The 288,358-nt window shown below is 42.5% G+C and overlaps 1 non-coding gene across 1 annotated transcript; it reads left to right on the plus strand.

Annotated features, from left to right (window-relative positions):
• Positions 1 to 237,568: 237,568 nt before the first annotated feature.
• On the plus strand, positions 237,569 to 237,642 carry Trnaa-ugc. Its single transcript has one exon. It is a non-coding gene; the product is annotated as a tRNA-Ala (tRNA).
• Positions 237,643 to 288,358: the final 50,716 nt, after the last annotated feature.

A 288,358-nucleotide genomic window follows, 5' to 3' on the forward strand; every position in this document is an offset into this window, starting at 1 on the left:
AAGTATTATTATTTCAAAAAATATGTCCCGTATTGTGAGAAGTATTATTAATGCTTGTGAAACCTGCCAAAAGGTTAAAATTAATAACAAATCTAAGCGTTATAAATTATATGCTGTAATTCCTCGAGGTCTGTGGGATCTACTTTCATTAGATTTTTCGGCCCTCTGCCTCGTAGTTCAGGAGGATTTACTTATGTGTTTGTTGTAATGGGATGTTGGTCCAAACATGTGAAGCTATATACTTTGAAACGAGCGAATACAGCAAGCATTATACGCTGCCTCACCCGAAATTACTTTGTTAACTGGGGTATTCCTAAACGACTTATGTCTGACAACGGTAGTGCCTTTATTAGCCAAAAGTTTCAAGATATGATAAAACAATTTGGAATCAAACGTGTCTTAATTTCGAAATATCACCCTCAAAGTAATTTAGTAGAAAGAGTCATGAAAGAATTAGGACGATTATGTAGAACTTATTGTGCAAATAAACATACTCGGTGGGCCAAACTAATGCCTGAATTCGAAAAGATATTAAATGAATTGCCTCACCTAACGACGGGATTATCACCTATAGAAATTTTAGGCAAACGAATTATAGGTGAGCCTTTACTAGCTACTCTACCTTGGCCACCAGTAAATGAGATCCAACAATGCATCCCAGACGAAAAAGATTGCGAACAGATTGTTAAAAATGCTGAACGGAGAATTAAAAGTTATAATCAACATGCTATAGAACCCTCATTTCAGGTAGGAGATCTTGTCTTAGTACGATCTCATCCTAAAAGTTCGAAGATCAATAAGGAATACAGAAAATTCTTCTTTATCTTTGAAGGTCCATATTTTGTGCATAAGATTGTGCATCCCAAAGCGTTACTTCTTATGGAACCTTCATCAGGTGTAATTAAAGGATTATATAGTGTTGATGAAATGAAACCCTTCATTCCTAAATAAGTTAATATTTAGTATATGTTACATACAGAAGGGCGTTCATAGTTTATTCATGTGAAGTTTTTCGTGATAGTTACGTATTATTTTAAAGAAATGACAGGAAGCTTAAACAAGAGTTGTACAATAATCTACCGGTACTTCAAAAAGAGAAAGGTAACTAAAAGGGAATTTATATAGAAGAAATTTTGTTATTGGGTCAGAAGGAATTTTGTATATTTTTAAATTTACTCGGATAGTAGGAACCAAAGGGGATGGTTAATAATTCTAGGGACCATGGGCGTCCACAGTTATATGGCTCACGTGAACATAGCAGAGTGAATTTAATAGAGATTTGTAATAGTGTTAATATAGAACATACCAAACGGGGCTCTCTCGCTTGTTTCTCCTAAATAAATTGCCATTACCCAACAAGGTGTCCGAAGGTAAAGAAAGCCGTGCTGAGATTCTAAAGAAAGTTTTGCTTGGTTTCTTCTTGACCTCAGGCATAAATAAGGCATTAGGGAAAAGAATGGCGTAAAGTAAATAGTACTATTAGTTATTGTGAGAAACTTATTAGTGATATACATTTTTGGAAAGAATAACTCTAGTAAATGAATAAAACTGAAACTAATCTATCACAATTTGTACGCTCTGTCCTAATGTAACAACGTTAAAGAACGTACTAAATTAGTATTTACTAGAAACTGTTAAATGAAAAGGAATAATCTCCATATATTCGGTTATGAATTACCATAATAGCACAATTAAGAGTAAATGACAAATAGTCACAATAATATCGTAGTAAAAGGATTAAATCTATCTAAGATCAAGGACTCTAGAGTACGTAAAATGTGAGGAAAATGTATTAACAGTTAAATATTGTATATTAAAAAAGTTTTATTTTCGGTTAAAACCTGACAAACTGAGCTTGTTGGTGGGGTATGTAGTGGGACGAAATTGAAGCGTCACCCATCCACCAGTGTCAGCCCAGTTTGCAGGTGAATATAGGTTTAATTTAGTTTTTCTTTATGTATTTTTTGTAATATTTGTAATGGTTATGAACTGTCTAAAGTTTGTATTTATTTTTTATGTTTCATGTACGGAGAGGGCGGCGCAACAAACGGAGACAGCATCTTCGTTGCCGGGACCGGAGAGAAAATTGCTGGCCACTATACGTCGCGGGTCGACAGCCTAAGAGCAACAGAGGATCCTGAAACCGAGTTGTTGCGTCGTGCTTCTAAAAATTAAATAACTGAGAATTTGTATTGTTTTGTACAATAATGATATCATTGTAGTGTCGGTAGCTGGACCGACACCGTGATGTGGATTGCTGAAAAGGAATGCTAAACTAACGCTGTGGCCGATAGTGCACGCTCGGCATAACGCAGACGGGCGTGAAGTCTGGAACATGAGAACTTATGAATGAATACGAAGAAAAGTATGTAGATGCTTTTTACTTAACTTTTATTGATTCCTTGGAATACATCTCTCTTGAATACTCGTACGCTATAGGCACTGATACAAATGGCTCCTTGCTAGTTCGTAGCCAGTACTTAGCTGATGGCTATTATGTCTCTCGGCTAATGAGAGAGAAAGGCTTCGTACAACTGGGCGATAGCTAGGTTCGCGTACAACTGGGCGGTAGCTTGGTTCTCGTACAACTGGGGTCGAGTCCACTCTCGTATCACGAGACCTGCCTTGGTGGTGGCGCTAGGTCTGCGATCACAGTGGCGACACGCGGGTCCGACATGTACTACATGGACCGCGGCCGATTTAAACTACCACCTAGCAAGTGTGGTGTCTGGCGGTGACACCACATTCCTCCCCCGCAAATCGGCGAACGGTCGTGTAATAAGGCTTCCGCCCGCCGTGGGGAGGACCACATGTTGACGTATGCGATGAGGTGGGGAGCCTAACAACAGGCGAGGCTGTGCCACCCGCACCCGGCCATCCGGTCCGAGGGGAGCTAGGAAACGCCTGCAAAACTAGTCCAGGGTGCACGTCAACATGCGGTGTATGCGCCCGTAAAGAAACATGAGGGGCCGAAGTGTCGACCTCCATTGCGTCGGGGTAGCCGACGCGCGATGACGTCACGTGGTCCGGAGCGGGCGGGAGTTCCATGGCGGCGGACAGCTGGTCACGGGAAGCGATCGGCGGCGCGTGACCCTGGGAGGCGCCTGGCGGCGGCAACGAAGCGTCGAATGCGGTCGGCGCCGGCGGGAGAACAAGCGGCGGCGGCGGCGGCTGCTGCTGCTGCTGCGGCGGCGGCGGCGGCGGCGCGTCGCCATCGGGCAAAATGGAAGGCATCGTCGGTAACACCTGGGGATGAGGCGAGCCAGTAGATGGGTCCCCAGGGCGCTGACCGGACGGCGCCGTCGCTGAAAGCAGACGGGGAGCGGCAGAACCCGAGCGACGACAGAGGCGCAGCTGATTGAGATGCCGACGCACCTCACCAGAGGCCCCCAAAACCAAATACATCGCGCGGCCGAGGCAGCGAAGAATGCGCCCTTCGAGCCAACGCCGTGAACCTCGATAGGTGCGATAAAATACAACGTCGCCTGGAGCAAAAGCAGGAGTCTGCCGCTGCGCAGGAACCTGATGCGGCGGATGCAGCAAAGACATCAAGGTGCGATGAGGACGACCGTGGAGCAACTCAGCCGGCGAGCGACCATCTCGGGGCTGAGAGCGATACGAAGACAAAAAGAGCAACAATGCGTCCTCCCGAGAATGCGACTCTTTCAATTTCAACATCTGTGACTTGAAAGTCCGGACCAATCGTTCAGCGGCACCGTTGGACTGAGGCGAAAACGGCGCGGATGTCAGATGTTGAATACCATTGGCCTGGCAGAATGACTGAAATTCTGCGGACATGAATTGTGGGCCATTGTCGGAAACAATAGTCTGCGGAAGACCTTCAATGCAAAAGATAGCAGACAACGCTTGGACGGTGGCGGAGGACGTCGTGGAAGACATCCGGACAACAAAAGGAAAATTACTGAAGGCGTCGACCAGAACCAACCATCGAGCATTCCAGAATGGACCAGCAAAATCAATGTGCAAGCGTTGCCAAGGGGACGTGGCTTTTGGCCACGCAAAGACTTTCCGCGGCGGTGCGGATTGTTGTTCGGCACACGCCGGGCACGAAGAACACATATTCGTAATCGCAGCATCGATTCCGAACCAAGTACAGTGCTGACGAGCAAGTTGTTTCGTTCGCACTATACCCCAATGTCCTTGGTGAAGAAGCCGTAAAACAGAGGACTGTAACGAACGTGGGACCACGACTCGTGACTGATCATTATCAGAACGCAACAACAAAACACCACGTCGAACAAAAAGTCTCTCTTTGTGAGCAAAAAATCGGCGAACCAACGGATCCTCGATCCGAGACTTTGACAAAGGCCATTGCGTAGCAACAAAACGTAAAACAGTAGCAAGGACAGGGTCAGCAGCTGTGGCTGTAGCGACATGACGAAAATCAATCGGAAACGATTCGACCACTTCATCGGTTTCCGAATCAATGAACATGCAAGCAAGTTCGGAAGAATCGAATGCTTTATCCTCAGCAACAGGCAAACGGGACAACGCATCGGCGTTTCCGTGCTTAGCAGTGGACCGATACAAGATATCGTAGCGGTACTGCGAGAGGAAAATAGACCAGCGAATGAATTTCTGCGCTGTACGTGGAGGTACAGGCTTGGACGGATGAAAAAGCGATGTCAAAGGTTTGTGGTCTGTGATGATGGTAAAGGGACGACCATACAAGAAATCATGGAACTTAGTAACACCAAACACGAGAGCCAAAGCTTCTTTCTCTATCTGTGAATAATTTCTTTGCGCAGACGAGAGCAATTTGGACGCAAAGGCAATAGGGCGATCATGGGAGCCAACTTTGTGCGCAAGTACAGCACCGATCCCGAAATCCGATGCATCTACCATCAACAAAAGGGGTTTCTGGGGATCGAAAGGCGTAAGGCAAGTATTAGAAAGCAACGCCGATTTCAACTGGCGAAAGGCGCGTTCACATTCCGGCGTCCAGACGAACGGAACACCTTTACGGCGTAAGCGATGAAGCGGAGCTGAAATGGAAGAGGCATTGCGCACATATTTATGATAATAGTTAATTTTACCCAACACACTCTGTAGCTGTTTCAGATTTTTAGGGGACGGCAAGTCTTGTATGGCACGGAGGTGCTCTGGACTCGGATGTATGCCTTGGGCATTAATGACATGTCCCAGGTATGGTAAGGCACGAGCAAAAAACACACATTTGTCCTTCCTCAAGCGAAGACCATGTTGCCGCAAGACCTGAAATAATGTTCGTAAGTTCGCAAGATGATCTTCTTCTGTCTGTCCGGAGATCACTATATCGTCCAGATAGTTTGCTGCAGTAGGGACCGACGCACAAATAGTCTGTAAATATTGCTGAAACAAGGCAGGGGCGGATGCACACCCGAATGGCAGTCTTTTGAAGCGGTACAATCCAAGATGCGTGTTAACCACCAATACGCGCTGGGATTCGTCGTCCACCGGTATTTGCAAGTACGCATCGGCTAGGTCCAACTTTGAAAAATATTTTCCCGGGCACAGTTTAGCAAAAAGATCTTCCGGGCGGGGCAAAGGAAAAGTAGCAGTCACTAGCTGTGGATTCACTGTGGCCTTGAAGTCCACGCAAAGTCTCAATTTTCCGGAAGGTTTTGGCAAAATGACTAAGGGTGAGGCCCAGAGAGAAGCTTGCACACGTTCAATTACACCCTGTGATTCGAGATCGTGTAATGTTCTTGCGACCTCATCACGCAATGCGTGGGGAACATTGTGCGCCCTGAAAAATTTCGGTTGCGCGTTTACCTTCAGTTCTAAATGTGCTTCATAGGTTTTAGCGCAACCTAAGCCCGGTGCAAAAATGTCTGCAAATTCGTCACACAGCCGAGAAACACTGTCTGTAGGCACAGTCTGATTCACTGATAGGACCTGATTTACAATAGACATGTTAAACAACTTAAATAAATCTAGACCAAATAAGTTCACTGCAGAAGAAGAACGAAGAACGTAAAATGACACAAGTTTTGTTTGTCCCTTGAATGTTGCAAGAAGGCTGCACTGTCCTAACACAGGAATTTTCTGTCCGGAATATGTAGTTAGCTTAACATTTGCGGCACGCAACGGAGGTGCGCCCAGTTGTTTGTACGTGTCGTGATTGAGCAATGAAACTGCAGCTCCGGTATCGAGCTGCAATGGTATCACTTGGCCGTCAAAGTCTAAGTCCACAAAAAGTTTATTGTCCTGCTGACGACAAGAGCGACTGTTTTGTGCAATTGGAACAGACACTGGTACAGAATCACTGGCTAATGGACGTGATTTCCGGCGACGTCGACGCACAGTTTTTGTGGGACGATCACAGTCACTGTTAGAGAAAGTGTCACTGGACGAAGTGGAATTAACGACATGAATGTCCATAGGCGAAGGTCCACGAGCCTGAGTGTCCTTGGTTCGATTCCGGCGCGAAACAAAGGGCCTGGAATGATTGTGATTGTCTGATCTGAGCTTTTTCTGGCAAACACTTTGAACATGTCCTTTCTTATTGCAGAAAAAGCAAATAGCTTGGCGTGACGGGCAATGTTCACGCGAATGTCTAGTAGCACACCGCGGGCACGATTTCACTACATGTGTGTGCTGGCGCGGCACACCTGGCTTAGCACGCGGCGGCAGCTGTGCAGACGGCCGCGAGGGCAGTTGACCGGGCCGCGTTGCGCGAGCGCGCCCGGCGGGCCGGTTAATGTTACTCACAGCTGGCGAAGTTTCAAAAGATTCCTGAGCACAGTCCAGTGTGTCCTGTCTATCCATTATGTCTATCACTTGTTGAAGGGAGGGATTAACTAGTTTCAAAATTTGCTCCCGTATGCGAACATCAGAAACGTTCTGTGCAATTGCATCACGCACCATTGTATCTGAATAAGAAAGACCACAGTCACATTCAAAGGCACAGTCCCTAGTAAGTCCTTGCAATGTTGCTACCCACTCCCTATTAGTTTGACCGGCCGTACGTTTTGTACGAAAAAACGTATACCGTTTTGCAACCACATTAACTGTTTCTTTGAAATAGGCATCGAAGGCAGACAAAATTTCCTCGTATGACAGAGTTGCGACGTCTCGTCGGGGAAACAATTTCACTGTCACACGGTATGTGGACACACCGACACAAGAAAGCAAAAACGGCTGCCGCTCATTACCTTGAATTCTGTAGGCAGCAAGGTGAAAGGTGAACTGGCGAGACCACTCTTGCCACGTCTCATCGGCTGCCACGTATGGTCGAAATGGAGGTGCAACAGCGTTTAGTGGCAGCGGTAGCGAAGAAGCGGCGGCGGCCGCATCGGTTTGAATGGTACGTTGACCCTGGACGAGCTGTCCAAGGGCATCCAGTAACGCCTGCGTCTGCTGATTCTGCAAGCGATAAAATTCGGACAGTACATCTGGAGAATGTGGCGAAGCCATGACACAAATAAATGTAAGCAATCAGAAATAAATGTAAGCAATCAGAAAAAGGTCCTTTTCCCTCGTCGCCAATAATTGTAGTGTCGGTAGCTGGACCGACACCGTGATGTGGATTGCTGAAAAGGAATGCTAAACTAACGCTGTGGCCGATAGTGCACGCTCGGCATAACGCAGACGGGCGTGAAGTCTGGAACATGAGAACTTATGAATGAATACGAAGAAAAGTATGTAGATGCTTTTTACTTAACTTTTATTGATTCCTTGGAATACATCTCTCTTGAATACTCGTACGCTATAGGCACTGATACAAATGGCTCCTTGCTAGTTCGTAGCCAGTACTTAGCTGATGGCTATTATGTCTCTCGGCTAATGAGAGAGAAAGGCTTCGTACAACTGGGCGATAGCTAGGTTCGCGTACAACTGGGCGGTAGCTTGGTTCTCGTACAACTGGGGTCGAGTCCACTCTCGTATCACGAGACCTGCCTTGGTGGTGGCGCTAGGTCTGCGATCACAGTGGCGACACGCGGGTCCGACATGTACTACATGGACCGCGGCCGATTTAAACTACCACCTAGCAAGTGTGGTGTCTGGCGGTGACACCACAATCATAGGAAGTTTAATCTTATTGAAAATGTTAGTTTTGTCTCGTCAAGGCTCAGGTTCACGTCTGTATGTAGGAAGATAATAAACTAGTGGATGCTATTAAAGTTGAAATACGTGTTCCGAGGATTTATTTATGAAGAATTATGTGAATGAATTAATAATGTATTTGACAAGTTGATTGAATTTTGACAGCGTTCATCGCGACTTCGAATCTCAAAAAGTTTATTCAATGTGGTTCTAATATCGATTAAATCAGATAACGTGTATCAATATAATTTCTGAGGAGAAACAAACGACATCTAAAAATTGAAAAAGTTTACCCAAACCAATTGGCCCGAGTGACGTAATTCTGCGCAGACGTCCGTCATGTAATTACCACTCACTGGTATACTAAATTCATACTAGCTCTCTGTGAAATCTTCCCGAAAAGAATATCTGAGGGCTACTTGGATGATTACACCACATGCTTCACGTGGTCAACTTGGTTTTCACAAAGAGTGTAACTCAATAATAATTTTGATAGTTAAAATAAATTTGATCGAAAAGCAATTTACAAAAGAAAAACCTCGAACTGGTTATTATCGTCTTGTTATTAACCTGATGGGTAAAACAGTTGTATAAGCACGTGGTACTGGTCTCGAAAGGTACACCCCACGTGGGTTGAACATAAAGAGAAGTTGCTATATTGAAAAATATTGTCAAGACGAGACGTTAAAATCTCACGCACATTCGCATTTAAGATTGATGGTCCTAGTTAGAGTTACTTATCAACACGTGGTTACACTTTACTCACAAAATAGTGACAAAGCAACTACTGGAAGATATTCTGAACTTCACACTCGAAATACACTGCGTTGCAACATGACAAGGGCCGCACAGGACCATACTAAGAATAGAAAACTCTTTGCTTCTAGAAAGCGTAGCTACCTGTTCCGACGTTGGTTCTACTGTTCTCTAGCAGACAGGCTTGTCTGCTACCATCAAGCATGCAATTAGAAACAAATTTGCTCATTCTTTCTTTCACACAGAAGGGAAGGGGGATGACAGTATCTTATCATATACAGTATATAAAAGAAAGCGGATGTAGGTTCCGCATGAGACTGTGTGACATGAATTACATATAAACTGTGTTTTAAAGTGTAGTAGTGTGACAGATCGTTCCTGTTTATGTGTAAAAGTAACACGTTTCACTGCTCAGTCTCCTCCCAGATAGACAGAAACACCACAGTAAATTTAGAAGTGAATGTATGCCGTAAATGACAACAGATTTAAGAAATTAACATGAAAGGAACCCAACAGAGACCTTTCATACCCCAACGTTCCGGGAAAAGACTGTGCAGGGAATTTTATGGCCATGCTAGGACATTCCCAAGCAGGCTTCTCACACCCAACTTAAACCGAAATGTAAAGAAAAGGCAAAAGATCACCAGCTGTTTGCTAAGACACAATAATTTCAACACATCTTTAGAATCTACCAATGTCAAAGAGAAAAACAACACAATCTGTGACACCTATTTAAAAGATCGTGTAGACCTAATTTGGTCAGCAAATAAAAACAATGGTCCCTGTGTCATTAATATGAAAACAATTTCTGGTTGTTACCCTTATGGAGTTCACCAGTATTTGCTCATTGCAAGAGCCAACTGATCACAGGAAAATTTATGACTGTTTATTAACAAGTAAAATTTATGAAAATAGCAAAGGTGCCACAGCAATTAAAAAAAACATGAAAATAACATCAGTATTATCAAGCAGAACATTACAATGCACAATCTGCAAAAACAAAAAAAGATAAGAGAAAAAATATGTTTTACATAGTGGTTATCGCAAAAAAATTCTATATCTTATAAAACTAATAATTTGTAGAATTAAAATAACTTTGTGGCACTAATTTAATCACTCTACTATATTTCAGTTAGTTAGCAAACAATGATCACTGTGTCATTATACTGAAACTACAATTAATTATGTGATTGTTACCCTTAAGGGGTTCCTCACTATAAATATGCCCCATGCAAAGGCTAATCGATCACAGTCCAATGAGAATGAATAGCTATCTGACTGATAAACGAAGCAATGCCACAGGAATGAATTTACGAAACAAAATATCACAAATCTAATACATCACACAAGAACAAACATTGATCAATAAAACAGCTCTGAAAGTACAATAGTCAACGTCTAAAAAAAAAACACCAATAAATAAAACACCTACAAAATACAAGAGTCAAAGTCTAAAAAAAACAATACATAGAACACCTACAAAATACAAGAGTCAGTCTAATAAACACCAATAAATCGAACCCCTGAAATACACATGAGTCAAAGTTTCTCTAACAGAAAGACACGTATATGCATTGGACTAAGAACCGTATAATCACTGTTCACTGACACACTCAGTAGTTCCACTGTTCCGTGGCACAATATAAGGGGTGGGGGGGGGGGGGTTCGTCGCTGCAGCTGTCCACACGCCAGGTTGATAATCCTGGGCAAGGATGACACTTGATGGCTCTTCTTTGTGCCACCCTTAGCGACCATAGAACACCGAACCATGATTTACTGTCGCTTGACACTGGGCATCCGTCAGGAAATGTTGATAGGCGTCGTTGAAGTCTGCCAGTTTCTCTGGACAGTACGTGCCAAAAGGCTCCACGCCCCTTGCGTTGTCAAATTCTTGAGTTATCCTCAATTTGCTCGCCGGTTTGATATTCCTGGGCAGGGATGACACTTAGTGGCTCTTCTTTGTGCCACCCTTAGCAACCAGAGAACACCGAACCATGATTTACTGTCGCTTGACAAATGGACCTCCGCCAGGAAATGTTGATAGGCGTCGTTGACAGTACCTGTCAATAGGCTCCACGCCCCTTTATCCCCTGTCTTCTGTCGTTTCACCGCGGCCGTCTCGTCACGGTCGCGTACGTGTGGTGCGTTGCCAGCAGTTGGATTTCCGCGCGGTAGACCGCTCGGCCATCTCAGGTCATCACCTCCACGAAGGGTCGCACTGGTGCGGCCGGCCATTAGCTCCGGGTGCAAGGGGAAGTGTTTGCCGCGTACCCTTCTTTTGTTGAAGACCGCGCTCCCGAAATGGCCCGGTTGACAGTGTGTCCTGCTGGGTAACCCACCTGTTAACACCTAGTCCTCCTCCTCGCTGCTCGCGCTGTCTCGTAAGAGTTTAGCCGGACCGTTTTCACGTTCTCAACTGCATTCACAGAAATTGTTCATCATAGTTACGTGATTACAAAATGTCATACATAATACCGCTTAGTATTGTCTTTCACACTTTTTAAGAACAAAAGTGAGACTTATTCTTTTTTTTAAAAAATAAAAAAGTTACGTGAATCGACAATATAAAAATAAAAGTTAAATGATTTGACAATATAAAAAAATAAAAGTGAAATGAATTGACAGTATAAAAATAAAAATTAAATGAACTGACAATATAATACCTAAATCCACATCACTAATGAGGTTCACTTGCGTTTTAATAATCAAATGCTACTTATTAATTCACTAAAATGAATAGGATTATGCCTTGTGCAAGTATAGGTCAGTACAGCATAGGGTTCACATGTTATTTACACACACACTTGCACACCTCTTGCCTATTCTACAAACTAACTACTCATAAACATACATTACTCAAAATTTTACTTCAATCCACTACTAGTTAATCCAACAAGCTACTTCAATGCTACTTCAACACAGTGTTTATACCACTACAACATTGTTCTAATTCGTCCTCTTCCTGACGCTCGCGGCATATGTCTTGTCACATGATAAATATGGAGAAACTTTCCTTAAACATACACAGTGAAAAGAACAATGGTTATTTCCACGCCAAAACATTTATACCAGTTGACACACCTGATAAGAGACTCGCAATTATACATTTATCATACTCATATGTTCATACATAAAACAGTAAGACAATTTCATCTAAAATTACGTTATCACAAGAATTAATAACACAGATGACTCTGAGAAGGGTAAAAATATTTTCTTCATACAGATTATACTACATTTTCGTTCCCATTTTGCTCCCATTTCGTTCTTTCTTTAAGTTACCTTTCGCTTCCAAATCAGTTATTTCGCTTGTAGTGGTTATTCTGAATTCATTTCTCATGAATGGCAAAGTTGTGGTCTCCTCTATTCTGTAAAACAGTTTCATCTTAACATCCTATTGAACTTACAACTGACACAAAAGATTCGAATCCTCCTGTAGTTTAAATGACAAATGTTTTGCTTCATCCTTATTACATTAAACCAAGCTTTCCTTCGGCCCCTTAGTCAAAATTATTTAATCTACCTCTACTGTCAAGAGCGAAATTTCCTCAGTACAACTCATATAGGCTGCAGTGCATCCCGCGCCATCGAAAACAGTATGCTGTAATGCTCACAGCATCAGTAAAACAAATAAACGTCACCTTTCTAGGACAAGTATTAACGCAGAGTAATTTTTCAGGCTCTGGCTCAACATCAGTCAAGACTACAAAAAGGATCCATATTTCCGTTCCATTCTCCATTTGCTGGAAAACTGCTCGTCCTTTGACTGCCATAATACTATTTCAGGGCCACGTAAATTACACAAACCACAACTCTTCTTTCACCTTAAAGGGAATCAATCTACTTACGAAATCCACAGACAGCACTTTACGTACTCAGCTATAAAGAACAAAAAAGACATATATCATCAATATTAACATATTAGCGTATATTGGGAAGCCATTGGTTAAGCAATCGTATTATCGCACCCTGTTTTCCAGATTCCAAACTTACTCATTCCTTTCTCAGAGTTCTCCTATCTTAAAATATTCATACAGCACGCATACTGTAGTAAGAGATCCTCATTTATACTGACAGATATAGAATAGTAATAGATAGATAGTAGCACTGAAGGCAGAAAATCGGAAACAAGGCTACTAACAGCTGGAGACCTGGGTTTGCCAGACCCATAATACCCACCGATCGAATATTCCCCTGAGTTTTGCATTAATTCAACACAGATCTTGCTTCTCTCAGGAGCGACTCCCTTCAATTTACACAAAAAAACCTTAAACAGCATTTCAATTGTTACAAAATTGTTGACGCTTTCGTGGCCACTTGTTGACAAACTGCCTGCTGGCTTCTGTCTCGGGTTCTTCGGCCGACGTTCATCTAATGATTTTTCTGACGTTTCGCCAGCACGAGTGGCTGGCATTGTCAAAGCTTCACCCTCCATTGCCGGTGGTGAACTGGAGCTGAGCTCGCGGGCGCAGACTATATGTACCTGGTGCGCCAACGTCCGAGGGCTTCTCCGCAGTCATTTCCGGTGCGATTCTCCTCTTGCTACCTGCGACGGTCGTTCGCTGCAGTACGGGAAGCCAGGATCCGTTTACCTTAAGGCTTTCCTCTTTCTTGTTCAAACTATTCGCGTGTTTTTGTATTTCCACAGCTTCTCTGAACAATCGCGTGTGATAGTGCTTCTCTACAGCCAGAACTTCCGTGTCGGCAAATTTTATTACGTGGTCGGACTCATTCAGTGCGTGCTCTGCCACGGCCGATTTCTCCACCTGTCCCAACCTGCAATGTCGTTTATGCTCTTTGATCCTGGTGTTAAAGGATCGTCCAGTCATTCCGACATAAACTTTTCCGCATGTGCATGGTATACGGTATATTCCCGACATTGCAAGTGGGTCTCTTTTCTCCTTCGCCGATCTAAGACACTCTTTGATCTTCCTTGTCGGTTAGAAAATCGTCTTTACGCCATGTTTGCGCAATATACGGCCGATTCTGTCCGTCACTCTGGGAATGTAGGGCAGAAAGGCCGTACCCGACATTTCTTTTTCTGGTTCCTTACTTCGCCGAGTGTTTGGCTCTGTTACGCTTCTAATATAATTTGTGGAGTACCCATTGCAGAAGAAGTGTCTGTTCTGCAAAAAGGAGGGAATTTCGCTATCATTCCGAGAACTATACCTATGGAGGACATCATTGCCAACACCGAAGCAGCCATTCGGACCCTTCCCTGTGAAAGGGCAGAGGAAATACGCACTGAAACAGCCAGGATACTGCGCCGAGCAAAACCACCAGCTTGCAACCTGAAGAGAGAAGAGATACAAGCCATTAAGAATCTCAACGCCGACAAGAGTATATTGGTACTGCCTGCCGATAAGGGGAATGCGACTGTCGTAATGAAGACCGAAGATTATGAGAAAAAGATCCGAGACCTATTAGATCCGACGACGTACCGAAAACTAAGCGCAGATCCGACGCAGCGTATTACACGGAATACGAATCGATTAATCAAGGCGTCTTCCTTGCCGGCTGACATACAGAGAAACCTGCGCAACACAGAAGCCCTAACACCTCGGCTGTATGGATTACCCAAGATCCATAAGAACAACGTTCCACTGAGACCGATCGTTAGCGCTCCTGGATCACCGTCATATAAACTGGCAAAACACTTGGCCTCTCTGCTCCAGCCACACGTGGGGAAGACCGACACATACATTAAGGACTCAGGACATTTCATTTAGAAGCTTAAGAAACTGAAACTTGCACCAAACGACATCCTGCTCAGCTTTGATGTTGTTTTGTTATTTACGAAAGTGCCACTCAGTGACGCTCTGGAGCACATCAGTTCCATTTTCCCGCAAGACATCAGAAAGCTCTTCCATGCATGTCTCACCACGAGTTATTTCACGTGGAATGGCTATTTCTACGAACAGCTGGAAGGCGTCGCCATGGGTAGTCCTCTCAGTCCAGTGGTGGCCAACTTCTTCATGGAACAATTCGAAGCACGGGCACTGGACTCGGCGACTTGCAAACCTAAGGTGTGGTACAGGTACGTCGATGATACTTTCGTAGTGTGGAGCCATCGTGACGAACAGCTCTGTGACTTCCTAAGACACTTGAACAGTCTCCATGCCAACATAACATTTACCATGGAAGCAGAAAAGGACAAGAAACTGCCATTTCTAGATGTGTTGGTCACAAGGGACGGCGAAAACCTGGGACACAGTGTGTATCGAAAACCGACACACACGGACCGATACCTGCACAAACTGTGAAACCACCACCCGAGCCAGAAAAGAGGCATGATTAGTACGCTCGTAACGAGAGCAGGACGAATATGTGAGCCGCAACACCTCAAACGAGAAATGCAACACCTGGAAACGGTCCTGAGGAGCAATGGGTACTCCACAAATTATATTAGAAGTGTAACAGAGCCAAACACTCGGCGAAGTAAGGAACCAGAAAAAGAAATGTCGGGTACGGCCTTTCTGCCCTACATTCCCAGAGTGACGGACAGAATCGGCCGTATATTGCGCAAACATGGCGTAAAGACGATTTTCTAACCGACAAGGAAGATCAAAGAGTGTCTTAGATCGGCGAAGGAGAAAAGAGACCCACTTGCAATGTCGGGAATATACCTTATACCATGCACATGCGGAAAAGTTTATGTCGGAATGACTGGACGATCCATTAACACCAGGATCAAAGAGCATAAACGACATTGCAGGTTGGGGCAGGTGGAGAAATCGGCCGTGGCAGAGCACGCACTGAATGAGACCGACCACGTAATAAAATTCGCCGACACGGAAGTTCTGGCTGTAGAGAAGCACTATCACACGCGCTTGTTCAGAGAAGCTGTGGAAATACAAAAACACGCGAATAGTTTGAACAAGAAAGAGGAAAGCCTTAAGGTAAACGGATCCTGGCTTCCCGTACTGCAGCGAACGACCGTCGCAGGTAGCAAGAGGAGAATCACACCGGAAATGACTGCGGAGAAGCCCTCGGACGTTGGCGAGCCAGGTACATATAGTCTGCGCCCGCGAGCTCGGCTCCAGTTCACCACCGGCAATGGAGGGTGAAGCTTTGACAATGCCAGCCACTCGTGCTGGCGAAACGTCAGAAAAATCATTAGATGAACGTCGGCCGAAGAACCCGAGACAGAAGCCAGCAGGCAGTTTATTTCAATCGTTGACAAAGAAACCTTTTATCTTTACATTTGAACCAACCTAAATCCTAATTGCCAAGGAAAGAAAAAAAAACCACAAACATCACTTCAATCAATCACATAGAAACATCTTTATCATTATTTTTACTAACATATTATTCACAATGCATAAGTCACAAATGTAAACTAATCAATTCTTTCTCCTCACCGTCCTCTCTACTCCTCACTGTCCTTTCTACTCAATGTATGGTTTTGCGTGTGTAGCCCTTTTGATTTCTTCGATCGAAGAGTTTCAACTTCTATGTCGTTTTCATGGGGAATCTCCCGTATCCGATACGGGCCGTTAAATAGATTAAAAAATTTCTTGCAGACACCTGACCGTTTGTTAGACAGCTTGTGTGATCTGATAAGAACTTTTTGACCTACATGAAACACTGTTTTTCTCACGTTTTTCTTATACGCCTTGACTCTGGCTTCTGCTGCACGCTTGATGTTGCGTAAAGCTAAGTCAACAATTGCGTCTGGCGTGGTCTCGGCTCTAGTGGCCAAGGCACCACCTCTTTAATTTTGCTCGGGGGCTCCTTGTTTTTTAGCACAGTGATTGGTGGAAGCTTTGTTGACGTATTAGGCAATTCATTAATTATGTTCTGAAATCCTTTTAGGTGTATGTCACACGATCGGTGATCACGACTGCAGTATAACCTACATAATTTTCCTACTTCACGCATAATACGCTCACTGGGGTTCGAGCTGGGGTGAAATAGAGATATATATATATAGGTTTAATTCTTCTCCTTCCAAGCATCCGCTGCCAGTATTTCGATCTAAATTGTGGTCCATTATCCGAGATAACCCTTTTCACACGCCCAACTTCATGCAGAAACTGCTTTGCAAATGGAGTTGCCACTGCCCTTCCTGTGGCTCGCCTCAACGGAGTCAGACACACAAACTTGGAGGTTAGCTCCACCGCTACGAAAACATATGCAAAACCTGCTTTAGATCGTATTAGTGGCCCAAATAGATCCACGGCCGCGGGGTCACAAAGTTTGCTTGGTATTATCGGGTGCAATGATGCAGCATACGTCACTGTGGCCGCCTTTGCTCGCTGACAAGGTCCGCACTCTCTAAGTACACAACGAATACGCCGTAGCATGTTATTAAAATAGCATGTCTCCTTCAGTTTTTCACAACATTTCTGTGCTCCGAAGTGACCATAACTCAAATGTATGTACCATATAATTTTGTTTACGAGTTCCTCCGGAATCACCAACACCCATCGTCCGGGGCTCGTTTCTTGAATAGTATTCTATTGCGCACTAAGTAGTACTGGCGTATTCCTACATTCTCCTTGTCCTCCCACTTCTTCTTTATATCTTTCAATACTGCGTCCTTATCCTGTTCGTCCGCTATACTCCCTAAAGAGGTGGTAACAAAGTTCTCGAACGCTACATTCTGTAAATATAGGATGCTAAAATTATTTTCGCCGAGTTCCCCTTCTTCTGTGTGGACCAAACCTATAGGAATGCACGATAAAGCGTCAGCAATTACATTTTTCTGTCCCGGAATGTATTTTACAGTGAAATAATATTCCTGTAGGTATAGTGCCCAGCGTCCTAATCTCCCATGCGTGATTTTTGTGCTCATAAGAAATTGGAGTGCACGATGGTCAGTGTACACCCTGGTGGCCCTCCCAAATAAGAAATACCTAAATTTTGAGAATGCCCAAACTATCGCGAGTGCTTCGAGATCTGTCACGGAATAATTTTTTTCACATCGAGAGAGCACCCCGCTCCCAAACGAGATTGTCTTCCAAGTTGTAATATCATCATTTCCTTCCGTTTGAAACAGTACCGCACCTAATCCTGACAAGGAACTGTCCGTCATTAAACAGAATTCTTGTGTCAGGTCAGGATGCACGAGGATGGGAGCCTCTACCAATGCCTTTTTCAATTTATAAAATTCATCCTGTGCCTGTTGATTCCAGACCCACAAAGCGTTCTTCCCTGTTAGTCCACATAGACGGGGTGTACCAAGTACACTAAAATTTATAAATCGCTTCTAAAAATTACACAGGCCTAAGAATGCTCGCAACTGTTTTTTGTTTGTCGGCATTGCACACTCCGCTGTCGCCGCAATTTTCTCCGGGTCAGGTTGTATTCCATTTGCTGAGACAATATGGCCTAAGAATTTTATGTTCTTTCGTCCGAACTGTGACTTATCTAAGTTGAATGTTACACCTGCCTTCTCAAAAACATCCAGTAGTCTGTTCAGAACGTCATTATGATCCTCCCACGACTTTTCCGCAATTAATATGTCATCCGCGTAAATTGTCACTCGCTGTTTCAAATCATCAGGCAAAATACTATTTAATCCCCTTATAAAAGCAGCTGATGAGACGTTTAGTCCGAACGGGAGACGCCAGAATTGGAAACAATTTCCATAACACAGGAACGCTGTATATAATCTGCAAGATGGGTGTAGCACGATTTGCCAAAAACTCGAACGGAGGTCGACAGATGATAGTACCTTTACCCCGTGGAAACGTTGTAAGAGTTCCTCAAGGCTCTCAGGCCTGTCCGTTTCCGACATAATAATTGTGTTTATCTGTATCGAGTCTAGTACCAAACGAACCGAGATGTCGCGTTTTGGAACGACAAGCAAGGGTGAGTTGTACGAACTTACTGCCCGCTCAATTATTCCTTGTTCTAACATCTTGTTTATTTCCTTCTCCACCTGGGCTTTATACGCCACGGGAATAGGGTATGGTCTAACAGAAAACTTCTGATGGTCACGAACTCTGAATTGGTAAGTAAAACCTTTAATCGACCCCGGAGTTTCAGAAAATACCCGTTCATTATTCCTAAGTAGGCAATACAGTTTCTCCTTTTCCCTGTCCGTGGTTCTGACACCCGCGATGCTCTTTCTCAGTGCATCAGCAAAAACAACATCTTTCCCCTGCTCACGAGACGTAGAGCACGACTCACTTACGTAGTTCACGAGTATCTCCAGTCTGGGTTGCGACTCGGTTTGAGCTTGAAATTTTAGGCAACTAAATTCTGACTCGGCACGTAATATGCATTCATCAAATACTAAATTAATTGGCTGAGCCCCAACTTGAACTGTCATTACTCCTCCACCCATGTCAATTACTGCATGGTGGGCATTCATGAAGTCATTTCCTAAAATCATTGCCACATTCACCATTGGGAGCACAAAGAAGTTGTACTCAACCTCTCTGCCCTGGCAGGTAAAATTAAGCCGAGTCTGCCTTCGGATTTCTACGGTCTTACCGTAGATTGCGCTCTTCACCTTTATTCCTCGGACTTGAAAAACGGGCCAAGTCCCAGTCCCTTCGCATTTTTTAAATGCTGCCTCGCGCACTATGGAGAAAGGGCTTCCAGTGTCAATGACACACTTAAAATATATTTCGTTTACTGCAACTGTCACGACTGGATTTATTCCCGAAATTTTAGCACTCGTAGTTTCTTGCAACAAATCCTCTCTAATATCTTCCCTCTCTATATACCGTATGCATTCATTTGCCATGTCACTCATTTGTTCCGATTTGGAGCCTTCTGCGCTGATCGTTTGTCATTGCCGGTTTTGTTCACTTCCATTTGCTGGATTATGTCTAGGGTTAGCCGGCCGAATTTCAACATCATGAGGTGCTCCGCCTACAGTCCTATTCCCACCGTTTTCACCGTAGTATCCATTCTGGTTACCGTAACTGTTGCGTTCACGATCCTGTCCACGTCCTCAATCATTTCCGTTCTTCCACCTGTGTTCGCGACTGTTACCCCAGTTTCTATACGGCGGTCCCGATTATTGTTCCGTTCGCGTCGCGACGACCAGTCACGCCGTTGATTAGTACTACGGCCACGACTGCGATCGCGCTGTTGTGCCCTGTAATAACTTTTTGCCTGATTAGGCGGGCATTCTGCTGTGTTGTATTCCAACTCTTGGAGAATTGTCTTAAAAGTTTCCACGTCCTCTTTGCATCGTCCCGCAAGAATGACGTGGCGCAAGTGCATCGGCAATTTGGTGATGCATATCCTAATTAGTTCTGCAGGCCGTATTGGTCGTATAGAAATTGGTTTACCTGCAGTATGTGTTCGAATAGGCGTGCTGGGCTGCCGAAACCAGACTTGTTCAAATTTGGCAGCATAGTTATGCCATGCTTGACCCTATCTTGTGCCGCTTCCGACCAATAGGTGGACAGAAAGGCTTGTCGAAACTCCCGAGTGGAGTTGCAGTGACGCGCTGCCGACCTCATGCGAATCGCTGGTTCGCCTTCCAAATAGCCACAAATATATTCTATCTTATGTGAACTTGCCCAGTCGGGGGGGAAGACAGGACTCAAATTGCTCGAGCCATGCTCGTGGATGTATTCCGTTTTGCGAATTTCGAAATATCTCAAACTTTCTCACCGTAAGAAAATGTTTGAAATCAAATCCCCGCATTTCCTCCCGGCGAGGCCCTTGAATGCTTCTATTTTTCTCATGTCTGCCCCTCAAAATACATTCTTCCCTGTCGTCAAAATCTCCCTCGTGGCCGGAGTCCCTCTCTGCACTGTGCGTACGGCTATTTTTAGTGCTGTTGGCGAGTTCGGAATCACACCCAATGCGGCTTTTCAGATGCGCCACGCGTTCTTGTAATTCGCCTGTTACAGCTTTGTGCCACCTGTTCACTTCGAACTGTCGCTTCTGAAATCTAAGAAGCGAACGCACTTCTTCGGCCTCTACGACCGCTACCGGTGTAGAATTGTTATCGCTCTCTGTCACTCTCATCGTGCCTACGATGTCCGCTAATGCCGCAATCTTATCATGTATTTGTCTGATGTCCTCCGCCCCAGTCTGCTTCAATTGTTCTACTTGCTGTTCGAGTGCGTGAATCGCTTGACTGTTATCCGCTACTGTGTTGCTAACGGATGCGGGGCAATGCATTTCCGCCTCCTGGATCCTCTAGAATACCTGCTGGTGTACCCTTTGGCATTCTTCTCTCAGTGCTTGGAAATTCCTAACTAGCTGTTCTTCGCTCCCTTTCGATTCCCCATAGCGACTCCGCTTGCCCTGTTCTAAGGCTTACAGACGGTCATCGATTTGTTCAAATGTACGGCCTAATTCTTTCATAATATCACTTTTTATTTCACTTGCCAGATTGTTTATTCTTTGTGAGATATCATCGGACACTCTCTGCATCGACTTGTCGACTTTATTCGTCTGCTGGATTAGTTTTTCATCTATTTGTTCGCCTAGCTCGCAGATCGATTTTTCAGATTTCTGCGTCATTTGTTCGGCTAGCTCACGGATCGAATTTTTAGATTTCTCTGTCATTTGTTCGCCTAGCTCTCGGATCGATTTTTCAGATGATTGTTTTCGTTCACGGAACGATTTTTCTGATTTCTCTGCATTTTCTTTATTTTGTTGCAATAAGGCTTTCATGAGTTCTGCCAAATCAATTTGGTTAGTAGGAGGCAAACTAATTTCTGGCTCTGCTGTGAGCCCATTCGTCCTGTTTTGCATTTCCTCTGAAGTATTCCCCATTGCATTTTCGGAACAGTCCGACATGTTAATATTCGAAATCAAATTATCCCCTTGGTCCATGTTGCTTAAGTTGTTGGACCGCCTACTTTTAGCTTGGTTACGTGTCTGCATTAGTTCAATTTATACCCGGTACGCAACACACTAATCAGAATAAATGTATCCCCCATAAATTACAACAGTCACACGAAAGGTGCCCAACCTACTACGCACTTTTTCACTCGCAAAACAAATTTATATCTTTGATCGAAGTCAGTGCAATTTACAAGCGAGAAAAAAAACACATACATATAAAACACACAAATATAGAACACAAAACAAGACAAACAGCACAACGCAGCTTAACAACGTCGTGAATCTTTTGAAAGTCTGCTCAGAAACAACGCAGAAGTTGTTTGAGCGCAGCAGGGAAAAAAAATTAAGATTATACAACGCTCACAATCTAACGTTTCAGAGATTCCAGAGTCTAGCGGAATCACAGAACAGGGTCGCCATTTGTAATGTTGTTGCATTAATTTGTTCTGAAAGCGGTGCTGATAGACAATAAAAGCGGGTTAAAAGCTGTGAGCTGTCTGGGGAAGTTAACCTTGCATTACTGAGCAACTGTTTCACCAGGTATCCAGTCTAGCTTACCAAATTCCCAACCAGACTAACATTAATTATAATCTTTTAATCGTCATACGACAACCAGTGATATATATATATATATATATATATATATATATATATATATATATATATATAAAGAGAATTTAAATGAAAAGAAATAAATCAGTTTATATTTGGAAATTAATTTTAACATTGATCATTGAAATTTCAGCATATTAAACTTGATTCATAACTGAACTGGTGCCTTATTTAGGATTGTGAAAATGTGAGTTAGTAATCTTACAGAACACATCAAATATGGAGCCAAGATTGGGAGACTGCATACAACACTGCATTCATAAAATAACACACGAAGAACATTGAAACATATGCAAGAGGAAATTAACCACAACCAACCGATTCAATTTTCACTCAAAGAAAGTTACGTTCGTAGCACAATCCTGTCCGTCATGTAATTACCACACACTGGTATACTAAATTCATACTAACTCTCTGTGAAATCTTCCCGAAAAGAATAGCTGAAGGCTACTTTGATGATTACACCACATGCTTCACGTGGTCAACTTGGTTTACACAAAGAGTGTAAGTCCACAATAATTTTGATAATTAAAATAAATTAGATCGAAGAGCAATTTACAAAAGAAAAACCTCGAACTGGTTATTATCGTCTTACTATTAACCTGATGGGTCAAACAATTGTATAAGCACGTGGGTTGAACATAAAGAGAAGTTGCTATATTAAAAAATATTGTCAAGACGAGACGTTATTATCTCACGCACATTCGCATTTAAGATTGATGATTTAGTTAGAGTTACTGATCAACACGTGGTTCCACTTTTCTCACAAAGTAATGACAAAGCAACTACTGGAAGATATTCTGAACTTCACACTCGAATTACACTGCGTTGCAATTTAACATAACATTAGATATTTTAGAGCTAAACCTGAAATAAAGGTGATTAAATTTTCAGTTAGGCTGAACTTAAGAAATCCATTGTCCTACGGACTTAGCAGACACGCTCTTAGCCGGAGATCTTACCACTTCAGACGGTCGCCGCGGACAGACTGACCTGGTCCCTTCCTGAGGGTGCCTCACAAATACAAACGGAAGTGACCAGAGAGGCAGCTTCATGTACCAACATGACAAGGGACAGACAGGACCACACTAAGGATAGAAACCTCTTTGCTTCTAGAAAGCGTAGCTACTTGTTCCGAAGTTGGTCCTACTGTTCTCTAACAGACAGGCTTGTATGCTACCATCAGGGATGCAACTAGAAATAAATTTGCTCATTCATTCTTTCACACAGAAGGGAAGGGGGATAACAGTATCTTGTCATATACATTATATAAAAGAAAGTGGCTGTAGGTCCCGTATGAGACTGTGTAACATGAATTACGTATAAACTGTGTTTTAAAGTGTAGTAGTGTGACAGATCGTTCTTGTTTATGTGTAAAAGTAACACGTTCCACTGCTCAGTCTCCTCCCAGATAGTCAGAAACTCCACAGTAAATTTAGAAGTGAATGTATGCCGTAAATGACAACAGATTTAAGAAATTAACATGAAAGGAATCCAACAGAGACCTTTCATCCTGAGTAAACCTGTGTAGCACTGCCTGCTATGTTTCAGTCTATGCAGGGTGTAACGGGTATAAGGTAGGTCATATTGTATGTGGTACGTTTAATATGTACACTCATCAGTATCTTGGCTATTTTCCCTCTACGTCGAACACTCTTCCCACAAACGCGTCACGTAAATTACTACCTAATGTCTTCTGCACGGTCGTAGCTGCGCCACTAAGTGCACTATGCCTGTCGGAATACACTAACCGTTTTACGTCCAGGTGTCACACTCCAATACCTGACCAGTTGCCCCTGGTAAATTAGGCATTAATGTGTTACTCTTGCCACGTGTACTTGGAGATACTAATCAACCTAAAACATACTACAACTAAGAGATTTAATTATTAGTTCACCGAATTACGTGCCCGCACGGGGTAGTCGCTCGGTCTAGGGGCGCCTTGTCACGGTTCGTGTGGCTCCACCCCGTCGGAGGTTCGAGTCCTCGCTCGGGCATGTGTGTGTGTGTGTGTGTGTGTGTGTGTTTGTGTGTGTGTGTGTGTCCTTAGTGTAAGTTACTTTAAATTAGATTAAGTAGTGGGTAACCTTAGGGACCGATGAACTCTGGAGTTTGGTCCTATAAGACCTTGACACAAATTTTCTGTTTCCAGATTACTTAAATACCGATGTAATGTTCAATCGCCAACAGAAATATCTGCATTTGTACCCATTACACCTTATAAAAGCACAACTTGTTGCTTTGTCGTGATTTAATCTGTGCGTGTGTTCATCTCACCTCTTCGCTACACTGAAAAAATTTATAAAAGATGTCGTCGTCGTCTGTAGTGTTCAATACTGCTATGAGATTCTTGCATGTTTCAAGATCAAATGGACTGTGCTGCTCGAGACTTTCTCGACCTCACAACCGCTTGCAAGTTTCTCAGTCGTAGCGTCTTGTGTTGAAGTGTAGTGTACAGGATGGCAGCCAGTCAAGGAATATTTTAGGGAATTGATTTAAAAAACTTATTTCAAAGCCCCAGTCAAATCCTTACAAGTTTTCTTCCCAAGTATCTCACGTCGTGCCTACGTGACACAATTCGCTTGCCTTTCAAAACCGAGGAAGCTCTGTTCAGTTAAAGCTGCTGACAAGAGACGCCCTGAGACCTCTGCTCAAACTGCTAGCGAATTCACGCCATTGGTTCTAGCCAATAGCGTGCGCGGGATACCGATCCCGTGTGTGGGCGCTGGAGTGTTATGCAGTGCAAGACGCACTTGTTTCTTTCTCTTGTAATCCAGACCTCGAGCACAGCAGACGTCTTTTTGGAAGGCAGAGCCTCTGGCTCTGCTTTCACGACCGGCCACCAACGTAAGTTAACATGAACCGCTTCCCCTTCCGTCGCTCATTTCATTTAATTGTTCGAACTCCTAGACTGGCCTAAACCTGCCAACTTCCGACCCTTGGCGCGCCTTTTGTACTCCGTATATCGAAATACATCCTCTTTATTGTACTTATTTCCAGGTTTTGTCATTTAACGGCAGCCCTGGATGTCCACTATCAATTCCTGCACACTGCCGCCACGAGGCGTATTTAACAACCTTCTTCCTCCTTCCCTGCCATTTTATACATTAACATTGGTGTCAGAAGTTTCTCTCCCCATCCCCAAACCACGTACTCTTTTACAGTAGACTCGGCAATATCTGAAAGATCCAGTTGCCCGTCATCATCATGTACGAATGTGTAAGACTCTAGTTTCGACTCTTCTTACACTCATTACAAGAAGACGATCCAGGCATTAAGGCTCACAACTTAATGTAAGGAACATTGATGAGGGCAATTCACAGCAGCTCCCTACAGTCGCACCTGATTATGACAAGCTGCTCTCTCATATACACCACTGGCCATTACAATTGCTACACCAAGAAGAAATGCAGATGATAAACGGGTATTCATTGAACAAATATATTCTACTAGAACTGACATGTGATTGCAATTTCACGCAATATGGGTGCATAGATCCTGAGAAATAAGTACCCAGAACAACCATCTCCGGCCGTAATAACGGTCTTGATACGTCTGGGCATTGAGTCAAACAGAGCTTCGATGGCGTGTACAGGTACAACTGACAATGCAGCTTCAACACGATACCGCAGTTCATCAAAAGTAGTGACTGGCGTATTGTGACGAGCCAGTTGCTCGGCCACCATTGACCAGACGTTTTCAGTTGGTGAGAGATCTGGAGAATGTGCTGGCCAGGGCAGCAATCGAACATTTTCTGTATCCAGAAAGGCCCGTACAGGACCTGGAACATGCGGTCGTGCATTATCCCCCTGAAATGTAGGGTTTCGCAGGGATCGAATGAAGGGTAGAGCCACGGGTCGTAACACATCTGAAATGTAACGTCCACTGTTGAAAGCGCCGTCAATGCGAACAAGAGGTGACAGAGACGTATAACCAATGGCTCCCCATACCATCACGCGGGGTGATACGCCAGTATGGCGATGATGAATACAGACTTCCAATTTGCGTTAACCGCGATGTCGCCCAACACGGATGCGACCATCATGATGCTGTAAACAGAACCTGGATTCATCCGAAAAAATGACGTTTTGTCATTCGTGCACCCAGGTTCGTCGTTGAGTACACCTTCGCAGGCGCTCCTTTCTGTGATGCAGCGTCAAGGGTAACCGCAGCCATGGTCTCCGAGCTGATAGTCCATGCTGCAGCAAACGTCGTCGAAGTGTTCGTGCAGATGGTTGTTGTCTTGCAAATGTCCCCATATATTGACTCAGGGATCGAGACGTGGCTGCACGATCCGTTACAGCCATGCGGATAAGACGCCTGTCATCTCGACTGTTAGTGATCGAGGCCGTTGGGATCCTGCACGGCTTTACGTATTACCCTCCTGAACCCACCGATTCCACATTCTGCTAACAGTCGTTGCATCTCGACCAACGCGAGCAGCAATGTCGCCTTATGATAAATCGCAATCGCGATAGGCTACAATCCGACCATTATCAAAGTCGGAAACGTGATGGTACGCATTTCTCCTCCTTACACGAGGCATCACAACAACGTTTCACAAGGCAACACCGGTCAACTGCTGTTTGTGTATGAGAAATTGGCTGGAAACTTTCCTCATGTCAGCACGTTGTAGGTGTCGCCACCGGCGCCAACCTTGTGTGAATGCTCTGAAAAGCTAATCATTTGCATATTACAGCATCTTCTTCCTGTAGGTTAAATTTCGCGTCTGTAGCACTTCATCTTCGTGGTGTAGCAATTTTAAGGGCCAGTAGTGTAGATCTTGTGCCATCTGCGCGACAGTATCCGGCACTACGCCCTTCAAGGGTATTTGTTCAGAAATTCAGCAGAAAGTCTACGTTGGTCTGCTCACGGGCATCGTTTGCCGAAGACAATGCTGACCCTTGAGCCCTCGTCAGTATTCTTTAAATATACTTGCTGCCCTCAACCCCTGAATTGTCTTCCTTTTTTTTTTTATAACGAACGTTGGAGCAATCAGACACTAATCCGTGGGGCGGAACGCAGCCGGGAGGGGTCGACCCGAGACATCGGCAACAAATCAAGTGGCCGCTTGTGATTCATCGGGTCCTCTGAGAGATAAGCCGGCATCTGCCCATCCCCGGGCGCTAATGCCGCAGCGAAGCGGGTTAGGGTGGTAGTGCGCTGCGCAACCCTTCCCTCCCGTTCCCTCCCCAGCGCTCGAGAGCGCCACCACCCTTCTCAGGATTTATTGGCGCGCCTCGACGCGCGCTGCGTGTACGAGTGCTGCTGATGGTGGCAGAGGAGGGCCGTATATTTTTATACACTTTCTGCCTTCGCCGGGATGATTTCGTGAGTATCTGGCGCGGGGTGAGTCAGCAAGCAGACACCACTGCAGCCGTGTCATCAGGGGAGGATCTGCAACAGCCACCCGCCAGCGCAATCGAGGTCGCCAACACACGCCTGTGTAGCGGCGCTGGACTCGGACGTCAGCTAGGCCGAAACCTGGTGCTATAAAATTGTCACTGCCAGTTCAAATGGTTCAAATGACTCTGAGCACTATGGGACTTAACATCTATGGTCATCAGTCCCCTAGAACTTAGAACACCCTAAACCAAACTAACCTAAGGACACCACACAACACCCAGTCATCACGAGGCACTGCCAGTTCAGCAACAAAGATAGGAAACCACTGCGAAAGCAAAGAGAGCTTCACTGCAAGTTTAAACGCTGCCAAAACCTCTCAGACAAACAGAAGCTAAACGATGTCAAAGTTAGCGTAAGGAGGACTATGCGTGAAACGTTCTGTGAATTCGAAAGTAAAATTCTATGTACTGGCTTGACAAAAAATCCTAGGAAGTTCTGGTCTTACGTTAAATCAGTAAGTGGCTCGAAACAGCATATCCAGACACTCTGGGATGACTATGGCATTCAAACAGAGGATGACACGCGTAAAGATGAAAAAAAACACCTTTTTCCAACGCTGATTCACGTAGGAAGAACGCACTGCAGTTCCTTCTCTAAATCCTCGCACGAACGAAAAAATGGCTGACATCGAAATAAGTGTCCAAGGAATAGAAAAGCAACTGAAATCACTCAACAGAGGAAAGTCCACTGGACCTGACGGGATACCAGTTCGATTCTACACAGAGTACGCGAAAGAACTTGCCCCCCTTCTAACAGTGGTGCACCGCAAGTCTCTAGAACGTTCCAAATGATTGGAAAAGAGCACAGGTAGTTCCAGTTTCCAAGAAGGGTCGTCGCGCAGATGCGCAAAGCTATAGACCTATATCTCTGACATCGATCTGTTGTAGAATTTTAGAACATGTTTTTTGCTCGCGTATCATGTCATTTCTGGAAACCCAGAATTTACTCAGTAGGAATCAACATGGATTCCGGAAACAGCGATCGTGTGAGACCCAACTCGCTTTATTTGTTCATGAGACCCAGAAAATTTAGATACAGGCCCCCAGGTAGATGCCATTTTCCTTGTCTTCCGGAAGGCGTTCGATAGCGGTTCCGCACTGTCGCCTGATAAACAAAGTAAGAGCCTACGGAGTATCAGACCAGCTGTGTGGCTGGTTTGAAGAGTTTTTAGCAAACAGAACACAGCATGTTGTTCTCAATTGAGACTCGTCTACAGACGTTAAAGTAACGTCTGGCGTGCCACAGGGGAGTGTTATGGGACCATTGCTTTTCACAGTATATATAAATGACCTAGTACATAGTGTTGGAAGTTCCATGAGACATTTCGCGGATGATGCTGCAGTATACAGAGAAGCTGCAGCATTAGAAAATTGCAGCGAAATGCACGAAGATCTGCAACGGATAGGCACTTGGTGCAGGGAGTGGCAACTAACCCTTAACATAGACAATTGTAATGTATTGCGAATACATAGAAAGAAGGATCCTTTATTGTATGATTATATGATAGCGGAACAAACACTGGTAGCAGTTACTTCTGTAAAATATCTGGGAGTATGCGTACGGAACGATTTGAAGTGGAATGATCATATAAAATTAATTGTTGGTAAGGTGGCTGCCAGGTTGAGATTCATTGGGAGAGTCCTTAGAAAATGTAGTCCTTTATCAAAGGAGGTGGCTTACAAAACACTCGTTCGACCTATACTTGGGTATTGCTCATCGGTGTGGGATCCGTACCAGGTCGGGTTGACGGGGGAGATAGAGAAGATCCAAAGAAGAGTGGCGCGTTTCGTCACAGGGTTATTTGGTAAGCGTGATAGCGTTACGGAGATGTTTAGCAAACTCAAGTGGCAGACTCTGCAAGAGAGGCGTTCTGCATCGCGGTGTAGCTTGCTGTCCAGGTTTCGAGAGGGTGCGTTTCTGGATGAGATATCGAATATATTGCTTCACCCTACTTATACCTCCAGAGGAGATCACGAATGTAAAATTAGAGAGATTCGAGCGCGCATGGAGGCTTTCCGGCAGTCGTTCTTTCCGCGAAGCATACGCGACTGGAACAGGAAAGGGAGGTAATGACAGTGACACGTAAAGTTCCCTCCGCCACAGACCGTTGGGTGGCTTGCGGAGTATAAATATAGATGTAGATGTAGATTTATCCGGCAAGGGAAGGAGAGATGTTGGTGTAAAGTTCCTGAACAGCAATCTTTTCACCAGTGACCTGGATTAAATTCCAAATCTCCTTCCAGCGTCTCATGAACAGTGGGCATGTGACGTTGTTGTAGGAGCACTTCTCTCCCATGGCGACTTTAAGCTCGATGGCCCCTTGGTTCTATTCTAGAGGAGTACGCTGTCTGCCGCCACTAGGTTTCACCATGTGTGTAGAGGAGGAATTCGCTTTCCTAATAGGCGTCTGAATTCACTGCGTGGAATATCCCAGATGACAATTTCACACGATATTTATAACTAATTTAATTAAATTTCTTTTGCAATAGCCGACTAAGGTGGAGGCTACTCAATCAGTGTAATGTTTTTTCCCATCAAGTCAAAGCAAGTAAATTCCTTAGTCCCATATTGCTACAGCAGCAGGTTTCACTGATCCTTAATGGAAAAAAAAGTCTCGTTGTCCTTGCTTTACTTGCTTTCCGACACGAGTCGAGTGACCGGTTCTGGGGGACGGGGGTTTACGGTTTGTCACGGGCTAAGCCTCCTCCCCTTATTTCGCCCACTCAATCGCTAAATCTAATGTGCCATAAACTCTACTGTTACTGTGGCTAAGTACCAATAATAACTGTTAAATCAACAAAAAGTCTTAATATAATACGAGATCCATTCAACAAGTAACGCAGCACGTTTTTTTCTCAAAGCAGATCGGTTATATTAAGGATTCCAATACACCACATTACCCACCACTTTTTTGGCTGCCGAACCCTATTTCCCAACGTAATCTCCGTTCAATGCAATAGTCGTACACCAAGTTAGACGTCAGAGCCACAGCTGATGGCACGTGTTCGCCCTCGGCATGAACAAAGCCAAAGTACCGGTTGAACATTTCTCGTGAAAATTACTTAAAAATCCAAACGATATGAACCAATATGCATTCCCGAATATTTCGCGAATTAAATGAACTGGTTCTCTCATAATCAACAAGGAGCGACATGCACAGATTGGAACAAAATTATACCAAAATGTGTTCCAAGAAACGTAACATCTCACCAAGGCGTCGGCGGGGAGAAAGAAGCAGGAAGCGCCCAGTTCCGCACGGACTCAAAATAGTCAACCACATAGAAAGGTCACAGTGACGACCATTCTTCTTACTCTGGTAGTGATGGTGATTCTTTTTGCAATGTTGTGGAGCGATAAAACCAGCTTAATGCTTCGGGTAAGAAATAAGCACTCTCTGGGGAAAACCATGGCTACGCGGCCCTGAGTACACATGCATGTCTCTACTTCCCTGACTGGCAAGTTTAGCTATACATACTCACAGATCCACATTTTGCAGAAATTATATGAGAAAACGGGGAGTATATGGGGAGGATGACTGTTGACTAATAAAATAAATATACATATTAGCACCCCGGGTATGCTACAGGTTAATTTATTTTTTAATGCGACTGCATAGGCAAATTTGGAATGATTAACTTTCTTCGTAAAATCACAACTACCGAATTCCTTATTTTTATTTGCAGTTTTATTTTGTTTCAGGGTGGATCTCTTTGTTTTTAAATTACAATTTTATTCGTCTAAATATTTTCTTACAAAGATGTGTCTTCACACACAACCAATTTTTATTTAATTTACTATGGCTGTTCATTTTACAGTCCTTTCTTGGTTGTTTGTTAGTCTGTGAATAGAGTAGCTAATCTTTTTACAACTCTTTTCATCAATTACATTAACAAGGAAGTCCTAGCATATAATGGTTCCTAACTCGGGCTCTTGTTTTTTTAGTGCAACGGCTGGAAAAATACCTGCAGATGTGTCTAACGGAAAAAAAGGAATTATGCAGATGACGAAGAAAATGTTTTGTGTAAACCCTAAGTCTGAGGTTGACTATGGTGATTCATATGTTACTAACGAACACGATATTTCAACGGTAGAACACTACACAGGCTCAGAAATATCCGAAAACGAACTGGATCAGAATATTTTGTATGAATGGAATGATTTCTACTAAACTCGATGAGCACATAGAACTGAAAAAGTGAGTATTGTTTTGATGATAATGTGCTTCATATATGATAAACACGGAATGTGACCCTCCAGATTCACACCGTTGTCCAGATTCCTCTGCAAGTTTATCCTGTGGCCGTACTGGTATGAGCAGCCCATAGTGGCTCGCCTTCATTTATTCTATCTTAAATATTTTGTGACTAAGCCGTTTTGGCGTGTTAATTACTTTACATGTGACATGTAAGTGCTGCCTACGTCTTTTACTGTTATTCAGTAATTACACTCTTTGTATAAAAATGTCTTACCCTATAACTCTGTGACTATGTCATAGGCCACTTTGTTTTCAATTCTGATGAAGGCATTCCTAGCAGTGTCGAAACCAGATTAATTAAGTCTAAAAATAATGTCCGAGGGCTCATTTCTTGCAATTGTCGTCAAACAGAGGTATCTACCACAAAACATCACACGTTACTAAGTATCGCATCCTCTAGGTACAGCGCTCTCTCTTAAAAGAGATTGGTAGAATTTGGCTGGTAAGCCTCAGATGTTTAGTTCTAATAAAATGAAATCCAGTATGAAATTATTTAGTTACGTTTCTTGTACTTGCCACACGCTGCATAATCGTCTGATGTCCACCTCAATGGCCAGTCTCAAGTCATCAGGACTCACAGATAACTCAGAAATATATATTTTGTATACAATTTACACCTTCATGCGGACATATGTACTATCTACAGATCCGAAGTTGATATGTCAGTGAAATCGTAACCTCCACGTAAATCACAGTCACATACGTTGAAGGCAATAAACAAAGCTACTGCCATTGTATTTCCAGAGGAAGAAAATTAGCACCTAGCTACGATTCCAAAATAATGGTGAGATATGCTTGGTTACGAGAACCATATTTATTCCCAGCAGATAACAAGCATTCTCTAAGAAGACGAAGTGCTGGTGTTATTGTGTAGAGAGTAATGTTCGAAACAATACTAGCACAAAGAAATATCGGGATGATTATGTGTGCCTCATGGTGATGGAAATCTGATGAATTTCAATACAGAATTAACAGTTAAACAACGTATGACCAAGCTAACAGCAAAGAAAAAAGTCCAAATTATACGTGCAAATATTTATAAGTTCAACAGGAAATCAATGAAGCAGCGTAGTAACCTGTTTCCACTGAAGTTTCCATTCAGATGTTTTGCCTCTGTCACACTTGGCACACCATAAATTACCAGATTTACGATTAAATTGTTTAAATTTACGTAATAATTAAATGTTTCCATCAACTTCGGCGAAATCTCGTTTGTTTAAAGGAAACGGTCACTGATATAGGTTATAATGAAACAACAGACTACAAGTAATATTTTATATGTGCGAAATTACTTTCTGCCTTAATTTCAGGCATATCTGAAAACGAGATAAATAGAAAATGAGTACAGGATGCAGCATCGGTTTGTTATGTGCAGGAACTGAGTACTGGTTAGTGTTCTACTGTAATTCTGTATTAGAAATTTTGAGCTGTAAACGAAATTTCATGCAAGGTGATGGATTGTAGACAAGATGGCAAATCAACTGGAATATGTTACGTTTGACATAACATTATTATTTCATTTGGGACTGATGTTGGCTCTTTAATAGAAAAATAACAGTCCGAACAGATTTTGTATTACCTCATTGTTCTTGTTTTAAATACGTAAACATGTTAAGCTTTGCTTCTTAGCCGGTACTTTTCGGTTTATCGTCCACAGTTGAGGGTATTATTGTGGTTACTGAGTTGAACCTTTGCACCTGGTTATGATCATGGACGGTCTAATGATTCTGATATTTGGTTTACTTCTCATCTCAGTTTTGAAAATCTTGGATACTGAAACTCTGTAACTGTTAGTGATTTACGTCCCATATATAAGTAAAAACTTCCTTTACATTACCACTTGTTTTGGTCACTCATTTCCTCTGTTATTTCTGTAGAGACACAATATGCACAATCTGAAAGCACTCGTTCAATATCACACACTTAAGGTCGGGCCCATGTTGCTGCGGGCTGGACATCTTCGACAGGCACAGTCACGCAGTTGGAGTAACTCTCGCACCAAATTATACTCCTTCTGCCTACAATGGACTCATCAGTATTGTCTGTACTGGTAGCAATTTTTCCTATGTGAAGGAGATTGATTACCCTGGAAAAACAGAAATGCACATGCTGCGGCCGAAAAACTGATATGATCGTTCGGGCCTCAACTGACTCTCGTGTGAGATCCCAAATTGGGCGAGTTTACTGATTTCTGAATAGCGACAACCAAGCCGAAATGTTCACGAAAAGCGAAGTTGACCGTTACATTACTTATTTCCTGTATCTGGGATTCATTCGAGCAGATACTGTAAGGAATGAAATTTCTCTGCCCGACATATGACTCTTTCTTCCGTGCGTACCCACAGCATCAGATATCGACTATGACAGAGGTGTCGGGCAGTCACGAGCTGCAACGTTGTAATATTGAAAACATTTGGAGTTACACTGTAATTAACTGCAATTTCATTCCCCGTGAACACATAAAATGTCACTTTGATTCGATTTTTGGAAGCTTAAAGGCTATAATCAAAGCATGTGCCAGTCTCACTTAATACTTAGACATGAATTCTTGTTTAAGTTATTTGTAAATTCATTTCCTTCTCTACATCTCAAAGCTGATACATGTACTACAGTTATTTCCGCTGATTTAAAATGCTCCTGTCAGATAAAAGCGACGCCCAGAAAATGCAGTCACAGGAGCACAGTGTACACGGGAAACCACAAAAAAAGCAGAAAACAAAGTAATGATGTAAATGTTATATGTATGTTGATGCTGAAATTGATAGAGAGGCTTCAATCTGTGTTGTTTATCCGGCACAATTCTCATTAACTGTGAAAAATATTTCCATGCAAATACCCAGTGCTTGTATATGTTGGTACGGCTGCCTTGATAATTAATACTCTGTTGAACTGTAAATCAGACAGGAAGGAATGCTTACTCTCTTTTTAGGTCTAAACGTGATTTTTTCTGTGCTAAAGTGACTGGATGGTTAGTGAAATAAAATTTAAAGTTATTTAAAAGATGCTCTCAGAACACTTGCTTCCTTCTTAATGAAATTATAGCTAAACATAAGATTCAAAGTGTGCTAATACGATGTGAAATGAAGCCCACGTGATTGGGATGGTGCAAGAAACTGCTTCTAAATAGTGAAGTAGAAACCAACGAGCTACCAATCCCAACACTAAAAGGAAAATGGTTAACAGGCGTCTAAGAAACGAAATTTCATGCATACCCATTCCACACTTTTTTTCTGTGGCTTATTTTGCATGACAGATGGTAGTTCCTAGGCAGGGAAATTCTGTCCGTCAATAACCTACGTAGTAGTTTGGAAACGACTGCTCAGTCATTGATCTGGGCAGTCGAAATCCGTAACACTGTAATACGAAATGTAAAATGGCTCCGATGATGTTGCTATGGCATGGTGTCCGTCTTCCGTATGTTTTCATCTAGTAGATAAGTTTATTTTCTCTTACTTTACCTAGATTATAAATTTAATAGTGATTGTATCTTTTGCGTTTGAATTTTTTTCTGTATTCCATCATCATTATTTTCACTGGTCTGATGCTGCTCATCATGATTTAGTGTGTTGTGTCAGTCCCTCCACTACGGAATAGCACTTACAGCTTCAGTTTTATATATTCCAATCACTGCCACCCTCTACAAGTTCTGCTCACTGAGGCTCCGTGTTATACCATGAGAGTTATTCCGTGACGTCTCAGCACATGCCGTAACTCTGTCCGCTTTTGTAGTTAGCGCTTTCCACATACTTTTATGAAAGCCGATTTTGCAGAGACCCTCCTGATTTGTTATTATTCAGAATTTTCAACAGCTTTTTGTAACACCACATCTCGTATGATTCGATTACCCATTGACTATCATTTGGTTAGCAATCTTTCCCGAATTTTTTCCTGTATTGTATTTTTATATGTATCGCTAATCGTGTCAAATGAGACTGACTGAAGTGATTGGGCATAAATTCACTCTGCCGGTAGGAAAATAAATCTGCTGTTTTGCGTACTGCAGTCCAGAAAAAAAATTAGTGTCATTTCTCATTTTTATTTGGAACATGCAGGTGTGAAGAGGATACTTATGAGAGTATTCCATCGGAACAGCCTCCCACCAGACTCCATTTCATTTTCATTGCTGTCATAATTGTTTATTTAGCCCTAGTCGGTTCTCCATTTCTGTCTCTCGTACTAAATGCAAACATGCATCTGACCATTGCACGCTATGCAAACTACTGTTTTCGGGTGTCTTGTTTTGAAAGTCTATGTCTTACTATAATAAATCAAAATAGGGAATAACAACTATATCATTCTTTTGACGACACACTGGAAATTTGACAACCCCATGTTTATTTATTAAATGCACTCGATGCCGTTTTTGCTCTTCTGTATATTTGTTGTGCTATCTATTTAGACGTAGTCTTCTAAACGGAAATAGTAATCAGCTGCATGTATGGGATGATAGTTTGTCAATTTATATGTGTCAGTTTTGAATATAGGTAGGTGTATCACATTTCGTTTAGGTTTGTGGTAATAAAGTCCAATATTTTCTAGCTCTTCTCTTGTTGTACGAAATATCTAATGATAATCTCTTCTGTAGAAACAGGAGATTAATAAATAGTTTTTGTTCAAGCAAGAGGACGTCTTTCAGAATAGGACTTGCTTCGAACATGAATAGGAGATACTTCGTTTTGATATGTATCAGTGATGATAATATTCAGTAGATATAATGGGATACTTAATTAGAGCTTGTAATGCTATTGTAAATATAATACTGCCATTAATCTGTATATTTAAAAAAAATTTTTGTTCCATAATAAATTTGAAAAATTAAGAAAATACTGTAACGAGAGTAAGCTTTTGTTAAGTGTAGTTTATCTATTTAAAATAACCTCTTTGACGTAGGTGGAATAAATGTATTAAAACATATTTTGTAAATAATTAGGTGATATGTCAAGTACAACGGTAATTACGTCAATTTTGTATGTATATGCTGTTATGCAATTGTAGATGGTTCATACTTCGGTTTTTTGTAAGCAGAAGTATAAATTGAAAAGATGTAGTGATCATACGTAGAACGGAACTCCGTTCTGTGGTGAATGGAAAAGGTGGTGGGGGCGCGCAAGTGCGATTTGGCGGGCAAGTGGCTCATACAGTCGGTAGCTTCACAGCAAGTAGTGAACACGCATTACGTTGGTCAAGCACTAGAGGCCCCGAATTTACCTGCAAGACTGGGTTTTTGGCCTCGGACGTGTTCTACATGATTGGCGCAATATGGCAATAAATTAATAGCTCAGAAATTTGTAATTTTATCGTTGCCACCAAGAGGAAGACAGAGCTATGTACATCAAGAGCCGTACCTGCGAATGTTACCACGCAGCACCGTCTCGTGCCACCTTCGACATCAGTAACAGGCAAAGTGCTTTATTTAGAAGCGTATCACAGTATGAATCATCGTTCTTCAATCAGTGGAATATAAGTGTTAAATGTACCTTTGTGTTTAACTGTAATTTTCCTATTTCATTTACCTCAGTAGGGTCCTTACCTAAACGAATTTATTCCGAGTATCCTGATGTTTATTGCAGCTTGAATAATATTAAATTACTGGTAAGGGTACTGTTTTGCTAGTAATTTCTGAAAATCATTATTAAATACTAAAGTTTGCACGTATCAGTTTAAGGGCCACCGCTTTGCGTGACCATGAGGATAAGTTTTCAATAGTATTTCTGAAAGTAAAGTAACATAATTGTTTAACTGCGACAATCTTAACAGTAATTGTTCGTGTTGCTTCTCCATGTCAAAGAAAGCCACATAAATATTGGTGTTAGTAAAACGTTAACAAAAACAGTCCTAAAGAAATGAAATTTAGTCGTATTAAATAATAGTTTTGGTCATATGAATGATAGCTATAAGTTTATTATTTTTTTTGTATCCTTGTTGAAACATATGTGTGTCTCCTTTAAACAATTACTGATGTATGGTGATAAATTCCATAAGTAACAGAAAGTGGGATTAATAGTACTTATTGCCAAGTGATCGTACTAAGTGAAAGTAGCTATTTATTCAGTGTCGAAAATTGACTGCATCTTTTTGTGTAGACACTGTGCCCAATTTGAGCTGGCGGCCGTTTTATTAAGCGAAACAGTTTATTGTTCTAACAGACTTTGTCTGATAAAATGTTTCCAAAAGTAATTATTCTCACTGGTTTTCCCCCAAACTGTAGGATTCGGAGAAAAATACTTCGATACTATATCATTAGGTTGAACACGGTTAAAATCTCTCCGAGAGTCGATGGTTTGGAGTCTTAGTGCTGCGTGATTTTGTGGTGGTGTTCCTGCCACTACTTACTGCACAGTTCTGACATTCCGAATCGCGGATCTTCCGTCTTTACAGTGGTAGAACTTAAACGTTCTGGTACCGTATTGACGAGAACGCGAAAGTACCGTTGCAAGCTCTGTTATATAATAGCTGCGTTCTTTTATGTTCTGCTATTTAGCATACACCTGAAGATAGTACTGACCGAAACGCATAGTGATATGGGAATAAAATAAAAAAAAATTGCTAACTTGATGCTAAATTTTATGTAGTGCTAGTCGGAGACATTCTAAAAGACTCTACGCTTTAAATTAAAATTAAATTAGTCTTGAAGAAGCAAGTTTGCCAAGGTCACTAGTAATTCTTTTTATTACTATTTCCGGTTTCGACAGATCTATACTGTCATCATCGGATCTTGTAACATTACTAAATGTACATGCTTTTTACAACACTGAAAGTCGCATAGTGATGTTGCATCAAATTGTAATAAAAAGTGGCAGAGAACACCAGCTGATCACAAATAAAATGCCACACGGTGAACACACACATGTTATGGTGATATCCCAAAATACACATAGCCTAGGTAATAGTCATAAAAAGAATTACTGTCGATCCTGGCAAACTCGAGTCTTCAAGAGTAACAGTCTTCATATCGACCCCGGCGACTGACGCAATGTCAAACTTATCTATGAAAATTAAATAATGGAACTTAATTCCAGAACTGTGAGAATCATAACCATTTCGTTGCAGGATACCGTTATCTGACAAGATGTCTATGTCTGTATAAGCAGGTGCATAGGCCTTCCGGCCTTCTGTGAGAACTCACAGTGCATCAGCTTGTGAGTAGGAGGGTAACAGCGACTCAGGACCAAAATCGACCTTGACCTCCTACTTCAACCATTCACCTCTCCCTTACTCTTCCTCCTCTCCCTGCCCTCCCTCTGCCCTCTACTCTTACTGATTCCCACCCTACTCTTTTCTATGCCACACATTTATTCCTCTCCCCATTTCCCTTCCTGTTTTGTTTCATGGAAAAAACCTGGCGGCACGAAAATGACTCCAGGACATTGTTATAAAATTTATAAGAAATATGTACACTCTTAAAAATAAAACACAGTGGATAATGAGTTGTGCAGAAGCTCAGAAACTCTTATCAGGTAAGGGATTAAATATTGACGGTTAACAATAAGTGTATTAAATGATGTTGGTAAATGCACTGCTGATAGAAAATTCAAGCTGTTTTCCACTATAAAGCAATATATATTAACATAACTGGAAAAAGATGGTAAACCCTATGTAATTGACGATAACGTGAGCTATGTAGTGTTTGCTCATTTTCAAGAAGGCAGCCAGGTCAGTAGCTATTCATTTTGGCAATAACCAATAGTTTGTAAAGGTAGAGTAATTTAAATTGTAATGTAAAAATTGTGTGAAGAGAAGCAACAGACATGTTACAACAATTTAATGATGAAACTTGCATAACATGGCGACCTATATTATGAGCTACGGATGTCAAGGCTTTTCTCGTAATCTATGAGATATCCCAATGCCCATTCTAACCGGAAAATCATACAGAATATTCCATTTTCTTCGTGATTGTGTACAGTTGCCTAGATTATACAGGGTGTTTCAAAAATGACCGGTATATTTGAAACGGCAATAAAAACTAAACGAGCAGCGATAGAAATACACCGTTTGTTGCAATATGCTTGGGACAACAGTACATTTTCAGGCAGAGAAACTTTCGAAATTGCAGTAGTTACAATTTTCAACAACAGATGGCGCTGCGGTCTGGGAAACTCTATAGTACGATATTTTCCACATATCCACCATGCGTAGCAATAATATGGCGTAGTCTCTGAATGAAATTACCCGAAACCTTTGACAACGTGTCTGGCGGAATGGCTTCACATGCAGATGAGATGTACTGCTTCAGCTGTTCAATTGTTTCTGGATTCTGGCGGTACACCTGGTCTTTCACGTGTCCCCACAGAAAGACGTCACAGGGGTTCATGTCTGGCGAATAGAGAGGCCAATCCACGCCGCCTCCTGTATGTTTCATCGAAATATTCATTCAGGAAATTAAAGACGTCGGCCGTGCGATGTGGCCGGGCACCATCTTGCATAAACCACGAGGTGTTCGCAGTGTCGTCTAAGGCAGTTTGTACCGCCACAAATTCACGAAGAATGTCCAGATAGCGTGATGCAGTAATCGTTTCGGATCTGAAAAATGGGCCAATGATTCCTTTGGAAGAAATGGCGGCCCAGACCAGTATTTTTTGAGAATGCAGGGACGATGGGACTGCAACACGGGGCTTTTCGGTTCCCCATATGCGCCAGTTCTGTTTATTGACGAAGCCGTCCAGGTAAAAATAAGCTTCGTCAGTAAACCAAATGCTGCCCACATGCATATCGCCATCATCAATCCTGTGCACTATATCGTTAGCGAATGTCTCTCGTGCAGCAATGGTAGTGGCGATGAGGGGTTGCCGCGTTCGAATTTTGTATGGATAGAGGTGTAAACTCTGGCGCATGAGACGATACGTGGACGTTGGCGTCATTTGGACCGCAGCTGCAACACGGCGAACGGAATCCCGAGTCCGCTGTTGGATCACCTGCTGCACTAGCTGCGCGTTGCCCTCTGTGGTTGCCGTACGCAGTCACCCTACCTTTCGAGCACGTTCATCCGTCACGTTCCCAGTCCGTTGAAATTTTTCAAACTGATCCTTTATTGTATCGCTTTTCGGTCCTTTGGTTACATTAAACCTCCGTTGAAAACTTCGTCTTGTTGCAACAACACTGTGTTCTAGGCGGTGGAATTCCAACACCAGAAAAATCCTCTGTTCTAAGGAATAAACCATGTTGTCTACAGCACACTTGCACGTTGTGAACAGCAAACGCTTACAGCAGAAAGACGACGTACAGAATGGCGCACCCACAGACAGCGTTGTCTTCTATATCGTTCACATCACTTGCAGCGCCATCTGTTGTTGAAAATTGTAACTACTGTAATTCCGAAAGTTTGTCCGCCTGAAAATGTACTGTTGTCCCAAGCATATTGCAACAAACGGTGTATTTCTATCGCTGCTCGTTTAGTTTTTATTGCCGTTTCAAATATACTGGTCATTTTTGAAACACCCTGTATCACTCACAAGGTTTTGTGAAATCTCTTACACTGTACGAGAGTGCATTCCGCACTGTGTGAGGATTTGTCTGCATGCAGAAAAACGAAGTACACGCCAGCTCCGACCTGATGGCCGACAGTTCCTGGAAAAGTTTTCAAACACATGTAGACATTAGGCGATTCGGTAGTAATAGTCATCACCACTGGACGAGAATAGTTTTATGTCTTGCCCACACTCTCCGTATTAAGCTCTATGATCGGTTGTTTCACTTTTATTCCAGTAGATACTGAGGTGTGACTGTTGTTGTGGTGGTCTTCAGACGTGAGACTGGTTTGCTGCAGCTCTCCATGCTACTCTATAATGTGCAAGCTTCCTCATTTCCCAGTACCTACTGAAACCTACACCCTACTGAATCTGCTTAGTGTATTCATCTCTTGGTCTCCCTCTAGGATTTTTACCCTCTACGCTGTCCTCCAATGCTAAACTGATGATCACTTGATGCCTCAGAACATGTCCTACCAACCGATCCCTTCTTCTAGTCAAGTTGTGCCGCATTCTCCTCTTCTCCCAAATTCTATTCAATACCTCCTCATTCGGTATGTGATCTACCCATCTAATCTTCAGCGTTCTTCTGTAGCACCACGTTTCGAAAGCTACTATTCTCTTCTTGTCCAAACTATTTATCGTTTATGTTTCACTTCCATACATGGCTACACTCTATACAAATAGTTTCAGGAACGATTTCCTGACACTTAAATCTATACTCGATGTTAACCAATTTCTCTTCTTCAGAAACACTTTTCTTGCCACTGCCAGTCTACATTTTATATACTCTCTACTAAGAACATTATCAGTTATTTTGCTCCCCAAATAGCAAAACACCTTTACTATTTTAAGTATCTTATTTCCTAATCTAATATCCTCAGCATCACGCGATTTATTCCGACTACATTCCATTATTCTCGTTTTGCTTTTGTTGATTTTCTTCTTATATCCTCCTTTCAAGACACTGACCATTCCGTTCAACTGCTCTTCCAAGTCCCTTGCTGTCTCTGACAGAATTACAATGTCATTGGCCAACCTCAAAGTTTTTATTTTTTCTCCGTGGATTTTAATACCTACTCCGATTTTTTCTTTTGTTTCTTTTACTGCTTGCTCAATATACAGATTGAATAACATCTGGGATAGGCTACACCCCTGTCTCACTCCATTCCCAACCACTGCTTCCCTTTCATGTCCCTCGACTCTTATAACTGCCATCTGATATCTGTACAAATTGTAAATAGCCTTTCGCTCCCTGTATTTTACCCCTGCCACCTTCAGAATTTGAAAGAGAGTATTCCAGTCAACATTGTCAAAAGCTTTCTCTAAGTCTACAAATGCTAGATCTATTTTCTAAGATAAATGGTAGGGTCAGTATTGCCTCACGTGTTCCAATATTTCTACGGAAACCAAACTGATCCTCCCCCAGTTCGGTTTATACCAGTTTTTCCAATCGTCTGTAAAGAATACGGGTTGGTATTTTGCTGCCGTGACTTATTAAAGTGATAGTTCGGTAATTTTCACATCTGTCAACACCTGCTTTGTTTGGGATTGGAATTATTGTATTCTTCTTGAAGTCTGAGTGAATTTCGCCTGTCTCATACATCTTGCTCACGAGATGGAAGAGTTTTGTCAGGACTGGCTCTCCCAAGGCTGTCAGTAGTTCTAATGGAATGTTGTCTACTGCCGGGGACTTGTTTTGACTTAGGTCTTTCAGTGCTCTGTCAAACTCTTCACGCAGTATCATATGTCCCATTTCATCTTCATCTACATCTTCTTCCATTTCCATAATATTGTCCTCAAGTACATCGCCCTTGTATAGACCTTCTATATACTCCTTTCATCTTTCTGCTTTCCCTTCTTTACTTATTACCGGATTTCCATCTGAGCACTTGATATTCATGCAAATCGTTCTCTTTTCTCTAAAGATCTCTTTAATTTTCCTGTAGGCAGTACCTATCTTACCCCTAGTGAGATAAGCCTCCACATCCTTACATTTGTCCTCTAGCCATACCTGCTTAGCCATGTTTCACTTCCTGTCGATCTCATTTTTGAGACGTTTGTATTCCTTTTTACCTGCTTCATTTACTGCATTTTTGTATTTTATCTTTTCATCAATTAAATTCAGTATCTATTCTGTTACCCAAGGGTTTCTGTTAGCCCTCGTCTTTTTACCTACTTGATCCTCTGCTGCTTTCACTATTTCATCCCTCAAAACTACCCATTCTTGTTCTACTGTATTTCTTTCCCCCATTCCTGTCAATTGTTCCCTTATGCTCTCTCTGCTACTCTGTACAACCTCTGGTTTATTCAGTTTATCCAGGTCCCACCTCCATAAATTTCCACCTTTTTGCAGTTTCTTCAGTTTTAATCTACAGTCCATAACCAATAGATTGTGGTCAGAGTCCACATCTGCCCCTGGAAATGTCTTACAATTTAAAACCTGGTTCCTAAATCTCTTTCTTACCATTATATAGTCCATCTGATACCTGCTAGTATCTTCAGGCTTCTTCCATGTATACAACTTGCATTCATGATTCTTGAACCAAGTGTTAGCTATGATTAAGTTATGCTTTGTGCAAAATTCTAGCAGGCGGCTCCCTCTTTCATTTCTTACCCCCAATCCATGTTCACCTACTGCGTTTCCTTCTCTTCCTTTTCCTACTATCGAATTCCAGTCACCCATGACTATTAAATTTTAGTCCCCCTTCACTATCTGTATAATTTCTTTTATCTCATCATACATTTCATCAATTTCTTCATCATCTGCAGAGCTAGTTGGCATATAAACTTGTACTACTGTAGTAGGCGTGGGCTTCGTGTCTATCTTGGCCACAATAATGCGTTCACTATGCTGTTTGTAGTAGCTTACCTATTTTCGTATTCATTATTAAACCTACTCCTGCATTACCCCTATTTGGTTTTGTGTTTATAACCCTGTAGTCACTTGACCAGAAGTCTTGTTCCTCCTGCCACCGAACTGCCCGATTAAGGGATCTGACATTCCACGCTCCGGTCCGTAGAAGGCCAGTTTTTTTCTCCTGATAACGACTAGGTGTGACTAGGACAGCTAAATATATGTGTTTGCCATAGAATAATAGTTTAGACGGTCTCTGATTGGCTGTGTTACTTTATTTCGAAGAAGTAACATAACAAAGTGGTGGTGAGATAGAGGGGGGGTGGAGGGAGAGGAACTGATGTGGCTTGGGAAGAGAAAATGGCGATGGAGGGGAAGGAGAGAAGGATGGAAAGAGATAAGGACAGTGGGGAGGGGAAAGGGGACGAGAAGAGAGAAGTGGTTGGTGAGCAGTTCAAGGTAAAATTTGGTCCGAAGTTACAATTACCTTCTTACTTTCGTACAAAAATGTGACAAAGCTTCATAATACAACACTGCCATTGTAAGGTAGTGTTACCAGCATTTTGAAATAAAACTGCCATCTCAGGTTGCTTTTTGAGCGGGCAAAGATGACCTGACGTCTACTGTCACAGGGGAGGGGGTTGGTAGTGCACCTCTGCCTACCAAAGGAAGCTGGTAAAAGCAAAACTCCGCGTCTTTGCCCATACAGACAAATCTTTAGGTGCAACCAATCGCTGTGCCATCCTGTCAATGACGTCATTTGGATATGGTATGTAGGGACATGGAATCAGTACACCACTCTCCCAGCAGTTGTCAGATTTTTGGACTTTGGAGCCATTACATCTCATCCAAATACCTCCTCAGCTGGCGTCACGAGGCTGAATGCACCCAGTTACAATTCTTGCAGTGAGCAAGAAAAACTGGAAACAGAACCAGCATAGGAACCAGCAGCACTCACCACTGAGGTATGGAGGTGGACTAGAGAGAACTGGACCAAGTGGCAAACACAATGACAATGGTTAGTTGTTTTTTTCCTTTTGTGTAAAGCAGCCGTTGCAGGATCAGTCGTCGATCTCACTTCCCCCCCCCCCCCCCTCCCACTACCGCCCCCTACTCGTGAGGAGATATTTTGAGTGAACACAGAAACCGTGGGAGGAGACTGTGGCAAAAAATAAAAATAATGAATTACAAATTATTAGAACAGTGAGGGACCTGAAACAATAAGAAGTTTAAAAAATAAAAGAAAGAGGATTTTTTAAACATAAAACAATAAATTACACACATTAAAAATGTTTTGCATTACCTCGGTTCCGAGAGTTCCGGAACGTGTACAGAAAACTGGAATAGAGATCAACATAACCGTCATTTTCGTTCTTTTTATTGCTCATGAAAACCACACATTGGATGTTGTATCGCCATACAACGAGACCTTCAGAGGTGGTGCTCCAGATTCCTGTACACCGGTACCTCTAACACCCAGTAGCACGTCCTATTGCAATGTATTCGTCTTGGCTTATTATCCACAAGTTCATGAAGGCATTGTTGGTCCAGATTGTCCCACTCCTCAACGGAGATTCGGTGTAGATCCCTCGGAGTGTTTGGTGGGTCACGTCGACCATAAACAGCCCTTTCCAATCGATCCCAGGCATATTAGCTAGGGTTCATGTCTGGAGAGCATGCTGGCCACTATAGTCGAGCGAAGTCGATATCCTGAAGGAAGTCATTCACCAGATGTGCACGATGGGGGCGCGAATATTCGTCCATGAAGACGAATACCTGGCCAATATGCTGGCGATATGGTTGCACTGTCGGTCAGAGGATGGCATTGATGTATCGTACAGCCGTTACGGCGCCTTCCATGACCATCAGTGGCGTACGTCGGCCCCACTTAATGCCATCCCAAAACAACAGGGAATCTCCACCTTGCTGCACTCGCTGGACAGTATGTCGAAGGCGTTCAGTCAAACCGGGTTGCCTCCGAACACGTCTCCGACGATTGTCTAGTTGAAGGCATATGCGACACTCATCGGTGAAGAGAACGTGATGCCAATCCAGAGCGGTCCATTCGGCATGTTGTTGGGCCCATCTGTACTGCGCTTGCAGAGCTGGACCTCGCCATGGACGTCAGGAGTAAAGTTTCGCATCATGCTGCCTATTTTGCAGCGTTTGAGTCGTAAGACGACGCCCTGTGCCTGCACAAAAAGCATTATTTATCATGGTAGCGTTGGTGTCAGTGTTCCTCCGAGCCATAATCTGTAGGTAGTGTTAATCCACTGCAGTACTAGCCCTTGGGCGGCCTGAGCGAGATACGTCATCGACATTTCCTGTCTCCCTGTATCTCCTCCATGTCTGAACAACATCGATTTGGTTCACTCAGAGATGCCTGGATACTTTCCTTGTTGAGAGACCTTCCTGTCACAAAGTAACAATGCGGATGCGATCGAACCTCGTTATTGACCGTCTAAGCATGGTTGAACTATAGACAACAAGAATGGTTGAATTACAGACAAAATGAGCCGTGTACCTCCTTCCTGGTGGAATGACAGGAACTGATCGACTGTCGGACTGCTCCGCCTAATAGGCGCTGCTAATGCATGGTTGTTTACATCTTTGGGAGGGTTTAGTGACATCTCTGAACACTCAAAGTTACTGTTTATGTGATACAGCATCCACAGTCAGCGTCTGTCTTCAGGAGTTCTGGGAACAGGAGTGACGCAAATCATTTTTTTATGTGTGTAGTATTTGAAAAATGGAGCTGTGACTTGCTGTGGGAAATCTAGAGAATGCCAGTTGTCTTATTTTAAAATCGAGAGATTAAGTGCGATCTTGACATCAGCCCTCTAAAGAGCTACTGCACAGTAACTTTCTCTTGATTGTCATCTGAGGGAGGAAGGATTTGCTCTTCGTTCTCCACTGGAATGGCTGAGTATAAGATCCATGGAAGTGAAGCAGTGTACATGTTTGAGTCTTAGTGTTAGCTTTGTAGACAGATTGCTGATTATGTGTCTACCTGTTTTATTGTTTCTAAGCAGTTCGTGGTAATAAATATTTTTAGTCAAAGTTCTGTGAGTGTTTACTGTGTCTCACTGCACAGAAGTATCATAGTAACTTGTAAGTTGTGCCAATCAATAATACATATGATTAGGAAAGCTGAGTAGCTGATTTGAGGTTTGTCTATTAAAAGCTTTACTTCAGGATTTATGTCGGCTGCAATGTAAGCCGGTAGAGTATTATACGGTCAGTAACGGACGACTTGTGTCCTGCAGACTGACGTCACGACCATCTGTTGCAGCTGCGAGTGTGAAAGCAGTAGAGTAGCGCTGGCAGGCCACTTACATTATACGAAACTAAAAATATTAATAACTAATAAAGGAATAACCTTAGGAACGTCATATTTGATGTACATCCTTCTGTTGTGAAAACAAACAATATGTCAAAGTCTGAGATCAAAAATACTTGTATTTTGGAAGTTAGTAAAATTCCATAAAAAAAAACGTAATTTTCCGACAGTCAAGAATTTAAATAAATACAGTGATGTAATAATTCACCTTTAGTGACTATGTACGACGATCTGATAACACTTTCAGTGTTCACATATAAATTTGGAAAGTTTTTAGTTTCAGAAAACCTCTGTAACTTTTCTATAATAATAATTTCAAGAACTCTAAGTAAATGTGTGTATTGTGTGTTAGGGTACGTGTGAATGAGAATACGTGTATGAGAGTATGTGGGACGTTCGGCATTATTAAAAATCATTCATGTATTTCTCTACAGGAACTGGCAAGTGTTCCAACTCTGTAACGTGGGAACGAATCCACTAGTGGTTCCCCTACTAGTGAATGTCGGATGTCCAAGTATGTATGCTTATGTATAAGACAGCCAGAACATTCGCGACTACATAATAAATTTCCAGATATAGAGTAAAGCTTATAGTTTATTTTGTTTTGGTTATTTAATTAGAGAGTTTTGTGTTACTTAATTTGATGACGTCAATGAGCCTAGAGAAGTGGTTGGTGCTTGCTAGATTTTGGCGCGAGCCGCGCCCTAGAAGTGAGTTCTCATTGGTCGTAAGTGCTGACAGCCAATGGGAAGCGAGACGGTTGGCTGCCTAGCGAGGAGATATAGTTTTGAGTGTGGGAGAGTGAGAGGGCAGACGCGAGCTAGCTTTGATTGGATGCGGTTATGCTGGATGTGACTTTTCGCATTATGTGTAAGATGAAGTCTTGGGATGACTTCCGCGTTATGGTTCAGTGTTAATGGTGTCTGGTAGTGACCAGAAACTGTTTATGAAAACTTTAGAGTGTTGTGATAATTCGTTCCGACGAAAATCGCGAGTGGACGTTGAATTATATAGCGTGGCGGTACTGAGTATATTCTTACTGAGTATTTTATGGCGAGCATAAACTTTTACTAAAGACAACTACTGAATATCGTGTGCCGAAGTAATTGGCCGATCTTTGACTGTGTTACAAGTAATTGGTTTCGGAATTTGGGAAGGTAAAAGTTCTCGCTGTTTTACGTATGGTGACAACTGTGAGCAGAAACTTTAGTAATTTTCGTGAATGTGGGCTGATGATCTTGCTTAACGGCAATAAAGATCTATTGAAGGTTTAAATTTGAACTTCATGTTTAAAGTACGAGTGACGTCCCCTATCCGAATCATTTCTTTAAAGTACATAGATAATTTTCAGCAAATTTTACTTATAGCGGCCTCCGGTGTGTAGCTATGAGGTTACAGTTTACTCAACACTGCTTTTCTGTGCTGCAGTCAGGAGTTTTACGTGCGAAGATCTACCGCTGTAAAGAGGTAGGTGAACAAAAATTATAAAAGAAATTGCATTGCAGCAGCAACGTATAATCCGTCGGAATTGGTGCATCGCACGCACGCACGTAAAAATCCGTCGCAGCGTCAAGAGCATTTTAACTTATTTATTCCTTTTCTAGGTATTAAAGCCTAGTGGTGACCCTTCCGGCCGGCCGCGGTGGCAGTGCGGTTCTGGCGCTGCAGTCCGGAACCGCGGGACTGCTACGGTCTCAGGTTCGAATCCTGCCTCGGGCATGGGTGTGTGTGATGTCCTTAGGTTAGTTAGATTTAAGTAGTTCTAAGTTCTAGGGGACTTATGACCTAAGATGTTGAGTCCCATAGTGCTCAGAGCCATTTGAACCATTTTGTGACCCTTCCGCTCAATGCTTAAAGTATTGTTATCATTTTCCAAAGATATCAAACAAACCAACTGCGTTGTAACAGGGGATAAGTTAAACATTAGGATGCACCAGCTGTGCCACCATATGGGAATGAAATACAGGTGATAAGGTGATAAAGAAGCTTACACTGTGGAAGAGGATACCTATCCCTGCCGCAAAGGAAATCCATATAGGGTGACCCCATGTGAACAAATTATCCTGAATAACTAGCAGTTCAGGACTTGCAGTGAGCACTCGACTTCTCCGTGTGAACTCGCCTCAGTACCTCACATCACAGGCCAAAGATATATCATCTTCTCATAATCGCACGGTCCCATTCGTTTAGATAAAAGGCAGCATAAATCAAGTGAAACTGACGATACGTTTTCTAGATTTTCGGATATGCAAACAATTAGCATTTCAGCACAGCTAGTAGGTGTGGTATCGTCCGGAGACTTTGATGCCACATTAAAGTCGTTAACGCGGATCGATACCACAGACATTAGTGAGCGCTCACTGCAATCCGCAACAGTCAGTGTGAGGCACTCCAGAAGGCCACACCTCGGCTCTAAGAATAATAGCGACCTCACACTGAGACCAATATAGTGTCGAGCATGTAAGAGCTCGTCCCAGTTTATGAGCTCAGACCAACAGTCACCATCATCGAGTAGGACCAACGAGTTAGTAAAGATTATGATGAAGTTGTATTTTAGTAAATGTTGAACATTATACCTCAACAGAATAGTTACTTAATTAGTGCATCAATAGATGATTTGCTAGTCAATGACAGTTGTAAATTATAAAGTACTCTTATGGCAAGGAAGTGGGTCAAAGTTAAGCAAATGTTTCGATCATTAATGAATAAAGTGAACTAATATTTGATGTGTTTGTGTGCCACCTTACCAACCAATCAAGAAACCTCAATTATTATTGTACGAAAGTAATTGTGCAAGGCATGATAATAGGTATGAGTAAAGCGCTGTTCACACTGAGACGATATGGTTTGCTACATAGGCCGTTGCAGTAAGGATCGCGTGATTCGAAACCTATCGGTGAGACACTCGTGCTCCCAGTAAGATGATACGATATGCGATACAATGTGTGATGCGGCTCGACATGCTAGAAGTAACAAGATAGCATGATCGAGTTTCTGTTTAGTTTTCAGTTGCAATCATAAGCTCTTCTGAAAAGCACGTTACTGTGGCTTATTATTTAATGTTCAGAAAAGTGAAGAAAGAACTTTCATTTGCGTTTCTTTCCCTACCAGTTCTACCAATGCTAACGGTAATCCTACCGTTTACTACGTCATTTATGTAAGGTACCAAAACTACCGAACGGTAGTTTTGGGAGAGCGCATCTCTATTTATAAGTAACGGTTTCAAATTAATAAGCCAAACATAGTATTTCTAGAACTGTTCAATTTCGCCAAGTATGATTCAGCTAGAGCAGTATTCAGAAGAAACGTTGCTGGATTTGAGGTAAGAGCAGTCACCATCGATGGTGTAGCAGAGGGTGGTGAACCTACGCGTAAGCATAGACAATGTGTTTGGATAAGTGGAAGAAACTTATGATAAGAGAAATGCCGACGTGTCCTTCTCAGCTTCGTCCAGCTTTTTAGTCAGAAGTAACAGAAATTAAGCTTTGAGATCTCTTTTACTCCTGTCACAAAGTTTTTTTGAAATCAGCGATCATAGGAAAAGCGTCCAGTCAGCATCATCAGCTGATGATTCCCAGTATCTTTTCATTTCCACAAGTTTTCCTTTCCAGCTTCAACTTTAATCTGCAGCAACCGCAAAGCAGAAACACGAGGCAGCTCCGCATTCTGTGCAGCATGCCACAGAAAGTGACAGAAGCGTAACAGGTGGCATACAGACAAACTCACTGCAGACAACCTTCAGTATACTTCACGTATTTTCTCGAGAATGGAAAGACGTATCTTTCTCCTTCCAATGTTAAAAATGAGTTCGATATGGTAGCTCAATTTTGTATGTAGCAGTCTATGATATAAAAGCCTACAGATGTAAAATGGCCAGCGACTGCATTCTTCACTTCAGTCCGTTAAAAATGTGCCTGATAGTTTATTTGTTTGCCAAGTACCACGGTAACTACGTGCAATAACGAAAAGAAAACCAGTTCACTATCAAACTTTCTCAGATTCCATTTCCAAGGAAAGCAGATGCTGACAGGAGTGAATATTACCGAACTATCACTTTAATAAACCATGGTTGCAAAATACTAACACAAATTCTTTACAGAAGAATGGAAAAATTGGTAGATGCCGTCCTCGGAAAAGAACAGTTTGGATTTGGCAGAAATGTGGGAATACGCAAGGCAATACTGACGTTACGGCTTCTCTTATAAAATAGGCTGAAGAACGGAAAACCTACGTCTGTAGCATTTTTAGACTGAGAGAGAACTTTTGACAGTGTTGAGTGGAATAATCTCTTTGAAATTCTGAGAGTGGCAGGGATAAAAGACAGGCAGCGAATGACTATTTACAAAGTGTATAGAAACCAAGGTGGCAGTTATAAGTACTGAGGGGCATGAAAGCGAAGCAATGGATGAGAAGGAGGTGAGACAAAGTTGTAGTCTATCCCTGATGTTATTCAATCTGTGCACTGAGCAATTAGTAAAGGAAACAAAAGAAAAATTTGGAATAAGTATTGAAGTCCAAGAAGAAGAAATAGAAACATAAAGGTTTGCCGATGACATTTTGATTCTGTCAGAGAGAGCAAAGGATTGGAACAGCAACTGAACGGAATGGATAATGGCTTGAAAGGAGGATATAAGATGAACATCAACAAAGCAAAACAAGAACAATGGAATGTAGTAGAATTGAATTAGACGATGCTGAGGGAATTTTATTAGGAAGAGAGACACTGAAAGTAGTAGATGATTTTTGCTATTTGGGCAGGAAAATGACTGATGATGGTCGAATTAGAGAGGGTATAAAATGTAGACTTGCAATGGCAATAAAAACGTTCCTACAGAAGAGAAATTTGTTAACATCAAATATAGATTTAAGTGTAAGGATGTCTTTTCTGGAAATATTTGTATGTAGCGTAGTCATGCATGGAAGTGAAGCGTCGACGGTAAACAGTTTAGACGAAAAGAGAATAGAAGCTTCTGAAATGTGGTGCTACAGGAGAATGCTGAAGATTAAACGGGTAGATCACGTAACTAATGAGAACGAACTGAACAGAATTGGGGATACAAGTAATTTTTAACTGAAAGAATGGATCGATTGATCGGACACATTCTGAGACATCAGGGGATCACCAGTTTATTACTGGAGAGAAGAGAGGGGCGCAAAAATCGTAGAGGGAGACCAAGAGATGAATACAGTAAGCAGATTCAAAAGGACGTAATTTGCAGTAGTTATACGGCTATCAAGAGGCTCACACAAGATAGAATAGCACGGAGAGCTGCATCTAACCAGTCTTCGGACTAAAGAGTACAGCTACAGCGACGATGTCAGACTGTAAGATGCAGAATAAGATTTATTTACTTTCCTCAAAATCTAATGGTAAAGACTGCAAGAGAGTGGTTGTTAACTTTTCATCCGAATAGTAAAAGTTTTATCGTGGCTCTAGAGATGTATGTAGCTTTGCTTCAGCTACATAAATTAATCATTTTTGAGGCACATCGGATGACTTGAAATTTCCCCAAGCCGTGTATCCTATGACAAGGTTTGCCTGAGCGACTAGCATCATTGTTGCGCCGTGCAATACGACAGAGATATGTGTAAGTGTCGTATAGCAGTCGTCCCAGTGCAAACCAGTTAAGTGACTTCAGCTACGTTCCTATGTTCTATGCTGATGCGTGATGCTTCTGCGTCATATTCCGAGTCGCATCGCATATCTTATCGAGTCACATATTAAATCCCCTCACAACGAACACCTTAGACCACGAGCCCTCGGAACCGCAAAAAACCATGCTTAATATAACACTCGATCCTAACAAAAAAGCTGTCCTCTGTGTCATACACATGGAAAATGCTGCATTGTGCCACAAGTGAAATTTTAATAGAGAGAAACGACGTAAGAAGATATCAATATCAGCGGGGAAATTATACGTAATTCAGTGATGTCACCGTGTCATCACATTTACAATCAACAGATTAGATTAGATCATGAATACGATATTTCGTAATGATGTGGAACGAGTAGAATTTTCCAATACATGACATAATTAGGTTAATTTAACAACATACTTAAGTTAATATAACAACTTTATTTTTTTGTGTTTTTTTATTTTTATTTTTTTATTTTTTAAAATTTTTTTTCTTAATTTATATCTAAAAATTCCTCTATGGAGTAGAAGGAGTTGTCATTCAGAAATTCTTTTAATTTCTTCTTAAATACTTGTTGGTTATCTGTCAGACTTTTGATACTATTTGGTAAGTGACCAAAGACATTAGTCCCAGTATAATTCACCCCTTTCTGTGCCAAAGTTAGATTTAATCTTGAATAGTGAAGATCGTCCTTTCTCCTAGTATTGTAGTTATGCACACTGCTATTACTTTTGAATTGGGTTTGGTTGTTAATACCAAATTTCATAAGAGTGTATATATACTGAGAAGCTACTGTGAATATCCCTAGATCCTTAAATAAATGTCTGCAGGATGATCTTGGGTGGACTCCAGCTATTATTCTGATTGCACGCTTCTGTGCAATAAATACTTTATTCCTCAGTGATGAATTACCCCAAAATATGATGCCATATGAAAGCAATGAGTGAAAATAGGCGTAGTAAGCTAATTTACTAAGATGTTTATCACCAAAATTTGCAATGACCCTTATTGCATTAGTAGCTGAACTCAAACGTTTCAGCAGATCATCAATGCGTTTCTTCCAATTTAATCTCTCATCAATGGACATACCTAAAAATTTCGAATATTCTACCTTAGCTATATGCTTCTGATTAAGGTCTATATTTATTAATGGCATCATACCATTCACTGTACAGAACTGTATGTACTGTGTCTTATCAAAATTCAGTGAGAGTCCGTTTACAAGGAACCACTTAGTAATTTTCTGAAAGACAGTATTGACAATTTCATCAGTTAATTCTTGTTTCTCAGGTGTGATTACTATACTTGTATCATCAGCAAAGAGAACTAACTTTGCCTCTTCATGAATATAGAATGGCAAGTCATTAATATACAATAAGAACAACAAAGGATCCAAGACTGACTCTTGTGGAACCCCATTCTTGATAGTTCCCCAGTTTGAGGAATGTGCTGATCTTCGCATGTTACGAGAACTACTTATTTCAACTTTCTGCACTCTTCCAGTTAGGTACGAATTAAACCATTTGTGCACTGTCCCACTCATGCCACAATACTTGAGCTTGTCTAGCAGAATGTCATGATTTACACAATCAAAAGCCTTTGAGAGATCACAAAAAATCCCAATGGGAGGTGTTCGGTTATTCAGATCATTCAAAATTTGACTGGTGAAAGCATATATGGCATTTTCTGTTGAAAAACCTTTCTGGAAACCAAACTGACATTTTGTTAGTACTTCATTTTTACAGATGTGTGAAGCTACTCTTGAATACATTACTTTCTCAAAAATTTTGGATAAAGCTGTTAGAAGGGAGATTGGACGGTAATTGTTGACATCAGATCTATCCCCTTTTTATGCCAAGGTATAACAATAGCATATTTCAGTCTATCAGGAAAAATGCCCTGTTCCAGAGAGCTATTACACAGGTGGCTGAGAATCTTACTTATCTGTTGAGAACAAGCTTTTAGTATTTTGCTGGAAAAGCCATCAATTCCATGTGAGTTTTTGCTTTTAAGCAAGTTTATTATTTTCCTAATTTCAGAGGGAGAAGTGGGTGAGATTTCAATTGTATCAAATTGCATAGGTATGACCTCTTCCATTAACAGCCTAGCATCTTCTAATGAACACCTGGATCCTACTATATCCACAACATTTAGAAAATGATTATTAAAAATATTTTCAACTTCTGACTTTTTGTTCGTAAAGTTTCCATTCAATTGGATGGTAATACTGTCTTCCTCTGCTCTTGGTTGACCTGTTTCTCTTTTAATAATATTCCATATTGTTTTAATTTTATTATCAGAGTTGCTGATTTCAGACATGATACACATACTCCTGGATTTTTTAATAACTTTTCTTAATATAAGACAGTAGTTTTTATAATTTTTTATAGTTTCTGGGTCACTACTCTTTCTTGCTGTCAGATACATTTCCCTTTTCCGGTTACAAGATATTTTTATACCCTTAGTAAGCCATGGTTTGTTACAAGGTTTCTTATGAGTGTATTTAACTATTTTCTTGGGGAAGCAGTTTTCAAATGCATTTACAAAAATGTCATGAAATAAATTATATTTTAAATTGGCATCAGGTTCACGGTACACCTCATCCCAGTCTAACTGCTGTAGGCTTTCCCTGAAATTTGCAATTGTTAAATCGTTGACTGAACGTACTACTTTGGAGGACTGTTTAGTATTGCTGAATGGAGCTATGTCATATATTGTAACTAGCTGTGCACCATGATCAGAAAGACCACTCTCAACAGGCTGAGCATTTATATAAAGAAGTTATCTATCAGTGAGCTGCTATCCTTTACCACCCGAGTAGGAAAATCAATAACGGGTGTCAAATTGAAAGAACTGAGTAATACTTCAAGGTCATTTTTCCTATTACCCTCTTTCAGAGAATCTATATTGAAGTCCCCACAAATAATAATTTGCTTCCCCCTGTCTGACAGATAGCACAACAAGGAGTCCAAATTTTTCAGAAATAGATGCAAATTTCCTGATGGGGACCTATATACAGTTACAATTATAAATGAGCCTTTATTTAATTTAAGCTCACAGGCACATGCTTCTATATGTTTCTCTACACAAAAATTTTTTGTTTCTATACTTTTTGCACAATGATAACTTTTGACATATATGGCAACTCCTCCTTTCTCCATATTTTCTCTCATTACATGTGCAGAGAGCTTATAACCACTTACATTTACCTTATCCATATCAGTAAAAATGTGATGCTCAGACAGGCATAGTATATCTATTTCATTCTCAGCTTCTAAATCTTCTAAACAAACCAGAAGCTCATCTACTTTATTCTTTAAACTCCCAATATTTTGATGAAATATACTTACATTATTTTTAATTATACTTTTATGAGAACCTTTCCTTATTCTAACATTTGCAGTACTCTCCTGTCTGAGTTTCTCATTGTGCTTAGGCCTAGTTCCTATACCAGTGGTCACATGGTGTTCAGAGAGGCAGATTATGTCAACTAGGTTGGGTGACTTTAATTCATCAATGGAATTACCTAGGACTGAGATACAACTTGGTGGAGATAAAATTTCTGGTGATTGGTGAAAATTTATAATTGATAGCTGTGATTGGTGATCCAATGTGCTAGAATTGTGCTGTTTAATTTCTTTCCTAAACTGAAGATTTGTTTCAATCCTGACCTCTCGTAGAACTTGACATCTTTCTGTCTTACCTATCCTAAAAAAGGTGCTGCTCCAACACCTGTAACCACTGGTATTTTACCATTCATGGCAGTGCCTCCCCCCCTTAAATTTCCTGCTATTACCCCAGCCAGTTTCCCCTTCCCTTTCCTGTTGAGATGTAGGCAGTGCCTGGTATAGTCCCACCTACTGAGATAATCAACAGGAACCACACCAATATGAGCCCCCGCACCCGACCCAAGCAGCCGTTCCAACTCCAAATTAACTCTCCAGTGCTGGAAACCCTCTGCTTATAATAACTATGATAGCGTAAAACACACATCCTACGCACCTGATAATGCTTATATTAGTCCTCATAGTGCAGATGCAGGATTTCTATGAAGTGGTACAAACAAGGCGGAAGAAAACAATTTTGTACACTCCATTAAACCTAAGTACTTGCATTCGAAATCACTTTCGTATTCAAACAGTCCATTATCAAAAGCTATACTAATTACATTTTCAAATGATGATATAGATATGCCAATGTCATAACCTGGCTATCGGCAAGCACACTGAAACATAGGCGTATACTTAGGTGCAGAAAATCAACTGTAAATCACGAAGCTAAATTTGTTCACGAAATAAGGATCATGTACCTTCACTTGTGGTTTGGCACATTGTAGTCTTACAAACTCAGCAATCCTTCTGATATAAAGCTTATATTGCCGAAATAAGTAAACAACAAGGGGTTGGCAACATTTTGTTGCTTTCGATGGCAACGTCTTAAGGATGACTTCTTTGTTTGGTAACTTGCATCTAGAAGGATACGATCTATATGACATGACCGGGAATCATGAAGCAATACGCTCTTTTACTTATTAGATGTTCACCAAGGACTAAAGTTAGAAGACGTTTCACGTGTTCTTTAGTCAATTTTCCACTTTTTCTTGCCTCCGCATGAATGTTTCGCGGGTAGGTTGTATAAATTTCTTTGAAATATTTAGGCCGAAAGTGCCTTACGCCTCCTGAAAATAGATGTACAACTTATTTCACAGTCTATCTGTCATTAATAAAGCCACATTACTTCTGTAGCTGTGGGTAGAGCTATGTGCAGATTGCAACACACTAGCTGTAGCTGTCTCTCCTCTGTGGGACAGTGTTTAAGATGAAGACCTTTTGCACTTGAATTGGCTCTGGTCAATGTTTCACATGTTTCCTTTCTCCACACCGTGCTCTGTCATAAACATGTTCATTTCCTCCACTGTCGTGCCTTCTGACGTAAACTACTACCATCTTATGCGTCCTGAAGTGTGACATGCGTAGCAATGTGCTTGGATGAAATGCCGTATTCAGCCTTAACATTGTCTACAAAGAATCCGAAGCTTTGAAATTGTCGCTTCTGGTGCCCACGTTTGCAGATGCCAATACTGAAATGTAGATCGATATGACCTTGCTCTACCAAATTGCGATATTACATGCTTTTTTATACTTTGTGATTCTGTTGTGATTCTGACAGTCTGTTTCCTTCGATACAAGGTCCCGCTCGCCTTGTGATAGACATGTAGTTTAGTATTAATCTGCAACTTGATTTACTTTTAATACACTTATAGCGCCTTATTAATATGCTGTAGAAACTGAAGCCACTATTATTACAGTCTTCATAAATGTTCTCTTGTATGCTGTCATTAATATCTTCTAATACACTGAGCCTCGACTGTTTGGGAGGAGATATCTCTTATTCACTCTGACTGGACTGTTCCTGTAGCTCTGGAGATGAACGTCAATACTTCTTGAACAGCCACCTTCAGGTTCAGGTTTAGGTTCTTCCTGACCTTCAAAATCACTTAATCTATCCAGCGTAACGTCATGTATTTCTTTGTCATCCCTATTGTATTTCTGAATTATTATGTCATGCAATACGTCCGTGAATTCTCAATCCACGACCCCGATTCCATTTCCATATCCAGCACGTCGCATCTTTGTTTCTAATATTTGGATCACAATCGTAGGATTAATTCTCTTCATGATATCACTGTATACATTTTACACAGTAATCCGCATGTCAACATTGCAAGGGACACATTCGTACTGCGGCTATACCATTCACGCATCTCGATCACTTGTTAGTGCAGCTGCAACATACCACCGTCTGGGGGCGCTAGCAGAAAAACGCAAAATTTTGCTCGCGAATGACACAGAGTAATGTTGTTTTTATGATCGAGTGTTAGTCTAAGCATGATTTCATGCGGCTCTGAGCGTTCGAGGTCAAAGGTGTTCCCTTGTCAGTGAACTGCGCCTAACGCCACCTATGTTTCGCGATATTGCTTGATATCCTCCACTGTCATGTGACTACGGAATCGAATGGTTCACAAGGGCTCTACTCAGCATAATACAGGACCTCAGCTGTCTCATGCAACCAACGCCATAAGGGACAGACAGATTGATACCTCATTCGTACAGAATCGTGTCCGGAAATGTCATCAAACGACGCTACAGAGCAGTAGCGTCTGCCAGCAGCAAACGTGACATCGTACGCTGACAGGCGGTAGGCGCAACTTCCCACAATGTAGGTCACAATTCAGTGATCGTGACTGGTTGCAACAGTCACATGTGGGGATGTTGCTGCTGCAGAGACAGATCTTGTCTCTTATAAATGTGATGCTCTGTTGCCTTGTTGGGGGACGGTTTCAGAAGGTGGTTTCCAGCTGCAGTTTATTTTCCTCTTGGAACCCTCTAAAATCTGCAATGCTTTTTGGTGTGCAGTATAAAAATAAACTCCCGATGGATACCCGAGTTGCGACGGAGCTGTCTCTGAGTTTCACTGTCACTGAAGCGAGCTGCAAATTGATATTCACCTACCTCAGATTGGCGTCTGTTTTGTGTCCCTTCACTCTGCAACATAGATACTTACAAGGTGATGAAAAAGCAGCGTTGATGAAAACAGAACCTAATAATTACAATTACTGAGGCCGCGTAAATCTCGTTATGATAGTTCCTGTAAATATTTATAATAAATTTTAGGGTGGGAAACGGAGTTCTGATCTTCATTGAAAGTTCGGAAATCTGCTAAAAGTAGGTTTTATTTTCTTTGCTTAAACATGTCATCAGCCCATATCCAGTATGCAAAACTGCTGTTACAAGTTCCCAGTTTATGTCACACATAAAGCATCCAGAATTTTCTTAAGTCCATTCCGAGAATAATCACTCCAATATACAGTCAATTTCTACACGTAACTTTGATTTCTTATATCAGTCATTCAGTGGGTTTCTATCACAAAGATTGCTCGCCAAATATATTCTGTAGTAGAACACATAACATCGCCACACGGAATTTTTTAAGTCCAACAAGTCACACGCGTAAATCTCCCGAATAAAATATCCCACGACTCTCAAACGTTTACAAAATATTCGTAGCAACAAAAGCTACCATTTTAAATCCATCTGAACGCGAAAGACCAAACATTTCTTCATCTTACACATTTTACGGACGAACACATTTAACATGACCTTCGCATCTCCAAATCTAGCCCACAACTCTCTCAATGCTATTGGTCACAGCGCATATACTACTTGCTAGAGCGCGGGAAAGACTTCACTCTAATTGGTTGATCAAATGATCTTTCAAGATCATATTCGCGCCTAAACTGTTCTGAGCCAATCAATACATCAGATTCCAATGAATCTTCGACGAGCAAATTTTTACTATAACGTTTATTAATTGAATCTAAACGAAAATTGATCTTGAGATAACTTTAGGAAAACATTACTCTATAAATAACTATTCCCGCTGCCTTCTTACAAAAACAAGTACGCTTGGACATAAGTCATCAGCTCAAAAGGTTCAAATGGCTCTGAGCAATATGGGACTTAACATCTGAGGTCATCAGTCCCTTAGAACTTAGAACTACTCGAACCTAACTAACCTAAGGACGTCACATTCATCCATGCCCGAGGCAGGATTCGAAACTGCGACCGTAGCAATCACATAAAATTAATCTTGAAATTTAATGTATGTCCCACATACACACTGTCACTCACTCTCATTTACTCCCACAACGACATAAGACACAAATAATAATTTTATCTGAATTTTATATTACGAAAATGAAAATTAACGTTTTAATATGAAAATCTCAATTAATTAATTCTGCTCACTGAGAGTTCCAAAAGATAAGCTGAATTTAATTCCCTAAGTGTCGGTTTTTAGTATTTTGGTTAATTTTCTCTAATTTTGAAAATACTCCAGCCAGAAAGCTGAAATTTTGCAACCAGCTTCTTTTTAATAACAAAAGGATTCATATTAAGTTTTATCAAAATTGAATAATATAGTACCGATACAAGCTGCTGTCAGCGCCATCGGTTGCAAAGCTACGAGCCCGTACTGCATTAAAACACTATTGCGGATTGACTCGCGACGTTACAGAATGTGAAACAATCATCAACAAAAGCAACAGAGGATCGCATTCATGGGAGACAATGCCTGTCCATGCAACAGCTAGCTCCATCTTCCTCACTGGCGATCTTAGCAATGAGTGAATAGCAAAGAACATTGCGAGACGCTCCACGTACAGTCCGTCAGCGTATATCACGTATAGCGCTTCAGTGATGACTTAGCGGCAGGCGCCGGCGCCGATAAATTCGACGCTCTATAGCTTCGTTGAATGACGTTTCCGGACACGGGCTTTTGTACTCGATTTTTTCCTCAAGACAACCACAACAGCCCCTCGGAGTTCATCAAAGAAATTGCTGGGACACCCTGTACGCAGGAGTGGAACCATTTTGTCGACTGAGATGGGTCTCGGTTTCGCGTGCAGTGCTGTAACAGCAGCATCTGTGGAGGCTCTGAGAAGAACTTACGTTGCCAGATTGCATTCGTCATACGGGCACACCATCAAGTGCTGTGATACGTGGTGCCATTTCACACACAACGCGATCACCTCAGGTTAGTGTAGCCAGTAATCTGGACAGTTGGCTTAATATTCGAACCGTAAATTAATTGTGGTGGAACATTAGTAATGACTAAGTGCACTCTGCATAAACTAAATGTGGCTCTCAACAACTTAAGGGATGCAGCAATGTCATATCTTCGACAACTGCCGATTTTTCACAAGGTGAACACACCGTCATTTTCAAGCCACTAAGAGAACACAGTGTAAGAATGTCTAAACCCTCGGTAGACGGAGCTACGCTGCCAAAGAACCATAAGACATCCAGGAACACACACACACACACACACAGTAAACAACTAGTGACTCCAAATAACCAAGGATTACGATCAACATAATGCCGGACCTCATACCGACAGCGAATAGTGAAAGCTATTGGCTGAGCAAGAAGGATTAACATTTTTTTATATCTGGCAGTTACCAGAAAAAAATGGTTCAAATGGCTCTGAGCACTATGGGACTCAACTGCTGTGGTCATCAGTCCCCTAGAACTTAGAACTAATTAAATCTAACTAACCTAAGGACACCACACACATCCATGCCCGAGGCAGGATTCGAACCTGCGACCGTAGCAGCAGCGCGGCTCCGGACTGGAGGCAGTTACCAGAAACCCGAGCATAATTTAAGCCAAAACCTCCGTCTCTATTTATAGCGTAATTTGAAAATGTAATCTCAGCTGTTTCCTTGTTAACTCTTCCGTAATAGGTGAAAGTGCACACCAGTATCAGTGTTGTTATACTCCATAGTATAACCGAAACCGAAGCAGTATTCTGCACTTCTCGATTGTTGTAATAGTGTGCGATACTTCTATACATTGGTTCTCAACAGTCCTGATCGTCTGCCTAATGTACGATATGCCGCAACTGCATGGGATACAGTAGACACTCACGCCGCACAAGCCAACATCATTTTTTACGGATCCCAAAAGGGGCCTAATCTAAGATATTTTTCGACCATGGCAATATTTTTCATATGTCTCTTCGTGACTGATGAACATTTCCCTTATTACTTAATATTTGTACAGAAGGATCTTTGAATGATAAGTTGTGATTAGTGGCTCTGTTTTTAGTGGATAATACAAAGTTATCTAAAATATAGGTAATCAGAAGAAGTGAAAGATGCCGTTTGTTTATGGAGTATCCAAAACGTCTAAATATTAATAGTAGATTGTTTGGTTTGATGACTTTTTGCACTATAAAAGGGGCGTTTCCTAGCTGCGAGCATACTATTGAACAAAACAGGCTTAACATTCTCAACTTTCCCTTCAGTGCCAAGCCATCTAAAGTCTCAGAAATTTTAACCACAGATCGTCTTAGTAACTGTATTGTGACTTGCTTCTGTAAAAAATCCAGCCTGACTCCCGCCCGTCTAAAAAAAAAAACGTAGAGGGAATTTATTCAACTGCCGGTTTCAATCATTATGATCATCTCCAGAATGATTTGTCTTCACTAAGTTAACAAATTAAAGAAATATAAGGCTATACATTTTATTTACTTGCTCTGTTACCTTCACGCCCTTGTGAGGCAAACTGTGGAGCTACTTGACTGAGAAGTAGGGCCTCCGGTCTCGTAAACTAATGTACGGCAGGGAGAGCGGTACACTGACAGTACCGTTGGGCTTTCATGACCTGTTCGGGCGAGGTTTAGTTTAGTTTGTGACCTTCATGAAGACAGGTCAATCTGCAGATGATCACAATGACTGACACACTGAATACAGAAATATTTGTTATCAGAGATTGTTGTGGTATTTACAAAAACTACGTTAATTCATCAAGTTACCTGCGTTTACGTTTACACCCAAATTCATTCAATCCATCAGTCATCCATGCTTAGGACAGATGGTTACAGTTACATGGCATGCTAACTATCGGATCTGATGAAAATAAAAACATACACTTGGTTCGCATCGTGATCTACCTCCCTCGAGTGGAAAACAAAATCAGAAAACACTATCAGACGAAAGGCACTCTGCAGAACATTATAAACCCGCAAAATTATATCAAAGGTTGATAGACTGCTGCCTTTTAAAGGGAAACTGGAAAGTGGTTTGACAACGGCCTCAATACTACCCACGTCGCTCCGGAAAATCAAGGTAGGTTATGCAGTAGGTTGGACAGATAATTTTGCTTACAAGGTGGATGCGCTCATCATTACACCACCCTGGCACAATGGCTTTTGCACAACTCACAACTGCACCGACTATCCTACTCACGCCTCAGCCCACATGGTATATTTCTTAAGCTCTAATAGCATTGCAGAGGCTCTCCAACTGTACTGAAATAGCACCTCAGCATCGATCAGAACGAGGGGCGTAGCGAGGCTGGGTACTATAACTCCCAAATCCACAAAAACAAAAACAAAAAATATATCTTTTAAAAAAGGAGTTAAGATTCGCTTGACCCCTTACTAAGAGACAATCTCCACTCCTACCAAATTAACCATGTAAGTGTACACCAGTTATGGCTCGAATACAAGGAAATAGTATCGTCAGTGACCGAGCGAGGTGGCGCAGTGGTTAGCACACTGGACTCGCATTCGGGAGGACGACGGTTCAATCCCGTCTCCAGCCATCCTGACTTAGGTTTTCCGTGATTTCCCTAAATCGTTTTAGGCAAATGCCGGGATGGTTCCTTTGAAAGGGCACGGCCGATTTCCCTCCCAATCCTTCCCTAACCCGAGCTCGCGCTCCGTCTCTAATGACCTCGTTGTTGACGGGACGTTAAACACTAACCACCACCAGTATCGTCAGTAACAAAGATTTATACCAAATAAGTTAAAAAAACAACGGACCTGACACCCCATGATGAAAAAAAGCAGGTATTAACGCTGGTGTAGAAACAAAGAAAACCTCATACCACATTTAAACGAACGCAGAACCCCCAAGATTGGCGATCTTTTAAGGAAACTTGAATTTTGGCTCGGATAATCAAAATGAGATGCTGATAACAGTTTCCACAACGAAACTTTTTCTCGAAACCGGAAAGACAATCAAAAGAGACTCCGGTCATATGTAAAGTATACTAGCGGCATGGGACAACCAATGGTTCTCTGCACGATAGCAATCGAAATGCTATCCATGACCATGCTGCTGAAGCAGAGTTACTAAACACAGCCTTACAAATTCTTTTACCAAAGAAGTCGAGGTAAATATTTCAGAATTCGGCTCAAGAACAGCTGCCAACATGAGTGACTTAGAAGATAGTAGTGAACCAACTTAAATCACTCTATAAAAGCAAGTCTTCCTATCCAGACTGTGTACCAATTATATTCCTTTCATAGTATGCTGATGCAATAGCTCCATACTTAACAATCATATACAACCGTTCGCTTGACGAAAGATTCTTATCTAACGACTGGAAAGTTTCACAGGTCATACCAATATTCAAGAACGGCAATAGAAGACCCATGTCATTAACGTCGATATGTAGAAGGTTTTTGGAACATAAACTGTTTTCCAACATTTTGAATTATCTCGAAGAGAGCAGTCTATTAACACATAATCACTACGAATTTAAAAAACACTGTTCTTCTGAAACACAAATAGCTCTTTACTCAACCTAAGTGCTGGAGTGCTGTCGAGAAAGGATTCCCTAATTCTAGAATTGCAGAAGGCTTTTGACGCCGTACCTCACAAACGGCTTGTAATCAAACTGGGTCCTCTATCGTCTCAGTTATGCGACTGGATTCGTGATTTCCTGCCGTCCAGTAAAACAGAAGTGATTTCGGGCGATCCCCAAGGTAGCTTTATAGGCCCTCTGTTGTTCCTTATCTAAATAAACGATTTAGGAGACAATCTAAGCAGTCGTCTTAGGTTGTTTGCAGATGATTCTGTCATTTATCGTCTAGTAAAGTCATCAGAAGATTAAAACTAATTGCAAAACGATTTACATAAGATATCTGTATGGAGCGAAAATCGGCAATTGACCCTAAATAATTAGAAGTGTGAGGTCATCTACAAGAGTGCTAAATAAATCTTTAAACTTCGGTTACACGATAAGTCAGTAAAACCCGAAAGCCCTAAATACGACTAAATATCTAGGAATTTAGAATTACGAAGAACTTAAATTGAAAACAACACACAGAAAATGTTGTGAGGACGGCGAATCAAAGACTAAGTTTTATTGGCAGAACACTTACACCCAAACCTCCAGATCTCGGTTACTCAGATACTACCAAATGTTGTATGTCGATAGAGTATCAACGGAAACACAGATTTAGTGCGCGCTATTTTATGTCGCTCAGAAGAACATGCTTAAACTGGAATTAAAAGTAACACCAGATCTAAGGAGCACCGTAAAGTCGTACCTCTGATAGATTGTTATGTAGGTCTCGTGTGGGTGACGTGGTAAAGAATAAAATCGTTTCAAACAGTTCCGCATTCCAACCCCAGTGAAGACTTTTTTTTAACTGTTTACGTGTGAAACTGTTAAATACGAGTAAATTTTCCTGAGATGTAAAACGACTTTCGTATTTTGTAGCAATGTGTTTTGGCAGTGTGCTTTCGCTTCGTTGGCTGAAAGTAGCAACCCTCAAAGTACAGTCGTGCTCAAAAGTATCCGAACGATCTGAATTGCATTTCGCCTGATTCTCATGCAACCCACATAACGCAGATGTCTAGCAGGTCCTCTAATCGCTCCTTGGTACAGTCGTTTGACTATTGAAAATGGTTCCAGCAAGTCACCACTAGAAAACACTGCTCTGCATCGCAATAACTCAAGATGTAAAGTAATACTACGATACTACAAATATCAGGGAACACCTTATCACAGATAAGACTGTACTTAAGGCTTTTAAGCTCACACTTATTACAATAAATGACATACCTGAAATTTTACCACTCTCATTATAACGTCAGATAGGTAATGACCGTAGTAAGTTCGTCGTATTCATGATTTCCTCTTCAAAGTAACGTACCGTACTTATTATTTAACACAAAATGACATTAAAATTTTAAGTTATTCACGAGCAGCTAGTTGAGAATATGTATGAACATCAAATGACACGACAAACCGTCTCGTTCTACATATGGATTCAAACTCAGGTCATGCAGACTAAGCAAAGATTTCGTGACTGACGGAAACTAACAGTCATTCCTGATTAGGCATACAGAGAGTGATATACCTCGATTTTAGACAGTATCAGTTAGCAAATACCAACTTTAAATTACATAACGCAAACATTTATAACGGACCCGAATTCCTACCCAGCATCTATTATCCCTGTTAACGAACTACGAGAGATGTTAAATATTGCTTCTTAACAAGTAACTTACTTGAAATGCCGTGAGGTAAAGCTTTGTGTTGGACAGGGATTCGAACCCAGAACCTAATAAGATAGATATCGAAGATCAATCAACTGTGACATATCGGATATTCTCGGCAGTAGCTAGATGTTTTAACTGAAATGACGAGGCAAAACATTAATTTTTTCCTTCCCAGGACTCCAACCCAGCACCTATCGCTGTTATATTCTAGAGAAAACGAACGTTAAATATAAGTTTCTTGCACCAGCAGCGACATGTAAGCGTGTTTGAACTAGAAATAATATGACTAAGAGATCAGTGCTGACTTGGAATAGAGCTCCACGCATATCGTTGTTGACCACACGCAAAGAGACGTCAGCTACCAAATTTTTCTCCACCAGCAGCTCGGAATAACATCTTGAACTTACACTGATCTCGCAAGTAGTTCTGTGTCTCACTGGGAGTCATAAACGTCAATATCGTTAGTGTTGACAACGAATGAAAATACATTAAAAATCTAAATTATTATCCACCAACAGATAAGTACTCTCATACTAGAGCTTGATAATACATAATGAAATCTTTAGTGCCGGGCCAGGATTCGAACCCATTCACGCGCAATATGTGGAGATGTTGAGGAATCTGGAGTTATGAACAAACAACAAACTGTAGCCGAGCTATATTGTCACGAAGGGATCAAATTCCGCGTTAAGGGCGGTCTGAGTTGGATTCACAGTTCAGAACCAATTTTATCGACGTACAGAAGCTCAGATAAAAGATGGAATAAGTGTCTTGTGAGCCTACATAGCGTTTGTTTCGTCACTAGAAATAAATAACTAGTATAATAAAGGTTACTGGTGATAGAGTTTCTACATGTCGCCACTCCAGACTTTATTGTGGCTCAACCTAACGCCTACTTGGTAGAAAAGGAATATCATTTTTAATGTGAATTTCAGACCACAGTGCCATTATATCTTCTCCACTTGGTGTAGCCAGAATAGAATGGAATCTGTCTCTCCCTATCTAAAATCATTGACCGAAGTTGGTATCGAACCCAGACCATAGATATACGAACCTATCATCAGCCCAACAGACCACCGACTCCCCGTCTCAGAGGGCTCATTTTTCTATCATAACGCCGTTGTACCACACTGGCTGAGAATGCTGACACACAGGTTCCCTGTGTCAATTTGCAGCATGTTCAGTAATTCATTTACTTCGTTGACCGAATCACCATGAACTAGCTGCCTCGGCTACCCAGTGCATGCATTCATCTTTATTTTGTAATCACCAAAATAAAATCACGTAACTGCCACCAACACAGAACTGCCAACAGTGTAGGATGCAGAAATTAAAATAAGAAGTGTTCCTTTCCACTTGAGCTACTCTATTGCGCTATCGGTTTGTTGAAAACGTCGTGCTGTGCAAAAGAAAAGGTATAACTGTTTGTCTCTCATAAGTATTGACCTGGCGGTATGCATTATCCCACAGCGCTGTGGAATGCAGAAGTTCTGGAGGAATTGTTCTTGACTTCTGGAGCTATTATAGGTACGTGTCAGCTAGTGACATAATGGTAAGCATCGCGCCCGGTAGGTAAGATGTCGCGAGTTCCACTATATTCACTGCTATATCTTTTAAAACGTAATTCTGGTGTTTGCTAAAATTATCAATCTAATGGAACTTGTAACATAGTTTCCTTCATTTCTCAACCCAAAAGAGTCGCATGTGGAATAAGGGCTAACTTCTGCGACAGTTTGTTCATTTCAGGTTTAATAGACAGCCAGACAATAGAATCATCTCGAAACTTTTGTATTATGTATGGGTAGAGCGCTTCGTGCCAAAATACATCGGAAAAGTATTTTCTACATTAGCTGCCGCCTGGTAGTGGCATTTTATTCTTCTTCAAACCTTGTTTGACAGCTTTAACTCTGAACAAGTTTTCTACATGCATGTAATCAATATACTGCATGTGCAATTTCAGACTGTTATAGATGACATAAGAGAATTCGCATATATCGTTGATGATTAATTTCTCTCTCATGTTTACTATTGTTTTAACAAGGAAACCTTAAGAAAATTGTGAACTGTATTATAAAAAATGAAATAAAACTACCCACAATAACCTTACGATGAAAGCCTGTTTTAATAAAACTGAGTATCTGAACACAAGCGTGCCTCTATCGTCACGAATTGGTAAAATACTACTCACTTAGATTTTGATTGGGTCTGTGTTTATTTGGTATGCTGTGTCATACTCAAGATGTATACAAATGTGGCATTTCATAAATAAAATTATGTATTCCTAGATACCCAAAATTTGCTTGTCAGCAGCGGAAAGAGGCGTTACCTGTTGTGCAGCATTGTAAGTTTTTCACCATTGCACTATTATCCGAAAGTATTTGCTTGCGATTTCCTTATCGATGTTTGATCTGACTGCTTTTAGCTCTTTCACAGAAGGGATAAAAACGCTACACTCAGTGAGACTGGAACTGCGAACCATATCAGACGCCTTTTTACAGGTCAGCACGTTACCACAGCGCTGGCGAAAACGCATATGTCTTAGCTTCCTCTTACGAGACCAATACTGGCTAGAACTCGTAAACCGCTATTAGAAGGTCGAGATTAGTTGTGATTTCCACGTGCAACGACTTTCCTGGGCCGAAAACCATCAATTTACAATCTTTTGTTACACCTTAAGCGATAATAACTCAGATTATTCAATGGAAATGACAGGTAAAATCAAGTGAACTTCGAGGCTTAATTCCGTGCACACCAGGAAGTAGCTCGTCGATCACAGAGTTACCAAACATACATTGCCTTGTTGCCAAATCTCAGTTACAATACCAGCAGCAAGAAGACGAACCGATGTGATCTTACAGCGGGCTGGGAAGTGACCATAGCTGGTGTCTCCAAGTCACTGCTGCTACGGCCTGGAATACGTAATGCGTCTGATTCGCATTTCTGTAACTAGGTTTAGGGACTGGAGCGTAGTTACTAATCATACTCAGAACTGACTGTAAACTAAGCATCATAAATCAGTAACTCTCATAATTATTTTTATATTTCTTTCGTAAGTGTACTCAAAACTAAGAAATTCATTCACAAACGTTTTCGTGCCTCGCCGATAGTCGAGCACAACAAACAAATAAAAATAAAAAGAATGTGTGTGTGTGTTGCCAAAAGGCAAAGAGATCTTACTGCCTTCTGATATACGTCGCCGTCAGTTCTTCCATATGATTTGGTCGACATGACCTGTTTCAAGTTGTGTATGACAGACAATGTTTTAGAAAATCAATTGTTTTCCTTTGCAGTAAACAGAAAGATTTTCATTCTAAGCTATTCAAGTACAAAATTTTCGCTATATTAGTTCAAATTTAATATTCGCTTCTATAATGTAGGAAAGTATTTCACAGTTGCAAAACTCGCATCCGACTCATTGATCTTACACTTAGTCGCTGACCATAAATTCTAGCACAGAGTGACACCAGGTTAAGTAACGTAATGTAGCGAAGACTGTTTGCCAGTGATCTTTCTCTCCGGGAAATACGCAATTCACTCATTGGGCTCCATAAGTACACTGTAACAGTAATTTCTGTACGTATGCAATGCATATGGATTAGAATTTAGTGGTGCTCTCTCTTCCACTTCTGTATACAATTTGCCTGACCTAAACGGGCCCTTTGTCATTAAAGGCCCTGGGCAGTGCAAAATCATACTTACAACAGTAATGTGCTTATGCTGACAACCTGACTGTTCGTTTTACCTGATTTTGTAACAATTTAAATATAACAACATGACCTTTCAGTGGGAGACATTTCGTCCCTCTTTTCCTTCTTGGAAGTTTGTCAGTAAACTTTTTGCTTTACAGCCAGCGAAATGCTGCAGAGTACGGCCGGTAAACGATTCACAAACCACGATTTAGTGCCGTTCAGACGATTTATTTAAACATTGTCGTAGCAGAAGGAATTTAGTTTCGTCTTAAACCATCTCAAGCAGCAACGTTCACACACATCTCAAATAGGAAAAAGCTCATTATCCAGGTACGAAGGTTGTAAAGCAAACTTCCCACTGTTTGATTCAGGTTGATCTTTTCGTCTGATAGCACTGAGTAAGTATTTTGCCTATGAGGTATCACAAGTAGTGTTCCTGTAGCTGTCTGAATCATTGGTTGAAAACGAGTTTAACACCAATGGGTACAGTACTGCTAAATATTCAAATGATTATCAACCTAATTCTGAGTTCATCCGAAAACTGAGGCGAATTTATAATATTGAAGCTAGACTGTGTATCCTTGTCTTCCTTGAGTGGGAATTGGAAGGCATTTACACACACATATACAATACTGTGAATATATTGAACACTATAGTTAACGTTGCTCTCATAAACTACTTTTGTTTTTTAAATCTTCTGGGTCTTCACCGTGCAATATGTGTTGTATATACAGTCTTAGAGCAATGAATTGACCACCGAGTCTTTCACGTAAGGTGGGCAATACAGTTGTGCTCTTCTCAGAATCCTATGTCCGGCAATATGCTCGATCTGGCAACATTGTAGATTGCGGCACATCCCAGAGGAAGTTTTGACTTCAGTCTTAGTACTTTATTCTTGACTACGACCGTAGTCTTGAGGTAAAACGCGAGACTAGCTAATACGACGTCTGGTAACTAAAAGCACACGTCGACAAAGTTTTTATCGCCCCTTTCCTCTTGGTGCTGAAGCTATGAGTGCAATTCAAGAGAATCTACAATAGATTTCGCTTTCTGTCACACTGGTAATAATAGTTTGGTCCAACAATGTTTTAGCGAAAGATTTCTTATCCGACCATCTGCCACTGAACACCACATGCGTCTGAGTTCTCTGGGACCCGTCTACTGCCTACCGGCGGGGGCTGAGGCACTGCATTCTCTCGCCGTTTGCCGACAACGTCTGCTCCACTCCGCACTCTCGACCATGTAAAATGCTTTAATGTTGTTGAGTGGTGACCCATAAAATCTGTCTACGATTTGTGTTTCACCCTTGATAGCAAAGGAGACACAAAACCGTTTTTATTTGATGATTATTTTATTATACTAGAATGCAATACATCAATGTGGCACAGAATTAATTTCATTGTTTCTGATCCAGTGCACTACAGTTATAGCGTCACATTCTGTTCTTTTTCCTTTCACGGGAGGTTCCTCAAATAATTTATTATTGTCATGGATTCATATGTGTTAGTCAAGGCACAGAGAGTAAATGCAATGTAATCTGTTTGGTTTCTTTCTTTGATTCTCTATGGTAAATGGATGTAAAAGATTGTGTCAATACCTATCAGAACCTACTCTATAGCCACTCAGGCAAACTGCTTGTTTTGAGGTCTATACCTTAATTAATGGACAAGTGAACGCTGTTTACAAGTGATATTTAAAATATTCAAATGGATTTAAGGCGACAAAATTGCCTATATTTGAAGCTACGCAGAGAAAAAGTAAGTTGCTAGAGCCGCTGTTAGCAAATGTCTGCAGGGAGTTCCTAATTCCTACTGTGGAAATTTAGCATAGAGGCCCTATAGCAATCAAGAGGTTCATTTCCTTCGTACTTATCACCCTGGCATGTGAGTCTTAAGTGAAGAACGATATTGAAATTCGTATCGATGCTGGTCGATTCGAATTTCTTCAGAGACGCTGGTATTGCGAAGCAGCTTGGCGGTCACAAAGCCAAGATCTATGACGATTAACACAACTTACTGAGTCGAACTACCAAGAGGATTTGATGTGTAAAGGTTTTCTTCCGATTTCGATACAGAATGTTTTCTCGAAATTCGCAGCTCCATAAAATGTATCAGAAAAAAAAGCTCTCACACGCTGACCCCTACCACGGTTAGAACTGACGACTGATTGAGCCGTTCTGACCCTGAGACACGGGTGGTACCACCGGGCTAGGGACACACTGCTGCCTGCACGCCGCTCTCATCATGGTATTGGTCGCTCAGCCTCATAACGCATCGTGAAAGATAATAAAAGTTGTCACTTATGTGAAGAATAGCATTTCTTTAACCAAAAAACTGTATTGTTTGTCTCAGTGTCTTAGATTACATGAGGATTATATAGCATGATTCATTCAAATGGAAAGGTAATATCAAGTGAATTTAGCGAGTCAATTCAGTACCATACGCGGAAGTGATTGCCCTGTCACAGTGTTGCCTAATGTTTGTGGAGATGTTGCCAATTCTCAGATGTGCTAGGAACAGCTCTGTAGCGGTATGCGTGGAGAATCCCGTGCTCGTGTCATAGGAGGATACGGAGAGGAGGCGCGGGGTTTGGTTAATATGCAGCGTTTTCTCCTACCAGTTGTGTCAAACATTCAGGTGTATAATCTTCCATCACGATTACAGTTTCCTACAAAATAGATACGAATAAAACACTTATCTTGTTACTTTGTGACAAAAGATTATTTCAGTACAATAAAAAGTCTTTGGAAACCACTTATTCCCACCTGTCACAAAAGTAAGATAACAAACACTTTGCACCTCAAAATCGATTGCACATATGAGCAGTCTTGTGACGTTTAAATAAGTCGTCTTAACGGCACTAAATCGTGGTTTGTGAATCATTTACCGGCCGTACTCTACCGCATTTCACTGGTTGGAAGGTAAAAAGCTTAGTGACAAATTTCCAAGAAGGAAAAGGGGGACGAAATGTCTCCCACTGGAATGTCATGTTGTTTTATTTAAATTTTTACAAAATCAGGTAAAACGAAGTCAGGTTGTCAGTATAAGCACATTACTGTTGTCAGTATGATGTTGCACTGCCCAGGGCCTGTAATGATAAAAGGCCCGTTTAGGTCAGGCATATTGTATACAGAAGTGGAAGAGAGAGCACCACTAAATTCTAATCCGTAGGCATTGCATACACACAGAAATTACTGTTACAGTGTACTTATGGAGCCTAATGAGTGAATTGCGTATTTTCTGGCGAGAAAGAGCACTGGCAAACAGTCTTCGCTACATTAGGTTACTTAATCTAGTGTCACTCTGAGCTAGAATTTATGGTCAGCGTTTAAGTGAAAGCTCAATGAGTCGGCTGCGAGTTTTGCAACTGTGAAATACTTTCCTACATTATAGATGCAAATATTGAATTTGAACTAATATTGCGAAAATTTTGTACTTGGATAGCTTACAATGAAAATCTTCCTGTTTATTGCAAAGGAAAACAATTGATTTTAAAAAACATTGTCTGTCATACACAACTTGAAACAGGTCATGTCGACCAAATCATATGGAAGAACTGACAGCGACGTATATCGGAAGGCAGTAAGATCTCCTGTTTTTTGGTTTGGCAGTACTCGATAGCCATTTCTAGGCGCAAGTAAATGAAGAATGGCAGCGCGTTTTTGTTATCAAGTAACGTCTTCATCAATTACTTTGGTTTTAATGTAATCAACGAGTTATTACTTATGTTTGATATTAACATGAAAAGGATTCCGTAGACAGGGAAAGAACCTGTTCTTGGGAAAATATTTCTATAATGACCAAAAGGCATCGAACGATCTTTAAGTACAGTGTTCCAGCAGCGGTATGAAGAAAATGATAGTAATAATGACGCTAATAATCGAATTATCTGGTAACTTCACACTTCCCAGTGGATTTTCTCGAACTAAGAAATTTGCTGAATTTGTGAAAATTTCAAAATGGCTTCACATCGAGCCTATGATGCCTAGAAGAGTCTTTACATCCTGCTGACATGAGAATAGCATAATCTCCGCTTCAGAAGGTTGCTTCTACTTAACCATTTAATAGTCTCGCGTTTTTGCACCGTGACTAATTTTGTAAGCTAAGCACATCACCTGTAACAGCACACTCCTGGGGCTGGTAAATGTGGCCACAATGGTCTGGCGAAACGAACTATCACAGGTGCAATGCGTGGGTTCAGGCATTCACTTTTAAGAGGCACAAACGGATTTACTTTACCCCCGGTAACATCAAGAGAAAGACGTTATAATCCAGAATCCGCATTAAACATCACATTCCTTCATCACCAACTGGGCAGAGCCGGTTTACGTTGGGAAATGACATAGCGGAAGTCATGGTAAACAGAAATACAGTCGCCAGTAAACTTACTTACATTAGAAAAGTTTATTTTATTTGATGAACCTATAGCCATTTAAAGGAACAGGGCTCTTACTTTACTTGTACTTGATTGAACAAGAGGCGTTGAAAAATTTGGTGCTGGACTGTGATTCGAATTCGTATCTCCTCTTTTGAGAATCTGAATCTCTCGGAACAGTATAGTTCAATCATTTTGTTCCTTTTCTCAAGACTGCAGTCTTCTCTAGGTCTCCTCCAAAGGTAAGTATATGGGTCAGAATGCTGCTCCAGTACAAAATTATTCATAATTTCATTTCAGGCCCTATCACGTGCACACCGGCCTGTTAGTGGAAATTAACGCGCATTTTTAATGTCTGTTCATGTGTTGCCAACAATCACAATAGGTGTCGTTATTTCTGGTCAAACACGCACACATCTTACTGTTGGTGAGTAAGCAACTGATACTTAAGCTATATTCGGGGATGCGCGGTAGGTGAGCAGTTCGATTGTCGCTTGGGCACAAAAGTTCGTATCCTTATTTCAGAGTCAAGCACTTAGCAGCTGGTAAGAAAAACCGATACGTAACATTTGATTTTACTTAGTTAACAATCCGATTAGGTGATGGGTTGGTATCTCCGTCACAGAACTTCACACCATGCACTTCATCTTTAAATGAGTGCACACTTTGTTACTTCAGAATAGAGGTATGTAACGCCGAAAATGCATATCCTCCTATTTCCATCTATTCTACTATAATTTTTTTTCCTTATTTTGTTACCTGAAGATATGACATTTCCGTGTCTTTATATATTGTAATTATTTTACTATTCGTATATACATATATATGCATTTATGTCGATGTATAATTGGTTTGTTTTGTAAATATTATTTGTATTTTTATGCTGGGTCTTGCCTAGGGAAAACTATGCTATCGAACGAATACATCGATAGGTCGTGTGGAGGATCTTTGGTAGTGTGAACTCGGCCGTGTGAAGCGCGGGCAGAGGAGAGTCTGGCTCGGGCAGGGCGGTGGAGCAAGTGTGTTGAGTGAGGCTCCCGCAAGTTGCCGCGCTTTCGGGGTTTGGCAGCATGTAATTGCGCTCGACATGCTATGATAGTTTCTGACACGATGTCGCGGACGGGAAGCATTAGCTGGCGCACATCAAGAGCCCGTTTCGCCTGGTGACCGTGTCGAGATGGAGGCGCGCCAACATCCAGCTTCTGCAACAGCGACCGCCGACAATGAGTGACTGTCGCCACCTCCTCGATCGACGGCTTCAAACCTTCAATCAATCAGCAAGAAAGACTGGAAGCACGTAAAGTTTTAGAACTGTATGGCAGACCTCAGCTTTTCTAACTTTTAAAATTTGCCTCAAAACTACAGCAACTTAGCATGAAACTTTGTTGCTCATTGTCCCAATTGCATTACCAAGAAGGGTCCCTTCCTTTTCCGAAATGATCCCGAGTGCCGTTGAAATTCAAACGCCAACATTAAAGTGATATCATTCCATTTCACTGCTTTGATTTCAAAGTTAAGTTAAGGTATTCATAGCTGGCTACAATATTTAGATCACACAAGCACAAATTAAGAGTGCGAGTTTTGTTACCATATTTTAGCTTACCTGTGACTGCAGCTCAGCTTGGTACGTACTAAATTTTACTATTGTTAATTGTTCAGAATCATTTAATTCAAGTTCAAAGTTAAATCTCTCATTTCTATACTGCGTAGATTCAAGTAGCTTTTGAAATGATTGTTGAGGTAGCCCAAGACTAACCGTATTTCACTGAATTTCGATGTGCTTCAGAAACAAAGCTCACTATTAATTTCAGTCACTAAATTATCTTTCAATTTTCCGGTTTTATTCATTCTTTTGCTAAATTAAGTCAGAGTGTAGTGAAATTTATTACTTCTGACAAACATTCAGTTTTCACAGTACACGTGTCAACCTTCAGTTGCCACGCTTCTAGTGCTAATTATATGTCCAATAACCATTCTTTTTGTTAACGTAACGGCCGCACGTTTACTTCCTTTATTAACTTTACCCCCTTTCAAAATTAATTTCCACCAGTTTCATTTGCATTTTTCCTTTCATTCAGATGTAACCCTTTCCTCCCTCTTTACCGGCAAATTAACTTCGGTGACGATTGCTTTTCACAAATTTCCATTAGATGCACGCGGTTTAATTTTTCACTGTCATTAAGGTCGATAAGTGAGGAGGAGGTTACAGGTATATCAGACATCTTTCGTGGTTGGTTAACAGGGACGAAAGGGTATTGATAGAAGTCCCGGTTTATTACAAAAACTGTCGTCTTTTATTTTCAAGATTAGATTTGGTTGCTGGTATTGGCAAAAACTTCGGTAATTCATGACGCTTCATGGCTAGTCATCAATATAATATGATTAGATTAGATTACATTAGATTAATTCTGGTTTCATAGATAATGAATACGATATTTCGTAATGATGTAGAACGTGTCATTTTAGTGAAAGATTTATTTACATACCAAGTTTCAATTTCTTTACCATTTTTTACTCTCTCTCTCATTCTTTTTGATTTATCTCTCTCTCTCTCTCTCTCTCTCTCTCTCTCTCTCTCTCTCTCTCTCTCTGTCACACACACACACACACACACATTCTTTTTTTCTTTTTATTTGTTTGTTGTGCTCGACTATTGGCGAGGCACGAAAACGTTTGTGAATGAATTTCTTGGTTTTGAGTACACTTACGAAAGAAATATAAAAACAACTATGAGAGTTACTGATTCACGATGCTTAGTTTGCACTCAGTTCTGAGTGTTATTAGTAACTACGCTCCAGTCCCTAAACCTAGCTACAGAAATGTGAATCAGACGCATTACGTATTCCAGGCCGTAGCAGCCGCGACTTGGAGACACCAGCTATGGTCACTACCCAGCCCGCTGTAAGATCACATCGGTTCGTCTTCTTGCTGCTGGTATTGTAACTGAGATTTGGCAACAAGGCAATGTATGTTTGGCAACTCTGTGATCGACGAGCTACTTCCTGGTGTGCACGGAATTAAGCCTCGAAGTTCACTTGATTTTACCTGTAATTTCCATTGAATAATCTGAGTTATTATCGCTTAAGGTGTAACAAAAGATTGTAAATTTATGGTTTTCAGCCCAGGAAAGTCGTTGCATGTGGAAATCGCAATTCAAATAGCGGTTTACGAGTTCTAGCCAGTATTGATCTCGTAAGAGGAAGCTAAGACACATGCATCTTCGCCAGCTGTGTGGTAACGTGCTGACCTGTGGAAAGGCGTTTGATATGGTTCGCAGTTCCAGTCTCACTGAGTGTAGCGTTTTTATCCCTTCTGTGAAAGAGCTAAAAGCAGTCAGATCAAACATCGATAAGGAAATCGCAAGAAAATACTTTCCGGTCAAAGTGCAATGGTGAAAAACTTACAATGCTGCACAACAGGTAACGCCTCAATCCGCAACTGACAAGCAAATTTTGGGTTTCTAGGAATACATAACTTTATTTATGAAATGCCACATTTGCATACCTCTTGAGTATGACACAGCAAACCAATTAAACACAGACCTTATCAAAATCTAAGTGAGTAGTATTTTACCAGTTCGTGACGATAGAGGCACGCTTGTGTACAGATACTCAGTTTTATTAAAACAGGCTTTCGTCGTAAGGTTATTGTGGGTAGTTTTATTTCATTTTTTATAATACGGTTCACAATTTTCTTAAGGTTTCCTTGTTAAAACAGTAGTAAACATGAGAGAGAAATTAATCATCAACGATATATGCGAATTCTCTTATGTCATCTATAACAGTCTGAAAATGCACATGCAATTTATTGATTACATGCATGTAGAAAACTTGTTTAGAGTTAAAGCTGTCAAACAAGGTTTGAAGAAGAATAAAATGCCGCTACCAGACGGCAGCTAATGTAGAAAATACTTTTCCGATGTATTTTGGCACGAAGCGCTCTACCCATACATAATACAAAAGTTTCGAAATGATTCTACTGACTGGCTGTCTATTAAACCTGAAATGAACAAACTGTCGCAGAAGTTAGCCCTTTTTCCACATGCGACTATTTTGGGTTGAGAAATGAAGGAAACTATGTTACAAGTTCCATTAGATTGATAATTTTAGCAAACAGCAGAACTGCGTTTTAAAAGATATAGCAGTGAATATAGTGAAACTCGCGACATCTTACCTACCGGGCGCCATGCTTACCATTACGCCATTAGCTGACACGTACCTATAATAGCTCCAGAAGTCAAGAACAATTCCTCCAGAACTTCTGCATTCCACAGCGCTGTGGGATAATGCATATCGCCAGGTCAATACTTAAGAGAGACAAACAGTTATACCTTTTCCTCTGCACTGCACGACGTTTTCAACAAACCGATAGCGCAGTAGAGTAGGTCAAGTGGAAAGGAACACTTCTTATTTTAATTTCTGCATCCTACACTGTTGGCAGTTCTGTGTAGCGGAGCAGTGTCCTACTTGTGTCCAAAAGTTTCTTAAACTACTTCTCAAATATAAAAGTCCCCTTCTAGAACAAGCTACCCTAATCCAGCAGCACTTAAGATGTAAACACACTTATTTTTGTTACTGTCGTTATTTTTATTTCAAAATATGAGATGCAAACTTATTTATGTCAAACATTGAAACAAATACAAAGTTACTCTTCTCATTTCCGTCAGTATATTTTAATTTATCCACTATCCATTACTTGTGTTCTTCCCGATATCTCTCTTTCTCCCTCTCTTCCATCTCTCCTGGGTCTTCAGAGCACAAGGGAAGCAAGTCACAAGAAGAAAGTTTTAAGGAAAACAGACACAGTAATTAATTACAGAAAAATGTTTACACCACCTTCATGTACCTGAATCTACATCTACATCCATACTCCGCAAGCCACCTGACGGTGTGTGGCGGAGGGTACCCTGAGTACCTCTACCGGTTCTCCCTTCTATTCCAGTCTCGTATTGTTCGTGGAAAGAAGGATTGTCGGTATGCTTCTGTGTGGGCTCTAATCTCTCTGATTTTATCCTCATGGTCTCTTCGCGAGATATACGTAGGAGGGAGCAATATACTGCTTGACTCTTCGGTGAAGGTATGTTCTCGAAACTTTAACAAAAGCCCGTAGCGAGCTACTGAGCGTCTCTCCTGCAGAGTCTTCCACTGGAGTTTATCTATCATCTCCGTAACGCTTTCGCGATTACTAAATGATCCTGTAACGAAGCGCGCTGCTCTCCGTTGGATCTTCTCTATCTCTTCTATCAACCCTATCTAGTACGTGGTATAGAAGATATTTTGTATAATGTGTTCTCATACTGAAGGATGGCAAATTTTGTCCTGTTACATACTACTAGCAAATTTTGTGCTGTTACATACTACCTTGAATAGAAAAGTAAAACTTTGCACTTAATTATTTCGTACACTGAATGTATCGTTTTTGGGTCTCCCTTTTTGTTTTAGTCGTCGGGTATTATTAAGGAAAAAGTTAAAAGAATACATTTTTTGAACATATAATTTTTTCCTTGTGTCTGCTCATACATAACACAAATATTTCCAAACATGAAGTTTTTATTTAACTCAGATTTTTTTTAAAAAAGTATTCTCTTTAAAAGCTGAGGAAATTTCTGTGCCACACGGTACGTTGTTAAAACATGGTGATGCGAAAGTGGAAGTATAGCAGTAAATCATCCACGTCGTTTTTCTTCGCTTTAATTACTGGTCGACGTTTGGTATAACGAAGGACTTGGTGGATGTTAAAGAAAGTCTTCTTTCTTAAGTCAGCTTCCCCAAGTTGCAATTCAGCGTTCTGAGTCCGCTTCGACATCAAAATAAAAGGAGATTCTATTTCATACGTAACCATCTCACAATCAGCCGGTTGACGTCATAACTACCAGTCTCTTTCTATTTTTTTATTTTTTATTTTCTGCTGTTCTCTACTGAATTCCCCAAATTGTTGGAGGATAAGAAGTCTGGAAACATCATTTCAATGACCTCAAATTTGGGGGACGTTTTCGTTGCTTGTCTAACGATTTTCACTCAATTATTTAGTGCATAAATATGCGAAATTTTCCTCTTTTTTATCCACTAAACCAAAATCACTATCATTACTTAAATAAGAATGTACTGATGCTAAGAAATTGTGATTAGTCATTGAGAATTCACTCCTCGGATCTTGATCAACTTCAATAAAGACAATGACATTTTAAAGTTCCTGTTTTGGCTGGTACGAGAGGCTGAATGCCAGATTCTTTTATTATCTCTTACGCATCTAACTGCAAACTGTAAGAAATATTTGAAGCTAATACCTTCAAGATTTTCGGGACCAACTCTCATAATCGTACGTAACCAAACAAATACCAGAAGGTGCACTCTTTGCTGATTGGAATCACTAAGTTTCCAGAAGGAATGAAACAGGTTTTCTCTAATTCTTCTTTAAGTTGACTTTGGTATTGGCTGTGCCGTTAGCAGGAAAGCTTTTAGCTGAAACTCTTAAGCCCTTGCAATATACTCCTGCCCACAGTTCCGCCGCTGTTGCCTAACACTCTTCTTCCACTTCTCATCAGGATGCCAAGAAAGTCTTGTTTCGCTACTCCCTGCTCCATCTTCATTTGCAGACTTTATTCTCAGTTGCTACGAAAGGACCACCTCCCTCAGCAGCTGCGTCCTCTCCTGAATCAAAAGAAATACGTGCGATTATAACATACAATGACTGTGAAAGTAGAATCAAATATTGTTATCATACATTTAAAGTCAACAGCGCAGCCTACTTATTACCTCGGCAAATTCTCACTAACGAAATTTACAAAGTAATTATTAGCTTACCTGAGCTGGAACGCTGATATTCCGACGTGTCATCTTCCATACCTTCAGATGAATCACTCATCAACACCCCACTTTAATTAGAGCTTATACACCGACGAAAATAACCAAGCAAACTGTGACAGCTGACATGTTCCCATTGAGCTCTGAACAAAAAACTGATCCCATCCCTGTTCAAGAGTGTTGTCAGTCCTTGAGCAGTTGTTTACAATATTTGGACATGAATCTTTTACACTCTGATAGCAGCTTCATATGTAATACTTTTAAGTGGAGATAGTCCAGACTTACAAAAAATGGGGTTGATTTTAATACATTAATGCGACGACCTATGATCTTATTTTATCCCTTTGTAAATTACGTCTGTTTTTAACATCTTTTAAACAAATTTCTCTAGGTTATTGTTATTATTGTAGGAAAGGAAGACCAAGATTTGACGTCGTATGGGCCCAGCAGATGGTTTTATTTTTTGTGGTGCCATTAGCTACGGAACACGAACGTGTCTGGCTCGCAAAGGTGGAATTCTGACAGCAGCCGTCACCTCTGTAACATGTAAAGGTCGATGGCGCTGCCTCACTTTATTGTGTCTACGGACCTTTCAACAAGATAACGCAATATCGCACGTTATCCGCGCCGTCATGACCTACTACGATACAGAGGGCGTTCGACTGTTGCGCTGGTCAACTGACTTCCCGATCTCAGAGTGTATCGAGGCCATACGATAAGCGAACTGCGAAGTTCGTTAGGGTGTCGGTACTGATGATTGAATGAAGCCGCTCCTCCGAGATTATTTCGTTTCGTGCTCGGTTGCGCGACCAAACTATAGCTGATTCTAATTCTGTGGTGTTGTGCGAAAATGTGTTGGTGCATTTCAGAAATGATGTAGCCACTACAGGAACGTTTTACTGGCGTTCCTAATCATCGTGCGATCTTTTCCTGCCACTTCGCGCCGTCGTATCGAACCATACGTGTTGTCAAGGTGTAGGAGAACGGGTTCTGCTTTCCTGTCTGTCCTCTTTAGAAGATTTCTGCAAACCAATTACGTATTTACCTACCGTAGTAGTGCCTTTGTCAGCATATTTAATCTTTACATATTTTTTTAAGTATGATGTTTAAAGTAAATTCAGTTATTTTAAACACCTCATTTTAATCTGTTTAAGCCAACCGCTAATCGCCGATTTGCCGCCAAACGTTTTAACCCGTTTTAAATGAGGTTTTGGCATCACATCATTTATAAAGTATATCGCAACGCTCACACCGTAAATTAACGTATTGGTAAGAGACTATCGAGAACGTATGGAACCAAACTAAAAACATATATTCAGAACAAGTTGTCCAAACTATACATGGGAAATTAAAGATTGGTTTACCGTGATAAGCTCTGTCCCTGTACAATGAACTCACGAGGAAATTTCGTAAAATTTAGTCATTCTATAAAGGCGACAAAAATAAAAATGGAACATTTCTGGAACAATGTTATTAATGAGCGTTTCGAGGAATGGTCACTGGTTTCAAATCTATAAGAAAAGTAATAGAGTGCATGTAAATCGAGGAGAAGAACGAATGGTGATTGATTACAGCGTCGCCGACCAAACACAGCGATCAGCAAAAAGCATCAAATAACTGGGACCTATTACTTGGAGCTACTTAGAGTAGAGTGAATCCACTGATCAAGTTGCAAAAAAATATTTAGTCAACCACAACTGAGGTCGCTTAGGAAATGCTTGTCCTGCCAATTCTTGAGTATTATTCGATGCCGAGCACGTTAACAGGCTGGATAAGCAGCAGAGGAGAGTAAAAGTTAGACGAAATTGATAATGAGATTTCAGGTCCATCTGTCAAGTAAACAATTATTCTTTTTAATGACTGACCTTGTTTATGCACATTTGAACCATCATCTTTATTCAGGTCGGTAAAATGAAACATTATTGTTGGAACGAAAATTAGGCCTAAACGGCTTATGTATACGGTGACTATTACCTTATTCTCTAGAATGTTGACTTGGTTCATTATAGCAATTATTACTTGAAACACGTTTGCATTTTAAAGAGCTGAATAAAATTTCCCTCTGATGATGCATTAAATATGAGGAAACATTTCTGTACATTAATAAGAATGGCGGTACTCATGTGGCTGCTGTTAGAACTTCTAAACCCAACGATGAAGATCTGCAGAATGTATCACGGTCTTGTTTAACAGGCGCTAATAGTGTCACGGAAAAGTTTAATAAGCTGTTAAGAGTGACTATATTCGTCACGGAGAGCTCTGTTCACAAAAGTGTGGGAGATTACCAGAGGACTCAGGAAATACTAGATATTCTGTCTCGAACATTCCTCAAAGTAAACATTGATACAATACTATAGTATCCAAACCTTATGCACATACGTTCTGAGAGACCTTCCCTTGCAGAAAATCCTGAGTGTACACAGAAGGCTGGTATCACCGTTTCGCGACTCTCTTTGAACCAACACTTCGTACTGCGATTTCCGAATGACACACCCACAAGAAGAGATGATTTTAGTTTCTGTCGAGCGGTACAGTCAGGGATTAAGTATAGACATATCGAACCCATTTTGCTCGAGAACGTTGATTTTCCTGGAGGTGGAACAATTAGTACATAGTGCTTAAATCAACAGGGTTTCCGTTATCGTGTGATACCTTACTTTGTTCGTGAGATCCAGAAGGTAATAAATAGAGGAACTCAGCTTGACAGCGTCTTTGTCGACCTTCAGAAAGCCGTCAATACAGTTCCACTGTGTAGCCTGGTAAATTAAACACGCGCATACGGAGTATCTAACAGACACACGCTTGAACTGAGACTTCCCCGCCAATAGTACTCACAAGGTGGCCGCACCTTCTCGTGATCACCGAATTCGTCCAAATTTATGGTGTACGCCGTGTTTGGCCAGTAGTGAAAGTGACGGAAGCGGGAGCTCCAGATGGCCAAATGTTTAGAAAAAATTCCATTTCCGGTGCGGGTCGGGCGAGGCAAGAGTCATTAGAGTTAGTGCAGTTATCCAGCCAGAGGATGGGGAAGTGGGAAGAGTGCAGAGTGGCCACTTGAGGGTTGCGAAGCCGATACCTTATGCTGAAACTTTTTTTTATTTTCAATTTTCGTGCTAATTACAGTGCGAATAAACCGAAAATTAGCAAAGTAATCCATTCGTTGTTGTTGTTGTGGTCTTCAGTCCAGAGACTGGTTTCATGCAGCTCTCCATGCTACTCTATTCTGTGCAAGTTTCTTCATCTTCCATTACCTACTGCAACCTGCATCCTTCTGAATCTGCTTAGAGTATTCATCACATTGGTCTCCCTCTACTCCGAATTTTTCTTTTGTTCCCTTTACTGCTTGTTCAATATACAGATTGAATAACATCAGGGACAGGCTACAATCCTCCCTTCCCAAACACTGCTTCCCTTTCATGCCCCTCGACTCTTATAACTGCCATCTGGCTTCTGTACAAATTGTAAATAGCCTTTCGCTCCTTGTATTTTACCCCTGCCACATTCGGAATTTGAAAGAGAGTATTCGAGTCAACATTGTCAAAAGCTTTCTCTAAGTCTACAAATGTTAGAAACGAAGGTTTGCCTTTCCTTAATTTATTTTCTAAGATAAGTCGTAGGGTCAGTATTGCCTCACGTGTTCCAACATTTCTACGAAATCCAAGCTGATCTTCCCCGAGGTCGGCTTCTACCAGTTTTTCCATTCGTCTCTAAAGAATTCTTGTTAGTATTTTGCAGCCGTGGCTCATTAAACTGATAGTTCGTAATTTTCGCATCAGTCAACACCTGCTTTCTTTGGGATTGGAATTATAACAATCTTCTTGAAGTCTGAAGGTATTTGGCCTGTCTCATACATGTTGCTCACCAGATGGTAGAGTTTTGTCAGGGCTGGCTCTCCCAAGGCTGTCAGTAGTTCTAATGGAATGTTGTCTACTCCCGGTGCCTTGTTTCGACTTAAGTCTTTCAGTGCTCTGTCAAACTCTTCACGCAGTATCATATCTCCCATTTCATCTCCATCTACACCCTTTTCCATTTCCATAATACTGCCCTCAAGAACATGGTCCTTGTATAGATCCTCTATATACTCCTTCCACCATTCTGCTTTCCCTTCTTTGCTTAGAAATGGGTTATCATCTGAGCTTCTGATATTCATGCAAGTGATTCTCTTTTCTGCAAAGGTCTCCTTAATTTTCTTGTAGGCAGTATCTATGTTACCCCTAGTGATATGTCTCTACATCCATACATTTGTCCTCCAGCCATCCCTCCTTAGCCATTTTGCATTTCCTGTCGATCTCATTTTTGAGTCGTTTGTACTCCTTTTTGCATTTTCTCCTTTCAACAATTAAATTCAATATCTCTTCTGTTACCCAATGGTTTCTATTAACCATCGTCTTTTTACCTACTTGATCCTCTGCTGCCTTCACTATTTCATCTCTCAAAGCTACCCATCCTTCCTCTACTGTATTTCTTTCCCCCATTCTTGTCAATCGTTCACTAATGCACTCCCTGAAACTCTCTACAACCTCTGGTTCCGTCAGTTTATCCCGGACCCATCTTATTAAATTCCCACCTTTTGGCAGTTTCTTTAATTTTAATCTACAGTTCATAACCAATATACTGTGGTCAGTGTCCACATCTGCCCCTGGACATGACTTACAATTTAAAACCTGGTTCCAAAATCTCGGTCTTATCATTATATAACGTATTTGATACCTTCCATTCGTATATAGGGAAATATGCTATAGCCTTTTCTAGAAAATTGCTCCCATCGGTCTACGTATGTTTACAAGAGAGTACTGTCTGTTTCTGGTCCAAGAATTCAGAAAAAGGCGAATGAGTACGCGGAAAAATATAGTAAAGTCGTCATCACTTCGTCAAAAACTGGGAAACTTGCAACACCAATACACAAAAAATTTTTGGCTACTCTGATGAAGCCCTCAACGTACAGAAGAATAAATTTCTTGTTAATTTACTCGTGTGAAAGACAGATAAATCCACACTTATATAAGAATTTTCAAGATGAAGAAGTATTGTCATAGGGCACTATCAAACAAACTTCCCCCAAATGCACTCCGCTACTGATGGCTTCAAATGATGGATCTTACCCACTCATCTCATATAGGATGCCAAAGGGATGCAGCGTTCTCGGAATGCTGCACAACAATTCAAGCAAATAAAATTAGCATTTTATTTCTATGAAACAGATTAACAATACTTAACTTGTATTTACAAAGGTGTCGCAAACGATGGGTGACATGCAATATAAGTCCGAATTCTTCCAACACAGCCGGCCGTGGTGGCCGAGCGGTTCTAGGCGCTACAGTTTGGAACCGCGGGACCGCTCCAGTCGCAGGTTCGAATCCTGCCTCGGGCATGGATGTGTGTGATGTCCTTAGGTTAGTTAGGTTTAAGTAGTTCTAAGTTCTAGGGGACTGATGACCTCAGAAGTTAAGTCCCATAGTGCTCAGAGCCATTTGAACCCTTCCTACACACAATGTTCCTGCTGCAAGCTGACACATGTCACTCATAACTGATCTGCTAGTGCGGGTCTATAACGGGGTGTATACTGTCAAATGGTTCAAATGGCTCTGAGCACTATGAGACTTAACATCTGCGGTCATCAGTCCCCTAGAACTTAGAACTACTTAAACCTAACTAACCTAAGGACATAACACACATCCATTCCCGAGACAGACCTGCGACAGTAGCGTTCTCTCAGCTCCAGACTGAAGCACCTAGAACCGCTCGGCCACACCGGCCGGCCTCTATACTGTCCACTAATGTCAGTATACTGAACCCATCTGAGTGGCCAAGGGTATTTTTTCTTCTTTATTGTGATTTTCAAACCTTTACATAAAGGCTCTTCGGCCATAAAAAATCATATATTAAACAGAAAGACCAAAAAACAAACATACATGGTGGATAAAAACAGGAGACATACATATTAAAGTAAAGGAAGGCGTTCACGGACGCACTAGTTGTATAAAAAACAGCGCTATACACAAACGGAGACACAGAGTTGCACACGTGAACGTAAGAGCGCTGAAGGAGAGACACTGATGAACTGATGGGAAGAGAAACACTAGCACAATGGCGACGAACTTTGGCGCACTAAAACATACTGTATCCTCGAAAAACTCAGGGGCCTGCCTTAGGGGACAAGAGGAGGGTAGGAGGGAGGGGGGAGGATGCCAGTGGGAGAGAAGAAGGGAGGGGGAGGGGAGAGGGTATGGGGGGTGGAAGTCCAGGAAGGGGGGAGGAGATGGAGAGAGGAGGCGGGAGGAAGTGAGGAGGAAGAGAAGGGAAAAGAGGGAGCCCTGGGGAAAAAACACAGGACGAGGGGTAGATAGAGGGGACAAGGGCATCATCAAGAAGGGGGAGTTGGCGGAAATCACCTTGGGCAGAGGTATGGAATGTGGTAAGATGTCTAATATTCTGCGTGGTGTCTGTTTGTTCTAAGTCGTGTCTCCCTACCACTTTCGCGCAACGATGCTCTGAGCGTGGTTTTTAGGGAATTGACTAGTTAGAACCTAGGACCTGTTGCTGGTAAGGAGACGCCAGACCACACATGACATGTAGGGTTCAGAAGAGTTCAGTGAGACTAGCGATGATATAACCAAATACTTAATGATTTCAGCGTCAGCTCCACTGCACTCCCTGTAAAAGAATCTTAATACTAACTAAATTTAGTGGCAGGGTTTCAAGGCTTTCCTAATTTTAGTTAGCTGGTAAAATAACGTCGAAAAAGCGGTTAAGTTTACCATTGGAAATATTATTCTACTCAGAAAACATTGTTTATAAATTGCACTATTGATAAAAGGAAATGTTTTAATACAGGATGATAAAAACCAACTGCGTTCAACAAAAATGTGAACGAATATTCCCTGAATGGGTTTCCAAGTTCTACAATGGATCGAAGGATGACCTATGCCGTATCACATCTATAATCTAGGTTTAAATTAAGTTTCACAAAAGAGAAAACTGTCAAAATGGTCTACAGTGACCCTCAATTATCTTTAATTACTTATCTAACTTGTCGTAAATTACAGTGGCTGATGTGGCTTCTCAATAATTATATAACAGCAAACTCATCGAGTTTCAGATTTTTACTTCAAGTAGCAAATGTGAACATCATGAGATGTAATTGACGATCAACGCTATTATTACGTAAAAAGGGGGTGTAACAGATGAGACTTCTGCAGTTTTGAGTGAAGCTTTATGCGCTGTTATGTGGCATCGCATGTGTTCATTATCTTGTCGTTGGTTAGGCAGCGTCAGGGGGCAGCGGGCAGCGCAGCTCCATACAGCTCGCCATCTCGGAAGCAACTCCTCCTAACTTGTCCTTACTACAATTTACCGAAGTTGGTTTAAAAAAAAAAACTATCTGGCTGTGTTTTCATCTGACCAATGAGGGTCTCAATGTTAACCTTAAGCTCCCCCTACAAAAATTCTGTGTATACAATGAGAAACGTTATACTTTTCATGGTGGGGCAATGCTTTCAACGTTTGCAACGTAACAGAGACGCGAAAAAGTCTCACGCTAAAACTTGCAGCTGGTGTGGCCCTTTTAGTGTTATTGTAAAATATGTACTATTCTTCTGGAGGGCTCTATCTTTTAACATGGGCTGGGGGGTGGTACTGGCGGTTGGCTGGCGACGTGGGTGTCCGTCTCTTATCGTAGGGCCTTCTAGCTCAACACAGTTCTGCTCTCAGCTTCTGTTCTAGTTTCTCCCCTCGGAACTGCGTCTGTTTCTTGGTGGGAAGGTATGACATGCATTTAGGCATTCTTGGGTTAGTCTGTGGTATTCCATTTGCTCACTCGTTAATTGTATTACTTTGGTTGATTTAATGTCACGATTTATTCGGAGCTATGTGACATAGTGCTGGATTTGCTTATCATGTCATGAAGGTGTTGGATTTGCCTGACACCTTACAGATGGAGAGTGTGTGGGTTGCAGCTGTAAAGCCACGGCAGTGGATGGGCATGGGAAAGGATGGGAGAGACAAGCGGGTGAGGGGGATCAAGTTTACAGGAGGTGTAAAGGATCCGCATCCATTCAAGAAAGAGGAGGTGTGGGAAAAGAATTAAGTCATACAGGATCCATGTGGGGGTGGGAGGCAGATGTGATAGGTGAGGCGGAGCGCATGGCGTTCCAGGATTTGGAGGGACTTTTAGAAGGTAGGAGGGTGGAGATCCAGTTGGGATTGGCATAACAGAGGATGGGGCGGATGAGGGATTTATAGTTGTGGAGGATTGTGGAGGGGTCCGGACCTCATGTCTGGCCAGAAAGGAGCTTGAGGAGGTGGAGTCAGTAATGTGCCTTGGCTTGCATCGTCCAGAGATAGGGGGTCCAGGAAGGTGACAGTAAAGGGTGATGCCAAGGTACTTGAGGGTGGGGGTAAGGTTGATAGGATGACCATAGACAGTGAGATAAAAATCTAGGAGATGGAAGGAAGGGGTGTTTTTGCATCAATGATCGCCTGGGTTTCGGAAGGATTGACCTTGAGCAGCCACGGGTTACACCAAGTGGTGAACTGGTCAGGATGGGATTGGAGAAGGTGCTGGAAGCGTCACAGGGTGGGGGCGATGGCAAGGAAGGCAGTGTCATCGGCGTATTGGAGAAGGTGTGAGGAGGGGGGAGGGTGAAGGCAGTGGCATATTCGCCATGTAAAGAAGGTAGAGAAGAGGGGAGAGGACGGAACCTTCGGGCGCACTGGCGGAGGGATGGAAGGTGTAGGAATCTGTGTCATGGTTCGTGACATAGGAAGGACGGTGAGAAAGGAAGGAGGCGATCAGGCAGACATAGTTAATAGGAAGGGCGAAGGTTTGGAGTTTGAAGTGGAGACCAGAATGCCATACACGGTCGTGGGCATGCTCAAGGTCGAGAGAGAGGAAGATGGCGGAGCGACAGGAATTTAATTGTTTGGCGAGAAGGTGAGTGAGGTGAAGGAGAATGTCATCGGCAGAGAAGGACGGCCAAAAGCCACATTGGGTAGAGGGAAGGAGGCAGTGCTGGTGGAGGTGCTGGTGGATGCGTCGGGTGAGGATGGATTCCAGGACCATGCTGATGACTGAGGTAAGGCTGATGGGACGTTAGGGGCCGAGGGTAGCAGGAGTGGCGCCTATATTCACTTCTTGCAAGTGCCACTCCTGTTGTGGCGCGGTCCTAATCAGCGCACCATTGGCCGACGTCGTTTCACCACCCTCTCTGGTCTTGCGTTCTTCGTCTTCATTCTGAGGCTTATGGTTATGCCAGAACATCAAAACTGCTTGTATCTCATCGAGAGAGAAAACTAAATCTCATACTTAGAAAGTTGCATTAAAGTATTAGATTGCTGTTTAATTCCTAGTGTTTTTCCATGAGTTTAATAGACACATCAGATACACATAACTGAGACTTTAGTCATCAATTATATATCCTCTGTCACCATTTACTACAGTCTGCCAGCGCTGGGGTAACGTTTACATTCCTTGAATCTAGAAATCACGTGGTTTCAAGGAGAAGAACGCATCAAGACATGTCCAGAGAGCATTTTCATCCGGAAAGAAAATTCATTGAAGAATGTTCGATAGAGAGCGGAGAAGGTCAAAACCTGAGGGCGCAACATCAGGTGAATAACGTGGGTGTGGAATGACTTCCAAACCCAACTCATCTATAGTGTTTTTCGTCAGTTTAACAGAATGTGGGCTGCCGTTATCTTCTAGTAGCATCACTTCACACCGTCTTCCTGGTCGTTCTTGGACTGCGTCTGCAAGACGTATCATTTGTTGGCAATAAATGCCAGCAGCGATGGTTACACCTCGGGGAAGCAATTCCCAGTACACCACACCATCACTGTTCCACAAAATGCATAAAATTGTAAGGGTCTACGTGTTGCAAGCAGCTGTGCGGTACATTAACAAGCGCTCGCCAGCTGACCTGTCTGGAATGCTTACGATTCGCTTAGTCAGCAGACGCGCTTCTGGCCGTACTGCGATGGGGGATATGCGACTGGCCGCCGTCCGCAGCGGGCAGTATTAACGAGCGCGGCCTCGGGTGCGAATATGTCTCTTTCCTTAGCTGACCATGGAGCCTTTTGATACGACCGTAATTGACCGGTGTTAGGATGTCAGACACAGTGGTGATGGGTGCGCGTAGCGTGCATGTTTTATAATCCGCCTTTGTTAATAAAATTGTTTAAACTTACTTCTCCTGTTCACGTATTGCCGTACCTCAAGGACCTACCGCTTACAAATCCTGACAAAATGTTCGTGTAATCATCATCCGGAGCAACAACACAGACTAACCCCCTTATAAAATTATATTTGCGTATGCATTCAGAACTTTCTGCGGGGAGCTGCTGCTTTGTTTCGTCCCAACCATTACTTTCTCTTCCTTATTTTTGCATAAAGACACCATTTCTCGTCACCAGTCAAGATATAGGATAGGAATAGTCGACGTTGTTCACTATCCAATTGATGACGAGCAAGCAGAGATACACATAGGCCACCCTCTGGTTTTTTTTAATTTTATTTTGGCTTAGAGCATGCGGTACCCATAAATCCAGTTTCTGTCCTTCCCCATTGCATGCAAATGTCGCACGATGATGAAATGGTCACAGTTCATCGCATTTGCCAGTTCTCGAGCACACTGACATGGATCATTGTGGATTAATGTGTTTAAACGATCTTCAGCAAAATCCGAAGATCAGAACGATATTCCTTAAAACTAGAAACAATTTTCTTGCCGTACTCTGCCCACTGGCACTATCCTCATACACGGCAGGTACGTCTCTGGCTGCTTCCACTGCAGTCACCCTTCTATTGAAGTCAAACAGAAGAATATCTCAGAAATGTTACGGTTTCTCCTCTTAGCACCCAATTTTCTAGCGTCCTCAGCTGCACTCATTATCTGCAAACGACAAAGTAACAGCATGTAATCTCAAATACCAACAGTAATCTGCAAATAAGATATGACAATTGATAAATAAAGCCATAGCAGCCAGAATACCAATATACAAAACAAAAGCGCTACGAACTTGTGTACCAACCTAATACATTCTGTGCCGGCCGCTGTTGCCGAGCGGTTCTAGGCGCTTCAGTCCGGAACCGCACGACTGGTATGGTCGCAGGTTCGAATCCCGCCTCGGGCAGGATGTCGTTAGGTTCGTTAGGTTCAAGTAATTCTATGTTCTAGGGGACTGATGACCTCAGATGTTAAGTCCCATAGTGCTCAGAGCCATTTGAAGCATTTGAATACATTCTGTTGTACATCACTGGTTATCCTCGCCAGTATTCGACGTGGTTTGCTGCAAAACTGTGCGATGAGAACGAATCATTTATGAATGTCAATGAAGTTTGTTTTCCGATAGAAACGTTAAATCAAATACACAACTGTAAGACGCCGAGAAAATTACTGCTTCCCTGTTTCTACGATGGATATCACTACAGCAACTGTGAGTAATCAACTGTAAAATAATGGAAGTATCTAATTTTATACGAAGATCTCATGTAAGCCTTATAAGCCCTTACTGGAAATTGTTTTCTAATCCTAAATTTTCCTTTGTCTTTTCTTTTCAGGCCTTTTATGAAAATATTAATAAATACGATATGTTGAACGTTATTTCGTTTATTTGCTGCGTAAGTAACGTAAAAACTTAAAATACAAAAAAGGCTTCCTCACAGGGGCTCGTCCCCACGACCCTCGTGTTACCTTTCTGTACTCTTGTCTCCCCATGAATCATAGACCTAGCTGATGGTGGCCAGGCTTTCGTGTTTCAGCGTTACAGATAGACGTGTAATAGGTGCAACCACAGTGGAGGGACATCCGTTGAGAGGCAAGACAAACGTGTGGTTCCTGAAGAGTAGTTCCAGGGTCCAGTCTGGATGATTGATGTGGCCTTTTAACACCTACCAAAGTGGCATCGCAGTACGGCGAATGGCTGAAAGCAAAGGAAAACTGCAGGCCTAACTTTTCCCGAAGACATGGTGCTGTACTGTATGGTTAAATGATGATGGCGCCATCTTTAGCAAAATATTCCAGATGTAAAACAGGTCGTCCATTCGCTTATACGGGCGGGGACTACTCAGGAGGACGTCGTTATCAGGAGAAACAGAACTGGCGTCCTATGGATTTTAGAGGGGACTGTTAGAGCTCCTGGTCGGGCTCATCGATTAGAAAATTTAAAAGGCTGAATAGATAGGTTGAAGTCAGTGGTAGTGAGAATTAGTGAAACTCGGTGGCAGAAGGAACAGGACTTCTGGTCAGGCGAATGCAGGGTTATAAATACAAAATGAAATAGGGATAGTTCGGAAGTAGGCTGTTGTGGCTGAGCACCTGAAGGATAATTTGGAAAATATTTCGAGTAGATTTCCCCACCATGTTATAGTTCTGGGTGGAGATTTTAATTTGCCGCATATAGTCTGGGAGACTCAAACGTTCATAACGGGTGGCAGGGACAAAGAACCCAGTGAAATTTTTTTAAGTGCTTTATCTGAAAACTACCTTGAGCAGTTAAACAGAGAACCCACTCGTGGCGATAACATATTGGACCATCTGGTGACAAACAGACCCGAGTTATTTGAACAGTTAACACAGAACAGTTAACGCAGAACAGGGAATCAGCGATCATAAAGCGGTTACGGCATCGATGATTTCAGCCGTAAATAGAAATATTAAAAAAAATTGGAAGATTTTTCTGTTTAGCAAAAGTGACAAAAAGCAGATTACAGAGTACCTGACGGCTCAACACAAAAGTTTTGTCTCAAGCACAGATAGTGTTGAGGATCAGTGGACAAAGTTCAAAACCATCGTACAATATGCGTTAGATGAGTATGTGCTAAGCAAGATCGTAAGAGATGGAAAAGAGCCACCGTGGTACAACAACCGAGTTAGAAAACTGCTGCGGAAGCAAAGGGAACTTCACAACAAACATAAACATAGCCAAAGCCTTGCAGACAAACAAAAATTACGCGAAGCGAAATGTAGTGTGAGGAGGGCTATGCGAGAGGCGTTCAATGAATTCGAAAGTAAGGATCTATGTACTGACTTGGCAGAAAATCCTAAGAAATTCTGGTCTTATGTCAAAGCGGTAGGTGGATCAAAACAAAATGTCCAGACACTCTGTGACCAAAATGGTACTGAAACAGAGGATGACGAACTAAGGGCCGAGATGCTAAATGTCTTTTTCCAAAGCTGTTTCACAGAGGAAGACTGCAATGTAGTTCCTTCTCTAGACTGTCGCTCAGATGACAAAATGGTAGATATCGAAATAGACGACAGAGGGATAGAGAAACAATTAAAATCGCTCAAAAGAGGAAAGGCCGCTGGACCTGATGGGATACCAGTTCGATTTTACGCAGAGTACGCGAAGGAACTTCCCCCTTCTTGCAGCGGTGTACCGTAGGTCTCTAGAAGAGCGTAGCGTTCCAAAGGATTGGAAAAGGGCACAGGTCATCCCCGTTTTCAATAAGGGACGTCGAACAGATGTGCAGAACTATAGACCTATATCTCTAACGTCGATCAGTTGTAGAATTTTGGAACACGTATTATGTTCGAGAATAATGAGTTTCCTGAAGACTAGAAATCTACTCTGTAGGAATCAGCATGGGTTTCGAAAAAGACGGTCGTGTGAAACCCAGCTCGCCCTATTCGTCCACGAGACTCAGAGGGCCATAGACACGTGTTCACAGGTAGATGCCGTGTTTCTTGACTTCCGCAAGGCGTTCGATACAGTTCCCCACAGTCGTTTAATGAACAAAGTAAGAGCATATGGACTATCAGACCAATTGTGTGATTGGATTGAGGAGTTCCTAGATAACAGACCGCAGCATGTCATTCTCAATGGAGAGAAGTCTTCCGAGGTAAGAGCGATTTCAGGTGTGCCACAGGGGAGTGTCATGGGACCGTTGTTGTTCACAATATACATAAATGACCCGGTGGATGACATCGGAAGTTCACTGAGGCTTTTTGCAGATGATGCTGTGGTGTATCGAGAGGTTGTAACAATGGAAAATTGTACTGAAATGCAGGAGGATCTGCAGCGAATTGACGCATGGTGCAGGGAATGGCAATTGAATCTCAATGTAGACAAGTGTAATGTGCTGCGAATACATAGAAAGATAGATCCCTTATCATTTAGCTACAAAACAGCAGGTCAGCAACTGGAAGCAGTTAATTCCATAAATTATCTGGGAGTACGCATTAGGAGTGATTTAAAATGGAATGATCATATAAAGTTGATCGTCGGTAAAGCAGATGCCAGACTGAGATTCATTGGAAGAATCCTAAGGAAATGCAATCCGAAAACAAAGGAAGTAGGTTACAGTACACTTGTTCGCCCACTGCTTGAATATTGCTCACCAGAGTGGGATCCGTACCACATAGGGTTGATAGAAGAGATAGAGAAGATCCAACGGAGAGCAGAGCGCTTCGTTACAGGATCATTTAGTAATCGCGAAAGCGTTACGGAGATGATAGATAAACTCCAGTGGAAGACTCTGCAGGAGAGACGCTCAGTAGCTCGGTATGGGCTTTTGTTAAAGTTTCGAGAACATACCTTCACCGAAGAGTCCAGCAGTTTATTGCTCCCTCCTACGTATATCTCGCGAGGAGACCATGAGGATAAAATCAGAGAGATTAGAGCCCACACAGAAGCATACAGACAATCCTTCTTTCCACGAACAATACGAGACTGGAATAGAAGGGAGAACCGATAGAGGTACTCAGGGTACCCTCCGCCACACACCGTCAGGTGGCTTGTGGAGTATGGATGTAGATGTAGATGAAGAATAACGAATAAGAAAACGTGATTGCGGGTAAGCTACTATGAACAGCGTAGTGAACGCATTATCGTAACGACGTTAGTCACGATGCCCATACTTACTACAATAGCACACGTTCATGTACCTACTAGCTCCACAGATGATAAAGAGAGTGATGAACTGTACGGGAATGATGAGATAAAAGAAATTATTCATATAAATGAGGGAAACGAACATTTAATTGTGATGGGGTTTGGTATTCAACAGTAGGAGAATGAAGACAAGGGAAAACAGTAAGTGAATCTTGGTTTAAGAATCATGAAAAAGGCTTGACACATGTAAAATACCTGGAGACACCGGAAGGTTTCAGATTGATTATATGATGGTAACACAGAGTTCGGGAAAAGATTTTAAATTTATGACATTTCCAGTGGGCAGATGTGAGCTCTGCCCAAAAATTTTTTGGCTATGAACTGAATAAATTGCAAAAAGGTAGGAAATTAAGGAGATGGAAACTGAATAAGATGAAAGACGCAGAGGTTGTTGAGAATTTCAGAGAGAACCTTAGGTAACGATTAATTATAACAGGGGAAAGGAATACAGCAGAAGACGAGTGGGTTGTTCCAAGAGATGAAACAGTGAAGGCAGCAGAGAATAAAATAGGTAAAAAGACAAGACCTAGTAGTAATCCTTGGATAGCATAAGAGATCATGAAATTAACTGATGAAAGGAGAAAATACAAAAATGCAGGAAATGACACAGGGTATGAGGAACATAAACGTCTGAACAAGAAGAGTGATAAGACGTGTAAAACGGCAAAGTTGGAACGGCTAGAGGACGAATGTAACGATTTAGGAGCATATATCACTATGGTAAGGATAGCTACCACCAACAGAAAAATTAAAGAGGCCTTTGGATAAAAGACATGCAGCTATGTGAATGTCGAAAGATATTAGTAATGTACCAAGACAGAAACATGGCGGCGATTCCGTGATGATTTGGTCAGACATATGGTGGTGATCCATGGGCCCCATGCTTACTCTGTAGCATCGCTTAACTGCCGTGGATTGTGTGACCATTTTGGCTGATAAGGTTCAGCCGACAGTACAGTATTTGTTCCCCAATGATGTTTCCGTGTTACAAGAGGACCGGGCCCCTTTTGACACAGCTCTCACTGTCCAGGGCTGGTTTAGTGAGCACGAGGGTGAACTGTCACATCTCCGCTGGTCACCACAATAACCAGATCTCAGCATTAATGAGCTTTTGTTGTCTACTTTGGAGAGAAGCTTTCGTGATAGCTATCCACCTCCTTCGTGGGTATCTGAAGTTGCCGAATGGTGCTGAAAGAATGGTATGAGATTCCCTTTAAAATCATACAGGACCTGCATTTATCCATTCCGAGACGACTGGAAGCTGTTTGGAATGCCAACAGTTTTCCACACCGTATTAGGCATGGTAATTCGTTGAGTTCTTGGTGTTCCTATGTTTTGTCCATCCCTTGAGGAGTAGATTACAGCGTAGAATAATATGATTATGAAGTAGTGAATCACATCAACGTTCTCCGTGTTACTACAGCGTATGTGCTGATGACCCCATTTGCTCTGGGAATGAATTTCACACGAGGTGCCTAGTTAGTTTCACAGCCCTGAGTTATCTGCGTAAAGTTCTGTTAATGTCGACCAACCTGCAGTCTTCTAAAGATGTCCCCTGCGCGGACAGCAGCACGTAGGTGGTAAATACGTCGTCTTGAGGAGGTAATTAACTGTTAGCGATGAACTGAAGTTACGTAAATAACTAATTCATTCTCTATTTAGAGATGCCACTCGTAGAAAACAAGAAACGGCAAGTTACACACCCTAGTCTCTGTATTTTAACAAGTCACAAGTTGGTAATATATTTACAAACTTTATGTTGCGACACAAGTAACTGATTACATATTACGCTTTCTTGAAATGCTCTAGCCCATTGTTCCTGCACAAAACTAAGATTCGATCGATGGTATCAGACAACACGTTTGTCCACCACGCCTGCACCTTCCTATGTCATTAACACTTTACTGAATTTGCATAAAATTTGAAGCATAATTGTTCGCTTCAGACACACGTCTGTCTCTCAACACTATCCCTTCCGATGTAGGTAACACTTTACTGAGTTTGTATAAATATTTTAGTATCACTAATCTCGTCACACAGCACGTCTGTCTACCATAACTGCCCCTTCAGATCTTATTAGCACTTTACATAAAAACGGTAACAGAACTGTTTCGCCAGACAACACATTAGTAACCCGAGATTACCCATTCCAATCTTATTAGGCAGCCCCTCTACTTCGACTGATAGCCCGGTCTCAGCGGAGCGCCAAATACACCCGAAGAGCCTCATCTGCCCTGGAGTTTAGCTTTTGATTTTACTTTCGAAATGAGTAGATGATATTTATACACTCCTATTGCAGAATGTTAAGCAATTTTAACATACCCTTATTAAATTATTAACGAAAGAAAGTTAGCGTTTTGGTACGCAGGCCAGTGTGGCCGAGCGGTTCTAGGCGCTTCAGTCTGGAACCGTGCGACCGCTACTGTCGCAGGTTGGGATCCTGCCTCGGGCATGGATGTGTGTGACGTCCTTAAGTTAGTTAGGTTTAAGTAGTTCTAAGTTCTAGGGGACTGATGACCTCAGCAGTTAAATCCCATAGTGCTCAGAGCCATTTTTTGGCACGCTGCCCACGAATGTATCTGCGATTCACATTGGTAGACTACAATCCTGGTGGTCTTTCCCACGAGACAGGTATCAGCTCCTACTGGTACCTGATTACGTCATACGCATATTGCTCTGAGGAAAGAATCGCGGAGCTGGAGACGATGGCTGCTATAGCCAGAAATATCACAAGGTGAACGTAGAAAGATGTTTTATAGTCTTGCCTGCTTCCCTTGTTTTACGTTAAAGTTCAACGATCTCTTGCATGCACTCCTTGTACCACCTTTTCCGTCCAGCAGTGTCCTGCCGTAATTGGCCGTTTCTGTGATCTCGTGCTGGCAGCAGACGGTCGTGTAGAGAGGGCCACGTGGAGTGACGGGAGGGCGAGCCGGCTCGCCTGCGGCGTGTATCTCACGGGCCCGCTGGCTTCTCTCGGCGTGGAGGTTCGCTTTAAAACGAGATGAAATGCGCCTGCATTAAATTAATTAAACCAGCGCGGCCGGGCAGAGTGCTGGGTGGCAGGGGGGGGGGGGGGGGGGAGTTGCCTCGCGAGCTGCCTCTGCGTTCCCCCCGGCCTCGGTCGCCAGGCACCGCCTGCTGTCACAGCACGCCTCTTCGACAATTGACTAATTCACGTTCTGGAATACACGGTCTCCATCGCGCGTTTCTCTACTGTATACTTAAGTGCCACAAGGGGATTCTTGGGGTCAAATAAATCAACGTACGTGCAATGTAGGGTAGGTGGGAAATCCTTTACGGAAGTAGGCTTCGAGAAAGGCGCTGAGTTGAAATATGTTAATCACCGATAATATGGAAACTATTCTACTGTCCTAAATTAAAGCAACAAACCGCTATTTCCCCGACCTGTGCCTAATGCTTGATAAACTACTGCCCATTAAAATTGCTACACCACGAAGATGACGTGCTACAGAAGCGAAATTTAACCGACAGGAAGAAGATGCTGTGATATGCAAATGATTAGCTTTTCAGAGCATTCACACAAGGTTGGCGCCGGTGGCGACACCTACAACGTGCTGACATGAGGAAAGTTTCCCCGATTTCTCATACACAAGCATCAGTTGACCGGCGCTGCCTGGTGAAAAGTTGTCATGCCTCGTGTAATGAGTAGAAATGCTTACCATCACGTTTCCGACTTTGAGAAAGGTCGGATTGTAGCCTATCGCGATTGCGGTTTATCGTATCGCGACATTGCTGCTCGCGTTGGTCGAGATCCAATGACTGTTAGCAGAATATGGAATCGGTGGCTTCAGGAGGGTAATACGAAACGCCGCGCTGGATCTCAACGGCCTCGTGTCACTAGCAGTCGAGATGACAGGCATCTTATCTGCATGTCTGTAACGGAACGTGCAGCCACGTCTCGATACCTGAGTCAACAGACGGGGACGTTTGCAAGACAACAACCATCTGCACGAACAGTTCGACGACGTTTGTAGCAACATGGACTATCAGCTCGGAGACCACGGCTGCGGTTACCCTTGACGCTGCATCACAGACAGAAGCGCCTGTGACGGTGTACTCAACGACAAACCTGGGTGCACGAATGGCAAAACGTCATTTTTAGGATGAATTCGGGTTCTGTTTACAGCATCATGATGGTCACATCCGTGTTTGACGACATCACGGTGAACGCACATTGGAAGCGTGTATTCGTCATCGCCATACTGGCGTATCACCAGGCGTGATGGTATGGGGTGCCATTGGTTACACGTCTCGGTCACCTCTTGTTCGCACTGACTGCACTTTGAACAGTGGACGTTACATTTCATATGTGTTACGACCCGTGGATCTACCCTTCATTCGATCCCTGCAAAACCCTACATTTCAGCAGGATAATACACGACCGCATGTTGCAATTTCTGTACGGGCATTTCTGGATACAGAAAATGTTCCACTGCTGCCCTGGTCAGCACATTCTCCTGATCTCTCACCATTTGAAAACGTCTGGTCCATGGTGGCCGAGCAACTGGCTCGTCACAATACGCCAGTCACTACTATTGATGAACTGTGGTATCGTGTTGAAGCTGCATGGGCAGCTGTACCTTTACACGCCATCCAAGCTCTGTTTGACTCAATGCCCAAGCGTATCAAGGCCGTTATTACGGCCAGAGGTGGTTGTTCTGGGTACTAATTTCTCAGGATCTATGCACCCAAATTGCGTGAAAATGTAATCACATGTCAGTTCTAGTATAATATATTTGTCCAACGAATACCCGTTTATCATCTGCATTTCTTCTTGGTGTAGGAATTTTAATGGCCAGTAGTGTAATATCAACCAGTTGTTCGTACGATCGTGTTCTGAACGTAAGACGGCATTCCGGTCAACGAACAACCATGCTAACGATGACATCAGTGCACCTATGAAACGAGGTAATGTTGTCCGAGTATCCCCACGTCCACAGTCGCTGTGTTGACTGTCACGGACGGTGCAGTACTGCTCCTAGAAAATGCCTCCTAGACTCACTGTTGTGGAGGCCCATAGAAAAAAAGGAAGCAGGACAGTTGCAAACTGACTTCGCACAATGGCGTAACTTCAGGTGTGCCCCAGGGCAGTGTAATAGGTCCGCTGCTTTTTACGATTTACATAAACGATCTAATTGATGGTACTGACAGCGGCATTAGACTGTTTGCCGATGATGCTGTAGTCTACAGGAAAGTAGTATCACACGAAATTTGTGAACAAATCAATGAGGATTTGCAGAAAATAAATGCGTGGTGTTATGACTGGCAGTTATCTCTCAATATTAGTAAGTGTAACCTACTGCGTGTAACAAGGCGAAAATTCCCATTGATGTACGAGTACAAAATAAATGCTCAGTCTTTGGAAGCGGCAACATCCGTCAAGTATCTGGATGTGACTATTCGAAATGGTCTCAAATGGAATGATCAGATTACACAAGTAACGGGCAAGGGGAACTCTAGATTGCGGTTTATTGGTAGAATCCTGAAGCGATGCACTCCTTCAACAAAAGAAATTCCTTACACTACTTTAGTTCGTCCAGTCTTAGAGTATTGTTCGTCTGTATTGGACTTTTACCAGTTCGGTAAAGGTCCAAAGAAGAGCGGTAAGATTCGTTACTGGTACATTTAGCCATTGCGAGAGCGTTACAGATGTCATAGAAAGTTTGAAGTGGGGCACACTTGCTGATAGACGATGTGCTAAACGAAAGGGGCTGCTCACTATATTCCGAAATCCGATCTTCGCCGAGGATGTAGAGCATATATTATTACCACCAACTTTCAAATCGCGCAATGATCACCATTCAAAGATAAGAGAAATTAGAGCTCGTACTGAGGCGTTCAGACAGTCGTTTTTCCCTCGCGCAATCCGCGAGTGGAAGAGAGGAGAGGAAATATGACTTACGAGTTGTGCCCTCCGCCACACACCGCTTGGTCGCTAGCGGAGTATATATGTAGATGTATGCAGATGTAGATGGCTTAATGTGCTTGTCGGATGTGGCGACAATTTATAAAGGCCAAAACCGTATCCCGAAGGTCAGGGCAGGGCCGATCACATGTGACTAGGACCGTTATTTGGCTGTGAGGGCACGATGGTACTACCTTAATGTTGCACGGCAATTGGCATGTGAGCTCTCGGCATCCACTGGACGCGTTGTATGGAGGCAAATGGCGTGCAGAAGGCGTCGGCAGAGTGACCTTTAAATAGGAGACCTACTGTTCGTCTACCTCTGGCGCGTCTTCACGGAAGGGAACGTCTAGAGTGGAGTCATCAACATTCCACCTGGACGGTTCAACAGTGGGGCAGTCCCGATTTAGTCTGGGGAGTGATTCTGGAAGGAACGCAAAAGACGATTTCGGGAACAAAACACTGTCAAAATAAATCGGTATCGAAGAGGATCCCTAAAGGTGTGGGCAGGGATTATGTTTACCACTCCAACCCCTCTTTGCGAAATTGATGGGTGAATCTACAAGGTTTAACTGCTTCAGGTATCGTGACGAGATCTTGGGACCTCATCTGCGGCTGTTTCGAGCACCTGTGGGCCCAATATTCGTATTGATGGACGATAATGCTCGATCTCATAGAGCACAGGTGGTTGATGTTTTCTTGGAAACTGAAGATACTCCACGCATGTAATGGCCTGTTCGATTTAACTTGCATAGACCATGTCTAGGATGCACTGGGGAGGCGACTTGCATCACGCCAGCACCCACCAACAACTTTCCAAGATTGCGAGCAGCTCTGCAGGAAGAATGGACGTTATTGCGTCAACATGAGACTGATGCCATCGTTGACAGCATGCCCAGTTGTCAGGCCTGTAATGCTGTCAGAGGTGGTCACAACCCATACTGAGCACATTAACCAGTTGTCGGAATGTGTGTGCAAATCCGTTAAGGAAGAACATTTTTGTCCACCGTTATGCATATTGCGGTTGTTTACGATCCGTATTCTTTACGTTGTTTCTACCTTACTATAACCTGTTTATTCCGGCTCGTGGCAAAATAGGTGGCAAAATAGACACAACTTTCCAAAATTTCCGTTTTTTTATTTTATTTTGGACACCTGTATACTTGCGGTAAAGCAGCGACGTTGGTAAGATAGTTGATGAACAATATTCTTTGCGCATACAAGTTGCATTCAATACGTACTGCCTCACGTTTCTTCCTCGGTCAGTTTCGGTCGAAAAAATGCGGAGTTTTTTATGGGACGTCGTCGAATGTTCCGGCTTCAGCCACTATAGTTTGATAAAGATCCGATAGTTGGTGCTGCTGTAAGTAGCCTTCAACATGACTTCTGTAATTGAGGTGCGTTCCAAGCAGACAGCCGAGGGTTTTTTATTTTTATTTTTATTTTTTAATAAGAGCATCACAGATATTCATAGGCTCTTGCAGAATGTCTACGAAAGACTTGGCAGTAAACGAAAGTACGATGAGTCGTTGGGCGAGGCTTCTGGAATCATCGCAACAAGGTCGCGCAATCCTGTCCGATCCTCCGCCTGCCAACCGACAGCATTCAGCCGTGACTCCTGCTGCATTAGAAACGTGCGGACACTCTCATTCGAGGTGACCGACGGATCACAACCAACAGCTCGCAGCGCAGCTGCACGTCTCTGTTGGTAATGCTGACGCACTCTTCTACCGGTTGGTGTAATCAAATGTGTGCCCAGTGGGTTCTTTGCTGCCTCACAGAAGGCCGTAAAGAGCAACGAAGAACCATCTGTGCAGAATTACTTGCGCCTTACGAGGCTGTGTTCTGCCCAACATCGTCACAGAAGATGAAACAATAGTTCTTTACTTCCAATCGGAAACAAAACGCGAATGTATGAAGTGGCGCCACACCAACTCTCGTCTGAAGAGAGAGTTCAAACTCGCACATTCAATCGGTGCTGTAAGTAGCCTTCAACAAGTCATTGTGATGGCCGTCTTAGACTCTGAGTGGTTATTTTGTTTGACGTCCTCCCTCATGGTGCAACGATCAACTCTGAAGTGCATTTTTCTATCCTCAGAAAATTGAAGAATCGACTTTTCAGCATGTTCGTCGCCACAAAAATGCGAACGAACGTATCCTTCTCGATAACAACGCAGTGCTTTACACAAGTCCGCGCAGCCCAAAGGTGATAACAAAACTTCAAAAGTGGTTCAAATCGCTCTGAGCACTATCTGACTTAACTTCTGAGGTCATCAGTCCCCTAGAACCTAGAACTACTTAAACCTATCTAACCTAAGTACACCACACACATCCATGCCCCAGGCACGATTCGAATCTGCGACCGTAGCAGTCTCGCGGTTCCACACTGTAGCGCCTAGAACCGCTCGGCCTCCCAGGCCGGCAACAAAACTTCACAGGACTGCTCATCCTCATGTACCCTGCAAACCATATCTTGTACCTTCCAACTTCCATCTGTCTGGCCCACTAAAGGATGCACTCTGCGAAAAGCAGTACGTGGATGGTCAGTGATGCAGCAAAATGTTGTCTCCGACGTTGACCAGTATAGTGGTACCATGCGGGCATACAGGCCCTCCCCGAAAGGTGAAGTAAGGCCATAGTATCCAGAAAAAAGTGTTTGCATTACTTACTGAATAGTTTAGTTTGTATGGCCCTGTATCGTGTTACATGCCTGTCTTCAGCGGTCGTAAGGTTAGTGTTGTGGCCTCATTGAATTTCCGTAGGTTTTTTGGAAACTTCAAGTTTTTAGCATTTCCTCGTCATGTTACAGAAGAGGACGTGCTAAAAATCGGAACTTAACGTAAAATTTCCCAAAAAAACGAGGGCATAACAGTAAATTTACGACCGCTGAAAACTGGCATGTAACACAATACCTGGCACGCCGAAATAAAATAAAGATTAAAACAAGCAGCCTTATCTACAGATATGCATAAAATGTTATTCAGTCACTTCATTCACTCTCGAGGACACCACGAATACAAAATGTTTATAAGACACGAGAGCGCAGAAAACGGCGTTAACAGCCACAATCTACGAAAGCAAGCCAACAACTAGAGACAGTTTTTCTAAAAGCGCTATTTACTGAGATACTTGAGCGGCTATCGGCAAGGCTGGCGACACAATGTATCCTGGCGGCAGTCTGGCGTTCGGTTGAAAATAACCTGACCTGTTTATGCCGATGCCAGAGTGTTTTCGTCTGTCTCCAGCGGGCCGCGTAACTAGCAAACTTGAACTGTGGCAACCGGCGGTACGCGCCTGTTAGGTTGGTGGCATGTTGCATGCGGCAACCGAAGAAGATACAACAGAATATTTACGTTCCTGTCCTTGAGAGGCGCAGTTCTGATTTCCAGAGAAACAAGAAGCCACTGAATACATCACCTTGTAATGGTTCTTTATTTACGTGACCATTACGGCACTCCAAGCCCAGTTCTCGATACCAGTAATATCGTACTACTCTCCTGCGAAGTAACAGACATATTTTTGTGACAATATTCACGTTTAGTTTTATTAATGTATAGGTACTCTGATGTATCGATATATTACAGTGATATGGTTCTTGTGTGTATTCATCTCTGTGAGACTGTCATAATCTTTGACTTACTTGTAACCGTTTTGGCGCGAATGCGCACAGAGCAGTCTTTGTTTCACGTTGCAGAAGTTAACTTGTTATTTCGCTTTGTAAAGGAACAATCAAGTCTCGTGTTTGGTTAAAGTGGAAATAAAATATATGAAGACTGATACAAAACTGTTTTCTTGATTATGTGACAATTAAGAAGAAGTATATGTGAAGTTACAAGAAGTTTAATGAAAATGTGGAACGTGAACACCAAGCCAAAAATTATTTCTACCATACCATTGTTCTGACCTGGGATTGTTTGATCATTAAGAAATTCCTGAAAAACGCATTTGTTAGGTCTTCAAATATTGCTAAAATACTGATCTGGACCTTCTAGCAGTCAAAGTGGAATCACCCTAGAGTCAACAAGATGATCCATAACAGCTTCGACGAAATCTACGTGGGAATCCATTCAAGATAAGTGACAAAATTAATGATTTATTTATTTATTTATTTATTTTTTTTTTTTACAGTGACTTCATTGTTTCCATTCTGACTATACCATCCACAGTCAGTAACTTTGTTGTTGCCCGATAAAGCGAACATATGCTGCGTGAGCAACATTATTAATCTGATTTCTAACCTACTTTGCAAGTGGTGATATTGAAAGAACCTGCAGCTAAACTAAGGTATTCAGCACTTTCCTTAAGCTGATGGCGATGGTGCCAACTATTACACCTTCCATATTCTTGAATCAGGACATACCAGGTGTGCCGTACCAAACTACAGACTCATCTGCCTCGAAATAAAGTTTGTGATGATAAACATAGCCTGCCCGACAATTCCTCTAACAAGTGCATCTCTAAGCGATTCCATTCCTTGTGGCTTTCTGCCCGATTCTACACAAAGGGCGCATTAGCTAGCAAATGCGTACAGTCGTCAATCAGTGTTGTAGACTAACAGTAACACGGTATGTAATGACGCTAGAAATAGTCCCAGTTTTACTAAACGATTTAAATATCTTATGCAGTAAACCATAATTTACACTGGAATCAAGAAAGAGCCTGCACTTGTGCTGATCCTCAGTTTTCTCTGCTTAATAAAGGTATAGATCGAAAAAAATTACAAATTTAGCAACTATTGACGTTTGGAAAGCCATGATAAGTTTGAACAGAGAGAGAAGAGAGAGAGAGAGAGAGAGAGAGAGAGAGAGAGAGAGAGAGAAAGAAAGAAAGAGAGAGAGAGAGAGAGAGAGAGAGAGAGAGAGTGAGAGGAAGGAAGACAGATACGAAGAATGAAAGCGAAAGAAAAACATGACGAGTTGCTACTTAGGCTTGTGACAGCAGCATCTCGACTTGCAGTTGCAGTCTGCGGGCCGATGCTTCGTCTTCCGATCACATAAATTAGACGGTAAACGTCAAGAACTACACTAAAGGCTGTCAGTACCAGACCTTTGCCAACAAGGAGCCTACTACGTGGACCACTGAAGTGAACACTGAGCACTCGAAGCGGATGTTACGAGTTGGTTGCCCCAGAAATTTGACAAAAGGGAAGCTGACTGATCTTACAGAGTCCTTTTTAAAGATATGTATCCAACAAGAAAACAAGATACCTCAGCGGCTGACACTATTTTATAGTGCTAGGAGACGTTCCTATAAAGACTACTTCACTTTTGCTAGTGATCTCTGAGGGAACTCTACAAGTCTGTTAGGTTACCACTACGTGGTAGCTACTGAACGCAGTTTACCTCTCTGCACAGACATGCTTTGCGCATGACGTCATCCTCCGTACAAAGCCAACTATATAACGGTCACCGCCACCTTGGTAAAAAATATTAAATGTATATGGAAAGCAGTTAGGCCTACACAGATTCAAAATAATCAGCAACTAAATTCGAACACAACAAATAACATGATCTAATTTGTCTGCCTCGTATAGAAAATACATACATAGCGAAGATGGAAATTTTATCACGTATTAATTATTAACTTATTCACTAAACTATAGATGACAATCCAATTTACTTGGACGTCCTAGAATGTTACCCTTATAATTACACTAAAATATTCACCCCCCTGCGCAGCTGATTATATGCTCTCAGGTTTAAACACGCAACTAATATTGTGGTTTGTAGCTCTTTAAAACAGTGGTTGATGTTCCGTGCTGGTGGATTTTCATAAGGCAAAGTTTGTCTTCATCACACTTATAGCTTTCAACCTTAGAATTCTACGCGCTTTTCCTTAATAATGATTTGATTTGATGGTTGACACAGAACTCTTATTCTGCAGAACCAAAGTTCAAATCTCTTCCCTACCATCCACAACGAATGTCTTTCCCTAACTCACTGTAGTCTAATCTAGAATGTTTCCTCCCAAACGGCCACAGCCAATTTTAACGCAGTTCATATGATATTCTGGCTGTCAGCTTAAGAGTGGTAATTTTCCTTTCTTCCAACTCTCCGAAAAAGACACAAATATAAGTGAAACAAGTTTCTTAACCTTTCCCCCTAATAGTTTCGAGTGGCCGCACAGTTCAAATACATGTCGACGGAAGTTCTGATGAAAATGCATCTGACTTCGGCAAGGAAAGCAACATAAAAAACAAGTTTTGGTTGAAAGGACCAGAGTTAAAGATCTAATCAGAGGGATCGACAAAAAATATTTTTTGTGGTTTTAATTAAAGATGTGGAACTTCATTAATTCTTGATCGTAAAAAAACAAGCTGTTGTTACTTTTTATTAGTGCTTATTTCAGAGACGCACAGTATACAATACCAGCGTGAGGCAGCTTTGGATGGTTTTATACGAGTCTATTACAAAGTGATTGAATGTTATTTTTTAAAATTTAAATGTGATTTACATAAGGTAGGTTCAGCTTAACAACAGAAACATAGATGACTACAAAAGAATATACCAAGCACAGACATGAGCTCCTAAATATGCTTATCTACTGCAATCCTGTTCTGGGGAATCCCGAGGCAACGTCCAGCAGTACTCTGCAAGCATAGAACAGTTCCAACCACCCTGATAGCTTCGTTCCGTTTCTGACAAGCCTTGGTGGAACCGTTCACCACGTTCATCACTCACTGTACCGCTGTTCTCAGAACAAAAAAATCTAAATATGCATGCAGAAGTGTGTCTTGAGTTTCTCGGTGTAGTAGTTAGAGTGAACATAATGTCTCTTCATTTTTCTTTGTGGCTTGTGGGACGGCAAACTCCTGTTACTGCAGTAACTACCCTTTGTACGCAGCAGCACCAGTGGCACATTCCCTTCCTTGCACTTTCGTAGGATCCTACATCATAAAACTTGATTTAAGAGCCAGTAAACTTTCCAAAACTGAGTCAGTTTTTCTGAAGTCAGGGGGTACCATAAGATACACTGACGCATGCTCAAACTGAAACACGAAGAATGTTATCCGAGCCATAGGTTAGATATGATGAGGAACAAAGATGAATATGATTACTGAACTAACAATGGATAAGAGGTGATCGGTTACTGCCAAGTTACAATTTATAATATATTTGTTATTGTTCAGTCGTCAGGTAGAAGTATCTGCAATGCAAGAAGTATATGAGTTGGCGAAGCTGATTCAAACTGGAGCTAATTACACGCTGAATAGTAAAATGAAACTTTGTAAAGGGTGAAAACACATTGGTTTCGATGCATATTTAGTGATCACTCTAAGTTTATTTTAAAAATCGTAGAGATTTTAGTAGACCATCATCAGCAGCACTTTAACATACGTTGATGCATAAAAACCTCCTCTAGAAATTCACTTGCACTGCGTTCTTCGCCGGCCTGTGTGGCCGAGCGGTTCTAGGCCCCTCAGTCCGGAACCGTGCTGCTGCTACGGTCACAGGTTCGAATCCTGCCTCGAGCATGGATGTGTGTTATGTCCTTAGGTTAGTTAGGTTTAAGTAGTTCTAAGACTAGGGGATGACCTCAGATGTTACGTCCCATAGTGCTTTGAGCCATTTGAACCATTTTTTGCGTTCTTCCCCGGTACGAATCCATTTTCTTGTGTCATTTAACTACCTCCCGTTAGTGTGTCTTCTTAAACCTTTGTTATTTCTTGTAATCCAGGAAAGAACTTCCTTTGGCCATTACCACCCATGACCACCCATCTTATTGGCTATTGTCCAGCCCACCTCCACTTTTTGTTCATCACTATTGTAGTTACGTCTCTCACTCTGATCTGTTGCCTAATCTATTTACTTGCATTTCTGTTCCTCCAGCAATTTGCAGCATTTTTCTTTCCATTGGCTAAGGAGCCACTCTCAAATTCCGAATGTTACCTTTGTTAAAAGACCACGACCAACTGTCATGTGTAAAAATTGGTCATTGAAACTGTTCGTAAACTTTCAGTTTCATATGCATTGAGAACTTCATTTGGAAACTTACGTAGCTTACCAGGAGCTTACTAGGCCAATTTTAGATGTCTATTTATTTCTTTTGCTATTCGTCCAGAGACAATAGTTATCACTCATCCTCGGTAACAAATTCTAATAGAAAGCATTTTTCTGGTTTGGAAAATTGACATGATGAGAAAAAAAGTTTCTGAGAATGAAGGAATATTTTCAGACAGTGAAATTCGAATGGAAGTACAATTTCTTCGACATCAAGAGAGCAACACTTTATAAATGGATTTTCGTGAAAGACAACCGGCGCTATTTTAGTAAAACGCCTGAGGTTATTAGCTGTTATTATTAGAAACACTTAGAAAACAGATTCCATTTACCCCAACTTACAGGTGTGAAAATAGACTTAAGACTTAGGTAGCAATACAAAGGAAAATGAAGACCTTCAATGAACTTCAAGCACGGTTACGATGTGTAGAGAAGTCGCAAAACCAAATATAAAAAAGATTGTTAGAAATAAAAAAAAAGTAGACACGCCATTGACTCAATATTTCTTGGTTTAGTGAATAAACATAGAAAATGGGTTTCAGCTGTTTGAATATTAACTATGTATTAACGGAATTTTCCTTAAGTGTTTGGCAGAAAATGATAAAGGAAGAAATCTAACATTGCAGTCCCCAACACCCCGTCAGCTATTCGCTCACTTCCACATGGGAATCATCAACCAGTACCAAATTCCCCAAGGGTATTGCAGTCTGGCGACAAATAATAATATTAAAAACGTAAACATTGATGGCTCTGAGCACTGTGCGACTGAACTTCTGAGGTCATCAGTCGCCTAGAACTTAGAACTAAATAAACCTAACTAACCTAAGGAAATCACACACATCCATGCCCGAGGCAGGATTCGAACCTGCGGTCACGCGGTTCCAGACTGAAGCGCCTTTAACCGCACGGCCACACCGGCCGGCACGTAAACACTGATGTTTCGCTGCTAACAAACTGCAGTTAAAGGCCATATGCAGGAGATCACCGAAACAGAAGCTAACGGCTACGCAACATATTTGGTTCAACAGGGAGTGTTTGCATCGGAACGTTATTCCAAAATACGTCAACATTAAATTACGGAGAACATTAAGAAGTGATTTCCTTTTTGATATTAAGTAAATGTCGTAAATGACATGGCAGTTTAAAAATAGGATTGTTAGTTTTAAATGTAATGTGTATTTAGATCTCAGACTTTATTTTGGGTACTGGATGACATCTGATCTCGTGGCAGGGTTAATGGTCTCGAAAGGGTTGGTAACCACTGAGTCAGAGGGTCGGCAGTGCGGTGCTCTCAACAAGTGAAAACAATTGTTTGCGATACATGGCATTAGTTTGTTACAGAAAACACTTCAAAACGATCATATTACTTACATCACAAAGAGTTTATACTTTCAGTCAAAGGCCAGCAACGCAAACATGATAAAATCATTTACTGTCTATGGCTAATACGATGGGCGATAAAAAAGTTTTCGTCTGAGGGCGTTTCTGCGGCGTACATGCTATATAGCGCAAGTTAAGTGGGAGGTAACGTTATTGTGGCCACCAGTGCAATAATTTGCCCTCATTATAGGGTGGTGCGAGTGGACTTTTCCCCATCAAGGTGTCTCAGTTATTGTCAGTTTCCCTTGCCTTCCACACTTTCCGTTAGTGCTAGGATGAGGGTATAGAAGTAACGACATGTAAGCAAGGGATTTGTGTGGCCTTCGTGTCTTTCCGACGTGTGTGTGGTAAATGCGGAAACGTGAATTATGATAATGATATTACCATATAGGTCCAGCCAACGTCGACATGCTGTTATTCTTTTCTTGACGTCAAATGACAAACACCGGCAAACATCGATCGGAGAATGAGGAATGTGTATGGGGCAGAAGGGCTGTCGAGAACCACCCTTTTGGGATTGTGCGCCAAGTACTGTATAGGTCGCGATTCGGCACAAGACGCCAGTCGATCTGGAGGCCAGAAGAAGTTACGCCAACTTAAGCGAGAGGCACTCGACAACCTACCCTATAGTACTGATCACCCCCCACCCCATGCGATTTTCGCGCCTTGGGTCTCTTATAAAAGGTCTTGAAGGGTCGACGAGGATGTGCAGCAGGCAATTATGGACTTCTTTGCACAGCAAGACGAGGTGGTTTACTAAACTGGTATCTCCAACGTAGTGCATTGGTGGGATTATTTCCTCAGTGCTCAATTAGAATTTGCCTATTTAGCATACCGATTCTAGATTGTGCGACCTTCGGACGGAAAAGTTTTAATCGCCCCTTGCAGTAAGATTTTTTCTGACACATTATGTTGTTCTGACCTTAAAATACCCTAACAGCATCATGAAACCAGCATACAAATCGACACAAGCAGAAAGATAAAGAGTTGTCGCCACTTTTACCAGCACTCAGTACTCCTGCAATAGAGACCACGCTTCAACAAATAATCAGCAGAACTATTCCGTTACTCTCTCAGACTCTGTCGAAATGGTTCGTTTTCCAGTACAAAAAGACAGGTGAAGGATCACTGCTTCATTCATTCTTGATTTTCGTTTCAGAGGAAACCTGATTGTTCACTGAGGACTTTCCCTCCATCTTCCATCATATATTTATAAGGTAGTTATTATTTACTTCACTGAAATTAAAGGCATTTGATATAACTTTCTGTTCATATATTTGGGAATTGGGCTTTGATTCCTACCTGTCATTTCCATTGTAATTAATTAATTTAAACTACAGCGACTTCCATTTCTCCCATTACGGCCTTAGTCTTTAGCAGAACAAACAAGGTGTTTCCCCTGTAAGAACCACCCCGTGTATCGGGATATTCAGTGGGCGTGGAAGCCGAACAGTTTAGGTGGTGATGCCACCAGTACAGAAGGCTGAGACCAGAAGCTTGTGTGAGTGGTTGTCATAGAAGCTTGTGTGAGTGGTTGTCATACGCTCAAAGGCACCAGTGAAACAGTGTTGTCGGGAAACATATTTATTGTTTGTGGTCTTCTGCAGTGCAGAGGAAGGTCCACCGAACTGCCTGCAACCATGGTATAAATTAGAATCCAGCAGTGATGTCATATAGGTAGCTGGAATAGAATTTTGCAGGCACAAGCTTACGCTAACTCACCAGCAGCTAGACTCTTGTAGACAGACGTGCAGTGAGATGTGTACCAGCAGCATATCATGAATTGTGGTTTCGTGAAGGCAGAATCCCAGGTCCAAAATTAACAACACAGCACACACTCAAGAAGATGGTACTGCGTGCAGCGAGAGAGGTGATACTGCATACAGCCAAGGAGGTAGTACTATGTATAGCCAGAGAGGCAGTACTCAGATGCCTCACCCAACAGCTTTAAGGTAGTACAGCTCTTCACCAGGGCAAGGCCCATACTCTTCTGCATCTTCTATCAACCCTGATAGTGACCAAACGGCAGTGGAACCTTTCTGAGCCTAAGCTGCAGTACAATCAACTGGCCATGGTCTCAGAGGCGAAGGCTTCTCTTGGCATCACGCAGCATACCACGATTCGCCAACCACACTGTGCTGTAAATAGCGAGACTGTGACTCCATCGTAATCAGAGATGCAGAGAGGATGACCAGAAACTGAATCTGAAGCTTTTACAACTAGGGAGTATAACCTGGTTGTAACGTTACTGTGGCCCGAATGCACTCAATTTGTCCTCATTATCCGGAGGTGCAGTGGTCTTGTCCCCACAAGGTATATAACCTGGACGTAACGTTATTGCGGCTGGCAGTGCAGTCAATTTTCCCTCATTATCCAGCGGTGCAGTGGATTTGTCCCCAGCATGATGTCTCAGTTACTGTCAGCTCTCCTTGCCTTCCACACTTGCCATTGGGAACAGGATGCCGTGGGATGGTTGCTCAAATCTTACATGTTATAACTATGGGTTGCAAAGGCTTACGTTCTGATGTATTGGGTCCTGTCATACTGCACGTTTTGCACTCCTTTATTACGGCTCAGCCCAGTGTGGAAATGTATTATGAGCTGTATTCTGCCTTTTGCAACACTGGCACTATTTACATGCCACAGATATTGACTGCGGCATACAGTATGAGCCTGATGTGAATCTCTACCATCTTTGCAAATTAATAATTTTAAAAATTTATATGCACATGTGGGAATTTGTTCTCGAGTGCAAAATTTCTCCTGTCTTCAAAATACGCGTCCCTAATTTTGCTCTGGCATCACCCAACAATAACTTCATTTTATATAAAATACGTTGACCTTGGTTTAGTGTTACTTTTCTTATTCTCACTTTAATCTAGGTTTTACTCTCTAATACGGTTGAGATCTTCCTCATTCTACATGCTATAACTGAATTAAATGTATCAGTAGAACTGCTTTCAGTATCTTCTTCTTAGTTATGGCCTCAGGCCGTTCTACATAGATCTGGTCCTTAGGTAGGTCTGGAGCATAGCCAGCTTTATGCCTCAAGCACAGGCAGAGTATACAAGTAGCTATAGGAAACACGGCCGTACTAGTGGTACAAACACAGTGATGATATTCTGATGTTGTTTTTCTCCGAAATGTAGGATATGGGTCGGCCCCGGTGGCCGAGCGGTTCTAGGAGCTTCAGTCCGGAACCACACGACTGCTACGGTCGCAGATTCGAATCCTGCCTCGGGCATGAGATGTGTGTGATGTCCTTAGGTTAGTTAGGTTTAAGTAGTTCTAAGTTCTAGGGGACTGATGACCTCAGATGTAAAGTCCCATAGCCCTCAGAGCCCTTTGAACCATTTGTAGGATATGTTTGAATATCTGTTCCGTAGTAGTCGCCACAGTATAAATCACCACAGTAATAATCACCACAGTTTCTCCAGATAAAAGTGTCTTTAGAAAAGGTTAGATTTTGGATAGGTATGTTATTCAAAGGCTTTTCTGGACAATACAACATTGTTTTCGATAACTTGATCATGGTCGTAACGGTAACGGTTGCAGGTAAACGATAGTTAGCCCTTGCTACATAGCAAGTCAGCCCATTGAACAAGATACCACTGGTCTGATGTTACATCCTTTCCATGCCAATAGGTTTCTGATCGTTGTAACAATTGATGATCCTGTTCTGTGGCATAGAAACTGGGTAAGTCTCTTGGGTACCTAGTTTCTGAAAATGTGGATGAGGTAGTAGCAGTTCCCTGCGCATTGTATTGTGTCAAGTTCATCTCTTAATAACTGGACTTTGAACAGTGATGCTTCTGTTGGAACTATTCTGGTTGGAAAATGGTGGTGTTCCTGTTCTACATTCTCGTAACTCCTCTTATGTCATAAGACCATGTGCATCTCGTCATTCCAAAAACACTAACACTTCCTTAGTCTGCAACGTCAAGACGATGATCATTCTTTACGGTGTCTGTGCCATAACGTCACCTGAGGGAAAGAAACTTCCATCAGCTCCTTCCCTTCTTCAAACAGGAGTGCCCACAAAATAACGCAAATGAGCAACTCATTTGCACAAATGTTACGTTAACGCCTAACATATAGTACAAGTGCAACAGTACGAAACAATAATGTAAAAATAATGCTATATGGAAATCCACTGCAATAATACAGAATTATGAACTGCTAGTTTTATGACCTAAGTGTTGATGATGACGTCTGGTTCATGGGGCACTCAACAGCACGGTCCTCAGCGCCTGTACAAAGTCCCAATTTATACAAAGTCCAGTTTGTTTACACAGTCCAATCTATCCACTGTCATGAATGATGATGATGATGAAATGACGAGGACAACACAAACACCCAGACCCCCAGCAGAGAAAATCCCCAACATGGCTGGGAATCGAACATGGGATCCCATGATCCAGAGGCAGCAAAGCTAACCACTAGACCACGAGCTGCGGACTTATGACCTAAGTGTGTATGGTGCCTTGTCAGCAGCATGAGTATTGGTTAGTGCACTTCTCTTAACTTTACTTGGTTCTCTGCTCTGTTGTGGCACCGATACTGGAATTTGTGTAGCATGTAGACTACACCACTAAATGGTTTTACTCTACTGATATATTTAAATGAAAGTTTTAGTTGGTAGCTGAATTTTAACACTGACCTGTTGACCTGGGAGGTAATGACTTGATATATATTCTTGTATTTCATCATTTTTTTGTTTTCCCTTTTGTTGTGTAGGGTTTGATAAATAGCATGCATGAGCAACTCTGAAATGTGGAAGTTGACTTATATGCTATCTGATGCTTTCTTGTGTACCCAGAGCATTCATATCTTTTTTTCTGGCTCTGCCAGACTTCACAGACCCTTTTCACAAATTTCTATGCTGACTCAAAATCAAATGAAGATTGCATTTTCCTTCTGTAGACAACCATGAACAGTAAAAGACCAGTACTACTATAGATTTTGGAAATATACTGACAGACTGCGAATTGGGGATATGTGTCCCAATCAGTTTGCTGGTTATTAATGTAATGACTCATCATCTTTGGGATTATTCTTTTGCTAGTGGTGGCAGGGACTTATTCAAAACTTGCGAATATGAAGTACATCGCACAAGTATTTCATCAAATCAAGTAAGAAGTTTGTGCCCTGATGAGTCAGTAAAGCTTCTGGTATGACAAATTTAAGAACCCAATCCTTCGGTAATACTGAAGCAACTGCAGCAGCCTGTAGACCAGGAATTGCTGTCAAAGAAAAAAAACCTTGAAAAATCGTTAATATACAATTTTTATAAGCTGTGGTTCTGATAAATAGATACAAGATATCAATTCCCATTATATGAAAGGGTCTTATGCCTTCAGCAACCTTTAAAGAGAAATATTTGTATGGCTGAGATTGGCTGATTGCACACATGATATGTAGTTCAGAATACACTGATTCCCATCACATTCTCTCATCCACCACCTAAATTTTTCACCTAATAGTCCACCTGTCTCTCTTTGACCAACATGACCATGAAACATGTGGTCACGTACCTGTTGCAATACTTCGTTCCTCAGCAATAACAGAACCAATACATGTAGTCCACATTTTGTTGATTTGCATAGCAAGCCTTTATGCATTATGAACTGTGGCTGTGGCCTAAATTTCTGAGAGTCTAAATACTCTGTCTGTGCGTTATGCCAGTCAGTCACATTTTTCCCTGTCCTGCCATATTGCAGCTCAATGTATCTGCGTTTTGTGAATGAATTCATAATCAGACTCACTCAGCTGAAGAGGCCACCTTGTTAATGTGCTAGAGGGAGCCTTCAAACTCAATAGACATTTCAATGAACCATGATTTGTTATAACTTTGAATTTCTGTCCATACGGTAACATCGGAAGTTTTATCACATAGATCATAGCTAACATTTCCTCCTCTGTTGTAGAGTAATTGCATTCCACTATGTTTTGCTGTTGAAGTAAGTACACTACAGCACGCTCTTTAACGTTGATATTCTGACTGAGATTTCAATCAAGAGCATCACAGGAAATGTTGAGTTCTTCGTCAAAATCAGGAAAACCCAGTACAGGGTATTTGGTTAATGTGTTTCTCAATACCTGAAGTGCATCTCACATTCCAGTGATCACTCAGATTTAACACTTTTTTTTTTTTGAGCAAATGATTTAATGGTTGATCAGTCCGTGCAAAGTTGTAAAGAAAGCTTCCGGTATTTAGTTTGTTATTGCCTTGATCATGAGTATGTGCACAGGGTTATTAGTTTTGGCAGGAATAAGCATCTGCAAGGTTACAAATAATTACAAAAACATTTTTATACTGCAGTGGAAAAAATCGTAAAATAACGGTTTTACATAAACTCATTTTGATGTATCCACATAGTTCATGTTAGGAAATCATGCTACGCAATACACCACACGTTGGTTTTCATACAATCGAAGCAGATTTTGAATTTGAAATAAAACAAAATTACAGCCACATAAGAAGTTATGGTAAACATACAAATTAGAAAATATGCCTAAGATAAGATTACCTTATAAAAAGAGAATGGGCCAATCCGTTTAATGTAGTACTAAAACAATTTACAGACAGTTGCAGCTCTGTGAGTGTGTGAGCTTGGAGAAGAATTGTCGTCAGCTTACTGCAGCTGATTCTGTTTGAATAATACTGGTTAAATACTAATAATATTAGCAACACTGCCACAAACACTAATATTAATAACAATGATGATGATAATAATAATTACAATAATGACAGTACAAAACGCAAATGTGATTAAGAGTAAGAGTGCAAATCCGAAATAGAACGTATCAAATTCTACAAAAGAGAACTTTAGCTGAACCCTTCCAGACAGGGACTACGAAAAATCGTATCTGTAGAGTGGAGAGGATTACTGCACTGTAGTAAAATAAATGGTATCAAAAGAAATCTAGTTTGGTTTTAGGTGTGAGGTATTATCTGTCTTCTGAGGCTACAGTACAAACACCATATAAAAAAATAAAAGTACTTTAAAATTAACGTAACTATCGCGCAAACGATCTCATACATTAACAGATGTAATGATTTTTCACGTCACAGCGATGCATTGAGTGATGATCCATGGAATACGTCATGAAATAATTGAATAAATATGATTGTTGACGTAAATTAGTCGGAATGAAAGGCATGAGATACCTTAGGAAGAGCGTGGGGAATTCCGCTCTCATAAGGATAATAGTGCCACATAGTTGACTGTAGTTTATATACTGAGACAGCAGAATACTCAGTGGCGCTGGTGAATATGTTACACCTCAAATACTTCACTGGCCACAGCACAATGGCATCTGAGGGGCGCATCCCACCAGCCCGAGGTTTATGGTGAGATGTGGGTGGGGGTCAATTGTCTGCATCGCAACAGGCGCGATTCTCTCCTAAAATCAATCTCCAAGCTTGTCGATTTTATGGCGAGCACGCTGTTTTATGCTCTGTTGTTGAGTGAAGAGAGAGAGGAAGTTGAGGGGGGGGGGGGTGGAGGGAGAGGCGGGGTGATGAAAGGTTTGAGCGCGCGAGGCCCGGGTGGGGGCCAGGGCAATGGCTAACGAGTCGTAACAGCCAGCGGCGCGCTCACACTGCAGCCGGAAATTTTACAGCGTGATTCATCATACACGTCACTTGGCGGGGCCGGCCTGGCGGCTGGAAAAACGAACGGGCCGGCGCTTGCCGGCCTCGGATTGATGGCGCCGCTGGCGGGGCGCTTTGTGGGCGCCTGCGCTCCGTTAGGCGGGCGCTGGGAGGCGCCTCCCAGTGCAGCGGCCCCCAGCCGAAGCAAGCGGCACCCCCAGATCAGGCGTTTGCTGGGCCCTGCGGGATGTAATAAGCGTGTGCTACAAAGTCGCGAGGGTGGCTAGCGACCGATCTAGTAAATACGCGTAGATCTTTAGCTAAGCTTGCTAGAGCACAAAAAAGTCATACAGCAGGTGAAGAATGACTTTACTGATCACGGAGTCGGCATGACAAGCTTAGATATTACTTCCATCTTCAGAAACCCAAGTGCAAAGGTAGCACACCGACCCTGTTATACTGGGTGGTCCATTGATAGTGACCGGGCCAAATACCTCACGAAATAAGCATCAAACGAAAAAACTACAAAGAACGAAACTCGTCTAGCTTGAAGGAGGAAACCAGATGGCGCTATGGTTGGCCCGCTAGATGGCGCTGCCATAGGTAAAACGAGCATCAATTGTTTTTTTTTTTTTGTAATAGGAACCCCCGATTTTCATTACATATTCATGTAGTACGTACAGAAATATGAATGTTTTAGTTGGACCTCTTTTTTCGCTTTCTGATAGATGGCGATGTAATAGTCTGTACAGGATGGCGGGTATGGGCAGGCGGTGGGCGTTATGGAATAATAGAGTAATTTTTAGAGAAAGGCCATTTATTGGCTAAAGCGTGTTGAAAAGGGGCTACATATGCCTAGGGAGGTGAGGGTGAGCCAGAGCTTACAATTTGGCGAACATTGTTCGCGAAGCTACCGAAAGTTGTTGTCTGCCAAAACTAAGTCCACAGTGCCGCAGCACCGGGAGAAGCGGGAGATGTTCAATGCTACAGGACGCGCATCCGACTCGCGGGTGAGCAAGAATACAAGAGAGCGGGCCCGGCGACGGGCGGCCGGGTATGTTCGACGCACCACGCGGCTTCCTCCACCGTGATTGGTCATGACCGAGCAAACCGTGCGGGCGGCATGGAACTTTCCAGAGCGTTGCCTGCTAAGCGACGCCTGGGACGGCGTTACCTCGTCAGCACACGAGAGAGGCGCGTGAACAAGGTGCCCTTTCTCGGTGCTGACTTCCTGTTACTAGATCGTGGGACGAAAGAATTTACAGGCGGCTAACGCTGCCGGCCGTGGCTTGGCCGCAATGGAAAAATGAAGTTACTGGTTGGAGGCTCATATAATAAAGTAAAATCTCCTATTGTCTGGCTCATCCTTTACATTCCTCCCCCTTCCGTGGGAGCGGAGAACGTACGTGAATTCGCTCAATGTAATTATTATTTGAATGTAAACAAATTTAGCTTGCAAAACAAAGTAAACATTACTTGATTAAGAATGGCCCTCACGGAAGACGGCAGGGGTCTTAACCTACGGGAGGATGTAGAGACTCTGAAGACCTCCTAGGGGTCGCAAAGGAACTTACATCAACAATATTGTGTGCATGCAAGAATCATCATAAGACATCAAATCATCATAGAATATCAAAACATCATAAAATATCAAAACAAAATTAGAACAAAACATAGCAGTGTGAATTAGACAAACATGTCAAGTGTTCTTGTTGCTAAGTTGAAGTAAAAATGTCTTTTTTTTTTGCTTTTGTTAGAATAAGTTGAAAATTTAAACACATCACCACTGATGAGTCACGGCGAGGGCGACAGACGCGAGGCGGCGTGGGGTGTTGTCCTCAGCGGGCAGCGCGCAGGCTGTCGGCGGGAAGGGGGCGTGGCCGTGGACTGGAACTCAGCGCAGGGGGGAGTATGAGGGGAGATTCACACGTTTCAAAACACAGTTGAAAAGGGAGCTATTACTAAGGAAACACTTCACTACACTACACTAGTTTCTCCAATATTAGAATTGCACTCTTAAAACTAAGGGAGGGCACATGCCTGATAGGTTCTTGTTTTCTCTTTATTGTTGAGTTTAGTTTGTGGCTGTTTACCATTCATTTAAGTGCCAACAGGCGAACGTAAGAAATTTGTCCTTTTTCATGTCTTAGCAAATCATCAATTGACGTTAGGATGTGATTATTTGATTTTTTAGGTAAAACTTGAACGTTAGCTGACAAGGGAATCATGAATGAGCTTTCAGGTATAAAAGCATAATTAAAGGGGTGCGAATACTAAGTAAGGCGTGGTGGCATGAAAGGTTATAAGTGGTGTTCCAACGGGAACCGTTTGCTAAAGACCTGCGTGGAGGCTACGTCAGAAAGGCGCGCGGCAGATAACTTCCAAGGCCAGCGCGGCGTCGGGGCTGCACGCGGCAGCTGAGAAGCGAAGCCGAGGCGGCTACGTGCAGGAAGCAAGCGTCAGGTGTAAGAGCGAGAGAGAACGATGAAGCTTACCGACGCTGTTCACTGCGCTGTCTGTATTTTACGCTCTCTCCACATGTTCTTGGGCTCCTGCGCCAGATGAGCGTATTTATGTGCTTCAAAGTGACGAATATTAATGTCACAAGAAGGGGTATAGCATTACTGAATAAAGGGGAATAGATAAGCGTAATCGACAGGGTTTATTCATCGATGACCAACAAAATAGAAGTGGGATTACTCGTGACATCATGTTAGGTGCGTTGTTAGAGCGGCTACTTTTTAAAATTACTTTATGCCATAGTAAATTGGTTTATAAGTGACAGATAACTCACAACCCCGTAACATAGGTCCTATGAAATCCATTTTAGCCCAAACATAATTATTACATAAACATGGAAATATGAAAATGAGGTACACAAATATCATATTAAATTTACTGCATATTCCATATCACTAAACAAAGAAAGTTAAGTGCGTCTTTGGGCTGACCCTCTACGTGTAATAACATTTACATTGTGAGAGGAAGTTTCTCATGCATCAATATATTTGCAAAACACCATAAAGTGAGAGTGACAATGAAAAGTGATACCAGTTTGTTGCAGGTGGGACATAGATTGTGTCGTAGGATGTCAACGCTGTTGCTAACGAAAGGAGAGAAACAAAACTCGACAAGAATCTAGAGATTTCCATAGTGGGAACAGAAAGTGTAAGGATTTGAATTAGAATCAACTAAGTTGAGCGTAATTTCTGGAGGACTTTCCCTTTATGAAGGTACAGTGCAAGGCGCATCGTTTACACGACGTTATCGCCTACTTAACTGTGTATACGACAATTCTGCGATTCCAAAATAGCTGCTTCATACTTCTTTCTCAAACTCGACTTCTCTGACATAAAAAAAAACATTACTGTGCGACAAAATTCGCCATCTTTATCCTCTCAACATCTTGCGACTAACCTCACTTTGTGACCAAATTCGCCGTCTTTTTCCTCTCAACATTTTGCGACTAAACTCGCCGTCTCTATAACTCCGTGGTGCTGGGCTCATTGGGCCCAGCTGGTTGCTTAAAACTCCGTCTATCCTTGCTTGTATCGCAGTATCCTGGGACACGTCATACAGTTAAATGCTACTACTTCAATAGTCGGTATTCCTTCGGAAAATACAACGGGAAAACAAAGAAGGCTCAAGGTTTTGAACAGAGATTTCCGCTTACTGGCGTTTAGCTGCGGGCTAGACGCGGTTCGCGTCTGACGTTGCCTGATCAGCTGTCGTCAGAGAGCACGGAACACTGTTCTCGTGAACTCTTCTCCGAGATGGAAGATCAAAGTCTGGGCTGAATAGTTTTGTGTCTGTTGAAAGTTGACAGATCAAAGTGGGTAGAACGGACTATGCCGCGAAACGGAAAAGTGAAAGAACGACACAGACAGCTAAGGGACCGCGCGGGTGCCAGCCGCGTCACGTAAGGTACGTGCCCTTGCGGGTGTGGTTCTCTTGTTCATCCAACAGACTAGGTATATGGCCAAACCTTGCTCGTTCTGTGGGTGTGATTCACTCTGTTTACGTTATCTATCACGGGGGTAGGCATGTGGTATGTCCCTCCAGATAAACATTCAAATACAAATCAAAATAAAGCATGGTTACATCCTAAACTACTCTTCCAAAACAATTTATCACCTAAGACCTCATTATTATTAAACAAATAATTGGCAGTACTCGGGGACTTACTCTAGCGTGCTTGAAATCCTACAAAATTATTATCTTCATCAGTATAGTAACACAGCGACACATGGAAACACTAGGTTGATACAAATACTAAATTACTGGTGCTGGCAAACTCTAGCTAAAACTGTCTAATCATTTGATAATAGCATAAATAAGACCTGGACAAAATGAACAATAGTAAAAATAATACATCGAATTAGTAATTAGACATAACTAATTGGATGTAAGTAATTGGACATAAGTAATTGGACATAATCAATTAGACACAAGCAATTTGACATAAGTAATTGGCAACTCGTCATAGTGATATAAGCGGTGGCAAAACCGTAACAAAAGCAAAAGTTTAAAATATTATTTCCTTCAAACAAAACTTCCTTATCCTCCAGTTACATTTCGTAGCAAAATGAATGTAAGCATCCCTTGGTATTCCTTTATGCTCTCGTTTGTGTCTCCATACCAACTAATAGTCTTTGGTACTTTTACCTAGAAGAAAACTGTCTTTACGTAATGGCAATGTTGTGTGTAATGCTGTGGAATAGTGTAATGTCACGTTGATACTTCCTTTAACAAAATTCTGATGAAAAATGATTTTGTCTCCTTCAATGGACAGACCAATAATTATTAAACGTGTGATAAACCGATTCCTGTGTTGATTTGTTTTTGCAAATATTTGTGATTATCAGTCACCCAGTCAATCGTTCCGGTGTGTATTTGTTGTTCTTTTTTGTTCATTATCTCACTTACCTGCTTCCATATAATCAATATTGGCGGCTCGACGAAGCTAGTTGCATCTCGGAAGACGTCGATATGACTTACCTGTCGGTGCTTTGATTTTTATAAAATTAGAGTTCATTTGTCATATAAAGAGTGTGTAGGGAGCAAAGTAAGTTCCTGACTATTGAAAATGTGCATAACGTTATTCATAGGGTTCGTTATATAATGGTTAAGAATTTCCTTGTTGAGATTCAGTGCAGCTTGAGGTGCTAAGGTGCGACACGCGTCGCGCTCGTGAGATTTTAAGTTGCTGACCGCACAGCTGACAGTACGGCTGCGTCCGGTTTCACTGGCTCGGCTGCATAACTGGCGTTCACGCTGGGTCCGTCCTCTTACTACGCATGGAGTTTATCTCTCGGTACAGTCACAAAATTTCCTTCCAGAGTTATCTTATGTTGTTCACGACAGTTATGCATGGAGGATGTTCTTTTCTAAGGGACTCTAATAACTTCAATCGTTAGAGGTCACAAAACTATCGGGTTACAACTATTTTTGTTCCATACTGAAAATTCAAATAGATAAGACTAATAAAATCTGTAGGGCAATATTAAGCTGGTGATTTTATTTTTATAACCATCCCTTTAGGTTTGCTGTTTAAACTGCAACGTACGAATATACGAATGTGTAGCGTGGCTGAGGCACGTGGCCTGCTGGGCGACGGTTGGGCGGTGAGGAGGGGCGAGGGAAGAGGTGCAGATGCTGCACGCACCAAGGACATTGGCGTTGGGTGGGGAAAGGGGGAACTGCAATGGCCGCTCTCTCGGCAGGCCGGTGGATGGGGAGGGGAGGGGGCCGCGTCGCCAGCTGACAGGGAGGGGCGGGACTCGGCGCATGTGAACAGCTGTAGACCACAGTGGAGGTACTTACGCACTCCTTCCGTGGCATTTAATATACAGAAATACGTGGTACCAAAAAAACTTACCTCGTTGTCTGTTCAACATCGCATCATGAAAACAATAAAATAGCACTTCAGGAAGACTCCTTTTACTTTAGAGTAGCCTATTTGTTGTTTAACTTGGACGTATTTATTCTTGTTATTATCGTTGTGTGATCATTTTGCAAAACATACATGTAATAGGGCGTCTTTCAAAGTACAGGTAGACGGCTGCATGTAGTCACTGATCTACTGGCAGTTACGAAGGCGTATTAGTATCATGTTTTTATGGTAAAGCTTTAATACCTGTGTTCGTGCACTATTCACTAAATTAACAAGTGAAATGTGAATCCCCTTGAAATATACAAGATTAACTGATTCTTTCTCTACGTGTTCTTTTGACAAGGACAACTTTCACCTTAATTCCATGATTAAAGAATGTTTGTGGTTTTAATTCTCGACTGCTACGATAACATGACTGGAGACGTTAAATGACAAGACAAAATGATCACATAACTTCAGTCACTTCCATTAACATGTGACGTCATAAATTCTATTACCAGTTACCAACAGTTGCCAATTCTTATGTCTACTTATAACTAACATGCACAATTTAATTAAATGTATAGTAACTACGGTGTTTTCCGTCAATTAATTCTCTTGCTGCATGCAGGACTTTGCCAACTGTTTACATACCATTCCAGACCTACTTTCAGGAACGCAAATCATAGGGGTTTGACCTTAGAGCATATCTACGTTGCTGTCTAGGCGGTTGTATTACCTTCTTTCTTGCTTTTTTGGGTGGAACTACTGGCGTAATAGGCCCGGTTTCACTGTTAGGTGGGGGTGGCTCGGGTCCTTTATACTGTTTCAATCTGTCAAAATGAACGATCACTGTGCGTTCCGCTAACTGAATTTCCGCATTTACTGGTGAAGTAAGCCGGATGATACGGTACGGTCCTTCATAAGTAGGTGTAAACTTTTTGGTTCTTCCCTTTTTTACTACTGGATTGCTCAACATAACTAGGTCTCCTACCTTGTACTCAGGCATTTTTGCTTTTTGATTACTTCTCTTTAGCTGTTGGGCGGTGGCTCGGGCATTGTTCCCTCTTACTTTTTTCCAAATGGATTTTAGACGTCGAGCTAGACCTTTCACATCTTTGGATTTAATTCCAGGGGGCAGTTTGTCAATTTCAAAAGGCGAATTCATAGGGCGGCCATATACTGCTTCATAAGGTGAGTACCCTGTAGCTTCATGGACACGGCTGTTATATGCTGACGTGACGTATTGAACATACTTGTCCCAGTCAGAGTGATGTTTATTAACATAGTAAGACAGCATGCGCATAACGGTGCGGTGGACTCGTTCCAGGCGACCGTTTGCTTTTGGGTGGAACGGTGTCGTTCGCCACTTTTTAATTCGCAATAACCGACAAACTTCGGTAAATACCGCAGACATGAAATTCGTACCCTGGTCTGTGAGTACAGCTTCAGGGCTTCCGTATGGTAACACCAAATGGGTGACAAAAGCACGCGCTACTGTTTCAGCGGACATATCTGGTATAGGAATGAGAATCAAGAACCTAGAGAAATGATCTATAAGGGACAGAATATACTGATTATTTTGGGGGCTCACAGGGAAAGGACCGACAATATCTGCTGCTACTACTGCCCAGGGGTAAGTGGCTTCTGGTACCTGCTGTAAAGGCACTTTCGTTCGAGGTGGTAAGGACCTCTTAACACAAGGTAGACAATTTTGTATATACTTTTGCACGTCTTTACGTCTTCCTGCCCAGAAATAACGGGCGGCTATTCGGCAGTTTGTGGCTCGAAGGCCGTTATGACATGCCTGCAGGCTATCGTGACACTGTGCGATAATCTTGGAACGTAATTCTTTCGGGATTACTGCCTGTTTGCCCAAGTGGGTCTTTCGATATAAAATTCCATCTTCAACGGAAAATTCAGGCAAAGCCACATACTTCTGACATTCGACGTCTCTTTGCTGTGCCTCCCTTAATTCTTCAATAGAAACGTCATTAGCTACGATCACTCTGACCTTTCGGCTTAATGCGTCGGCGTTCTGATGTAACTTGCCCGGTTTGTGTTTCACCTCATACTCAAATTCGCTCAATTTCAAAGCCCAACGAGTTAGCCTACTACTAGGGTCTTTTAAGCTCAACATCCACTGTAACGCGGCGTGATCAGTGATGACAGTGAATTTTCTCCCATACAAATAACATCGGAAATAAGTTACACCAAACATGAGTGCTAGTAGTTCCTTCTCAGTTGTGCTGTAATTTGACTCTGCTTTATTAAGCTGTCGAGACGCATAACCAATTGGTCGTTCTTCGCCATCTATCTCTTGTGACAGGATGGCTCCTACAGCATAATCTGAGGCGTCCACTGACAGTATGAATGGTTTTTCAAAATCCGGGTACGCTAGTACAGGGGCTCTAGTTAAAACATGTTGAATTTGTTGCATAGCTTTATCACATTCTTTGGTCCAAATAAAACTAACTCCTTTTTTCAATAAATTAGTCAGGGGCTTAGCAAGGGTGGCATAATTATTCACGAAACGTCTGTAGTAGTTTGCAAGGCCTAAAAATGACTGTAGTTCTTTGATATTTGTCGGTGTTGGGAATTCCTTTACTGCGGTGGTCAAACGGGGGTCCGGTTTGACACCTTCTCCACTTATTATATGACCTAAATATTGTACTTGTGACTGGGCGAAAGCACACTTTTCTAATTTTACACTCAAATGAGCTCCTTTTAACCTTTGCAAAACATCCCTCAGTCTTTCTGCATGTTCTTTTATCGTTTTAGAAAAAATAATAATGTCATCTAAATACACCAAGCAGGTTGTAGGTTTCAACCCACGCAGCAGCAAGTCTGCAAATCTTTGAAAAGTGGCAGGGGCGTTTCTCAATCCAAATGGCATCCTTACAAATTCATACAATCCTGTAGGTACAACAAAAGCAGTTTTATGGCGGTCCTGGGGTGCAACAGGGATCTGATGGTACCCAGAACGCAAATCAAGGGTGGTAAAATACTTACAGTTGCCCAATCGGTCCAATGTTTCATCAATGCGCGGTAACGGATATGTGTCTGGTGTCGTTACCCGATTTACTGCCCGCATATCGACACATAGGCGATAGGCTTTCTCCCCATTTACTGATTTCTTTGGCACAACGACCACGGGAGACGCCCACGCACTCGAGGAGGGTTGTATGATTCCTGCAGCTAATTGCTGCTGAATCGTATCTTCAACTACAGACTGCAAATGATATGGTATGCGGTAAGGTTTTTGTGCAATTGGCCGAGCTTCTCCGGTCGGAATTTCGTGCTGAACCAAATCCGTAGCCGGTAGAAACTGCCTCTCTTCAAACAACCACAAAAATTCCTCTAATACCGGCTGCAACATCCTTTTCTCCTCACTGTTTAAATGACCTAACTTCTCTGCTAACTGACTCCTTATCGTCGACGCGACATATCGCACTTCTCTAACTGAATATTTCTTTCCTTTCCTTCCTTTCTTATCTTTATTTCGCTGCTTCTCAGCTCCTCTTATTTCCTCAAAAATTTCCTGACCACTGGCAACAATAGTACCCTTCGGTATCACAACATCTTCTACACCAAAATTATCTATACTTACTGGTATCGCAAAACCCTTCTGTCTCCTTTCCGGTCGGCAGATACTTCTCTTTATATGTACTGACTGACGATCTAAAACATCATTCTGGGTGAGCGGGTCAACCAGAATGTCTGTATTAGGCTGTTCTTGATTTTTGACATCTATCCAGAGAATCTTTCCACTTCCGCCTTTTATCCTCACAGGGTCAGTGGTTTTTATCGCCCACATCTGCGGTTTTATAGGAGACTGTGAACGGCGCCTTTCGCAGCTCCCTCGCGTCTGACGGGGGTGCGCACTGCCAAATCGGTGAATTGCTTCGCCGAACTGCACAGTTCGCGTTCGATAATCCACTATCCCCTGATAACGGTGCAGGAAGTCATTCCCTAGTATGATGTCAAATTCACCCTTCTTTAGCCTTACTACCTCCATCATCTGACTGTATTTACCCTCGTCGATTTGCAGATTCACTACATACGAACCTGCAGGGACAATTACTTCCTCTCCAAGGCCACTGATATTGTACCGGGGTGGCTGTAATACCCTTCGATCATTTTTCTCCACAAACAATACACTAACTTGAGCACCAGTATCAACTAAAATTCTAACTGATTTGTTCCCGAGTACGCCAAATAGACTAACGTGTTCCACCTCTTTACATTTTTCGGTCCTAACCGGGTGTATTATTTTTGTCGGGGGCGCGGGTGGGTGGCGGAACCTGCCCCCCCCCAAGCGTTTCCCTGATTCGACCCTGCGTTGCGGCGGTGGCCGCGCATCTGATTAGAAAATGGTGACTTTGTGGGGCAAACATTATTAGCATGACCTACTGTCTGGCAAATAGTGCAATACGGCGCGCGACAGCGCATTGCCGTATGGTTGGGCTTCCCACAACGCTGACAAAATACTTCTTTTGCTGGGACCGGTACCGGGTCCGATGGGCGCGGGGCGGCAGCGCAAAAACGCAACACCTCTTCGCGTAGCATTGCCAAACGAACAGCTTCAAACAGAGAAGTAGGGGAGGCTGCTTTGACTTCTCCTCCGATGCGGGGGTCAATACCGCGAACAAATGCATCAATTGCACGCGCTTCGGCTTCTGAGCGCAAAATTCTGTTTTCACTGGCATTTTCACCTAGCTTGTAGGTACGACAAGACACTGCTCGTATGCGATCTGCAAAGGCATCAAAATCCTCATTAGGCTTCTGCCTAAGGGTTGATAATTGATCTCTGTAATATGCGGTACCTCTGGTATCGGAATAACGCGTAGTCAATCCGCGGGCCAATACTTCAAATTCGTGCGTGTCACGCAATTCGTCCACTGTTTCTATGAACATTCGGGCTTCCCCTGTCAACTTGAGTCTGGCTACATTGACCAATAGATCATCCGGCCAGGCACACGTGCGACCCACATCACGAATATTTTGTAAGAACATAGCTACATTTTCGTGGGACTTCCCAGAAAAGGTGGGAATGAAATCAGCCGCAGGAAAATTGCTTACAGTCGCCATGTTAGCAGAAATTGTGGCGTTTGTATTAGAGACAGAATTAGTGTTAGTTGCCTCTGTTTGAGCATTAGTTACAGGGGTGGAGCTAGCCACAGGTACGGAAGTTCGCGCACTAGCTTCCAGCGTCTGTTTCAAGACGCGGTTTTGCTCAAGTAGCTCCTGATTTTGTGCGAATAACTGGCGCATTTGCGAATTTATGGCCTCGAGCGGGTCTTGCGAGGCGGGTGCCTCTACGGGGGTATCCCGTTCCGTCGCTCGTGTTCCCATCGGCATGTTTACAATTTTAAGGGACGCTAGTGACCAGAAAAAAGTAATGATCGTTACAAAAAAAGGACGGCCACAAAGATTCTCAATCCAGCGGCGGAAGATCGTCAAAGATATAGTTGTAAGCATCGCGGCGACTTACATGGTGATGGCGGCGGTGCGACGCATTGGTGGCGGCGACGGCGCGGTGCAGTGACTGCGGCGGCGGTGGTCGGTGGTCGGCGGGCGGTAGCGGGCGGCGGACGGCGCTGGCTCGGCCGGTCGGCGATGGCGGCAGCCCCTGGCGCGTCGGTGACGGCGGCGGATGACGGCGGCCCTGCCGGTCGCGCAGCGCAGCGCAGGCCCCTCGGACTCAGGCAGCGGGCAGCGCGGCGGCGTCCAGCTCACGTGGCTGACTAGCGTGGGCTGCCTCGCTGCAGCGCGCGCCCTGTGCGTGTTTAGTGGAGCAGCCACGGCCCACGTGGAGCAAACGTGGCGGCCGGTTGGCGCATTCCATGCGCCAAGTGTACGGCGTCTTGCCGGGAGAAATTTAGTGTAGCGACAAAGTCACTACGGGAACGGATCCCACTTCTGACACCAATTGTACAGGATGACGGGTATGGGCAGGCGGTGGGCGTTATGGAATAATAGAGTAATTTTTAGAGAAAGGCCATTTATTGGCTAAAGCGTGTTGAAAAGGGGCTACATATGCCTAGGGAGGTGAGGGTGAGCCAGAGCTTACAATTTGGCGAACATTGTTCGCGAAGCTACCGAAAGTTGTTGTCTGCCAAAACTAAGTCCACAGTGCCGCAGCACCGGGAGAAGCGGGAGATGTTCAATGCTACAGGACGCGCATCCGACTCGCGGGTGAGCAAGAATACAAGAGAGCGGGCCCGGCGACGGGCGGCCGGGTATGTTCGACGCACCACGCGGCTTCCTCCACCGTGATTGGTCATGACCGAGCAAACCGTGCGGGCGGCATGGAACTTTCCAGAGCGTTGCCTGCTAAGCGACGCCTGGGACGGCGTTACCTCGTCAGCACACGAGAGAGGCGCGTGAACAAGGTGCCCTTTCTCGGTGCTGACTTCCTGTTACTAGATCGTGGGACGAAAGAATTTACAGGCGGCTAACGCTGCCGGCCGTGGCTTGGCCGCAATGGAAAAATGAAGTTACTGGTTGGAGGCTCATATAATAAAGTAAAATCTCCTATTGTCTGGCTCATCCTTTACAAGTCACAAACGTATAAGTACGTGGTATCACGTAACACTCCGCCAGTGCGGACGGTATTTGCTTCGTGATACACTACCCGTGTTAAAATGGTCTGTTTACCAATTGCGGAAAATGGTCGATATCGTGTTGATGTATGGCTATTTTGATCAAAATGACCAACGGGCGTCTGCTATGTATGCTGCTCGGTATCCTGAAACGACATCATCCAAGTGTCTGGACCGTTCGCCGGATAGTTACGTTATTTAAGGAAACAGGAAGTGTTCAGCCACATGTGAAACGTCAACCACGACCTGCAACAAATTATGATGCCCAAGTAGGTGTTTTAGCTGCTGTCGCGGCTTATCCGCACATCAGTAGCAGACAAACTGCGCGAGAATCGGGAATCTCAAAAACGTCGGTGTTAAGAATGCTACATCAACATCGATTGCACCCGTACCATATTTCTAAGCACCAGGAATTGCATGGCGACGGCTTTGAACGTCGTGTACAGTTCTGCCACTGGGCAAAAGGGAAATTACGGGACGATGACAGATTTTTTGCACGCGTTCTCTTTAGCGACGAAGCGTCATTCAGTAACAGCGGTAACGTAAACCGACGTAATTTGCACTATTGGGCAACGGAAAATCGACGATGGCTGCGACAAGTGGAACATTAGCGCCCTTGGCGGGTTAATGCATGGTGCGGCATTATGGGAGGAAGGATAATTGGCCCCCATTTTATCGATGGCAATCTAGATGTTACTACAAGATGTTTCACTGCATGACAGAATCACGATGTACTTCCAACATGATGGATGTCCGGCACGTAGCTCGCGTGCGGTTGAAGCGGTATTGAAAAGCATATTTCATGACAGGTGGATTGGTCGTCGAACCAACGTACCATGGCCCGCACGTTCACCGGATCTGACGTCCCCGAATTTCTTTCTGTGGGGAAAGTGGAAGGATATTTGCTATCGTGATCCACCGACAACGCCTGACAACATGCGTTAGCGCATTGTCAATGCATGTGTGAAAATTACGGAGGGCGTTCGCTGTTGAGAGGAATGTCGTTACACGTATTGCCAAATGCATTGAGGTTGACGGACATCATTTTGTGCATTTATTGCATTAATGTGGTATTTACAGGTAATCACGCTGTAACAGCATGCTTTCTCAGAAATGATAAGTTCACAAAGTTAAATTTATCTCATTGGAACAACCGAAATAAAATGTACAAACGTACCTACGTTCTGTATTTTAATTCAAAAAACCTACCTGTTACCAACTGTTCGTCTAAAATTGTGAGCCATATGTTTGTGACTATTACAACGCCATCTATCAAAAACCGAAAAAAGTGGTCCAACTAAAACATTCATATATCTTTACGTACTACTCGAATACGTAATAAAATGGGGGTTCCTATTTTTAAAAAAACGCAGTTGATATCCGCTTGACCTATGGCAGCGCCATTTAGCGGACCAACCATAGCGCCATCTGGTTTCCCCCTCCAAGCTAAACAAGTTTCATTCTTTGTAGTTTTTTCGTTTGACGCTTGTTTCGTGAGATATTTGGCCCGGTCACGATCAATGGACCACGTAACATGACGTCACAGACTGCCATCTCATTTTACGTACGCAATTGTAACGCTCTGGTGCTTCTCCTACCTTTGCACTTGGATTTCTGTAGATGGAAATAATTTCTAAGCTCGTCATGCATACTTTGTGATCAATAAAGTCATTCCTCACCCGCTGTCTGAGCTCATATGCAATCAAGCCTGCTTAACTGCAGGCCTCCGCATATTTCCTGCAGGATCTCTTCTGGCCAGCCAAAATTTATCAAATATGTTTCAAAGATCTGACGTTGTAAGGATGAAGTCTTTCACGTGGGACTTGTTGTAGTAAACCTTTAAGTGCGTAAACGTTTTTCCAGCAAACAATGAAACACGTCAGTATGTAGTCACTGGGAATAGTAATGAATAAACCAGCTCATTTTACATGCAGGGTGTTACAAAAAGGTACGGCCAAACTCTCAGGAAACATTCCTCACACACAAATAAAGAAAAGATGTTATGTGGACATGTGTCCGGAAACGCTTAATTTACATGTTCGAGCTCATTTTAGTTTCATTCCAACGTGATCAAATTGTAAATTTTCACAATCGACATGTGTGGGTTGACGAGAATTCGCACGCAATTGTGCAATCACGACATCAACACAGATTTCTGTGAACGTTTGGGCAGACATTGTTGGTGATGTCTTGATTGGGCCCCATGTTCTTCCACCTACGCTAAATGGAGCACGTTATCATGATTTCATACGGGATACTCAACCTGTGCTGCTAGAACATGTGCCTTTATAAGTACGACACAACATGTGGTTCATGCATGATGGAGCTCCTGCACATTTCAGTCGAAGTGTTCGTACGCTTCTCAACAACAGATTCGGTGACCGATGGATTGGTAGAGGCGGACCAATTCCATGGCCTCCACGCTCTCCTAACCTAAACCCTCTTGACTTTCATTTACGGGGGCATTTGAAAGCTCTTGTCTACGCAACCCCGGTACCAAATGTAGAGACTCCTCGTGCTAGTATTGTGGACGTCTGTGATACAATATGCCATTCTCCAGGGCTGCATCAGCGCATCAGGGATTCCATGCGACGGAGGGTGGATGCATGTATTCTCGCTAACGGAGGACATTTTAAACATTTCCTGTAACAAAGTGTTTGAAGTCACGCTGTTGCTGTGTGTTTCCATTCCATGATTAATGTGATTTGAAGAGAAGTAATAAAATGAGCTCTAACATGGAAAGTAAGCGTCTACATGTGTGTGTGAGGAATGTTTCCTGAAAGTTTGGCCGTACCTTTTTGTAACACCCTGCATATTTCCAAGTCTACCGCGAGTTGTGAGTTGGTAAATATTCATATCATAAAATCAAGCAGAAAACAACTGTACCCGGTATTTCCAGTTGTTTACCAAGAGTATTTAAATATATGCAATGTGATTATAATTGAAGTTCTAATTTCAAAACGCTGTAAAAAATGAACCGCTACTCAAAATGACGTCGTATTTGAACGGAATATTATTGAATAAGGTGGAAACAGTTACGGAAACAAAAAAAATTACCTAAATTTTCCCACTTTTAGAGACCCGAGTTCAAATAACTTACGGGAATGCAGCCAGTTGACGTCGTCGACAATCACTGATGTTTCGACAAGAGCAAATACCGCCATTTTCAGCTTAGTTTCGCGTTGAAAACAGCAGGGTGTGCTCCTGTAGAAATATCGGCGGTTATAGATGACATCATCCGGCTGCATACCCATAACCTATTTGAATATTTTCACTCTTGACTGCTCTGTAAGCGTCATAACGTAAGGGAATTCTGTTGCAAATGGCAGATGACTCGCAATAAGACGACTACGGCGTGAGTTTCACATTAAGCGAACCGTATGTGCGCCGGCCGGGGTGGCCAAGCGGTTCTAGGCGCCACAGTCTGGAACCGAGCGACGGCTTCGGTCGCAAGTTCGAATCCCGCCTCGGGCATGGATGTGTGTGATGTCCTTAGGTTGGTTAGGTTTAAGTAGTTCTAAGTTCTAGGGGACTGATGACCTCAGAAGTTAAGTCCCATAGTGCTCAGACCCATTTGAACCGTATGTGCAATGTGCATAATCTCACAAGTTTGGCACACTACAGTTATGGCAGGAAGGTACGCCCATCCACCATGGCTAGGTCGTACCACATTGGATGAGAAAAATCGGTTTATAATTGTCCTGAGGTCAAGAATTCTGAATTCAAGAATGAAATCGGTTTTTAATCGTCCTGTAATGCAAGAATGAAATCGGATTTTAAATACCCTGTAACCAAAAACCGCATAAAGAGGGAGAATGAAGTAGGTTGCCACTGACCTGTGGTCAAAAACTGAGTAAAAAACAACATTCACATCGGTTTTTAGCTTTCATCAGAATAATACAAGAAATGTTCAATATGCTGTCCACCGTTTCCTGCAGCAAGTTTAAATCAAGAAACAGCATATTCTACAACCGATCTGAGTTTCTCAGGGGTCACCTACAGCATGCTCTGCACAATGCGTACCTTCAGTGCAGCTGCATGTGTAACTGGGGCACTGAACACAGCATCTTTGACATAATCCCACGGCGAGAAGTTTCACGAATTAAGATCAGGTAATCTGGATGCCTAGGCTGTACGGAAATGACAGCTGATAATTCTAGCAGCTCCAAAATGCCGCTGCAGCAGTTGTTTCACTGGCTGTGTGATGTGCGAAGTTCCGGCAAATTGCATAAAAATGATCTTTCTCACACATCCACGCTGTTGAAAGTTTGGAACGGCGTTATTACGCGAAAGCCTATCGTAGCGTTTACCAGTAACGATACTTAACTCGCCAGACCCATCTCCTGAAAACCATTAGGTCTTACGGTAAACGATGCCGTCAACCTGCATTACAATCTTACCTTCGCAGAATGAAGCGGTATCGGTTCATGTGCAACGGGATCGCCCATGTTCTGCAATTCTGCATACTGATATGTGTTTGGAAACAAATGGACTTCTTTCTCTACAGAATGCTCCATTCATTGCCAACTTCAATGCAAGCGAGAAATTTCAGAGGAAACGTTTTCCCTACTGGCAACCCCTAACATGGGTAATTTTGTATGGACAGCAATACAGATTGTTTTCTAGACTTTTATGTACCATGCTCACAGGCGTGCCCGAGGTAAGGCTGTCCCCTCCTGCACTGCTTGTCTGTACATCACCGCTCGACCCATCCTGCAATGCTGTGGCCAAATCTTCTACTGACGTCGGATTAGTTGCTTTCCTTCCTTTCTCGCATTGCACTTCAAAAAGAACCTGTATATTCAAATTTCGTAATTATTTTCTTCATACCTTGGCAGACATCTTACTAACGCATTTTTTTCATGTGCCTGAGTGCCTAGAACTTCTGCAGAGGTACACTACTGGCCATTAAAATTGCTACACCAAGAAGAAATGCAGAAGATAAACGGGCATTCATTGGACAAATATATTATACTAGAACTCCATGTGATTACATTTTCACTGAGAAATCAGTACCCAGAACAACCACCTCTGGCTGTAATAACGGCCTTGATACGCTTGGACATTGAGTTAAACGGAGCTTGGATGGCGTGTGCAGGTACAGCTGCCCATGCAGCTTCGACACGATACCACAGTTCTTCAACAGTGACTCGCGTATTGTGACGAGACAGTTGCTCGGCCACCATTGACCAGACGTTTTCAATTGGTGAGAGTTCTGGAGAATGTGCTGGCCAGGGCAGCAGTCGAACATTTTCTGTATCCAGAAAGGCCCGTACAGGACCGGCAACATGCGGTAGTGCATTATTCTGCTGAAATGTGGGGTTTCGCCGGAATTCAAAGAAGGGTAGAGCCACGGGTCGTAACACATCTGCAAGGTAACGTCCACTGTTCAAAGTCCCGTCAATGGGAACAAGAGGTTGTAACGCCGGAAATGCATATCCTACTATTTCCATCTATTGTACTATAATTTTTTTCCTTGTTTTGTTACCTCAATATATGACATTTCTGTGTCTTTACATATTGTAATTGTTTTAGTATTTGTATATATATATTTATGCATTTATGTCGATGTATAATTGGTTTGTTTCGTAAATATTATTTGTATATTTACGCTGGGTCTTGCCTAGGGAAAACTGCTATCGAAAGATTACATCGATAGGTCGTGTGAAGAATCAAAGTGTGTAGGATCTTTGGTAGTGTTAACTCTGCCGCGTGGAGTGCGGGCAGAGCAGTGAGAGTCTGGCTGGAGTAGTGCAGTGGAGCAGGTGTGTTGTGTGACGCTCCCGCGAGTTGCCGCGCTTTCGGGGTTTGGCAGCATGAAATTGCGCTCGACTTGCGATGATAGTTTCTGACATGGTGTCGTGGACGGGAAGCATTAGCTGGCACACATCAAGAGACCGTTTCGTCTGGTGACCGTGTCGAGAAGAAGGCACGCCAACATCCAGCTTCTGCAACAGCGATGGCCGACAATGAGTGACTGTCGCCACCTCCTCGATCGACGACTTCAAACCTTCAATCAACCAACAAGGAAGACTAAAAGCACGTAAAGTTTCAGAACTGTATGGCAGACCTCAGCTTTTCAAACTGTTCCATTTGCCTCGCAAAATTACAGCAACTTAGCATGAACTTTTGTTGCTCATTGTCCCAATTGCATTACCAAGCAGGGTCCCTTCCTTTTCCGGAATGAACCCGAGTGTCGTTGAAATTCAAACGCCAGCATCATTCAATTTCACTGCCTGAATTTCAAAGTTCAGTTAAAGTATTCATAGCTGGCTACAATATTTAGATTACGCAAGCACAAATTAAGAGTGCGAGTTTTGTTACCATATTTTAGCTTACCTGTGACTGCAGCTCAGCTTGGTAGGTACTAAACTTTACTATTGTTAATTGTTCAGAATCATTTAATTCAAGTTCAAAGTTAAATCTCTTGTTTCTACATTGCGTAGAGTCAAGTTGCTTTTGAAATGATTGTTGAGGTAGTCCAAGACTAACCGTATTTTACTGAATTTCGATGTGCTTAAGAAAGAAAGCTTCTTATTAATTTCAGTCACTAAATTAACTTTCAATTTTCCGGTTTTATTAATTCTTTTGCTAACTTAAGTCAGGGTGCAGCGAAATTTATTACTTCTGACAAACTGTAAGTTTTCACACTACACGTGTCAACCTTCAGTTGCTACGCTTCTAGTGCTAATTATATGTGTAATTACCTTTCTTTTTCAGTTACTATAGTAATTGTCCTTAGGACTGGCGACCGTAATTTCCCCCAAATCCCAAATATCTAATTACCGCTAGTTAATTGTTAATGAAACGGGCGCACATTTACTTTCTTTATTAACTTTACCCCTTTTCAAAATTAATTTCCACCAATTTCATTTGCTTTTTTCCTTTCATGTAGATGCAACCCTTTCCTCCCTCTTTACCGACAGATTAACTTCGGTGACGATTGCTTTTCCCAAATTTCCATTAGGTACACGCGGTTTAATTTTTCACTGTCATTAAGGTCGATAAGTGAGGGGGAGGTTACACGTGGCGACCTGGTGACAGGACAGTCTTCAAATTTGAGGTTGTTCTGGACACGAATTTTGCATTGTGCAAATCTCGTAACAAAGTACTGGTTACGAAATGGTCGATACGTCGACGAGAATATTAGTGTGAGGAATCCTAATTAGATTTGAGATTTGGCACTTATATTGAAAAATATTAAAATGAGTGAAGGCAACAATTGCCAAAATTTGGTAGACTTGGATACGGAACAATCGGTCGAACAGTGGGAAACGCGCACCACGGTACCCATTGTTCTGGGGCAGGCGGCTAGCATGAAAGACGCGACCGCCGAAACGCAACAAAGAGCAGAAATGGAATTCCAAACTTTAGAAATTGTTTCGGAATCGGAAGTGAAAATCAAATCTGAATCCCTTGATGACGAATACGGGGGGACAATTAAAGAGGAAGCCGCTGCGGAAGTAAAACCGGTAGTTTCCGGGAATTTAACTGATTTATTGAATGTTTTGGATAATGAAATCAAGAGTCAAGGCAGAAATTAAAGCTCTGTCTGCCAAAAAGACGATCAGGCTGCCAAGCAAGAAGCTCAGGCTGCCAAGCAAGAAGCTCAGGCTGCCAAGCAAGAAGCTCAGGCTGCCAAGCAAGTAGCTCAGTCTGAAAAAATTGAACGAATGCTAGACAATCAGAACAAAGCTATTAATGTTGTTAACAACAATGTTGAAGTTGTTAACACAAAAGTTGATAAAATCAAAGAGGGTATTGTCTTGATTAATACCGAAATCGGTAATCTTAAACAGGAAATGATAGGCGTTCAGGCGGAAATTGCGAGCATAAATACTCGTTTTGATTCCGAAATTAGCAGAATCGAGAAAAGTGTAGGAGACGCAGTTGCTCCGATCATCGAGAATAAGGTGACGCAACAAATTCAATTAGTGAGAAAAGAGGGTCAACAGAAGGTGGAAACTTTAAAGGCTTTAGTATCCGAAGTAGATACCAAAGTGACGAAGCAGGCTAATACCCGCGAAGAGAAAAAGAGGGAAGTGGAAACGCTTGCGACAACCACTTGCCAAGTGATTACGAGGGTGTCGGAATTAGAAAGGAAACTTGACAAGAAACAGAGCTATGTGCCAATCTGTGCACATAGTTCGGAGTTGTTGACGAAAGAGGAGCGGTTCGACCCCGACGGATTTCATTAAAAATTGTGGAAGAGTTTTACCCAGATCATGGACTAATGAGAGAAAAGTTAATGCGGTTATTGATGTGTTGGCTGGTGATGCCAAGCGTTGGGGCTTAAACCTCAACATTACGAACCTGACTTTTGACGAGTTCAAAAATTTGTTTCTGGCTGAATACTGGTCAGAGCAAAAACAGCAAAATGTCTGGCGCGAATTTGTCGTATCGAGGCCTTTCGATGCGAAGTCAGGGTGCAGCGAAATTTATTACTTCTGACAAACTTTCAGTTTTCACACTACACGTGTCAACCATCAGTTGCCACGCTTCTAGTGCTAATTATATGTGTAATTACCTTTCTTTCTCAGTTACTATAGTAATTGTCCTTAGGACTGGCGACCGTAATTTTCCCCAAATCTCAAATATCTAATTATCGCTAGTTAATTGTTAACGTAACGGCCGCACATTTACTTTCTTTATTAACTTTACCCCTTTTCAAAATTAATTTCCACCAATTTCATTTGCTTTTTTCCTTTCATTTAGATGTAGCCCTTTCCTCCATCTTTACCGACAGATTAACTTCGGTGACGATTGCTTTTCCCAAATTTCCATTAGGTACATGCGGTTTAATTTTTCACTGTCATTAAGGTCGATAAGTGAGGGCTGGATCCGCAAGTTGGAATATTTGCGTGATCGCCGCACGGAAACCGAAATAGTTTGGGAACTCTACAAGAAGCTTCCAGATGATACAAAACGCTACGTAGGAAGCAATTACAGGACAATCAATGAGTTCCTGGAAAGAGTTGAGGACGAGGACAATTGGCGCAATAATCGCGACAGTGGTAGAGGCCGTGGTAACAACAACGGGTACCACAGCAACCACAACAACGATAACTATGGGAATAATGCATACCGCAATCTTGGCAGCAATAACAATAATGGTTCCGGCCGTAATGACAATCGGTACAATGCAAATAATAACCGGAATGACGGAAACCAGTATCATACTAGCGTGATACGGGCTGCGCAGAATAGTAATAACGCCAGAGGGTGTGACCGGCCGCCTCAGCAGTATCCGGAGAGCGTATCTGCTGGGACGAGGCAGGGAAACCATTAGCCGCGCCGGTGAGGGGCCCACCGGGCGTGGAGAAATTTTGGCGGCCCAATAACAGGAGAAAACCCAGGTGTCGTCGTTATGAAAATTCCGTATGGAATAATCAACGGCGGGAGAGTGTGCCAGTGTTAGGAGAAAGGAGTGCACCCACAAGTAGTAGATCAGCTGTATACACGGCAGTAGAAAAAACATTCACTGTCAGTGAGAACAATTTAAGTAGTCTTCTGGAAATCGATTATAAAGTCGCAACTGTAATACCCACTGCGGAACTGGAGATTGAGTTTAAGAATAATTCGCAAGTGTTGAGAGAAGATCAGATGTCGGATAAAACGTCCGTCATTGAGCGAGGGGATGCAGACAGGGATGAGGTCTGGTTAAGGCAGTTCGGTCGCTTATACGACGAACTAAGAGATTATAGGGGCCTGTACGGGAGAAGTGTTTACAGGGAGCGCGGGCAGGATTTGCCGCGTCTCGTCCCACAGGAAGATAGTAGTTGTGAAGTGATAGAAAGTTCTGGCCCTAACCGGCAGACTTTACTAGAAATAGTTGATGTTAATGGGGAGCACGAGCAAGATGCGTCGTGTTTCGCCCCGCAGGAGTTGAATGTTGAAGTAGTAACGGAAAGTTCTGGCCCTAACCGGCAGACTTTACCGAAAGTTGTAGTGGTAGAAGTAACCGACCCATCCGACGCAAACATCCAGTTTAAACATTGCGACAGTATTAAGGAGAAAGATTACGAAAATTTTAGTGGTAGCCAGACACGATTGGTAGAAAAGCATGTGGATTACAGCGTGTATGAGGTTAGAGCTGACATTATATGGTCAGACGATAGCAGTGTGGGTTGCGCAGATCTAGCGGAAGTAATTGCAGAGACTACTGGGCACATCCCTCCAGGTAGATTGGCAGATGAGATCAATCTGGCCAAAGGGGAATCAACAAAGATGTCAATTAGTGAATTGATAGCAAAGCAACACTCACTAGTTGACGAGTTACAGGAAAAGGTTTCGGTATTGGAGGCGAAGCTACAGACTAAGCCTCAGGACAGACGTGTTGAAATTAAAACTGTATGTGAACAGAGGCTGAAAAAGCCGCCAGATAAACCGGATTTAGGATCAAAGCTGGATGGTTTTTTCTGGAATGACCTGGATATAGACGAGGATTTACTGTGGGAAAATAAAGAAACAGTCGAGGACAAGTGTAGACAGATAGTAGTGTCTGTTAATATGCACGACCTACAACTAAACGTGTTGATTGACACCGGTGCAGAACTGAGTGCTGTATCTGGGAAAATATTTGAGTTACTGAAAGACAGACCAGGCATCGTAGTTATGCCAGTAACAGGAGTGAAAATTATTGGTGCTACTGGGAAGGCCAGTAAACCGGTCACAAAAGAGATTTTTGTCAACTTCGAGATATGTGGGGCACGATTTGAACAAAAGTTTGTCGTCGTGTCAGACTTAACTGCGGAAGTAATTATCGGGGTAGATTGGCTATTAAAGTACCATGCAGTGATTAATTGCGAAAGCAAAACTTTGACATGTACGTCACAACTTAAAACAATAGTAGTTAGCTTTGACGAGGCAGGAGACGGTGTGCATAGGCAACACCAGCCTATACACATTGTTAACTGGCCGGATGGTATTGATGTAGGTATGAATTTGAACTACTGTAATGTGAGGAATCTCGGCATTGACAATAATGTAGAAAGTGAATTGGAAAGTATTGTAGACAGTGTGTCAAACGTAACACACGAACAAAGATGAGGCCGACTTTCCCGTACCTATTGCCATCACAACCATAGGGCATGGGGCAAATATGAAGCAGAATTTAAGAGAATTATGAACACCTTGAGACATGAATCGATGGGATTTTCTCCAGAGGAAATCCTGTTGGATAACAGAAGTAAAAGTTTAGTGGAAGAGATAATCAAATTCCCTCCACGGATTGACATTAGTATTGGTGTGAAAAAAGATCGTTTGCGAGAAGTAATGAAGCTAAAAGCTGATGCTTGCATACGTCGTCATGACGCTAAAGCGCGTTTTGCAAAGTTTGCAATCGGAGACTTAGTACTTGTAAAAGCTCATGAGAAATCGAGCGAGATAGACAATGAAATCTCTAAATTTAAGTTTGTTTATAATGGACCATATACAGTCATTGGTATACCTCACACAAATGCTTATTGCTTAGAGTATCCAAGCTCTGGAAAACTATTAGGTATACGGAAAATTGTAGACTTGAAATTGTACCAACCTAGGATCGATTAATACCACACAATGGGTAATTTGAACAGTATGTAAATATAGAGTGTAAGATTTAAGGTTTGCTAGGTTGCAATGCTTTTGCCTGACCTAGAGGTCATTAAAGAAGTTTTAATTAATAAGTAATTAATGTTGATTAAATGATTTAAGAGGAATTGATTAATAATAAATTGAAAAATCCAAGCTGCTATTTTAAGTTTTCAGCTGAGTCACAGTAGATTAAGGAATGTAAATATGATTTTGTAACTAGCTGTAAGATTTAATGAATGTGTAATTTACTAGTCATTGCCGATGTACTTAGACGCTGTTTTGAGTTTCAGGCTAGCACATGCTTGTGATGATGGACAGTGTCGAGTTATCCACTGTGATAGTGTTAATGGACTCCTTGAGATTACTCGTTAGTGAGTTTTTCCGAAAGAATTCAGTGAAGCGGACGTTCTGGAAATGCCGTTACAAGGGCGAGTGAGATCAAGCGTGCCGCACAGGCGGGCGCAACAATACTGGCGAGGCGGAGCCGCTGTCGGCTCTTGTGCTGCTGTCGGCTCTTGTGCCGCTGTCGGCTCTTGTGCCGCTGTCGGCATTCTTTGTACTGGCGAGTACGGAAGGTGGAGTTGTTTTTCTTCCCGGACAGCTGATGTGAAAGAATTCTGTTGACAATATTTATGTTTTTGTGGATCTGCTGTATATTATTTTCTTGTTTAGCGTTAAGTGGACTCTCATGGCGAGAATATTAATTATGAAAAGGTTACTTAAAAATGTGTATAATATGTAATTAATAATTAATTTGCGTATTTTGATCTATCTGTTTTTATGACCATGTACTCTGATTAATTTTGTAAATTGTATTCCATTTCTTGATACTGCTAGGAATTTTGATTTTTAGAATAGCTAAACCATTTTCTATGTTTTCTATGAATTTTAATATGTTGTCAACCTGTTTCATTTTGTGCAAGATGACAGAGTGGAATAAGGTTAGGACTGTCTCCACTCAATTATTATGGTCTAAAAATTGATTTATGGTTAATTAGACGAATGCTAAATTTTGTTGATGTTTTGAGCATATGCATTTCCACTGTTTCTTTTTTGGGACATTTTCTGAGTCTGTTTACGTTACACGAACATCCTCAGACAATGTGGGGCACGTGTAACGCCGGAAATGCATATCCTCCTATTTCCATCTATTGTACTATAATTTTTTCCTTGTTTTGTTACCTCAATATATGACATTTCTGTGTCTTTACATATTGTAATTGTTTTAGTATTTGTATATATATATTTATGCATTTATGTCGATGTATAATTGGTTTGCTTAGTAAATATTATTTGTATTTTTACGCTGGGTCTTGCCTAGGGAAAACTGCTATCGAAAGATTACATCGGTAGGTCGTGTGAAGAATCAAAGTGTGTAGGATCTTTGGTAGTGTTAACTCTGCCGTGTGGAGCGCGGGCAGAGCAGTGAGAGTCTGGCTGGAGTAGTGCAGTGGAGCAGGTGTGTTGTGTGACGCTCCCGCGAGTTGCCGCGCTTTCGGGGTTTGGCAGCATGAAATTGTGCTCGACTTGCGATGATAGTTTCTGACATGGTGTCGCGGACGGGAAGCATTAGCTGGCGCACATCAAGAGCCCGTTTCGTGTGATGACCGTGTCGAGAAGAAGGCACGCCAACATCCAGCTTCTGCAACAGCGACGGCCGGCAATGAGTGACTGTCGCCACCTCCTCGATCGACGACTTCAAACCTTCAATCAACCAACAAGGAAGACTAAAAGCACGTAAAGTTTCAGAACTGTATGGCAGACCTCAGCTTTTCAAACTGTTCCATTTGCCTCGCAAAATTACAGCAACTTAGCATGAACTTTTGTTGCTCATTGTCCCAATTGCATTACCAAGCAGGGTCCTTTCATTTTCCGGAATGAACCCGAGTGTCATTGAAATTCAAACGTCAGCATCATTCAATTTCACAGCCTTAATTTCAAAGTTCGGTTAAAGTATTCATAGCTGGCTACAATATTTAGATGACACAAGCACAAATTAAGAGTGCGAGTTTTGTTACCATATTTTAGCTTACCTGTGACTGCAGCTCAGCTTGGTAGGTACTAAATTTTACTATTGTTAATTGTTCAGAATCATTTAATTCAAGTTTAAAGTTAAATCTCTTGTTTCTACATTGCGTAGAGTCAAGTTGCTTTTGAAATGATTGTTGAGGTAGTCCAAGACTAACCGTATTTTACTGAATTTCGATGTGCTTAAGAAAGAAAGCTTCTTATTAATTTCAGTCACTAAATTAACTTTCAATTTTCCGGTTTTATTAATTCTTTTGCTAACTTAAGTCAGGGTGCAGCGAAATATATTACTTCTGACAAACTTTCAGTTTTCACACTACACGTGTCAACCTTCAGTTGCCACGCTTCTAGTGCTAATTATATGTGTAATTACCTTTCTTTTTCAGTTACTATAGTAATTGTCCTTAGGACTGGCGACCGTAATTTCCCCCAAATCCCAAATATCTAATTACCGCTAGTTAATTGTTAATGTAACGGGCGCACATTTACTTTCTTTATTAACTTTACCCCTTTTCAAAATTAATTTCCACCAATTTCATTTGCTTTTTTCGTTTCATTTAGATGCAACCCTTTCCTCCCTCTTTACCGACAGATTAACTTCAGTGACAATTTCTTTTCCCAAATTTCCATTAGGTACACGCGGTTTAATTTTTCACTGTCATTAAGGTCGATAAGTGGCGGGAAGGTTACAAGGTGACCGAGAAGTGTAACCAACGGCAACCCATACCATCACGGCGTGTGGTACGCCAGTATGGCGATGACGAATACACGCTTCCAATGTGTGTTCACCGCGATGTCGCCGAACACGGATGTGACCATCATGATGCTGTAAACAGAACGTGGATTCATCCGAAAAAATGACGTTTTGCCATTCGTGCACCCAGATTCGTCATTGGGTACACCACCGCACGCGCTCTGTCTGTGATGCAGCGTCAAGGGTAACCGCAGCCATGGTCTTCGAGCTGATAGTTCATGCTGCTGCAAACGTTGTCGATCTGTTCGTGCAGATGGTTGTTGTCTGGTAAAGGTCCCCATCTGTTGACTCAGGGATCGAGACGTGGCTGCACGATCCATTACAGCCATGCGAATAAGATGCCTGTCATCTCGACTGCTAGTGATACGAGGCCGGTGGGATCCTGCACGGCGTTCCATATTACCCTCCTGAAGCCACCGATTCCATATTCTGCTAACAGTCATTGGATCTCGACCAACGCGAGCAGCAATGTCGCGATACGATAAACCGCAATCGCGATAGGCTACAATCCGACCTTTATCAAAGTCGGAAACGTGATGGTACGCATTTCTCCTCCTCACACGAGGCATCACAACAACGTTTCACCAGGCAATGCCGGTCAACTGCTGTTTGTGTATGAGAAATCGGATGGATACTTTCCTCATGTCAGCATGTTGTAGGTGTCGCCACCGGCGCCAACCTTGTGTGAATGCTCCGAAAAGCTAATCATTTACATTGAAACGTCCCCTCAGAAAAATTTATACAAGACTGTGCTTAATCTGACACACAATATTTTGTTAGCGCAACGCAATCTGACTTTCAATAATCCCTACAAAAGAATGGGCCCTGACTAACAGTAAACTATACCTTTCACAAATCACTTACCTCACAAAAATCTTCGCTACTCAAGCTACTGCAATACAGCGAGCGCCACTACTGCCAGCTAAATAAAAGATTCAAACTATGGAAGGCACTAACTACTGATAGGGATAGTTAGCAAATGAAAGATATTAATAGAGAACAAACAATGTATTTACCTTGATATCATCATATATAAACATAGCAGTTCATGACAAATTTCAAAACTCCGCCATCTCTCTCCCCACATCCACCACTGCTGGCGGCTCACCTCCAACTGCGCAACGCTACGCGCTGTTCACATCCAGCTGCCGCTGCCCAACACTACAATGGCAAGTATTACAACAATGCAAAGCAGCCACAAACTGCACACAGCACAGCCAGTGATTTTCATACAGAGGTGGCGTTACCAATAAAAAAAACCTAAACAGCCTACTTACATAGCCACCATGCTCCCCACAAAAAATTTTACAAATTTGGTTTGGGCAGTGGCCAATACAGATTTGAAAAAAATTTTCATAATTACAATAACAAAGAAATCAAATGCACACACTTATTGATACAATGTTGGTCAAAAGCTAAAAATTTCTCACAGTCCATGAAGACAGTCCAGATTGTTCGTCACAGTAAAAATGCAGAGTTTTTCTCAAAGTCTGAGCAGTAAAAGAAAATGCACACAGAAGTAGTGGATTTCCATGCAGTCTTGAAGAAGTAGTGTTGTTCTTCCAACGGAAAGAGAGTGCTGACTCTCGATGTGCAGACAGGTAATGGGCCACAACAGAGGAAACCCACAGCAAAGTCATTCGAAGTTTTGAAGAATATTGGTAGGTAGGTCATCACAGAGCAGACCCACTGGAGTCCTGGTAGAGATTGTGGTATTGGTGGGCCACCAGAGGTGCAGACCCACTGCAGTCCTTGTAGAAATAATGGTATTGATGGATCATCAAAGATGTAGACCCACTGTAGTCCTTGTAGAGATAGCCAGCAGCCATCTGTTGTGACTGTGCAGGTGCACAATCACCATTGAAGTGTCTTGCGGATAATATAGCAAGTCCATAAACCACCACTTGTGCACTCACAAAGTTTTTGGAATTCTCCTTAGAACCAGCAATGCTGTTATCCAGTCCCTTGCTGAATTATTAACACACGTGTAAACACTAACAGTCCCTACTTCTCACATATTGTCCATATACTATGACCAACAGAAATGTGTGCAGTGAAATGGAACTTACAAGTTACTTAATTTGATGAACTGGTGTCAATTACAATTTTATAACATAAGAATACAATTACAAAGGTACAAAATACATCATTAAAAACATAACAATACAGATAACATTTGTAGTAAAACAGGCTTTACAAAAGAATAGAAATAGACATATACATCAATGTTACAGGAATTATGAGATAAGTAAATACATAAAATATCAGAATAACTTTTGGAACATCAACTTTACACATGAGCATTAAAACAAAACAGAATAAATAATGTCTAAACATATTTACAAGGTAAATAACATATTATTAATGCAAATTATATTTGAGGATAACAGTATTCCTCATCATAGTGAATGTAGCTTAGTATTAGAAAAATTCTACAATATAAGTCTTATCAGATAAACATATAAATACAGGAAAAACATAAATACCCAAGGGTACACAAACATATAGCGGAATAATACAAAAGGAAAGGACAGGATTTGTTTTACTGCAGTATTTTGTATGGAGATCTCCCTTTGTTCATCATTATTCCCAAAAGTACTATCTATACCTGCTTTCTGTACTTTTTTCGTTTAACTTCTCAATGCATTTCTTCCAATTCATCGCAACTCATTCTCTTATATAGTCTACCCCCTCTTAAGCTAACTTAAATCTACCGAGCTCAGATGCTAAACTAAGGGACGAGGCAATGCAGCAGCACAAAACAAGTAACACAAACAGCAAGGACAAAAAAATCAAATTTGCGAAGCAAGCTACAGTAAATCTAAATTACCAAGCAATTCAACATTACAACTAATATGAGGCAATGCATAGCAAACAAAAAAGTAAATCTGGCTTATCAGAGTAACACAAATTAAAGTTCAGTAGCACTATGCCTGGCAAATAGCAGCTTATATCTAAACATGACATAGCTCAAGCAAAAAAAATATTACAGTAAAAACAACAATGCAGATAAGGGAAATGTATATTCACATCTTAATGTCTATGTAATTAAAGTGGTGCACCACAACAACTTATTGTAAAAGAAATATTACCATGTACTTGAAAAGAATATTATGTATGCAGTTACTGTTACTAGTCCCTTCTTATTGTTCTTTCCTTTCCAAGTGCTCCTTTTTTGAAGAATGTGGATCACAAAATTATTATTTAATAGATCTGTTGACAGAAAGTGTTCACATTAGCAAATGCATTTAATTTTATTTTATGAAACCAATGCTGCAACACAGCTGGAAACCAGATATTAAACAAAATGAGCAATCTCTTAACTACAAAGACAATAGATGTAAAATGTTTCTAATCACTTCATTAGGCATTTCAGTAAATATCATAAATTACGAGCTCCACAGTATGCTTTCAACAAGGAAATGTCAATAGCGAGGACAATGGCCTCCCCTTTCTTTTTTTCTACCTGTGCCGCTGAAAGGCTAATGGCTTTTTTTCGGGTGGCTGTCGCCCAGGTGGGTGTCCGCGACGCATTACGTGCAGGTGGTCACTTAACTTTCTTACGGAAATATTTACGACAGCAGTTTCCGCTATAGTGACAGTCTCACATAAAAATATTTCACAGGTCAGGAATTAGCGTTGCAAATCTGTAGAAAGAAAATCCTATAAATATAAGTGTCCAAATAAAATATTCGTCAGCATTGTGATACAGTCACGCATTTACGCACATTTCATAACTCTTAAAGTATGATTCTTGGTTTCCAACATACTTCTTATTCCTCATATACGGTAGCATCATCTTATTGATCATAAACATATCTCAACAGCATAGTACACATCGTCGTCGTAATAATAACATCATAACACCTCAGTCAAATCTCAAAAACGTCGTAGCTTTTTGTAATAATTTCAAAACCTAAAAAAAATTCTCTCCTCATTTCAATAGTGTCATCTACCTCAAACGTACTTTAAAATCATGCTCCCTTACCAAATATATCATTCAAAGCTCTCATAGTATCACAATGGTTCCGAAAAAATATGAACAGTTTGCAAAGTACAGACAAAATACAGTTTCATAAGTGTGAAGTTACCCAACTGTGTATTGCGTAAACATGTGACACTGATGTAGTAAAAAAATGTTTATCTCTCAGTTAAATGATCAGATAGCTGTGTAATTTGTGTGTTAGAGAAATATGGTACCAATGTGTAAAGTTGTATAAGCAAATACCATATTAGCTAGGGTTCCTTGTGGTTGCCACACACATGGTACACAAAGTAAGCGTGTACCCCCCTGAGGATTAATGTAGTTATACCCTCAGGTGTTACAGATTACAGCAATGGAATGAAATGTATCATGGAAAAACTTCGTATCATTGTACTTCAAATATCTTTAAAAATAAATGTTTTAAGTACAAAATTAATCACTCAAATGCGTGTCCTGTAGCGCTAAATGTGCGTCTTGCTGTAAGATAATTCTGTGGAAGTGTCGTAATTATCGTCCTCCGAAAGCTAAGTTCTGCAGAAGTCAATGTACTTACGCCATCATAAACGAAAGTGAAATGCTTTGTGTATAGATATCGTAATTATTATGTACATTACTGTGATCAAGAAAATACTATACTGTAAAGTATTGTTGTGCTACGAAAAAGGCTCTCACATTGTAGTTTACTACTAAAACATGTTTTGCTTTCCAGAAGAATTCAGAAAAACTGTGCGGATATAAAACAGATACACCACAAAAGCAACATTGTAAATTGTCACTCATTAGTAGCGTCGTGATATAATCGTGTATCTGTCAAAGAAACCAAATGCTAAGTCATCATTAATTCCACAGAAAGTACTTTAAATCCAGAATGTATTTTCAAGTAAACCAAAATGTTGCATTAAAATCTCATTAGCAGTACTGGTAAATGTTCTAAGTATGTGAGCCTTATAGTCGTTACGTAATCGTGCAACTAACAAGTAAAAATGTACACACACAATAACACTGTGACGTCTGTTCACTATAACAATGCATTCGTCATTTCTGTTTCAATAAGTTCTCTTGGTTCTTGATTGGATATTTAACTTCAAACATTGTTGCATGTTAACAGATTCTAAGTCTGACAAGCATACTAGTAATGTAAAGTGAAAAGTTTTATGGCAATGACAAAGTTAAAAAGCAGATTATCTTTCAATAAACGGTTTTACAAATGAAATGTGGTGTAAGCCTTTACTCTTCCTAGTACGCAGAGTTTCAACTTCAACGCAATTATCATCTGGTATACGTCGGATTCTGTAAGGTCCATTGTAAACAAGAAAGAATTTGTGACTCAAGTGTTTCTTCTTATGTGACAATGAATGAGCTTTAATGAGAACTTTCTGACCAATATATAATTTCTTTGCATTTGCTTTACCGTGTAGTTCTCTCCTTTTGTCTGCTGCAGATTTTATATTTTTAAGAGCCAAATCAGTTATGTCTTTGTGTCGAAGTTTACGTGTATTCGGGAAAGGTATAAGCTCTCTGATTCTGTTCGGTGGTTCTTCATTCTTCAGTACAAGAGTAGGTGGTAAAGCAGTGGAATCATGAGGCATTTCATTCAGCACATTTTGAAATAATTGTAGATATCTGTCCCAATGCTGATGCTTTCTGTGACAATAAAGTCTGCAAAGCTTATTGATTTCTTTCATAATCCGTTCAGACGGGTAGCAATGTGGTGAGTACAATGAAATAAAAACAGGTTTGATTTTATGATTCCGAAGCGTGCGTGACCAAACAGCAGATCTAAATTGTGGTCCATCATCTGAAATGACTTTAGCAACGTGGCCAACTTCACGTAAGAAATTTTTAACAAAGGCGTTGGAGACAGATCGTCCAGTGGCTTTACGTAACGGAGTGAAAGAAACAAATTTTGAAGTAAGTTCAACAGCGACTAGAACGTACGAAAATCCATTGGATGTTCTGACAAGCGGTCCCAAGAGATCAACAGCAGCAAATTCTTTTAATTTAGAAGGAATAATAGGAAACAACGGAGCACGATGTGAGACAGTAGATGGTTTCGCCTTTTGACAAAGTTTACAAATAGACAAGACTCTTCGAATTCTTTTTTCCATATTGTTAAAATAACAAGTCGTTCGAAGAATATGATAACATTTTCGTGGACCAAAATGTGCGTAGCTGAAATGAATGTACCAAATGAGCTTATTAACAAAATCGTCAGGAATGCAAAGTACCCATAGCTTGTCATCAACAGTGCAGCGTTTGAACAGTATGTTGTTTCTAACCAGATAATAATGCCGAATCTGTGTGTGTGTCTTTTCATGCCATTTGCTCTTGATGTCTTTCCAAATCGGATCTTTATCTTGTTCATGAGCAATGTCCTTTAAAGATGTGGTGATGAAGTTTTCAAAGGCGACTTTCTGAATGTAAAGAATACTGAAATTTTTCTCGAGGTTGCCTTCTGTGGTACTTTTCTCAAGCCCAGCCGGTGCGCGTGACAGTGCGTCCGCAACAATGTTCTCCTTGCCGGGAATGTAGACTATTGTGAAGCGGAATTCTTGCAGAAACAATGCCCAACGTTTTAACCTGTCATGATTTAATTTTGAAGACATAAGAAATTGTAATGCACGATGATCACTGTATACTTTTACGTGCTCACCAGAAAGAAAGAAACGGAATTTGTTAAATGCCCAAACGATAGCTAACGCGTCTAATTCAGTAACGGAATATTTTTTTTTCAGATTTTGTTAGCACTCGGCTAGCAAAACCAATGGTTTTCTGAATGGTAGTGTCATTTTCTATGGCTTCTTGAAATAAATGGGCACCAAGACCGACTTTAGAAGAATCCGTGCTAAGGCAGAAATCTTGTGACAGATCTGGATGAGCTAAGATTGGCGCGTGAAGTAACGCTTCTTTCAAAGAATTGAATTCCAATTGTGCTTGTTCGTCCCAGTTCCAAATAGTATTTTTTCCAGTGAGAGAACAAAGTTTTGGTGTAACAAGAATTTGCATATTCAGAAAACGACGGTAAAAATTTACGAGACCTAGAAAACTGCGGACTTGTCTTTTTGTGGATGGAACTGGAATGGCTCTGATTGCTTCTAACTTTTCAGGATCCGGCTGAATGCCTTCAGAAGAAATAATATGTCCCAAAAACTTCACCTTTGTCCTACCGAATTCAGACTTTTCCTAGTTAACTGTAATTCCAGATTCTGCAAAAATACGTAACAAACTGTTGAGGATGCGATTATGTAGTTCCCATGAAGCTTCTGCTATTAGAATATCGTCCACATATAAGGTGATGTGACGTTTTAAGAACTCAGGTAATATGGAATTTAGCCCGCGAATGAATGCTGCTGAAGAAATGTTCAAACCAAAGGGAAGTTTCCGAAACTGATAACAAACGCCGAAACAAAGGAAAGCTGTGTATTTTCTACATTCTGGATGAAGTTCGATCTGATAAAAGCTGGATCTGAGATCAATGGAAGACAACACTTTTACACCATTAAAATTTTGAAGAAGTTCTTCCAACGTTTGCGGCCTGTCTGTTTCAGGAATAATGATCGTATTGATTTGTCTCGAATCTAAGACAAGCCTGATCGATCCATTTTTCTTCTCAACAACATGTAATGGATTGTTGTATGAGCTTACTGCAGGCTCAATAATGCCCTCGTTAAGCATAGATTGTATTTCTGTTCTAACACGGTCCCTATAATGTGCCGGAATTACATATGGTCTAACACAAAATTTAGTATGCTCACGATCACGAAATTGGTATTGAAATCCCTTGATTGTTCCTGTTTTATGAGTAAAAACTGTGGAATGTTCTTGTAAAATCTCAAAAAGGTCCTGCCTATCAGTGTCATTACAGTTCTCAATTGTTTGAATTTTATTCTGAATTAACTCATTAATTTCAAATATGCCGTCGATATCATCCCTGTCAGTTCTTGCAGAGTGATTGTTAGTGTCTAGTTCCGTAGAAAATTCCGAACTGTTGTCCAACAGAAGGTAAAGCCGATTGATTTCTTCGTCATGGTTTGAGAGCCAATCTTCAAATTTCAAAGCTATTGACTTACCTTCCTTCTCTAAACTTATTTCAGCATCGTGAAAGTTTAAGATTGCTTTGAATTCATTCAAGAAGTCTACTCCCAATATAATTTCCGTCGACAATAATGGAGCAATAAGAAAGTTCGTAGAGAAGCTGTGGCTTTGACAAAAGAATTCTAAGTTGGTTTGTTGGCGTACATCTACACTTTTTCCAAAGATTGCACCTTGTAATTTAATCTTACATAACGGAAGTGTGGGGCAATCGTTCGATTTGTTGCATTTGCTAAAGGCTGTTTCACTAATTACTGAGATGGGACTGCCAGAGTCAAGTACTGCCGTAAATTTTACGTCATTTACAGTAATGTGAATCACAGGATAAGCAATGTTGTTAAGTTTTACGTCGTGTTCCTGGAGTAAGATGTCCCTAATGTCTTCCATTTTTACGTAATTACTAGCTACGGCAGCTGCGTCATCAGTTTCATAAGTACGTTTTGTTGCTGCCAGCGGTGTGAGTCATTGCCTATTGTCTCTTTGTTGGCGCGCGTCGTTATTGGGATTTGGAGACCTAACTTCTACAAATTCACCGTGACGAGAGTGCCCTGCCCTGTTTGAAGCTCGCCAGTTCTGATGGAATTCAGGTCTGTCGTTTTGTCGGTAGTTTACACAGTTTCTTTCTTGTCGGTCACGTGGTGGAGAATTTCTCCCTGAGTCGTAACTGCGCGCTGGACTGTTGCGTCTAAAGTTATTCTGCCTCCCTTGATAATAATTGTTTTGGTTCCCATATTGTCTGTTTCTCTGATTGTCTCTGTGATAGTCGTTACTACGGAAATGCGATCTTTCTCTGTGACTATTATTACTCTGCCAGCGGTTGTCATATGGGTGGTGTCTGTTTTGGTCACGATTTGCGTTGTAAGAATAGCCTTTTCGTGTCCAGTTATTGTTTCTGTCATCACGGAATTGTGACGTATGTGACCAGTAGTATTTGTTTTCCTGTGATCGCATCCGGCGACTGTCTGTGTTAATTTCTAATTCTTGTAGGAGTCCCTGAAAAGCTTCAATGTCGTCTTTGCAATGTCCTGCTAAAATAATATGTCGTAAATGTTCAGGCAGTTTGATTAAGCAAATGCGGATGAGTTCTGAGGGGCTGTATGGGTTTGAAAGATACTGATTCTTATGCAACATGTCTTCAAAATATTTCATAAGACTGGAAAATTCAGATTGTTCGAAACGTTTCATCATTATGATGCTATGTTTTACTCGGTCTTGTGTGGCTTGAGACCAATATGCTGAGAGGAAGGCATGGTAAAACTCTCCTTCACTGTGGCAATCGTGAATTACCGATCGCATTCTTACAGCTGGTTCATTCTCCAAGTAGCCACACATAAATTCTAATCTGTGTTCTAACGACCAGTTGGGAGGAAAACAATGCGAGAATTGATGGAGCCATGCCTGTGGATGAATGTCGTTGCCAGAATTCTTAAATGTTTTGAATTTACGTCTAGTAATGAACAGCTTATAGTCAAAATCATCATGTCGGCGAGTCGCATATCGGTCATTGTTAGGTCGTGTCGGCCGTTCCATCTCAAAATTCGGTGCACATTGCCAATTTCTTTCATAGCTTCCGAAATGCCCTGTGTTATTATTTTGTGGCTGTTCCGTATTTCTGTGTCCCTCTTCCCGTATTGGGGCGCGAGTATCCTCTGAAATACGTAATTCTTGTATTACCTGTGTCAGCTGATCTTGTACTTCCCGGATTTCTCTTTTGTACTGTGTATTGATTTGATTTTGATTCTGTTTGAATTTTCTAATTTGTTCATACTCTACTGTGTTCATACTCTTGTGTCATTCAGATCATCATCTACCTTTGTAGATAAGTTAGTGATCTTATCCGAAAGTTCGGCTACTTTCTCCAATAGTGAACACATTTCCTCAGTGTGTTTTTCTGAACCAAGTTTCAGAGTGTCCATCTGTGTTGAAATCGTATCTACTGTGTCCTTTAAGTTTTCTTGAGTTTTTGCAAGTTGCATAACCGAATCGGTAGATGCAACTGAGTCAATTTTTGCTTGCAAGGTGTTGTGATTTTCATGAACAATAGTTTGCAGTTCTTTTATGGCTGCTTCATGATTCTGTAATGCATTTTCATGACGCAAAAAAATAGGTTGGAAATGCTCACAAATTTGTGTTTTTACGTCATTACAGACTTTTTGACATTTCGATTCGATGTTATGTAACTCAGTAGTTAAATCTTCACGTGTTTGTTCAAGCGTGGTGTGAAGATTTTGTTCCATTGCGTCTAACTGTTGCTGTGTTTGTCTCTGGTGTTGTTCCATTGTGACTAACTTTTGAAGCTTTTGCTGTGTTTGTCTCTGATTTTGTTCCATTGTGTCTAACTTCTGAAGCTTTTGCTGTGTTTGTCCCATTTGTTGTATTAATTGTAATAACAATGCATTGGTGTCTGAAACATGTTCCTCAGTGCTTTTCGGCAGTGAATTTGCACCGGCAACATTCACATTTTGACAAGCGGAAAATGTGTCTTGACTCATTTGAGAAAACGGTGAGAACCCAAAACCTGAGTCTACAGTATTTGCAATATTGTGTTCTGTCATTCCCGATTCCCGAGGCGAGCTGTTGCCGACCGATCGATCGATAATGCTTCCCTGTTCACTACCCGTTTCACTGTCTACACCATTATTTGACGCCCGCTCCATTTCCCTATGCACAGTTACCAAATTACTACTTTGAACATTAGTAAATTCATTACTCGGCGGCGCTGATAAGCTACGCTCGTCGTCACTATTATTTCTCAGTTTACTTTGGAGCCTAGTGTTACGTTTTTCACACGCCATTATTTCCACAATATTTCACACAATAACACAGAAAAGCACAATTTGAAGAGCAAAAATAAGAGAACACATTAACATAGCACTGAAAAAATATCTAGTTAATTGCAGTTGCGAAATACTTGGTGCAAATCTACATGCATGCCACAACTGTTTTACTGTACAACAATGAAAGACTGCAACTACAAAGGAGATTTTCTCTACAATTACGCGCTAGCAATCAACAAAATCTACACTAATTACACAAACTACAACAAAAAATCAGAAGATTCCAGTGAGGTATCCTCGGCTAAGGATCGACATATGAAACGTCCCCTTAGAAAAATTTATACAAGACTGTGCTTAACCTGACACACAATATTTTGTTTGCGCAACGCAATCTGACTTTCAATAATCCCTACAAAAGAATGGGCCCTGACTAACAGTAAACTATACCTTTCACAAATCACTTACCTCACAAAAATCTTCGCTACTCAAGCTACTGCAATACAGCGAGCGCCACTACTGCCAGCTAAATAAAAGATTCAAACTATGGAAGGCACTAACTACTGATAGGGATAGTTAGCAAATGAAAGATATTAATAGAGAACAAACAATGTATTTACCTTGATATCATCATATATAAATATAGCAGTTCATGACAAATTTCAAAACTCCGCCATCTCTCTCCCCACATCCACCACTGCTGGCGGCTCACCTCCAACTGCGCAACGCTACGCGCTGTTCACATCCAGCTGCCGCTGCCCAACACTACAATGGCGAGTATTACAACAATGCAAAGCAGCCACAGACTGCACACAGCACAGCCAGTGATTTTCATACAGAGGTGGCGTTACCAATAAAAAAACCTAAACAGCCTACTTACAACATATCACAGCATCTTCTTCCTGTCGGTTACATTTCGCGTCTCTAGCACGTGATCTACGTGGTGTAGCAACTTTAATGACCAGTAGTATACTAGTGCACAGTCACTATTCTTGTGAAAGAGATTAACCAACAGCGCACGATTCTGCATCGAGACACTCATTTCGAGCATCTCAGATGCAAACTGAGGAACAGGCGAATACCCTGCGTCTTTTACACACATCAAAAAACCAACAGCTCACGATTCTGCACAGAGACAGTCATTTCGAGCATTTCGGATGCAAACTGAGGAACAGGCGAATACCCTGCGTCTTTTATACACATCAAAAATGTTTTGTATCACCTCGGTTCCGAGAGTTGCATTGATGCATGCCTGTATTCGTCGTGGAGTACTATCCACAAGTTCATCAAGGTACCGTTGGTCCTGGCACTGTTGCTTTCAGGGTTCCTGCGAGCCACAATCTGCAGATAGCTGTTATCCACTGCAGTAGTAGCCGTTGGGCGGCCTGAGCGAGGCATGTCGTCGACAGTTCCTGTCTCTCTGTATCTCCTCCATGTCCGAACAACACCGCTTTGGTTCACTCCGAGACGCCTGGACACTTCCCTTGTTGCGAGCCCTTCCTGGTACAAGGTAACAATGCGGACGCTATTGAACCACGGTATTGACCTTCTAGGCATGGTTGAAGTACAGAAAACACGAGCCGTGTACCTCCTTCCTGGTGGAATGACTGGAACTGATCGGCTCTCGGACCCCCCTCCGTCTAAGGGGCCCTGCTCATGCATGGTTGTTTACATTTTTGGGACACTTTCGTGACATCTCTGAACAGTCAAGAGGACTGTGTCTATGGTACAATATCCACAGTCAACGTCTGTCTTCAGGATTTCTGGGAACTGGGGCGATGCGAAACATTTTTTGATGTGTGTATTTTGCATATCCTGCGCTTACAGCGGCAGCTATTGGCAAAATTTTCGTATCTCTTAGCAAATCTTTTCCCCTTCTTCGATAACAATCCGTTCAAATTTGACGTAATTCTGAGCAGTGGGCCTTTTACTACAGCGTTTCAAACTGGAACGTTATTATAATCTCTGTACATTAATTGACATTTTGAAGTTTCTCACCTCGGCTGTTTTTGGCAAGTAGTCACGTTATTGCATGTTGAACGAAAGGTCAATTCGCTCAACCAAGAGAGTCGGTGCATGCGTGAATTTTTCTGTAGTTATTCCTTTCCTCTATGATTAACATTCTACACATACTGCGCGACTTCTGAAAATTTAATTTCCCTCCACCCTTCCCAGTGTAGTATTGACTTAGACGTATTCACCTCCATTTTGAAGGCACTGTTACTTTAATTCTGTTGTGATTTTTTTTCAGTAATCAACGAAAACGATTTCGTGTACTTGTGTACTTGTGTTTTCCCTGATGTCCAGCACAAACTGTAATGAACAGTGTTTTTAGTGACCATTGTTTTATTTAGTAATTTGATGAAACTCCCTACTTATGAGTAACCGCACCCATGCTTCATATATTCTAGGGCCACACCTATTTAATTACAAAAATTTATTAAGTTATCTATTGTTCAACACCTGTAATTAATTCAAGTGATTCTCTCTGGAGGCAGCTGAATATTCATCGTTAAGATCACCCGGTACAGATCTCTTTGACAAAAACTGGGTATGTCTATGGCTAATCGGTAGCCTCATACTCTGTACTGGGCCCTGCATTGGAGAAAATGCCAGGGTGTAACACTTTCCTGGAATGTGAAATATAATGATCCCACAGATGCAGTTATGGGTAAAGCAGGGGGAAGACTCGGTTTATTGGTAGAATACTGGGAAAGGGAAGTCGGTCTGCAGAGATCCCGTACAGATCGCTCGTGCAACCGGTTCTAGTATATTGCTCAAGTGTGTGGTACCCGTACCAAAAAAGACTAACAGTGCATACTGAACGTATAAGAGAAGGGAAGTACAAATGCTCACAGATTTGTTTGATACGTGGCAGAGTGTCACAGAGGTACTGAAGGAACAGAACTGGAAGACTCTTAAATATAGACGTAAACCCTCCCTAGAAAGACTGTTAACAAAATTTCAAGAATTGGCTTTAATTGATGACTCTAGGAATACATTACAACCCCTTACGTATGGTGAGGATAAAATTAGAATAACTACTGCACGCACAGAGGCACTGAAGGAAACATTCTTCCCGCGTTATATACGGAATGGAAGGTGAAGAGACCCTAATAACTGGTACAATGGGGTGTATCCTCTGCAGTATTACCAAAATTTTTAATACCTCAAGGTGGTTTGCCAAGTGTAGATGTAGATGCAGATGTAGATGTAGAAATGACAGTTCTGGCAACAACACTACAATGGAAGTGAGAATAACAAAATGGTTCAGATGGCTCTAAGCACTATGGGACTTAACATCTGAGGTCATCAGTCCCCTAGACCCAGGATTACTTAAACTTAACTAACCCAAGGACATCACACACATCCATGCCCGAGGCAGGATTCGAACCTGCGACGTAGGAGCCGCGTGGTTCCAGACTGAAGGACCTAGAACCGCTCGATCACAGCGGCCGGCGAAGAATAACAAACAACAATATCTACTTCTGGTACTTATTCAATATAGTAGGAAGAATATGCAATCGGATTTGGAGGTGATTTGGGGTATACAGCGTATGCACTAGAACACGCAAAATTGCAAACTCTGGTAGCAAAATTTTCCCTAATCGATTAGGACTTCGAGTAGAACATTCAAACCTTTTGTCAGAGTTTATCAAATGAAATGGGTGGTATGCGATGGTGTGCCAAGTTTCTAGGTAACTCACGACCAGTCGTCTTCAGTTGCTTAGAAAGCTGGGTAAATGCTGGCCAGGGCTATAATCAAACATTTTTTTTTTTCGAGGTATGTCAAAACAGAACGGGCAACATGTGGTGTTGCGATCTCTTGAAAGATAACGCTACTGTGACGTCTGAGATGGGGTAGAGCCACTAACCTTAACAACTCAGGAATGTAACACCCGTTGTCTAAATTACCTGCTAGGCAAAGCGCAGATGATCGAGTTGCATATGCAGTGGGGCCCCGACCCATTACGCCATAGGTTGGGCCCTCAAGAAACCGATAAATAATATCTGGCAAAGTTCGCTATCTTCAGAGACTTAACTCTGAGTAAGTTAGTTGTGATGCTATACGTAGAATCAGGTTTGGTCTGGAATGAAGACATAGTGACGATAGTGTGACCGACGTTGTCGTCGGAGGCAACAGTGTCGGTGTCTCTCCCCTGCCACGTAAAGGATGTCGCAACATTGTGTAAGTAGGCTGTTTAGGTTTTTATGTTGGTAAGGCCACGTAGGGCTCTATATGAAAATCACTGACTGTGCTGTGTGCAGTCTGTGGAAGGGTGCCATTGTTGGAATAGTCGCTGTTGTAGTGTTGGGCAGCTGGATGTGAACAGCGCGTAGCGTTGCGCAGTTGGAGGTGAGCCGCCAGCGGAGTTTTGAGAGCGGATGATCTGGACGTGTGTCTATCAGAGATAGTCAATTTGTAAGAGAGGATGTCATGAACTGATATATATATTATAACTTTTGAACACTATTAAGGTAAATACATTGTTTGTTCTTTATCGAAATCTTTCATTTGCTAACTATGCCTGTCAGTAGTTAGTGCCTTCAATAGTTAGAATCTTTTATTTAGCTGGCAGTATTGGCGCTCGCAGTATTGCAGTAGTTCGAGTAATGGAGATTTTTGTGAAGAAAGTGATTCATGAAAGGTATAGCTTATTGTTAGTCAGGTCCATTCTTTTGTGGAGATTATTGAAAGTCATATTGCGTTGCGCTAAAAATATTGTGTGTCGGTTTAGTGTTGGTCAGAATAAGTAAAGAGAGAATTGTCTGAGCACGTTCAGTTCTGCTCAGCTGTTTGAAAATCAAATAACGTAAGAGGTTTATCAGCACAGCAGTTCATAAATTTTTCTAACGGGACCTTTCAATTGGTATCCTTGGTGATAGTACGTTATATTCTAGATGTCAGTGGGCTGCCCGTGTGGTTATGGACTCAAGGTACTTGCCATTGCTGTACGGCCCTACCTGGTCGAGAGTACATCATGTCAAACCCGCGTCCGGCCATTCTGGTTTAGGTTTCCCATGATTTACCTAAATCGCTTCAGGCAAATTCCGGGATGGTTTCTTCCAGAGGACACTCTTTTCTAATCCGATGGGACCGCTGAACACGTTGTCTGGTCCCCTTCCCCACACCAACTAACCAGTAAAACAAGTTAATTCTTTCTTGCTCTAGTCGAGTGGGTCCGCTGGAATCCTGCATAACCAGTTGGCTCCACTGATTCCATCCATTGAGAGATTAGTATGAGACTCGTAGGGTCCTGTCAAATGCGAGCAGCAGTATCACATAGCGATAAATCAATATCAATAGCCAAGAGCCTGCCGCTATCGAATTCCGACATATACCGGTAGAGCCTTCTACTTCTTATGTGAGGGATAATACGACCTTTCATGCATTTACAACATTCAAATTCGATTACTGAAAAAAAGTCATTTGCATAAGTTCGTGTTATATACAGAATTTACATGGCGGTACATCTATTCATCAAGTACCCACCTGGATAGCCGTACGCATTAGCATGTCGCTTCCGGGATTCGGAGAAGCACGTTGGCCCTGGAACGAAACAGCCTGGCAGATTAATAACGAGGGGCGGAGTACCTATCAGCCTGGATATGGTTTTCAGGCGGTTTCCCACACCCGACTAGGAGAATACGGGACGGTGCCTATGTCCCGTCTTAGTTACATGATACTCGAAACCTTGGACAACGTTCTCACACTTTCGCGTTGATAACAGTAGACGGAGTGCACAAATTACGTCCCAAGGGAGAAAGGATGGTGACAGGTATGGCATCCGGTTACACTCGAAAACATTAACGTGCCGACCCCATGAAGGTACAGCAAAAGATAAGGAAAAAGAAGAAGAGGACGTTACTCCTATCCACATTGTGCAATTTACCTTTCAGACTTTTCCGCTGCCTGCCTTGACCTGACATTTAAGAGGTAGTCAACCGTAAACGATACAAATGGAAAATGTATACCGGCCGTAAGCCCACTACGCTAAGCTGCCAGTACGAAGACTTCGCTTTGCGGGTTTGCCTAACCGTGGTCCGCAGGCGTCTCTTCTCCGGACACTCCTAGTATGCCACAATATCACAGTATTATTGCACTTTGGAGTGAAGGCGCTTCGGTCGGCTTATCGAGAGTTTTTATCGTAGTATTTCAGAGAACACCCTGAACCACTTGATAACATACGCACAACTGTCTTGAAATGTGACGTGCTCTCCTTAGTCACAACTATAGTTGTGAACTGTAACATCACTGTATGTTTCCGATAACGGCCACGGGAGGGCGAGTGTAATAATAACGTGGATGGATACTACTAATATCACACAAGTATCAACTTTGTGGACACAACGTTCTATACAAACAGCTCGCTGATACACTGTCTGTTACAGGCTCCACCGGGGGGCATCAACCACGCAGCCGAGTAGTTTACCCACAAGGAAGCTGGCGGCGCTGATGTCGAAGACACAACTACCGTCCACAAGCCACGCGGTCACGGATGTACTGCCGCCCACTGGATACTTAAGACCAAGCACAGCCTCCAGTATGGCAGTCAGCTGCTCACTCACAAGTAACACTCCCGAAGTGCCGCTTGCCGATTCCGTAAAAATCTGATCATATTGTTGCATTTGCTTCAACACCTGATAAATTAATATCAGCCCTCACTATTAAATGGTTTTCTGATGTTTACTTATCCACTGTTGGTGAACGATCTGTTCTGTGTTTGGATTCCTGGACAGGACAAACGGAACAAGGGGTTTAACAACATAGACAAAGGTAATAAGCATGTAAAAATTGTGACGATTCCTGCTGGGACAACTGGCATAATCCAGTGACTTGATGTTTACACGTTCAGAGCGTGGAAGAATTTTCTAAAACTGTCTCTGGAGAAAACCTACTGTACAGCTATGATGTAAATTTTAACCTGAGGGTCCGCAGCTCGTGGTCGTGCGGTAGCGTTCTCGCTTCCCACGCCCGGGTTCCCGTGTTCGATTCCCGGCGGGGTTAGGGATTTTCTCTGCCTCGGGATGACTGGGTGTTGTGTGCTGTCCTTAGGTTAGTTAGGTTTAAGTAGTTCTAAGTTCTAGGGGACTGATGCCCATAGATGTTAAGTCCCATAGTGCTCAGAGCCATTTGAACCATTTGAACCTGAGGAATAATATCCAGAAAATAAAATCTGTGATTCGTAATCAGTATTTATCCTCTCGATATGAGCGGACTGTGCACTGAGATCATCGCAAGTAACGTGAGGAAATCGCCGTTCTATTTCATTTGTCCAGATTATGCACGACCGAAAGCCTTAGACGTGGAAAGCTTCCTCCATGCGGAGGCTAAGAACCCGGCATCGGAATTTCTAAGTAAGACCCTCTCTATTCTCAGTAACATTGTTTACGTTAAAATGATCAGTCACGCTTCGTGCGAGCAGGTTTAATCTCGAACAAACAGGGACTACGTTTTCGTCACGCTGACGGTAGTTTCGGCTTGGTCAAAGACGAATGTGCGGCTCAAATGGCTCTAAGCACTATGAGACTTAACGTCAGAGGTCATCAGTCGCCTAAAACTACTTAAACGTAACTAACCTAAGGATATCACACACATCCATGCCCAAGGCAGGATTCGAACCTGCGACCGTAGCGGTCGCGCCGGTCCAGACTGAAGCGCCTAGAACCGTTCGGCCACACCGGCCGACCGAACGTGCGGGATTACGGATTACAGCTATACGCGTGTTCGAACCGCCCGTGAAATTATCTGCAGAGGACGTCACAGCGGCTTTTCATGATCATTAGGCAGAACGCTGGGCCCACTTCCGCACGTTCTAACGGGATGCTTCAGACTGTAGTTGATCTGCGCTGCCATGTTCCGTCCTATCAGACCATCAGCATATGTCGGGTCGTAATAATGTACGACAGACAGTCACGTTCTTGTTTTGGATGTGGGAAAGAGCGCCACATCAGACCCGAGTGTACGAGTATGCAGTGACGGATAACGCAACTGGAGGAGCTGTAATTCCCTCGTCGTCTACGATACTTCCGGTCACATACGCGACGACTCTTACGTCGCCACCGACCTCCCTGAGGCTGTTGAAATCACGTGAACAGCTGACGGGTGGTGTTCTGATCCTTCCTGAAGTGGTTGGGGACAGGATGACTGCAGGTGTGTGACTTCAGCTCTGTCCTCAGTCGCGGTGGTTGTTCCAGACACGCCCGTGACCGACGCTGACGAACGTGACTCCTTTGTGGCGTCTCTAGTTTTCCCAGGAACGGCCTTTCTGCCTGACCGGCGCAACTCGTTCGTATCTTTGGACATGGAAGAACGATTGTGTAAACAACGCTCCCCTGAATGACGAGAAGGAGACTCTGTAAGAGGCTGAAACAGGACTCTTCTCCCTGTCTAGATGATAGGCTACTTGTTGAGCAAATCAACGTTTCAGCATGTGAGACCGTTTACGACGGAGTCGTCAGTGCGTCTGTGGGACGGTGGCCATCAGTGACTCTTGCTTCGAAGGAACGCAATGTTCCTGCCCCTGAAGACCCTACAGAAGAAGAAATGATACCCGCCGCTCTGGCGATGTCAGCAGGCATTGATTATATGGATACCACGGCGACGGAGTCACCGCTGGCGGGGATTTTGAAGAAACAGCAGTTATCGTACAGGAGTCTCCACCGTTAGGAGAGGCGACCTGCTGATGCCAACTTTTGCGCCTGCCACTGGGTGCCTCCGTATCTTCACAGCAGTGACCTGCAGCCCCTCAGCCCAGTAGGGAGCAGCTCCACACATACCGTACCGCGACACTCAGTGTCAACGGCATCCGCGCAACCATCAAGATCCTGACTGACGACATCATACATCTCTCGTCTGCCAGGGGTATGGCATTTAAAATTCACCCCAATCGTGTCCTCTGGTAAGGGCCATGCGCGTCATAGGGCATGATTTTATGTGGAGGAGATTGCCCTCTATTCTTAGGTCGATGTGAACATCTTCTCTTTGTAGGGGACTTGAACTGCGTATTCTGCCAGAAAGATCAATATCAGAATTTCGCAACGTGCCATTGTTGGCGATCTAGACCAGCGAGATACCTTGAGGAGTACTAAATTTCAGCTAGTAATAGCGAATACTCAAAAAAATGTTCAAATGTGTGTGAGATCTTATGGGACTTAACTGCTAAGGTCATCAGTCCCTAAGCTTACACACTACTTAACCTAAATTATCCTAAGGACAAACACACACACCCATGCCGGAGGGAGGACTCGAACCTCCGCCGGGACCAGCCGCACAGTCCATGACTGCAGGGCCTTTGACCGCTCGGCTAATCCCACATGGCAATAGCTAATATCTGTTCAAGAATCACAAAAGGAGGAGGTACACTTGGAGAAGGCCGGGTGATACGGGAAGATTTCAGTTAGATTCCGAAATCAGACACTGGACTGTAAGGCGTACCCAGGAGCATATGTAGACTCAGATGACAATGTAGTAGTAATGAAGAGTAGGCCGAAGTTTCAGAGATTAGCCAGAGAGAATCAATACGCAAAGAAGTGGGATACGGAAGTACTAAGAAATGATAAGATACGCTTGAAGTTCTCTAAGGCTACAGATATAGAAATAAGGAATGGTTCAGTAGGCAGTCCGGTTGGAGAGTAATGGACATCTCTAAAAAGCGCAATCAAAGAAGTTGGAAAGAAAAACGTGTGTGCAAAGAACATGACAGCGAAGCAAACAAGGGTAACAGAAGGAGTACTTCGGTTAACCCATGAAAGAAGGAAATACAAAAATGTTCCAAGAAACTCAGGAATACAAAAATACAGACGCTGAGGAATGAAATAAATACAAAGTGCAGGGAAGCTGAGACCAAATGGTTGCATGAAAAGAAACCGAAAAAGAATGATTGTCGGAAGGACTGACGCCTCGTACAGGAAAGTCAAAACAACCTTCGGTGAAACTAAAAGCAAGGGTGGAACATTAAGAGTGGCACGAGAATTCCACTGTTCAATTCAGAGGAGAGAGTGGATAGTTGGATAGAGTACACTGAAAGCCTCTGGAAGGGGGAAGATGTGTCTGGTGTGATAGAAAAAGAAACAGGAGTCAACTTATAAGATAACTTTGGAGGACTTAAGATCAAATAAGGTAGAAGAATAGATAAAATTCCAACAGAATTTCTAAATTTGTTTGAGGAGTGGCAACAAAACGACTATTCATGTTAGTGTGTAGAATGGATTAGTCTGGCGACATATCATCCACACAAATCTGAAGATCTCAAGAGGTGACAAGTACAAGACTTACCGCACAATCAGCTTCAGATCTCATGCTTCCAAGTTGCTGACAAGAACAATATACAGAAGAATGGAAAAGAAAATTAAGGTTATGTTAGATGACGATCGGTTTGGCTTTGGGAAAGGTAAAGGCACCAGAGAAGCAATTCTGACATTTTGGTTGATTGTGGAAGCAAGAGTAAAGAAAAATCAAGAAACGTTCATAGGATTTGCTGACCTGGAAAAAGCTTTCGACAGTGTAAAATGGTGCAAGGTGTTTGAAATTCTGAGAAAAATAGGGGTAAACTGTACATCGAAGATGCAATGATGGAAATAAAAGAAAGGTTCAGGAGCGGAATTAAAATTCAAGGTGACAGGACATCAATGATAAGATTCGCTGATGACATTGCTATCCTGAGTGAAAGTGAAGAAGAATTAGACGATTACTGAATGGAATGAACAGTGTAATGAGTACAGAATATGGATTAAAAATAAATCGAAGAAAGTCGAAAGTAAGTAGAAGTAGCAGAAATGAGGATAGGGACAAAATTAACATAAGGTTTGAGGGTCCTAAATAGATCAAGTTAGGGAATTCTGCTAGCTGGGCAGCAAAATGAACAATGACAGATGGAGGAAGGAGGACATCAAAAACAGACTAGCACTGGAAAAAAAGTCATTCCTGGCCAAGAAAGCCTTAATTTGAGCAATAAATTTCTGAGAATGTAGGTTTGGAGCACAGTATTGTAAGGTAGCAAAACATGGACTGTGGCTAAACCGGGACAGAAGAGAATCGAACCATTTGAAATGTGGTGCTGCATATGAATGTTGAAAATTAGGTGGACTGATAAGGAAAGGAATGAGTAGGTTCTGTTTAGAATTGGAAAGCAAAGGAGTATGTGTAAAATACTGCCATGGAGAAGGGATGGGATGATAGGACATCCGTTAAGACGTCATGGAATGACTTCCATGGTACTAGAGGGAGCTGTACAGGACAAAAACTGTAGAGGAAGACAGATATTGGAACACATCCAGCAGATAATTAAGGACGTAGGTTGCAAGTGCTGCTGTGAGATGAAGAGGTTGGCACAGGAGAGCAATTGATGGAGGGCTGTATTAAACCAGTTAGACTACCGATGTCGTGCACACGAACGAGATTTACGTTTCATGCGAGCCGTTCAGTATGTCGGTTTGACGGCATTTACGTCTCCCATAGGTTGGTTGCAGTGGTGCTCGATGTATATTTCTAGTCTTTGGTGTTCGCTGCTGTAACCGCTGTGCTCAGATGTGCACACTGCTCTTTCCCCGCCAGGAGGTTTGGAGGAGTTGGACACCATGTAACTCAACACTCAGCATTTACAGCGTGCTGATTGTTGCCAACGTATCGGTTAGAGGCAGACAAGGTGTGAATTGCGTCTCCGATCCTACGCATCCATGACGGACTGGTGGCTGGAATGTGCCAAACTTTTCCTCCATCGCACATCGATCACTTATAGCAGGGAGGTGGCCACTTGGCAGAGGCACACACAGAATTCTACTTCAACTCCCTCAGCCACCTTGATGAGCAGCCACCTTCCCCGGAAGTGTGATTAAGGCGAAGCTACTAGCGATTACTCGCCGAAATTACGGGGAGCTGTAGTGCGTGCCCGGGGACGTGATGTGGTGTGGCGGGAGACTCCTTCCATGCTGAGTCGTGCTCGCCCCGGCTTATGCGTTGGTTTAAACCTTGACTGTTACTCTGCGTTTGACTTCCCGCGGTTATTGCGGTTATGCCGTGGTTCTTCCTCTCTCTACGTGTGGCAGCACGTATTGATATTCGGACCTTGTACTATCTTTGGTCTGGTGTTGATAGTTTGCAGCTAGCCGGTGCGGCAGTTGGTTGGTTGGTGTGGATCAGCCAGGAAATATCCGCACGGCGCAGTGGGCCGGGCCCGCTGGCGGTCTCGACGCAGTGTCGGAGGGTGTGGGAGCTGTTCCTATTGCTATGAGGTTCGTGGCTCACCGACCCAGGACATCAAAGTTGAGTGGTGATTTAATTACCGAAGCCAGTCTGTTCACATTGTGCCGTTGGTTTTCGTGGTTGGCTGTTGGGGGTATTCACGTGAGCAACAGCGAGTGTTCGAGTTGACGAATGTTTGGCCACCATCCGGTGGAGTTTAACTGTATTTTGGTTATTTGAAGTCCAAAGTGCACCAGTGGAATTTTCTGCCTTGTGGCCGTTAGCGTTCCGGTTACCTGCCCTGGCCACTGACGAAAAATTCAGGGAGTGTCCTTTCCTCACCGTGTTGTCGCTGTCCAACACGTGTGTGTAGTTTTGACGGCTTAAGGATACTTGGTTGTGGGCGGCTAAGCCTTTTACGTTTTGGCTTTGAAGTTCCTTGTGTACTGGTCGGGTGGAAAGCAAATCGTCTTGTCGGTGGGTCCGTTGACTGTCTCTTGGTTGGGCTGCCGGCGGATCGGATATAGTTGGGCCGAGTACCTGTCTCCCCTAAGCGAACGTTAATATTTCAAGTGCAGACAGACACCCGGAAACTTCTGAGCGCCGCTGGCTGTACTGCCTTTTGTTATTGGTGTTCGAGTGTATATTTTAATGGCTCATAGCCCATGGTTTGGATTTGTATGATTTTGGTTGGGTTTTAAATAATGGACCTTCAGCCGTCTTAAAATTGAAAGTTCCTTACTCTTCAAGTCTTGCCTTGTTTGGGCCTTCAGCCTCATTTAGAATATTTTGTTCTGAATAAAGCTTTGGGCCTTCTGCCTTTTGAAAATTTATTGTAGTTGTGGTTTTCAATCATGGGCCTTCAGCCGTCTTAAAATTTAAGTTCCTTATCTGTTAAATCTTACATTGTTTGGGCCTTCAGCCTCATTTAAAATATTTTTTCTCGATAAAGCTTTGGGCTTTCTGCCTTGTAAAAATTTTTTGTAGTTGAATTCTGAATCATGGGCCTTCATCCGTTTTAAAAGTAAATTTTTTTATTGTTAAGTCTTAGATTGTTTGGGTCTTCAGACTCATTTGAAATACTATTGAAGGGTAAAACCATGCGCTCTCTGCCTTTTGAAAATTTATTGTAGTTGTGTTTAAAATCATGGGCCTTCAACCGTTTTAAAAATTAAAGAGGTTGTACCCTTAACCCTTAAGATCGTGTGACATATTCAGTCAATAGTTAAGCTCGGAAATTTGCGGTGTAATGTTTGGGCAACTAAATAAAGTTATATGCGTTCGAGTGAAGCTGACAGCCGCTCGTTTTTGGCCCCTTTCCACAGTTCCAACCATCTCTTCTGTCCTGCAGATTTAACCAGGCGTCTCACATGCTTCATATTTCTCGCGATCACAGACCCAGAGACAAAACTTAGTCACCGAATTCGTACATCTTCGTGAGCAGCGGGTTACTTGCCAAGTGGACATAGTCGATAACTTTGTCGAACATTATCGCCGAATCTACCGTGCTAATGATGGGCTCATTATGAACTTCGATCCTATCGCCGTGAACTTTCGCGCGCACTCATGGTTGAGGAGGGGGTTACATGTACGGAACTTTTCATTTCCGAGGAGATCACTACTGCTACCTTCAGGCGTGCGCTGTGCAAGTCGCCAGACATCTATCTACTCCCTACTGGATTTTATCGTACGTTTTGTGGTCTCATGTCTACACGACGGATGGAGATTTATAATGAACTTATCACGTCTGCAGCTGCGATTTCTGAAGCTTTTGTCTACGCCATTATTGTTCCCATTGATTAACCGACAACTGGAATTACTACAGCTCACCACCGGCATATCACCTTATTAAACACAGGTTGCAGAGCACTGCAGACCCCTCTTACCAAATGTACTTTCCACCGACCAAACTATGCCAGGTGGCACATTAGCGTCCAGACAACCACTGGAGACTGTCGTGACGTGTTCGCGCTGGCAGAGGCATGCAGAATTCGCACGACGATGGTAGCCGTAGATTCTGATAGTGTGTTTCACAGGATGCGCCATGTATTTCTGTATTCTTAGAATGGATGGGCTTCCCTCCCCGATTCATCAGCGTCCTCCGGAGGCTCCTTAGCAGCGCACGTTCATTGATCCAGGTCAATGGGCGTGCGGTAGGCCCGATACCGATCCAACCGCCGGTCCGCCAAGGCTGCGCCCTATCCATGTCTCTTGATGCAGTGCCGCTGGAGCCTCGGGAGGAAGTAGCACAAAGCTCAAAATGGCTCTGAGCACTACGGGACTTATTTGAGGTCATCAGCCACCTAGAACTTAGAACTACTTAAACCTAACTAAGGACATCACACATATCCGTGCCCGAGGCGGGATTCGAACCTGCGACCGTAGCGGTCGCGCGGTTCCAGGTTGAAGTACCTAGAACCGCTCGGCCACACTGGCCGGCTAGCACAAAGCGTCGACACCATTACGGCTCATCGAAGGGCGGCTGGAAAAATGATGAATATGCATACATCTGTGACGCTGTCTGTTGGTCGCGGGCTAGGCCCAGAAGATCTGGCCTACTTGCGGAAGATCTGGCGTTCCTCTTCTTTATCCAGCGTCTCCCTTAGCTTGGAATCACCTTTACGTCGTCAACGCACCGTACAGCGGCGCTCAACTTTCGTCATGTTTCGAGAATTATACGTATGATGATCAGTCGCAAATCCCTATGCCGCTGCGATCCTTATGTGACAAAGAGAATGGTTCATATTGTGCAGGTTCTGCGATGCCGATTACGACAGGACGTTGTATCAAACGGCATTCGGGTATCTTCTGACGGCTGGGTTCGTCTTCAGAGTACCCTGTGACACACTTCGCGTGCAGGAGACCTTGATATTACGGACGTACGCTATCGTGAGGCGGCGCTTTACACGACCACGATGCATAAACAATGGCGCAGTGTAGAGGTCTCCATTACGCGTCATTTACCTGCCGTCCTTGTGCGAGCGTCTCTCTCCCAGCCGGTCCCGGTCGGTAGCATCATGTACGCGTTTGCACGCATCACGGTGTCGTAAAACTCAGTTATCCCCAAGAACGTGCAGGCCGCCGACGAATGATTTCATCACTACCCGGCTTTAAAACTGCTACACCAAGAAGAAATACAGATGATAAACGGGTATTCATTGGACAAATATATTATAGTACACCTGACATGTGATTACATTTTCACGCAATTTGCGTGCATAGATCCAGAGAAATCAGTACCCAGAACAACCACCTCTGGCCATAATAACGGCCTTGATACGCCTGGGCATTGAGTCAAACAGAGCTTGGATGGCGTGTACAGCTACAGCTACCCATGCAGCTTCGCAGCTTCAACACGATACAACAGTTCATCAAGAGTAGTGACTGGCGAATTGTGACGAGCCCCTTGCTCGGCCACCATTGACCAGACGTTTTCAGTTGGAGAGAGATATGGAGAATGTGCTGGCCAGGGCAGAAGTCGAACATTTTCTGTATCCAGAAAGGCCCGTACAGGACGTGCAACATGCGGTCGTGCATTATCCTGCTGAAATGTAGGGTTTCGCAGGGATCGAATGAAGGGTAGAGCCACTGATCGTAACACATCTGAAATGTAACGTCCACTGTTCAAATCGCCGTGAGTGCGAACAAGAGGTGACCGAGACGTATAACCAATGGCACCCCATACCATCACGCCGGGTGATACGGCAGTATGGCGATGACGAATACACGCTTCCAATGTGCGTTCACCGCGATGTCGCCAAACACAGATGCGACCATAATGATGCTGTGAACAGAACGTGGATTCATCCTAAAAAATGACGTTTTGCCATTCGTGTACCCAGGTTCGTCGTTGAGAACACCAACGCAGGCGCTCATGTCTGTGATGCAGCGTCAAGGGTAACCGCAGCCATGGTCTCCGAGCTGATAGCCCGTGCTGCAGCAAACGTCGTCGAACTGGTCGTACAGATGATTTTTGTCTTGCAAACGTCCCCATCTGTTGACTCAGGGATGGAGACGTGGTTGCACGATCCGTTACAGTCATGCGGGTAAGATGCCTGTCATCTCGTCTGGTAGTGATACGAGGCCGTTGGGATCCAGCACGGTGTTCCGTATTACCCTCCCTAACCCTCCGATTCCATATTCTGCTAACAGTCATTGGATCTCGAACAACGCGAGCAGCAATGTCGCGATACGATAAACCGCAATCGCGATAGGCTACAATCCGACCTTTATCAAAGTCGGAAACGTGATGGTACGCATTTCTCCTCCTTACACGAGGCATCACAACATCGTTTCACCAGGCAACGCCGGTCAACTGCTGTTTGTGTATGAGAAATCGGTTCGAAACTTTCCTCATGTCAGTACGTTGTAGGTGTCGCCACCGGCGCCAACCTTGTGTGAAAGCTCTGAAAAGCTAATCATTTGCATATCACAGCATCTTCTTCCTGTCGGTCAAATTTCGCGTCTGTAGCACGTCATCTTGGTGGTGTACCAATTTCAATGGCGAGTAGTGTATGTCCTTTTTCTGCGTAGCGACGCCTGTAAGATCGTAGAACGCAAGTTACCATTGCTGTGGTGGACTCTGATTTGGCGGAACATTCATCAGAGTTACTTTTTGACGAATATAAGATGGATCTGTGGGAAGTGTCCAACTGATCAGTAGCTCCATGCCACGGGACTGGCGGACTCTCACCCCCTGAGCCGTCAGTCAGTGTCGACGATGCTCATCACTGATTCAACTGTATAGCCGTGGCGCATGTCCGGTTGCCGGGCGGAGTGGCCAAGCGGTTCTAGGAGCTATAGTCTGGAACCGCGCGACCGTTACGGTTGCAGGTTCGAATCCTGCTTCGGGCATGGATGTGTGTGATGTCGTTAGGTTCGTTAGGTTTAAGTAGTTCTGAGTTCTAGGGGACTGATGACCTCAGAAGTTAAGTCCCATAGTGCTCAGAGCCATTTGAACCATGTCCGGTTGTTGAGGCTACAAATTGTCGCGTTTTCTACGAGTGCCGCCGCATGTTACTGACCCAGAGTCCTTTCTTTATCCAGCAGTGGTCTGGATAAAGGGCTGGACCTTCGCATGAAGATGCTCATCACTTGCGCCTTGATTCTTGGCAGTATTTATTGACTGCATATGCGGAGGTTGTGCGCTGTTCTCGTTATCGCGGGTATTTTGCCTATTATCTTAACAGCGTTTCTACCACACCCGCCTTAAGTTAACGAGTTACTGGTGTGACAAGCGTCCGACCTGTTCTGAACGAAACATGACGCGCCTACACCTCGGACTCGGCGTGCCTACCATCGTTTTCCACCTTGCGGTGTATTCAGTGTTCCGTATTGGTGGACTAGTTAGGACAATCTTTACTTTGTTTTTCCAATGTATTTCGACCTGTGCCCACGTTTTCTCCTTCACCCTGTAGCTGACTATGGCCCTCATAAAAAAGGGGGGTTGGGGGATAAGTGAACCTACTGACTTGGGTTCGATTCCCACTGCTGTCACAATTTTTTTTTTTCATTTTATTTTATTCCTCGCAAAAAAGTGGTCAGCGCATCTGACTGTCGTGCACTGGGCCCGAGTTCGACTCCCGGCCCAGTCGGAAATTTTCTCCTCTCGGGGACTTGTTGTTGCGTGGTCCTCATCATCATTTCCTCATTATCGACACACAAGTCACCCACTGTGGCGTCAACTGAAAAGAATTGCAACTCGGCGGCCGTACATCTCCCAATTGGGCTCCTCGTCACCGTTGCCATGCTATCTTTTCATTTCCTTTCCGAACTGCTCCACATTAAACTTGTACGTGAAGCTGTGCCGTGACTAACGTGTTACTTTAACCTGAGAATCATCATTTGCTACGGCATATGTCCCAAGAACGCAGGATAAAATAGAAAAAAATAAGTAAACTCCGTTATTTCACAAGTAATTGCTGTAACTGTTACTACGTTTATCCCACTGTGAGACAAGACGATCAGTGAATTCATGGAAACATGTTTGCAGTCGCCTACGAAACAATGACTGTAATCAGTCGTGCACGTCTTTGCCCGGAGGAAATCGAAGGCCACAAATGTCTTTCTTCAGTTCTCTAGAAATATGGAGAGATATGAGGACTGTACGGAAGGTGTGGGTCCGCTTACATGTAGCCAAGGTTGTTTCTATTACGCTGCAGAAGGTTCAGTCAGAAGTCCTGTCTCATCCTTCATACAGTCCCGATTTCTCTCCATGTGATTCCAATATTTTTGAAGCCCTGAGGATAGACTTCCGTGGTCATCGATTTGTTGTGGACGAAGAGTTGCGCGCCTGGGTACAATCATGGTTCCGTAGGTACCTGCAAACAATTTTCCGTGAAGACACTGACCGTCTTGTCTCACACTTTGATAAATGTATTAACAGCTATTTTGAAATAATAAACGGTTTACGTAGTTACTTTACCATCTGTCTCGTTTTCATTTGGCTGTCCCCTACAACATTTCCATCACTCTAAACTTTCGTACGACATTCCACTCTACCAGCATCTTCGGTATTGTGAGGCGACCATTTCAGTGGTGTCAGACTATACAGGGTGGTCCATTGATAGTGGTTCAAATGTCTCTGAGCACTATGCGACTTAACTTCTGAGGTCATCAGTCGCCTAGAACTTAGAACTAATTAAGCCTAACTAACCTAAGGACATTACACACATCCATGCCCGAGGCAGGATTCGAACCTGCGACCTTAACGGTCGCTCGGCTCCAGACTGTAGCGCCTAGAACCGCACGGCCACTCCGGCCGGCCCATTGATAGTGACCGGGCCAAATATCTCACGAAATAAGCATCAAACGAAAAAACTACAAAGAACGAAACTCGTCTAGCTTGAAAGGGGAAACCACATGGCGCTATGGTTGGCCCGCTAGATGGCGCTGCCATGGGTCAAACCGATATGAACTGAGTTTTTTTAAGTAGGAACCCCCATTATTATTACATATTCGTGTAATACGCAAAGAAATATGAATGTTTTAGTTGGACCACTTTTTTCGCTTTGTGATAGACGGCTCTGTAAATAGTCACAAACGTATAACTACGTGGTATCATATAACACTCCTCCAGTGCGGACGGTATTTGCTTCATGGTACATTAACCGTGTTAAAATGGACCGTTTCCCAATTGCGGTAAAGGTCGATATTGTGTTGATGTATGGCTATTGTGGTCAAAATGCCCAACGGGAGTGTGCTATGTAAGCTGCTCGGTATTCTGGACGACATCATCCAAGTGTCCCGACCGTTCGCCCGATAGTTACGTTATTTAAGGAAACAGGAAGTGTGCAGCCACATGTGAAACGTAAACCACGACCTGCAACAAATCATGAAGCCCAAATAGGTGTTTTAGCTGCTGTCGCGGCTAATCCGCACATCAGTAGCAGGCAAATTCCTCGAGAATCGGGAATCTCAAAAACGTCGGTGTTGAGAATGCTACATCAACATCGATTGCACCCGTACCATATTTCTATGCACCAGAAATTGCATGGCGACGACTTTGAACGTCGTGTACAGTTCTGCCACTGGGCACAAGAGAAATTACGGGATGATGACAGATTTATATCACGCGTTCTATTTAGCGACAAAGCGTCATTCACCAACAGCGGTAACGTAAACCGGCATAATATGCACTATTGCGCAACGGAAAATCCACGGTGACTACGATAAGTGGCACATCAGCGACTTTGGCGGGTTAATGTATGGTGCGGCATTATGGAAGGAAGGATATTTGTCCCCCATTTTATCGATGGCAATCTAAATGGTGCAATGTATGCTGGTTTCCTACGTAATGTTCTACCGATGTTACTACAAGATGTTTCACTGCATGACAGAATGGGGATGTACTTCCAACATGATGGATGGCCGGCACATGGCTCGCGTGTGGTTTGAGCGGTATTGAATAGCATATTTCATGACAGGTGGATTGGTCGTCGTAGCACCATACCATGACCCGCACGTTGACCGGATCTGACGTCCCTGGATTTTTTCTATGGGGAACGTTGAAGGATATTTGCTATCGTGATCCACCGACAACGCCTGACATCATGCGTCAGCGCATTGTCAATGCATGTGCAAACATTACGGAAGGCGAACTACTCGCTGTTGAGAGGAATGTCGTTACACGTATTTCCAAATGCACGGACATCATTTTGAGCATTTATTGCATTAATGTGGTATTTACAGGTAATCACGTTGTAACGGCATGCGTTCTCAGAAATGGTAAGTTCACAAAGGTACATGTATCACACTGGAACAGCCGAAATAAAATGTTCAAACGTACCTACGTTCTGTATTTTAATTTAAAAAACCAACCTGTTTCCAACTGTTCGTCTAAAATTGCGAGCCATATGTTTGTGACAATTACAGCGCCATCTATCACAAAGCGAAAAAAGTGGTCCCACTAAAACATTCATATTTCTTTACGTACTACATGAACATGTAATAAAAATGTGGGTTCCTATTTAAAAAACGTAGTTAATATCCGTCTGACCTATGGCAGCGCCATCTAGCGGGCCAACCATAGCGCCATCTGGTTTCCCCCTTCAAGGTAGACAAGTTTTGTTCTTTGTAGTTTTTTCGTGAGATATTTGGCCCGGTCACGATCAATGGACCACCTTGTAGACATGCACGTGCCCAAATGAGAAATTTAATTACGCAAATAGTTAATTAACTTTCCGTTTGTCAGAATTTCGGTAGCTGAGCAATTTTCAGTAGTTTGCGTTTCGCCCGTTCGGCTTGTATTTTCCCAACTTCAAGTCATGTCGCCAGATTAACTATCCTAGTCCCACTAGCGTCGGGTATAATGAGTTGCGTGTAGGGAAGACACGCGGCGGGATGGCGACCCAGACTGGCGGCCGGCAAGCCGCGCCGGCGGTACGATACCTCCGGCAAGAGCGAGTCCTCGCCAGCCGCGAATGACTCAGATTTCCCACGGGACGCCGGCTCGCGGTTTCCAGAGCACTGCCCGGCTGTGCTGTTGCTGCCTTCTTGCGGGAAACAGCGCCGCACTTCGTTTGCTCCGCTCTCGAGACAGCAGCGCTAACCGCAGGAGAGCTGCGGGTTCCGCTGTTGACCTACGACTTCCATCCTCCTCTAACTTGTCTAGGAGTGTGTGTCTGGTCTGAAGAAAATAATACGAAAGTCCTGAGAAAAATACAAAAGTAAAACAGACATCACAAAGTCGTTGTGATACCCACTTCGTGCTTCGGCGGTTACACCGTCGTCATCAGATAGAAACCATCTCTTACGTAACATATTCCCTCGTCATCAGATGGAAGGCATCTCTCACGTAGCTATTTTTTTTCCCCTTATACAATTAGCCTGTAGAAGACTTCATCTTACGGTCGCTGCTTCAGACGCTTACCATATCTTATTCAGCTCTTCGTATCAAAAGACCACTTTTGGAATTTTGTTACACTACTGCCCATTAAAATTGCTGCACCACGAAGATGACGTGCTACAGATGCGAAATTTAACGGACAGGAAGAAGAGGCTGTGATATGTAAATGATTAGCTTTTCAGAGCATTCACACAAGGTTGGCGCCAGTGGTGACACCTACAACGTACTGACACGAGGAAAGTTTCCAACCGATTTTCATCCACAAACTGCAGTTGACCGGCGTTGCCTGGTGAAACGTTGTTGTGATGCCTCGAGTAAAGAGGAGAAAACCGTACCATCACGTTTCCGACTTCGATAAAGGTCGGATTGTAGCCTGTGGCGATGGTGGTTTATCGTATCGCGACATTGCTGCTCGCGTTGTTCGAGATCCAATGACTGTTAGCAGAATATGGAATCGGAGGGTTAGGGAGGGTAATACAGAACGCCGTGCTGGATCCCAACGGCCTCGTGTCACTAGCTGTCGGGATGACAGGCATCTTATCTGCATGGCTGTAACGGATCGAGCAGCCACGTCTCTATCCCTGAGTCAACAGATGGGGACGTTTGCAAGACAAAAACCATCTCCGCGAACAGTTTGACGACGTTTGCAGCAGCATGGACTATCAGCTCAGAGACCATGGCTGCGGTTACCCTTGACGCTGCATCACAGACAGGAGCGCCTGCGATGGTGTTCTCAACGACGAACCTGGGTGTACGAATGGCAAAACGTCATTTATTCGGATGAATCCAGGTTCTGTTTACAGCATCATGATGGTCACATTTGTGTTTGGCGACATCACGGTGAGCGGACTTTGGAAGCGTGTATTCGTCAACGCCATACTGCCTTCTCACCCGGCGTGAATGTATGTGGTGCCAATGGTTACACGTCTCGGTCACCTCTTGTTCACATTGACGGCACTTTGAACAGTGGACGTTACATTTCAGATGTGTTACGACCCGTGGCTCTACCCTACATTCGATGCCTGCGAAACCCTACATTTCAGCAGGTTAATGCGCGACCTCATGTTGCAGGTCCTGTACGGGCCATTCTGGATATATAAAATGTTCGACTTCTGCCCTGGCCAGCACATTCTCCGGATCTCTCACCAACTGAAAACGTCTGGTCAATGGTGGCCGAGCAACTGTCTCTTCACAATACGCCAGTCACTACTCTTGATGAACTGTGGTATCGTGTTGAAGCTGCATGGGCAACTGTACCTGTACACGCCGTCCAAGCTCTGTTTGAGTCAATGCTCAGGCGTATCATGGCCGTTATTACGGCCAGAGGTGGTTGTTCTGGCTACTGCTTTCTCTGGGTCTATGCACCCAAAATGCGTGAAAATGTAGTCACATGTCAGTTCTAGTATAATATACCTGTCCAATGAATACTCGTTTATCATCTTCATTTCTTCTTGGTGTAGCAATTTTAATGGCCAGTAGTATATTTTATACTTTTTGGTTGAAGAACACCTCAGCTGTTGTCCTAAATTATAATATTGGAAATGCTCCACCCAACCACACGTTTTCTTGACATGATTTTATTTTTCCATTGCTACATTCGGGCTGAGCCTGATGTTAGATGATACCGTTGACATCTTTTACATTTGCATCCTCCTGAAAATCCCTCCTTTACATATTATAGGACATAGGTTTGATTTTCTATTAAAATCCATATTGATCAATGAACTGAACTAAAAACTGTTCCTATTAGTTCGTGGATGCATTCTGTCGTCCCTTGTGATAAGATCCACCAACGAAATTGCTGTCCTGAGCGAAAGTGAAGAGTAATTACAGGATCTGCTGAATGGAATGAACAGTCTAGTGATTACAGAGTATGGACTGAGAGTAAATCGAAGAAAGACGAAAATAACGCGAAGTAGCAGATATGAGAACAGCGAGAAACTTGGATTGATGGTCACGAAGTAGATTAAGTTAAGGAATTCTGCTACCTTGGCGCCAAAATAACCCATGGAGGACAGAGCAAGGAGGACGTCAGAAGCTGATTAGCCCTGACAAAAAGGAATTCCTGGCCAAGAAAAGTTTGCTTGTACCAAACATACACGTTAATTTGAGGAAGAAATCTCTGAGGATGTACGTCTGGAGTACAGCGTTGTATGGTAGTGGAACATGGACTGCGGGAAAACCTGAACAGAAGAGAATCCAAGCATTTCAAATGTAGTGCTATATATGAATGTTAAAAAAATTAGGAGCCGTCTGGAACCGTGCAGCCGCTACGATCGCAGGTTCGAATCCTGCCTCGGGCATAGATGTGTGTGACCTCAGCAGTTAAGTCCCATAGTGCTCAGAGTCATCTGAACCATTTCTTTTAAATTTAGGAGTACAGGTAAGAAAAGGTGTAAGGAGGTTCTGCACAGAATCGTGTAGGAAAGGAATAAATGGAAGACACTGACAAGAAGAAGGGACAGGATAAGAGAACATCTGGTCAGCGATTAACTTCCATTGTACTACACGTAGCTGTAGAGGGTAAAAACTGTAGAGAAAGACAGAGTTTGGAATACGTCCAGCAAATAATGGAGGATGTAGGTTTCAAGTGCTACTCTGGGATGAAGGGTTTGGCGCCAGAGAGGAATTCGTGGCTGGTCGCATAAAGCCAGTCAGAAGACTGACGACACAAGAAAAAGGTAATAAGTGTAAGAAGAACTAAAGACTTCGTGACTGATGCAGTATTACATATTTTTAGTAATTTTAATTAACAGGCGTAGTTCTTTAAAGGACGTAATCGTTATTGGCTAACGTACTGGCTTCAGTCAGTAACGTCCCAAGTTTTCTTATGGTTCTCTGTAATGCTTTGATTTTTGGACCCAGCAGATACATATATTTCACTTGCTGCTTATGCACCTCTTACAAAATAAAATTTAAGCGTTTTTAGAAGAAAAATTTATTTTCAATCCAACGAAGAAACAAATTAGCATTAGAAATGATTCTAGCGCAACTGATCATTTGCGAGTCCTGAACCAGATTACAGACCATTTATTTATTTATTTACATTTTATGGCCTTCATTGGACCACTCTAGCCAACTTTAACAAACAATTTTTCAGTTTCCTGTCAGTCCAGTACTTCTTCGTTCTCTCGAATCTCATCCTTCTTTCTTCATCGGAAATCATCCTTCCTGTTGTCTGTTTGTTGATTCTTGTTTGCAGTCTGATTTGTTTGACTGTGAATTTCCTGATTTTGTCAGTTTCGTTTCTTAGGTCTTCAAATGTAATTTGTAGCTTATCCATGTCTTCCTTGATTTCTGTATTCCACTTAATGTTGCACTTACTATTCCAAAATTTTTCTATTATTCTCCTGATGATCCTGTTCTCTGATGTTCTGATTAGATGTCCGAAAACTGAAATGCGTTTCTTCCTGATTGTACTCATTACCGATTCTATTTCCTTGCAGACTGTTTCATTTGTAGCTACTCTCCAGTGTCCATCTTTCTAGTACGATTTTTTGATGCACGTTCTGATGATTCTTCTCTCTACTTTGAGTAGTTAGTCTAGGTGTGCAGTGTTAGTTGTTTTGAAGATGGTTTCACTTGTGTATGTTATTTCTCGCTGAGTGACTGTTTTGCAGTGTTTTAATTATGTTGCTATTGACAGGCTCTTTTTGTTGTAGGTGTTCTTGGTGATATATTGTGGTCTAGTCAATTTGTTTATTCTGTTATGCCATGTTGGCTTTTCATTGCGATTATATGTTATGATTTCTCCCAGATATTTAAATTTATTTACAGTTTTCATTTCTTAGTTTCCTATGGCAATTTTGTTTATGAGTGGTGGGTCAGTTAATATGATGACTGTTTTTTCAAAAGGTATTCCAAGACCAATTTTCTGTGCTACTTTCTGCAGTGAGATAACGTGTTGTTTGGTTTCCTGAATACTGTTGGACAAGAGAGCAACGTCATCAGCAAATCCTAGACAATTTAAACTTATGTTGTCTTTGGGTCTTCCAATCTGGGTGTTCTTTGGGTTAATCTTGTACCATTCCTTCATTATGTATTCTAAAGCACAGTTGAACAGGAGGGGCGCCAAACAGTCTCCTTGACTTAAACCTGTTTTTATGATGAATGGCTCAGAGAATTCCCCCCGAACTTGACTTTTGATACAGTGTTGGTTAAGGTGAGTTCTAGCAGTGTGATTATTTTTGTGTGGAGCCCGAAATTTCCTAAGATTTTTAACATTGAAGGTCTATGGATACAGTCATATGCTCTGTTAAAGTCCACGAAGTTTATTACAAGATCAAGTATAGACCATAATAAAGAATATGACAATGGTATGGGGTTCTCAGATTTTGAAAGACTTTTGACTGGGATTCTAATAAAACTTTTTTAATAGCTCTTGATAAATTAGGCATTGATTTAAGCTACGTATCAATGACGATAGAAAATGATCGAGCTGGGCAGAATATATTTATTACAACTTGTTGGCTATTCTCACACTATACGAAAATGTTACCATTATGAACACCGACAACACAGTGCCTGCTCGTAGCTCTCAGAGCCCCTTCCTGCAGCGCTTGCCTGACGTCACATCCACCAGTTACAGTGGGTGCGTTCATTAGAAGAAAATAATATAAAATATATCTTTGAGCAGACATGTAACTTCTCATTATATTTAAGTGGAGGCCGTGAATAGTCCTATCACAAGAACCATTCTCGTTTTTCTGACGTCATTGCTCTGTTACTGTCTACTGCGAACTAATGTACTTTATAACCAGTATGCCAGAAAGAAAAAGAATAAGTTACGAGTTGCTGACATTAGGGTAATTTAAAACAGTGATTGGATGCATAGCAAACAAATGGACATCAGAGTGAAAAAGGCAAAAACAGGATTTTCTAAAGGAAGCTTCCGATGTGTCTGAAAATGACTGCGTACTAACAGTGTGTACCGTCAATTTTGTTTTACGGCAGTGAGGCAGGATCTTTTCAAAAACCATTCCAAATCTGAGGGTTGTTCAGCGAGCAATGGACAGATGCACGTTTGTATCACTAAGAGAGATATGAAAATAAACAAATTGAAAATAAACAAATGGATCACAGACTATAGTCAAAATGGAATGGCGGTGGGAGGAATGTGTGAAAGTAGGGTCGATATTTCTTCCGATCCTTCGCCATCAATTTGCTACACAGGATGTATGAGAATACCAAAATAAATGCTAAACAGGTGGCAATTTTTGTTACTTGCCGTAAGTATACCATTACCACGAAAATGTGGGCTATATGAACTAAGCCGGCCGCGGAGGCCGAGCGGTTCTAGGCGCTTCAGTCCGGAACCGCGCGACTGCTACGTTCGCCGGTTCGAATCCTGCCTCGGGCATAGATGTGTGTGATGTCCTTAGGTTAGTTAGGTTTAAGTAGTTCTAAGTTCTAGGGGACTGGTGACCTCAGATGTTAAGTCCCATAGCGCTCAGAGCCATTTTTTTATATGAACTAAGGCTCTAGAGGACTTGCGCCCAACGAAAGCCAGAACTGCGTGAACAAAATATGTATTGATGTTCACACTGAAAGGAAATGCTGCTAACATGTCTGTGAAGCCATTTTAGGATAGCCTAGTCTCAGTAGGCACAATAAACCCACTAATACTGCTGAATACGCCCGAATTAGCTTTCATGAATAAGAACAGGAAATTACTCGTCTTCTTTGGCCTACGATGGATTTTAATTCCATCGAGCGACTGTGGACTGCATTGGTTTTCAGGCGCATGGTTAATTCAAACAAACTAGATGCGATCTCATTCCAAGCTAATCTCGAGTGAAGTGAACAAATGGAATGAGTAAGATGACAATGGTTATTGAATGGGTAGTTCATTTGCAGCGACTTAGTGGCGTTTGTACACAGATGAGAGCATGCAGATAGTGTTGGTTCCACGATATAAGTAAATCAGCATTCTGGAATCATGTTCATTAGTCATCTGTTGTACACGGCTGTAGAACGTACACACGTGAGAGGACTTTAAAAACCCGTTTAGTAACAAATTCTCTTATTTTAGGGTGCTCTCAATTCATATTAGACTACAGGCTTCATGGCTTCATTTACAGGGGAAACAGAGCACTCAATAAGTGAGACTAACCGGAGTGTCGTTTATTTTGTAAGAAAAGTAACAAAAATTAGTACTTAAAGGTTATTAATATGTAAATATCGTTTCATTTCAGTATAAACAGTGTATGATGCAAATTCGTTGTTTACATTGCTGCGGTTGTTTTCGAGGCAGTACGATGACCCTGTATTTGCGTGCCGTGTGCACTGCCCAGTCAGCATTACTGGTCAACTGCGAAGAAATATAAATTCGTATTTCCAATCGATTGAAACTCATTAACATGAAACATTCATTTCATTTGTTGACTTTGCAAGACTGCAGCGCTCCATATTTACGACAGGAAATACAGGCAGTAGAGCTCCAATATTTCTGGTTTCAAAACACCTGTTTTAAAAAATTTGATACACTATGTAGTTGTAGTTGAAATATATGTTTAGAAAGCCTTGAGATTTAATTACAGGTAATTAGTATCATGTCATGAAGTCTTTGTTTGAAAAATGACCTTTAATGACAGTGACGATGCCGAAGTTGCTGAACCAAACGGACTACGAAATTATTTCCGAGTAAAAAACATAGTGTGCATCTGAAACTTTCATATTTCAGTGTGCACCGAGCTCTTGAAAAATTACAGGATGTATATTTATGAAGAAATAAGAATGTGACAGCATTGTCAAAGAATAGCGGCTGCTTTGGCAGTTCCCTTCTCCTCACGTGATACACAGGAAAATCGCTCTTTGCGCTCGTTGTTTCTGTAAATGAAGTTTATTCATCTCTGGTCTGGGGGGCCATTTGGTGTTTCATTCCAGATTTCACAAGCTATGCGCCTACAGATTATGGCTGTCACGTTTTCTACATCGAAGGGAGACGAATGAAATTATATGTAACTTTAACCTCTGTTTGGTTTAGATTTTTCTCCGGAGAACAGATACGAAAGAACATAGAATAGTTCTGTTACTGTAACTATAGCCTAATCACCGTTTATCCATCATTTTTATAAAAATATTTGCGACAATCGGATCCACCTTATCCAAAATCAACTTTACTTCCTTCTCTCCAAAATATCTCTTGCTCATCATTTGTATTGTAATTCTGGAATATCAATACTTGTGTGATTGCTGTAGCTCCATCTAATACTACACTGAAACTTCCTGTACTTCTGCCAGGCAGAGCACCTGCCCGCGAAAGGCAAAGGTCCCGAGTTCGAGTCTCGGTCCGGCACACAGTTTTAATCTGCCAGGAAGTTTCATATCAGCGCACACTCCGCTGCAGAGTGAAAATCTCACTCTGTAATACTACACTGCCGGAAAAAATATAACACCCTCATGGACAAGTTTATTTTATGACGAGATGACAGGTAGTTTATTATCGTATTAGTGTATGGTAACAAATTCAGACCAGATGAAACACACATGTCACAGGAAGGTGTCCCCAAACAGTGGCATCAATACACAATGTACTCCCTTCAGTCGGGAATCCAGACGTGTAATCTGCCATGCAAACTATCACAAAGGGCCGAATGACATCCTCCGATAGATCGTCCGAAACATCTAGCGTCTTTTAGTACAGTTCCGCAATGGTTCTTGCAGGCTCTGGGATACGAAGTCAGGGCAGTCGTTGTACACCGCGATGAGCAGGTTGCGTCACAGAAGCCGGAGGTGGACGTGCAGTGTCCTCATGAAAAAGCACATCACCTTCTTGTGAAAGAAATGACAACAGTACAGAGATAACATCCTGTGCAATGGGGATAACACTGGTGATTACTGTACTCTCCAGAAACACCAAATGAGTTGTAACTGATACCTAGGATGGGACATGCATGTCGTGAGCGTATAATGGAATGGGCAGTTCATCAAGTCTACGCCATAAATGTGTTGGTCAATCACTCGCATACAAACAGAACTTACTCCCATCACTGCAGACAATGGAGCGCAGTTCCACGCTCCAGTCAACTCTTTCACGACACCAGAGCGGTCATGCTCGTCGTTGTTGTGCTGTCAGTCGCAGCCTGGCGAGAGGCATGGGTCATCTTAATTCTGATGCAAGTAGACGCTTCCCAACGGTTCTAGATTACACAGCATGTGCCACCTGTGCCAGGACTTCGTTCCTGGATTTCGTTCGGTCGGCTACAGATGCTCGCACAATGCGTCGATCTCGACTTCTAGGACCCGATCTACAAGTGTGAGAATTTTCTGCAGACCATGTTGAAAGCAGCGACACGCCATCAATACTTTGTGGCCAACTTGTGCAGCATTCCATCGATTCGTCCATCCACCTGCCCACAGACCCACAATGCGACCCAGTTCAAATGGCTCAAACTGTTCAGCAGGAGTACATATTCGTCTGTGGTGTACAGTCGTACCCTATAATGAATATTGCAAACACTGCTCACCTACGAACTCAGCACAGCGATTGCCTACAGAGTCAAAAGAGAGGATGCTCAGAAGCGCCTCTTGAGCACCATCTGTTCACTGATGACCGTAACAAGTGAATCATTAACACTACAACCCCTCAGTATGCATATATGATATCCTGGTGCTACTGAAAGTGGTCCCTGAGTGTGTCGCATTTCTTTCCGGCAGTGTACTGACATCAATTTCACGTTAAATACTGTACCCACTGATGACGGCGCAGTAGTGGCGAAAGAAGTCTGGATGGGAAGAAAAAGAACTGTGTTTTTGCACAATGTTTCAACTTCCAAAACGACACAGCAGTGAAGCATGGGACTCGTATTCTAGCGAACAGTCGTTCAAAAGCCCTTCCGGCACACTGATTTAGGTTCCCTGTGATTTTCCAAAAATCACTGAAGTCAAACGCCGGCCGTTGTGGCTGAGCAGTTCTAGGCGTTTCAGTCAGGAACCGCGCGACCACTACGGTCGCAGATTCGAATCCTGCCTCGGACATGGATGTGTGTGATGTCCTTAGGTTAGTTAGGTTTAAGGAGTTCTAAGTTGTAGGGGACTGATGACCTCAGATGTTAAGTCCCATAGTGCTCAGAGCCATTTGAACCATTTTAAGCCAAACACCGCGGTTGTTTCTCTTGGAGGAAACGGCCGACTTCCCTCTGCAAAATGGTTCAAATGGCTCTGAGCACTATGGGACTTAACATCTATGGTCATCAGTCCCCTAGAACTTAGAACTACTTAAACCTAACTAACCTAAGGACAGCACACAACACCCAGCCATCACGAGGCAGAGAAAATCCCTGACCCCGCCGGGAATCGAACCCGGGAACCCGGGCGTGGGAAGCGAGAACGCTACCGCACGACCACGAGATGCGGGCTTCCCTCTGCAACCTGAGCGTGTTCTCGTATTCTTATAACCTATTTGTCGAAGGAACGTTAATACCTAATCTGTCTTACTTTCTTCCCATCAGCAGATATAAGAAATAATTTTCCCGTAGGCTTGTTACAGTTCCAACAATACCAATATGAACCATAGTCTGTTCAGTGTACCGCAACACGTTGCGACTGAATGTATGTCACTTTCGTTTCTTCTGGAAAGCGTGGAAACTAAGCTCGCCGAACAAATGATTTTATATTAAAAATGAAGAAATTCCTCCAGCTGGATTTGAAGTCTCGATTTCATTTTGGCAGCTAGTTTCAACGTTGTAACAACGTCATCTTCAGGCCCATACACTTGTTGACGTAAACTGCGTGCGGCTGATACCAGAAGTCAGTGACTGACTTCTAGTATCAGCCGCACGCAGCTGACGTCAACAAGTGTATGGGCCTGAAGATGACGCTGTTACAACATTGAAACCAGTTTCCAAAATAAAATCGACACCTCAAATACAGCTGGAGGAATTTCTTCATTTTTAATATAAATTTATACCAGCTGACGCTCCACTAACCTCCATTTCAACTATGGATGTACGAAGAAAAGATGATTAGTAATCCTAGTGTGCACGTACAGGTGAATCGTTAAACCTTTACAGATGGCGCAGAGATCGAGTCACAGGCTCAACCGCGCGCTCACTGACCCTACGTGAGCGCAGCGCATTAGCGATCAGTTACGTTTCAACCGAACATTATGCGTAAACACGGGTGAGGACGTGGCAGATTGATATAGAAGAGCACTCATGTTTGACCGCACCCTTGGTCATACGGTGTGTGGAGTTGATGTGTTTGTTTGTGTTCTGCGGCGGGCTATTCACTTGTCAACAAGCTGTGGTATAACACACATGTCCAGAAAACACGACGTCAGAAATGTTGTCTGGAGAAGTCCTGACTGAGAGGGACCGGAGACGTGTTTCACGGCTTCTGAAACAAAATCGCCTCCTAACCCGACAGGAATTACTGAAGACAGTAAATGAAGGTGCATCCCAAAAAGCTAGCGAGAGAACGTTGCTACTGGAACTGCATGTAATGAACATTTGGAGTCGGTGACTTCGCAAGAAGCCATTGCTCGCACAGGCCCATAAAAAAGACGATGGCGAAGTTCATCGGGCAGTAAGAATATTGTGAAGGCATTGCTAATTACGCATATAAAAATTTTTTTCGTGATTTTCTTTGGATGTCTATTCTTTTTCTTTTGCTCATATGGTCATTTCTAATTGTGATTATGTAACATTCTACTGTGGTTTTTAAATGTAAAGATGTAATTGTGATTATTTCGTTTTCCAATGGATAAATATGTTTCTTGCTTTGTACCTGTGGTAAAGTTACTAAAGTTCTCTTTTGGAATATTATTAATTGTGAAAAATGCAGTCACTAAGATTTATAAAGGTTTATGTAATTTACGATAACGATATAACATCTATAGACAGGGGACAGCGATAGTGATATCGAGAGTTGAAAGGTGGTTGCGTAGTAGAGGGGATGGTGGATGGCGCGTCTGTGAAGCGTGCGCGGGAAAAATAGTACTGTGTCCCATGAAAAGCATACGTAATTGTATGGACAGTGATACCGAACTATCGGATTGTTAATTCTCTTTACCACTGATGTATGTAATGCCATCGCCAGCGAACTTTAAGAGCAAATAAACAGGACTGTGAAAGTGCAGCTAACATTACTTTGTTGTGGCCGGCACGAACTGTGCCTTTTTCGAATGAACTTTGCTGGTATTGGTTTTGGGTGGTGGAACTGTTGTATATCACAATCTATCAAGCCATGAAAGTGAAGACTAATTAACTGTGCAATATAAATGGCTTTCAGTGACGTCGTCAAAGTTTGAAATGCGAGAACAGAGTGGACATTGTTTACTGTGTGCTTCACATACATGAACAATTCTATGAACTGTGTATTTGTGGCTAAGACTATATGAATGTGACGAACCGTGTAATTATGAACGATAGCGTCACGGACAGTGCATAAAGTGTAAAAACGAGCGATGTTTACGTCATGTACTTTGAAAGAGAGGACATGTCAACAACATTCGTATACTGGCGTCTTGCGGTTTGTTAATCACCACGGGGTTAATGATACAGCTGTGCCGGAACTTTATTTGCGTTTCGCCGGAGAAGATTAACCAGCGGAACTGTCTGTATCCTACTCTCATCGTCGTAACCCGCCGACATCGTGCTGCCTAACGCAACGCTTCGTATGCAACAAAAAGTTAAGGGATTTCGCTGAACGCTATCCCTTGACCTAGAAACTTTCTTTCTCTATTAAAAGTATAAGAATTACAGACTCTGTTTAATTGAATTCTTTGTTTAGTTATTTGCTTTCTGCTAACGAAAATAAAATTACAGTCAGTGAATTAAAAGTTGCCTGGTAGTCATTGTTGAAACACCAGTAAATATAAACTTCTTCCTCTCATTAGGACTAATTCTCCTTGCATCTCAAAATTATTGTAGTTATTTTATGTAGTTTTATGTATTGTTATGAGACTAGATATATGACTGTAACTAATAAGAGTATTTTGTCGCGAAATATGGCTTCGCGCGAAAATTACGGCGACTGCCATAATTGCTTGCGTTCTGACCAATAATGTAAAAGCTGCTATTCCTGTATTGGCCCTTTTCCTGACGTGAGCGGGAATTATAAATGTCAGCTGTCAAATCAAGTAGTGACTCTTTACCCAGTAATAAAAGTTTTTTTGATATTGTATTGCTACGAGTCGCAGTATTAAGAGACACTGGTTATACTCAAAAGTGGGTAGATGTATGGTGAAACCCCCCAGTGTTCATGCGATTGTTAACAGTATTGTGTGTGATTCACGAAATTTTGTCACTTTTTCTAATTCCTTTGAAGTTTCAGAGAATATATACACAATTTTGTCGGTTCAGGTTAATTTCAGAGCATTTTCTCGTTAATATTAGAGTTTTCAGTTCATAAACAAAGTGAGATCGTGACCAATTGAGAAGTATGACAAAGAGTGTGGTTTTCCAACTAGAATTTTGGTTGACTTCACAGTTCAGATTTTGATAATTATTTTTCCTGTGGATTGAGGTCATCACATATGGCGCCGTGTTGTGACAGGTCAGTGTTTTAGTAATACTGTCTGTTCGAACCTTTCAATCTTAGGATCGATGTTTGAATTTGGAAGAGTGAAAATTGAATTGTTTTGTTTTGTGTGGGTTACCTCTTGTAGACAAAATAACAATCAAAGAAGATGAGCGTGTAGCTAGTTTCAAGGTGTGGGAAAGTGAGCAAGAAAAAAATGTTATGGAAAATGTAGATAACGGATTAGACATTAAAGTGGAACCAGGTGTCAGAAGAGAAGCAGATGACAAGGGAGGAGTGGAAAGTATGTTAGCATTGCTCTTGACGTAACTGGAAGGAATGAAAACAGAAGTGAGTGGAAAGCTAGAAGCTATCAGCAAATCACAGGAAAAAATGGGTGAAGAAATGACAAAACTAGACGAAAAGTTTGAAAAACGTCTGAGGGGATTTAAACAGGAAATGGAAGATGGGTTGGAAACGAAAATCTTGGGCTTTAAGTCAGAGGTTGATAAAGATTTTGAGAAGTTTATAGATGACGTAAAGAGACTTTTAAAGAGACAGAGTTTGAGTTAAATAAGAAGCAAGAGAAGTTTGAAAACATCATAAAGGAAAGTGTAGAATGCTTGGATAAAAACATTAAAACCCAAGCTACTGAATGTATGAAGGGGAAGGATGAAATTAAAGATTATTGCAAAGGAATGTTCCGTGAATATAGACAAGAGACTAAGTCATAAGTGGAAGATATTAGAGAGACCACTGCTAAGATCGAGAATAGGGTAGGGAGTTTAGAAAAGACAGTACAGGGTAAGCAGTTTACTGCATCACCAGTAATAGTGCAGATAAGGGATGGTAGTAGTTTCAATAATATAGTTTTTGATCCTAGTGGAGATGTACATCCCGTGTCATTTGTGAATAGTTTGAGAAGTCAGTTTACTACAGATTGGACAGAAAAGGACAAACTAAGGAGGGCAAGTGCTTGTTTAAAAGGGGAAGGTTTAGATTGGGGAGCTGATGCACCAGAAATATATGAAACATTTGAGGATTTTGTGTCAGCGTTTTTGAAAGAATACTGGTCGAAAGAAAAACAAAGTGATGTCATAGAAGTTTTTAAGAAGGCCCCATGGTATGATAGGAGTAGTAGGGAGAATATGAGAGAATATTGTGAGAAATGGATAAGTAAACTAAAACATTTGGACAGCCCATGGAGTGACAAGGATACTATAGAAGTATTGATAGGGAAGTTGCCTCCTATTAGAAGATGTGAGTTGATAGGAAATTTTAGTATTATCAAAGACTTTCTGAAAAGAGTGAGGGTTGTGGATAAGTGGCAAGTGGGCTGTTCATTTAATGAAAATAGACATGTGGATGGTCATTATGATAATCAGGATAGAGTAGGGAGAATGAACCAAGTAAATGTTAGAGGTAGGGGAAGAGGTGGAGGAGCTTTTAGAGGAAATAGCCAAGGTTATCAGACAGTAGGGGAATCACGAGAGGGAAACGGGACCCCGCTACAGTGAAGGCCCGTGCTGGGGCGGGTCAAAGGTTAGGGTCTATTGAATTTTCAAATCACCATTGTAATGTAAGGGATACAGTGATGGGTAATAGTATTAGTAATGATTATGGTGATAGGGTGTGTAGTCATCATGGTCTGGTGGTGGAAGAAAGTGGACCTGAGGTTAATGGTGAAGGTGGTAAGGAATTAGGGGACTCATGTATGGGGAGATTTTCCCAGATTTATGAGGGAGTTAAAGAATATGAAAGGCAGCCAAAGGGAGTGATAAATGAAAAGAAATTATTTCAAAATGCAAGTGGTAATAATGAAAGGGAGAGTATGAGTAATGGTTGCAGTACGGGAGGAGAGAAAGGAAGTAGTGAAAGGGGTGATTTCCATGCATGTGATGATTTAAGGAAAAATTCTGGGCCAAGAGAAAGGTCAATTTCTGAGGTCAATGGAGAGGTGATGAATACACATGCCTTGAACCATAAAGAGAAAGTAAGTAATGAAGAAGATGTCAATGTTTTTATTATTCACAGAGATGTAGGAATAGCATCTGATGATGAGGAGGAAGTAGGTGTTTGCGCTCTTCAGAAATGTTTAGAAGGAAAGGAAAGTTCAAAGTTGAATTGCGACGACTGGGCTCATAATGCAATTGAGCAGGATTTGTTATGTGAAGAAAGTAGTGATGATGGTGATAGGATTAAGCAACCTTTTGTGAGAATTGGAATGTATGGTAGGGAAGAAAAAGCTCTTTTGGATACAGGTAGTGAAATTAGTTCTATTGCAGAAAGTTTATTTAATTACACAAAGAAGCATAATAAAGTGATGAATGTACCAGTAGTAGGTTTGAAGATAGTGGGTGCTACAGGGAAATTAAGCAAGGTAATTAAACACCAAATAATTTTGGAATTTGAGATTGGGGGCATAGGTTTAGAGCATAATTTTTTTGTAGTACCTGGGTTAACAGTGAATATTATATTGGGCATGGATTGGTTGACAGAGTGCAAGGCAGAGATAAATTGTGGAGAGAGTTTTGTTAATTTTGAGGGTGATAGGTCAAGGATCAGTGTGAAGTTTGATGGATTGGTGATAGATAAGGACCGATTGTTAGGGTATTTAAAAGTGAAAATGATGCCTGTAGTAACTAATTTGGGTGATGATAAACTGAACTTGGAGTATAGGAGTGAGGAGGATACAAGTGGACTTATGGACGAATTGAAGAACCAAATGTCTAAAGTTGAAGGGTTAAATGAATGCCAGAAAGAAGAACTGAGAGAAGTTTTGTGGATGAATAGGGAAGTTTTTTCTGACAGGCCAGGAAGAGTAAAGAATTATGAATGTAAGCTGCATATCAAACCACATGAACCTTTTTCGAAAAAACCTTATTCCATACCATTTGCAAAGAGGGAGGCAGTAAATAAAGAAATTGAGAGGATGTTGAATTGTGGTGCTATAGGGCGAGGGAAGAGTGAATATAATTCACCTCTGGTCATTGTGGGCAAGAAAGCTGGTAGTGTGAGACTAGTTATTGATGCCAGGATGCTAAACGAAGTGGTAAGGAGAGAAACTGATAGGCCAGAGAGTAGGGAGGGGATGTTACAGAGGTATCACAAAGTAAACTATCTTAGTAGTCTCGATCTGACCTGCGGATACTGGCAAACGCCACTTGCTAAGGAATATAGGAAGTATACAGCATTTTTGGTAAACGGGAAGTGTTATCAATACACTGTTATCCCATTTGGGCTGAATATTAGTGTGTCTTTTTTTATACGAGCCCTTGATCAAGTATTAGGACCAGAGCTGAGTTCAAAACTGACAATATATATGGATGACCTATTAGTTGCCACTGAGTTATGGGAAGAACATTGTTGTTTATTAAATGAGTTGTTTCAAGCCTTAAGGAAAGGGGGCATGACCCTGAGACTCAAAAAGTGTGAATTTGTTCGCAAAGAGATAAAGTTTTTGGGTAGGATTTTGTCAACTACTGGTATTAAGATGGACCGAGACAAAATGAAAGCAATCAAAGAGTGTCCATCCCGAAGAGTTGAAATCATTTTTGGGTATGTGTAATTTTTACCGGAATTTTGTGCAGGGCAAGCTTTTAATGTCCCATCATCATCATCATCATCATCATCATCATCATTTAAGACTGATTATGCCTTTCAGCGTTCAGTCTGGAGCATAGCCCCCCTTATAAAATTCCTCCATGATCCCCTATTCAGTGCTAACATTGGTGCCTCTTCTGATGTTACGCCTATTACTTCAAAATCATTCTTAACCGAATCCAGGTACCTTCTCCTTGGTCTGCCCCGACTCCTCCTACCCTCTACTGCTGAACCCATGAGTCTCTTGGGTAACCTTGCTTCTCCCATGCGTGTAACATGACCCCACCATCTAAGCCTGTTCGCCCTGACTGCTACATCTATGGAGTTCATTCCCAGTTTTTCTTTGATTTCCTCATTGTGGACACCCTCCTGCCATTGTTCCCATCTACTAGTACCTGCAATCGTCCTAGCTACTTTCATATCCGTAACCTCAACCTTATTGATAAGGCAACCTGAATCCTTTCGCTCCCATACAACAAAGTTGGTCGAAAGATTGAACGGTGCACAGATAACTTAGTCTTGGTACTGACTTCCTTCTTGCAGGAGAGAGTAGATCGTAGCTGAGCACTCACTGCATTAGCTTTGCTACACCTTGCTTCCAGTTCTTTCACTATGTTGTCGTCCTGTGAGAATATGCATCCTAAGTACTTGAAACCGTCCACTTGTTCTAACTTTGTTCCTCCTATTTGGCACTCAATCCGTTTATATCTCTTTCCCACTGACATTACTTTCGTTTTGGAGATGCTAATCCTCATACCATAGTCGTTACATTTCTGATCTAGTTCTGAAATATTACTTTGCAAACTTTCAATCGAATCTGCCATCACAATTAAGTCATCAGCATATGCAAGACTGCTTATTTTGTGTTCACATATCTTAATCTCACCCAGCCAGTCTATTGTTTTCAACATATGATCTATAAATAATATGAACAACAGTGGAGACAGGTTGCAGCCTTGTCTTACCCCTGAAACTACTATGAACTATGAACTCAATTTACTGTCAACTCTGCTGCCTGAATATCCATGTAAAGACCTTTAACTGCTTGCAAAAGTTTGCCTCCTATTCCATAATCTTGTAGAACAGGTAATAACTTCCTCCTAGGAACCCGGTCATATGCCTTTTCTAGATCTATAAAGCATAGATACAATTCCCTGGCCACTCGTAACACTTCTCCATTATTTGCCGTAAGCTAAGGATCTGGTCCTGACAACCTCTAAGAGGACTAAACCCACACTGATTTTCATCCAATTGGTCCTTAACTAATACTCGCACTTTCCTTTCAACAATACCTGAGAAGATTTTATCCACAATGCTGATTAAAGAGATACCTCTATAGTTGTTACAATCTTTTCTGTTTCCATGTTTAAAGATTGGTGTGATTACTGCTTTTGTCCTGTCTGATGGAACCTGTCCCGACTCCCAGGCCATTTCAATTATCCTGTGTAGCCATTTAAGACCTGATATTCCACTGTATTTGATGAGTTCCGACTTAATTTCATCTACCCCAGCTGCTTTATTGCACTGCAATCTATTGACCATTTTCTCCACTTCCTCAAATGTGATCTTATTTCCATCATCATTCCTATCCCATTGTATATCGAAATCTGAAACATTACTGATCGTATTTTCACCTACATTGAGCAACCCTTCAAAATATTCCCTCCATCTGTCCAAGGAATCCACAGGATTCACCAGCAGTTTTCCTGACCTGTCCAAAATACTTGTCATTTCCTTCTTACCTCCCTTTCGAAGACTGCTAATTACACTCCAGAATGGTTTTCCAGCAGCTTGACCCAAAGTCTCCAACCTGTTTCCAAAGTCTTCCCAAGATTTCTTCTTAGATGCTGCAATTATCTGTTTTTCTTTGTTTCTTTCTTCAACATAACTTTCTCTGTCTACCTGAGTTCTAGTATGTAGCCATTTTTTATACGCCTTCTTTTTCCTTTTACAGGCTGCCTTGACTGTGTCATTCCACCAAGCTGTTTGCTTCATCCTACCTTTACACGCTACTGTTCCAAGACATTCTGTAGCCACTTCTAGTACTGTGTCCCTGTACCTTGTCCATTCCTTTTCCAATGACTGTAATTGACTACATTCAACTAACTGGTACCTTTCTGAGATCACTGTTATGTACTTGTGCCTGATTTCCTTATCATGAAGTTTCTCCACTCTTATCCTCCTACATATGGACCTGACCTCCTGCACTTTCGGCCTCACAATACCAATTTCACTGCAGATTAAATAATGATCAGTGTCATCAAAGAATCCCCTGAATACACGTGTGTCCCTCACAGCCTTCCTGAATTCCTGTCTGAACAAATTATTGAGTCATAAAGTGAACTATGTTTGGACAGAAGAGTGTCAGAAAGCCTTTAATGAACTTAAGGAAGCTTTGACAGTGGAAAAGATTTTACACCATCCAGATCTTAGTAAACCATTATGTTTGGGGACTGATTCGAGAGGGTACGGTATTGGAGTGGAATTGTTTCAAAATTTTGGGGATGAGGAAAATGAAGATCATAGGACCAAATCCTTTGCAAGTAGGTCATTGACCAGGTATGAGAGAAATTACACTGTGACTGAGTGTGAAGCATAGGCAATAGTTTGGGGATTTCAAAAGTTCAGAGATTACCTATGGGGGAATAAAACTATCATATATACTGATCACAGAGCCCTTATATTTTTCAAAAAGTTTTGGCTGGTACATAGACGGTTAACAAGATGGACTTTGTTCTTACAACAGTTTCCTTTTGAGATAAAGTATATTAAAGGCACACAGAACAAAGTAGCAGATGCTTTATCCAGGTTACCATTGAGTGAAGGTAATGATACAGGGTATGATGTTGATGAAGAGCAAGTAAAGTTGTTTTATATAAAAGGTGTTCAAGGAGAGAAGAAAATTGAAGGTATTTGCAAAAACATGAGAAGGTATCAGAATCAGGATGAAGTGTGGAAAATGGTGAAGCGTGAACTGGAAAGGAAAGATAGTAACAATAAGTTGCCAAAGTATTACAAAATTCATGATGGAGTGTTGTTTAGACGAACTGATGAAAATTCAGAAGATTGGAAAGTATGTTGGCCCTGTGGATATATAGATGAGATAATAGACTATATTCATTTGAGTTTTGGACATGTTGGTGCTAAGAAGTGTATACAGAAATTGAGGGAATGTGTATCTTTTGACAACATGGTAAAGAGAGTGAATAACCGTATTAAAACATGTGACAAATGTCAAAGAGCCAAAGTTACTAACCAAACATGTAGGCTCCCTATGCAAAATATTAAACCGAATGATGTAATGGAACTGTTATCGGTGGATCTTTATGGTAAGTTACCAAAAACCAAGGGAGGTTTTGCATACATTTTTGTAGTTTTGGAGGTGTTTTCTAAATTTATAAAACTTTATCCGCTACTTAGAGCTACTGGAAAAGCCGTTTTGAGTAAATTGGAAGATAATTATTTTGTGAAGTTTGGGAAACCTAAGGCCATATTATCTGACAATGGGTCACAGTTTGCATGTAAGAAGTGGAAAGAAGGCCTTACCAATCAAGGAGTTACAGTAATTTACACATCAACGTATCATCCGCAAGGGAATCCAGTAGAACGTTATATGAGGGAGATTGGCAGATTCTGCCATACTTATTGTAGCAATAACCACAGTTCATGGGGAGACATAATATGAGACATTGAGGATTTAATGAATACTGTTGTTCATGAGGTAACAGGGTTTACTCCTCAGGAGATTATGAAAAGTGAGAGACAAAAAAGTCTGTTGGAGGAAAATTTATCTTTCCCTGCCAAGGAGGAATTGAGTAGGGGTGAAAAGAAGAAAAGGGTAAGAGAACTGGTAGAGAAGAAACTGTTGGAAAGAAAAAAAAGACATGATGATAAGGTGAAGGGTATTGATATAAGGATAGGAGATTTGGTTTTGGTCAAGACATATGAGAAGTCAAAAGAGGTAAACAGTGAGATTTCTAAATTTTTTGATGTATACAAAGGACCATTTGAGGTGGCTGGTATACCCCACCCGAATGCATTCTATCTGATTTATTCCAAGTCCAAGAAGAAATTTGCCCTTAAGAATGTGGTTGATTTAAAACCATATAAGGCAAGAACAACACACTAATACATTTGCCCACTTGCAGTTTTCAGAGGAAATAAATTTCAGTGTAAACAGTATAAAGATTTGATTATGAACTGTAAATAAGAAGTGGTTTAAGAATACTTTCTTGTATACCATTATATAAATTTCTTTTTGAAACCAGATAGTTTATTTTTACATGTTTGATGATGTGAAGAGTCAAGTAGTTATCAGATTCAAGCAATGGAATGTGAGTTGTTATAGTAGACTGTGGCTTTGCTTACAAATTCTTCCAAAGACACTCCAGTGTGTGTGATAATATGTACTATATACAACTGTCAAGAATCTAGCAAGATTTGTCCGCATCAGCATTGTATAGGTTTACTGTAATTATTTGTTCATCCTAGAATTCTGTTTGTGCTGTAACTAACACCTGTCTTAGTTTTAGTCCGTATTATATGAAATATTCATTTGTTAATTTGATTTGCTTGCTTTATGTCAGCATTCTCAAAGAATTGTGTAAAATGCTGTTTCATTGTTGTTAAGTTTATTTGTACTGTTGTATGATGTATGCAATTATTCATGTCAAATAGTCTGAATAGAAGTTTGAATACCTTAGGGCAATATATATACCTAGCTTTATGATGTTGGTTGTCTCACATGAGTCAATGACATTTTATCTTGACAGGTTCCTGGGAACATCTCATGATAAAATGGGGGGCATATGTGAAGGCATTGCTAATTACGCATATAACATATTTTTCGTGATTTTCTTTAGATTGCTATACTTTTTCTTTTGTTCAGATGGGCATTTCTAATTGTGATTACGTAACATTCTACTGTGGTTTTTAAATGTAATGATGTAATTGTGATTATTTCGTTTGCCAATGGATAAATATGTTTCTTGCTTTGTACCTGTGGTAAAGTTACTAAAGTTCTCTTTTGGAATATTCTTAATTCTGAAAAATGCAGTCAATAACATTTATAAAGGTTTATGTAATTTACGATAACGATATAACATCTATAGACAGGGGACAGCGATAGTGATATCGAGAGTTGAAAGGTGGTTGCGTAGTAGAGGGGATGGTGGATGGCGTGTCTGTGAAGCGTGCGCGGGAAAAATAGTACTGTGTCCCATGAAAAGCATACGCAATTGTATGGACAGTGATACCGAACTATCAGATTGTTAATTCTCTTTACCACTGATGTATGTAATGCCATCGCCAGCGAACTTTAAGAGCAAATAAACAGGGCTGTGAAAGTGCTGCTAACATTACTTTGTTGTGGCCGGCACGAACTGTGCCTTTTTCGAATGAACTATGCTGGTATTGGTTTTGGGTGGTGGAACTGTTGTATATCACAATCTATCAAGCCATGAAAGTGAAGACTAATTAACTGTGCAATATAAATGGCTTTCAGTGACGTTGTCAAAGTTTGAAATGCGAGAACAGAGTGGACATTGTTTACTGTGTGCTTCACATACATGAACAATTCTATGAACTGTGTATTTGTGGCTAAGACTATATGAATGTGACGAACCGTGTAATTATGAACGATAGCGTCACGGACAGTGCATAAAGTGTAAACACGAGCGATGTCTACGTCATGTACTTTGAAAGAGAGGACATGTCAACAACGTTCGTATACTGGCGTCTTGCGGTTTGTTAATCACCACGGGGTTAATGATACAGCTGTGCCGGAACTGACCTAGAAACTTTCTTTCTCTATTAAAAGTATAAGAATTACAGACTCTGTTTAATTGAATTCTTTGTTTAGTTGTTTGCTTTCTGCTAACGAAAATAAAATTACAGTCAGTGAATTAAAAGTTGCCTGGTAGTCATTGTTGAAACACCAGTAAATATAAACTTCTTCCTCTCATTAGGACTAATTCTCCTTGCATCTCAAAATTATTGTAGTTATTTTATGTAGTTTTATGTATTGTTATGAGACTAGATATATGACTGTAACTAATAAGAGTATTTTGTCGCGAAATATAGCTTCGCGCGAAAATTACGGCGACTGCCATAATTGCTTGTGTTCTGACCAATAACGTAAAAGCTGCTATTCCTGTATTGGCCCTTTTCCTGACGTGAGCGGGAATTATAAATGTCAGCTGTCAAATCACGTAGTGACTCTTTACCCAGTAATAAAAGTTTTTTTGATATTGTATTGCTACGAGTCGTAGTATTAAGAGACACTGGTTATACTCAAAAGTGGGTAGATGTATGGTGAAACCCCAGTGTTCATGCGATTGTTAACAGTATTGTGTGTGATTCACGAAATTTTGTCACTTTTTCTAATTCCTTTGAAGTTTCAGAGAATATATACACAATTTTGTCGGTTCAGGTTAATTTCAGAGCATTTTCTCGTGAATATTAGAGTTTTCAGTTCATAAACAAAGTGGGATCGTGACCAATTGAGAAGTATAACAAAGAGTGTGGTTTTCCAACTAGAATTTTGGATGACTTCACAGTTCAGATTTTGATAATTATTTTTCCTGTGGATTGAGGTCATCACAATATGTGACTGGTTTTCTGATCACTGCCTCACCGTATTACGTCACGACTGCCTGCAAAATCGCCTGACGTGAACCCCACAGGAAATCTGTGGGACTTACTGGAACGGCGACTAAAACACCGGCATCAGCATCCTCATAATTTGGTGTAACTGCGCGAACGTATCTACAGCGAGTGGCTTAACCTGGATGCTAGGTACGTGGGCGACCTTCTAGACTCACTTTCTAAACATATCCACGCGGTTATCAAGTCTAGCGTCGGAATTACACGGTATTAAACGATGTTTGTAATGGATGCTCTAGGGGTGACTAGTTATTGCTGTAGTAAGCTTATCATCGGAGTGCGGAACCTCGTGGCAAAGCGCGGTGTGTCTCATGTACAGGGTACACGATATCTGTTTACGACGCAACGAAGTGGTGTAGAGGATTTCTAGATGAACCGTTTCATGTAGAACACCTGTCGTCCAGCAAGTACCTCAAAATGGGCTTCAAAAGGCATCTAAACTACTGTGCATGCACACCGCGCGAGATATTCAGTAAGTTTTCGCTCTCTTACGTCATCGGCGTTATCGGCTGTTTCATTAACGTTATCAGTTTAAACTTTCTCTTGAGAGAAATGAAAGCAAACCACGTTATCAGTTTAAACTTTCTCTTGAGAGAAATGAAAGCAAACCCTTATGCGAAAACCGATTACGTTCAAAGTTCGATCTAACCTCAACCCTTGTATACACAGCAGTGTCATAGTAGAAGATTGGAAAAAAAAGAAAATCTTCTGTTTTCTTTAAGGTATCACTGGCTAAATTTTTTAGGTCCAACTTATGTTTCGAAGCTGGGTTACTAAAGAGTAAATGGGATAACAGTTACAACAAAATGTTCTCTACCAAAGTTCTTCACGTAGACCGATTTATCAGTGCCAGAACGGTACAGTTTCTAATAATGGCTATCTGTTATCGTTTACGCTTTACCTTTCTCCTGGGCGGATGTGAAATATAGCCCAAGTAATTACACAGCAAGTGAGTGTCTAAAGGGTTTCCTGATGTGACGAAGATTTGTATTCGAGTTTTGCTGTATCACGATAGCCTACCCTTAAAAATTTACGAACTGATGTTCCCAGGAAAGACAACACTCCGCTACACAAGGAATCGAAAATGAAAGAAGCAATTAATTAGGAATTCATCTCTCTTGCTGTGAAGATGAAAACGGTTCCGACGGAGAAATCGTTACTGGGAAATCACTTCCGCATTCGTGATTTATTCATCCGTATTACATTTTGAAAAGCTGTTCAAAGCAACTGTTAACCAAGTGTAACATCATTCATTGACACGAAGATTTTGTTAATCTATAGAAATAGTAAACAACAATATATCTATAAATAAAAAGGAGTATATAGCACCAGATGTCAAGAGTGTGACACGCATTGCACGCGGAAAAAAAAAGAAAAACTGCCACGGAGCTGGTAGTATTCAATTGTCAATATCGTATGCTGAGGAACTTTTAATTTAACCTGTAATCTCTTAAATATAACACATCGGCGTTCCCTACCTTCATTACCTTGATTCTCATTCTAGTACTTAGACGTATTTTGAATTACCAGCTAACGTCTTTAGTGGTAGTACCTTATTTGTTTCATACTACACCAGCGGAAATGAATATCATCTTGCAACAGGAGCACTAGAAAATGGACTTGTAACTCGAAACCTAGATGGTGCAAAATAAAAGGTTGTGAAGGAGGCCACATGAGTTTGTTTTCTTGGGAATAGGATGGGAAGTCCTTATTCTTATCATTCGATCTCATCGACAAAACAACAGGAAATGCGTAAGCTGTCTGGCTGCTTATTTGTTAGACAACCATTTTGTTTCCAACAATTTCATCCATACCTATCAGGCTGTGCAAGCGGTTGTAGTGAAACATTAGAGAGGAGACAGGTAGTATCACATCCACGCTGGGGTCTTTAGAAACAGAGAAGCAACAGATGAAAAGGGATGAGTGACAAATAGTCGCAGCCAAGTTACGGAATGATTACCACATTAGGAAGGTATTAATCCATGCAGTCCACCGAGTACATGCACCCCTGTCCTACCTAATGCTATTAAACTCTTAATTCATTCTCTGCGTACTAAATGACGCGGACGTTGAATGTTCGCCGCTCAAAGGAACGGCCACAAGTGAGCTGAGTGATCCTGCTAAGTCCTGTGTAAAAACAGGATACTGTCGTCTTAGGTTCGTTTTCCTATTGTCACCACAAGAAAACGAGATAGTACCCGAAGACTGGGTAAATAAAAGTTTCTAGAAGATATGAAGGTGGTATCTGTTCATTCGGACATGTCCGAAGCAAGATACCATCGATGACCATGCAGCTCTCTTAGAATGAAATGATAATGAAATCAAGACCCTAAGCTGTCAACAGGCGTTGATATAAATTAACGGAGACAGTTGAAAATGTATGTCCCGACCGGGACTCGAATCTGGGATCTCCTACTTACATGGCAGACGCTCTATCCATCTGAGTCAACGATGGCACAAAGGATAGTGCGACTACAGGGATTTATCCCTTGCACGCTCCCCGTGAGACCCACATTCCCAACTTAATGTTCTAACACTATATTCGTAATGCCCCTGCCCATTGCAGTCAGCCGGCCGGAGTGGTCGAGCGGTTCTAGGGGCTACAGTCTGGCACCGCGCGACCGCTACGGTCGCAGGCTCGAATCCTGCCTCGGGCATGGATGTGTGTTATGTCCTTAGGTTAGTTAGATTTAAGTAGTTCTAAGTTCTAGGGGACTGATGACCTCAGCAGTTAAGTCCCATAGTGCTCAGAGCCATTTGAACCATTTTTTTGAACCATTGCACTCATTACTCGTGGCAGACAATCTTACGGAGTCCCGTAAGAGTTCGGGCAATGCGTTGCATCCAGCACAGAAGAAGAAGGTCAATGGCCAGTTAGCCTTAACTTCTGTGCTGGATGCAACGCATTGCCCGAACTCTTACGGGACTCGGTAAGATTGTCTGCCACGAGTAATGAGTGTAATCGGCAGGGGCACTACGAATATCGTATTTGGACATTAAGTTGGGAATGTGGCTCTCGCGGGGAGCATAAAAGGGATAAATCCCTGCAGATGCACTATCCTTTGTGATCTCGGTGGTTCAGCTGGATAGAGCGTCTGCCGTGTGAGTATCAGATTCCGGGTTCGAGTCCTGTTCGGGACACACACTTTCACTGTGACCGTTAATGTATATCAACGCCTGTCGACAGCTTAGGGTCTTGATTTAATTATTATTTCATTGTATCTATAAGAAGTTATGCAGCCTAATAAAGGGGTAAAAGAAAGTATCGAACAAGATTACTAAAGACAAACTTTTCATTTCGATTAATAAAATGTGTTTGTAATAAAAATATCATTCTTTGAGATGCAATAACTCATCTTTACTATACAGTAATTTGGCCAGAATGCACACATGCACCAGAGACACTAATTATAGGATAAATAAAAGAAAATGATGAAATGAAGGAAAAGAAGAAAAAAGCTGTGAGGAAAGTATTAGGACATAAAATAGCAATATAAATATCTAATTTAAGAAGTAACACTGAAGTACAAAACCTTAATTTAAGAAGTAACACAGAAGTACACAACCGTATAGAACAATTAAAACCGAAGTTAGGAAAAGAAATCTTGTACTCTGCTTGTGCAGTCGAAGAGTGAACCCTACCAGACTAACAAGAAAAACTATAGAGCATCTGGAAAAATTAAAAGGTTAAGCAAACAGGCATACGAAACTATATGGAAAGACCCAAAAGAAACTGGTACAAATAAGCAAGAAATTAGAAAACATAGAAACAAAACTAAGAAGTAGAAAGATTTCCAAGACGAAATAGTTCCAAAAAGATAGAAGATAAAGTAGACAGCACAAGAGGGGACATAAAAACACGAACAGATGACGGAGCGCTGAGCAAAGCGTACAGCTATTTCAGTTCCTCAAACGTGATCCTTAGCTGACCTGTAACGAAAGAAGGAGAAATAAAAACTGACCTCCAAATACTTCCTTTTGACCTTCGATGGTGTTCTTGGCATATTCCTGTATACAAAAGAAGCTGTACGGGATGGTCAGAAACAGTGTGAAAAGCTTATAAGGTTGTTGCAGTGCAGATTGTGCTGAGAAATAAATGCTTGAAAAAATTCGATACGTTGCACCGTTTCAAAGACAATTAGCATCAGGCGGTTGCGCGTGCAAATTCGAGCGGCCTGCCAGATACAATGACTGTCAGTTGTTCTCACAGCATAGATGATAGCGCACGAGATTGCTAAGCCTTTGGCTATGTTTCGACCCTCACCACCGTCCCACGTCCAGTTCCTGTTCGCTCTCTTGTTCGGTTACAGGAAAGCAAACGACGAACACTTTTAGCTACACCGTCTCTGGCGGGCCGCTTCAATCACCGTTACAACCTTTTCAGACTATCTCTGACCACCATGTGTAATGGTTACCTCCATCTTGGTGAAAATTAATAATAATAAATGAACAGGAGTTAATACAAAATTAAAATTATCAAAAAATAATTTCATAACTAACGAATAATGTGTTATAAATTCCGTCACCCTCTCGTCTTAACAATTCACAGAAAATCAATATTAAATAAGTTTCATTTAGTAATTAATAACTACTTTACTAAAATAATATGGCACTACAAATAAATGTCCCTGTATTTTGGCCGTATAGTAATACTAAAATCTCGAGTCCATTTATATTGCACTGTGAAGCCCATAGAATTTTTCGTTATCGTTCAAACGGGTAACTTTGTAACACTTTTAGCACGTTTTATAACATAATATTATAGAAATATGTACTGCGACACTTAGCTTCCATTTATGTGGAATTTTACAACCTTCTTTTAATTTTGGTGGTATTAAAATTTTTTGTGCATTGAAGTATTCAGAATATGGAATATTAGTTGTCACAGAGTTATCCCCGAAGTCAGGACAACATTGTGAAATGACTTCTAAGTAAGGGGATTTAGAATTAAATTCATCTGTCTGACTGACAGGGTGACCGCCTCATGCATTATGACACGCAATTATAACTTTATAGAAGTCCGTAGGGGTTTTACGAATTTACAGAAAAAAGTTTCTCACAAAGCCTGCCAATTTCTTCGGCTTTTTGTTTACTTTTCTTAAAAAGAATTGTAGGCCCCTCTACAGTGAAACCAAATAAGAACGGAGAAAAGCGAAACCCCATTAAGAAACGTAATTAAACGACTCTTTAAAACATTTACGCATGTGTTCAGTGGAACAATTTGAGAGAAAGGCAGATTATAACGCTTACACTTAAGACAATATCGTCTAAGCTAGGTACTTAGCTCAAACACTTGCTAGTTCAGTGGTAATTGTAAAACCAAAGTCATCAAACATTTAATACAATATTTTTAGCAACTGTATGTTTTACTTGGTAATAAATTTATAATGCGAAATAATTGTGTTTCTCATGAAACCATTCACAGACGTCAGTACCCAGAACAACCACGTATGTGTGCTGTCACGAAGATACTTCTACAATTTACGGAAATAACTTGTTTCCTTTCCAGTAGCTGAAGAACATTTATGTAAAATTTAGTTGCTTTACAGACTGGTCTGCACATACAACCGAGAGCAGGAAGATTCCAAGAAATCTACAAACACGTCTTTCCAGCTGTAAACAAAATGGCCTTGTGACCAGGTAAAGTGTAATGAATCTATTTGTAGCTTCTATCATTAATGGCAGCATTAGGTCGAGATGGGACTCCAATTCGGTTTTACAGATAGTACTCTATTGCATTGGCTCCTTACTTAGCTTGCATTTATCGCGAATCTCTTGCCCAACGTGAAGTCCCGAGCCACTGGAAAAAAGCGCAGGTGACGGCTGTATATAAGAAGGGTAGAAGGACGGATCCTCAAAATTACAGACCAATATCCTTAACATCGGTTTGTTGCAGGATTCTCGAACATATTCTCAGTTCGAATATAATGAATTCCCTTGAGACAGAGAAGCTGCTGTCCATGCATCAGCACGGCTTTAGAAGGCATCGCTCCTGCAAAATGCAACTCGCCCTTTTTTCACATGATATCTTGCGAACCATGGATGAAGGGTATCAGACGGATGCCATATTCCTTGACTTCCGGAAAGCGTTTGACTCGGTGCTCCACTGCAGACTCCTAACTATGGTACGAGCATATGGGATTGGTTCCCAAGTATGTGAGTGGCTCGAACCCAGTACGTTGTCCTCGATGGTGAGTGTTCATCGGAGGTGAGGGTATCATCTGGAGTGCCCCAGGGAAGTGTGGTAGGCCCGCTGTTGTTTTCTATCTACATAAATGATCTTTTGGATAGGGTGGATAGCAATGTGCGGCTGTTTGCTGATGATGCTGTGGTGTACGGGAAGGTGTCGTCGTTGAGTGACTGTAGGAGGATACAAGATGACTTGGACAGGATTTGTGATTGGTGTAAATAATGGCAGCTAACTCTAAATATAGATAAATGTAAATTAATGCAGATGAATAGGAAAAAGAACCCTGTAATGTTTGAATACTCCAATTGTGGTGTAGCGCTTGACACAGTCTTGTCGATTAAATATTTGGGCGTAACATTGCAGAGCGATATGAAGTGGGACAAGCATGTAATGGCAGTTGTGGGGAAGGCGGATAGTCGTCTTCGGTTCATTTGTAGAATTCTGGGAAGATGTGGTTCATCTGTAAAGGAGACCGCTTATAAAACACTAATACGACCTATTCTTGATTATTGCTCGAGCGTTTGGGATCCCTATCAGGTCGGATTGAGGGAGGACATAGAAACAATTCAGAGGCGGGCTGCTAGATTTGTTACTGGTAGGTCTGACCATCACGCGAGTGTTACGGAAATGCTTCACGAACACGGGTGGAAGTCTCTGGAGGAAAGGAGGCGTTCTTTTCATGAATCACTACAGAGGAAATTTAGAGAACCAGCATTTGAGGCTGACTGCAGTACAATTTTACTGCCGCCAACTTATATTTCGCAGAAAGACCACAAAGATAAGATAAGAGAGATTAGGGCTCGTACAGAGGCATATAGCCAGTCATTTTTCCCTCGTTCTGTTTGGGAGTGGAGCAGGGAGAGAAGATGCTAGTTGAGGTACGAGGTACCCTCCGCCATGCACCGTATGGTGGATTGAGGAGTATGTATGTAGATGTAGATTTAGGTAAAGACACACGTAGCAGTACAGCTATATGTTGGACGTTGACCTGAGCTACAGCATTCACGAACAAAAAGGTACAGAGCGCTGTTGTCGCAAAGTAACGCCTAAACCACAACGTTGCCTACTTTTACGGAGCTTCTCCAATTCCTTTAAGGTGAATACCAGGTCGATTTCGCTTAGAAACATCACTGCCGATTTGCTGCCCCATCTCTGTCTAATCGAAGCTCGTATTTCGTCCTTAATGAACTGGTCACTGACGGGACGTCAAGCCCTACTGTAGCTTCCTGTGGGCCCTCGCGGTCAATGCGCCGTTGTTTCGCGGCGCGGCTGATTGGGCGAGGGGCAGTGTTAAGGCGAGCGCGCTGTGCATACGGGCCGGAGAGGGAGGCGTGGCGCGCGGCGGTGTAGCGTCCGTATTGATTGCCCCGGTCTGTCAGCCGGCGTGTAGGGTGGTTAATTGAGGCGCGGGTTACTGGCGGCTGGCGAGCTGCGGCGCGGCCGACTGGCGCCAGTTTTCACAGCCGAGAGTTGAGCGCTACCTCGCCCCGCCGAAGGACAGTCTGTTACTCCGCAGGTGGGCCACTCGTGATGTCGTGCTCCCTTAGTGGTCCGGAAAGGTTTTGCAATTTTTTCTGCGTCACATGTTCACCATTTCCCCATAGCCCAATGTCGAAGCTTACCAAATACAGTTATTTCTTCTCTTTCAACCTTAACACGCAGATAAAACTAATGTAATGTTTCATATTATCATTATTTTTTTTTCTTTTCTCCATCGTTCTTTTCTTTATATATATGTATATACACTACTGGCCACTAAAATTGCTACACCACGAAGATGACGAGCTACAGACGCGAAATTTAACAGACAGGAAGAAGATGCTGTGATATGCAAATGATTTGCTTTTCAGAGCATTCACACAAGGTTGGCGCCGGTAGCGACACCTACAACGTGATCACATAAGGAAAGTTTCCAACCTATTTCTCATACACAAAAGGCAGTTGACCGGCCGGCGTTGCCTGGTGAAACGTTGTTGTGATGCCTCGTGTGACGTGGAGAAATTCGTACCATAACATTTCCGACTTTGATAAAGGTCGGATTGTAGCCTATCGTGATTGCGGCTTATCGTACTGCGACATTACCGCTCGCGTTGGTCGAGATCCAATGACTGTTAGCAGAATATGGAATCTGTGGGTTCAGGAGAGTAATACGGAACGCTGTGCTGGATCCCAACAGCCTCGTATCACTAGCAGTCGAGATGACAGGCATTGTATCCGCATGGCTGTAACGGATCGTGCAGCCACGTCTCGATCCCTGAGTCAACAGATGGGGACGTTTGCAAGACAACAACCATCAGCACGAACAACTCGATGACGTTTGCAGCAGCATGGACTGTCAGCTCCGAGACCGTGGCTGCGGTTACCCTTGACGCTGTATCACAGTCAGGAGCGCCTGCGTTGGTGTACTCAACGACGAACCTGGGTGCACGAATGGCAAAACATCATTTTTTCGGATGAATCCACGTTCTGTTTACAGCATCATGATGGTCACATCCGTGTTTGGCGACATCGCGGTGAACGCACATTGGAAGCGTGTATTCGTCATCGCCATACTGGCGTATCACCAGGCGTGATGGTATGGGGTGCCATTGGTTACACGTCTCGGTCACCTCTTGTTCGCATTGACGGCACTTTGAACAGCGGACGTTACATTTTAGATGTGCTACGACCCGTGGCTCTACCCTTCATTCGATCCCGGCGAAACCCTACATTTCAGAAGGATAACGCACGACCGCATGTTGTAGGTCCTGTACGGGCCTTTCTGGATACAGAAAATGTTCGACCGCTGCCCTGGCCAGCACATTCTCCGGATCTCTCACCAACTGAAAACGTCTGGTCAATGGTGACCGACCAACTGGCTCGTCACAATACGCCAGTCACTACTCTTGATGAACTGTGGTATCGTGTCGAACCTGCATGGGCAGCTGTACACGACATCCAGGCTCTGTTTGACTCAATGCCCAGGCGTATCAAGGCCGTTATTACGGCCAGAGGTGGTTGTTCTGGGTACTGATTTCTAAGGTTCTATGCACCCAAATTGAGTGAAAATGTAATGACATGTCAGTTCTAGTGTAATATATTTGTCCAATGAATACCTGTTTGTCTTTTACATTTCTTCTTGGTGTAGCAATTTTAATGGCCAGTAGTGTATAAATAATAAGTTATTTTGTACCAGCGAAACTATTGGGTCACAAACAAAACAAGTAGAGAGATGCTCTGCAATTTTTTTACGTCTGTTTTTCTCTATAAGCGGTAGCAGGTGGACGTATGACGAGTTCCACCGAGTTAATATTGTTAAAAAGGTGTATTCCAATTGTCCTTTAAAAATGTTACAGAAAATTATCGAGATAGCCAAGTTTATTCGTACATTCACGACGACCATACTCGCCTGTTAATCATTCCGCGACGTGCCGAGAATTCTGCATCAAGAGGATCGAAGCTGACAAGAACAATATGCGTGAACAGAAAGGTCCGATCCGTAAACGGCTTGTCATTCCAAGCACTATGCACAATGGCCGTAACAATAAAGATAAAAGGGTATATTTAAATGGTGAATAGCTGTATTGAATATTGAGGGTCTGCGGATATCAATGCCAATCACTCAGGATATGTGTACCATCCAACATTTTTTTCAATTATTCTTTCAAAATTTCCTTTTTTAATTATTTAAGCGGCAATTATGAATCAGCAACTATTCACTTAGCTCATAATAAGATCTTTTTTAAACCTCTTCCTCAAATCACTCTCCATTGCTAATATTGTCAGCAAGCTTCGCAATTTTCTGAATGTCCTTGCCATATGGTATTCCCTCATTTCTCCAGTGCAACTTCAGCAGGCATTAAGTATGCTTCCGAAATAATTGAACGAGCTTGCTTGCTCAGGCTTCATTCTGCGTTATAATGTCACTGGACAAAATATTAGCAAAAAGTATTAATTCCGTTCATTTGATGTTAAGTGGGAGGCCATTCACACGTAGAAGGTGTGGTGTCACCGCCAGACACCACACTTGCTAGGTGGTAGCCTTTAAATCGGCCGCGGTCCGGTAGTATACGTCGGACCCGCGTGTCGCCACTGTCAGTGATTGCAGACCGAGCGCCGCCACACGGCAGGTCTAGAGAGACTTCCTAGCACTCGCCCCAGTTGTACAGCCGACTTTGCTAGCGATGGTTCACTGACAAATTGCGCTCTCATTTGCCGAGACGATAGTTAGCATAGCCTTCAGCTACGTCATTTGCTACGACCTAGCAAGGCGCCATTATCATTTGCTATTTATCTTGTGATGCATGTATCGTCAGACAGATGTTCACCAATTATGGATTAAAGTTAAGTATTCCAGCAGCTACGCACTTTATTTGCTACACTCAAATTCTTTAACTGTTCCAGACCTCACGCCAGCCTGCATGAGCTTAAACGCATGCCTTTCGGCTTCACCTCCTAGTGGCTTGGCTTTCTTGCCAAGTCACAACAATTGACGACGAGGATTTTGCGTTTGTATTGATAGACTGATTTACTTGTGTAATCTCTTCGCCACCTTCTCCAGATGTACTGTCCGAATTTTATTGCTCGCAGAATCAGCAGACGCAGGCCTTACTGGATGCCCTTGGACAGCTCGTCCAGGGTCAACGTGCAATGCAAAACGATGCGGCGGCCGTCGCTCCACTGCTCACGCAGCCACAACACGCAGTTGCACCACCTTTTTGGCCTTTTGATGCGGCACTGGAAAGCTGGACGGAGTGGTCACGCCAATTTGGATTCCATCTCGCCGCCCACAGAATTCAAGGTAACGAGCGGCAGCCTTTATTATTATCTTACGTCGGAGTGTCCATGTGCCGTGTGATAGTCAAATTGTTTCCCCGACGCGACGTAGCAACTCTGTCCTACGAAGAAATTTTGCCTGCATTAGATACATATTTCAAGGACTCAGTCAATGTAGTTGCAAAAAGGTATACCTTCTTTCGTACAAAATGTATGGCCGGTCAGACTAATAGGGAGTGGGTTGCAACTTTGCAAGGCGTTACTAGGGATTGTGCTTTTGAGTGTGAATGTGGACTCCCTTATTCAGATACTATGGTACGTGATGCTATTGCACAGAACGTTTCTGATGTTCGTATATGAGAACAGATTTTGAAACTAGTCAATCCCTCCCTTCAACAAGTGATAGACATATTGGCTCGGCAGGACACACTTGACTTTGCTTAGGAATCATTTGAAACTTCCCCAGCCGTGTGTCACATTAACCATCCCTCCGGGTGAGCTGCACGGAACAGTAAACAGTCCTCGCGCCCGGCCACGCCAAAGCCGCCAAGCTCTCCACCACGTGTGTCGCGCAAGCAAGCAAATGCAGTGCTAAAATCATGCCCGCGGTGTGCTACTAGACATTCGCGTGAGAATTGCCCATCACGCCAAGCTATTTGCTTTTTCTGTAATAAAAAAGGACATGTTCAAAGTGTTTGCCAGAAAAAGCTCAGAACGGACACTCACAACCATTCCAGGCCCTATCCTTCGCGCCGGAATCGGAATCGAACCCAGAATACTCAGGCTCGTGAACCTTCGCCCATGGAAATTCATGTAGTTCATTCCACTCCGCCCAGTGCCACTCTCTCTAACAGTGAATGTGTTCGTCCCACAAATAGTGAGCGTCGACATCGCCAGAAATCCCGTCAAGTCGCAAGTGATTCTGTATCAGTGTCAGTTCACGTTGTATGAGACAGTCACTCTTGTCGTCAGCAGGACAATAAACTTTTTGTAGACTTGGACATTAATGGCAACGTGCTACCATTCCAGCTCGATACCGGAGCTGCAGTTTCATTGATCAATCAAGACACGTACAAACAGCTGGGCACCCCTCCGTTGCGTGCCGCAAATGTTCAGTTAAGTAGTTATTCAGGACAAGCGATCCCTGTGTTAGCACAGTGCAGCCTTCTTGCAACATACAAGGGACAAGCAAAACTTGTGTCATTGTACGTCCTTCGTTCTTCTTCTGCAGTGAACTTGTTTGGTTTAGATTTATTTCAGTTGTTTAACTTGTCTATAGTCAATCAGGTCCTATCAGTGTACCAGACTGTGCCTTCAGACAGTGTTTCTCGTCTATGTGAAGAGTTTGCAGGCATTTTTGCACCGGGTCTTGGTTGCGCTACGAACTATAAAGCACATTTGGAACTGAAAGTAAACGCGCAACCGAAATTTTTCAGAGCGCGCACTGTTTCCCACGCATTGCGTGATGAGGTCGTAAGAACATTAAACGATTTGGAATCACAAGGTGTAATTGAACGTGTGCAGGCTTCTCTCTGGGCATCACCCTTAGTAATTTTGCAAAAACCTTCCGGAAAATTGAGACTTTGTGTGGACTTCAAGGCAACACTGAATCCCCAACTAGTGACAGCAACTTTTCCTTTACCCCGCACAGAAGATCTTTTTGACAAACTGTGCCCGGGTAAATACTTTTCGAAGTTGGACCTAGCAGATGCGTACTTGCAAATACCGGTGGACGAAGAATCTCAGAGCGGTTTGGTGGTTAACACGCATCTTGGTTTGTACCGATTCAAACGACTGCATTGTTTCAGCAATATCTGCCAACAGTTTGTGCGTCGGTCCCTACTGCAGCAAACTATCTGGACGATATTGTGATCTCCGGAAAGACGGAAGAAGAACATTTAGCCAATCTCAGAACATTATTTCAGGTCTTGCGACAAAATGGTCTTCGCTTGCGGAAGGACAAATGTGTGTTTTTTGCTCGTGACTTACCCTATATGGGACATGTACTCAATGCCCAGGGCATACATCCCAGTCCAGAGCACCTCCGTGCCATACAAGACTTGCCTGCGCCGCAGAATTTGAAGCAACTACAGAGTGTGCTGGGAAAAATCAATTATTATCATCGCTATGTGCGCCACGCCTCTTCCATTTCAGCTCCGCTTCATCGCTTACGCCGTAAAGGTGTTCCGTTCGTCTGGACGACGGAATGCGAACGCGCCTTTCGCCAGTTCAAATCGGCGTTGCTTTCCCATACTTGCCTTACGCCATTCGATCCCCGGAAACCCCTTTTGTTGATGGTCGATACATCGGATTTCGGGATCGGTGCTGTGCTTGCGGATGAAGATGGTTCGCACGATCGCCCTATTGCTATCGTCTGCGCAAAGAAATTATTCACAGATCGAGAAAGAAGCTTTGGCTCTCGTATTTGGTGTTACAAAGTTTCATGATTTCTTGTATGGTCGTCACTTTACCATCATCACAGATCACAAACCTTTGACATCGCTTTTTCATCCGACCAAGCCTGTACCTCCACGTACAGCGCAGAAATTCATTCGCTGGTCTATTTTCCTCTCGCAGTACCACTACGATATCTTGTATCGGTCCACTGCTAAGCACGGAAACGCCGATGCGGTGTCCCGTTTGCCTGTTGCTGAGGATAGAGCATTCGATTCTTCCGAACTTGCTTGCATGTTCATTGATTCGGAAACCGATGACGTGGTGGAATCGTTTCCGATTGATTATCGTCGTGTAGCTACAGCCACAGCTGCTGACCCTGTCCTTGCTACCGTCCTGCGTTTTGTTGCTACGCAATGGCCCTTGTCAAAGTCACGGATCGAGGATCCGTTGGTTCGCCGATTTTTTGCTCACAGGGAGAGACTTTTTGTACGACGTGGTGTTTTGCTGTTGCGTTCTGATAATGATCAGTCCAGGGTCGTGGTCCCACGTTCGTTACAGTCCTCTGTCTTACCGCTTCTCCACCAAGGACATTGGGGTATAGTAAGAACGAAACAACTTGATCGTCAGCACTGTACTTGGTTCGGAATCGATGCTGCGATTACGCATATGTGCTCTTCTTGCCTGGCGTGTGCCGAACAACAATCCGCACCACCGCGGAAATTCTTTGCATGGCCAAAAGCCACTTTCCCTTGGCAACGCTTACACATAGATTTTGCTGGTCCATTCTGGAATGTTCGATGGTTGGTTGTGGTAGATTCATTCAGTAATTTTCCTTTTGTTGTCAGGATGTCTTCCACGACGTCTTCTGCCACCATCCAAGCGTTATCCGCTATCTTTTGCATTGAAGGTCTTTCACAGACTATTGTTTCCGACAATGGCCCACAATTCATGTCCGCAGAATTTCAGTCATTCTGCAAGGCCAATGATATTCAACATCTGACGTCCGCGTCGTTTTCACCACAGTCAAACGGTGCTGCTGAACGATTGGTCCGGACTTTCAAGTCACAGATGTTGAAGTTGAAAGAGTCTCATTCTCGGGAGGACGCGTTATTGCTCTTTTTGTCCTCGTATCGCTCTCAGCCCCGAGATGGTCGCTCGCCGGCTGCGTTGTTGCACGGTCGTCCTCATCGCACCTTGATGTCTTTGCTACATCCGCCGCATCAGGTTCCTGTGCAGCGGCAGACACCTGCTTTTGCTCCAGGCGACGTTGTCTACTATAGCAACTATCGAGGTTCACGGCGTTGGCTCGCATTCTTCGCTGCCTCGGCCGCGCTATGTATCTGGTTTTGGGGGCCTCTGGTGAGGTGCGTCGGCATCTCAATCAGATGCGCCTCTGTAGTCGCACGGGTTTTGCCGCTCCCCGTCTGCTTTCAGTGACGGTGCCGTCCGGTCAGCGCCTTGGGGACCCATCTACTGGCTCGCCTCATCCCCAGGTGTTACCGACGCTGCCTTCCATTTTGCCCCATGGCGACGCGCCGCCTCCTGTTCTCCCGCCGGCGACGCCCGCAGTGGACGCGTCACTGCAACCGCCGGGCGCCTCCCTGGGTCACGCGCCGTCGATCGCTTCCCGTGACCAGCTGTCCTCCGACATGGAACTCTTGCCCGCTCCGGACCACATGGCGTCGACGCCCGTCGGGTGCCCCGACCCGATGGAGGTCGACCCTTCGGCCCCTCCTGTCTCTTTACGGGCGCATACACCGCATGTTGGCGTGCACCCTGGACTAGGTTTTCAGGCGTTTCCTAGCTCCCCTCGGACCGAATGTCAGGGTGCGGGTGGCACAGCCTCGCCTGTTGTTAGGCTCCCCACCTCGTCGCTTACGTCAAGATGGGGTCCTCCCCACGGCGGGCGGAACACAACCGTTCGCCGATTTGCGGGGGAGGAATGTGGTGTCACCGCCAGACACCACACTTGCTAGGTGGTAGCCTTTAAATCGGCCGCGGTCCGGTAGTATACGTCGGACCCGCGTGTCGCCACTGTCAGTGATTGCAGACCGAGCGCCGCCACACGGCAGGACTAGAGAGACTTCCTAGACTCGCTCCAGCTGTACAGCCGACTTTGCTAGCGATGGTTCACTGACAAATTGCGCTCTCATTTGCCGAGACGATAGTTAGCATTGCCTTCAGCTACGTCATTTGCTACGACCTAGCAAGGCGCCATTATCATTTGCTATTTATCTTGTGATGCATATACCGTCAGACCGATGTTCACCAATTATGGATTAAAGTTAAGTATTCCAGCAGCTACGTACTTTATTTGCTAGACTCAAATCCTTTAACTGTTCCAGACCTCACGCCAGCCTGCGTGAGCTTAAACGCGTGCCTTTCGGCTTCCTCTCATAGTGACTTGGCTGTCTTGCCAAGTCACAACATAAGGAATAGTAGTGAACCAAAAATTGAGCCGTGTGGGACCGCCTTTGCGATTCCTCCCCAATCACAAAAATTTTCTACCCTCCCGAAGTTGTATGAATAATTCATCACAACCTTTTCCATTCTGTCTGTTATGGTGACTGAAACCAGCTCTGCATGAAGCCAAAAGTTTCATAAAAATTGAAATGTTGTAAGATCTACCCAATCAAACGCTTTGGAAAGATCACCAGCTAGCTATATATTATTATTTAAGGCTTGTACTATTTGAAGAGTGAATAGATAAATAGTATTCACAGTTGAGAATTCCTTCTCGAATCCAAACTGTGATATGCTTAGTAAATTGTTTCCACTTAAGTGTGAGACTACTTTTAAGTACATTACCTTTTCAAACAAAAGAAAAGTAAACTGGACGATAATTGATTAAGTTTGTCTTGTCACACTTTTCATGAAGAGATTTACCAGTTTCATATCTGAACCTGTCTGAAAGAATTCCCTGCGCCATTGATGTTTTGTATCTTTACAGGATACTGTTTGAAGTTCCTCCAACACCACATGATATTCTTTTATTTTCTTTATTTTTACAATTATGTTAATTTTAGTGAAGGATGATGGTGCTGTTTCTAATCACTTAAAATTGTATAGAAACATATTTTAACCATTTCTCTTGTTTCTTCAACTGAACCATTTAATCTATCTCTGCTACTGCTTTTAGAAAGTTATCGTTAAAGGAACTTGCTACTTGTGAAATATCGGTCACAACATTGTTATGTTGTTTAATTTTTATGGTAATTGTTCACTGTCTGGCTTTCCTGTCTGCCGTTTGACAATATGCCACTTATCTTTAATATTGTTATTTGACATATTTATTTCTGTCAGGACGTGCACACTTGTGGACATTTCAATGACTTTTAATAAAATACTTCCCTCTTCAGACATGATGACAGTCCTGCTCACAGGGCTGCGCAGATATGTTCCTGGCACCACGTCGTACCTCAAATCGCCTTCTAAAATTCCCCGTCTTAATCCCATACGGAATGTCTAGAGCAGTTTGGAACAGCAGATGGAATGTAATAGTCAATGCCCCGCAGTTTGGTGACTGCGGAATCTAATCATCAGTGATGACTTCAGTTGCTCAAGGCATACATGAAAAAAATTTATGGCCTCTTCTTCGCCGAACTGTGGCCAAGCTGCCCTCACAACTTCAGTTACGGCGGTACCTAATTTACTACCTTCAAAACTTCATAGTTTTCCTGCTTATCTTAATTGAAATTAAGAGGGTAAAATATACTGGAGGACGTAAAGCTATGACAACAGGGTGGAAGTCGTGGTTGGATAATTTATTTGGTAATATACTTGCCCAAGAACTGCAAAATATGTCAGTTGCCATTCTTGGCCAGGCTCAGCGTCTTAATCTGCTAGGAATGTCACGTTTGTAGAATCTGCCGCCGATCCTAAAATCAGTCTTGCTTAATATTTAGGCATTGCAGCCGACTGCCATCTTCAGATACGAAGCTGAACTGAAGGAAAACTGTCCCATTTGAGCCACTGAATGGAAACTGCGCGCGGGCCAGGCCTCCGGTGATGAGCGCTAGGTGGAGTGATATATCGCAATAGGGACAACCGCCATTAACTAGGACTATCAGCTCTCCCATATTCTGCGGGAACTCCCGTTTTCTTCTGAATTTCCAAGCCAAAAGCCTTCACCTTTTTTTTCTTAAAAAATACTCCAGAATATTGTATTTCCAGTATTTGAGAAAATGACATCGATCAACAGTTAAACCAGCAGCATATATTTCAAATCTGGTTTCGGGATGATTGTTACATCAGTTAATCGATATGACGAACTAACATCGATTCAATGACTACATCGGTTTGCAGTGAATGCAAAATACCGTTTAATACGGCGTCGCGTCACAGCTCACATTGCCATTTTCTTGCTGTTTCCTGTTATTGTTTCATGTTGAAGTACTGTAGTATTAGTTTTCGTCCCGCCTAATCAGACTAAAGCTGAATTACAAATAAGTGTTAATTTTAGTGCGAAGAATTTGTTAAATGTGTAAAAATGATCGTGAACTTCAGGATGCTGCCAAAAATGCAAGAAAATGTAGTTTTAAATAAAAAAATCTGTAGACCTTCAGTTTGTAATTGTTATGAATAATTTTTTGTTGATTTATTCAATAAACCTGTTTTAAGATTTAAAGGAATTACATTAGCTCCATTCATTTTCTCGGGTGAAAGTCTCCCTTATTTTGCTAAAATAATGCCGGCTACCCTACCACTAACATCTACCGCCTATCGCGTGACAAGGTTTATGATACGTTGCATCTGAAAACGGGATTCCTAGTATTGCTTCATGGAAACCCTGTGCCTCGGCTAATCAGATTACCTGATAATATAATTAATCTAATTAGCTGAAGTCATGTGGCGACTATGCCCACACCCCTTTTCCACGCACATACGACCTGTCAGACCAACATAAGCTTTGCTGCAGAAACACGAAATTTTGTACACGGCGTGGTTCCTTATTCGCAAAAGTCAAAGATAGAGCGAGGTGACGCAATTCCTTATTCGCAAAAGTCAAAGATAGAGCGAGGTGACGCAGTGTTTAGCACACTGGACTCCCACTCGGGGAGACGACGGTTCAAACCCGCGTCTGGCCATCCAGATTCAGGTTTTTCATGATTTCCATGAGTCACTGTAAGCAAATGCCGGGATGGCTCCTTTGAAGGGGAACGGCCAACTTCCTTCCCCATCCTTCCCTAATCCGATTCGACCGATGACCTCGCTGTTTACCCCCCCCCCCCCCCCCCCCTCGATCAACCAACCAACCAACCACCCAAAAGCGAAAGGAGAGCACCAGTCTAGCCTGGCGGAGGGAACAACTTGTTTACGTTAAACCTTTCTTTTTTAACGTCTCCGAAGTCTGACGTTTTGTTCTAGCATAAAAAAGGAAAGCATCTGTTTCACTTCCATCTTACTGCGCATCTAGGGATGGTCCAGTTTCCAAGGCAGGGCAAATCCGATCAACAAAGTAACAATTCTACTTGAGCACACATAATAGGTTGTGGCTGGTGGAATGGGGTTTACGAAACTGAATCAAGAATGTTTGGATGATTAATTTGGCGGTTCGTTTTTCTCATTCCCCAAATAACTGGCGATATTGAATCTCCCTTGTGATTCTTCCGCTGTATCGACCGTCGCTGGTATGAGGCTCCATCAAGTCTAGCTGGTTTTCAGTTATTAATTGATAGCGTCAACAGGGTAATTCAGAGACCAAGAAAACAGACAGATTTGGTACGATGTTGCATACACTACATCTACATCCATACTCGGCAAGCCACCTGACGGTGTGTAGCGGAAGGTACCTTGAGTACCTCTATCGGTTCTCCCTTCCATTCCAGTCTCGTATTGTTCGTGGAAAGAAGGATTGTCGGTATGCTTCTGTGTGGGCTCTGATCTCTCTGATTTTATCCTCATGGTCTCTTCGCGAGATATACGTAGGAGGGAACAATATACTGCATGATTCCTCAGTGAAGGTACGTTCTCGAAACTTCAACAAAAGCCCGTACCGAGCAATTGAGCGTCTGTCCTGCAGAGTCTTCCACTGGAGTTTATCTATAATCTCCGTAACGCTTTCGTGATTACTAAATGATCCTGTAACGAAGCACGCTGCTCTCCGTTGGATCTTCTCTATCTCTTCTATCAACCCAATCTGGTACGGATCCCACGCTGGTGAGCAGTATTCAAGCAGCGGGCAAACGAGTGTACTGGCCATTAAAATTGCTACACCACGAAGATGATGGGCTATAGATGCGAAATTTAACCGACAGGAAGAAGATGCTGTAATATGCAAATGATTAGCTTTTCAGAGCATTCACACAAGGTTGGCACCTGTGGCGACACCTACAACGTGCTGACATGAGGAAAGTTTCCAACCGATTTCTCATACACAAATAGCAGTTCACCGGCGTTGCCTGGAGAAACGTCGTTCTGATTCCTCGTGTAAGGAGGAGAAATGCGTACCATCACATTTCTGATTTTGATAAAGGACGGAATGTAGCCTATCGCGATTGCGGTTTATCGTATCGCGACATTGCTACTCGCGTTGGTCCAGATCCAAAGACTGTTAGCACAATATGGAATCGGTGGGTTCAGGAGGGTAATACGGAACGCCGTGCTGGATCCCAACGGCCTCGTATCACTAGCAGTCGAGATGACAGGCATCTTATCCGCATGGCTGTAACGGATCGTGCAGCCACGTCTCGATCCCTGAGTCAACAGATGGGGACATTTGCAAGACAACAACCATCTGCACGAACATTTCGACGACGTTTGCAGCAGCATGGACTATCAGCTCGGAGACCATGGCTGCGGTTACCATTGACGCTGCATCACAGACTGGAGAGCCTGCGATGGTGTTCTCAAGGACGAATCTGGGTGTACGAATGGCAAAACGTCATTTTTTCGGATGAATCCAGGTTCTGTTTGAAGCATCATGATGGTCCCATCCGTGTTTGGCGACATCGCCCTGAACGCACATTGGAAACGTGTATTTGCCATCGCCATACTGGCGTATCACCCGGCGTGTTGGTATGGAGTGCCATTGCTTACACGTCTCGGTCACCTCTTGTTCGCATTGACGGCACTTTGAACAGTGGATGTTACACTTCAGATGTGTTACGACCCGTGGCTCTACCGTTCATTCGATCCTTGCAAAACCCTACATTTCAGCAAGATAATGCACGACCGCATGTTGCAGTTCCTGTACGGGCCTTTCTGGATACAGAAAATGTTAGACTGCTGCCCTGGCCAGCACATTCTCCAGATCTCTCTCCAATTGAAAACGTCTGGTCAATGGTGGCCAAGCAACTGGCTCGTCACAATACGCCAGTCAGTACTCTTGATGAACTGTGGTATAGCGTTGAAGCTGCATGGGAAGCTGTACCTGACCACGCCATCCAAGCTCTGTTTGACTCAATGACTGCCAGAGGTGGTTGTTCTGGGTACTGATTTCTCAGGATCTATGCACGCCACCCAAGCTCTGTTTGACTCAAAGTCCAGGCATATCAAGGCCGTTATTACGGCCAGAGGTGATTGTTCAGGGTACTGATTTCTCAGGATCTTTGCACCCAAATTGCATGAAAATGTAATCACATGTCAGTTCTAGTATAACATATTTGTCCAATCAATACCTGCTTATCATCTGCATTTCTTCTTGGTGTAGCAATTTTAATGGCCAGTAGTGTATATTGACTCAAGGAAATATCTGAAATGAGAAGTTGTTTCCCTTGAATAACGGCTACTACTCACCAGTAAGCCGCACGGCGTGTGTGTTGTTTTTAGCATAAGTTAGTTCAAGTTAGTTAAAGTAGTGGGACCGATGAACTCAGCAGTTTAGTCTTTTAGGAATTCACACACACACATTCACCAACAAATTTAAGAAACTGGTAGACTCGTCTTGCTGCAGGTCTAAGACACAATAAGAAGCAACTTACGAACGTAATATTGAATAGTCCAACCCCTGCATTCAGAGAGCGCGCGCGTAGAGATAGTTGAAACACTAAACATCATATGAGCTGACGTGGCCAACCCAGGCAGTGACGGCTGAGATTACTATTACAGAAGCTTGTTACAATTTTACCCGCCAGGGTAGCCGAGAGCGCTAATGCGCTGCTTCCTTGACTCGGGTAGGCGCGCCGGGCCTGGATCGAATCCGCCTGGCGCATTAACGACGAGGGCCCGTATGCCGGCCGGCCTGGATGCGGTTTTTAGGCGGTTTTCCACATCCCGCTAGGTGAACACCGTGCTGGTTCCCATGTTCCGTCTCAGTTACACGACTCACAGACATTTGAAAACGTACGCACTATTTCATGACTTACACTGGAAGCAGACAGCTGGGGTACACTAATTCCGTCCCGGGGGGTTCGGGGTGGCGTCAGGAAGGGCATCCGGCTATGTACTGCAATTGACACTGCCAAATCCGTACTAACAAAGCTGACTCCACGTTGGAGCGAGACACAGGCCGCGACAAAGGAAGAAAGAAAGCTTGTTACAATATCCCCAACAAATGTTTGGCGTATGTGTTATCATGTCGCGTCAGAATTACTACCGATCAGCTCGCAGAAACAGATTACTAACAACGCTGTGTGGTGTTGCGCTATCATTGGCCGCTACCTATGTAACCAATATGTACTTTTGTGCATAACGGCTGCGGTTCACTCGCGGACGATAGTCACCAACTTGCGTTTGCTAAGCATTGGCTTCGACTTGGGTGTAGAGACCGTCTCTCGTCAATGTTGTGTCCCAGGATGCAATGACACTGTCTGCCTCCACCTACAGGAAGAGGAGCTGTGTGACCAACCTAACAGGTGCGCCTCTCACACATTCGTTCCTGCTCGCGACGGCACTGTCCGCGGCGTCACTGTTGGGAGGCCTGAAAGAGAGGGTCTTCAGCAAACATGGCGGGTGGGGCGGGTTTCCCTTCGCCGCCGGCAAAGAAGAACTGAAATTCGAACTAATGGCTACTTTAGTCACCAACAGAGATCGGATTACATGCATCATATAAACCTTAAAATATGCATGCAAATATGCATGGAAGATGTTTAAAATGCATGAAAAGTATCGAAGTATTCGAGATCAAATAATAAAAAAAAACGTGGTAGTTACTGCGTACAGTTCATCTCAAACGTGAACCTGTGCATATAAATTACGAGGAAGAGCGCCGACCACTTCAAAACTCGGTACATTTAGAACACTGATATCATTTTCTGAATACTTTCTGGCAGGGGTTGGGAAGGGGGCCTTTCTGGGATTATTTTCTAAAAATTTGCAGGATGAGGACGCTTAGCGTGCTTCAAGAACCGTTTCTTCTTTGCTGTTGTTGTCGGTAATCAGGGGATGCGATGCGAGTGAGTCACAGCGAAACAATCGATATGTACAGGGCCAATTTCGATATATTTCGCACACAGAGGGGCACTAACTTTTAATTAATACCATTGGACCAAAGCATCATTTACATTTACATTTTTCTATTACTGTTGTAAGATGTCGTGGTCTCCTGACCTTTATTGCTTACATTTTCCGCCCTCACAATCATATTCCACACATCAAGATGCTTCATTCGAATCCAAACTCGACAAGATAAAGTCAATATTGTATAAATTCATGTAAACAATATGCAAATAACTAGTAAATCGCAAGTGTGCAACGTGGTTGAAATACTCGAGGCTGGAGTACACACGCACATTCAAGACACGACGGTCACAAAAGCTTTTAGTTCGGGACAGGCAAACTGCATTCCAGGAGGACGGTCCCTTCAGAGGATGAGTCAACCTATCTACATCGGCCGGTGACCGCCCGTAGAGCAGACAGCGTTTGCCCGAGTGAAAGGGAGAACGACCCCGTGTTTGGCTTAAAAGCAAATTCCGCTACATTGTGTGGGAGTGCCCAGCCTACACATTCTTTACAAACATAGCAAGCAGTTTCAGAGGTTTTCGCAGGGAGACAGCAAACGCCAAACGTCAATGCTACAGATTTGCAGATTGGTCACCTTAAACGAAATGTCATTCTCCCATTTTAGAAGAGCAATGCTGATTGCCAGACGATATTCCTGACACCCTGAGCTGAAGGAGTAATGGAAGAGACCTAAAGATGTACCCCTTCACGTCTGGCGTGGAGAAGGGCCGTTCCATTATCGCTCTTGGAGCGAGAACACGTAACGAGAGCGTGTGCGCTCGTAAGTGTATTCAAAGAGCGAGGAACAAGTCTCTCCTCAGTACTTCACTGGGAGAGCACCTCTGTCGAGAGCGAATCGGAGTGCGACTCTATATTGAGTCCTTGCGATTAAATGTTGTTCACTGGGTTGGATGCCACACTTATTGTCCGGTGTGAACGGACAGAGTTGCAGTTAAACGCCTACAAGCAAATTTTTGAGTGGCATCATGGTGGAGTGGTTATCTGGCCAGTGTACCACGCCAATAGTTAGACTAGGGATGAATAGGAGCCCTTGACTTCATGAAGGCATAGGGAGAGTTTGATTGGCGAAGGTCAATCCAGATAGAACGAGAGTTATCTTATTTGTCAGCAGCGAGCGGCACAGACAGCAGTCATCGCAGCTTAACGTATTGTGAGCTACAGCTCTTGCGAGCCCCATATTTCCTCCACAACAGTACACTTCACTGCATTTCACACGTAACAGCCTCGACCGTAATTAGCAACATTCTAATGGATAATTATTCAAGTTGAGTAGGCGTGGCTCTCAGCCATTCTGCCAAGTCAATAAGAATCTTAAACTTTGTATAGAAATTTCATTAGCGAATCGTATCATTAAGAGGTAACTTTAAATTCCGAAAAGAACCCAGAAATAACTTGATCAGTTCATAACTAAAAGTGCCATAGTGATTTCTATGAATTTTTGCAAAATAAATAATAATTTTCGTTAGTTTCATCTTTTTCTTACACTAACTAGCAAAACTCAAGTACCCAAGTATCCCACTAGTTACGTAAGAAATTTCGTGAATTTTTCTGTCATTTCCTTAAAGCAGACGACTCCAGAAGATATTTATTGCTGAAAGTTTTTCAGGCATTTCTCTTTAGAACGTTAGGAGCGTCTGTCTGACTTCCGTAGCAGTGTAGGGGTGGAAATTGCATCATGCAGGAGCCACAGGGTAAAGGGTACATCTCAAATTAATCCGTTGCGCAGAATAACAGAATAGCACCCACCCGTTGCTCACACTGTAAACATAAACAAGCAAGTACTGTTCCAAATGTAATATCGTAATATCAAAACAGTTTCGATAGTAACATTGTATCTTCAATCACTCAAAATATTTTTATTAGCCAAAGAGGACCGTTCTGCATCAACTGAGATAACTGGGCAGTATCTGAATTTGGGTGCTACGTTGGCACTTATTATTTCTGGTAAAAGTTCACCCATCCCATTAATAAATTTATCAATGTAGCACAAGGGTTCGAAGCCTGGGTTATTGTTTAAAATATTTTCAAATTTTTGTTTAAATTTTCTTGGGAATACCTCCGGCAATGAGGATTTCACTAGAATAATTTTATTCGTTAACTGAATGGATTCATTCAACGCCAAACTCTCAGTTTCAAGCTTTTTAATACTTGTATGAATATGTGAAAAATGAGTGCAAATCACAACAACGTCTTTTTTAATAGTGGAATCATTAAAAGTTTCCTTGCACTGGCAAACTGCCAAGGCCTCTGCACTATTCCCGTCGTTTACTACCCCTCTAATGGCCTCGAAATGATCATTGTAAAACAATACAGCTTCGACCCACGTATCCCAACGAGTTACCACTGGTTTGCGAGATAAAGGCACATTTGGTAGTTTTTCTTTGTAGGTACTGATGCAAGCAGGAGCCTTTAGAAACACTTTCTTTGTGGATCAAACGAGTTTATTTACATTCAGAAACATGGAACGTACTTCTCCAGCAAGGCGATGTACTCCATGAGCAAAGCACTTCACATGAATCAAATTGCGATAAAATACTGCTTTGATCATGTAGGCAGCAGCATCTGAAATAAACTCAAACACCCTTTCATCTGCAGGAGATTCTGGAAATATTTTTCTTTCTCATCCACAAATCTGTCGATCATAGAATGACTTACTTTAAGTTCTTTGCAGGCCGCTAAATAGAAGGAAGAAGGCTCTTCTATTAAAGCACCAACAGGTAAATTTGCAATGTAAAGGCCACAAGTGTCTGTAGTTTGGTCAACAGAAATTCTGATAATGCTCTCCTTGAGTTCACTGCGTATTTCTTCCTGAACATTTACGTTAATTCTCGGTATGTAATTTTTACGCAGTGTTGATTCATCTGGTATATTTTGATTTAAGCAATACTTGCACTGAAAGCCTTTGAGGATAGGGTTTGTAAGTTTGTGAAGAGGAATATTGCTTGCAATGAATGCTTCACATAGATCCCGGTTAAATTGACTTTTTTGGTTACCTCTGGACAAATCTCTGCTACTGCAATTTGCTGTTGACAGAAGTTTTTATCTTGGTCTTTTCTTCTACATTCCTGCGATATGAAGACTTTTCTTGACATGATGGTCTGTTTAAAACTTTTTTTTTTTGCACGAAACGTTTTTCTCGCAAACTCGACAGCATAAAACAGTTCCGTCATATGTAAATATTCCAGGATGGTCAGCTATCCACGAAACGACGTTTCTTTTTTCGGGCGGCATGGCGCACAACACGTTACACTCTACAGTTCGTAAACACGTGAAACTGTGTACAAGTAAACAGAAAGTTAAACTGAAATGAATGTGCAACTAAAAGCTTGCATAGTTTAATCTAATTGTTGCCTACGCTTTCGGCATGCCAGGGGATTAACTGGGGCCGCGGGCGCAGAAGCATTGACTCTGTTTGCCTGTTCCTGTCCCCCTTCTGAAATGGTTTACGCCAGGCAGCGGTCTCTCGTGATTGCACGCAGTTCTAGGTCACGGTTAGTCTGTGAGACGTCAAACTGGATCGAGCTAGAGACCGCTCTTCTAAATTTTTAAAATATTGAAAACACAGAGCCAAGATATGCATCGTCAGTAGTCTTTAGTTAGAATATGCAATAACCGGTGAAATGGAGCCTAATATGCAAATGCATATGCAACATGCAAATCCACATAATCCACTCTCTGCTCATCTTGTAATACACCATACTGTAAGCCGGCCGAAGTGGCCGTGCAGTTAAAGGCGCTGCAGTCTGGAACCGCAAGACCGCTACGGTCGCAGGTTCGAATCCTGCCTCGGGCATGGATGTTTGTGATGTCCTTAGGTTAGTTAGGTTTAACTAGTTATAAGTTCTCAGAGCCATTTTTTTGAACCATACTGTAACAATCCTATATTAATTATATCAGGAATCAGAAAATTATAATCTTTTCACGAGCCTCGAGTCATGTTGCTACGCAAGCCTTTGGCGGTCCCTAATTGCCGTAGAAAATTAATTTGATATGTTGCAACCGGCCATTAATGCACTCGACTTACAAACTATTGGGCTGATCAGTCTATGACTCCTATTTATCGAATCGTAATCTAAAAATGTAATGTAACGTAATCTAAAAATCTGTTATGAAAAGTAGGAGACGAGGTACTGGCAGAAGTAAAGCTGTGAGGACGGGGGGGTGAGTCGTGCTTGGGTAGCTCAGTTGATGACGGCATGGTAGATCAGCGTGTTCGGTCAGAGGGCTAGCTGCCCTCTGTAATAAAAAAAAAAAAATGAGTTAATGGATCAACAACAAACTGAAACGGGTGTCTTTCGACGTCCGCCCAGAGCAGATACAACGAACGGAAACGAACAAAATGAGATTAAAAAAAAAAAAAGTTGGTAGAGAACTTGCACGCGAAAGGCAAAGGTCCCGAGTTCGAGTCTCGGTCCGGCACACAGTTTTAATCTGCCAGGAAGTTTCAGGTACTAGTTACATTTTATTAGGACATTTTTCCTTTCTCAGAGAGCTAGACTGGCTGGTCCTTTGCCTTCAAGTGCTCTGTGGCTGGATAACGCAATATATCAGTGCTACAACGTGTTCCATTTTTCCTGGAAAAACTTCGGAGATGGAGTAAGCTCTTCATGCTAGCGCGCTAGTAATCCCACTGTTGTGACGCAGCTAATGGCTGCTCTCTGTCTGCAGGTGGCGGTCGGTGGGCTTGGGATTATGGTAGACGCTGTATTATTCCATCAATACTTTTAAAGCAACACAGCCAAAGAGGAAGCTCTCCATCCTTTGCTAAGAAGACACATCACTGGCGGATTTTGGTGCATACGCCGTGGTGGTCTATGTAGCGGCTATGGCTCTAATTTCCCAGCAGTTCAGCTGCGCGTCTGGAGATTGCGGCCAATTAGAACCAGACATTGTGCAAATCCGACAGACATACTACGAACGTGAATTCCATTTTCCACTGCCTCCCTAGATCATCCCTCTTGACTACTTTGCCGCCCTCTCTGTATTTGCGAAATGTGAACCCAGATAACAAGAGCGGAAACAACAGGAGAAGATTCCAAGTTCTTGGTTCTAAAACGAAAGGAAACTTTGAAGGGCATGTGAATTTCTTAGTGCACCCTACATTTCAGCAGGTATTGTTTCGGAATTACTTATATTGAACGCACGAAGTCTAACAAAAGCTTATATTACAGGTGGCATGACCACACAAATAAAGGAAAATGTAACTTCTAATTCGCGAATTAAATGCTTCTTCGGATGTCAAAACAAAAAAAAAAAAAAAAAAAAAAAAAATTAGACAGCAGCTACAATTAGACATAGACCATCTATATTTGTTCCCATACATTGCAAACCATTGTGAACTGCATGACAGAAAATACTTCACATTTCACCGCATACTATAGTCCGTTTCCACTGAAAAGATAAAAAATAAAATAAATAAAAAAGATTCCACTATTAACGCACAGGAGATAGTGTGTGAAGGAAACAGTACAATTAAAGCCTCGACGAGGGAGAGGAAAATATTTTTTGGAAAATTGTGGTAAGTTCCTATGAGACCAAAGTGCTAAGGTCATCGGCCCCTAGGCTTACACACTTAATCTAAGTTAAAATAACTCACGCTAACACACACACCTATGCCCGAGGGAGGTCTCCAACCTCCGACGGAGGGAGCCACGCGAACCATGGCAAGGCACCTGAGACCGCGCGTCTACCCCGCGCGGCTGAGGGAGAGGAACTAACAACAACTAACGTGACAGGAGACGTAGGAGTCGATTTGTAAGACTTAGGGGTTCCAGGTATTACACTAAGATTTTCACAGAGGTTTCATCTACACGTACATCTACATGGCTTCTCTGCAGAGGGTTCAGCGAACCATGTTCAGACTCTCGAACAGCGGGCGGAAAATGCGAACACCTATATCTTTCCGTGTGAGCAGTGATTTCTTTTGTTTTATTATGACGATCGTTTCTCCCCACGAAGGGCGCCGTCAACACAACATTTTGAGGAGAAAGTTGATAATATTCCAAAATCCTGCTGCATATCGGCGTTAATGATATGGGTCTGTAATTTAATAGATTACTCCGAGTGCCTTTCTTGAATATTGGTGTGACCTGTGCAACTTACCAGTCATTGGTTACGTATTTTTCTTCGAGTGAACTGTTCTATATGATTTCTAAGTATGGAACTTTTGCTTCAGCATACTCTGAAAGGAACATCATTGGTATACATTCTGGACCGGAAGACACTATTATTGAGTGAGTTAAGTTGCTTCACTGCTCCGAGGAAATCTACTTCTAAGTTACTCATGTTGGCAGCTGTTCTTGATTCGAATTCTGGAACATTTTTTTCGTCTTCTGTGGAGAGGTAATTTACGAAGACTGCGTTTAGTAACTCTACTTTAGCAGCACTGTCATCGATAGTATTTTAATTGCTATCGCACAGAGAAGGCGTTGATTTTATCTTGCCGTTAGCGTACTTTACATACAACCATAACGTCTTTGGATTTTCTGCCAGGTTTCGAGACAAAGTTTCATCGTGGAACTATCAGAAGAATCTCGCTTAGTTTCGAGCTTCTGTAAAAGATCGCCTATCTTGGACATTTTTCGTTCGTTGAAATTTGGCATGTTTTTTTCGTTGTTTCTGCAACAATGCTCTGACCCGTTTTGTGTACCAAGGAGGATCAGTTACGTCTTTTGTTAATTTATTTGGTACACATCTCTCAGTTGCTTTCGATTCTATTTTTCAAATTCAAGACACATCTCGCCTACATTTACACTGTTAATTTGGAAGGAGGTGACATTGTCTCAAAGGAAGGTATAAAGCGAATTTTCTTCTACTTTTTGGAATAGATATATTTTTCGTTTATTTTTGGTGGATTTAGGAATTACGGTATTCAGTCTCGCTAAGGCAGCCCTGTGTTCACTAATCCCTGAGTCAGTTTTTATACTCGTTATTAGCTTGGGGTTACTTGTTGGCAAAAGGTCAAGTGTGTCTTCACAATCGCTTACCGTTGGAGTGGGCTCATGAGCTAATTGCTCGAAGTAAGGCTTCTTATTAAACAAGGTGTTAGGCATATACATAGTTCCTTCGCTATTTCTGAAATCGATGGAGCAGTTGGCAGCCAAACGACTATTATAGGTGACTGGTGACATACTATGAGGCTTTCAAAAAATATCATCTAGTCTATCACGAAGACAGTACTTGCAGGTAAATGAGGGAATTCTCAAACAATCAGATTAACAGCTGTCGCCTCCTAGCTAGTGAAGAGAATAATATACAGCAGAAAGGAAAAGAAATATGAGCATTTGTTAGATGACAATCAGTTTGGTTTAAGTAATGATAAAGGCACAAGAGAAGCAGTTCTGACACTGCGCTTGAAAATGGAACCAAAACTAAAGAAAAGTCAAAATACATTCATATGTTTTTTCCAGCTAGAAAAAAGTGTTACACAACGTAAAACGGGGAAACCTGTTTGAAATTCCCAGAAAACTACGAGCCAGCTGTAGAGAAAGACGGGTAATACGCGATATGTAAAGAATGAAGAGGAAATGATAAGATATATTAAGATAGTAGCTGCTCTCGAAAGAACAGATACGACTGATGTCCGTGCAGCTTCTCTAGAACAAATGATAATTAACTGAAACCCTCAGCTGCCAACAGGTGTTGTTGATATACTTCGATGGGGATCGCTGAAAATGTGTGCCGCTACCGGGACTCGAACCCGGGATCTGCTGCTTACATGGCAGACGCTTTATCCAACTTTTTTTTTCGTATTCCAAGCGGATTTTTTTATCTTTTTTTTTTGGGAGCAGGAAGGCAGGGTAAACAAACAATCTTTATTCCTACAATTGTACTATCTTAGGGATAAGAAAAGGATCGAGACAGCAAAAACAAAGCAAATACAATTTGGAAACCAGAAAATCAACGTAAAGGCCGCCCTTTTTTTTGTGAGTAACATGAATAAAGTAAATGACAATCCTAGTCACGGGCGGGAGTGAAAATGAAGTTATCATCTGCAACACAATCCCTGCAGCACACTGTGTCGCATCATAAATCTGACAGACAGCCATATAATCTTGACCATTTCTGCCTTTGTGGGCGGAATACATTGATGTATTTCTCCTGCGTCGACCATGTAGGGGCCAGTTTTCTTCTCAGTGTGCTGTATGCCAATATAACTGAACCGCGCAGTATTGTCTCTAGTCGTTCTGCTGCAGGAGTCTTCTCAGTTCTGGGACACCCCAGCTGTTGGGCGGATTGTGAAAAACACTTCCTAAAAAATTGGAAAAGTAAGTCCTGTATTTCGTATGACTCCGTATGAGCTCGTGTTGTGCTTGTAAATACATCCAATAATCCATCACGGACTTAATATCGTACGAATGCAAATATTTCGTCGCACGTCCAGCGATCCAATTGACCGCATACGTCTTTTGTTTGGGAAAAAAGGTCTTGTCCGGTAGAAAAAGTACATCCGATGTGATTTCTGTGTAGTTAGTGCGCCGAAGGAAGGCCAATATTCGACGGGTCAGCATCCAGACGTCCCTCTCTGCGCCACACACTAAACCATGTTCTTCCGTTGCTAACAGGCCACAGTTTGTGCAAAGAGGAGAATCGACCATATGAAGTGTATGTAATCGACTCCTGGTCACAAGTTTACGGTTTATAAGAATGTACCACATCGATCTCGCTGCTGTTGACAGTAATGGAGTATGCACTGCACACCAAATGTGGTTCCACGTTCTCGACGTGTATGTGAATTCCATTACGTTGCGGGCATGGTGATCCATCAAGCACCTATAGATCACCCGAGTCGTGGGTATTCTCGTCGAAGGTACTTTCAGACGAACATAACTGTAATCAACAAGAAATGAGGCAATGTGTGCAAGAGAAGGCGAAATATTGCCCACCGCAATAAGGGGTTCGTACGAAGGCGGAAGAAGTACTTCTATCAGAGCTGACGTTATGGTGTGCTTTCGTTGCTGCCAATTTCGTATCATCGCTCGCATGTAAAGCGCCAGAGCTTTGTTTCGCACGTTTGTGAGGTTGAGGCCACCGTTCCGGAATTGTAGCGTTAACGTGTCATATGTGATCTTAAACAACATCCCAGTACTAACATAGTAACCAAAGGCAGCCATGAGGCGGTCGCAATACCCTTCGGTATTGGTAGGATCTGCGCTAAATGGGGCAGTCGTGACGCTATGTGAACGTTAGTGTATGCCACACGCTGGATCATGTCAAAGGCTCTCAGTGAGTTGTTCCGTATCGCCAGACGAACATTTTGCAGAAGCCGCCGAGAACTCGCCGCCGCTGACCGCCGTAGTGAACGGGTAAATGTGATCCCCAGACATCTCAGCGATTCCACAGTCTGAAACGGTCCCGGTATGTCTTCCAGACCCCGTCCAATGTGCATAATTTTGGATTTCGTCATGTTAATGACACTGCCTGCTGCCGTCCCGTAAGAGTCTAGATATTCAACAGCCTGATGCACTTCATGACCTGATCTGACAAGAAGGATCAGGTCGTCAGCATATGCGCGACAAACGAAAGAGTTCTCATTAAGCGCTATCCCAGTAAGTGAGCGCCTCATAACACACATCAGCGGCTCAAGCGCTATCGCAAACAGCATCATGGAGAGTGGGCACCCTTGTCGGACGGAGCTGTTAATAGGGACCGAGCCCGCTTCCCGACCGTTTACAATCACCTTCGATGTAGCCCCTCGTATTAGCCTCATAATGATGGAGATGAAAACAGGTGGAATCTCCATTCGGCTCATGACTGACGCCAAGAGGTCATGGTTTATCCTGTCGGACGCACGATCGAAGTCCACAGATATCATCGCTGCTCGCATTTTACAAGTTTCCGCAAGGGCGATAACGTCACGGTATTCACTTAACGCCGAGGAGATGTTGCTTCGCACCCCTAGGCAAGCCTGATCAGGGGATATTGTCCTGGATATCGCCAGCTTGAGACGAGACGCTAGAAGCCGTGCAAAAATTTTATAATTGGTGTTTAGCATAGTGAGAGGCCGATATTAACACTGCGACTCCCCGCCATCTTCGGGATGGGAAGAAGAAAGCCCGTCACAAAATCCGCATGTTCGGACTCATCGCCTCATTGTACATCGACACCAACTGTGGCATCATCATGTCCACGAATTCTCGATAAAACCCTAGCGTAATCCCATCTGGCCCCGGTGATTTATGGGCCGCTCCTTTTGTGAGTGCCACCTTTATATCGTCTTCTGTGAGTGGCTCCATAAGCGCTGCCTTATCCGTCTCTGTCAGTATCGTTTGCAGATGTTGCAGTATCTCTTCCCCTACCTGACGGTCCGTCGGTGTACCGGCATAGAGATGGCGGAAATGCTCTAAAAATTCATTTGCAATGTCCTGTTGTGTTGTCAGTTGACGGCCATCCAAACCGTGGAGCACTGTTACCAATGCCCGGCGGTAACGCCTATGTTCCCGCGACACATAGTGCATCGAGGTACGTTCCCCAGTGATGGTGTCAAGATATCTTGCCCGTATTGGGATGCCACCCAGTCGTCGTCGCGTGATCGATAGGATTTGTGCCTTGACACGATGAACTTCCGCATGATGTTCTGCAGACGGCACCTGGAACGACAGCTCACGAAGCATGGTGTAATAATAATCAAGAGTGTCTCTCTGCCATCTCGCCTTATCCCGACCATACTGTATTAGAGCTCTTCTTATTGCCGGCTTAGTGCACTCGAGCCACCATTGAAGCACGGAAGTATACGTTGGTAGACGGCGTTGACATGTGGCCCATACCTCCTCGACTCTCTGACGACATTCGGGGTCCGCCAAAAGGGACGAATTGAGCTTCCATGTCCCGCGGCTTCTCCACACACTTTGCCTAGGGAGTGACATGGTACAAATGTAAGCCAGATGATCAGTAAATGCTGCAGGCCATCGTTCCGCGTCGACCACCTTATCCTGTAGGCCAACCGAAACATATATTCGATCGAATCTGCTCGCCGAGTGACTGGTAAAAAAAGTATATCCCTCACGGTTCCTATGAATCATGTCCCAGGTGTCGCTTAACTCCAGATCCCGGCATAGCACATGCAATTCACGACAGGTATTGTAATGTGGTGTCTGGTCTTTTTGGGCTAAAACACAATTGAAGTCACCACCTGTAATGAAATGATCGAATCTGCCGGTAAATAAGGGCACAATCTCTTCCGAATAATATCTCGCACGCGCCCGTCTGTTGTCTGTGCCGGAAGGGGCATAAACATTGAGAATGCGAATTCCATTAACAGTTATCGCCAGTCCTCATGCCGAAGGTAGATAAGCCAGGTCTCGGACCGGAATCCCGTCCCGGACCAATATCGCCGTTCCACTGTCGTTGTTCGAGTGCGGCGAGGTGTAGGAGATGTATCCATGTACTTCCTGGAACTCAGGAATGTAAATTTCCTGCACCATCAGTATATCCACATCCGACGCGTATATCATGTCCCTAAACAACTGCTGTTTCACGGGCGATCTAATGGTATTTACATTCACTGTCCCTATTGTGTATGCCTGGGGTCGAGTAGCTGTCATCTCCATACGATGTTAAAATGACAAAGTTTCACCGTGTCGATAGTCCCTTTGCACATCCGCCGAGGGTCGCCCGAGGAACGTGTCCCTGCGGCATTAGATTTCTTGAGATGCGGACGGATGCAAGGCCCCACCAATAGAATGGTCCGCATCGGTGATGTCGTCGTCCTGCTCATACCAGCTGATACTATTGGTGTGCTCCAAATTTTCCTGTGCGGCATTGATGTGTGACATCTGTTGTTCTTTCGAGCTGTAGACTCCACCGCCGAAGGGGTAGCAGGCCCCTGAGCGGATGCGTCGTCTGAACGATATGACATCATTTCACTGTCCGAATTCATATGATCTGCGACATCCGAAGCTTGTGGTTCCATGTCAGACAGGTCCATAGTGTTAGAATCGTCTGGGCTCCCTAGAAGAGAAGGGAGCGTCTCCGCAGAGTTTAGTCGGCGCTTCTTGCGGCGCTTTGGCGAGCATTGTTTGCGGGCCCTAACCTCGGCCTCTGGTGTTGGCGCATCTTGCATCTCCTGCGTTCCCGCCGCCGCCACAATGCCCTGGGGCCGTTCCACTTCAGCTTCCATGCCTATTGTGATGCTCTCATCCTCTTTCTGCGCCACCTGTAGTGTCTGAGATTGGAGGTTGGTCGGAGCCATTCCTTCTTCAGTGGCGTCCGAAGGCGCCTCAATCAACTGCGGCGTCGGTTCGATGGTGCGCTCCGACCTCGGCGTCACCTCCCCGCGAAGTGCCGTCACGTAAGTCATCGGCAGTGACGTTGGTGTAGTCGGATTCTGGAAGTCTCCGCTGGGGAGTTGCACGAGTCTCCTCTGCATACACGCTGACCGAAGATGTCCTTCACCACCACACCCGGAGCATGTCCGGGGCTGTCCACCATAGATGACAATAGCTCTACAGCCGCCGATGTTTATGTACGATGGCACATGTTTCGTAAGGGCAATTCGCACCTGTCGGACACCATTGAGCACTGGACCCGAACGAGCGACTAAAACTTCGCCAATATGACCATCGGAGTGTCGGAACTGGAATCCTCGTTTGGCGGCTTCAATGATCCTATCACATGCTGCGTCGTCAATCATCTTTACGTAAAGAGTGCTGCTCACGATTGATAAATGAATTCCAATAATCTCCGTGTAATTAAGATGCTCTTCGTCCCTCAAGAAACGTTCGATTTCGAAAGCCTTCGGTCTTGCATACTCGTTACAGAACGTGAACTGTATCGTGGTTTTTCGGAAATTGTGTGCCATTGCGTTCGCTTCAAACAGTAACATACGCGAGTGACGACGGTGTAAACGCCACTTCTTCCGCGACCGTTCGTAGCCGAGACGTAAACAAGTCCGAGTTGCTCCGCGGCGAAAGGCGGACTGCCCAACTGAGCCACCGAGGACACAGATGAATATTGCGACCACAGGGACTTATCCCTTGTACGCTCCCCGTGAGACCCACATTCCCAACTGTCCACAATCTACATACGTAATGTACCTAATAGATATTTGCCCATCCACTCATTACTCGCGCGCACTAAGGTGACGATTCCCGTAAGAGTTAGGGCAATCTGTGCGCATCCGCAGAGACGAAGGTCAAAGGCTGGGTAGGCTTTAACTATATATATGAAGATAATAACTGTTCTCGAAAGAACAGATACCATGCCATTCATCTGTGTCTCGGTGGCTCAGATGGATAGAGCGTCTGCCATGCAAGCAGGAGATCCCGGGTTCGAGTCCCGGTCGGGGCACACATTGTCCGCTGTCCCTATCGAGGTATATCAACAACACCTGTCGGCAGCTGACGATTTCAGTTAATTACCATTTGAAATGATAAGAATTGAAGAAAAAGAACAAAGTACTTGAATTAAAACGAGCGTGAGACAGAGAGCCAGTCCTTTCCCCCTGCTGTTCAATCTACGCATAGAAGAAGGTTTAAAAATGGCATTAAAAATCAGGTTGATAAGATACCGATGATAAGATTAGCTGATGACATTGCCATCTTCAGTGAAGGCGAGGACCTATTGACTGGAATAAACGCTCTAATGAGCACAGAATATGGACTGGACGTAAGCGAAGGAAAGACGAAAATAATGAGGAGAAACACGAAAGAGATTAACAATAAACTGAATAAAATGTCTTCGGGCTTCCAGCCACGTGACGTAGTTAAAATGCCGCGCACTTTTCTATCAAATAGTACTTGGTCATTGTCAAGTAAGATGTCCGCTGGTGGACTACTGGTACGCCCTTATATACTCTAGCTCCCGCTGTGACGTCACTGGTGCCCACGGTACAGCCATATATTGGCATACTTTCGATGCGCCCGCTTCAACCTCGTGATCAGTGGATCCCGAGCCAGGCTGAGCCTTAAGCCGCCGTGTCTATTACGGGTGTTGCCAGTCACTGCGCATCGCTGTGTCTTCGATGCACTCGACGCCTTGCATTTTTGAAGAGAGACAAAATCAAGACGCGTGGGACCACAGTCCAGGTCTCCAGCCTGCCATCCCCCCGATTTCTATGTCATCAGGTACACTGAAGACGTGCAGCTCAATGTGCTGCCGTGAGCAGTGAGCAAGGTAGCCACCTAATAATATCGATCTTCCATCGCAACGTTTGCTCGCAAACTGGTTGAGATGGACCCGCATTCACTGACAGTATCAATTCCCGTCGTGATTGAAGCATACTAACATTGACAAAGCGTGACACTCGTCTCTGGTACATGTCTAATATGAACATTTCAATGACCACTGCTCTTCTCCGTGTTACATAACTGGGAGTGATACACTATTTATCACAGACACGTTGGCACTTCACGTTGATGCACTATCGTATTGGGGAATTCATTCACGGTGGTGTGATCATGGGAACGTCAATACATGGTAGTTTGTTTCAGCTATTAGGTAACGCCTCCACATCGATCTATCGTGCTGATCCCATACAGCCGTCCGGCTAATTGACACCACCTCACTGTCAAGACTTACATCACTGGTGGAAGGTCACGTGACCACTTGCTTGCAGTACTGCACTATTTACTGCATTGTGAGGAGACTAGTGTGCTCGGGAAGCAACCTTCGAGTTTCCTTTGCTACCGTGAGGTGTTATGCAAGTGAACTATTTCCTGAAGGAATTCTATTATAAATTCACCCAATGTAATTCTCATGTGCTTATCGAAATCTGACTATAGGCTCTGTTGAAGAATGATATTGGGTGAGGTCGGTTGCCTCAAAGAAATTAGTAATGCATTTAAATTATTAACATGAAGTTTACCCAACGAAAATTGGTGACTTGGTTCTAGGAAAGGGTTGGTGTTTAGATATATGTGTAGTCTAAAATGCGGGAATGAATAATCAGATTTATTCAATTTGACAATTACTTAAAGTAAAAAATTGAATTAATGAAGCGATGCCTCTTGAGTGTGGGCAGATTAATATCTTAATAAAGAGAAAGGAGTACAACGTTAATCTGTAACTATTGTAAGTAGGCTGTTTAGGTTTTATATTGGTAACGCCATGTAGCGCTCTGTATGAAAATCACTGGCTGTGCCATGTGCAGTCTGTGGCTGGGTGGCATTGTTGTAATATTCGCTATTGTAGTGTTGGGCAGCTGGATGTTAACAGCACGTAGCGTTGCGCAGTTGGAGGTGGGGAGTGAGATGGCGGAGTTTTGGACAGAGACAGTAAATTTGTAAGACTGGATGCCATGAACTGATATATATATATATATATATATATATATATATATATATATATATATATATATATTATGACTTCTGAACACTATTGAGGTAAATACATTGTTTGTTCTCCATCAAAATCTTTCATTTGCTAACTATACCTATCAGTAGTTAGTGCCTTCAGTAGTTTGAATCTTTTATTTAGCTGGCAGTAGTGGCACTCGCTGTATTGCAGTACTTCGAGTAACGAAGATTTTTGTGAGGTAAGTGATTTGTGAAAGGTATAGGTTAATGTTAGTCAGGGCCAATCTTTTGTAGGGATTTTTGAAAGTCAGACTGCGTTGCGCCAAAATGTATTGTGTGTCGGTTTAAGCACAGTCATGTATAATTGTTCAGAGGGGACGTTTCATATGTTGACCCTTAGCTGAGGATACCTCACTGGAATCTTGTGATTTTTTCTTGTAGTTTTTGTAATTAGTGTAGCTTTTGTTTATTGCTAGCGCGTAATTGTAGAGAGAATCTCCTTTGTAGTTGCAGTCTTTCATTGTTGTACAGTAAAACAGTTGTGGCATGCATGTAGATTTGCACCAAGTATTTCGCAGCTGCGCTTGCAATTAACTAGATATTATTTTCATTGCTATGTTAATGTGTTTTCTTATTTTTGCTCTTCAAATTGTGCTTTTCTGTGTTATCGTGTGAAATATTGTGACAATTATGGCGTGTGAAAAACGTAATATTAGGCTCCCAAGTAAACTGAGAAATGACAGTGAAGACGAAAGCAGTGTGTTAGCGCCACCGTGTAGTGAATTAACTAATGTTCAACATAGTAATTTGGTAACTGTGCATAGGGAAATGGAGTGGGTGGCAAACAATGGTGTAGACAGTGAAACAATTAGTGAACAGGGAAGCATTATCGATCGATCGGTCGGCAACAGCCCGCCTCAGGAATCGGGAATGACAGGACACAATCTTTCAAATACTGCAGATTCAGGATTTGGGTCCTCACCGTTTTCTCAAATGAGTCAAGACACATTTTCTGCTTGTCAAAATGTGAATGTTGCCGGTGCAATTTCACTGCCGAAAAGCACTGAGGAACATGTTTCAGACACCAGTGCATTGTTATTACAGTTAATGCAACAAATGGGACAAAGGCTACAAAAGTTAGACACAACGCTTGAACAAAATCAGAAACAAATGGGACAAAATCTTCAAAAGTCAGACACAATGGAACAACACCAGAGACAAACACAGGAACAGTTAGACGCAATGGAAGAAAATCTTCAAAAGTTAGACACCACACTTGAACAAACACGTGAAGATTTAACTACTGAGTTACATAAAATCGAATCGAAATGTCAAAAAGTCTGTAATGACGTAAAAACACAAATTTGTAAGCATTTCCAACCTATTTTTTCGCGTCATGAAAATGCATTACAGAATCACGAAGCAGCCATAAAGGAACTGCAAACTATAGTTCATGAAAATCACGACACCTTGCAAGCTAAAATTGACTCAGTTGCATCTACCGATTCCGTTACGCGACTTGCAAAAACTCAGGAAAACTTAAAGGACACAGTAGATACTCTGAAAATTGGTTCAGAAAGACACATGGAGGAAATTAGTTCATTATCAGAGAAAGTAGTCGAACTTTCGGATCAGCTAAATAATTTATCTACGAAGGTAGATGATAATCTGAATGACACAAAACCGGTAGTCTTTAATGACACAGAAGAGTGCGAACAAATTAGGAAATTCAAACAAAATCAGAATCAAATTAATACGCAACACCAAAGAGAAATCCGGGAAGTACAAGATCAGTTGACACAGGTAATACAGGAATTACATATATTAGAGGACACTCGCGCTCCAATACGGGAAGAGAGACATAGAAATACGGAACAGCCACAAAATAATAACACAGGACACTTCGGAAATTATGAAAGAAATGTGCAAGGTACACCGAATTTTGAGATGGAACCGCCGAAACGACGTAACAATGACCGTCATGCGACTCGCCGACATGATGATTTTGACTATAAGTTGTTCATTACTACACGTAAATTCAAAACATTTAAGAATTCTGGCAACGACATTCATCCACAAGCATGGCTCCGTCAATTCTCTCATTGTTTTCCTCCCAACTGGTCATTAGAGCACAGATTAGAATTTATGTGTGGCTATTTAGAGAATGAACCAGCTGTAAGAATGCGATCGGTCATTCACGATTGCCACAGTGAAGGAGAATTTTATCATGCCTTCCTCTCAGCATATTGGTCTCAAGCTACACAAGACCGAGTAAAACATAGCATCATAATGATGAAAAATTTCGAACAATCTAAATTTTCCAGTCTTGTGAAATATTTTGAAGACATGTTGCACAAGAATCAGTACTTGTCAAACCCATACAGCCCCTTAGAAATCATCTGCATTTACTTAATCAAATTACCTGAACATTTACAACATATTATTTTGGCAGAACGTTGCAAAGACGACATTGAAGCTTTTCAGGGACTCTTACAAGAATTAGAAATTGACACTGACAATCGCGGAACGCGAAAACAGGAACACAACAATTACAGGTCACATCCGTCGCAATTCCGCGATGAAAGAAATAATAACTGGACACGATGAGACTATTCGCACAACACAAATCGTGATCAAAACAGACACCACCCGTATGACAACCACTGGCAGAGTAATAGTTAGAGAGAAAGTTCGCATTTCCATAGTAATGAATATGACAGAGACAATCATAGAAACAGACAATATGGTAGCCAGCACTATGATTATCAAGGGAGACAGAATAATTTCAGATGCAACAGTTCAGCGCACAGTTACGATTCAGGGAGAAATTCTCCACCACGTGACCGACAAGAAAGAAACTGTGGAATCTACTGACATGACGGCAGACTATATAACCATAACGACAGACCTGAATTTTATCAGAACTGGCGGGATTCAAACAGAGCAGGGCACTCTTGACAAGGTGAATTTGTAGAAGTTAGGTCTCCTAATCCTAATAACGACGCGCGCCAACAAAGAGACAGACAATGACTCACAGCGCAGGCAGCCACGTGCGCCGGCTCGGCTTGAGGAAAATAACATAGACGCTAACCTTGAGAAAAATTCCAGTATTCCTTACTGACGTATACTGCATGATAATTGCGTTCAAGTTGAAAGGGTAAAAGGTTGCACCACATTTCACATGTAAAACCGTTTAGTGAGAGACAATCGCTTTTTAACTTTGTCTTTGCCATAAAACTTTTCACTTCATGTTACTAGTACTCTTTGTCACGCTTAGAAACTGTTAACATGCAACAATGTTTGAAGTTAGCTATCCAGTCAAGAACCAAGAGAACTTATTTAAACAGAAATTACGAATGCATTGTTATAGTGAGCAAACGACATAGTGTTGTTATTTGTACAATCTTGCTTGTTAGTTGCACGATTGCGTAACGACTATCAGGCTTACATACTTAGAACATATACTGGTACTGCTAATGAGATTTTAATGCAACATTTTGGTTTACTTGAAAATACATTCTGGATTTAAAGTACCTTCTGTGAGATACGAGATGACACAGTGGTTAGTTTATGTGACAGCTACACGATTTTATCACGACGCTACTAATGAGTGACAATTTACAATGTTGCTTTTGTGCTGTATCTGCTTTATATCTTCACAGTTTTTCTGAATTCTTCTGGAAAGTAAAACATGTTTTAGTAGTAACTTTTGTGGTATAGCTACAATGAGACAGCCTTTTCCGTAGCACAACAATACGTTACAGCACAGTACTTTCACATCACGGCAATAAGCGTACTAACTAAGATATCTGTACGCAAAGCATTTCACTTTTGTTTATCATGAGGTGAGTACATTGACTTCAGCAGAACTTTGCTTACAGAGGACGATAAGTACGACACTTCCACAGAGTTATCTTACAGCAAGACGCACATTTAGCGCTACAGGACATGCATTTGAGTGATTAATTTTGTACTTAAACCATTTATTTTACAAGATTTTTCAATTACAAAGAAAGTTTTCCGTGATACATTTCATTCCATTGCTGTAATCTGTAACACCTGAGGGTATAATTACATTAATCCTCAGGGGGTACACGCCTACTTTGTGTACCATGTGTTTGGCAAGCACAAGGAGCCCTAGCTAATATGGTATTTGCTTATACAACTTTACACATCGGTACCATATTTCTCTAAGACATAAATTACACAGCTATCTCATCATTTAACTGAGAGAGACAAATATTTATTTTACTACATCAGTGACAGATGTTTACGTAATCACACAGTTGGATAACTTCACACTTATGAAATTGTATTTTGTCTGTACTTTGTGAAATGTTCATATTTTTTCGGAACCATTGTGACACTATGAGAGCTTTGAATGATGTATTTGGTATGGGATCATGATTTTTAAAGTACATTTGAGGTAGATGACACTATTTAAATGAGCAGAGAATTTTTTTAGGTTTTGAAATTATTGCAGAAACCTATCACGTTTTTGAGATTTCACTGAGGTGTTATGATGTTATTATTACGACCACGATGTGTGTTATGCTGTTGAGGTATGTTTATGATCAATAAGTGATGCTATATGAGGAATTTGATTATGCTACGTATTTATTATGATGAAATATTGAAGAGGTGTTGATGAATATGTATATATGTAATAAGGTAAGGAATAATGAATAGTGGTTAGGGACTCTGACTTGTGAAAAAGGATGTTGGAAACCAAGAATCATACTTTAAGAGTTATGAAACGTGTGTAAATGCGTGAATGTACCACAATGCCAGCAAAAATTTTTTGCACACTGTTATATTCATAGGATTTTGCAACGCAAATTCTCGACCTGTGAAATTTTTTATATGAGACTGTCAATGTAGTGCAAACTGGTGTTGTAAATATTTCGGTAAGAAAGTTAAGTGACCTTCACGTAATGTGTCATGGGCACCCAGCTGCGTGACAGTCGCCTGGAAAAAAGCCATTCGTGTGTGCCTTTCAGAGGCACAGGTGGATGAAAAAGGGGGCCATTATCCTCGCTATTGACATTTCTTTGTATAAAGCATCACAAATACGATATGCTCAATCTTAATTTATGATATTTCCTAAAATGCCTAATGAAATGATGAGAAACATTTTACATCTATAGTCTTTCTAGTTGAGAGATTTGTTTTGCCTTTGGAGACGCCATTTGCCTAGTGAATGACGTTTCGTATGTTGCTTTATATATATATATATATTTGCTCATTTTGTTTAATATCTGGTTTCCAGCTGTGTTGCAGCATTGGTTTTATAAAATAAAATTAAGTTCATTTGCTAATGTGAACACTTTCTGCCAACAGATGTATTAAATAATAATTTTATGATCCATATTCTTCGAAAAAGGAGCACTTGGAATGGAAAGAACTATAAGAAGGGATTAATAACAGTAACTGCATACATAATTTTCTTTTCAACTACTTGGTAAGTTTTTTGGTAGAGTAAGTTATTGTGATGCATCACTCTAGTGTTAAGATGTGACATAGGTATTAAACATGGCTATTTTTACTCTAATATTTTTCTGCTTGAGCTTTGTCATGTTTAGATATAAGTTATAGCATTTGCTGCTGCTGTTTGCCAGGCATAGTGCTACTAAATTTCACTTTGGATTACTCTGTTAAGCCAGTTTTACTACTGATTTATTTTTCTTGTTGCTGCACATTGGCTCATATTAGTTGTAATGTTGCATTTGCTTGGTAATTTAGATTTACTGTAGCTTGCTTTGCTAGTTCGCATTTTTTTTCATTGCTGTTTTTATTAATTGTTTTGTGCTGCTGCATTGCCTCGTCCTTTAGTTTAGCATCTGAGCTCAGTAAATTTAAGTTAGCTTAAGTGGGGGTAAACTATATAAGAGAGTGAGTTGCGATGCATTGAGAAGTTATACGAAAAAAGTACAGGAAGCAGGTATAGATAGGACTTTTTGGAAATAATGAAGAATGAAGGGAGATCTCCGAGAAGTAAAGAAAGTTTTGTTTGCAAAATACTGCAGTGTTATCCCACTATGTGTTTGTGTACCCTTGGGTATTTGTGTTCTTCCTGTCTTTATGTGTTTATCTGATGAGAGTTACAGTGTAGAATTTATCTGATAATATGTTATTTACTTTGTAACGATGTTTAGACATTATTTATTCTGTGTTGTTTTAATGCTCATGTGTGAAGTTGATGTTTCAAAAGTTATTCTGATCTTTTATATATTTACTTATGTCACAATTCCTGTAACACTGATGTATCTGTTTATTTCTATTCTTTCGTAAAGCCACTACTACTACAAATGTTATCTGTATTGTTATGTTCTTTAATGATGTATTTTGTACCTTCGTTATTGTATTCTTATGTCATAAAATTGTAATTGAGACCAGTTCATCAAATTAAGTAACTTGTAAGTTACATTTCACTGCACACATTTCTGTTGGTCATAGTATATGGACAATATGTGAGAAGTAGGGACTGATAGTGTTTGTACGTGTGTTAATAATTCAGCAAGGGACTGGTTAACAGCATTGCTGGTTCTAAGGACAATTGAAAAAAAAAACTTTGTGAGTGCACAAGTGGTGGTTTATGGACTTGCTATATTCTCCGCAAGACTCTTCGATGGTGATTGTGCACCTGCACAGTCGCCACAGATGGCTGCTGGCCGTCTCTACATGGACTACAATGGGTCTGTATCTTTGATGGCCCACCAATACCACTATTTCTACAAGGACTGCAGTGGGTCTGCACCTCTGGTGGCCCACCAATATCATAATCTCTACCAGGACTACAGTGGGTCTGCTCTGTGATGACCTACCCACCAATATTCTTCAACTTCGACTGACTCTGCTGTGGGTTTGCTTTGTTGTCGCCCATTAGCTGTCTGCATCTTTCCGTTGGAAGGACAACACTACTTCTTCAAGACTGCGTGGAAATCCATTACTTCCGTATGCATTTTCTTTTACTGCTCAGACTTTGAGAAAAACACTGCTATTTTACTGTGATGAACGATCAAGACTGTCTTTATGGACTGTGAGAAAATTTTAGCTTTTGACCAACATTGTATCATAAGTGTGTGCATTTGATATCTTTGTTATTGTAATTATGATAAATTTTATCAAATCATTATTGGCCACTGCCCAAAACAATTTGTAAACTCATTTGTGGGGAGCATGGGGGCTATGTAAGTAGGCTGTTTAGGTTTTATATTGGTAACGCCACGTAGCGCTCTGTATGAAAATCACTGGCTGTGATGTGTGCAGTCTGTGGCTGGGTGGAATTGTTGTAATATTCGCTATTGTAGTGTTTGGCAGCTGGATGTTAACAGCACGTAGCGTTGCGCAGTTGGAGGTGAGCCACCAGCAATGGTGGATGTCGGGAGTGAGATGGCGGAGTTTTGGACAGAGACAGTAAATTTGTAAGACTGGATGCCATGAACTGATATATATATTATGACTTCTGAACACTATTGAGGTAAATACATTGTTTGTTCTCCATCAAAATCTTTCATTTGCTAACTATACCTATCAGTAGTTAGTGCCTTCAGTAGTTTGAACCTTTTATTTAGCTGGCAGTAGTGGCGCTCGCTGTATTGCAATACTTCGAGTAACGAAGATTTTTGTGAGGTAAGTGATTTGTGAAAGGTATAGGTTAATGTTAGTCAGGGCCATTCTTTTGTAGGGATTTTTGAAAGTCAGATTGCGTTGCGCCAATAAATATTGTGTGTCAGTTTAAGCACAGTAATGTATAATTGTTCTAAGGGGACGTTTCACTATAAAATCTACCGATGCGGACTGGCACTTCCCCTTAACTGAATGACAGCACAAGATCCTAGGTCACGTACTTTCCGTCTGTATCTAACCACAGAAATAATGCGAGAATGTGCTGCGATACTCAATAAGTCAATGGCCACCCGTTCAACTTCTATGAACTGCAAAGCTGATCGTGCTATCGCCAGAGGTGTGTAAATTACCTATTCTGCTCTTCTGCTCCACAACAGGATCCCCAGCCGGCTGTTCTGTTCTCAATATGTTGTTGTGCCGATCTGGTGTGATGCCTCTGCAACCGCAGCAGCATGCGTACGCAAGACATCCCATGAAATTATCCAGAGTTCCGGGTAAGATAAACAACTACTCTCCAATCATCTATATTGCCCAGTACAGAGTACGTACACAGCTACTCTGCAATCACTCTATATTGCCCAGTACAGAGTACTGCGTCCTTATTGGACGGATGCTGAAATGCAGGTGTCCCCTTTCTATCAAAAACCTAGGGTGGTGTGCCGCTACTCTGGTGAGGCTGTCCAGTCGCAACATTTTAACAAGTTTTTCACCAACGAGCACTATTCCTGCTCGACTGTGAGTGCGTGGGAAACACCGATTAAGTGACGTCGATCTTGACAACCGCGGTCGCCTGTGGGATACGCCGCCCGTTCGAAGAACTTTCCAGATGCTTCCTTGGCGGCAGCGTCTAAATGGACACATTCCGCTCCTCTATCCCATGCTCAGAAAATGTGGAGTAGGGGATTCGCGGAGTTACAGTCCTTGCTGGCAATGTCGGCCGCGACGCTTTTGTAAGCCCAGGGCGCTACAGCCGAGGGAGAAACAGCATCTCCCTGTGTTATTCACTTTGTGGAGACACTCTGCTTGCCTCACTGGACATGCTGTCTGCCTGTCAGGTGACATCAAAGCCCTGCCGCTTATCATGTACTTCACGCATTTCTTGCTTTTATGTTTTTGTCTTCTTTAAAGGCAAAGAGAAAAGGTGGAACGGTAGCCCGGCGTAGAGCCTGCGCATTGTGATGTCGTCAGTCATACGACCACACCGCCGCCCGAGAGATCGATCCGCCGGATGCGATTGTCTCGATAAACGGATCAGAAGTACGGCTGTGCTAGCCAAAGAGTACACAGCCAGTCGCAGTACTTATGCTCGCGCGAGGCGCCGCTATGCCTCTTCAGGTGCAGCAGGAGTGTAGTGCAGTTGTGCCAGTCTACAGTTCGTAGCCGCGCTCCGTGGTCAGCCAGTGCCGATGTTAGTCATCGTCTGCAGCTCAGTCATTGCTGCCATCAAGTCTTTGTAGCCCAGTTTCAAGTTAGTCTTCAAATTCGCCGGATTCGACATTCAAGATTACAAGAGATTAATTCGTCACTGCAAGATTTGTGACTTGTAAATTATGTCATTCTACAGACGCTTAGTCTAGTCGCGTCTTCTATAATTGTGAACCCACAGATCATGGACTACAACAAAGTTAAGTAATAAATACTTTCTTATTTTGTACTCCTGCTAATTAATTGTGTTCCTGCTGTAGCTACCAAGCAGTCTCGGTATAGTAGAACCCACGTTTCCACCTCCTTTGCTACTTCACACTTGCTACCTCATGTTTATGCACTCGGTTATGGTGGAAGATCCAGAGCCATCACGCCTATCGTCATGTATTTTTGATTTTCATATGTTAAAAAACAGCGGTTCTAGACGCTTCAGTCTGGAACCACGCGACCGCTACGGTCGCAGGTTCGAATCCTGCCTCAGGCATGGATGTGTGTGATGTCCTTAGGTTAGTTAGGTTTAAGTAGTTCTAAGTTCTAAGGGACTGATGACCTCAGATGGTAAGTTCCATAGTGTTCAGAGTCATTTGAACCATTTTTGTTAAAAAACATAAGACATTTTCAGTGTTCCTCGGTAAGAAGAAGAACTCTCTCTCTGCTAATGAACGAGGGTAGACGCACGTTATTTTAGAGCGTAATCGGCGGTAGCCGTTTTGGTTATGAGAATAAGTGAAAAGTCTGTATTTTTTATGTCTGTAGAAGAAATAATACATTCGTATTTCGTTAGTGAAAAATTAAGTTATTATTCCAAGTAGTACTGTAATTGAAATAGCCCACCTGCGTACTTCGGACTTATCACGAAGATCCAATTCCCATATCATGCACAAGGTCAAGATTTTGTAGGTGGGTACGGCGACTGGACGTAATTATTATTAATTGGTAAGCATAAATCTACACCAAGAGAAAGACTATTTCGTCCATGCAGAATTAATATGAACCCATTTATAGGTATAACCCAGCTTATTGTGCTTTTCCGAGCGCCGAAAATGAATCTCAATCTTTCAATATATCTAAACATTTTTATTGTATTTTTTTATTACATTATATGCTGGAGACCGACCTGGCGGTGCCAACGCCTCCTGGAGTGCTCAAAATTATCTGCACTTAACCCAATGCAGCAGATACTCATTGCTCGTCCCTTAGCCATCTCTGATAGCATGCACAATGAACCACAAATTTGTTCTGTTGCAAATGGTTCAGATGGCTCTGAGCACTATGGGACTTAACATCTTAGGTCATCAGTCCCCTAGAACTTAGCACTACTTAAACCTAACTAACCTAAGGACATCACACACATCCATGCCCGAGGCAGGATTCGAACCTGTGACCGTAGCGGTCGCGCGGTTGCAAACTGTTCTGATCCGTGTTCCTATTTGTCATTACTGCCCCAATTAATTATTCAAAAATGGAAAGTGGTGATTGATTGGGGTGTTGCACTCCCAGTGCGTAGCCCATATAGGTGACCACCTTGCATGATCTTTTAAGAGATTTATAAAATTAAGTGCGGAGATTTTATTATACGGAGTGTCCATTCCATATGAACTGTCATAACTAGAGACAAATATACTCTCTAAAACAAAAAAGGAAGACAGGAACGACGAACCATGAAGTAATTATCCGAATGAGACAGAAATCGGTAGCTGTGAAGTACATGTACAAATGAATGATGATAATTTCAGAAAGATTATATGATGTACTCAAGGCAGAGAGGTTTAAGATTTGAGGAAGTCTATAACGCGTTGGTGCATGTATGGCACACAAGCAAGCAGTTATTCAGCTTGGCATTGCTTGACTGTTGAATGTTCTTCTTACAGATATCGTGCCAAATTCTGTCCAAATGCTGCGTTAGATCATCAAAATCCTGAGCTGTTTGGAAGGCCTTGCCCATAATGTTCCAAACTTTCTCAATTGGGGAGAAATCTGGCGATTCTGCTGTCTAAGGTAGCGTTTGGCAACCATGGAGACAAGCAGTAAATACTTTCACCGCGTGTGAGCGGCCATTATCTACCTGAAACGTAAGCCCACAATGGCTTGCCATGAAGGGTAACAAAACGGGGTATGGAATATCGGCGACATACCGCAGTTCTGTAAGGTTATCGCAGATAACAGCCAGAAGGGTCTTGCTATGAAAGAAATGGGACCGCAGCCCATCACTCCTGGTTGTTGGGATATATGAGGGGCGAAAGTCAGGCTACTATTTTACCACTATCCAAGACGCCTCCAGCCATGTCTTCGTTGGTTGTCAGGGCTAATTTCGAAGCGGGACTGACCACTGCTGACTATTCTACTTCAGTCAATGAGATTCGAGGCCGGAGACGTGTTTGGAGACGTTTCAGGCAATCGTGGTATACCAGCCTGGCTGTCGCCTTCAATACAGCTCGAAAACCGGGAGTTATGGTCTAGAGTGCCATCTCTTTTCATAACAGGACCCCTTTGATTGTCATTCTAGGCATCCTTACAGCACAGTAGTACTTTGACGATGTTCTACACCTCTTTCTCCTTGCCTGCACGGCAAGCCATTCTGGGATTACGTTTCAGCAAGATAATGACCGCTCGCACACGGCAAGAGTTTCATCTGCTTGTCTTTGTGTCTGCCAGCAAAATCGCCTCATCTATCCCCAACTGAAAATGCTTGGAGTATTATGGGCAGAGTCCTCCAATCAGCTCGGGTTTTTGATCATCTAATACGCCAGTTATACAGAATTTGGGACTATTTGCGTCTGAAGGGCACCCAACAATTCTGTCAGTCAGTGTCAAGGCGAAGAGCTGCTTGCATAAGCATTAGAGTTGGACCAGTGCGTTACCGACTGGCTCACTTTGTGAACAGCTTTCTTTTTAATAACTTATCCAATAGTTTTGAAACCAATCATTTATTTGTATGTACATGTACCTCACATGAACCGATTTCCGACCCGTTCGCATAAATCTTTCGAGGTGCGTCATTTTCCTCGCTCATTTCTTAATTCTGCTCGATTGGTACATTGAAAGGCGTGACTTTGCGTTATCATGTGCAGCAGAGTATCTTTCCTCTGCCTTCATATGCTAGTATTTTCTTGACCAGTATTTTCCGTGCCAGGGAGGAAGATAACGTTGGGAGCCTGAATTTGTGTAGCTTTGTTCTCATTTTAATTGAAACTGACTGTCACTACAACATGTATCCGTCACCAACTATCCCAACCATGGATGCTCGTTCATTCTGAATGAATGTGGGCGTAATAACAAATGCATGCAACTAGGCAGCTTTACATCTACATCTACATTTATACTCCGCAAGCCACCCAATGGTGTGTGGCGGAGGGCACTTTACGTGCCACTGTCATTACCTCCCTTTCCTGTTCCAGTCGCGTATGGTTCGCGGGAAGAACGACTGCCGGAAAGCCTCCGTGCGCGCTCGAATTTATTCACAATACATTATATTTGTCTATGTTAAGGGTCAGTTGCCACTCCCTGCACCAAGTGCCTATCCGCTGCAGATCTTCCTGCATTTCGCTGCAAATTTCTAATGTTGCAACTTCTCTGTATACTACAGCATCATCCGCGAAAAGCCGCGTGGAACTTCCGACACTATCTACTAGAGGATCTATCTTTAGATGGAGGCTCTAGGTTTAGCTTTACATTAGCTGTCTATGAATACGGGTGAACGTTATTTTCGAAGCCAGCTCCGGTAGCTTCAAGTAGAGGTGGTATTATGTCGCCAGAGGCGGCGCCTGTCCCTAGGATTGCGGCCGCGTGGTGGGGAGTTTCGTATCCGAGCGACGAGACGCCGTCTTCAGAATTTCAGCCTTTGAGCGGAATGGAAAGTTTTGAGCCGAGAGAAGCCCACGTTTCCGTTCCTGTCTTCTGATTGCAGGAAACTCCCGCCCTTTCTAAAATATGCAGTCTAGGGCTTGGTCAGCATGCTCAACCAAATTTCGTCACTCTCTGTACGCAGAGTGGAGGAAGTTCAAACTTCAGAGAGAATGGACGAGAGCAGTCGCAGCAAGCCGTCGCTGCTCCGTGATCATGTAAGTAGTGATTTTTGGATGGGCATTAGATGGATTTCGAGTTAGGTTTGTCTATAATGATGGAACTCCACAGTGACGAACAGTGCGGGTTCTCGCGATTGACGAGTTCAGAAACGTTTTTACATAAAGTCAGATTGAATCGAATTCGGTGCGTCCATGTTGTGCTCTCTCATCCCTCTCAGCCTATTGCTGACGAATAATCGATACGTCAGTATTGCTTACTCGTATGGAACCATAGGTTCAGTATTTTTATGATTGTTCCACGTAAATGTAGTCGAAGGAGTGTGCCTCCAAATGTGAAATAAATGTTAATAAGGCAGCCACTTAGTTCCTTAAACTCGTGCTCAGTGGGCACGTCTGCACGTAGCCCCAAGATGTGTAATGTTCAGCTTCCTATATCCTCTGAGAGAAAATTACTTCATGTGTTAGCAAATGGTTATCCCTGATCGGTCGTTCAAAAATTAAAATTCCATTGTGCAGTTTTCTCTTTAGGATAGCGAATAGGGCTAATAATCAGTTGAAATTTCATGGAAGTTCTGGCGGGAGCGCACTCATGTTAACTGCAGTGTTTGTGCGCAGTTATGACTTAGCTACTCAAAGTCCCTGACAAAAGACGAAGTGAAACACTTTTATCAGAAGTGCGAACCACTTTTAGTGTGAGTGGAAATGTATACGGCCTCCGCTTTGGCAGCGCCTAGGTACAGCCTGCATGTGACCACGGCGTATGGGTGAGTCACATCCTAGAAGGGTTGTACATGTTCCCAACACAGGTACTAGCGAAGCTCATTTATGCTTAAATGTTTTGCTTTCTGTTTCCGGTATAATAAACATAGAGCGATGAGAACTTAAAAATGAAATTGCCTACTTCGAAACAGTCCGCACTTTGAATGAAAGGCTGAAAAGTTAAAAAATGTGTGTTCTCTCGTTATAATTCCTGTATTAATTTATAATAAAGTGATTTTCCTAGCACTTATCCAAACTTCGTAACAGCGGGAATGGTTCATGAGAGCTACATAATGGGTTAGAAGTATAAACTGTTTTTTAGTGGATCTCATTAGTAAATATTTTGTAATTCGTGTGTGAGAACTGACAGATATCACATACGTTCTAAGTTCTTCTTCCAGTAAACTGATTTTCATCTTGGCAGTTCCTTCTATTCCGTAGCAGAATTTCTGTTATTGTATATATAAAACGTGACGGTTGGGAATTACTAACTCAAATCCGTATGCATAAAAAATGTGAATATAAAATAACTCGCTACGCTTCAATACGATTTATCACGCAAATAATCCCTGGAATGTAAAACTAACTAGCTAACTCTGAACCACCGTGTTATAAAACATAGCTCGATTTCATCTATTTTACGAGCTGCAGCATACTAAAGAAGAGGTATAGAATTACTGAACTGAATCGTACATCAGGAATTCTTGGCGACGGGTCTGTCGTTGATGAATCGACCGTCCTGAATCGAATGTGGAGACTTGATTTGAGCAGCTTAGCAATCACGTAAGAGCGACAAGGATTTCAATTTGGCACGTCTAGTTTCCGATTGTAGCATTGCAATATGCGTGTATTTACACACAGCTCTCAGCAATCCAGCGTAAGAATATTTATTACACCATCGTACAAGCTCCCTTAGAAATCTATTGCGTCAAGGAGAAGATATTACATAGGCGGGGTAAACATCGCAACACCAAAAAATAATTAATACAGAGGCATGAAATTTAAGTCATCAACATAGTAAGATCAGATATTAAGCGACTGCAAATGTGAACTACTGATACATTAATAACCGGTGTAACCGCAAGAATGTTGAATGCGAGCATGTAAACGTGGACATCCCGTATGTTCTCGATTGGAGACAGATCTGGCGATGCAGCAGGACAAGGCAACGTGTCGACACTCTGTGTTCAAGTTGGGTTACAGCAGCAGTACTTGGGCGAGCGTTATCCTGTTGGAAAACACCCCCTGGAATGCTGTTCATGAATGGCAGCACAACAGGTCGATTCACAAGACTTACGTACAAATTTGCAGTCATGATGCACGAGATAACCACGAGAGTGCTCCTGCTGTCACACAAAATCACACCCCAGACCAAAACTCCAGGTGCAGATGCAGTGTCTAGCAAGCTGACAAGTTGCTTGCAAGCCTCCTTCTAACCAACACACGCCCATCACTGGTGCTGAGGCATCTACATCTACATCTACATCTACATCTACATGACTACTCTGCAATTCACATTTAAGTGCTTGGCAGAGGGTTCATCGAACAACAATCATACTATCTCTCTACCATTCCACTCCCGAACAGCGCGCGGGAGAAACGAACACCTAAACCTTTCTGTTCGAGCTCTGATTTCTCTTATTTTATTTTGATGATCATTCCTACCTATGTAGGTTGGGCTCAACAAAATATTTTCGCATTCGGAAGAGAAAGTTGGTGACTGAAATTTCATAAATAGATCTCGCCGCAACGAAAAACGTCTTTGCTTTAATGACTTCCATCCCAATTCGCGTATCATATCTGCCACACTCTCTCTCCTATTACGTGATAATACAAACCGAGCCGCCCGTTTTTGCACCCTTTCGATGTCCTCCGTCAATCCCACCTGGTAAGGATCCCACACCGCGCAGCAATATCCTAACAGAGGACGAACGAGTGTAGTGTAAGCTGTCTCTTTAGTGGACTTGTTGCATCTTCTAAGTGTCCTGCCAATGAAACGCAACCTTTGGCTCGCCTTCCCCACAATATTATCTATGTGGTCTTTCCAACTGAAGTTGTTCGTAATTTTAACACCCAGGTACATAGTTGAATTGACAGCCTCAATTGTACTATTTATCGAGTAATCGAATTCCAATGGATTTCTTTTGGAACTCATGTGGATCACCTCACACTTTCCCTTATTTAGCGTCAACTGCCACCTGCCACACCATACAGCAATCTTTTCTAAATCGCTTTGCAACTGATACTGGTATTTGGATGACCTTACTAGACGGTAAATTACAGCATCATCTGCGAACAACCTAAGAGAACTGCTCAGATTGTCACCCAGGTCATTTATATAGATCAGGAACAGCAGAGGTCCCAGGACGCTTCCCTGGGGAACACCTGATATCACTTCAGTTTTACTGGATGATTTGCCGTCTGCTACTACGAACTGCGACCTTCCTGACAGGAAATCACGAATCCAGTCGCACAACTGAGACGATACCCCATAGGCCCGCAGCTTGATTAGAAGTCGCTTGTGAGGAACGGTGTCAAAAGCTTTCCGGAAATCTAGAAATACGGAATCAACTTGAGATCTCCTGTCGATAGTGGCCATTGCTTCGTGCGAATAAAGAGCTAGCTGCGTTGCACAAGAACGATATTTTCTGAAACCATGCTGATTACGTATCAATAGATCGTTCCCTTCGAGGTGATTCATAACGTCTGAATACAGTATATGCTCCAAAACCAGCTTTCATCAGAAAACACCACAGACCTCCACCCTGCCCGCCAATGAACTTTCGCTTGACACCACGGGTGTCGCAAATGCTGATGGTTCGGGCTCAGTGGAATTCACGTTACAGGGCGTCAGGGTCGGAGCTCTATTTGAAGTAACCGACCTGTAACTGCTGTGCCAATTTCTGCTCAGATTAATGCTGCAGAAGTAGTATGTTGCGCCAGAGCCGTACGCCGAATTCGATTGTTTTCCTTTTCGGTAGTGTCACGTGGCTGACTAGAGGCCAGTGTTCTTGCGACGGTACGTTCTCGTTACCACCGCTGCCAGGAATCGTGTACAGTGGTTGCTTTCCTGCCAGTTCTTTCTGAAGTATCTCAGAATGAAATCCAGCGTCTCTTAGTCCTATTACACGACCTCGTTCAAACTGAGGGAGGTGTTACAATGGCGTCTTTGTCGCCTTCAAGGCATTCTTGACTAACATCAACTCATCACGTCCAGTCTCAAAAGTAATTAACGTTCACGACTACAGCGTGTGTTTAAAGCAAACATGATTTGTATCCTCATAGTGACGCTTCGCGCGCCACTCTTATGCAACTAGTGCAAAATCTGAACAGACATCATCTTTCAGATGTAGAAACACTCCTACCAACTTTCGTTTATGTCACACAACCCCTTCTTAGCGTATCAGTGTATTATCAAGCCGCTAAAGACAGAATCGTTGTGTCTTTAAACGAATTAAGAAACGCCGTTACAGTTCCGCTCGGATTAATGTCCGTAAGTACAGTGTCCCATTACTGACGTCACTGAGGTTGTTAACAGGATAGAAAAGAACAGAGACGATAAATAATACGTTGTCGTCCAAATTATCAGGTAAAATTTAATAAAATATATTGGGCTTATAAACTCTCAATCCCACACTGTTTAAGTCAATCGGACTATGGGGAGAGAGATTTACTCCAGCAGCTTTCACATAATAAAACTTAACTGCAACCTAACAGTATTTGATATAACTGTAATTATTTACCACCAAATTAATGTTAAAATCATAAAAGTGGACGAGGTTGCGCTGAAATAAAAGATGACGTTCTTTGACTTAATTTGTTCATCTGCAAGTGATGGAAAACAGGCCCAGCTTTATCGCACTTTTTCACTTTGTTGATACTGACAATAACAGAAAAACATTCACTCCAATGAAAGCTATGGACGAATTGACATTCCTATTCAGACGACATGTTCCCTTAACGCGCTACTAAACACTTTACAATCAAACTCCGCATACTTCTGATTCACAGCTTTTTCACTACATGTTCATTTGATCGAGTATCCCCCTCTACTGCTCCCACCGGCCACAGCTTATCATCATTGTCGTCGCGGTACGACAATGCCCTTTCCGCCGGAATCAGCGGACTGACAAGTTCTCAAATGGTGGTTTGGATATGTTGAACGTTTTGTTGGTATTGCCTCCATTGTTGAATGTTTTGTTGCCGCAACCTCCATTTAATCGCTTGAGGCACACTGAGTTCATGGAATAGGACTGCAGGATTGAGGAAATATTATATTTTCCACAGTCTAAATGTATCCTACATATTAGTTTCTCTCCGCTATACCGTTTCTTCAACGGTATTACTACTTCATGAATATCTCTGCAGAAAATGTTGATCGCAGTAGAAAAGGGAAGTGCAGAGTAATCTATGAGGCATGTGAATTTATTTCCCCGATAGACAAAGATATTTGTCCATTTAGAAACTGTCTGGAATCTTCATACGATAGGTGTAGCAAATAAGGCCCAGTTTTAAAGAAGTCCCCCCTGTCGTAATTCCCAAAGTATGAGAGAGAGAGACCTTGAACGTGATAGCACTTACTGATTCTTCTTGTCGTAGACACTCAGTGGCGCTAGTAACACATTTCGGCTGTGATTAGTTTCCCTCCGTTTTGCGTTGTTGCTTTTGAGTTCTGATTTTCACCAGTTGCGGATAGCGCAACGTTTCAAACAACCTGAAGCATATTTGAAGTAATCTACCATGTATTACGTTTTCCTGCAAAACTCATTTATTCGTATTCAGCAAAGTTTTATTAATTTTTTGAAATTAGTGGTGGTATGGATGCAGTCAATAACTGGACCATGAAAAGTAAGGGGTCTCTAATAAGGCCTGCGTGGGCCTTGTTTACTACATTTGTTATAATATTAAGTTAGTTTCGTTGCCGAGGATTACATCATACTGTCCTACATACACAATGTCGTACAAAACGTATTGTGTTTTATGCGATATCTGGCACCTATTTATGCTCGTAAAATAAATCGTGTCAGATTAATGAACGTTTGTTACTCTTTCCGAGAAAAAGTCATGGCTGATAGCAACAGAGCCAAAATTAGAGGACAGAAGTCACTAGGTCTACTGGGCCTTACTTAGGACCCGTGGTTTTAACACGCCGCGCTTGCTGTTCGAGGCCACGGTGATTTATCGGTTAGAACACTCGACTACTGCGCTGGAGGTCGCGGGTTCAGTCCCACATAGAGCAGGGACTTTTCCGTCGTTCTAGTCCCGCCATGTACACTCAGGCTGCTATCAAGTGATTATCGGGGGTACAAGGAGACCAGGCCAATGGGCCCGCCACCTTTCCCCTCCCAGTATCTCGTCGAACACTGGCACACTGGACATTTTTTTTAAGTAATCAATCTTCTTAGTGGTTTGATGCGTACCACCACGAATTTCTCTCCTGCGCCAACCTCTCCATCTCATAGTAGCAACTGCAACCTATATTCTCGATTATTTGCTGGATATACTCCATTCTCTGTCTTCCTATACAATTTTACCCTCTACAGCTCCCTCAGCTACCATGGAAGATATTCCTTGATGTGTTAAGAGATGTCCTAGCATCCTGTCCCATCTTCTCTGTTTTCCATATATTCCAGCAGATTCTCCAAAGAACCTTATCATTCCTTACCTTATCAGTCCACCTAGTGTTTAACATTCTTTTCCAGCACTACATCTCATATGCTTCTAATCTCTTCTTTTCCAGTTTCACCACAGTCCATGTTAAACTAACATACAATTCTGTGCTCCAAATGTACATTTTCAGAAATTTCTTCCTCAAATCAAGGCCTACGTTTGATACTAACAGAATGGCCAGAATGCGCTTTTCGCCAGTGCTGCTCTGCATTTTATAATCTCGTTGCTTCGTCTTTCGTGAGTTATTTTGCTGCATTTTATGTCCTCCTTCCTCAGTTCGTTGTGCGTTATTCTGTTGCCTAGGTAACAGAATTCCCTAACTTCATCTACTTCGTGATTACCAATCCTGACGTTAAGTTTCTCGCTGCCATCGTTTCTGCTACATCTCATTACTTTCATCTTTCTTCGACCTGCACTCAGTCCATATTCTGTACTATTAAACTGTTCATTCCATTCAACAGATCCTGTAATTCTCCTTCACTTTCTCTGAGAATAGCAATGTCGTCAATGAATCTTGTCACTGATATCCTTAAATCTTGAATTTTAATCTGACTCTTGAACCTTTATTTTATTTCCGTCATTGCTTCTTCGATGTAATGATTGAACAGTGAGGTCGAAAGACTACATCCCTGTCTTACACCCTTTAGAATTAGAGAACTTTGTTCTTGGTCTTCCACGCTTATTGTTCCTTCTTGGCTCTTGTATATGTTGTATATTACCCGCCTCTCCCTATAGTTTACCCCTATTTTCCTCAGAATTTCGAAAATCTTGCGCTATTTTATATAGTCGAACGCTTTTCCAGGTCGAGAAATGCTATGAACGTGTCTTGATTTTTCTTTAGCCTTGCTTCCAGTATCAACTGCAACGTCAGAATTGGTGTCTTCACCTTTCCTAAGCAAAACTGATCGTCATCGAACACATCCTCAATTTGATTTTCGGCTACAGTCAGGCAAATACCATTGTCACAAGTTCGGACCATAGACAACCTTTCCTCCGCTGCTAAGTAACTCATAATTCTTTGTACAAGTAAAAATTATGAATTTCTTGACTTCCCCTTTTTCACTACTAAATAAATAGAATTTTGGCACGGTACTATAAATTCATTCATTACGAATAACACTTCTTAAAATTTGAAAAAAATACCCATTCAACGTTTCAATTATATTTTTCTGCCTTTTGAAGCTTAGACAGCGTAATTACGTTCTGAACGAAATATCGTTCAAATGTCCATAACGACTTTGAACGCTCTGACGCACACGATGGTTCCAACTGTTAGCCACTCTCTCCATCCTTAGTGGCTTCAACTGTTGACGCAATACAAGTTGCTGTGGAGCCAGGTCCAAATCCTGTCGCAACATACGCCAAGTTAATGTCTCAGATAGCCGCAACCGTTGAGATCGTTTTGAAACTGACACATTCGACCCTTCCTCAGTACTGACCTCTACTGCTGCGACATTGTCCACACTTCACGCTTTACGTTATTTTCTTGTTGACTTCTGGTCGTGTAGAGTGAAGTCCCGGTCAAACTTAGCCACAAAAGAAATGTTTGTTAGAAACTGGAAATTACAATTTTTAAAAATATCATTCCTACTGAAAGACCCTATACTCGACACTTCCCTGAATATCCAAATTAAAAATTTAAAAAAGCAGTCGAATTTTAACTGGTCCTTAATAGTTACATAAATATTATTTAACAGTTCCCCGTAGAGACGTTTTTTAATTTGAGCCCAAGCAAATTACAGACACAGAGAACCATATATTCCTCACAAGAATATTTAGTTATTTTATTAACACACGTCTTTAGTTTCCTAGACTAGCCTTTTGCGGTTTCCCATTAAATGGTATTATATTTATTTGTGAAAGACGGCATTTGTATTATCACTCAGGCTGTATTAATATCTTAGATTTTTCATTGCCCAATTTTATAAAAGTGATTCACTCTGTTCTATACTGTTGCATATTTTTATGTAGTTAGACACATGTTGAACCGTTCCTGCTCACCCATCACGCCTGTGTCCGTCGCCTTTGACATGACCTGTAAACGTCTTCCGCATTGCAGAATGGTTCGTAGCGCCTTGCTTGCCACTGTTCAACCATCTTCGTGCCCATGGTACGGCCAGGCTCTTCTAGTTTATCGGGTTCATACACTGAAATAGTCTAGCTGTGATACTAGTCTATAACGTTGCTTGTTGCACACGTTCTTGATCCGGGTTTTATTTCTATACCTTTTATATTGTCCCCTTCATTTTAACGATAGACTGCCGCATTTAGAGCGCCTGTTTCTGTAACTGCGCGCGAATAACGGGGAGTGGCTCTAAGGCAATTACCATTTCGATACCAGTTGTACAATAGAATCTCTGTGAGTACACTTCAAGTACCGCTATTTTTCGGTAACACTTTATTCCTTAGATCAGCGTTTCCAAACTACACTCCTGGAAATGGAAAAAAGAACACATTGACACCGGTGTGTCAGACCCACCATACTTGCTCCGGACACTGCGAGAGGGCTGTACAAGCAATGATCACACGCACGGCACAGCGGACACACCAGGAACCGCGGTGTTGGCCGTCGAATGGCGCTAGCTGCGCAGCATTTGTGCACCGCCGCCGTCAGTGTCAGCCAGTTTGCCGTGGCATACGGAGCTCCATCGCAGTCTTTAACACTGGTAGTATGCCGCGACAGCGTGGACGTGAACCGTATGTGCAGTTGACGGACTTTGAGCGAGGGCGTATAGTGGGCATGCGGGAGGCCGGGTGGACGTACCGCCGAATTGCTCAACACGTGGGGCGTGAGGTCTCCACAGTACATCGATGTTGTCGCCAGTGGTCGGCGGAAGGTGCACGTGCCCGTCGACCTGGGACCGGACCGCAGCGACGCACGGATGCACGCCAAGACCGTAGGATCCTACGCAGTGCCGTAGGGGACCGCACCGCCACTTCCCAGCAAATTAGGGACACTGTTGCTCCTGGGGTATCGGCGAGGACCATTCGCAACCGTCTCCATGAAGCTGGGCTACGGTCCCGCACACCGTTAGGCCGTCTTCCGCTCACGCCCCAACATCGTGCAGCCCGCCTCCAGTGGTGTCGCGACAGGCGTGAATGGAGGGACGAATGGAGACGTGTCGTCTTCAGCGATGAGAGTCGCTTCTGCCTTGGTGCCAATGATGGTCGTATGCGTGTTTGGCGCCGTGCAGGTGAGCGCCACAATCAGGACTGCATACGACCGAGGCACACAGGGCCAACACCCGGCATCATGGTGTGGGGAGCGATCTCCTACACTGGCCGTACACCACTGGTGATCGTCGAGGGGACACTGAATAGTGCACGGTACATCCAAACCGTCATCGAGCCCATCGTTCTACCATTCCTAGACTGGCAAGGGAACTTGCTGTTCCAACAGGACAATGCACGTCCGCATGTATCCCGTGCCACCCAACGTGCTCTAGAAGGTGTAAGTCAACTACCCTGGCCAGCAAGATCTCCGGATCTGTCCCCCATTGAGCATGTTTGGGACTGGATGAAGCGTCGTCTCACGCGGTCTGCACGTCCAGCACGAACGCTGGTCCAACTGAGGCGCCAGGTGGAAATGGCATGGCAAGCCGTTCCACAGGACTACATCCAGCATCTCTACGATCGTCTCCAAGGGAGAATAGCAGCCTGCATTGCTGCAAAAGGTGGATATACACTGTACTAGTGCCGACATTGTGCATGCTCTGTTGCCTGTGTCTATGTGCCTGTGGTTCTGTCAGTGTGATCATGTGATGTATCTGACCCCAGGAATGTGTCAATAAAGTTTCCCCTTCCTGGGACAATGAATTCACGGTGTTCTTATTTCAATTTCCAGGAGTGTATTTTTAGATGTGCGGACAACGTATTTTGTAAAAAAAAAAATTAAACTTAGAGGCCTAGTAACTAAATATAAAAGTAAAAAATATGCACTGAAGAGCCAGAGAAACTGGTACAGCTGCCTAATATCGTGTAGAGCGGGAAAGCAGAAGTGCCGCAACACGACGTGGCATGGACTCAACTAATGTCTGAAGTAGTGCTGGAGGGAACTGATACCACGAATCCTGCAGGGCTGTCCATAAATCCGTAAGGATAAGAGGGGGTGGACATCTCTGCTGAAGAGCACTTTTCAAGGCATCCCAGATATGCTCAATAACGTTCATGTCTGAGGACTTTGGTGGCCAGAAATATTTAAACTCAGATGAGTGTTCCTGGATCCACTATGTAGCAATTTTGGACGCGTGAGGTGTCACTTTGTCCTGCTGGAATTGCCCAAGTCAATCGGAATGCGCTTTGGACACGAATAGATGCAGGTGATCAGACAGGATACTTTCGTACGAGTCACCTGTCAGAGTCGTATCTAGACGTATCATGGGTCCCATATCGCTCCAACTGCAACCGCCCCACACCATAACAGAGCCTCCACCAGCTTGAACAGTCCCCTGCTGACATGCAATTCAATGGATTCATGAGGCTGACTTCAGACCCGTACACGTCCATCCGATCAATACAATTTGAAACGAGACTCGTCCGACCAGGCAATATGTTTCCAGTCATCAACAGTCCAGTGTCGCGCTGATAGGCCCAGGCGAAGCGTAAAGCTTTTTGTCTTGGCAATCATCAAGGTTAGACGGGTGGGCCTTCGGCTCCGATAGCCCATATCGATGATGTTTCGATGAATGGTTCGCACACTGACATTTGATGATGGCCCAGCATCTAAATCTGCAGCAATTTGCGGCAGGGTTGCACCTCTGTCACGTTGAACGATTCTCTTCAGTCGTCGTTGGTCCCGTTCTTGCAGGAACTTTTTCCAGCCGCAGCGGTGTCGGAGATTTGATGTTTTACCGGATTCCTGACATTCTCGGTACACTCGTGAAATGGTCGACTGGAAAATCCGCACTTCATCGCTACTTCGGAAGTGCTGTGTCCCGTCGCTCGTGCGGCGACTATAACACCGTGTTCAATCTCACTTAAAACTTTATAACCTGATATAGTAACGGCAGTAACCGATGTAACAACTGCACGAGACACTTCTTGTCTTATATAGGCTTTGCCAACAGCAGCGCCTTATTCTGCCTGTTTAAGTATCACTGTGTTTGAATACGCTTCCCTGTACCACTTTTTTTTGGCGCTTCAGTGTACGCACACACACAAACACGAACACTGTCACAAATAGGCACACAATATATGTAGCGCATGTGTGTCAGCAGGCATAATAATTGAAACGTATTGTAGAAGTATATATATATATATATATATATATATATATATATATATATATATATATATATGTGTGTGTGTGTGTGTGTGTGTGTGTGTGTGTGTGTGTTTATTATAAAGAAAAGCTTTGTATTATGTCCGCTTAGCTGTCAAAACTAGATGAAAACTCAAAATAAAGTGGTCAGTGTTAAAAATAACACAGTAAGATTTTTGACTTTGTCACCTTTGTGGGAATCAATATCTGTATTAAAACTGGTTAATTTTAAGCTCAAATCACTATCTACGTTGAAACTATTCTTGTACTTCTTTTTCGAAAAAAGTGAAGTTTGAAAGGCTCGTTCACACACAAAGTGTCCCAGTGAATAGCATTTCAGCAATACCTTCACGGGGACTGAGCAAAGTGGTGTAATGGCTAACGTCGCCAGTTCGCATTCGAGAGACGCGTTCAGTTCTTGGGCCGGCCATTCACATATCGGTTGTCCGCAGCTCGTGGTCGTGCGGTAGCGTTCTCGCTTCCCAAGCCCGGGTTCCCGGGTTCGATTCCCGGCGGGGTCAGGGATTTTCTCTGCCTCGTGATGGCTGGGTGTTGTGTGATGTCCTTAGGTTAGTTAGGTTTAAGTAGTTCTAAGTTCTAGGGGACTGATGACCATAGCTGTTAAGTCCCATAGTGCTCAGAGCCACTTGAACCACATATCGTTTTTTTCTGCGGTCATCCACGTCACTCCATGCATATGCCAGGAGGACTGATTAAAAGGGCCGCGGTGACTTCTTTCCATCCAGTAGTAAGGAATCTAAGCAAAGCTCCATCTCTCATAATCTTAGCAGTGGGCGGAATATAAAACATCAACCGTCTTTCCTTATACTTTTGTCACTATATTAAATGGGCAAAATTTCCAGTGAGTCCTTCTTAAGAACAGTTCTGTCCGAGAAACTAACAAATCGACAAATTATAATCAGATTGTGGCACATTGTGTGTTTACGCCTTGAGCACTCAACCAAACCCGCGCGCCAGCCCTATAGCGCAATCTGGAAGGGTGTACACATCCAGCCACCTGGATTTTTCAACATAAAAAATACTGTCTGTCCATCTTAGCACCTTCTTCTGTGAAGTGTCGACATGTCAGGATGGACCATTCTCTTATGAGTGCTATAAAACAGTGATAGGGTATTTCTACTCATATTACATTGTGGATCCCTTGACCTTGACTACGGCCAAATGAAATTCCTGAAGCTTTGGATAATTTTCGTCTTTTGTTAATCTCATTCACGGCCCAGAGCCACGCTAACCACAAAAAAATGGTTCAAATGGCTCCGAGCACTATGGGACTTAACTGCTGTGGTCATCAGTCCCCTAGAACTTAGAACTACTTAAACCCAACTAACCTAAGAACATCACACACATCCATGCCCGAGGCAGGATTCGAACCTGCGACCGTAGCAGTCGCGCGGTTCCAGACTGTAACGCCTAGAACCGCTCGGCCACTCCGGCCGGCCTGTGCGGATCGTTTAATCGAAAATGTGCAAATATGGCTGGCATTGACCGCAATTTAAAGTAATATTCTCATGTATAAAAGGGTCAGGACTAGTTTAAAGTCCAAGAAAGATAAGCTGCCACTTGGGGCCCCGAGATAAGAGGGACGCCAAGAAATTTATTGAGATAACCTACAGAATCGCCAGATGTGTCATTTTGTAGCAAACAACCTTTTCACACAAAAGTGTCAAGTGTCATTTTAGCTTCATGTGACTAGCATTTCTGACGCGGCAAACATCCCATCGGTAGTCAATTTCTCCCCACATTCAATGCAGCAATTCGGGCAGCGCAGATTCGATTTTTCAGGTCGGCTAAATTGTTTGATAGGAGAGGAACGTACACACGGTCTTTAATGAACTCCAGAGAAAGAAATACAGTGGTGTCAAGGTTGGTGAGTGAGGTGGTCTTGCGATTGGTCCTTCATTGCCAATGCATCGACTTGGGAAGCGATTATCGAGGAAACCTCGAACTTCCCTGAGGTAATGAGGTAGGGTACCGTCTTGCTGGCAGTAAACTATCCCTCGGTCATCCTCATAGATGCCTGGAACTAAAAAGTTTTCAAACATGTCCAGAAGCACACAATACCAGTGACCGTTTCCTTCATGAAGAAGGAAGGGCGCCTTGGTGATTATCATGTAACGGTGAACAACTCCTCTCACCAAATTTCTTGTAGCAAGCGTAGATTGTACGCAAGCTTGGGCGTGCATTAGGGTATTTGGTGTTAAATTTACGGCGAACAGTTGTTGCAGAATTTGTTTCGTGAAACCAAAATATACAGCTAGCACCCTCTGCACCAGCGAAAGCAGTTGTTTCAACTGTCACTATGCTGGCGCTCCTAGTGGCGGAATGGAGTACTGATGCACTACGTGAATCAAACTTGAGGACGTTTTTCTTCAAGAAGACATATCTACCTATTCTGTAAGATAGCTCTGGAAATTTCAGTATTATTTCAAAGTTGTAAAATCCATTCTGACTCACCCTGTAGATAGTTTGTGTGGCAATTTGTAGCGAAAACTGACGCTGGCGAAAGCGTACGAGGGAAGAGTATACTGGGAGGGTGGGAGCCAAATGGTAAGTCGCTTATGTGGAAAAATGATCGCGAACCGGCCGTGAAAAGTGTCCTGCGTGAATGTGAATGTCTGACGTGGTGGGGTAGAGGCGCTCAGTGGCCACGGCCGGCCGCTATTGAACTTGTATACAAGCGGGCAGCACTTTCACCGTCAGAAAGTGACACAATGCGTAACTCCCGTCTGTACTTTGGTTTTCCCTAGCTGACTGGAGCTGGAAACCGCAAACAAAATGCTTGCTGCTAGCAATAGAAATGTATGCGTACTACCAGAACGGGTGCTTTGTTAAAGAAAATGAAAGTTGCTGGGGAAAAATGCTCGAAAGAACGAATGTCTGCACTGGAATAGGAAATTTTACGAAATAGCGTAATGATTAGTCAGACATATGAAAGAAATATTAGTATATTATTCAGTCACAAGGAATTCAAAAATATAAAAGGGAAGTACTGCCAGATACAGAACCGTCAACTGCCGGAAATGGTAGAGCACTCTATTGATTCACGGGAATCTTTTACCAAAAACTAAATATTCACAAATGTAAATAAGGGTATATTCCTACCCCAAGCAATATAGTCAGTTCTGCAGTCATAATTACTGACCACAATTAATGTAAGAAATACAAAAGAAACCTTGAATATAGCCGGCCGGAGTGGCCGTACGGTTCTAGGCGCTACAGTCTGGAGCCGAGCGTCCGCTACGGTCGCAGGTTCGAATCCTGACTCGGGCATGGATGTGTGTGATTTCCTTAGGTTACTTAGGTTTAATTAGTTCTAAGTTCTAGGTGACTGATGACCTCAGAAGTTAAGTCGCATAGTGCTCAGAGCCATTTTGAAACCTTGAATGTAGTGGTTTCCACTTTCGTGAAGGACAAACCTTCTTGAAGTTGTTAGAAGAGCAAGGGCAAGACTAAGTAAAATGGGATTTTGTATAGAATTGGCAGTTCCGTCTCTCATTATTAGTTTGTCACGTAGCTTGGTCACGAGGTCCAGAATGCAGACCATACCACCCCTCGAGTTCTGATGGCTTCAGTTATCAGCTATACCAGGTGATCAAAAAGTCAGTATAAAATTTGGAAACTGAATAAATCACGGAATAATGTAGATAGAGAGATACAAAGTGACATACATGCTTGGAATGAAATGGGGTTTTTATTAGAACGAAAAAAATACAAAAGTTCAAAAAATGTCCGACAGATGGCGCTTCATCTGATCAGAATATCAATAATTAGCATAACGAAGTAAGATAAAGCAATGATGATGCTCTTTACAGAAAAAGCTCAATATGTTCACCATCATTCCTCAACAATAGCTGTAGTCGAGGAATAATGTTGTGAACAGCTCTGTAAAGCATGTCCGGAGTTATGGTGAGGCATTGGCGTCCGATGTTGTCTTTCAGGATCCCTAGAGATGTCGGTTGATCACGATACACTTGCGACTTCAGGTAACCCCAAAGCCAATAATCGCACGGACTGAGGTCTGGGGACCTGGGGGGCCAAGCATGACGAAAGTGTCGGCTGAGCACACGATCATCACCAAACGACGCACGCAAGAGATCTTTCACGCGTCTAGCAATATGGAGTTTTCTTTTGGTTCTAATAAAACCTAATGTCATTCCAAGCGTGTGTGTCAATTTTTACCTCTCTATCTACATTATTCCGTGGTTTATTAAGTTTTCAAATTCATACTGACTTTTTGATCACCCGGTATATCAGATTTTGAAAATACCTTCTGACATTCGCTCTCAGTGTGAATTGGCACAGTTGATGGCGGAATAGACATCGTATGCTAATTTACCCCCACAAACAATTCCTTAGTAATGAGAGCAGTGTAGATTCTTTTCTGTCACCATAGTATTTGTATCAAATGCCTTGTAAGTTTTTTTCTCAGTTATCGCGTTCAGTCGAGGTATCACTAGTGTGCACCTTCTTCATTTACCTTGTAATATGGAGGTCACATAATGCAAAGCACAATTAAATCACTGTTAGTTAATTGTGTTGGCCGAAGCTGTAGCACCTCGAGTATTTACTGCTTTTTTTAAAATTAAATCTACAGATAACTGCATCAATTTCTAATTACTGCTTTCATTATTTGCTGGTTCCTCTAATTGTTTTCATCACATTCGCGAAGGAAACTGCATCGAATGGACATTTGAAGTCAAGTACCTCGCAAAAGGCCATTTATCCCAGCAACATACAAAGCAGCACACCTTCATTGGACCGAACGTCACAGAAACTGGACAAGATGTGGATGCGAGTAATGTGGTCCGCCGAACCGTGAACTGCCTCATTTCTAAAAGGTGCACTCACGGCCCAAAGAGACATCCAGCCAACTGGTAATTCAGGTTACAGTGAATGTGTACCAGCATATGTATTTCAACAACTTTAGTGAACACGTGTTGCACTTACTGTTACATTTTTATGATGAATATCCTGTGTGTGCTTCTGTCTTCCTACATGACAACAGCAATAGTTGAGCAGGTCCGATTTTGGAACAATGGGCCCCTTGCTCTTCTTACATAAACCAACTGTACATCTGGCCTAGCCACCTTATGTAAGCAAAGCTGGTGTAATATATGATCCTAAGGTAAACAAACTGCTCACTTGTACTATGTTTATTTAAAACCTAATTAATGGCCAAATACTTGTAGCGTAATCTCATTTATTGCCTACTATAGTAAAATGAGTGTCATCTTCAATATCGTAATTTATGAACCAAAATGGCCATCACTTATGTTTATGCAAGTCCAACCTAAATTGCCATAAATTATGACACAAACCATGATCCACACCACTCCTGTACTCCTGTAGGCCAATTGGGTGATGTGTAAACGTCAGGTCAGGCTTAATTAATTTAATTATAGCCAAAAGGTGAATTCAGACAATTTAATAAGCAGCAGACATGTGAAATTTGGCATCTTACTTTTTGCAGTTTGCAACAATGGCACTGTCTGCAACGTTTGAGACCCACCATTGTTGTTTACAGTTTTGCAGTCATGTGTTAGAATTTTACCGATTTTCACTCAGCATTCCCATGAAGACACATGTAAGCATGCGGCATTAAATGTTTGAAAATAACCAACACAGTGCATTATTAAAGCAAGTATACTGATATTCCAGTAGTTCAATGTTTAACAAATAACATAGTGCAGCAAATATGATCTTGGTACTTTTTCCCCTGTAAGGACTTGTTCCGTGCGTTATTAGTTGTTGAACACAAAGACATCATGATGAGGTAACCTAGAGGAGTCTTACACTAAAATATTGTATTGGATTTGTGAAAAATGGCAGTAAATCGAAATAGGAATGTTTTCGCAAGCGTGTATGAACATACACACACAAACAAACACACACACACACACACACACACACACACACACACACACACACACACATACGGGAACACACACACACACGCGCGCAGATGGCATCGCTAAACTACGTTATAAACGATGTATCACACTCGTGTTGCTAGTAATACCACTGAGACAGGACAGTTATGAATTTTGTTTAAAACAAAAAGCTCAGAAGTTATTTTCCATGCTCCATGCCGTGCATTGCTGTCACACCGCACCACACAGTAGTGACTAGGTACCGCACCTGTTTTTGCCATAAGCACATAGCTACTACTGCTCCTCGCTGCATCTATTGTTGCTTCAATTTCTGAGGGACAGATCCACCACGATGGAGGTATACTTCACAACAAGAGTGTGGTATACTATTGTAAAATATATTCTGTGGTACTATAGGTCTCGTTGACCTAGGTACTTCAAGCATAATCCAGTTACAGCCCATATATCGGACAGTGTTAATTACTGACGTGCTTCGTGGCCGTTTCCCAGATATGTAAACATACCGCTGCCACAGCGGCACACGGCAAACAGTCCAGTATCAACAACAGCTTCATTCAGTTTGTGTTTAGCACTGTAGTAACACGCCAATTAGAGGCATACAACAGTTTGATAGAGTCAAGGTTAATGATTTTACTTTCAGCAGCTCATTGCAGCAAGATGTTGCTGATTGGTTACATGTCACTCAAAGTGGTGTGTGTAACGTATGGAAAAAGTACAGAGAGACGGTAATGTGAACGACAGATCTCGTAGTGGTTGTCCTCGTATGACAACACCAATGCAGGATCACTTGTGCAATAGTTACATTAATTTGTGTGTAGATCAACTGCCATTGTCTGCACCCATCGATGATCCTCCACGGGTCTTCCTGAAATGTGCTACTGCCTTCGATACACAGCGGAATCATTTACAAACTTTCTAAGTCCACACCCAAACAAATACTCCACAAACCGCTATGCAGTGCTTGGTGGAGGGTATATCGTAGCATTATTACTGCTTTTCTTTCCTATCTCAGTCTAACGCACTGATCGAGAAAAAAATGATTGTTTGTATGCCTCTGTACATGACCTAATCTCTTTTAAAACATTTATGGATACAAAACTCTACGTTAAGATCGCAAATTTTCTTTACCGATTACAGGTTTCGACTCATTACTGAGCCATCTTCAGATCAATATAAAATTTTATTCAGTATGATACATTCATTACATGTTTTTTGAATATAAGTCGATCTAGTCAAATAAAAAATCCTAAAGTGAAAACCTTAGGTGTTTATGAAAACTAACTATATCTAATGAGTTTGCGCCGTGAATTGGACTTGTTCTCTTTTCGATCTTGTACATATTGTATATAACCCGTTTTTTCCCACAATTTACGCCTATTTTGCTCATGATTTCAAATTTCTTACATCATTTTACGTTGTTGAACGCTTTCTCCAGGTCGACAAATCCTATGACTGCGTCTTTCCTTCAGTCTTGCCTCCATTATCAACCATAACATTGGAACTGCTTCTCTGTTCCCTGTACCTTCCCTACAGCCAAACTGACTGTCGTCTAACACATCCTCAGTTTTCTTTTTCATTCTTCTGCATATTGTTCTTCTCAGCAACTTGGATGCATGGGCTGCTAAGCTGATTGTGCGATAATTCTCGCACTTGTCGGCGCGTGCTATCTTCAGTATTCTGTGGATGATATTTTTCCGAAAGTCTGATGATTGTCGTCGTACATTCTACACATTAACGTGAATAGTCGTTCTGTTGCCACTTCCCCTAATGATTTTCAAAACCTCTGTTATACACTCCTGGAAATTGAAATAAGAACACCGTGAATTCATTGTCCCAGGAAGGGGAAACTTTATTGACACATTCCTGGGGTCAGATACATCACATGATCACACTGACAGAACCACAGGCACATAGACACAGGCAACAGAGCATGCACAATGTCGGCACTAGTACAGTGTATATCCACCTTTCGCAGCAATGCAGGCTGCTATTCTCCCACGGAGACGATCGTAGAGATGCTGGATGTAGTCCCGTGGAACGGCTTGCCATGCCATTTCCACCTGGCGCCTCAGTTGGACCAGCGTTCGTGCTGGACGTGCAGACCGCGTGAGACGACGCTTCATCCAGTCCCAAACATGCTCAATGGGGGACAGATCCGGAGATCTTGCTGGCCAGGGTAGTTGACGTACACCTTCTAGAGCACTTTGGGTGGCACGGGATACATGCGGACGTGCATTGTCCTGTTGGAACAGCAAGTTCCCTTGCCGGTCTAGGAATGGTAGAACGATGGGTTCGATGACGGTTTGGATGTACCGTGCACTATTCAGTGTCCCCTCGACGATCACCAGTGGTGTACGGCCAGTGTAGGAGATCGCTCCCCACACCATGATGCCGGGTGTTGGCCCTGTGTGCCTCGGTCGTATGCAGTCCTGATTGTGGCGCTCACCTGCACGGCGCCAAACACGCATACGACCATCATTGGCACCAAGGCAGAAGCGACTCTCATCGCTGAAGACGACACGTCTCCATTCGTCCCTCCATTCACGCCTGTCGCGACACCACTGGAGGCGGGCTGCACGATGTTGGGGCGTGAGCGGAAGACGGCCTAACGGTGTGCGGGACCGTAGCCCAGCTTCATGGAGACGGTTGCGAATGGTCCTCGCCGATACCCCAGGAGCAACAGTGTCCCTAATTTGCTGGGAAGTGGCGGTGCGGTCCCCTACGGCACTGCGTAGGATCCTACGGTCTTGGCGTGCATCCGTGCGTCGCTGCGGTCCGGTCCCAGGTCGACGGGCACGTGCACCTTCCGCCGACCACTGGCGACAACATCGATGTACTGCGGAGACCTCACGCCCCACGTGTTGAGCAATTCGGCGGTACGTCCACCCGGCCTCCCGCATGCCCACTATACGCCCTCGCTCAAAGTCCGTCAACTGCACATACGGTTCACGTCCACGCTGTCGCGGCATGCTACCAGTGTTAAAGACTGCGATGGAGCTCCGTATGCCACGGCAAACTGGCTGACACTGACGGCGGCGGTGCACAAATGCTGCGCAGCTAGCGCCATTCGACGGCCAACACCGCGGTTCCTGGTGTGTCCGCTGTGCCGTGCGTGTGATCATTGCTTGTACAGCCCTCTCGCAGTGTCCGGAGCAAGTATGGTGGGTCTGACACACCGGTGTCAATGTGTTCTTTTTTCCATTTCCAGGAGTGTATTTCGAGTCTAACATTGGATCCCCTGTGTCTTCCATATCGACTTCTGTTTCTTCTTCTGTGATGTCATTGAAAAAGTCCTCCTCTTCATAGAGTATTCAATGTACTCTTTTCACCTATCCACTCTATCCTCTGCATCTAACACTGTAATCCCCATTGCGCTCATAATGTCACCACCCTTGCTTTTGATTTCAGCGAATGTTATTTTGCCGTTTCAGTGTGCTAAGTCAGTCCTTCAGACAAGCATATATTTTTCGATTTCTTCGCATTTTTCTTTCAATCATTTCGCCTTAGCTTTCCTACGCTCCCTATTTAATTTATTCCTAAGCGACATGTGTTTCTGCATCCTGAATATCCTTGAATATTTTTGTAATTCCTTCTTTCATCGATCAACTGAAGAATTTCTTCTATTATCAATGTTTTCTTTGCAGTTACCTTTTTTGTACCTATGTTTTCTTTCCAACTTCTGTGATTGCCCTTTTGAGAGATGTCCATTCCTCTTGAACTCAACTGCCCACTGAGCTATTCATTACCGCAGTATCTATAGCCTCAGATAACTTCAATCTTATCTCTTCATTCCTTAGTATTTCCATAACTCACTTCTTTGTGAATTGGTTCCTCCTCAGTAGTCTCTTGAACTTCAATCCATTTTTCGTCATTTCTAAATTGTGACGTAACTATATATCTGCTCTGGGTTTGCTTCGCAATCCTATGTCTCATTTTGGAATCTCTGCCTGACCATGGCGTAATCTAGGTGAAATCATCCCGTATCTCCCGGTCCTTTTACAATTATACCTCCTCCTCTTGAGATTCGTGAACAGAATATTCGCTATTAGCATCTGAAATTTATTGCAGAATTCAATTAATCTTCCTCCTCTTCCATTTTCACTCCAAGCCCGTAGTCTTCTACTCCTTCCACTACAACAACAGCCTAGTTCCCCATGACTAATAGAATTTCATCTTCGTTTACATACTGAATTACCTGTTCAATATCCTCATATTCTATCAATCTCTTCTTTTTCTTCTGCTTACAACATTGACATTTATATCTGAGCTGTTATTGTCGGTGATGATTTGCTGTCGACTTTGATGATAACAGCTGTATCACTGAACTGGTCACAGTAACTCACTCTCTGCCCTACATTCCCATTGATAACGAATCCTACTCCCTTATACCACTTTCTGCTGATAATGATATGACTCTTTAGGACTACTCAGCTGTCCAGAAATCCTTGTCTTCTTTCCATTTCACTTACCCTGCCCACCATTATATCTAGATCATCCCTTAGCATTTCGATTTTCAGATTTTTTTAGTTTTCCTTCACGTTCAAAATTCTAACGTTCCACATCCTGACTCCTTTCGTTGGTTTTTCGATCTTTTTCTCATGGCGACGTCTCCTTTCGCAGTTCCCTCTCAGAGATCCGACTGGGGAGCTAGTGTGGAATCTTTTGCCAATAGAGAGATCATCATGACACTTTTTTTTTCAATTACAGGCCACATGTTCTATGGATACACATTATGTGAATTTAATGCAGAGTTTTCCATTATCTTCTGCATCCACATTCCGTTTATCCTTGCTGGTTCTTCTGCCATTTAGACCAGTTTCCCATGCTAAGGGGGAGAGAGCGACCTGAAACCCTGTACAATCCTCTGGCCTCTGACAAGGTCATTGGGAGAATGAGGGTGACGTCTTATGCCATAAGTCATCAGGGCCATTGCTGACGATTTTTATTCAAGTGGTGAAATCTGAACCTGGAATGGAGGACATTTTGATTACTAGACACTACCTGTGAAACGCGTGTGCATATATTATTATAATGGGTCATAAACTAGTTTAGGCTAAAAGTATTTGGCCATTTATTAGATCCTAAACAAAAATTAGCAAGAGCACAAGTGAGCAGTTTGTTTGCATTAAAGACATAAATTACACTGACCTGTTTACATAAGCAGAACAGTGAGCCCCTTGTTCGATAACTGATCTGTCTCACTACTAACGGTTGTGTTCAGAGGTTTGGATGCATACTTTCTTGGTCTGACAAACACTCAAGAACCTCATCACAATCTGACTGGCCCTCCAAATCTCATGACCTGAATGCTATAGAAACTGTGTCGGACTATTTGTAAAAGCAGCTGAAACAGCAAACGACATCCCCGCAATTTGATGTCTGTATGCGATGTAGCCATCATTGAGTGGTGTTAGCTGGATTTGGCATGCCGGAGGGATCTTGTGGACTCTTTTCCTCGTCCACATAGTCTTCATTTTTTCTTTTCTTTTTCCACAAGTCAGACCTTCGCTAAAGATAACGCATTTCATAGCACTGGAACCAGTAAATGCTCATACAGCGAACGCCAGAGCAACCTCATGAAAACAATCTTATATCTACTTCTGTATCTACATACACATAGTTACCCTGCAGTTTACAAGTGTTTCGTAGAAGGTTCATATAAATACTTTCGAACTCTTTCTCGACCTATCCAGTTTCGAGTATCACGAGGGGAAACTGAACAGTTAAAACTTTCTGTGTCAGCCCACAATTCTCTAATTTTATTGAGATGGCCACATATCACCATGTAGATGGGCCTCGACAAAAAAATTGGTGGCATTCCATGGAGAAAGATAAGTAAACTTACTTGCAGTCGATCTTCCATCTGCATATCGAACTCGTAGTTGCCAATGGGTCAAAAGCGACTTGCATAAGGGTCATTGGAGAGTTGGTTAGCTTCCTTTGTTTTCGGATCCCATTTATGGTGTGGGAGACTTTCTTTATTATGAGTCGTCTGTTCGTGGTATATACCAATATGATATCCGTCTTTTTCCCTGCAATGATAATAAATATTGCTGGTGCAGAATACGGTTCTTCTACACTTTTGCGTAACTGGATACCGTCTTGGATATTGGATACAAATATTTTTTTCAATATCTGTCTTCCCATTTTCTAGATAAAACTGACACATCGTCAATGATAATATCTCAACCGCATAGATTACTTCTGGAAGAAGAACTGTCTGGTAGTGCTGTAGTTTGGCTCTGGCTGAAAGAGATCTCTTATTATAAATGTTTCAGATGTGTAGGATTTACGCAATTTTTCTGCGCCGATTTTTATTGCTCACTTTGTCATTTCCAGTGGTCTCCATAATATCACCCAAATACTTCGAGTGCAGAACCAGAGTGATGTTGCCATATCTCGCCGCACCAGATCCCAGATTTGCCTGGCGGGCGAAGCTGATACTGTTTCGTTTCTGTTTGTTGGACCTCAGCTACGTTAATTCCTACCATCATGCTGGTTTACTGGTGGTGTTTTACAGCGCTAAACTGTATCCCCACACCACTGGAGAACCATTACAGAGCATTCTCCACTTCGTGCTAGGCTTAAGTACTTGTCAGCACCAACACTCTGACCAGAGGGTCACTGCAGCTTGCTGGTCGATTACGGTCAGTGAACTTCAGCTGTCTTCTGAAAGACAGCCGCAACGTAATTCACATATCATTCCGATTTTAAATCGTTTGTTCTTATACACGCATGGAAGGCTCGTTACAACATGCATGAACGTATTGAGCAACGTGTGGGACGAATGTATACGGGAGAATAATGAGACGGGTTCTAACCTGAAGACGACCCTCACTCACTGATATTATTTCTCAAGTACACAAATACTTAGCATCATTGTTGTCGTCCTTTTTCCCAGATATAGTCTTCGATTTTTACCTACATCTACTTCTACGTACATAATCTTTAAGCCACCATATGGTGCGTGGTGTGCCATGTACCAGTACTAGTCATTTCCTTTTATGTTCTACTCAGAAACAGAGCGAAGTAAAAACGACTGTCTGTATGCCTCCGACGAGCCCTAAACTCTCTAATCTTATCTTCGTGATCCTTGCGCGAAATACTGGGTGGTCCATTGATCGTGACCGGCCCAAATATCTCACGAAATAAGCATCAAACGAAAAAACAACAAAGAACGAAACTTGTCTAGCTTGAAGGGGGAAACCAGATGGCGCTTTGGTTGGCCCGCTAAATGGCGCTGCCATAGGTCAAACGGATATCAACTGCCTTTTTTTTGAAAAATAGGATCCCACCTTTTTTATTACATATTCGTGTAGTACGTAAAGAAATATGAGTGTTTTAGTTGTACCACGTTTTCGCTTTGTGGTAGATGGCACTGTAATAGCCACAAACGTATAAGGAAGTGGTATCACGTAACATTCCGCCAGTGCGGACGGTATTTGCTTCGTGATACATTTTCCGTGTTAAAATGGACCGTTTATCAATTGCGGAAAGGGTCGATATCGTGTTGATGTATGGCTATTGTGATCAAAATGCCCAACGGGCGTGTGCTGTGTATGCTGCTCGGTATCCTGGACGACATCATCCAAGTGTCCGGACCGTTCGCTAGATATTTACGTTATTTAAGGAAACAGGAAGTGTTCAGCCACATGTGAAACTTCAACCACGACCTGCAACAAATGATATAGTTCAAGTAGGTGTTTTAGCTGCTGTCGCGGCTAATCCACTCATCAGTAGCAGACAAAATTGCGCGAGAATCGGAAGTATAAAAAAATCGGTATTGAGAATGCTTCATCAACATCGATTGCACCCGTACCATATTTCTATGCACCAGGAGTTGCGTGGCGACGACTTTGAACGTCGTGTACAGTTCTGTCACTGGGCACAAGAGAAGTTATGGGACGAAGACACGAAGACACCAGAGTGGACAATTCGTCTTCCCTACTGCAGTCCTTACATTCTCATACTACTTAATACTGCTTTGCAACGCTACGCCTTGATATTTAATGGACGTGACTGTATTCAAACATTATGGATTGGTTTTTCCTACTCATCAGAATTAACTTACATTTCTCTTTATTTAGCTGCCATTCATCACGTTCCCCTACAGTCAGTCAACGACAACACCTCCCCATATACCAAAGCATCATCACAAGACTGCTGCTTACCATGTCCGCCACATCATTTATGCATGTTATGTTAGGTTATGTTATGTTATGTTATGTTAACCGGTGACCTAGAAACGACGGAGAGGCTCCGTCCCCGCCGCAGTCGCAGTGTTCCGCAACCCCACGACGACTCCCGCAGTCCACCCCTCCGCCGCCCCAAACGCAACCTAGGGAGTGTAACCCCTCTGTTTGCGTGGTAGAGCAATGGTGGTGTACGCGTACGTGGAAAACTTGTTTGCGCAGCAATCGCCGACATAGTGTAGTGGCGGAATGAGGGGAACCAGCCCGCATTTGCCGAGGCATATGTAAAACCGCCTAAAAACCAACCACAGACTGGCCGGCTCACCGGACCTCGACACAAATCCGAAGGGCGGATTCGTGCCGGGGACCGGCACTCCTTCCAGCCCGGAAAGCCGTGAGTCAGACCGCACGGCCAACCGGGCGGGCTTCATTTATGTATACAGAAAATAACAGCTGTCCTATCACACTGTCCTGGAGCGTTCCTGATGATACCCTTGTGTCTGATGAACATTCGCCGTCGGGGACGACATACTGGGTTCTGTTACTTAAGGTTGTACCAATATTTGTCGCTTCTTCTCATTACTGATACTCCATTACCTCTGCTTCATTAAGAAGTGTGTAGTACTATTAATTAAAGTTAAGTGTAAATCAAATATTGTTTTTAGTACTATGCTAATAAGTTTAATTAAATTTCCTTTTGATGAAACAACTTCATTCATACATACTTCCTATTAGGCAAATCCCTGCAAGAAGGAGTTCCTTCTGGGATTCTAATAGGAGCAAACACTTACGACCAGCTGCTGTCATTCATAACTATGGGACTTATTACATTAAAAAACTAATCTCTCTTATGCTACTAAGCAGCATTACTTATGTACTTTTACAGGCAACCACTAATAAGCATGTAACTGCTGGTAAAGTGGAAATCCGTTCTATATAGTCATTAGTGTTAAATGGAATTCAAGTCGCCATATCCCAATTTTCTGAAACGTTATTGGAGTTTTACCTAATTAGATCCTGTTTTACCATAATGTTAAATATTTGAGCTTTCCAGTTTCCACCTCAATGTGACTTGGTAACCTGTTACAGACGTCTGCGTTAGAAAAGTAGGAGCTATCCTGAACTCTGTACAGGGACGCGTTGTCTATATTAAAAAATTTATTCTTTTTTGTATAGTTTAGCCTCTTTCAAATGGTATAATTACCGGTTTAGGCTTGTTGTTGTTGTCTTCTTCAGTCCAGAGACTGGTTTGATGCATCTCTCCACGCTACTCTATCCTGTGCAAGCTTCTTCATCTCCCAGTACCTACATCCTTCTGAATCTGCTTAGTGTATTCATCTCTTGGTCTCCATCTACAAATTTTACCCTCCAAGCTGTCCTCCAATACTAAAATGATGATTCCTTGATGCCTCAGAACATGTCCTACCAACCTATCCCTTCTTCTAGTCAAGTTGTGCCACAAACTTCTCTTCTCCCTAATTCTATTCAATACCTCCTCATTAGCTATGTGATCTAACCATCTAGTCTTCAGCATTCTTCTGTAGCACCACATTTGGAAAGCTTCTACTCTCTTCTTGTCCAAACTATTTATCGTCCACGTTTCACTTCCATACATGGCCACACTCCATACAATTACTTTCAGAAACGACTTCCTGACACTTAAATCTATATTCGATGTTAACAAATTTCTCTTCTTCATAAACGCTTTCCTTGCCATGGTTTAGGCTTATTCTCATCTAATTTAGTAAATAGATTCTTGTTTTTTAAACAGGTCATCTGAGGGTGACATGATAACAAGTCGAAACCGGTAAGTGTACCATTGTAACAGTGCGAGGCTGAAATATATCATAGAAAAAAAATTACAAGACGCTCACTGAGTTCCCTAAAGTTGTGTGTTAGATCTGTGGAAAGTATTTTTGTTTTTACGATTGTGGTTTTTAATCTGTTACTCCTACCGCCGATTTGATAATCACATTGAGTTCCAAATCAATGGTAAACGAGTGGCAGAAATAATACAGAAGCCTTCCACAATCCACACTGGACGCAAAAGACATAGTCCTCCGCAACATATAAATTGTTTGATGTTCGAAACACCTAATATTTTCGGTGGCATGAAAGGGGCTCGATAGGACACCGCGATTCTAAATGCTGCAAAATATAGGGCACGTCTGCGACCTCTGGAGGCGGATCTGTTCTTCCGAGTTCACCGTGCTCACTGATTACAAACTGACACCGTCCGAGCAGTGAGAGACCACGAGGACAGTGGGTCTTGAAAAGAAATTTGCGGCTCACGAGAATCAAGGTGGTTGCAGTGACGGTGCGGGAGGGCGCGTATGCGTAATTAGAGCAAAAGTAGCTCGTTAAGCGAATCACGAGGGCGCTGACGTCAGAATATTCCTTAATTTGATACTGGGCCACCTCCAGAAAAAGTCTTTTCCGTCCGGGCAACCAGTCTCGCATTTCCGTAATTTAATCCCCAACGAAGCAGATAATTACGTTTCACGCGTCGGAAAATTACATCTTGTGCTACTTTTTTTTCATTTTCTTACTTCGCTTCACCCCATCCATCCACCCTACCAGTGCCCCACTTTAGTTAATTTATACTTAACTCAAAAATCCTGTGACAGACATATTTCTCTTTGCTTATTAACAAATATCGCAGGCAACGCCGGGAAAGCTACACAGCTGGTGGAGGTGAACATTCTGTTAGGTCTGCCCCCAGGAGTTGCCTCGTGGTCTACGATAGAGTGAAAGACATAAATGTTATGGAATTAAAAGAGGACTAATTATAACTACCTGAACAGGAAAAGTGAATTTTTGCGATAAGCTCAAACTGGGTGGCCGACCAGGACTCGAAACAGATCACCATCATTCGCAAGCAGTGTACAATCTATTCTCCTTGTGAGTAGCTTAACGAAAGATGGAAAGTATTCTGAGCAACCAAGTACGCGAGTTAAGCAAACCTATGGCATAAATATTTCCGTTTTTAACATTGGTAAACATACAGTGTCCCAAAGACATAGGAACAAAAAACTGTGCAGGTAGTAATGGACCCTGGCGGTATTATTAAGTCTCTAGAAACAAAACAGATATAAAGAAATACGGAATCGGATTTTGGATGAAAAAATTGATTTTCTTTTTATTAGCTTATTAGATTCTTCCAAGTTTCCTCTTTAAAATGACATATCACGCACGGTTCTCCACGAATTATTTTTATATTTTTGTGAGATCGGCGATTGCAATTTTGTGATACATTTCCGTAATGGCTGTCCATAAAAGTTGTGGCAGTATATTAACGAGACATGAATTCAAATATCCCGCTTTCCAGCGACTCTTTATACACTAATTGTCCGAAATTGTTTTTGTCTTGTTTCATGAAGTTACGCTTCGATTGTTTGATTGTAGATTATTCGTAAACCGTGAGCTAAACGAAAGCTGTGTCGAATTTTTTCGTATTTAGTGCTTCATTTGCCGTAGTGACAATGCTTAGAGCTAGTATAAAACTGTTTCAAAAGTGTGTTTACTAGTTAAATAAAATAAACGGTGATTCTTTAGCAAAGCGGAGCAATTCTTCATCATCATTGTTGGGAAATGTGAGTCCACATACTTCTGATTTTCAGAACGAACTTTCTCCAAATGGAAACAGTGTTCCTTAGAAAAACCTCACAGATCTGGAAAAGAAACGTAATTTATTTGATAAGGGTTAGGAACTTTTTTGACTCATTGATACAAGTATATTGCGCGAAGGTCTTGAAATCAGTGTGCAAAAACGTCAAGGAAACATTTCTCTGAAAGTAGAACACCATGCTGGCCTGACTGCCCAGTTTAATTCAATATGCAAGTGTTTGTAAATACATTTGTAAGTTTACAAGCTCTGTTTCAGTAACTGCAAGTAATGGATAGGAGAATACTGAACTTATAGTGTAACTATTAGATTAGTCTATGGATTGCGATCGATTGGTAAGGACAAAGCGGTAGGTTATGGGCTATATGATGTTCTAAATCTTACCAGTGTACCTTCAAAGTATGATGCTTACAAATATGTACTAGGATCTGCTGTTGAAGATGTAGCACAGAATCCAGTGCAGGAAGCTCTGGAAGAAGCACTGAAAGAAAAGGATGACAACCGTGATGTCATAGTAGCTTTTAATGGCACATGACAAAAAAGGGGTACACCTCCAACAAAGGTGTTTTCACAGCAGTTAGTGCTGACAGTGGTAAGGACATTGATGTTCCAATAATGTTCAAATAATGTAGATGGATAGATAGGCTGACCATGAATATGGTAATGATGTGTTGCTAATTATTACCGTAACAGTGGTGGTATGGAAGTTGCTCGGGTGAAAACAAGACCTTTCATCGCTGTTTTGAGTGGTATAATGTTCTCCCAGTATCTGAGAGATGGTAAATCTAAAGCATTCAAAGAGGTTTTGGAGGGCAAACCATATCGGAAAAGTGCAAATATAAGCAAACCTGAATGTATAGAACATGTGCAGGAAAGAATTTGTGCCAGGCTGAGAAGGTTGAAACAAATTATGACAGGAAAAAACTTGATGGTGGGAAAACCTTGGATGGGAAAAGAAGATTGACTGAGTCCATGACAGACCATATTCAGGATTACTATGGCCTATCAATCAGGCAAAATACATGCAACCTTGAAGAAATGAAGGAAGCTACATGGTGTTTGTATTTCCAAACCGCATCCACAGATGAGCATCTGGAACAGGGTTTGTACCCCAAATGTGGAAAGAGATGGTGTAAGTACAGTAGTGGTCTAATAACTGGAGGGAAATACGGTGTCACCACAGTCTACCAGCAGCCATCATCTAAGAAATAAAGCCCATCTTCAGAAATCTGGATGACAGAAGTCTTCTGATAAAATGCCTTCACGGAAGAACTCATAACCCCTACGAGTGCTTAAATAGTGTGATATGGCATCGTCTCCCAGAATCACTCTTTGTTGGAATTAATACACTGTATTTTGGAGTCTATGATGCTGTGGCAACATTCAGTCTTGGGAATATTACTAAATGCCAGTCCCTTGAAAAGTTGGGCTTGTGTGTTGGTTAACGCAGCATGTGTTATGTTGACTTTAGATCGGCACTGATTAAGGCATGCATACAATATAAACAAGAGATAAGTGAAGAAAGCAAGGCAGGTGCAAAGGGGTGACAAAGGAAGACTTGATGATGATTATGAAGACTGTGAAGTGAGTATCAAATATGGATTAGGACGTTTTAATCTTCTTTCTCCATTTCCGTAAGTTCACTTTTTAAATCTTCTAGGAACATTATATCAGCTACTGTTGAACCTAAAAGTCAAAAATTTTTGTGACACAGTCACAGGGATTCCTTGTGCGTCTTGAAACAATCATTTTTACAGAAGATTTGGAGGTGACAATGTTGTGAAAAGTGATGGAAAACATTTACTGTAAGGTAAATGTAGGCTATCTGTGTAGGTAATTCCTTTGACAAAATATTTTGTTTCAATATTTTTACAATACGTGCCGAAACATTTTATCTCTCTAGCTCCAGTAGTTTGTGGGGAAGTGTTCCCTATGGTAGGCATAATTTAACATTGCGGGGATAGGCGATTCCGTATCCCCTTAAAATCTAATGTACATTGATACTGCAACTCTGTTACACTTTTTAAGTGCACCATAGCCCATTTAAGCATTCTGTGTCCTTTCAAGGGTTTTATTTCATTCGATCTCTATAGATATAGGTCCTCCATATAATGTTACATATCTCGGGAGTTTTCAATTCATACAGATACTGGAAATGATAAATATGGTATCAAAATTAGGATAATTCTGGGAGAGATTTGTATAATGTTTTAAGTAACCGAAGTGGGGAGTAATGGGGGGGGGGGGGGGGGGGGGGGACGGCTGAGACACTTTGACACTTTATGCAGCATTCCTTTTGCCAAAAAGTAAGTTTCCATTTTCAATTGTAATCTCACTGTACATTAGATTTTAAAACTTTTTAAGCGTCTAATTTTCATCAAGAGGCTATAGATAATCTCGACTACTGTTCCCAGAGCGTAAGTTCCTAAATCGTCCAATCAGTACATTGCTTCTTGCGCCGTATAATTCGGGTAAATACACTACTGGCCATTAAAATTGCTACACGACGAAGATGACGTGCTACAGACGCGAAATTTAACCGACAAGAATAAGATACTGTGATACACAAATGATTAGCTTTTCAGAGCATTCACACAAGGCTGGCGCCGGTGGCGACACCTACAACGTACTGACATGAGGAAAGTTTCCAACCGATTTCTCATACACAAATAGCAGTTGACCGGCGTTGCCTGGTGAAACGTTGTTGTGATGCCTCGTATAAGGAGGAGAAATGCGTACCATCACGTTTCCGACTTTGATAAAGGTCGGATTGTAGCCTATCGCGATTGAGGTTTATCATATCGCGACATTGCTGCTCGCGTTGGTCGAGATCCAATGACTGTTAGCAGAATATGAAATCGGTGGGTTCAGGAGGGTAATACAGAACGCCGTGCAGGATCCCAACGGCCTCGTATCACTAGCAGTCGAGGTGACAGGCATCTTATGCGCATAGCTGTAACGGATCGTGCAGCCACGTCTCGATCCCTGAGTCAACAGATGGGGACGTTTGCAAGACAACATCCATCCGCACGAACATTTCAACGACGTTTGCAGAAGAATGGACTATCAGCTCGGAGACCATGACTGCGGTTACCCTAGGCGCTGCATCCGAGACAGGAGCGCATGCGATGGTGTACTCAACGACGTACCTGGGTGCACGAATGGCAAAGCGACATTTTTACAGATGAATCCAGATTTTGTTTACAGCAGCATGATGGTCGCATCCGTGTTTGGCGACATCGCGGTGAACGCACATTGGAAGCGTGTATTCGTCATCGCCATACTGGCGTATCACCCGGCGTGATGGTATGATGGTATGGAGTTCCATTGGTTACAGGTCTCGGTCACCTCTTGTTCGCATTGACGGCACTTTGAACAGTGGACGTTACATTTCAGATGTGTTACGACCCGTAGCTCTACCCTTCATTCGATCCCTGCGAAACCGTACATTTCAGCAGGATAATGCACAACCGCATGTTGCAGGTCCTGTACGGGCCTTTCTGGATACAAATGGCTCTGAGCACTATGGAACTTAACATCTGAGGTCATCAGTCCCCTAGAACTTAGAACTACTTAAACCTAACTAACCTAAGGACATCAAACACATCTATGCCCGAGGCAGGATTCGAACCTGCGACCGTAGCGGTCGCGCGGTTCCAGGCTGTAGTGCCTAGAACCGCTCGGCCAACCGGCCGTCTTTCTGGATACAGAAAATGTTCGACTGCTGCCCTGACCAGCACTTTCTCCAGATCTCTCACGAATTGAAAACATCTGGTCAATGGTGGCCGAGCAACTGGCTCGCACAATACGCCAGTCATTACTCTTGATGAACTGTGGTATCGTGTTGAAGCTGCATGGGCAGCTGTACCTGTACACGCCATCCAATCTCTGTTTGACTCAATGCCCAGGTGTATCAAGGCCGTTATTACGGCCAGAGGTGGTTGTTCTGGGTACTGATTTCTCACGATCTATGCACCCAAATTGCGTGAAAATGTAATCACATGTCAGTTCTAGTATAATATATTTGTCCAATTAATACCCGTTTATCGTCTGCATTTCTTCTTGGTGTAGCAATTCTGATGGCCAGTAGTGTAGTTATGAAAACAGAGAGATTCCATACCATACGGAGGCTTATTAAAAACCGTTGAAAGGTATTTGTGTTTTTTGTGAGAAGTGAAACTCTTAGACACTGACACTACAATAAAAATCAGAAAAGCCTCCAAGATAGCAGATCGGTCGTCCAGTAAGAATCACGACCACCGCCTGCAGCATGCCGCCGCCCTGATCACCAGTTACCGCATGAGGTGCTTGCAGTGTAAACACCACCCTCCAGACAGCTAGAAGCAATACAAAAATTAACATCAAACATTCTCAGCACTTTTTCTGCCATCAGTCTTCTGATTTGCCTGATGCGCCCGCCACAGTTTCCTTTGCTACACCATACGTTGCATTCCAGAGTAGTAAGCAGCGACTCCAACCTCCGTCCTCAATTATTTGCTGGATGTTTTTCAATCTCTGTCTTCCTCTACAGCTTTTACCCTCTGCAGTCCCCTCTACTATTATGGAAGTTATTCTCTGATGTCTTAACAGATGTCCTATCATGCTGTCCCTTCTTCTTTCAGTGGTTTATAGGAGTTTGTACAACTAAAAGTACAGGATACGGATGAATCTACTACTATTGAAAAAACTTATTTGGGAGATACTGTAGACCATAGAAGGAAATAGAGAAATTGTCAGATACCTTAGAAAATACAAGAAAGTATTGCTTTGAGAAACATACCACATGGGCACAGATGACACCGGAATTCCAGGTCGTATTGAATGAGTTATCCCATATGTCCACTAGTTTTTCGAAAGTAGTGATAATGCATAGGAAATTTATAGGAGAGCCTTTATTAAAGCTCTTTAGATAAACAGACAGCAGGAACAGACAATACGATAAGAAGCAAGCTACACGAGTGGTCCCAGAGCACACTACATTAGTATAACAATACGACAGATGTGCCTGTATTAAGCACAGATGATAGTTCCAGCTTAAAGAAAGAGACAATTAAGTTCTTTCCACAGCATTGGTTTAAATGGCTCTGAGCACTATGGGACTTAACATCTGTGGTCATCAGTCCCCTAGAACTTAGAACTAGTTAAACCTAACTAACCTAAAGACATCACACATATCCATGCCCGAAGCAGGATTCGAACCTGCGACCGTAGCAGTCGCACGGTTCCGGACTGAGCGCCTAGAACCGCGAGACCACCGCGGCCGGCTTTCCACAGCATTGTGGTCGTTTTAAGGTAGTAGGAAATAACACATTCTAAAGCACTGTTCCTGGCTGATCCAGATACGGGCCAGGAAAAGAGATTACGCAGTGTTGATATACTTAAGAAATGTACATCCACAGGACGATTTCCACACTTTGCAAATTCGGCGAGTATTGCCCTTCGGAAATCCGAGTTAATGACATTGGTATTTCTTCATTCGTTCCTTCACAGGCTTTTCTTCATCTTGCTATTCAATATTCTGTACCTCTTTCTATTCTATCTTATTAAACAACTATATTGTACCAGTATTTGTAAAAGCAAGAACATAGCCCCCAAATTCCTACTCAGATACCTGAAATTATCATTTTTGCCTAAGTATTAATAACACGTAGTATGTTTCTTACATAGAAAGATACATACGTATGATACTTATGTAAACTGTTATGTATGATTTAAAGAGGAACAATACAAAATAGTAATGTTTTTATTGGTTTTGTACTGGAGGTTTTTATTGGTAATTGATACAGATGACAATGACAATAACGGACCGACCTGTGAAGATGACGACTGACTATTTTCTATATATATATATATCTCTCTCTCTCTCTCTCTCTCTCTCCACGCGTACATTGGAGATTTTCTAATCTCAACTTTCGGAATTTACGACGGTGAAGGTGGGACAAATCGGGTCTGTACGGAATGCCGAACACCTTCCCTCCGGTATCACAAGGAAGAACCATAGCAGAAGTGAGAATTCCTTTGCGTTGGGGGTGGTAAAGGATTCTGCCTTTTGGGGCCATCTTATTTTCTTCTTCGACTTAAATAAATGTATGTTATACTTTCCAGGAGTACTAGTTCTATCTTTCCCTCTATCCGTAAGTTTCCATCGGAAAAACCTGTTGTCAAAGAATGGCCGAGGAGATCAGCACCCGTGCGACGATATGACTTTCAAAAGTGGACGTAATTTTTGCGCCATACACATTGTCTATGGTGTCAATACGCTGCGTCTTAGGC

This window comes from Schistocerca piceifrons, chromosome 6 (assembly GCF_021461385.2).
Source record: "Schistocerca piceifrons isolate TAMUIC-IGC-003096 chromosome 6, iqSchPice1.1, whole genome shotgun sequence".
Taxonomy (NCBI): Eukaryota; Metazoa; Arthropoda; class Insecta; order Orthoptera; family Acrididae; genus Schistocerca; species Schistocerca piceifrons.